The following is a 278637-nucleotide window of genomic DNA, read 5'->3' as shown; positions in this document are numbered from 1 at the left end:
TTATTAATAAATGTTCTTATTATCTGAAAGTTTGAAAACTTAATTGTACGTTTTTGCTGCTTAATATTTTTATGGAAATCATGCTACATTTTTTCAGGATTCTTTGATGAATAAAAAATTCAAAAAGAACAACATTTTTTTTTCAATTATAAATATCTTTTTTGATCAATTTAATGCGTCCTTGTTGAACAAAATAATTTTTCTTTAAAAAAACCTTGAACCATTGTGCATATCTTCATAATTATAATTACACATGGGTGATGAAAAACATTTTATTCAAAACTATCCTTTTCAACAAACACTAGGAAACTATCCATGTCCTTTTTATTTATTTATTATATTATGAGGTTTATAATATTTTTGATGGGCTGCAAGTCTTTCCAGGACGTATGTTGTAAAAACAAACGTATCACATTATTGATGAGTCACGGTCGAGTCCTTGTGTGGTTGGTTGAGCTGAATGGATCTCTCTGTGTCCACACATTACCACCAACCTCAAGAGACAAAGACCATGTTAACTCGGTGGAAGTTTAACGATCAACAGCATTGCTATCAAAGAAAACACGAATAATATAATAATATATAAACGCGACCATTTAAAACTTTTCTTGAGTCTGTTTGTAGATGTTTGCGTATTCATTCCCTGGAGTTCAAGGCACAAAGGGTCAGATATGGGGCTGTTACTGTTTGTCACTCTTTTAAAAAAAATATCCTTAAATATGTAAACGCCATCAAACGAAAGCAACCGTTTTGGCAATGCCAGATAATATCCAAAGAACTGCAAAATGTTTTGAAACTGCAAACCGTGAATCTCTTGCTCTTGCTTGTGACTTCAGTGATTTGTCGGAGCTCTTTAATTTGAGTTACTTGGTGTTCCTTTCTGCTTGGCTGGCAATGCAATGCCTTTCACAGCTTCCCCATAAAGACTGACCTGCACATAGAAATGGTGCTTCTGTTCTGGAATGCAGGGACCCTCGCTGTGTAATGGGATCACTGGCCATTATTTTTTCCACTACAATTAACTTTGTTATAAGTTTCATTCCCAGAGTGTGCAGGGAGATCTGTTGGGTTTGAGTAAATAGTGTGTGCAACAGCTCTTCTCAGCTCTTACTGGGAAACAAATCCTGTACTCAGTTAAAGCGACAGTTCAACTAAAAGTAAACATTCTGTCATCATTTTCTCACCCTCAGATCATTTCAAACAAATCTTCGAAACACAAATGAAGCTATTTTTAATTAAACCTAATAGATTTCGGTCCCTTGTTTGAAAGTCCATTCCACCAAAACTTCATAGTTTTCATAAAAACATAGTGAAAGAATGCAATATGATTTTGACAGTCTTCTGAAAAGTAATGATTGCCTTATATGGTGAACAAATTTAATTTAGGCTTTTATTCACATTGATCAACGCACATCCATAGAGCTCATCAAATATTTTAAACAGAAGCTCAAACATGTTTGCTTGGTGCGCAAGAACCAATTAGGTTTGTTCTCATGTGTCACACAAACACCTTTGAGTTTCTGCAAGAACCAGTGAGGTTTGTTTTTGTGTGTCAGGCAAACACCATTGAGTTTCTGCAAGAACCAGTGAGGTTTGTTCTCGTGTCACACAAACAACTTTGAGTTTCTAAAAGAACCAATGAGGTTTGTTCTCGTGTCACTCAAACACCTTTGAGTTTCTAAAAGAACCAATGAGGTTTGTTCTCGTGTCACACAAACACGATTGTTTTTTTTTTGCAAGAACCAGTGAGGTATGTTTACACATGTTCAAGTACCACAAGAACTGCTAGATTCATATGGATTTCTTTTACGATCTCTTTTTGAAGTGTCGAAGTTTTGGTGGAATGGACTTTCAATGGAGAGACCGAAATCTTTCAGGTCTCATAAAAAATATATCTTATTGTGTTCGAAGAAAAGGCTTATGGGTTTGGAATGATCTGAGGGTGCGTAACTGATGAGAGAATTTTTATTTTTGGGCGAACTAACCCATTACCATAGATGGATTTTCAAGATGACACTCTTTAAAACCTTCATGGTACCTCTTTGCAGAGCACCTTTAAATAAACTTTTGGCATACTGTCCAGTATGCTTTCAACATTTCTCAATTGCACTGGGATCATAACCAACAGAAAAACAGCATGTTTGGGAAGTCCAATAACCCGTGTCCTGCCAGGATCCTCTCCCAGTAGCCTTTCAGTGGCCTTTGTTAGCAAGACCACATGGATTTGTTTTCAGCACCTGCCTCAGAACTGGAAACGGTCGCTTGTGACCAACCGCAGGGGTCTCCTGTCATGTTACATCAGAGTCATGCAAACCATGCCTCTCGTCCCCTCTTTGTCATATGAGTTAGACTTGGAACCAAAGGGGGTGGAAGTTGTTTCGTTTCAATGAGAGATTAGAGGTGACATAAGCAACAAACAAGCTTGAAGTGGCTTTGGATTGAAGCATCTGTTGAATGATTACTTACAAAGTACACAACTTTTTGTCTCGCTTGGCTGACCTGTGCTTGAGCTTCATGAAGACACGTTCCCACTCCTCCTAATTCTCAGATCAGAGAGCTGCATCACGAGTCTAGACACATAAGGCTAACAGCAACATGTGCGGCGGCGGCACAAATCCATTAGACTTGGGCAGTGTTGTGTCTGTTGAAGTCAAGGCCTGTCTTTCATTCCCACCAATACTAAGACCCAGAACTCGCTCTGTCTAAGGGGAAAACTCCTCCTTTTCCCAGCAGAACTCTGGAACAAAAACAACATCCCTTCCGAGTACATTGCACTCACCACCATTTAGATAAGGATTATGTTTACTTCCACAATACAGAGTGAAACAGAGCTAATTAATTGTCATTTGTTTAATTACTTACAGGAAGAGATGGACTGAATATTGCTTTGTGGAAACATATCTAGGAATCCATTTTTATTATCCCTGATATTATCTTGCTTGATGTATATATCTAATTTCTGACTGTTTACATCTGGGCTTGCACATTATATCGGTACCATATCAGTTATCACATTTATCAGTAATTGATAATTTCCTCTATTTTTACATTTAGATTACCTTGGCTGTCATCTAACACTCAATCTTTTAAAACATTATTAATGTAAGACTGTTAAATGTCATTTTTAGCAAATCTCAAAATTATTATCCATTTTTTTCATACTGTACATTATAATGTTGTGATGCATAAATTCAAAACAATTTGACTTTGGTTTTTAGGGTTTTATTTTGTATTAATTTATCCAAATAGTATCATCTCATTTCATGTAATCAAAGTTGTAGCATACTCTATGTTTTATACTTCTCATCCTCATATATACTGACATTTTTGAGTTGGTTATAAAATAAATAACCTGTTGAGGTAATATAAGTAATTATGTTTATGGGCTATCCATTACAGGAGTGAAATGTTTTGGTCCGTGTTGGAGAAGTCAGTATGTTGCCTCTGCTAAATTTGGATGTTATGTCGAGCTAGTGGCCTACATGGGAATGTGTCTATGTTGTGCTATAAATATATGGCTTTTCGTCCCCTGTAATGAGGCCAAGTCCAAGGAAAATAAAGTGGCTCAGTGGTATTTTCACCTTTTTTTTTAAATTATGTTAACAGCAAAAACCTCTTAATTTGACAGCAAATTTGTTTATGCCCCGTATATACACAGAACTAAATCAAGCCGCGGTGGCCCTGGGCCAGCATGGGGATTTATTGTTTTGGGGATATATGTTGCTTTGTTACTGAATGTTATCAGTTAATGTAATGGTTCAATGTGTCATGGTTGTCAAAAACAGGACGGAAGCAATCGCAGGTCAAACTCAGTTCTTTATTGAACGGTGAAAAGCACGACAGCAACACGGGTGTGGACTGATGACGCAGGGACCTCGATGGTCGAAGACGAACCCGTGAAGTGCAGTGGAAACCCAAACGACAATCCAACGAAGAGATGACGACGAATTCAACAGGAACACCACACGGAGAGACAAACATCCAACGATCTGACAAAGGAGATGAGAGAACTGTGAGAATATATGGTGAGATGAGATCGGCTGCAGCTGGTGATGTGATGACGATCAGCTGGAGCGGATCAAGGAATGACACTCATTCACGCCCACTACACACGTGCTTTCATACAACAACATAAACACGAGACGAGAAGGAAGCAATGAACTTGTATACCGTGACAGTACCCCCTCTCCTAGGAACGCCTCCTGCCGTTCCCAGACTCCCTTACCTGTCGATTGAAATCATCGATCAGAGAGTGATCCAGGATGTCTCTAGCCGGAACCCAACTTCTCTCCTCCGGACCGTAACCTTCCCAGTCCACCAAGTACTGAAATCCACGTCCCCTCCGTCTAGAATCCAGAATGCGATTTACCGAATAGGTGGTCTCCCCATCTACGAGACGCGGCGGGGGGGGAACCGGGACTGGCGGATTAATGCGAGCATGAAACACGGGCTTGATTTTTGAAACATGGAAAACGGGGTGAACCCTCCTGTACGCTGGAGGTAAACTAAGGCGGACTGTCACCGGACTAATGATCTTGGTGACAGTGAACGGGCCAATGAATTTGGGGGCAAGCTTATTAGAGACGGATCGGAGAGGAATGTTCTTAGTTGAAAGCCACACTTTTTGACCAACGACGTATACGGGAGGCTTTGACCGGTGGCGATCGGCCTTAGCCTTGGTGCGCGCCCCCACTTGGAGTAGAGCCTCACGGGCTCTAGTCCAAGTGCGGTGACACCTCTGGATTAAGGCGTGAGCGGAGGGGACCGCGACCTCGGATTCCAGACTAGGAAAAATAGGTGGCTGGTAACCTAAACTACACTCAAACGGAGATAGGCCCGTAGCCGACACTGGTAACGTATTGTGGGCGTACTCCACCATGGAAATCTGTTGACTCCAAGAGGAAGGATTCTTAGAAACCAAACATCGCAACACCCTTTCCAGATCTTGGTTGGCTCTCTCGGTCTGACCATTGCTCTGGGGATGGAACCCTGAGGACAGACTAACCGTCGCCCCCAGTAACTTACAAAATTCTTGCCAAAATTTGGACACAAACTGGGGTCCTCTGTCAGAGACCACGTCCATCGGGAGGCCATGTAAGCGAAAGACGTGGTCAATGACTGTCAACGCTGTCTCCTTAGCTGAGGGTAATTTGGGTAAGGGAATGAAATGAGCCGCCTTCGAGAACCGGTCCACCACAGTCAAAACGACTGTGTTGCCCTGGGAGGGCGGGAGGGCGGTGACAAAATCTAGAGCGATATGGGACCAGGGTCTCGAAGGGACAGGCAGCGGTTGAAGGAGCCCATCAGGCGGACGATTGGAAGTCTTACCAGTGGCACAGACCGAGCAAGCCAAAACAAAACTGTGGATGTCACGAGCCATAAGTGGCCACCAAAATCGTTGCTTGACTAAAAACTTAGTACGATTAACTCCTGGATGACAAGCCACGTTGGAGCAATGACCCCACTGTATAACGTCGGACCGTAATCCCTCCGGCACAAATAAGCGATTCGGTGGGCAACCGGGCGGAGGCATTACCCCTTCTAAGGCCGTCTTGACCTTCGATTCGATCTCCCATACGAGTGTGGAAACAAATAGGGTTTCCGGTAAAATGCACTCGGGAGTAGACGGGCGTTCGGAACGATCAAAAATGCGAGATAAAGAGTCGGGTTTGATGTTCTTAGAACCCGGGCGAGTCCAGAAGTGCTTGACAGTCGTGCTGGTGAATTGACCATCTCAGTCTTACCGGAAGGAGGGTAGATGTGGATGAGGTCTTCTCGGCGGAGATCCCACCCGATAGTAGCCTCATACTTACTATCGGGCTTGGCCTTTTACCGGGCAGTTGTAGGCAAAGTGTCCCGAACCTCCACAGTATAGGCAGAGGCCCTGGGACCTCCGCCTTTCCCTCTCCTCCCGGGAAAGCCGAGCTCGACCCACCTGCATGGGTTCGTGATCGAAGACTGGGCTGACCACGTCCCTGCCACTGGACCGTTGACCCTCTGCTCCAGCTGGAGACCGAATGGACGGTGTTCTTCCCCCGACTCTGGTGATGCGAGCGTCCACCCTCAGAGCAAGCTCGATGAGTCCATTCAGCGTCGTGGGGAGGTCCAGGGCGTAGATCTCCCTCTGGACGCGGTCAGCCAACCCATGCAGGAACATGTCCCACTGCGCCGCCTCGTTCCACTGGCTTTCGCCCGCCAGGGTGCGGAACTCGATCGAATAGTCCGAGACCGACCTGTCACCCTGACGGAGGTCGGCCAACACCCTGGCAGCCTCTCTCCCCGCGACGGCCCGATTGAACACCCGTCTCATCTCTGAGGAGAGTGCCTGGAACGAGGCACAGCAAGGGTCTTGATTTTCCCACACCGCTGTCCCCCATAACGCCGCCTTTCCGGTCAACAGAGTAATGACAAATGCCACCTTGGCTGGCTCATTATTGAAAGTTCTCGGTTGCAGTGCGAAATGCATGGCACAACGTGTCAGGAATGCTCTGCAGTAAGCAGACTCACCAGCGTATGATTCCGGAACAGGTAGGCGTGGCTCTGATGTCGTAGCGATCTCTGGTGGTGTGGGGGGAACAGCTGGTGTGGGTGGCGCAGCGGGAGCACGAAGTAGTTGGATCTGCTGGGTGAGCTCGGACACCTGCGTCACCAAAGCTTGTACCGCACGACCCGTGTCCCCTAGATTCCTCTCCTGAGAATCCATTCTTCTAGCGCTGTGCTGAAGGAATTCCTCCAACGAGGTCGGCGAACCTGCTGCTTCCATAGCACGGTCAGATCGTTCTGTCATGGTTGTCAAAAACAGGACGGAAGCAATCGCAGGTCAAACTCAGTTCTTTATTGAACGGTGAAAAGCACGACAGCAACACGGGTGTGGACTGATGACGCAGGGACCTCGATGGTCGAAGACGAACCCGTGAAGTGCAGTGGAAACCCAAACGACAATCCAACGAAGAGATGACAACGAATCCAACAGGAACACCACACGGAGAGACAAACATCCAACGATCTGACAAAGGAGATGAGAGAACTGTGAGAATATATGGTGAGATGAGATCGGCTGCAGCTGGTGATGTGATGACGATCAGCTGGAGGGGATCAAGGAATGACACTCATTCACGCCCACTACATACATAAACACGAGACGAGAAGGAAGCAATGAACTTGTATACCGTGACACAATGTGTGTCAAGTTTGATCTAGCAAATGATATTGGTATGTTTTCCTTTTTTGTCTTATATACCCCCTCAATCCCATCAGAAAGGCCAGTGGTTCTCAACCTTTTAGACTCCAAATCCCCTCACTCTCAAAGACAATATTTAAATTAGGTAAATAAAAAATAAACAAAAATTTAAGTAAATCTTGTGTGTTTACACTGTTTATTACCAATGAATTACTACTTCTTTACCTACTTCTTCCAGTTGTTTGTGATTAAATGTTGTTGTTTTTACTTGCAAATAGCTATTTCTACCGGATAAAATAATTTTAAAATTTTATAAATTATCATAACTTTTCATAAATCCAGGGTTTTTTGAGAATGCTGGACACCAAACCAGAAATGTGTTCATTTTAGCTCCTAATATATTTTCATATAATATAGCATTATCATTAATATGATTAAATTGCCCATAATAAGTCAATATTGTTGGTGAAAATTAAAAACAGACTTATCTTCTTATCTTAGTCTAATTTTTGAAAATTCCTCCAAAAAAGACCGTAACCTGTTTGTAGATGAAAACTAGATATTTAAAAAATAAATAATTTGCAGGATCAACCTTCTTAAATTGATTGAAGCGTTCTACAAAACAGATTTATTGTAAAAAATAGCAATTTATGGGGTTCAAGTGCTTTAAGGCCTTTAAGCACATGCTTTAAAAGGTATTATGTTTTATTTAGCAAGCCTGTAACCACCTAGATCATAGATAGAAAAAAACATTTACAGCCAAAACAGGGAATTTACTAAGGAAATATATGGTTTTAAAGCTTTTAAACATTTACTGAGTTAGAGCCAAAAACCTAGGACTATATAGGCCTACTTCGTGAAAGTAGGTTTTTGAAATAATCTTCGATATTTAACGATTGATTCAATTGACAGCTGGGGTCCTAGAGGCAAAGTTACTTAGAATTAGGAGAAAAATCGAGTTATATACAGGTATAGCCTTCAATCCTTTACGCAGGTGGATTTCTTTTGATTTTCTCACACGCCTCTAGGGCCGTGTGTCTAACAGGCCCAGCGAGTTTCGTTCCGATCGGCCTCCGTTCACCTTGTCTGAAGCTGCTCGACGATGGGCGTCTTTTTTCATCAATAATTCTAGATTTTTCTAGATACACAAATGTCCTCATAGACAATCGCGGCACCATTGGCAAAGTCACCGCATGCCATGCAGCAAGTCAATCAGACTGACTGTTGCTATTTATTTAATTTTTTTCATTTATTTTAATTTTTTTCATTTTATAGTGCCACCAGGCCAGTCGCTGCGTCCTTTCTCACGTGGCCACAGACTGAGGCCATAGGTGTACCAAATTTGGTGAAATTACCTCATTCCGTTCAAGAATGATAGCCGTTTTAGTTGAAGTGGTCATGCCCACTTAGACGTTTTGGCATCCCATCATGGACGTGAATCAAAATTTCTACTTTTTTCTGATAGTTATTGATAATCAGACTCCAGAGAATCTTTCTGCACTGATTTGGTTCAAACCTAGGACTAGTTCACACACAAAAAAATCCAAAATACCCGAAAAGATCCGTCTTGAGCCAAGGATTCCAATGATGTAAGACACTTGAGCCTGCGACGAATGGTTGAGTTATGTGAGTTATGGACCATCAAATACTTTTGATCGCTGTAGCGCCACCATTAGGCCGATTGGGACGAGACTTGGTGACGTTGTAGATGGGGTGAGTACTACCATCCCTCAAAGTTTTAAGTCTCTATGACTTAGTTATGGTTTGGTCTGCCCGATCACTTTTAGGGGAGAATGCTGATCCTTGGAAATTCTATCAATTACAATAGGGTTACAATAGCGGTACGTGCTTGAACCCCTAATAAAAAATAATGTTATTAAAGACATTTTAAAAATGTAAAACAATTAAGATGAATGATCCGATATCTCAAGAAAACGTAAGTAAGTTTAAGTTTGGTACATATATTCATGCAGTGTGATACGTAGAAAAACATACAATTTGTAATAAAAAAGTTAAGCAACGCTAACCCTAAACTAAAACTAACCAGTGCAAAAACGTTCAATTAAGATTTAGATTTAGCACCAATTTGCACAATCGAGTCATGAGACTGTGTTGATTTGTAAATCATTTGCTTGCTTCATTGGTGTCTTTGGCAAGGGGTTCGATATTGAGGATGAAGAAAGGCTCCTAAAATCCTGTCTATTGTTAATTTTGTTCAGGATTACCCAGCTGTCCCATGCTGTATTTATTTAAAGTGTTCAAAATTCCAGCAGCTGTTGCTGATCATGCAGGTATAGGGGGTTAAAGCTAAAATAACTTTCATCTCTTTTGACTGACATATTACACTTTTTTCATAGATGGAGACCATTGTATTTCTTTATTGTTTTTATGGTATTGTTTGATACATACATAAAGAGGGTATAGTATGTGTGATTTAACTCTCTTTGCTGTCAAGTACATCCCTTCTGCATGTTGTACTGCTTAGGCCAGAAACAAGCTATTAATCAACTTGACAAGGCGTTCCTACAACACGTGGTTTGTGTAGTTTTCCTTGACATCATTATATGATGTCACCTGATTGATAATACCCTAGTGGGTGGATGAACGTGCATGTCTGCAAGTGTCTGAGTGCCTCTCTGCCCAAAATAGAAGTTACTTAGAGTAGACTTTACGGTTACCCCTTGACGTCTGAAATATGGGATGAGTAGGAGTGTGATGGAGAGGGTGAGATGACACCTTAAGGGTTTCCTATTTTGCTTTTAATGGGTCATCCTCAGGGTTCATGACAAATGGGAACTGCCACTGTGTGTTACGTCACAATATCCAGCCCCTATAATTTCACTCATGGCTCCCGAAATGTCTCCGGGTTCATCAGACATGCCTGACATGGACTATTTGAGGGTTAATGGCAGATCTGAATGGCAGGAAATGAAGAGATTGAGAGTAAAGTGAGAGCTGATGAAACTCATTATCATGGTGAGATCATGGTCGTGGCACTGCTAGGTGAGATTCTTGCCGTGTGCATGTCGCTGAGCTTACGACACCTCTAGTAAAGGAGAAAAATAGTTCATAGATAGTCATCAACCCTCCATAATCCTTGTCCTTATCTGGCCGACTAGCAATGGCTTCATCATTCAATTTCCTTCAGTCATATTCTAGATGTGAAAACAATTCTGTAAAAATATATGTAATAATAAAAATTAAAACAAATGTAATATTGAATCATAAAAATACATATTTATTTATATTATATATCATTTTTGTCTGTATTCTATTTTTATATTCTGTTTTCTATTTTTAAATTGGACTTATATCATTATTTTACTTGTACAAGTGAATCTCACAAAAAGTCGCATCAAAATAAATATAAAAAAATATTATTATTCATAAAACTAAGCTTGTTTTCCAGGATTTTTTTAGTTTCATTTTTTGGTACTGGATCACATTTTGGGGGATTTTGTTTTTACAGTATTACAGTAATGAACTGAGAATAATGGGAATTGGAAATAAAAACACCAGACATAGTGCACTAATGAGAATTTCAAGGAAAAATGTGCTTAATTTTAATTAGAGCTGTATTGCAATGCAAATAGTTGTAATGATCCTAAAACAGCTTCATTTTCTTTACGCAAAATGACTGTATTTGTATAGTATGATGTATAGATTTCTCCAAAGCTTTTGTTCTTTTTCCTCTTTTCTTAGCCCATGTCCTCTCACTCCCTATTTTTCTGCTCCTGGCCATTGGTTTATTTCTCCCTTTTCTGATTCCCTCTCTGCACATATCCTCATCTCTCCTGCCCCTCCCACTTCTTCTTTCCCAACTCCCTCTCTGACTGGCATTTATTTCAAGGATCTGATTTGGAGGGACTGGTATGGCAGCCGGAACCATGACTGTTCTCAGTGGGTGGGCGGAGCCAGAGCGTTAGGGGAGTGAAGCATATAAAAGCCCGAGCTGGTTCATCCCTGTCAGTGGCACGCTCAGAAACAACAGAGATACAGACGGAGTGAACCGATATACACCTAGAGTATCTTCTGGAAGTTGTATTCTCAAGCTGTTTGTTAGCCTCACCTTCTGACAAGAAGGATACAAGGAAAAGAGAAAGCTACTTTAAAACCTTCACCAAAGGGAAACCTGGAGAATTGCAAGGCTCTCCTAACATCTCAGAAGACGAACGGCCAGCCCTTGCCATCCAGATACATGGCTTCCCGTCCGATGGAGACGGTGGGATTCGCCGTTCTGCCCGCACACGTCTTGGCATCGGCCATGGAGGAGTTTCCCCAGCAGCTACCGGTCCCCAAGTGTCTGGCTCGGGGCCGAAACCGTCCGCGGCGGCCCCGAGACGCCCGCTTCAAGACCCAGCCGGTGACTTTTGCAGAGATCGCCGAAGTGGAGGAGGAAGGGGCTTCACCTATGGAGGAAGAACGGGCCAGACGGTCCTTCCTTCAGTCGCTGGAGAGTCTCAGGAGAAGCACACAGACCTTGCACCACGCGGGATCCACACAGAGCTGCCGCACCGCGTCTGCACAGGCCAGTCTGGACTCCAGCGACTCAGACTCGGCGCAATGAGAAGAGAGGAAGGATGACAGGACTGGAATTCAATGCATTTCGCACATATCTTCCTGTCGAATTCCTCATTCACATCCGTTAATCCATAGTAGTTATGATATGCCTCTTAAATGTGCAGATTCCAGTCGAGTAACACTGGCACAATAATTGTTTACCTCTGCAAGAGCAGAGTTGTAGCACATTGGAAGATTTCAGAAACCACGTAAATGCTTACGCAAATTCCTTTTTGTATCGTACAAGACTCGAGGACCGGTGAGGTTTCATCTGTCATCTGACTTGACAAGAAACATGATTCCGATTTCATTTTAATAGACTGATGTTATGCATATCCCTTGTGCCTGCTTAAGTTTGCACAGTCGAATGGGTCCTCCACTGCTGGGCAGGATGTAGACACATTTGTCACATTTTGTTATAATTCATTGCTGAACAAACTAAAAGCGGTACAACAGAGATACCGAGATGTATTTTTACAGAAAATAATCCGCATTCAGACAAGGTTTTAAACCCTGATGTCCAAGTCTGCCAGAATGGTGAACTTACTAATGAACTCGACGAGGAGCAAATTATTGTACTTTTCAAATGTATCTTATATTTATTCGCAGATTATTTTGTTATAACATAGTGATATTTAGAAAATCGTTCTGTTGACACTGTGGACTTGTAAAGTCACTATCACTGTATGTAAGAGAAAAACAGCCTTTATACTTCAATTTGACTATTATCTTTGTTAATTTGTTTCATACTTTCTTTCATAGTTATATAAATAAACTTTATAACATTGAATTCATTTTTCTCTTGTTGTGCTGTTTAGACATTTACAGATCAGCCAATCATTTGTGTACAGAAACTTTTATGAAAAATATGAAATTATAAAATAAATATACAAGTGCTAAAAAAGGGAAAGTGTGATGTTAATGAGCATACTATAATGGAAAAAGGGGAAAAAATACAAGACTACAGTGTGACTAAAAAGTATGAATACTAAAAAAAGTGAGAACATGACTTAAAACTAAATTATAATGTCACTATGATTAGCAAAATAAGCATTTGTACTTTTATCTGTATCTCATTATTTTCTTTATTGGTTTCTTACTTAATATAAAAATAAATAGATACAAATAAACATTGGGGTTGTCCTCTGACAGATCCAAATGCTAAAGCATAAAACGAGAGTAAAAGGGGTTAAAAGAAAGTGAAAGGTGTTGTGAAGTCTGTTTATGACTCTTCATTACATATTATAATGAGCTATTATGACTTCTCATAATAATGATCACCTATTATCTCAGATGACAGCATGTGTCCACATTCACATGACGCAACCACATTTTATCTGTCTCTCTATATCTGGAGTCAATGCCTCTGATTTCAATATCTGATCTCTATCAGCCAATACAGATGGCATGTAAAAATAGCATCTCATGACTTGCCTTCTGATCTAGTTACATTATAAGAAATCTTGCCTCTCCATCCAACTGGGGATTCTGCAGTGTTGTGAAAGACTGTGCTTGACACAAAACGGTGTGACTGAGTTTATTTATGTTTGAGGGATTACCCTTTCACCCACTGTGTCAAACTAATTCTTCATCTCTATGCTTTCTGAATTGGCAGGCAATGTTTCAGTTGAATATTATTAACATTAAATGTGAAGTGTATAATTTCACAATAGATGTGCAAAAATAATGACTGTTTTCATACAGGTTTCCCTTTAACACCCCCTTCTGCTATTGGCCAGACAAACATATAACCCCACCTCCAAAAACTCACATTGTTTTATGAAGTATTTATAAATTATTTATCCATGCACTTTTTTAAAAAAAATGTATGTGCCCTCATAATCTTTAATTAAAATAACTTCCCCTCCCTCTTGCAGTGTCATCTCTACTCTTCTCTGATGATGCGTTTACAGGTGTGAGGGCGGGATCAACCTGTCACTCACATGAGATCCACCAATAGCAAACCACAACCATCCAGTCATTTCCCAATAGACTAAAGCAAGTCTTGCCCCACATTTTTTCTTGTTTGAGAAGCTGTTTCACTCAGATATACGTCACAACAGGCAAGAAAAAACCATTGCACTTCCATCTGTGCACAGACACTATACAAGAATGAAACTTTCTAGTGTGCACATGTGGAGTTCCTGTGTTTGCGCTCGTCATCAAATCAAGTATAGTTTGAAAGGCTATACATTCGACTCTACACATACATTAAGCGTTCACGTCAAAACTGAAGTAGACTTTGAACATTTAACGCTTAAAATATGTTAAGTATTACACTTTGTGGCATGTATACATGGACAGAATAATGAAGAATGTTGGTCTACTGCGCAAAACATGCTGTAGCACGATTATGTTAACATGCATAAAGTCGGCATTAAAATGGAAGTTGCTATAGTCTTTTCTTCCCTTTTGTGACATATATTCGAGTGAAACGGCGTTTCGAACAAGAAAAAATATAGGGCAGGACTTGATTTTGTCCATCTGGAATTGATTGGATGGTTGTGGTTTGCTATTGGTCGATCTCATGTGAGTGACAGGTTGTCCCGCCCTCGAGACAGTAAACACATCATAAAAGAGAACATAAGAGAACAGGAGGAGGAGGGAGGGGAAGTTATTTTGATTAAAGATTTTGTGGGAACATAATGTGCACAGGGATAAATCATTTATAATAAATGCTGCAATATTGCATAAAAAACAAGAAATGTCCATTTTGATTTCATGGTGACTTTGATGTTTCTGTGTCGATAAATCATCCTAAGAATGGCTCACATAGTTTTCACTACATATTAAACTAGATATGGTAACACATTTTAACATAAACAAATCATAAATCATTTCTTCAGAGGAAATATCCTTTCTGGAGTATATCCTATCCTATCTCCCCTTTCTGCAGCGAAGCGCCTCAGTAACCTACTTTGCGTAGTGTGGTTGCCATGGTGATAGTGAGGTCTGTGAAATATGATGTTTTGGAACTGTTGTGAAAACAAACTATGTTCATTTCCACCAGACTGTCTTGTCTCCTTCTATCATTCTATCATTCTATCATTCTCTCTCTCTCTCTCTCTCTCTCTCTCTCTCTCTCTCTCTCTCTCTCTCAATCAGTCTACCGGCATTTACATGTAGGCCTTGCTTCTTTCATCAAGCCTAATACACCCCTTTATAGATATGCATTATTTCTTAGGCTTTATTTTCGGACCCTTTTCAGAACTAACATCATTTTTGAACTTCATGAACTTTAGAATATAAATATGACTGCAAATCTGTCTGAATACAGGAGCCCTGTCGAGTACGTAATGTGCGCTGAACAAAAACAGGCTTTAATTAAAAACATAATGTTCCCAGCAGGCATTTGGACTGGCCCCACTGTTCTTGGTTATATAACAGATTGTTCTTATCGCTTATTCCTTCCCGAATGAAGATCTTTATGAAAATATTGTTGAGAAGGGAGTGCGTCAAGGAAACCACCAGTGTTAAAAGACTCCTTCCAAGCCTAAATTTAAAAAAAATTCGTCATTTATGAAATAACGCTTCCCCACCATTGACTAAATTTTCCGTCATTTATGAGATAACGCTTTCCCGCCATTGACAAAATTTTCCGGCATTAATGAGACAAGGCTTCCCAGCCATTGACAGACTTTTCCATCATTTATGAAATAACGCTTCCCCACCATTGACAAAATTTTCCGTCATTAATGAGACAAGGCTTCCCAGCCATTGACAGACTTTTCCATCATTTATGAGATAACGCTTCCCCACCATTGATTGAATTTTCAGTCATTTAGGAGATAATACTTCCCGACCTTTGACAACATTTTCTGATGGGCAAAAAATAATAAATACTCAGAAAATTAGGTATTGTCCCTTTTTTGGAAACTCTTAGATCCATCTTCACCACATGGCACTTGATAGAAGATCAAAAGTCAGATTTGGGGAAAATGGTACAAATAAGAGGTCTTTTACATTCATTTGAATGCATTTCATTGCTTATTCACCTGACTTTCGCTTATCATTCTCCTCTTGCCTGTTCAAGGCTGTCTGGGTTCTGTCTGCAAAAGCATTTGTTTGCTGAATCCCTGACCTACATTCTCATTCACCACAAAGCAGAACCCTTTGGGCTTTGGGTCAGAACCAAAAGCACATAACTGGAAGCGCCATGTTGCCCTTGTTCTCCCAATGTCTGTCTGTTTCTCCCTTTGACCTGATGGATACAAGGATACTGAATGAGCACAGGGTAGCCTATTTACACACTCTCATTTCCTCAAACCATCAATGAGGCGGATGGCAATTGATGCCATGCAAAGAATTATGAATATATGTGTCAGGGAATATAAATGGATCGATATTGTGTGTGATATATGGTGCTGCACTTCATCCTTACCATATAAACAGCTGTCTAATTCTGCTCTGGATAGATGCACGGAGGTTTTCGATGCGGTCAAGTTTCTGACATTTGTTGAAATGTTGAAAATGTTGATCATAATCATTTCTGTGATTATGACTGCGAACGTATCTGGGCCTTCTTTTAAATGCTCTGCTGACATTTTCATTTTGTGTTATGACGCAGAGATATTTGCCAAAGTAAACACGTCTATTCTCCAATGGCTTGCTATGTAAAATCATTTATTATTTTATCCTGCTCTTTACCCTGTAAGTTCTATTCTGCAAAGGCTGGGGGGAAATTCTGTGCACAATGAAAATGATCAAATCTAGAATCCCTGACCTGATTGATCTAAATGAACATTTAAGCTAGTTATTACAGTTTATACTAAGTTGTATTAAAGATAAAAAGGCAGTTTTTGGTTTTAATTCAGATGGATTGTAAAGCTGTGTGCTGTCACTTTTGGTTTTGTGCATTAAAAGCAACAACATTCCTTTGTTATATGTTTTTTAAACAGTGTCTGGGCCAAAGAGCCATTGGTCAGTACAATTTGTTCTCTTTTCTGTTTTTATCCTCAACAGACCCAATGACTAATGCTGTCCAGGCAACAAACTAAGTGGCCAAATGTCTTGATCTTTCAAAGATAAAAAACATAAGAACTTCAACTCAATCCATAAATGGTGTCTGCATCCTGAATATGCAATCATTTGAGAGGCTGAGGGGAGAGACCAAACTCAGTTCTGAGAAATATATCGTAAAGGAGACCCCTTTTAATACTGTTCGTATAAAAAAAATCTGCCGTCAACTAACCATATATATCTAAAAGTAACATGGCCACACGCCATGAGTAGGCCACTGACGTCGAGGTCAATATCTTTTACAAATATTCATATATTTTACTCTTTTTTTTACTCATCTTACTCATACTCTTTTTACTCTTATTTTCATGTGTTCAAACTGTAAAAGTGGAAATAATAGCAGTGTTTTGTATATAATTGCCAAATATACAAAACTATAGCAAAATTTTAATAAAAAAGTATAATACAATATATTATGTTACTGTTAATTGGTAATGAGTGGTATTTTCTTTTTTTTATAATAATAAACAATACATAACAAAAAAACAATACATTAATAAGCACATACAAACCACAATATTAGTAACACACATTATAGTAGTTTATAACACTAAACTAATTTTCTGTGCTATTCCTGCTCATTAGTCTTTTCTTTGGCGCTGTTCAGATGCTCATATTCTTAAATATTACAATAAAACAAAACTCAAATTTGAATCACTTTTCAACTTTGACTTCTGTCCAGTAGATGCCAGTAACACATGAAAACGCACTGCATACTACGCACGAGAAGAAGCTCTTTTCATTGACATGACAGTGAACCATTCACGGAGCGAAAAACGATTGACTTTGTATTTTTTACGGATGGAGCTCTCTGGACCTATCACACAAAGCGGTATTAATGACGTTTTTAAAGTTCGTTTGCTCCAGCCAATGACAGTCACCGAAATCTGAAGCGCGAAGAGTTTAAGGCAGAGAAGAAAAGCGATGGCTAACGGAAACCCAAAAGTTTAACAAAACAATACTTTCAAAATGCTGTTTTTATATATTTTCCGTTATTTTTAACCGTTTATTTTAGATAGACGTAGTTCATTACAAACTGTTTTGAGTTGTTTTTGCTCAACAGCGACATGAATCATGACTCGTGTTGAGAAAAATAACGTAACTTACGTGTGTGTTCGTTCGCAACAGCTGCTCGTGAGATATTGCTCGTTTAACGTTCAAATGAGTTTATTGACATTTTAAAAGACTGGTTTCGCCTCTGTTTTCTCTATCTTATCGAGTTTTAAACGTGTAGCATTTGCGATAATATTGTGCATGACTTCCTTTTAAGTGCAGTAATGGCCTCTCAGAATGTTGTTTTTGCCATCGATGTGGATTATCGACAAGAGGGGATCAACAGCACGGCTAGTGCCTATCAAAACCACCTCAAACGCTGGATACTGAGAGTCCTGCTTAGTTTGGGACACAAATATGGACTGGAAAAAGTGCGATGGGGCTATAAATTCTTCTATTCAAGGAATGTGCAAAGTGCAACACTTATAAGCAGAGGATCTGATTTCAAGGAACTCGAGGAGAAGGTGTTCAGTGATTTCGAAGAGGAGCTGCTTGTCAAATTCAGCCTAGAAGGAAAGTCACCCAGAAGTCGGGAAAGATCACATAAACTGAAACCCAGCCCGGCTAGTTGTGTCCAAAATGCCTTGAAAGAGATCCTCCTAGACTTCCAGTGGGATAGACCTGATCTCACATCTCCCACGAAGGTGACACTGAGACCAAGAAGGTCCAGTCGAAATGGCGGAAATATCCCTCTGCAGGACTATGACATGTTAAGCCTTGACAGAAATATCCTTTTTGTCATATCTGAATGTCCACGGTCCAAAGCAGAGTTGGATGACTACCTGTCCATCCGTAGCGTTGACAGTAGACATCATAGAAACATACATGAGCAGGTTCTGCCCAAAGGTCTCATAGATATGCTTATGCAGCGCAAAGTTGTGCTTCATTGGGCTGATTCGGGTATATTGAAGGTAAGTGGTGCTCTTATAGAGTTTAGAAAAAAGTGTTTATTTCAGTGTTTTTGTCTACAGTATGTTTTTTTTTTTTTAACAGGCTCATCATATGGTGGAGGACTACACCGGCACAGACACATTGGCAGAGCTTCTCCTTCAGGTTGGTGGACGGGTGGTGCCCATGCTGTCGCCTGGTTTGCCACTGATGGACAAGCATCCTGGTGTAAGCCATTCACTGGCTTTGGGACTAGATGCCTTTCCTATAGATTTCATCAATGGCTACCTTCAGTTTTCTGAAAGAATGCACCAACAAGTGTTTCCTCCTTTGAGTGGATCGCTTTCCTGGATTGCGGGTAAATATAATGCCGCTGGTGCATTTTTATTTACTTAATCATTTTATTATTTGTAGTAATGAATTAATAACTACTTTGAATCTTTTTGTGGCAGATGGAAACAGGTGTTCCTTTAACGTGACTCTGGAGCCGGTATCATGCAGGCAGAGGTTTCTGCGTGTTCCTGTGGATGTGATTCTCAGAGGTGTCCTGCAGGACTTCAACATCATCTCCCTCTCACGTCCAGCCTCAGAGAGCTGGATACTTCAGTGCCCAGATGCTGAACTGGGACAGGAGGTGTTTCAGCACTTAAAGGAGCTGTCTACTGGAGGATCTGCCATGGTAAAATGACCTAATCTTTTGTGCTGTTTTATTATAGAGGGCAACAGTCCGATTCCGGAAGTAAAAACTGCATTCATTGTTTTCCATAAGGAAATTGATTTTGAACAGTAACTTTTAAAATAAACCTTTAAAGAGATACAATGTTGTTAATCCATGGTATTTGCTTCTGCTGAAGCCGTCAGCATGGATTATTTTTTACAATAATCATGATTAAATGTGGAATTCCTGGTGAGTATTACCCATGATGCTGTACAGAAAATTCAGAGAGTAGAAACAAGCAAGATGCTTCAGAATAGCCCTTTAGCTCTGCCCAGTCCCATGAAGCATTGCAAAGGACTTAATCCGATATCTCTAAGCTCACAAAATACTGAAATGTTTGTATGCATTTTTGCCAATAAATGTAAAATATATTGTTTTTATACATATAATCAACATTTGTAGATAGTTGTATTATGTTTCCATCGTTTTTATTTGATTATGCCGCTCGCAATTCTTCATGGAATTGTAGTTCTTTCCCTCTCTAAATCCGTTAAGTACACAGTCTTGTACTTGTTTTGCTTAAAATCAGTGTTTGTAGTGTTGTGATTCACTTCGTAGTTGCTTGGCTTGGTTCATGGCTTATTATTCTTTAACGAAGACTATTTCTAAATCCCTGTGGGAAAAATGATTGAAAAAATATTTCCGGGAAAAAGGGGACAGGTACTAATGCACTCAGTAGGATAGTTTCAGCTATGAAATATGATTGGAATCACATGTAGTGCTGTATAATGTGGTAGAATATACATTCCTGTACAACTACAGTTAGACTAATAAACATTTTTGCTTATGGGATAACTGGTTTATTTTAAAAGTGTAATCTTAGCTAAGTATATAAATAAATCAGTATGGTATAATATACATGCTATTTTAGGATTATTATTTTAGGATGCATGTTATTTTGAGCACTCAATGTAATAGTGGACCCTTAATGTAATGCATGTTGTGGCCTTTTGCTTTATATTAAAATCTTTACGTGTTTAAGTTGTGCAAAGAAATGCAAGAGCAGTTTATGCTCCATGACAGGTGATGTTAGCATAAAATGCACAAATCTTGAGAATAATATCTTTTGACTGTATTTACACAGCTAGCAGAAGTGAGTGAAGGAGGTGTGTTGTGTTCGGCGGTGCTGTCGGTGCTCTCCTCCTGCATGGCTCAGCTCACTGTGCTTCAGCCTCTGGTTACTCAGGAAGACCAGCTTCTGCCCGCAGACCTTGTTTCTTTGGACACTACAGACATTTCCAGTGACTTACCTGATGTTGTCAGCAGTGTTCTCAATGTCATGTATGACATCATGGAGGATGAGGATTGCTCAGGTGTTTGTTTTATCTGAAGTAATTGGGGTTTTTTGTGCAGTGTGAATAAGGTTTGGATTCTATTTTTAAAATAATGTTCTTGCGGTTTCCAGATCAAGTGAAGATGCCATTAGTTCCTGACTGGGCCGATCAAGAGCTCAAGCAAGGGTCTTGTTCAAGGAGAAATGGGGTGGTAGAGGGTTGGTTTCCTCTGTCTGACCAATCAGGAATAAGCTGCAACTTAATGGAATCAATGAGGTTTGGAATCTTTCACTCTTTTAAAACATTTTATTTTATATATTAGTAAGATCTCTTAAGGTCTTTTTGAAAAAATGTAAAACATTTTAATCTGTTGTACTTTTCTATTTTATTTTATTGTATTTTGTTTGGTGTATTTTATTGTATTTATACATCTCCTATGTAACACAGCTCTTTTCATGAAAAAAAGCCTCAACTGCTGATATGGCATGAAAGGGGTCCTATGCTATTTTAAAAGTTCATTATTTTGGTTATTGGGTGTAATAGAATAGGTTATAATGCTTTAATGTTCAAAAACACATTATTTTTCACATACTGTAGATTATCACTGTACCTCTATTCCCAGTCTTTCTTAAATGCGCTGTTTACCTGAGTGTTTTAGGCAGGTTTGGAGCAGTGTTCTCTGTTAGAATAAATCCCTTTTGTGGAAGACTATGCAGATCTTATACATACACAAACAGATGCATTACACACGAAAGGAAAAGGAAAACGTTAAAAATCATCACATGCCCCATTTAAAATTTCTACTAAAAAAAGGTGGCACATATTGTTTTCTGTCATGGTCTATTTTTATTCTAGTACTAAAAGATCTGTTTTACATGTACAGGCTCCTGCATGCAGCTCCTGAGGTAGAGGAGCAGGGAGAGGAGTACTCAGATACTCAGCAGGAGATCACCAGCAGTCTTTCAGAGCTCTATCAGAGCAACACAGCTGGATCCAGTGGCAACCTGAGGTCCAAAAAAAGTACGTACCAATTGTGCATGATGAGGGGAATGATACATTGAGTATTTACTAAATATTTGCAGTGTTTTTGTTACAAATATCATGAATAAACAACTGTCAGATTCACTGTTTTTATTATTGTTATCTATGGCTTAATCTGCTCTTTTCAGGAGGTACACAATGCACACCAGTAAGACAGAAGATGAAGACCATGAGTCGCTCTCTACAGATGCTGAATTTTGCTCGCTTGAATGTGAAAGCTCAAAAGACTCAGGCTGATAGCAGCTCTGCTAGATCTGCCAAAGGGGCTGAAAAAGGGGGCAAGAGATGCTCTGGGGATCGCACCAAGCCTAGCCTCATGTGTGAGTAGATAATAGATTTTAAAGCCAGGGTGATAAATGGATATAATAAATATATAAATGATATAATCATCCGAACTTGGGTAAATAAAGTGTTAATGCTGATATTCATGGACTCTCATACAGACTTCAGCAGTGAGGAACAGCTGCTCTCCCACCTGGGACTCACTTATCAGAAAGCTGTGGAGAATAGATCTGTGTCTGTTCCCTCTCAGGTCCAGGATTTGCTTTCATTTGTAAAGGCATTCATCAAAACTAACACTGACGTGGAGGTGAGTCAGAGGAACACTTGCGTCAGAATCACACCGCTGTGTTGTCTGGCTGCAGACAACTTCAAAACATGGTCTCCATATACTGTGTGCATTTGTATAATGAACTCTGTTGTGCCCTTCTTACTCTATTTAGTTCATTTTGCATTTACTTAAAGTCAGAAATGTTAAACTACCTGTGTTGAAAATGTTTTCAAAATAAATGCTAATGTATAAATGCTTCTAAGAGTTGTATGATGTTGATATGGTAGTTTATTGGTCATGCTAGTTTGGTGAAGACCAAGTCATGTAATCATTCAGGAAATGTGTAACTGAAATGTTGTTTGTTTGGCAAAGACAGTAATGAACTTCATGAGGAAAGGGGCTTTTTATACAAATTTTCATTTAACCGTACATTTAACAATTTTTCAGCAGGTATCATTCTTGGATTTGGTGCAGAAGCATCTATTGAAATCCTGTCAGTCTATTCGTCAGCTTTATGGAAATTCTTCAGATGAAGAAAGTAAAATCAGGGAGTAAGTATTCAGACCAAAACCAAATCAATGTCCAGGTGACAGAACAGTAATCTTGAAACATACCTCCATATTGATAATGTCAAGGTAATAGATTTTTGTCTTCAAAACATTATTCTTTATATAGATGCCAGCTGCAAGCAGTTCTCAGACTTGAGTTGTGCAGACAACCAGAACAACAAGACGACGAGGAGGTTGTTGAACAAAGAGTGGAGGATGTAAGGAGACAATAAACCTTTAAAAACCTCAAAAGTCATAACCTATTGTTTAACTATCCATCAAAGTCATCATGGACTTGCATGCAGAAATCGTATGTTGTTTGTAGTGAAATATCTTGATTGATTGATTTTCTTTTTACTTTCATGTTGAATTAAGGTGGCTGATATGTTCCGGATTATATCCCGGAGTAAAGATGCTGTCTACTTATCCAAGTTTATGCAGGATGAAGTTCTGTCCGTGTAAGTTATTGTATCAGCGATTCAGGAATTTTAATGAAAATGCAAATTTAATGCAATTCATGAGATGTGATCTCTGGTATGGTATCTCCCAGGTACCTGAACAGCATCCCTAAGGTCCTGGCAGACGTGTACCACAGTTTAGGAACTCAGTTGCCCGAGGCGCTCATTGCCGTCCTGCCTTCTGATTTCTTCAGTGATGACTCTTTGGCCAAAGATAGTGTGTCTTTGAGTTCTTCACCTTTCTCTGCCATACAGAGTAACGTATCCAGTATTGGAGATTATCTGGAGGAACTCCGCAATCGCTCTGCTAAGAAGAGGAGGTTTGTTTGTTTGATTGTCATAGAAAACAATGTGTAATTATTTCAAGTGCTTTGTATCTAAGGGGACATATAACTTATATAGTATAATTTTCTCTCGTTTTTGCAGACAGAACATGATCACGCGCCACAAAAGCATGACTGAGGCTCCTCAAGCACTTCGACAGATAGAAATGCCAAGAAAGTCCACACGCCTGGTGAGCTTTCTTTTCCCCATTGCTTTTATAGTATTATTTTCGGATCTGTTCCTTGTAACGAGGATTTCTTAAGTCAGAAGTAGGGATGCTAACGATTAATCGATGGTTGATTATTCATTGTTAATAACTTTACCCCCGCCTCGTGGGTAAAGATAGCATGTGTTCATGCAAAATAAAGTTTTATTTTAAGATGAATACAATCTGTTTTGTCATTGAATTAATATATTATAGCACAGAATATAAAACTTGATACCAAAATTTAAATGTATCAATAACTAAACCAGGAAGATCATTTATAAATGAATGTCTTTAAGCCATGCAATGGAATAGGTGGGTTAGCCGTTTATTTCAAAACAAATCTTTTAAAAAATGTATTGAAAATTTGTTTTATTTGATAAACTTAAAACAATACACCAGGTTTTACATTCACTGGCTCAAAATGGATATGGAATAATGTGTAAAATGCAATGCATGATACAAGAATGCACAGTGTCTTCGAATATTCTTTGCGTTTTACCGAGAGGTTTTCTGTGACTGCAAATAAAATAAATAAAACCTTTACATTTAATTATTGAGGCAGTATGAACAAAAGATAAAATAATGTCTGACATGCAAACGAACAAGTAGACGGCAAGGAGGTTGTTAACAAATACACACAATTACAGTACAGAGACACGGAAACATAGACACGTATAGAATCTTGTAGTCAGTGACTTTCGCTTTATTTTCGCTTCTGCAAAACTGCATGACATTTCTCAGTATGGAGGTAGTAACATTGTAGTAACATTCTTGAAGCAGTTAATTTACACACGTTTAAGCCAATCAATTTCTCTCTTCCTCTCTCTCTCTCTCTCTCTCTCTCTCTCTCTCTCATAACTGCATTTGTCTGCTTATCAATGGCTCAAGCCTCCCTTACTAGCTCTAAAATTTTAAAATGTTTTGTAATTGGCAATGGAGGGTAATACATTTGTTTTACTGTACACACAAGAGCATTTTAAGGACAAAACTCTGACAAATGTCTTTAAATAAAACAACGGAACTATGTATTGAGGTGTGGTTACCGCACTATAAGTGGAATTATTGATGCCAGTCTGCTGAATCCACCTTGCTTCATGGCAGCATCGGTACCCCGGTGTTATTTTTTTTCCTAATAAATCCTCATCCAGTCATCAATTCTTTATATATTCGCTGTGATCATTTTATCAAATGATCTTAAATTAAATAGATTAATTTCACAATCCTATACTATCCTATTATTTAGAGTAAAAAAGATTTTCATTCAGGTGAGGAAGCTGGTGTTTTTAGTGGCAATTGCACACCCTGTCATGCCGATCCCAGTAGACGCATCTTGCAGTATTAAAGTTAATTAATTTAAATGATGATCGATCATGGGAATTTGTGTAAATTGGCATCCCTAGTTGGAAGAACCAAAATACTAAAGTACCTATTTGGGGAATTTCAGGCAAAGCCAAAACTATGTGTCCCATTAGAAAAACCTGCTGTGGAAGAACAACCACCACCACCAAAGCAAGCAGTTCAAGGTAATTGGCTCATCCCATTTTAGTCTTCATGTTGTCCTAGCATTGTCGAGCTACTTAAAAAGTTGTTGTGATCTGTTTTTGTAACTTTTTTGTTCACAGAGGTAACAAAGGTTAGGAGAAATCTCTTCAACCAAGTGACCGTATCGCCCTCAAAATCGTCTAAAATGCCAAGAAGCCAGTCCGTGTCAGCAGTTGAAGGACTCAAGAAACGCAAGCGTTCAAATATGGAAGATAATGGTAATGTTTTTTTGTTTTGTTTTTAGTGAGAGATTGTTTCATAAATCACCACTGTAGTGTGTGAACTTGAATCTTAAAACCTTTGAATTTCAGAACGGCACACTCTTCTGACAAAGAAAGTGTCTGAGACACCACTGCATAAGCAGAGGTCCAATCGCTTACTTCACCGGCAAAGGACTGGCAGGTGAGTCCTAAGACTTACAATTATCTTTCAATTGTCACTATATTTGTTCAATTTACCTGTCATTTGTATGGGAAGCTTCCAGTTTAGAATTTAAATCTTCTGTGTTTCTATTTACCTCTTGGTCACAGGAGATCTGGAGAATCTGATGTGTGCATTATTGAGGAGTCTCCTGTCAAACCTGCTGCTGGTTGGTGTCTTAAGATTTTGCCACAATGTCAAACAGAGTGACCACTTACTAATAGAAGGTGCTCTTATAAATAATTTGTTCTTAGATTTGAGGAGGAGCCCAAGAATTAAAAGCCTTACCAGGAGACATTCCAGTGTTTTCTATTCAAGCTCACAGCCACGATCACGAAACCTGGACCGTGCCATCTCCTCTTCTCAACTCTGCCCCTCTGAGGACAAAGGTTAGCAGAAAAAATAGTGAAAGTGTTTTAGTGGCACTAAAAATATACCACATGTCATTAAGCTACTGGACACAAAATGCTTCTGCTCTGAATGCCACAGCATACACCTGAACACCATGTTCAAAAACTAAACATTGCCTCAAAGTAGCATTGTCTCCATTTTTCAGGTGGATTTGATGTTAGTTCTGTTAGGTCACCAGTTCGGCTTCTTTTTGGTGCTACTCAGTCTCCTGGTCGCCTACGGCACACTACAGTATCCTCTTCAGAAGATCATGGCAGCAAAGAGTTGTCACTTAGCTCTGCAGTTTTGGAGGTAATATCCCTTTTGTTTTGCAGTTGATTATAATAACATGGAATACCAAAGGAGCAAGTCCTGTCATCTCCTTATGCATTAATAAGATCCAAACATTTTTTTTTCCAGAGTCATAACAAAACTCCACAGAAGTTAAGATCTGATCCACTAGGATCTGCAGCTGGGTGTAGAACCCCTCGGTCCCCAAGAACTCCTAGCCAAACAGTTAGGGAGAATGGGATGATTCTGCGAGGGACCCCCTTTTGCTCACCTGATGCGAAGAATTTGGGGATAGAGACACCTAAGAAAAGCCCACTGAAGGGGATACTTAAGACTCCAATGAAAACCCTCTTGAATTGTGTTTCTCCAGATGGCGCTTTGCTTAGGAGCCCAAATGGTAGAACGCCAAAAAAGAATGTGACATGGTCTCCATCTCCACGTAAACACCTGTCAGAAAACCCAAATAATGTGCCGGAGTCTCCGATGTTTACAAAAAGATACTCACCAAGGCTGATTACACCTGGCAAGAATAGCAGCCAAGAGGAAATAACAGTTTTCAAAACACCTGACAAGGTGCCCCAAAGGAAATCTAAGGCATCTCCTAGAATGATGCCTAGAACACTTGAAATTCCTGAAAATCTTGAACTTGAAACGTCTCAGTCCATCACGAGATTAGGAAAGATGAAAAGAACACTGAGCTTACCTTGCAAGTTTACTGAAGAGTCTGATCAGTTCGCCTCTGTTGACTCACAACAGTCTGTTTCCGGACCATTTCCTTTTTGCGTTTCACCATTAAAACCAAATTTACAAACGCCCATAAAAAGCCCCAGCCCAGCACACAGGATATGCACTCGCTCCGGTAGGACACCTATTAAAGTGTCCTTGTCGCCTTCAAATAAGTCTTGCCCCATTGCAGGTACTTGCCCTTCACCCTTTAAAGGTCTGTCTTTGGCTGTAGCAAAATTAAGTGCATCACCGGCCCTTGGTCCTTCTGGATCAGATATCAGCCATCAAAGAAGTTCATCCATCAATAATTTAGGAAAATATCCACAGGAGGATAAAATAATTGCGCAAATTGAAACCAACCATGGAAAAACGGAAGATGCATCATCTTCTGACTCCCAACAGTTTGATTGCTCTGAATTAAGTGTTACCACAGATGATGAAAGCATTGATATATCGGAGGCCTCAGTGGTGAAGACCCAGCTCATAGGGGGAATTAAGATGAACATCGCTTTCTCAAGGAAACCGTCTAGATCCTCAGAGGTTTTTGAATTTGAAGGCAAACATGCCAACCTGTCCGCAACAACAGCGAGTCGAAGCTATGGCTTCCGTCAAACTCCAGACCGGCGCCAACGAGAAGCGGAAGCACGTCTTGGATATCCCTCGGGAACAGCAAAAATGTCCACCCCAAGAACAAGGCGAACTCCTGCATGTGGAAAGAAGTCCAGTCCACAACCACTTACTTATGAAGTGGAGATGGAAATCCAGGCGTCAGGTCTGCCTAAACTCAAGTTAAGACGGACCGATTCTTTCAATGCAGGTGATGCACCTAGTAATGCAACAAAAGGCATGGTCTCACATTTTGTGCACCGTAACATGTCAAATGTCAAGGCGCCACAAGTTGACGGCCCTCTTGCGCAGTGTTCTAGACATCCTGGCTGCTTATCTCCATCACTCTGCAGTCGAGGAACCCCTGCCAAAGGTACACCTGGGAAGGGTGTACAGACATACATATGTCAGTCGATCACGCCCACACGGTATCCGGCAAGTAGCCAATCCCCTTTGGCGTCCCCACTGACTCCATCTCCTCAAAGCAGAGGATGGTCAACCCCAGAGAACCTCAATAGTTGGCCTCGCAAGAAAAGGGCTCGAATTGAGAGTTGCGGGAGCAAAGAGCTGGTCCCTCTCCTGGAAAAGCCTGGGGTATTGGAGGACCCAGAACTTGAAGGGGTTTTCCATATTCAGGGGGTGGAAGAACTCAAGGAGTCGCTGAGCACCCCAGTCAGTCAAAGAAAACTGGGTTTGAGATCAAGCCAGGTGAGGGACCATCAGTGCTCACCAGAAGGCATGGACTGGACCGAGACTGTGGTTCAAGAGTGTGATGCTGGAGACCCTACGAAGTCTGAACAGTTTGCATGGAAGAGCATAAAAGGTACAGTAAAACTTGGGTTCAATTTATAGCATGTTCCTTGTGTTTCCGTAACTTGTCTGTAAACGTTGGTGTTTGAATGTGTTGCAGTGGACACCCCTAAAGTAAAGAAACCTGTGTCTGCCAGCGGAATCTTCGCGCTCACTCAGTCACCTCTGTTATACAAAAAATCAGCTGTAATCAATGAATCATCACAATTTAATGGTAAGACAATGAAGGTATATTTAGAGCTATGACCCTGAGTCAGAGTAGACAGAGTTACTTAATCTGATGATTGAGAATGAAGCTGATATCACAGTATTTTTTTTTTTGTCAACGGGAACTTTGTTTTAGCTCAATTTTTGTTTGTTGAATTGGGTATGCTCTTTTACCCTCTTTCTTGTTGGAGCTCTGGCCAAAAGCTTATTGCGTATGCATCAACACATTGAGCTTTAGTGTTCGTTCAAGTGACAAAAGTTCAAATCTGGATCACGTTTTTAATCTCAACCCTCTCTCACCATTGCTTCATGTTGTGATTTTTATTATCTTATGAATGAAATTAGCAAAATAGCCAAGAATTAACAAGTCCTGTCACAATTGTAGAAAATATTAGATCTGGTTTTACTTATTTTTAAGCATTTATGTTAATAATAGCATAATAATTTATACTTTCTCCCAACAGCATCAAAGGCTGAGCTGGATATCTCTCCCCTTTGCCAGCCGAAAAGGCGAAGGACATTTAGTAAGACTTACAGCCGAAAGAAACTTCTAGACTAAGTCTGTCATACTTTTGGTTGCCTTATCTTTATTTTAGAAAATCAAACACTTTTTTTTAAACAAGTTTTATTGTCTATCTGTTTTAGCTGACCTTTTGTCTCATTTATAATAATGCATTACCCAATATTGTATATTTCTTACTTTTGTGTATTATACAGATGTTACATATGGCATCAGATAGGTACAGTATAACTCATGGAAGTTTAAACTAGTCTGATCTGAACATTTATTGTGAAAATAAGGTGGAAACATTTTTTACATGTTTCAGTGTAATTAAATTAAGCTTTAATTGCTTTTGTTTGTTCAATGTGTTAGTGCTTTATTTATTTGTGCTCATTGTACTGTGTATTTTTTATGTAGCATGTTTTTTTTTTAATCAGTTTGGCAGCTCGTTTGCAACATCTTGTCATAATGTGAAATAAATGTAAATGTTAAACAGATTATTTTAATAAAGACACTGTTGTTCTTAAACCTATGCATGTGGATGTTTTTCCTAATAGCCTAGTGAAATATCTGGACATGTAATAAACCGTTTTAATGAGGTGGTTAAGGCCAATGATGGCAATCCAGACTTGGAATTCGCAGTCTGCATTTAACCCATTCATGTTAGTGCACACATATTAGGAGCAGTGAGTAGTGAACATACACACACCCGGGTATACATACATACCTTGCATTTGTTCCTTCGGTAAGTTAAAAACTACTGGTTAACTACTGCAAAATTATGAATTAGTTGATGTCTAAACTAAATTACCTTTTTTCATACCTGATCAGGAGTTTCGTAGGCCGGTGAGCTCCAATAAGGCTGGAATACTCTTTTTTTTTTTTCCACCCTTTTTTTTTGCTTTCATGGGGCCATTTCAATTCTTCTAGGGGATAAAATGTGTACGAGTGGTTTAATTAATAAAACGTAATTAAAATAAAACGATACCATAGTGGAATCGATACCATACCCCACTAAAACGTTCTATTGTGCGTCTAACAGAAAAACTCTTAACATTCTATATAGAATCATTCCTTATACGAGTTAAAATTATGATGTCGATTTTCTCTAACCTATAAAGTCGGCAAACATTTCTAATTTAAAAAAATATGTTATAAATATATATTTCTCGTATGCCAGTGTCACTGACTGAGTCAAGTGCGCCATCTAGTGTATTACTAATGTTTGTTGATTTCTGTGTTCAGTTTCAATTAATTTAGCAGGTTTTCACTGTAGCCTATAGCATGTAATCTTAACAGAAATACACCTTGATATTTTTTGACAGTTAAACACATCAGATAATATCTGACTTTCAGATAAGTCAAACAGATAAAGGCAGCCAAAAACTTAAACTTTAAATGAATTACAAGTGAAAGTCATTTGAAATAAGATCATGCTGAAGATGGTTTACCAGTCTTTTCTTTAGATGCTATTTTATAGATTTTAAAATTTAGAAACATGTACATCAAGAAGATCAGCGGTCACAAATGCTCTCAAAGAGAGGTAGACAAGGATTAAAAACTTGTCAATTTTGCTCAAAACAAACTGTTTGGTGTCAGGTGTTGGTAAATAACAGTGCTACAACAATCGTGATTCTCTTATAAATATGTCTGCAAGTCCTATGCGGCTGCCACATACAAATCAAACTATTTAATTACACACACATATAAATATATTTTTTTAAATGTTTAAAAAGAAACCAGCGCGATTATAGGTTTAGTGGGCCTTTTATTTCACGATCCTTCCAAACATACAAAAAAAAAAAAAAGTACAAAAAAGAAAACAATTCACCAAATCCCCCTCCCCTTTTCCATGTGAAAGTAATGTGTAGAATTGGTCTCAAAAGTGCATCTTTCCAAGGTACAGTGTAGGGAAAACAATCTCAAATTGACAGATCTGTACCTCTTCCACTTATCTAAAAAAAAAAAAAAAAAAACCCCAGTCTGGCCGTCCCGTCACAAGCTTCATCAGTGTTCCCAGAGCAGCACGCCCAAGAGAGGGCCGACAATGTGACGTGGGTCAGAGCACTCGCTTCTCTAAAGTTTGGAATATAATTTATGTCTCCTGCAAGAATTCCCTCCTTGGTTGTTAGGCTGTGATTGTTTATAACTCAGACTTTTTCTTCTTTGGCTTCTCTTCATCTTGAACCACCACAGGGCTTGTAGCCTCTCTCTTCAGGTATGAAATGAAGTCGCTGACTTCACGACCTCCCTGAAAGTCAAACAAGATCCATTCTGTTAATTTCTTGATGGAAGTATGAAAGTTTGTATTAACCAAAGTCAAATAAACAAACCTCATATTTCTTTGGATTCTGCTTCTGACCAGCTGGGGAGAAATAGATGGTGGGGAATCTGAAAGGGAAGATAGTGGGGAATTCATTAGCAACAGTTCAAACTACAAATGAGACCGAAAACTTTTGTGTTCGTTCGTAGATGACATACCCTCTAACTTCATATTGAGAGGGGACATCATTAGCGGTGGCATCCATCTTTGCAATGACAATGTTTGGACTGTCGGAAAGCTGTGAAAAAGATCATATTTATGAAACAGTGCTGTTCAGGTCAATATTTCAAAGTGACCAATATAATACTCAAGGTCTAAACTCACCTTCTCTCCAAGTTCTTTGTATTTAGGCTCCAGGCTCTTGCAGTGTCCACACCAGGGGGCGTAAAACTCGATGAGAACGTCTTTGCTTTCATCATTTACAATTGAGTCAAAGTTCTCAGCCACAAGAACCTGGAATAACATGGGTGAAATTGCAGGTTATGTAAACTACTTAAATTAAATATACAAATATGAACAAAACATTATTATTAATCAATGCTGAAACGCAATCCTCTGACGCACCTTCACAGGGCCATCGTTGTTCTCAGGAACGGGTTCAGATTTGAGGTAACGCTTCAGTTTTCCATCAAAATAATCTTGCAGGAACTTCTCCAAGGCCTTTCCATCTCGACTGCAGACACAGAAGAAATTGATTTCTTTTTTCCTACAAAACAAGATTCTCTTTGTGCAAAAACAACTAAATAAAAACGTACGAGAACTCGTCGTTCATGACGTATTTGTCTCCCTTGGCAGTGCGGATGCCGACGAGAGGCAACTCTCCACTGCTGCCATCCAGACCCAACTCAGACACGTCATGACTGAAGCTGTTCTTACTGGCCACAGCGAAGCTGAGCGTCTTCCCCTGATCCAGGAAGCTCTTGGCCACCTTCATTACCCTGCAGAGAGACAAGGATTATCAGAGCATGACAACACACTCACTTGCGCTTCATTCAAATAAAAAAAAAAAGTTATATTTGAGAATAACACATCAGTATACAGACAAAGAGAAATTAGAGGCAGAACACACAACTGGAAAAATGTACATACACTCATATAGAAATGTAAAAAAATGTAGAAATTTCTTTAGACTTTTCCAGGCACAGGAGAAAAAATATATAGAGTAATTGTGATCAATCGCATCTAAAATAAAAGTTTGTTTATATAACGTGTGTGTGTGTGTGTGTGTGTGTGTGTGTGTGTCTATGGAAGCTTGTTTCCGCCACAGAATGAAAAATAAAAAAGGTAATTGCGACTTTTTACTCACAATTCTGACTTTATTTCTCAGAATTGCGAGATATAAAGTCAGAATTGCGTGATATATAGTCGCAATTGCGTGTTATAAAGTCAGAATTGTAAGATATAAAGTCAGAATTGTGAGATATAAAGTCAGAAATACGTAATATAAAGTCGCAATTGCGTGTTATAAAGTCAGAATTGTGAGTTATAAAGTCAGAATTGCGTGATATAAAGTCGCAATTGCTTGTTATAAAGTCAGAATTGTGAGATATAAAGTCAGAAATACGTAATATAAAGTCGCAATTGCGTGTTATAAAGTCAGAATTGCGTGATATAAAGTCGCAATTGCTTGTTATAAAGTCAGAATTGTGAGATATAAACTATTCTGAGAGGAAAAAAGTCAGTCTTTTTTTTGCCCCATAGAATTGGACTTTATAACTCGCAATTGCGAGTTTATATCTTACAATTCTGAGAAAATATGTCAGAATTGCGAGATATAAACTCGAAATTATGTGTTATAAAGTCAGAATTGCGTGATGTAAAGTCGTAATTGCGAGAAAAAAAGTCAGAATTCTTAGTTCTCTCTCGCAATTGACTTTATAACACGCAATTGCGACTTTATATCACGCAATTCTGACTTTATATCTCGCAATTCTGAGAAATAAAGTCAGAATTGCGAGATGTAAACTGGCAATTGTGAGAAAAAAGTCAGAATTGTGAGATAAAAGTCGCAATTATTATTATTATTTATTTATTTAGTGGCGGAAACAAGCTTCCATAGTATCTGTATCTTTATCTAGATCTATCTATATAAAAATTGTTTAATTTTAGTTTTAATTACCTTAATTATGAAAATGTAGTAACTTTTTGCACATTTTTTTGACATTTTATATTTAAATGTCTACATTTTTTATTAGTTTTTTTATTTCAGCTTTAGTTTTAGTTACTTCAGAACGTCAAAAAAAAAAAAAGGCAACTAGCTGAAATAATATGAGTTGGTGCATTTTACTTTATTTACAGTAAAGTTAATTTTATTTCAAGTAACGAAAATGTTTTACGATTTTTGGGAACTATAATATATTTGGGGGGTATCTTGTAATAAAACATCACATCACTTTTATATAAAAACACATTTCAATGGCCCTGAGAAAGCATTATCAACACTGAGTTCAAGTTCTACCTGTTCCTCCAGTAGTTGGAACCCTTGGGGTTCTTCTCATAGTCCACATCATAGTAGGCCACCAACAAGTCTTTGCCTTTCAGCTGGTCTTTGTTGTCATCAGTCATGTGGGGACAGATGCCAAAACTGGTATATGATGAGAAAAGGACTGATATCAAATATTTGTCCATCAAATACATCAGAAAAGAATGCAGATTTGAGCAACTCCGTGCCCTATTTTACTCATTTCCATACTGTAATAATAAAGCTGAAACTTACATGTTGTCCTGAATGAACTTCTTGATCTTTGCGCTTGTGAATTTCTCCTCAGTGAACTTCACACTGCCATCTTCAAATTTGTTGCTGAGATGAGGAGGTCGGAACAAAATAATACCCCTGCAATATGGATATATAACGTTTTTTAAATTAGAAGTGGGAAACAAGTTGAATTTCTCTGCAAAACTGAAACCAAAAGAACTAGGAACAGAAAAAAAAAATGCCACATACTCTCCATCATCGTCATGTTTCTTTATTAAGTCCTCAACGTTAGTGTGGGCGAAACGGTAGGACTCTCTGAAAGCACTGGCCGCCTTCAGAAACTCTCCCTGAGCAGTACTTCCTCCATCAGCGAAGAAGCCTGGAGACACGGAGAAACATTAGACCAAAGAGTATTGATGCAATACAGTATAATCAGGGCTAATATGAGGCACTAAACGTTACTATATAACACCGGCACTTACCCACAACACTGGCATCACGGTCCCCGATGAACTTCTCAAACTCAGCCTGACTCTTGAGCTCCACCGAGGCTGGGCCTGCCTGCTTCTTCAGGTGGCTAACGATTCCATCTGTTGGAGTAATGAAGAAACAAAAGATATTAATAATCTGATTAAAAAAAAACTACTTACAGCATCACTTAAAAGATATGAAAATATACCTGCTGTCCTGGGACCATCGTAGCCACCAGAATCCTCTCCGTCTCTGAAAATCTTCAGTGTTGGGTACCCGCTCACGCCATATTTGCTGCACACGTTGGAATTGACTGTACAGTCCACCTGGATCATATCGGAGATGAACATTAATAGCAATCCTCCATCAGACCAAAGACAACCATTGTGAAATTAATGTTTTCGGACACTTGCATGTTATTGCATGTGTACAATGCATGTTATATGCAATTAAATAAAAATGTATTACAGTTTAGAGGCATGTTAATTTAACTTTAGTGTTCTTTTTTCAACTGACTCAGGACTTTCTTTGTATGCAACTTCATAATTTCTATTATCTTTCAAATATGAATAAAGTGTACTGCTGAACTTACTAAACTAAAATATACTATGTATGATATATATCATTGTTAATTTCATGCATTTAAATATATTTGTAATAAAACATTGTTAATGAAATTGTAATTTAGAACATTAAAAACATTAACTTAAAACGTAATAATCAAACATTACATTTAAAATTATAATCAAATACTATTATGTGCTTTAGTATGTTAGTCAACACAAAAAGGTGTACTTTAAAGCATGACAAAAGATTAACAAAACAATTTTTAAAGTACTTAAAGTAAAACTTTTAATTTGACATTATAACAAAGTGAACTTAGGAAACTATGTACACTTAAGAGGGCTTTTATTTCACTAGCATTACATTATCTGCATGTGCAGCTTTTAAAAAATATACTTAAGAATTGAAGTACACTACAAGTGCACACTTCTTTTAAACAAGGGAAGGCCAAATCATTTCAAATAGGTCTTCAACGGAATACGGCAATCTGAAAAATATTAAAGTCTATAATATGATTATATAAACGTGTTACAGAAAGTTTGCAGGATTGAATAACAATACCTTAGCAAGTGAGACGATGCCTTTTAGTCGAGTGGCGGCTGCCTCATACTCGGGGGCAAGACGTTTGCAATGGCCACACCTAAAAGTGAACATGACACATGAGGTTTTTTATTTTGTAAAATCAGGCTACAAGACAAATAATAGGGAAAATATAAAATTAATGTGAATGGTGACTGAGGCCTTTCACAACATCAAAGACAAATCACAAAAAAAGAGAAATATGAGGCTGAGTAAATGCCAATATTAATTTTTGGTTGATCTGTCCTCAGTTTTTCTAGACTGCCTATGAAAGGTAACTCATTTAAAAGTTAAGTCCCAGGTTAGTTAGTAACGCTGAATTACGTAATCGAGCGTTATCCAATCACACACGGCCAGCGAAACTTCATTGACCAATCAAAACGTTACAACGGAGGGAGGCCGAGCCTCCAAACATCCTTGTTTCCCACCCACATCTAAGATTTCTACCTAATAAACTGCCTAAAGCTGCAAACTACTACAAACATTAAATCTGACATATTCAAATTGAATTATTTAAATCTGCAAATGTGTCTAAAATCCTACCATTTCACACGGAGAACAAAAACCCAATAATTTAGAACGTACGCTTCTTGCAGAAGAACAGAATACAAGTTCTTAAAGGGACAGCTGACCTAAAAATGAGAAGTCATCATCAGTTACTCAATCTCATGTGGTCCAACACCTGAATGACTTTCTTTCGCCCCATGGAATCCAAAATGAGATTTTGTGCACAACGCGAGGGACTAACAGAAAAGTAACCCACTATAGTAAGTTATTAGCAAAGAGGAAAAGATACAAACAGGAAATGATTGACAATGAGTTTCATCCACAAATATGAAGCCGCACGGGTCCATTCAAATCTCAGTGAGCGATTAAAAAGTCATCATCACTCTACATACATTCTCAGATTTATTATACGTTAGACATCTCAAGACCTTGCAGAATAAAGTGAGTAGACAAACAGCGGTTACGGTTACTTTCGCTTTAGCACGCATACATAGCCTTACAGTATTATTAAAAGTCACGTGTGTGCATGCAATTCCCAAACGTTATTCCTACTTGGTAGGTTTGGTATCTAGAAAAAAAGCTTAATAAAAATAGTCACTGTCAATTATAAGCCAATAAGATGGTGTATTGGCGTATATTAGTTACCTAGAGTAAGCTCTAGTGCACTAAATGTCAAAATCGCATGGCGAAAACATAATTAAAAAGGCAGAATCGTCTTGAACACTCACCATGGTGCGAAGAATTCCACCAGAATGATGTCGTGGTGTCCGATTTTACTGTCAAAATCGTCATCTGTGAACTCGAGCACATCACTCGCGCGCGCGGCCGCTGCAAAAGCAGCGACAAATAGCACGGCTAGCATCATTTCAAACCCTTTTCAGTGCAAAAGTGGAGGGAATGGCTAATATCCTGGCAGCCCTCAATTGATTGCTTCTTTTTAAGGTGGTGCTGTATAGAGAAGGAATGCCCGAAAAAAGGCCCGTTGTATCTAGCACCCTGCACTCAATGAAAGAGAAAGCGCAGACGGATGTACAAACCCGGAGCTCTTCAAAGTAACCAAAGTGTGGCATCTCACGATTGGGTTTTTTAGCCGCGTCATGCTGCTCCAGTCAGCCAATCAGAGCTCAGGAAACACACATTTCCGGGTGGGGGAATCATCCTTAACATTATAAGGAATATAGTTGCCTTTGTTTGTTATTAAAATGTACTGTCAAAATTGTATTAGAGTTTAAATACTGGTTTTTAACAACAAACATGCTAAGTCCAAAATACACCAAACTGTGCAGTGCTGGGTAGATACAGCATACTACACAAGTATATTTTTAGTAAGCGGTTACATTTAATTGTTTTTATTTTAATTTAACCTTTTTAAGATTTACGAACCCTCTGTTCCTATATGCAAACCCCAGTTTGAGGAAGCACAACATGTTTAATGCACTTCACATTTTCTTTCTCTTTGTATTTTTATAATGAAGGAGGTGGATTCTTCTTATATGATATAATGAATTGGAAAATATATATATATTTTGTAGAAAGAGAACTTTATTCTTATTCATTTTTTCTGCTCTTCTCATGATAGCTGTATGAGAAGTAAAGACAACTGTGTCTAAGGTCATGAAGGTCAATAACGCACTAGATGTACACTACTACTTAATTGTAGAAGTTTGCATCCGTGCTCTGTGTGGATGTAGTTTTCATGTTCTATTCCAGTGACTTCCTTACCCAACCTCAGCCTTGAAGGGAAAATATATTGCCTATGGTTTATTTAAATGTACTTGCAGGGGTTGTTGATTATTTTTAGAGGCATGTGATCATGCCAAAAGAAGAGACTCCAGGAGAATTCAACAGCGACCCAGATGAGAAGAGTTCTTCCAGATGTTATGACTTACCTGTGACCCTTACCAAAGGATCTTAAGTATATAGGACATCGAATCCTGGTTTCACAGACTAGGCTTAAACCTAGTCCCAGACTAACTGTTTCAACAGTTTTAATTTGCACTGACACATCTTAAAATTGGTCAGTGTCATTGTTTTGTCTCAAGATGCGGTATGACTAGTATAACCTTGGAATAAAGAACAGAATACCATGTTCAGATGTTGCTAAAGTTATCTGTACTGTTAACCTATCAGAACCTAGAAATGACATCAACTGATTATCCATTTGACTGAAGTATAGTGTTTCTGAATCTTAAATTAGTTCAAGGCCAGTGGAGTATCCATTCATTGAGGATATTGGTCTCATTATGTGGCTTAACTGTAATTCCCCTACAATTTCAATATGCTACAAGATTATTCTATTCAGATATGAATGTGATTTATGAGTTAGGTCAAAAGTAATCAAAAAGCAATTAGATTATAAAATGTGTAATGTAATAAATTACTGTGCTAACTATAATTTTCATCATATTTTGTATTCAGTAATGGATTACGGTTTGATCAATTACAAATTTAAATTTTTTCTGTGGAATCTCAAATCATGTTGAGGATCAGGAAAATATATTTTTAATTAAAAACTGTATTCAATTAGAAAAAGAAAGAAAAGGTCATGCAATTTCATTAGTACTTCATAGCAAGCAAATTCCATAAGATACATTTCCAATCAATTACCAATATGAGAATCATTTTACCTGATTATATATCAGCAGTTATGTTATGTTTATGTTTGTGTAAATGTAACAAAGTTCTTTGTCTTGTGTGCAGCTGGCAACACAACATGACTTTTGAAATCTGAACAGATACATACACTTGCCGAATCTGTAAATGGTTTCAAATTAAAACTGCACACTTACACTAAATGACTGAGGATTGCACACTACAAGACTCTCGGGCCTTTCTGAACACAACAAACGTATACAAAAACATGCTCAAATTCTAAAATGTGGTTGACATCCTTTGACTAGATGCATTCATAGTCAGAAGCATAAAAATGCGAGTCTGTGCCATTCATGTATACGTGAATTTATGTTATATCTGTCAACTCCGAGTACGACTGGCCAGAATCTGCCAAAGTGGCCATTAAACTGAAGTTGTGATAGTCTTTTCTTCCCTATTGTGACGTATATCCGAGTGAAACGGCTTCTCAAACAGGAAAAAAAAAAGTGGGACGGGACTTGATTTTGTCCATGAGGAATTGATTGGATGGTTGTGGTTTCTTATCCCGCCCTAGCTCCAGTAAACACGTCATCAAAGAAGAGATGACGCTGCAAGTTATTTTGATTAAAGATTACGAGAGCACATGAATTAAAAAAAAAAAATGTGCACTGATAAATCATGTATAATGAACATTTGCAGTATTCCATAAAAAATAAGAAAAGTCCTTTTTGATTTCATGGTGATTTTAATAGATGGAATGACCTCCTCCTCCCCCTACAGGGTATACCAGTCACTTCACATAACCTCAAATCAGTTTGCCAATTTAATATTGGCAGGCTTGCTTTAATTAACAGTGCAACAAGAAAAAGAAGAGACTCATGGCCAAAATTGTCCCCCTGATCGTGCCTTGGTTCATAACTTTGGCTCAGTAGTCTAACCGCGCTTGTTGATGTCAAAATGATTGATGGCCAATCAAATCAAAGAAGGCGGGGCTTACTGTTTAAAGAAGATAGTGCGAATTCAAACATAGTGCAAGTTTATTTATATAGCACATTTCATGCACAATGGTAATTCAAAGTGCTTAACATAAAAATGATTTAAAATTAAAAAAAAATCACAACAAGTCCATAGGAAAAAAAATGACAATAAAAAATTTAAAATATTTAAAATGGATTTAAAATGTATTGAAAGTCAAAAAAAGAATTAAAAGAATAAAAAGAGGACACAGATAAGATAAAGAGAAATCAGTCGGACGTACAGTGGCACAGTGCTCATTCAGTAAATGTTTTGAGTCTGGATTTGAATATGTGGCTACTGTTGGAGCACATCTGATCTCTTTTGGAAGTTTTCTGGAAGTAATCAAATAGTACCAGCACTAGGTATCGAGCCTGTATCCGGGACCCCCCATAAGAAGTAAAAAATAGACTTAGGGTGGTCCCTCAGATATTTTTTTATTTTAGTAAAAATAATAAGGGCAAATCTGATTAAATGCATGCAATAGATACGGTAAATTTCGTTTATTAATTATTTACAATAATTTCTTTAAAATGTAAACGCCCCGCCCCACATCTAAAGAGCGCTGTGCGCATCATAGACTACGTTTACATGCAGCCAATTTTCGGGTTATGTTCGGGTTAAGGTAACTATTCGGGTTTCTGAAACATTAGGAATAACCCGTTTACATGCGTGAGCAGAGAGAGTTACTCCTGTATGTATACATGGAATTGCAATATCCCGATGTAAACGGCGACGCACGGTTAGCGTCTAGACGTACGGACAATCTTAAGACGCAATATGCGTCATTTCCGATTCTTCTTCCTGTATCCAAAGACAAAAACAGCAGCAGCAGCACGCGGATAATGAATAGTGCGGGGCAGATAGCGATCGCCTTTGTTTGCGCTTTGGTGCTCTGCTTACCTCGCTCCAAAAGTATGCTGTGCTGCGTCTCGCCATGTTTACTTCCGGTGTACTGCACGCGGGTTTTTGTATGCGCCGAGAAGTTCCTCTACTCAGACTATAGAACATGCGCAGAACACAAATCAATATGGGGATATGCCGAAACGCATAGACATCATATAGAGCTACATCATCTATGTGATGTCTATGGTTTACATGACCAAAAATTCGGGTTAGAAAAGGGGTACCCCAGGTATCATATCGGGGTTTTTAAAATCCGGGATATGAGCATTTTCGGGGTTTTGCCGGTGTTTACATGGCCGTACGTGACCGGGTTATTGCTAATATCCCGGTTTTGAACGGGTTATTGGCTGCATGTAAACGTAGTCATAGATATCCATGGTGCGCATGACAGCTGTTGCAACCGGCCCCCAGGACTGCTTGATTGGCGCCGCTCCGGTCCGGTGAAACTAATTTTAGCTTTAAAAAAAATGGAGAATAATAAACCTCCACTCGCAGTCGGGAAGAGAAAGCTTCTTAATGACTTTTTTTGAGGGGTGATTTTCTCTTTATATATATCTTTTTACGATATCTATATCCACTCCATGTCGGGGCTTTTGTATACATTGCAGACATTGGAAAAATTTAGGCTAATCATTTTTCATTATTTATAGGCCTGGTTCTCCGGGGGTGCTAGAGATCTTGATGAAGATGAGTAAGTTAACAGCTGTTTGGTAATTATAAAGGGAGTTGTGTGCTTTCTAATATCCATTCAGAATTTGTATAAAACTTGTTTTTCATGCTGCTAGGACCAATGCCCACGTACACGCTGCAATGTTTTGGGAATTACGTCCGCATTTATGCGGAATTCAATCTTGAAATAGCAATGATTGATATTGATAGCCATAGCATTGTTTGTTCCTGAATAAAGCAGCCTTTTTCACTGAAATGGTTGAATAGTCTGCTGACTGACTTACTCACTTATAACAGTCCTTTGCCGCCACCTACTGGATTTAACTATGTAAAAATCGTATGTACTGAAATCATTAAAAAATCCCCACCAACACACAGACTGACAGCCTGTTTTGTCACAATTTATATGTTTAATATCTAATAAACTAGTTAAATGCATATAATCAAGTCTTTTGAAACAAACGTTATTATCACAGTGTCACATCAATCTACTAGTTGTTTTTAGGGTAAATACTACTTTGGTAACTAAAGTTAGAATCATTCTGTTGGATGTACACTACTGTTCAAAGGTATCTTCTGCTCACCATGCCTGCATTGATTTGTTCCAAAATACAGTAAAAACAGTAATATTATGAAATATTATTACAATTTAAAATAATAATACAATAAAATATCAATTATTCCTGTGATCAAAGCTGAATTTTCACCATCATTACTCCAGTCTTCATCACAAAACCTTCAGAAATCATTATAATATGGTGATTTGATGCTCAACAAAAATGTATGATTATTATCAATGTTGAAAACAGTTGTGTACAATTTTTTTAATTAATTAATTAATTTTTAACTGAATAGAAACTTTTGTAGCAGTATACACTACCATACAAAAGCTTGCGGTTAGTAAGAATTTATTTAAAAAAAGAAATTAATACTTCTATTCAGTACGGTTGCATTAAATTGATCAAAAAATACAGTGAAGACATTTTTTAATGTAACAGAAGATTCTATTTAAAATAAATGCTGTTCTTTTTTAACTTTCTATTGATCAAAAAATCTTGAAAAATAAATGTATGACGGTTTCCACACAAGTATGAACTGTTTCCAACATTGACAATAATCATACATTTTTGTTGATCATCAAATCATCATATTAGAAGGATTTCTGAAGAATCATGTGACACTGAAGACTGGAGTAATGATGCTGAAAATTCAGCTTTGAACACAGGAATAAATTACATTTTACTATATATTCACATAGAAAACAGTCACAATATTTCACAATATTACTGTTTTTTATCAAATCAATGCAGCTTTGAGCAAAAGAGACTTGTTTTAAAAACATTTTAAAAAATCTTATCGAACTTAACTTCTGAATGGTAGTGTATATTTCATTTTATTATGTATATTCATTTTTAAAAATATTGAAACCAAAACATGCCATTGTCTAGTGTGCAGGTAAAGAGGACTTCCACATGCTGTTACTGGTCTTATATGTAGTGCTCTGGTATATTTGCCATAGTTGACCTTTTGGGTCTGCTGCTTTGTCACCCTCTAAATCCAGTATTACTTTAGTAAGTAATTTAAACGAAAAATAGTACTTTATCTCTCTTTGTTATATAACATTGGACTGAAAATGTATGTGTATATATATATATATAATATCCACTCACCTAAAGGATAATTAGGACCACCATACTAATACTTTGTTTGACCTCCTTTCGCCTTCAGAACTGCCTTAATTCTACGTGGCATTGATTCAACAAGGTGCTGAAAGCATTCTTTAGAAATGTTGGCCCATATTGATAGGATAGCATCTTGCAGTTGATGCACATCCAGGGCACGAAGCTCCCGTTCCACCACATCCCAAAGATGCTCTATTGGGTTGAGATCTGGTGACTGTGGGGGCCATTTTAGTACAGTGAACTCATTGTCATGTTCAAGAAACCAATTTGAAATGATTCAAGCTTTGTGACATGGTGCATTATCCTGCTGGTAGTAGCCATCAGAGGATGGGTACATGGTGGCCATAAAGGGATGGACATGGTCAGAAACAATGCTCAGGTAGACCGTGGCATTTAAACGATGCCCAATTGGCACTAAGGGGCCTAAAGTGTGCCAAGAAAACATCCCCCACACCATTACACCACCACCACCAGCCTGCACAGTGGTAACAAGGCATGATGGATCCATGTTCTCATTCTGTTTACGCCAAATTCTGACTCTACCATCTAAATGTCTCAACAGAAATCGAGACTCATCAGAACAGGCAACATTTTTCCAGTCTTCAACTGTCAAATTTTGGTGAGCTCTTGCAAATTGTAGCCTCTTTTTCCTATTTGTAGTGGAGATGAGTGGTACCCGGTGGGGTCTTCTGCCGTTGTAGCCCATCCGCCTCAAGGTTGTGCGTGTTGTGGCTTCACAAATGCTTTGCTGCATACCTCGGTTGTAACGAGTGGTTATTTCAGTCAAAGTTGCTCTTCTATCAGCTTGAATCAGTCGGCCCATTCTCCTCTGACCACTAGCATCAACAAGGCATTTTCGCCCACAGGACTGCTGCATACTGGATGTTTTTCCCTTTTCACACCATTCTTTGTAAACCCTAGAAATGGTTGTGCGTGAAAATCCCAGTAACTGAGCAGATTGTGAAATACTCAGACCGGCCCGTCTGGCACCAACAACCATGCCACGCTCAAAATTGCTTAAATCACCTTTCTTTCCCATTCTGACATTCAGTTTGGAGTTCAGGAGATTGTCTTGACCAGGACCACACCCCTAAATGCATTGAAGTAACTGCCATGTGATTGGTTGATTAGATAATTGCATTAATGAGAAATTGAACAGGTGTTCCTAATAATTCTTTAGGTGAGTGTATATATATATATATATATATATATATATATATATATATATATATATTAATCAACAGTTTTTAATAAATAGTATATATTTATGCATATTATGATCAAATATATTGTATATTTTGTATTGTTTATTGCGAGACTAACTAACTAAAGAAACATAATGCTTTTGTTTGCTCCTTGCTGTACTTGTTCATGTGTTTTGGAGGTGGCGGGGCTTTGGAGACCTCTGAATGGGAAAAAATGACCTACCCTAATTGTTCAAAACCCAAAGCTTTTCTTAATTCAGTCGAACACAAAATTATGCTCTGACCAACAAAGTGAAAAAAATCGGGTCCCTGGTGCATCTACCAACCCAGAAAACGTGAGAAGTGCCAACCCAGTAACTTTGTTTTAGTAAGCTTTTCTCTGCAAGTATGTCGAAAAATTAGCCGATCAGGTTTCGCTCCCCTTCTGACGTAGGAAGGGGATCTTATTATAATATTACCGCCCATGGCCCCGCAATTTGGTTTTCACAATAAGCGACACCAGTGTAACAAGTTCTTACGCAATGGCAAAAGTTATAGCAAAGCATGCAAGCTATTCTGTGGTTGGCTGCCCAGACGAGCACAGAACAGTATGCCTCAGATGATCCGAGAGCAGTGGATTCTTTTTATTTTCCATGGAAATTCCCCAAAAACAGATGAACCAATGTAACTCCACAACAACTACTTAAATATATCCATTTATCATTCAAAAAAGTCCAGGTGCAGTCTAAAAGTTGCAACCTCTTGCTGAGTCTCTCCTTAAGGCTGCACTTATTTCTGAGATTTTGGATGAGTGAGTTTATTCGCATGTTTTGTTATTGAATCCGAAGCTCGTGTAAAGGATCGGCTCTCTTCTGAAGGGGGCGGGGAGCAGCAGCTCATTTGCATTTAAAGAGAAACACAAAAACTGAGCGTTTTTGATCACACCCAAAAAGGGGCGCATTTGACAAGCTATAATAAATTATATGGGGGGTAATTTGAGATGAAATTTGTTGACACATATTCTGGGGACACCATAGATTGAAATTACAAATTGTCAAAAGGAGCATAAAATGACAATTTAACACGAGAAGAAAAAAACCCACGTTATTTTAAATTATAATAATATTTCACTATATTAACCTATTGTTTTTATTGTATTTCTAAGAAAATAAATGCATCGTTGGTGAGCATAAGATACTTCTTTCAAGAAAAGTTCAAATCTTATCGACCCCAAACTTTTGAACAATAGTGTTTTGAGGATATTCGTAACAGTCTCACCTGGAGCAATTGATAATCCTGAACATGGAGTTTAAAAAATGTAATATGAGCATTCTAATATAATATGCAAGTCTTGCAATTTCACCTCAGATACCACCCAATTAGGAAAAATGACTGAGTATGGCACTCTCAATTGTCACCTTGGCACAAAGCCTCATGCCGAGTCCATTGAGAACAGTGATGGGGAATATATATATTTATTTTACATGGAGTTGGTCGATAAGTTAATCATGTCTGACTTTGACTAGAGCAATTCTACAATGCTCCATCCACAACACTAGGTGTCAGTGTAGACTTGTGACAACTGTCAGCACACTATAAAAACATCACTGAGCACATTTAAACGTGAATTATTTCATGGTAGTTTTGACATTTACCTACTTTCATGTACAGTAAAACACAATAAAACACTCCAATATCCTTCAGCAATTTTTTATCGTCAATATCTTTGACAAAATCTGTTTAATTCTCTGACACCTGAGGCAATTCTTGACAATGGCTATAATAGTATTATTGCAACACAATCAAGTTACAATGTGACAAATCAATAGCGCCACATCAACACAATCATGATGAAGTATACATTCACTCCTGTTTTATACTGGAGTGTGTTATGTCTGACATAACACAGAGGCATGCTTATGGATCAGTATCAGCGGAATATTGAAGGAACACACAAGAGGGAGGAGCCAGAAGAAAGGAGGAGCAACGAAACACTGCCATTCTATTTAAACTGGCTGATGGGGGGAGGGATTTTGATGTCTTGTCCTTTTTCCAGTTTCTTCTCGCATTCAATGAGATAGTTCACTCCATCTATCACAGTCTGAACCAGTTGGACCTGAGCACATTTTGATAAAGACAAGTGGTCATGGTGAGGTAATTACATATTCTCAGTTTTTCAAGGTATAGTTCACTCAAAATTTTAAATTCTGTCATCATTTACTCACAAAAAAATATGTGTACCATATATATATATATATATATATATAACCTATGCCTTCATATAACAGTCACTTTAAAACATATTAGAGTTGTTTTTTTCATTTATCTGTATTGTTGATATTGGATATTTAAATGTTCATGCTCATTTCCTCTATTTGATTACCTTTACCGCTATCTTAATATTTAAAACTCTGACTTCATAACATCTTTAGAAAATCTCATAATGAATATCCAGTTTTCATACTGTACATTATAATTTTGTGATAGTTAAATTCACTTCGTAGCATTTTAATGAATAAATAAATAAATGATCATTGATTTTAGTTTGTAATGTAATTTTGAGTTTATTTAGACAAAACAGAATAGATTTATGGAATCACTATCAGAATTTTTATCAGAACTTAAAACATATTTATTCTTTTTGGGTGGCTCTGCACTTTGACACCACTGACCTCTGATTGACCAAGCCTGTCCAGATTGGAAATATCAAAAGTGCTTCCAACAGCCGCGGTGTCCACTCCTCCAGTTCCTCTTTTCTGGAGCCGCAGGTTATCCAGGATTTTAGAGAAACGAGTGTCCTGCAATAGAAAAGACATAATGAACACGCATAGCACAAAATATTACACTGATTTTAATGGATTGTTACACAATCTATCAACTACTAATTTTAATACACAACAGACATGATATAACATAAATGTGGCGTGGGTCACCCTAACACCTAAAAATACTGTATTAAAATACATACATAGATAACATACATACATTAATATACAAAATGCATTAATATTACCATGCATAGGCACAACAAGGTGCAAAATTATTAACATGTCATGGGCTAAATAGAAAAGAAAGGTAATACTGTATTTCTAGAGCAAGGACCTTGCTGAGGCGAGGAAGATTAACATGGACGCCAGCTCGTAACCCAGTGCCCAGGTTTGACGGACAGGTGAGAATGTATCCCAGATTCTCGTTCCACATGAATTCCCAACCCTTCTCCTGAATTAGTCTCTCAACCTGAGCGACAAAGATTGAAAATGTCTTGTGAGAATAATACAAGAGGGATCTGTTAAACTAAAACAATAGAGAAGATAATAAAACTTACAACGTATATTTACGATTTCCTTTTAGAATAAGCAACAGACTAAGATGGGTCTACACACAGATGTATTCCTGGCAGGACGATTGTTTGTCCACAAAAGGACATTGCTCTGAGCTGCAGTAAACACAGCTGCAGCATCTCTGCTGGATATATAATGGAGGCTTGTGCGGATTTAACAGTGACTGAGAGACACATACGTACACATGCATGACCTCACCTCTAGGAGACCCTTGCAGAAACGCTCAAAGACCCTCTTCATGTTGCCCCCCTTCTCCATGGAGATCACACGAGTGTGGTCTTCCTCGTTGACCCACACCAGGAAGGTTTTATCGTTGTTGTGCCTGGAATTGAAAGGCATGTTTATTCTATATCAGTTGCAGAAATATTGAGGCCAAAGATTTTGGCGTGTACATATAAGCATGTGACACAACAAAGGTTTTTTTGAACATTTTTGGCCTGAATTAAACTTTGAAGAGATCTCCAGCCTGTGCATTAACAAAATAGTGGGCGACACTTGATTTCAATATGACATTTTCGAATATTCAATGAGAAGAGTCCTTATGATACCTAAAAGAACAATGAAGCAGGTTTAACGATTCTGGTTCTTCATTACATTTATGATTATTAAATTGCATTTCATAAATATAGAAACTGCACTGCGTGAAATGTATAAATGTAAAACTTACACAGACATTTAATGACTTTTCATCCTTTTTTAGAGATGGCAAGACTATATATTAAACAATGCACCTCATTATTTTGTTTAAAATTCATGTTCCCACATAATCTTTAAACAAAATAACTTCCCCTCCCTCTTGCAGAGTCATCTTTTCTCTTCTCCTATGATGTGTTTACTGGTGCGAGGGCGGGATCAACCTGTCACTCACATGAGATCGACCAATAGTAAACCACAACTAATCAAAATCCAAATGGACAAAATCAAGTCATTTGTTTCCTGTTCAAGAAGTTGTTTCACTCGGATATAAACATCATAATAGGGAAGAAAAGACTATCGCAACTTCCATTTCATGCAGAGTTAAAAATAAGCACCTGTTCTTGGTTTCCAAACCTAGTTACGCATGACCTTATTTCATTTTAATGCCATCAGAAGTGCTATGTAAGCTCAAAATACCATCAGGGTATTAAATCTGATTCTGAGGTAATTTCCAAATTAACCCTGGCAACGTGGGCACAGTTTCCCTTACAGGCAGGAGAGAGAAGATAAAAAAGAGGATGAATAATGCAGGAGATGTAAGTGAGCCATGGCTACACTCTGTGATCGATATCAGACCACAGCATAAGGCCGTAACGGTTGCTTCAGACTATTTCTGGTTGTAATGTAGTCCTGTCAGAAGGCATTGTTGCACTCTAGCACCCATTTAGATCTTTTCGCAAAGTTACCCTCACCAAATGCCTCTCGCGTCGGGCCAGTCGCGAGCCATGCCTGCACATGTCAGCAGGGGCGACACAGGCTTATCAAACAGGAAGTGATCCTATACAGCAAAACAAAAAGTCAGAGTGAGTATCTTTTGTGTTGAGCCAACAGCATCGAATGGCATATCATGAGATTTGTGATATACTCACATCAATAAGCTGCTGCTGCTCTTGGTCGGTCATTATAGCGAGGCTGTAGTATTTTCCTGCCAAATCTCCTTTTAGGCCGGCCAAGGCATCAATCACAACCCTCTCCACCTCTCTGCGCTCAGCACGGGTGCAGGCCGGCGGCAGACTCAGGCCTCGGATACTCCTACCTGTCCTGACTCGAGACGACAGCACGTACTTGTCATCAAAAAGGCCTCCCCGTATCTGATGGGACGAAAGTAGGAAGTAACTTGATACTTTAATGCTTGTGTTTGTGACCTGCTTTCCCATTTAAAAACATGCAAATGAATAGCAAACAATCCTGATATTATATAACTGTTTCTTCAACTATGTGCAATTTTGTTTTTTTATTTAAATGACCTCACACTGTATTTTTGTGGAAATGGTGGTATAAATGACATTTTAAAGTCACAAATCTTTCACAATAAGATCTATAAAATGCATTGGATTTTCATTTCATGCTGTCTACACATTTTAAAATAAAATTTGCGACTTCTTTTTCTTGCCAAGCCTAATTTCATAGCAACATACTTTTGGCGGCACTATTTTTTTGTGCCCTTGATACAGTGTAATTACACAAATTACACGTGTAATTACAGTAATATTAATTAACAAAAAGTACTTAGTGTTGCTTGTAATTACATATAATGAACTGTTTTTACTGAAGTAAATACATGTAACTTAATTACAATTTTAAAATATATGTATTTTATGTACATTTCATAATAAATAAAGGTATTCTATATAAACTATATTTAAAAAGGCATTTAAAAAAAGTATAAAAAATCAATTGTAAGGGCATGATAAAGCATTGTCAATATTTGTGTGCTCTAATATGAACTTGTGACAAAAATACCTCTTCAAGAATCACCCTACTACTGTTAATGTTGTATGTTTGTAACTAAAACATTCCCACATACCTTACTGGAATCCAGATCAGTGGGGTGTTTCATGTTGCAGGGGTCATACCCATTGTGCCTTTCTTTGATGACTGGGTTAAAGAGGTCAGCAAAAACCTGCACAAAACACATTTGATGTACTTTATTCCCCCAAAAATGCTGATCTCTTAATATGCTAAATGTGTGATATATAATATCCTCTCACCCCATATGACTCCTCATCCCCTGCCACCATTCCTACTGTCTTAATAAAAGGGTGGCCTGGGTTGTCCACACCAGTTTGGATAGCTTCGTCCAAAGTGTAACCATTCGGAGTGGCTTTATCGCACAGCTTTGCATATATTGCAGGAGTTAGGTGACTGGCCATACAGTTATTGTGCTTCCGCAAATCTGGATATTCAGCACTGTAGGGGAATAGAAAAGCTTTAGCTTGTATTTACATATTTATTCATTCTTATATATGGTATGGACTTTGTTTTTTAGGTATCCACTTGTAGTAGATTATAATTAATATGTATTAATATGCACAGTGTGTTATTTATTTAATGTATGATGTTTAATGTAGCATATATTGTTTACGTGACTCCACATGGCCTCGTTAATAACCACTTGGGGACAAATAAAGTGTTTTGAAATTCAAGTTGAAATTAATTTGAAAAACAAGGACAATAGGCTGTGTCTCAAAACCAAGTGAGCTGAAAATTAACCATAGTTTTATTATAGTGCTATTACATGTTTTGAGGGATTGATTACCATTTGTTAACCCACGCTAACACTATGGTTAATTTGAGGTTACCATGGTCTATCTACAATAACCATGTTTTTTGGGGGGTTTTTTTTAGAAAAAACATGTTTTATTTGTGGTTACCATGGTTTAACTACAATAACCATGTTTGTTTGGGTTTTTTTTAACCATAATTTTCGTAAGCCTACCAAGACAACTTTGTTGGGTCTGCCGTTCTGTCGTTCCGAGCGCGTTAAAACCTATCGAGCTAACTGGTGTTTGTTCTGACCCTGACTAATTCGCGTTCTAGAACGTCACAGACCTGTTCCGAACGCGTCAAAATCTAAAGCTGCCAATCCCAATAGGTTTTCAGGCACAGCCAATGTTCAACCTCTATGTGCATTTTTATTGATATAATGGAAATTACGAGACATTCATGTATGCGTACAAACTACAGCTAAATAAACACAACCTTTATTCGTATTCATCAGCATCTTACACATGAATGGTGTGAAAATGAATAACGGCTCATTCGAGATTTAATACCTATTCAAATAAAAGACATTAAATTCAGTATTTAGATCTACAATACAAAATAGAACATTAAAAAGGTCAAATAATATAATTTAACATGATTATTTATGGCCTAACGACGTGGAACTGTATAATTCCTGGCTATTAATGAACATTTTTGACACCACTTATGCATTTGTGCAATGGTTTGTGTGCCATTGCATCACAATATTTTATTGTCTTCTGTTCGATATCGTCGTTATGAGAGATAGGTATGGCTGTATTTACCTAGCAGGATAGATTCTCCTGACGTTCGATCCTGCATTGACATACTCCCTATTCAGGAAGAATCCAACGGTTAGAGATCCCGCGCCGACCAGCGACAAGATGCCAACCTTCCTCTTACTGGACAAAACCCGTGCGAAGCTGCTAGCCATTTTAAACCTACAAAAAGCAGACGAGATCTCTCCAGATAAATGCGGTTTTGAAGAATGGACAGACAGGAGGATAAGACAGTGGGATTACTGGAGGATGCAGGGGAATGCTGTGGAAATCTGCCCTTCTCCCAACACAGCAGCAGTCCGAGTCAACCCTCCCCTTCAAAGCAGCAGCAGCACAAGATGATTCAGAATCTCACCGAGACCAGTGCAACTTCTCCCACCCCTTACAGTAAACCAGGCAACAACCTCGAATATCTCTAGGCTACACCTATTTCATTAGGGTCCTAAAGTCGTGAAATTTGTATTCATGTCTTAATGAGCTATTAAAGTATCAAAGGGGGACCGTAAATGTGTTGTTAACCACGAATAAATTGACAGTCACAGCACACTTGAACCATGTACGTGACTTTGAAACCCATTGGTGCAGCTTCACCTGTAAAGTGAATGAACACACGCCCGTCTGCAGCATGCGCATGCGCGCTAGGGATTGAGGCTGGTGAGTGCATGGCCCAGTTGCATAAATTATATGGCTGTTTAGATAGGTCGAAATCACTTATGTGGTTTTGATACCATGAGCAGCTTAACTTGAGGAAAACTGCACCCAGGAGCCTTACTAGTTCAACTTTTATTAAAGTTAAAACGGATGGTTTCAGCTCTGTTATGGCAGGGGCTATATTTTCTAGCAGGATGGCCCTTGCTTAAATTGTTTTTTTTTTTTTAAATAAAAAAAATATAAAAACTCCTCAATAATATATTTATATATAATATTGTTATATTTAACAAAAGCAAGACACTCAGGGCTGTGCTCCATTGTAAATATAACACATTTTAGCCGTGACTATATTAGTTTATAATTGCAAGTAAATCCACAAGCAAGCATAGCTATTGTTTAAATATGTTTTCAGTTATCACATTCTAGAAGTTTTCCCATGTTTCCCTCAAATCTTATAAATGTAACCCATTTAACTCTACCAGTAACAATTTGTGAATCAAATTACTTTTGATTCTAAGACAAGTTTTTTTTTTTTCAGATTGTTTTGATTGCATGTGAACATTTTAACCAGTCTTCTGTAAGTCACATGACCAGATACTGTATGATATGACGTCTGTCTCAGAGCTCCATAAAAGGAAATTTATAACATACAACGACCATAATAATATTTAAAGGGTCTATTATTAATATAGTATTAAAATGTCTCTGCCATGATCACACGTCAGAATTTATGACCAGCTCTTAAACTCTATTTTGTCATTCTCTTGTTTTAAAAAAAAAGAAGAAGAAAAAAAAGAATATAAATATAATTAAATTATTATAAAAGGCATGTAGTTTGTTTCATTGGACTCCAAGCATTGAAATACATGTGCTCATTTAGCTGGAAAACATTTGGGAATAAATGGGCTAACCTACAGTCACCATAAGCCTGAATTAGGCCTAACCCTTGAGACAGATTCATAGCATTTACTGGTCTTAGTTGGGATGAAAATCCCCAGTTTAAACCGGTCCACTCGGATACTTTGCAGAAATCATGTGAAATAAACAAGAGAATTACCGTCGGCAAAACTAACAAAGCCTGTATAATAATCCCTTACTTTTTTACACAGCAAGGTCATTATTGTGAGATTAAATCAGTGTTTAAATGATGCAAACCAGAAATGCCATTGAGTGAATTGCAGACTTTGGATAACATTACTGAAGCAATACAGTGCAAACGTGGAATGTTTGAACAAGCATGTCATTTAGCCTTTACAAAGTAGACACTAGAAAACTGAATGATACATTATTTCTTTATGAACAGTCTGCTCCACCATGCATACTTGAAATGAAATTCGAAAGCTTACCAGATACTTTTTTAAACCGCTGAAGTTGGTCTTGTCTTCTGAAGTACAGGAACCAGATACAAGGGCAATGCTTTTGCTTTCTTCAATACAGCAGAGCAGAAATAGGTGTGGCCTTCTTTTTTACAGTGCCATGGGGTGGCAAGACTTCCTTCTGTTTGACCTGCCACCGTAACACACAATAGCACTGTGCCATTCATTCATTGGCTGGCTAATGCTGCCTAATGTTTCCATGGGAACAAAATCACGACTGGATTTCTTATCTATATCCAGTGTCATCAGAGCCAGCCATGAGATAATGAACCCACGAACGGTTCAAAGGTCACTGTGAGGATCGGATAAATGACACGTACCTTCACAGAAGAAACTTAAAGGGTCATGAAGATGGATATGTACAGGTTGCACATCAATAAAAATAGCAATAGCATTCAAAATCAACTAAACAATGTTGATAAGCAAATCTACATAAGAAAAAGAGTAACAACATAACATTCAGCTTAAGCTCATTAATGTCTTTATAATCTGTATTGTTTAGTAACTGATAAACTAAACTCTTTTAGTCTTAATGGAAAATTCATAAAAACTATTCATAAATACCAGTTTAAGTGAGAAGTGAGAACTTAACATATAATTACTTCATATGAAATAGTCATGACAAAATACTTTTTGTTAAATAAAGCAGACTAAAACAATACACTTTACTTTAAAACTTCACACATCATATTCTCTTTTTTGTTCTTTACATGAAATTTTATCTGATCAAATTGACTTACTATTCATGCTGCACTTTATGTAAACCTATATCTAATAAAAAACACTACTTTAGTAGACATTAAAGCAGTTTTGTTTCATTTGTTCATCTAAAACTACAATTAAAACACAAAAAAATCAGAAAAACTGCTACCTAATTTGAAAATGTTATATATATAGGCTATATATAATTTCATATATATATATATATATATATATATATATATATATATATATATATATATATATATATATATATATATATAATTTTCTGACTGCTCCCCCTGTTGGAAGTATTCAGCAATATGCCAACATGGAAAATTGTTCAGGCTTATGATAATGGGAGTGTGCTATGTGCATTATTTAAAAAGCTTCAGTCCGTAACTTTTGGGGCTCTAGCGGCTAATAAACAGAACTGCATGCGTCTTGCAGAAAAACATTGTAGCCGGAGCTACTTATGAAGAGTCACGCAGGAGTATACCAGTCTAAAATAGTCCGAATATAAACACTTATTATAGGTGTTCCGTATGATTCAGGATAAGGCAAAAACACGGGTTGGAATATTGATTCATGATGTACCTGCTTACTATATAAATGTTTGTACATTTCGAACACACAAACAAGTTATGGACTGCAGCTTTATTAGCTTTTATTTAAAAAAAACTGTAGTAGGCTATGATTGTCTGCAGAGCATGCATGTATAGGCCTATGCATATGTTATAAAAGCTTAAACATTTGTAAAACTTATTTTCCAAAAATGCACTCTTTACTGGCATACAATCCACCACAGTTCTAAACAGCACCAATTAACTCGCCACAAGGAGGCGTTACTTTCCCTACTTCCACTGGAATTGGCCCACATTCATTGGACATGATGAACTGGAGAGAATTGTAGCAGTCCATTATCTTTCATTATATTAAAAAAAATAGGCAGATTAAATTGACAGTTTGTTTATGACAGTATCAATAAGCCTTTAAAAGGTGCAATAAAAAGGGTGCAAAAAAAAAAAACATCCATTTTAGGCTACCATGTTAAAATTGAGAGTCTTAAGGATCAGTCAGTGTTTTTTTGTGTTTTTTTAATCTCAGGCTTAAATCTGTTAGAAGTTAGCAATGAACATTTAGAGTGTAGCTACACTTCAGAATGAAACTAAAACAGAGGTAAAAACCTGTTAAATGGGGTGACCTTAATCTCAGGAGACAGATGATTTCTGTCAAAGTGTTTAGCCAACACAACAGGCGAGTTTCCTGTAAACAAATCTTTCCTCAAACATTATTACTTTCATGATCCCCTGGAAATAAAAAAGCACCACTATTATCACTCTATAATTCATAATGGTGTACACAAGCACTACTTTAAAACTGAATCTGAATGTGTCCTCGCCAAATAAAAGTATTCATTTCTTTAAAACAACAGCAACAACAACAACAAAAAGCAACTTACTGACTTCAAATTTTTGATGAAGTTATAAGATAAGCTGGTTATATATAACAAAGTTATAAGATGGTACAACTGATAAAACCCTGAACCCAATATCAAACAGTATAGTAAACCAATCCCAAAGATTCTCGAAAACCCTCCTCTAACCCCCATGTCATTCACAGCCTCTGTTTCCACAATCAGTTTTCACGAAGACAATGTTTATCTTTACGACCCACGTCTTTTTAAAAGAGCAACTGTCTGTAACTTCAACACTCAACCAAACGTGTGAAAATGGACAGCAGTCTCAACACTGAAGCAGAGATTCAGTTTCAAACTTCACCATTGGAAGAAAATGAAAGCATAGAAGAGAGCAGCAATAATGGCGAAGCTGCAATTTCTTCAGCTCTGGAAAGAGAAGATGAAGATTTCTCACAACTGCCATCAATTAGCTCCAAGTTATTGAGAATGCTGGAGGCAGCGACCAACTGGCGGCCTGCGCTCGTACCCATGCAGGACAGCGAGGAAGTGTTCGATGCAAATGATGGAGCGGTCAGTGAAGCGCCAAGAACAAAAAGAGTAAGTGCTACCTACTATGCTGAATAGTTTTACAAAGGATGTTCAAGTATTTTTTAGTGCTGTGCATTATGATGTAAGAAAAGACTGCCATGTAAACTTGTTACTGCGTTCAATTTCCTGTTTCAAACCTTTCTGGCATCTCACACTTTACCACTATTTTGTCCTTCAACGCTTGATCCCATGTTGCTTTAACAAGAATGTCCCTAAAGCAAAGGAACCATCAATTTCCTGTTGCATACCAGATTTAGAAGGGGTTAAATGTCTGTGCTAGACATTGGAATGGACAGAAGTGCTGAGGTTTAACCTGGGAAAAGGGGAATCTGAGAGTTGGTGAGGACTTTTACCACCATTTTGTCCATCAACAAGGTTGCTTCAATTTGGAATTATTCAATTCAATTTCCGGTAATATCTCAGATTCGGAAATTGTTTGTGTTGGTCATTGGAGTGCACAGAATTGGAGACCCATGAATCTAAGAGTTGTTGAGTTCCCTTACTTCCATTTAGTCATAAAAACACTTGACCCAGGTTGTGCCAAGGTGACTGTCTCTGAAGCGACCTGCTGTTTCATATTAGGCTTTGGTAACCTAAATGTTCTGCTTTTAAACACTAGAAAGGGTAAGCTTTGAATCTGAGAGCAATTAACTTCCCTATTTTATCCTTAAAGACTTAGTGTATGCAACTGGGGACTGTCTCTGCAAGAAGCAAACTGGCTGTTTTATACCACATGAGGTATGAGTAAATACGTTTGGTAACCTAAAGGTGGTGGATTTAAACCCTGGAAATCTGAGGCCCTACCTCCATTTTGCCCTTGAACGACACACTTGACCCCAGGTTGCTCCAATGGGACTGTCCCTTTAGAAAGAGAACACAATGTAATTTTGGATCAAACATGCCTGCCTGCTAAATGACGTGTAACCAAATGACCAGTTCTTGATCATCATTAACAACCCTGAACAGAGGGCTGAACACAGACCAGTGCACTTGACTTCATACAGTAGTAGCTCAGTTGCACTGGGCCAGAATTAATAAATGACTTGTAGGAACTTTTGTGACCTCACCGACTTTAATCATTGTCGTACCGCGTGAGCTGACAGAGAGAGAATTTGTTGTACAGGTTTGTTCTCACAGTGTAGGATTTCACCAGACAGTGCATCCATGCTTCTCTAGCCCGCTTATTAAACATTATGGCACAACAATTACTGTTGTGATTCAGCCTTTAAATGCCTACGTGGGAGTTTTTCTACGCATTTCTGAAGCGGATCAGACACCATGAGGAAAGTCTACAGCCTGGTTAGTTTCACTAAAAACAGGGAATCAAAAGATGCTGTGTTATCTCTTAACTTCAAGGTATTTCTAATCTCTTAAGACAGAAGTTGCAGTTCGGTTTTTGTTAGAAGTGGGTCATAAGAAACTGATGCTTGTGGTCAATTTTTGTGATTTGTAGAAGTTTGTGTGTTATTCTTTAGTCATTTTGTATTGAGTGGTGTTATTAGTTTATTGAATACAACAATACATTTTACATTTCTAACCCTAGAGTGAAGATTTATTTTACCTGCCGCTCACTTTTTTTCATTAACTTGCTAATATAGTTGATCAGAGTCAGCAATTTAGTTTAAATATAAATGCATTTAGCCAAAAGACAAGACAAAGAACCTTAACAAAAAAATGAATAAATATGTGTTTAATTTCAAGTTTTCTTTGTTTGTTTAGTGTGTAAGTTGGTAAGCAAGTGATAGCTACTGTACAACTGGTCTCTGTAAGATATCTTGCCTGTACTTGAAACCATCTATGTTTCTGCACATGTAACGTGTCCTAATATTGCTACTTTTAGATATGAGTTTACTTTAAGAGAAATAGTTTTAATGCTTCTGTTATTTTGAGAAATCTCCATAAGATTTTGGTTCTCTGCAGGATGAATGGTAACATTTGCATTCAAATGTCAGTATTTATATTCTCAACTTGAAAAAAGTTGACAATACTGAGGAATCAAAATTGTGTACATATATATATAGCTATATATGATATACCGGTAATACATATAATTGTTTTTCCCTTAGCAAATCCAGTATCCTGAGCAGACTCGAGAATTCAACAGTCGATTAACAAAGACGGGCCGTCGCTCTCTGTCCCACTCTATTTCACAATCCTCTACAGACAGCAACAGCTCAGGTAGATGGAGTATAATTCAATCTGGAACATTTTCATGTTTTTAGTCATTCTTTGTATTTTCATCACAATCCGTGATTCCAGTTTACTTTCTTATTTTGTTTCTCACTTTTTCAGGGCACTCAGATGCAGAAAATCTAGAAGATGAAGTCTCTCCTCGAGACAGGCTGCAGATTAACTCCAAAGGGAACAGGGACTTCTGCGTCAAAAACATCAAGCTGGCAGACTATGGCCGCCAAGAGATAGAGCTTGCTGAGGATGGTAGGCATATATGGTGAACCCTGTGATGCACAACATGGGTCTAAAGTGTCCCGAGTGAGTTTTTATTTTCTATATCTTGGCAAGAAATTAATTGTATCATTCAGTATTCCAGGTATTCTTCAATTAACTTGTTTTTGATCATCACAAATCCTTATTTTTATTTTCCCTTACTTACTTTTTGAATAAAATTTGTTTTTGTATCGCAACCCCTCTAATGCACAATTCATATTTATATTTATGTGTCCTTTCGTACTTTATAAACAAACACAGTTTTTGTATTTCTACATAAATTTTACATACATGGGTCAAAAATGACCCGTATAGAAACCTTTGATATTTGCACATTTTTGCAAGTAGGAACATATTTACTGCATAAATACTATTACTATAGTATTACATAATACTATTCACCTGCCACACATTTCACAACTCAACACAGCTGCTTTTGTATATTTTATGCAAGTTTGTTTTATTTTAACCACAGAAAATATTTGATATTTTGTAAAAGATAACTGAACATAATATTTGAATATTAGGCTATGGTTACCTTGACCATGAAATCCTAGTGAGAAATTATTTGTGAGAAAGAGAAACATGTCCAATACTATTAGCTAGCTAGCTGTTGACATATTCAATTCTAGCTAGCTAATGTTAGCTACACTAAAAAAAGATGGGTTTTTAACATAGACAGTAAAAGAAATGGACACAGCGACCCCCTTGATTTCAACGGAGAAAACTGAAGCCCGATTATAGCACTCACTTCCTGATGGCTGAGCGTACTGCGCAGGCTCAAACTGTGCGTGACGACAGTCTGGCAGTTGTAAATCTTCTAGTAGCTGTGCCAAGTCAAATCTGAATCACCTAATTCCTCAAAAACGTTGTTGAAATATTTTGTCCTGTTGCTTTTATGGACTCTTTATCTATGGGCTTCTCCCTTGACTTTATGCCTCTATGTCCCCCCGATTGCCTCATAGACAGTAAAAATTGCCTTTGAGCTTCTCCTCCTGTCTATACGGTAATTTCTCTAGAAGTGCGACAGAAAGTCGCGTGGTTATGACGCAATCGTTTGCCTATTTTTACAAAAAAAAGCTTCTACGGGGCCATAACGTAAGATACAAAGTAATGGAGCCTTTCATACATTTTCATGTTTCTTTAGAAATAAATAATGGACAAATTCATTCTTTGGACGCCTCAGATGTAAAGTTATTCGCTGTTAAAGTGACGCCAAAATGAATGGGAGTCAATGGAATGCTAACAGAAGGTGAAGTTCTGCTATAATGGCCCCCGCGAGGCTTCAGTTTCCGGCTGATGGATTACCCCCTTGGTTTTTAAAGCTTAGGCCTAAAAGTTCTATTAAGAACCGTATCGTCTTGAATAAGCCTTTATATGCTGAAATGTGTATAGAATTTGGGGTCCTTTTTTCCCCGCCTTTTTGATTTTAAAATCAGTAACTGTCAAAGCCACCTGAAATAACATAGGAAATGAATTCCGGTCATTTTAGACCCTTGTATGTATAATTAATGTAGAAATACAAAAACTGTGTTTTTTTATAAAGTAAGAAAGGAAACATAAACATAATGATTTGTGGAAATCAAAAAAAAATATTTAATGAATACCTGGAATAACAAATGATAAAATGCATATATTTTAAAGATTCAGCAAAGAAACACTCAGCCATGACTGAAATAACATAGGAAATGAATACGGGTCATTTCTAGACCCGTGTATGTAAAATTGATGTACAAATACAAAAACTGTGTTTGTTTATAAAGTAAGAAAGGAAACATAAACATAATGATTTGTGGAAATCAAAAACAAGATATTTAATAAATACCTGGAATAACAAATGATAAAATAGATATATTTTAAAGATTTAGCAAAGAAACATTCAGCCATGACCGAAATAACATAGGAAATGAATACGGGTCTTTTTAGACCCATGTTGTGCATTAGAAGGGGTTTGTATAGCTTGTGCATCAAAGGGTTAAACACAAGCAAGAAATACACATGCATATGCAACCAGCTATGTGAAAAATAAATATAATTAATGTACAGTATGTGTACTTTTATTTGTTGAAGAGATGACTGCACTGATGGCCTTAAGAAAATCTGCTCAAGGAGAAAAACCATTGGCAGGGGCTAAAATAGTGGGATGCACCCATGTCACAGCCCAGACAGCTGTAAGTGTCATCTGCAATCTCTTCATATCATTTTGATTGTATATCGTCCTGACAGAAAAAAGCTAATACAAAAACAAAACCTGTTATACAAGATCAGCAGCACAAAAGAAACATGGATTGCGTTATATATCGGCCACTATCGCTATCGGCCAATATAAGTACATTTTTTATGTTATAGTTATCGGCCCGATAATAAAAGTTGTCCGATATATAAAATCCAATAAACAATGGATTATTTCCTCCAGCTGAGACGCTTCAGATGCGAACTTTTCGCCATGATGGTTTTGAATTGCTTGAAATATCGGAAAATACAGTTAAGTGTAACATGTGCAGCGCAAGTCATATAGGCTACATAAAATTATAATGAGAATATTATAATTGTGTGCTTGGGACATGGCTTTTAATGGTAAAACTTTACTTTTTGTAATCAGGGCCCGTATTCATAAAGAATCTTAATGCAAAGAGTAGCTCCTAGTGACCAAATTCTAAGAAAATTCTTAGAAATGTGGGCGTTTACTCTTAAAATTAAAGAAAAAATCCTAGTAAAGAAAAAAGTAATTCCGAAAGAATCTTAACCCTTAAAAGAGGTCTTCAGGTCAGAATTGTTAGGAGCATGGACGAGGACTTTTAAGAGGCTTAAGAGTCCCTTAAGGATGGCCTTGTGTTCATCCACTAACTGGGCTCACAGTAAACACTGTTCCTCTGTCCAGTTGAGCTTTCTGGACCCAGGTTCTCAAAAATGATATAAAACTTTTGGATTTAGATTTATCGGTGAATATATCTGTTATTGACTTACAAATATAAAGAATTATCGGTTATCGGTATGGGATTCAATTTTCATATAGGTGCATCCCAAAATGAAAACCCTATCAACTCCCATATCCCCCTACCTGAGTTGATCTTAAAATGCAAATATATATATAGAAATATAAATGCCATTCTTTTGAGCATAAAAATATTAAGCAACACTGTTTTCAACATTGATAATAAGTAGTTTCTTGAGCAGCAAATCATCATATTAGAAAGATTTCTGAAGGATAATTGAACACTGAAGACTGGAATAATGATGCTGAAAAAAGCGTTGCCATCATAAATTACATTTTAAAATATATTAAATTCTTTAACAAAATCTTACCAACCCCAAATCTTTGTATATTTCCCTCAACAGGTGCTGTTGGAGACTCTGATGGTGTTAGGGGCTCAGTGCAGGTGGGCAGCCTGTAATATTTACTCCACTCAGGATGAAGTGGCTGCTGCTTTAGCAGAGCAAGGTAAAAAATTAACTCCTATTCTGATTGTAATAACAATTAATTAGACCTAGGTTTTTAAGTAAAATACTTCATTGTTCATTTTTTGTGGTTGGCATCGGCCAAGTTACTTTTTTACCTTTTTTGCTTTGTACCTCGTCTTGTCCTCTGCTCTCCATGGCAGATTTTCCGGTTTTTGCATGGAAGGGAGAATCTGAGGATGACTTCTGGTGGTGTATTGATCACTGCGTAAATGTGGAGGGCTGGGAGCCAAACATGGTAGGATTCACTTCAACGATATGAGTCCACTTTCCTTTCAAGAATCAATTGTGTTATCTTATCTTGTCTGTTTTCACCTGCAAATAGAATTTTTTTAATGGCCTTTTATTCCTTTAGATCCTAGATGATGGAGGAGATATGACACATTGGATATATAAGAAATATCCTCTCCTCTTCAAGAAAGTCAAGGGGATTGTTGAAGAAAGTATCACCGGCATTTACAGGTTGAGTCACTTTCTAAACCTCGTCATTTGTCACTTGTGGATTTAAAGGGACAATCCTCTTCATAAAAAGTTATGTATATTCCAATTTAAGGAGAAAATGGCACCAAATTGACACAGGTGTTTGCACAATGAAACTTACAGCTTTGCAAATGGTTAATAATTTTTTTTGCATCACATATATCAGGCTTCATCACCTCTCTAAAGCTGGAAAACTATGTGTGCCAGCCATAAATGTGAATGACTCCGTCACTAAACAGAAGTTTGACAACCTGTACTGCTGCAGGGAGTCCATTCTGGATAGGTAAGATGATTATACACACACACACACACACACACACACACACACACACACACACACACACACACACGTATATATATTTATATATCCTAAATTACTTAGAAATGTTAAATTATCAGTAGGCTATTTATATTATTAAAGTCTACTTTCTGTCTCATTCCTATACTCTCAGTCTTAAAAAGACCGCTGATGTAATGTTTGGGGGAAAGCAGGTGGTTATATGTGGATACGGAGAGGTACAGTTCCTGATTCACATAAATTATTGTTTCTATTGTCAATATGGTACCCGAGAACAGTGTCTGTAACCTGCATTAGTTTGGTATTGGCCTCTGTTTTGTGTGTGTAAATGTAAATATTGTTGCCCACAGGTGGGAAAAGGTTGTTCTGCAGCTCTGAAAGCGATGGGATCTGTTGTGTATGTGACCGAAATCGACCCCATCTGTGCCCTACAAGCATGGTAAGCATTAGTTATTTGAAAAAAGCTTTCCAGAGAGTTAGCATGACATCTATTTTCCACAGTATCACACCTGACAGCCAATTCTATTTTGACTAGCATGGATGGCTTACGATTGGCCAAACTAGGTGATGTTGTAAGCCAAGTGGACATTGTCATCACCTGTACAGGCAAGTTTAGCAATATCATAAATAAAACATTTCATAACTGTACTAGTAATGTTATTTGCTTCGATAACTAACTCTACACAGGAAACAAAAACGTTGTTGTGAGGGAACACATGGACCAAATGAAGAATGGCTGCGTTGTCTGCAACATGGGACGCTCTAATACAGAAATCGATGTTGTAAGTGGCCGTAGGACCTGATAAAATGCACGATTAGTGATGACAATTGAATGCTTGTAATTTAATTTGCTTCCATTTCTTGTCATTTGTATTATCTGTTGAATTTTCAGGCCAGTCTGAGAACCCCAGAGTTAGCATGGCAGCATGTGAGAGCGCAAGTGGATCACATTATTTGGCCTGATGGAAAGAGAATTGTTCTTCTAGCTGAGGTGAATGAATACTATTAGAAATACAAAACAGAAATCCATTTACCATTTAATGCAGATGTAAGCTATTTCCTGTCAATGTGCGAGACTTACATTAAATAAATATAATGTATAACAACAAAACAAAAGTAAAGCTATTTTTAAAAATTTTATATAGTAAAACTATTTGTGCTACAAACCAATGTGTTAATAATTCTGATATTAAATTAAAATAATCTGATAACAAACACCAGCCTCCCACATTCAAGGGAAATTGCTGTGCCACTCTTACTATGTCAAAAATAAGGTGAATAATGCACATAAGACATGAAAAGCATGTTCAAGCATGGAACAAAGGATCTAGAAACATGTCATACATGTGTAAATCATGTTTAGTTATAATCTACATTTTCTGGTTACAACACTCATGTTATATTGGTCATTAACGTTAATGGCAAGGTTACTGTTTTACCCCGTTTGATTCCAGGGTCGTGTCCTTAATCTAAGCTCCTCCACCGTACCCATATACGTGCTTTCCATCACAGCCACCACACAGGTATGACGCAGTTTGCTAATACATGAATTTAAATTAGGTTTTATAGCCTAAAGGCTGAAGTTCTTCCACTCTTACTTAGCCTAAACATTAAAGACTAGCTGGACGAAACAATACAACTTTTTAAAGTACATTTGTATTTAGTACAACAGAATGTAATTGACATGGGAAGCATTGACCTGGGAAAGTGTTGAGTTACAAATTGTTTAAATGTTTAGTTTTCTGTTTACATTCTAGGCTTTGGCATTGATCGAGCTCTTTAATGCCCCTGAGGGGCGTTACAAGAAAGATGTGTACCTTCTTCCCAAGAAACTGGGTAAAAAATGCAATGGACAGGAGGCACCTTCTAGAATTCCATATTTCATTAAACATTGAATCATATCTGAATGAAAATTACATCTAATTCACTATTTTGTGTACCAGATGAGTACGTTGCAAGCCTGCATCTTCAAACATTTGAAGCACACCTGACTGAACTCACTGATGATCAAGCTAAATACATGGGCTTGAACAAATACGGCCCCTTCAAACCGAGTTTCTACAGGTGTTTTTTTTTTTAAATACTCTTAAATTATTGCAAAAAATTTGAAATATTTAAAACCTGCTTTGTGTTTTTCTCTCTCTTTTTTTAGGTATTAAGAACATAGAGGTTTCTCAATGTAACCCATCATCAGATTTAAAAGGAAACAGATGCATCTAAAGCTATGGTAACTTAGTCAAAATAGATTTGACTCAGCATGGATTTCATTCATCTCACTCATCACCAACACATGATATTACAGGCTTGTAAGAGTGTACAAATGTAAAGTGAACTATAACATTTTCCTTTTACTACTGTACTATGTATACAACATTATCATCATCATTTTGACAAAATAAAAACATTTATACACTTTAAAGGTTAAAGAATACACAACAAGTGAACATAATATGCCACTGGAATGCTATTTACCTTGCATGGTTCTCTAATGAAACACTGTATTCTGCCATAGTTTGAATAAAGCCTGACCTTGCTAAATTAAACATTTAACAATATTTTTTAAAATACTGAACTTAACTCAAGGTTAACTCAGAAAGTCAAGTGAAGGGTAAATGGTAAGAATTAGAAACCCATCTATTTATCTTTTCTCAATTCACTTACATACCAATGGCTAATGAACTATGGTGTCAGGTCCAGGATTCTAGCAATTTTTTCATCTAACTTCTAGTCACATCACTCTGCATCTTCGGTAGTTGGAGTATTCCCATGGAGAACAACTTCTGGCCTTCAATCTTGAAGCAGAGAAAACATTTCCTCAATGTGCCTCTAGATGGAGGTAATGTAGCTGTCCAGAGGCAGAAGAGAGTATGGCTTTGACAAACAAGCAAGGCAAAGAAGGACAGGGAAGTTTGCTTGTCTAGTGACAAGAATCTCGTTGAAGCTCAAGACAGAATTACTTTTCCTGCACTCTATCTTTTGTTTCTCCTTGGTGCCCTAGTACTTTTAAAAAATCCCTATGAGCTGTGCTTTCTGAAAGCCATAGCTATAAAGATAAGTAAACTGAGTTGTTCCATTCAGTGGTTTTTATATGCTTTCAAAGCTTCCTGTTTCTATTACAAAATATAAGTCTCTTACAAAAACAGAGTTTTAGTTTACCAGAAAGTTTGGTTATAAATAAGTTATAATTTTGAACAATATTACTCTTATTTTATGAGAAAGGGCTTGTATAAATTTAGAGAAATAGGCCTTTACTGATATGAATATTTATGAATGACCACAAGCCTTTAAAACAGCACATGCTTCTTTTGAGCAATTTAGCATGTGTACAACTGATTAAAAGGATCACCCAAAAATTGTAATTCTGTCATCATTTACTCATTCTCATGTCTTTTTAAACCTGCTCATCTCCTTAAAGACGATATGTTTGCTGTGTCTGTGTGTGCTGAACAATGCTATTTTGTTTGAAGTGTGTCTGTGACACATTTTTTCATTGCTCCGCTGAGCTCTGACTGCATAGTTCGAGATGTTTCTGCCCTAAATATAGAGCTGGCTTTTCCCTACAATGTCAAATGTAACTTGATTCCAAAAGTTGTCACAGCACGTCAGTTGCTGGCCGACCAGCTGAGTTCCTCTCACTCTGTCCCACATTGCCACATGGAGTCTGTGGGAGCGCTGGACAGCCCCATTGGGGCCAGCTTTAACCTCCTGAGTTTGCCAGCAAATTTCCCCTGGGATGAGGATGAAGAGTCACTGAGTCTCGAAGGGATCAAGCCCAAAACTTCACCCATACCAAGACGACGGAGCTCGGTGTCCTCTGATGACTCCCTGCCTCCCCCTTCAAGCAGCCGAAGAGTGTCCTTTGCTGATGCCTTCGGTTTGAGTCTCGTCTCAGTGAAACAGTTTGACGCTCGGGGAGTAACTGCACCATCAGGCCCTCTGGAGAGTGACTTGAATGAAGATAAGGAGTATTACATTCTTCCTCTCTTCACTCTTCCGCAGACCGCAGAGGAGCTAGACCTGCGGGTTCACCAGCAGAAGCTGGAACTGGAAAGTTTGGAGCTGCTTTCTGGGACTTCAACCCTAAGAGGAATCGTTCGCGTGCTAGATGTGTGTTTTGATAAGATGGTCTATGTACGTACCTCTTTAGATTCATGGAGAAGTCATTTTGATCTGTTGGCAGAGTACGTACCTGGGTCAAACAAAAGTGGGATGGATTGTTTCTCCTTTAGGCTCACACTGGTACCCCCATTTGGAGAAGAGGGTGCGAGGGTTGACTTCTGTTTGCGATATGACACATCTTTAGGCACTTTTTGGGCAAACAATAATGAAAAGAACTACTCTCTGTTTTGTTGTGAAAAAATAAAGGAGAAGCCCCAAAATGTGTGTGAAACCGGAAGAAAAAGCTGTCTAAAAACAACTAGGTGAGAGGTCTCCAAGACATCTGGCATGGCAAAGAATGGCAAATGAAATATTTCAAAATGATTACTAGAAATTATCTATGATGCAAAAAAAAGTTGTTGCCTAAAATTTTCAAGTACAATCAACTTGGATATTTAATTCAATTTCAACCTTAATTATGTTAAACTGACTTAAAAATTTGTTGAATCTTGTATAACTTGTAAAAAAAAAGTTGAAAATTGCTTAACTTATTTTGAGGAGTTAAAGCAATGTAAAAACATGTTGTCGTGTACTAAAAAACTTGATAACTAAGAGTTAACACATGAATAAAACTACAATAATAAAGACGCATCCAATGAATTAGGAATGCTATACATACTGTTTTTCCCCCAGTTCTTAAACACATGTATAATTTTTATATCACTTATCATTTTATTTGTCATCTTCCAGCCCAAATGTCTCTGCTTCAACTATTGCGGTAACAAATAATGAGGAATATTCTGGTAAGTGACCTCCTCAAAAATGACTTACAACTAGATTTGGAAATACTGCAAAATTCTGATAAATAAATGTTTTGTTTTCTCAGATATAAATCTAAAGGCCACTAGCCCAGAATCTCTAAAAGAAAACTCTGAAAAACTTGAAAAGGAAAGCATGGAATTAGAGGTGAGTTCTAAATTTTTATAGTTTACCAAAGATTAATTCATAGTCACTTGATGTTTATAATTGTATAGCGACGAGGATGAATATTGTATTACATTTTATAAAACATGGGCTGTGACACGCTACTCTTTATGAATGTCATGTGGTCACTGATGACATTCAGGCGTTGACACATGTTAGAGTAACATTATGTACTGTCCCAAACGAGACACTTGATAGGTCAGGGTGTTCAGGGTCAACATTATGAACTGTCCCAAACAAGACACTTGATAGGTCAGGCTGTTCAGGGTCACTCTAATTCTCAGTCAATTTTTATCTTAAAAGTTGAAAATGTACTCCTAATAGATCTTTAGATATTTTATTACTTAAATTTATTTATTGAAGATAGTCTTCCTTTTAGTATATTTCACATTTACCTCTTTGTAAACAGGAGGAAATAAGCAGAATCCGCAGCCGAAGGAGCAAAAGAAGGGCTGTGCGATTAGCAAAAGTCAAGGAGCACTTTGCTAAGAGAGAAGAAGAAAAACAAGAGACCAAGACCAAAGAGAGTGAAGTTACAGCAGAGACTAGCATGCAGGAACATGCATCAGTGCTGGAGAAGACATCATGTAGTCCTCAATCAACACAAACTGCTCGACCACCAACATGCAAACAAATATCACCCTCAGATGAGTCCTTAAAATTTGCAGAGTATAGTGGATATTCCGCTGACATTTACAGCCAAGCTCTTACACAACATGAAGAAGCCATGATCAACACCAATACTAATTTACACACAGCACACACACATTTACCCCTAGAAGACTGTGGTGAATCGATTGCATGCTCTGCTTCTGAGGCCCTGGAAGACAGCCAACTTACTGAGGACCTTACTGACCAAAAGGTTTCAATCAAACAGTCTTTTCCTGTATGCCAAAATCCTGACTTGTCTATTTGCAAGAATGTTGAAAGAGCATGGGAGTACTTTGAGAAGGACACTAAGCAAAGAATTCAAAGTTTGGCATTGAGCTCCAAGAAGGATGAGGACACGAATATTAGCGACGGAAAAACGAAAGAGAATGTGAGTTTAAAATCTACTAACTTTTTCCAGCCTCAACCATTTTCTCAGGGCTTCACATTTGGGACCATTGTAGCCCCACTTTATCATCAGGTTTTTAAAAGCATGGAAACAGAGAGAAAAGACTTGTTTCGGAAAACATTACAAGCAGATAAGTCATTAAGGGAACTGGAGGATGAGAGTTTAACAGCGGTCACGGCCGCTGAGACCACAGACATTTGGCCAGAGTCTTGCATTTCTAAAAAACAGAGAGTACATGATATTAGTGTTGGCGTCTGCAAAGAATCAGCAGAACAAAACTCACAACTTACAATAAACCCAACCAAAAATCCTCTTTCTGAGCCAAATAAGTACACACCAGACAATACATCTACTGAAACAAATCTTCTAAAAGTCACATCCGAACAGGTTTTAGATAAAATTTTACCATTATCTTCGACTGAATTCTCATTCCAGGGTGATCTTGGCCAAAGTCCATGTTTATTTCCCCAACAAGGACCAGAACTTTTAGTCTCTACAAATCAAACAATAGAGTCCGGTATTGACAGCCTACCTAAACAGATCCATCCTTCATCCCCCACATCAGTTTTACAAACTTCATTATCTGAGGACAATCAGATTTCTAGTATTAAAATTGAAATGTCACAAAACCAGGGGAATATCCACACCAAAGAGGATAATAATAATATATTAGAGCGAACAATGTATTCAAACACCCCCTCTTGCATTCTTGCCCAATCTCCAGAAGACCCCACAATGCTCCCTACTTCAGGGATCATCTTGGGTTCCTCTGATGATAAATCAGAGCCGGATTGCTGTGAGATGAGATTGAACATTGAAAAACCTGAAGAACTGTCTCATTTAGCAACAGCAATGCTAACTGAACCATATGCAGAATTGGGGAACACACAGATAAATATGAGCAATACGTTGGAGAGCTGTCAAATGAATGAAAAGAAGGAACAAATGCTCATCGGTTTTGCTTTACAGACTTCAGAGACAGAGAGCTCAAGCATGATTGAGTTTGATGGCGAACATAACACATTAGTGATTAAAGAAGATATTCACAAAATGAAAAATTATGAAAGCCTGGAAGAGGGAAATGGAAATCAAACAAAGCAGATAGGAAAGCAGGAACAAGACAAAAAGGAGAAAGACCGAGAACCAAACGAACAAGAAGGTGCAGGAAAGGGGGGAATGAACATTGAAGATGAGTTGAAATACATAGATGATGAAGAGGACTTGGATGCAATGGAAACTGAGAGAGAAAAGAAACAACAAGCAGATGCAGATGATTTGCTGTCTGTTGAAAGCGATTCTGAGGAACAGAAGACGATCATTAGTACCAGCAATGTTAAACATCACATTGACTTAAATGAAATAGAATATCTAGGTGTAGTTGAGGACTCAGAAAAACAGGGTAGGCACCTCAACAGTGTAGAAGAGATTTGTGAGGAAACTGCTGCATCCTGGCAAGAATCATCTCAAAAGAGTGATACTGAATTCAGTGGAAGTATGCAAGCTATGGAGAATGATTGGGACCTTATTGAATTTATTGATAAAGAAGAGAGTATGTGCTGTGGAAGTGTGAACAAAGACCGGGACACTACTGATGATGTGAACAATATGCTGGAAAACATGGATTGCCAGGAGAAAGATTCAATGAACATAGATCTTGAAAATGTTGACGACAACACCTCAACAGAATCGCAGATTGATGACGAGATGGAGCTGTACTTGATCAGTCTGAGGAATTCACAACAGTCAGTATTCAGAGAAGGCACAATGAGTGGAAGTTACGGCAAAAGGCCTTCAATGAGTAAAGGAAGGCCATTAGCTATGCCTTCAATCTCGGAGTCTGTGGATGAGGACCAGTCAAATAGTTCCCTAGAAGTTTTAACAAATATTGAGAACATTATGGAGCTGGATAGAGCTACGCTGCCCCTAGTGATCGGGAATGAGCATGTCATTCCACATAATGTCTTGTGGTGGAAAGAGTTTCTGTCCTATGATAATATGTCAAGGGTGATTGGATACACATTTTTGTTGATAGTGTTTTTGGTTGTTGCATTTTATTATGACTTCATCGCATGTTTTGCCCTATATTTTCTTACAGTGTATTGGCTGTTTCAACAAGGGAAGGAAGAGCCACTAAAAAACTCTCGGAAAAGTGAAAGAGGATTGCAGTAAATATGATTTTCTCATGAACATTTTTGGATAGTTTAGCAGAAGTGAAAGTGGAACTGAATACATGTTGTAAGAATATAATTGTTGTATGAAAGCATTTGATTCTGTGGAGGTATTTATCGCACATATTTTCATAATGGCAAAAATGTGATTTTATATGATGGCAGACTTTTGTTGACAGTATATGAGTCTGGCTGTATGGGCAATATTGCAATAAGTTTGCATACAATGTCACAATGCTCTTTACACAGAGCTGATCATACAGCAAGGGATTAAAGAGGGTCAAGATATGTAGTAATGGTTGGATTGTGTGCTTATGGTGCCTGGTAAGGTGATGTTCAAAGGACCACTGGGTGAGTGAAAAGTTAAAATTTGACATATGAGATTAATCTTGAAAAAGCATTATATTGCATTTGAATTTTATGTGTAGCTTTAATTTCATAGAAAGTACATGGATTATAATTCATATTTACATATAACACATACAAAGCAGTAAAAAAAAAATTCTTCGGGCAAAAGAACAAACGATAAGAACAAAAAGTGGTTAATTTTTCTGTTGCAATTATTTTACAAACATTTTCCCATACATGGTCGTAAAAGTTTAGTAGAGTTCAAATATTTGTTTCTTCACATGTCATCTTGTTTGTTTACAGTCATAAACTATTTGACACTACTTTCTAAAAAAGACATCAAGGGTTGCTGTCCTCCTCTATGTTTCAATATACCAAACATTATGGTCTTATCATCTCCAAACTGACCAACATTTGTTTCATAAATACAGGTACTGTATGTAGACACAGGTGTCTATACTCCCAATGAATAAGCATGTAAAATAAACAACAACTAAATTAACAATCATTTCATTTTTGTGTACGCAAAATAGATAACATGTATGGATTAATCTGTTTTTGCGTTGTTCATAAATTTATTTTGTTCAATCAACAGAGCATTTTTATTGCAATTCAATATTTTGCACTTGTCATTATTTCAAGTTGTCTTTATCTTGTTCCCTTTATTGGTGAACATCATTCACTGAAATGGCTTACAATGAACAAACAGATGAACTATGATCTCATCTCCAGGTTATATGCAATTCACAGAAATAAATCTGACCACATATCTCCCCAAATAGACTTCTTTTTTAGCTGTACATATTTTGAATAATGTTTCATTTGTTTTTGAGCATACAGTAAAAGTCACTGGGGCCTAAAACATCATTAAACGAGGACACAACCCAACCCATTTTTCAAGATATCATCTTTTGTGTTCCCCAGAGGAAAGAATGCATACATCATGTTGAGTAAATTACATCATTATCATTTCATCATAATTTTTCAAAGCATAATTAGATGAGTGACAGCATATTTATAAACTGATAGCAAAGGAAACATTTTAGTCCCAAATTCATTGCATGGGGAGGAGTCTGCACAGCTGAGCAGTGAGACTATTACGGGATTATCACTCCCTCTAAATGGGATGGAAGCACATGATGACATTTTCAAGAGAAGACACAATGGCGCTGTAGCTCCATTTTGCAAACATAATGCTTCGTGCATCATGGTATATGACAAGATTAACATATAAAATAGGGCCTACTCTGCTGATTTATGCTGAACATGTTCTTGTACAAATAACCTGTGAGACACGACTTGAAAAATGCTGAAAAATAACTTCTGTGTTAAACTAGTTCTGATTTCCATTTGGTTTTGGTGAGGTTTATAATACTCACGTAAGCCAGAGCTCGATGAGGTGAAACGTGACACAACTCATGTTCTCTCCACACAGGATTCAGTGTCAGAACGCGCGTGAATGTGACCTTCCGATGTGAATTTAGAAAGGATTAGAAAGACCTACATTACTTGGATTATTATTAGCAGTATATTTGTAGAAAAAGTCTATGGAGCGACGAAAAGCTGTATGCACATGCGCAGCTTTTTTCCTTTACATGTCAACTACGTACAAAAAACGGAAACGTTTTTCCGCTGCATTTTTCTTGTACAGACGACAACATTTTCAAAACGATTCCTGTTCACACGAATCCTAAAAATGCTGCATTATGGATGCTAGGCCAGTAGGTGACGATGTCACTTTCAGAAACACTACACGTATATAGACTGAAAACGTACGTATGCTCATGACGTCACAATTTTCACAATTTTTGTTTTTGTATTTTACACGGAGACAATAACGATATCGTTTTCAAAAACTCGCAAAAAAAAAAAAAAACGGCCATTTATGTTTATTTATGTAAATAAACGGCCAAAGCACATTGAAAGTTTTCTGTTTTCAGTTGAAAACGGTGTCGTGTAAACGGCCCCTAATTCATTTCAGGCGCGAAACTACAAGTTTATGTTTACGCACAGCCAATCACAGTTCAAAGTTTTTGAAGAGTTTACATTTAGGCTATATATATTTCAATTCATGGAAGCAATTGTATTAATGTTAATTTCCTTGACCTGAAGTAGGCTCTTCTTTTGAATTCAATTTTAAATTAAAGCTGCAAGCAGCATTTAGCGGTGTTCAAGCAGTTAAGGCCTTAAAGGCCGTTAAGCACAAAAGCATCAAAAGACATTAAGTTTTATGTAGCAAGCATTTAACCACTGACATCATAGATGGAATAGACCATGTTTTAGCATGATTTACCATGATATACCACATTTCAGTTTGATTTTTCTTGATTTACCTTATGATTCTATGATTCTTATGATTTAATATGATTCTAACATGGTTTACCATAGTTTACCATGATTTATCTTAGTTTACCTTGATTTACCATGTTATAGGATGATTTACCATGATATAGCACATTCTAGAATGATTTACCAAGATTCTAGCATGATTTACCTCATTTACTATGATTTACCATGTTTCTGGCGTTATTTACCATGATTTACCACGTTGATAGACATTATGTGAAGCATCAGAACAATTGAAGTGATAAACTCTGACAAAATATGATTGTGTTATAATAGTAATTGTTGTATAAGTGATTTATTATTGTCTATATATATGAATGCAAAAGCACATGTGAAAAGACTATTAATAAGTAGAGAGGGCAGTAGAAGACCACTTACTGACTCACTTTCATTTTGAACACACTTGATTTCACCAGTATTCTGCACTAAAACAAACCAGTTGTTAACTATATTATGCATGCTTACACACACACACACACACACACACACACACACACACGGGATATGTTATTGTGAAAATCTCTTTTAATGGTATATAAGCATTACCAAGTCAAACGGTCTAGGAGTTATGAGCAATTTAGTACTTTTGGTTGCTGTAGCGCCACCTATGGGCCAATCGGGGTCATACTCTGATAGGTTCTCCCCAAACTGAGGCCCTACCACCTGGCCAGGTTTCAAGTCTCTAGGCCTTACGGTATGGGCTGCACGATGCGTTTTAGGTTTTTTTTTTTTTTCAAATAGCAATTACAATAGGTTTTCAGCACTTCGTGCTTGAACACCTAAATATAACATTAATTCTCAACAAACACATGGAGGGAGGTGGAGCAGAGACGGATCAGGGGAAGGGATGGATGGCCAGGCCAGTGTGATGGAACTGGAGACTGTGGAGGAACAGAGAGCCAGGGCTGAGCCGACGGGAGTAGCTAAAGACCACCTCAGCAAAGCTGGAGACCACCACGGCAGGGCAGGCGGAGCAGAAGACCAGCACAGCGGAGCTGGAGACCACCACTGTTGAGCAGGTAGCGCGGAAGACCACCATGGTCCAGTAGCACCTCAATGCAGTACATGAGATCCACGGGGAGGAGTCGGATCAAGATCTAAGGGGTGGAGATGGGTAGGATTAGGGGTGGGTTTAGGGATTATGGGTGTGTTTAGGGATCAGGGGGCGGAGATGGGTAGGTTTAGGTATATGTAAGGTGGGAGGAGTTGGATCTGGATCCGACTCCTCCCCGTGGATTTCATGTTCTGCAGTGAGGACCATCTCCCATGGTGGAGCAGTCGGAGCAGAAGACCAACATGGTGGAGCTGAAGACCACCACAGCTGAGCAGGGGGAGCAGAAGAACACCATGGCTGAGCAGGGGGAAAGGCAGATCTGGAATGGAGGCCATGGCAGCTGAGTCTCTGAGAACTCTGGTGTGGTGGCTGCTGCAGGAGTGCCACGTTCCTCCAAATTCAAAGCCGCTCAGTTGCAATGCTAAGCTGATGTAGAATTCGTCGGGCAGGTCACGCAGTGGCATAAGCGAGCTGAGCTGCTCAAGACAGAAAGCACAATACATTACATGATGTGAATTATTTTATTTAGGTTATGATATAAATAATATATATATATATATATATATATATATATATATTATTAATACTAATATCATAAATAATAGTTAATAATATTAAATAACATTTATAAAAAAACATTTTAAAATAAAAACTATAATAATATAATTGTTATTAAAAATCACATTAATAATAATAATAATCATTGTTATTATGATGATTATTATAATCATTATATGTAAACTTTCATCAACCTTTCGGAGCACAGAGGCGTTTCATGTTAGCGTTCACAGATTGGCCGTGCGCTTCCGTCACGTTCGCTGGAGAGGCTCAATCAGGCTGCGCGTTGTTGCGGCGTGTGCGTGCTTGCGTGCGTGCTGACGGAGCCGGTGCGCCGGTAGACTCAGTGCTGTAATATGGACCTGCGGAGCAGTGCTGAGACAGACCTGGATCTCTCCGAATGCCAACCCGGCTCTGTCCCGACGGGGCTGCAGTCCAGGAAGCAGGAGCAGGAGAAGCTGTCGGGGTTGGTGAAGAGCGTGCACAGAAAACTCCGCAGGAAATACATTGAAGGTATTGGCTGAGAATGAGATGCGTAGCGGTGTAGCCTAACGTTAGCCTAGATCAATTTCTGTAGTCTGGCCTGAGCAGAGACACGGATATTTAAACCCCAACAACCGTGACGCCACGAGAGCAAAAACGTTATTTTATTTTAAACTTGTGTTGCATTGCGTCCCTGTTGACATAACTGATTTTGTACATGGCTCGTTTTTGGCTGTGTCTGAAAACCTAGTGAGCTAAGTTACATACATGGACTGCATTTTGCAAACATTCGAATAGAACGTTCTGAACGACCGTAAATAATACTGTTTAGGTAGCCAGCACGTTAGGTATTGAAACAGGTTCTGTCTGTCTGTCAGTCTGCAGCACGACGCTAAACTAGTCAGCAAAATTGTGAATTGTCGTTCATCTGTTCCTGTTCTGCACTGCACTGATATGATGACTGTGTTTGAAAGCATAAACAACTTTTAATCCTCCTACGGGGAGAAAAGGGCAAAAAACAATATTTTCTTGAACATGTACAGGTGACAAGTTTGCCTCTAAAAGCTTTAATCTCTTCCCTGTCAATTATTTATCAATGTACTGTTTTTATTATGATTTAATGCACGTATGATACATAATGGACACTTGACCTATTTTTAGTGTGTGTGTCTACCTGCCGGGGAAGTTTTAAACAGGCTTAAGTATTTAGCATGGGGTTTTAAGAAAAACTTTTAACACTTGATTAAAGGATGAAAATATTTCATGTACAATAACTAAACAAAAAATTATGGCCCAGGTAGCAACAGATGAATTGCAGTTAGGGAGAGTTAGATCTGTTGTACCTGTTGTTAATTTTGGTTTCAGTGTGACAATGCCATTGTTGTCATGAGTACTTATGGTGTAAATCTGGATTTTTTTGTTGTTGTTGCATAATCTAGCTTTTCCCCTCAGTTGACATGTATAAATTTGCGACCCTTCTTTGCTATATAATGTTTATTAAATGTAAATGTAAGTATTACAAGAAAATGTAAATATTACTCATATTGAATCACATTTTAAACTGTTTTGACAACTACATTTCTGTAACAGGTTTGTAAACATTGCAAACCCTTTACAAAACTGATATAAAATGAAATTAATAATATATAGTTTGACCTACCAAGAGGGTTTCTGAAGATTAAAGGGATGGTTCACCCAAAAAAAGAAATTTTTGTTCAAAACCTGAATGACTTTCTTTTTTTTCTGTTGAACAAACGATATTGTGAATGTTTGTTACTATTGACTTCCATTTGTATGGCCACAAAAAATGCTGAGACATTTCTCAGAATATCTTCTTTTATGTTCCACAGAAGAAAGGAAGGTTTGGAACATCATGAGGGTGAACAAATGAGGACAGAATTTACATTCTTGGGTGAACTATCCCTTTAAGCACCTCCTATCACTGACAATAAGAAATTCCATTCAAAAATAAAATAAAATGCCATCTTTTCGACCATATTTTGTACCCAATTTGTGGAAAGTGCATCCTACTATGTTTTCTAGTCAAGGCTCACTCCCTAAAAACTAATGAACGTTTCTGTGAAAATATTATCTTGAGAAATGTATTGTTAGTCTTTGTATTAATAGACCAGAAGTAATTGATTGTGAGGAGGATGTTGTTATATTTCATGTTCCTGTCTTATGCTGCAATGAGCATCATTCAAAAAGGTTATCATGCCCATCATCAGGTTATGACGTAGTAAAGACTAGAAGGAGATTATGAAATGTTATATTTTTGCCTGCAATCAATTCCACAGAAAGCAGAACCTTATTTAGCATACCACCACCTTTATACTATCTGACTTTAAATGTGTTGTTGAGTTTTTTTATTGAATCTTCCTCGGGTTCCCCGGAGAGGGATGAGCAGTGCTATAAATCCCACACACAGTAGTCTATTCACTAAACCCCGTGATGGGTTAATAAGGAAGGCGTGATCTGGTCTTCTTGGCATTGTACAGCAGTATTCATATGTAACGACGCTGCAGTCTCTTCCCTTGTTGTCTTATTCTCTGTAAATCTGATAAGGCCTGCATTTTCCACTCTGTTATGGGACAGTTCACTTTTTTTCAGTTCTTTCCTTCCAAAGTAGTCTTTTAGGGTAGTGGTTGGCTTCTGGTGTCATCGACGTTATCAGCAAGTTTTCGAACTGTGTGTGAATCAGCACAAACACTTTGATGATACAGTACTTTTGAGTTTGGCGATGGAATTTCACTGAATTTTTGAAGAAACCGGACTGTGTTTTGTGAGCAACTGGAGGCTTGGGTTTAGAGAAACCACTGACATCAGCTGACTTCAGAAAGAAGGCTTTGTAAGGATGTTTACACTAGTTATGCTGTGCAGAACGATCAACCCTGTGGCATGACCGTACACTCCTCTGTTTTGTCTCTTTGAATGCAGTGGGAGATTTCGAGAAAATATGGCGCGAGCATTGTGAAGACGAGCAGACTCTCAGCGAGTATGCCATGGCCATGAAGAACCTGGCCGACAACCACTGGGCGAATAAATGCGAGGGCGAGGGACGCATCGAGTGGTGCCGCAGGTACGACTGTTGATGGTCACTGTTTTATGTTGAGAAACCGATTTGGTACTTTTTAGGGCTTTTCACATTTGAAATGGTTAACCCTGGGTCATTCTTAACCCTGGTTTAATGGAATCCTGGGTTATCTTGCTACACGTTTCACATTGCTCAGAATTTACCTGGGGTTAATGAATACTGGGTATTCATAAGATGACGTTTAACACTTAATATTCCTAAACCCTGAGTTAATATCCTTATTTGCATATTTGTGGTGTCAGTGTCTTTGATTGGATGAATGCAGTATGCTGCTTGTTTACAGTAAGGCATTAAAGGATTACGCATCTTCATATTATATAGCCTATTGCTGACTTTTTTTTTCCGAAATTTTTTCTAGAACTTTTTGTACTATTAAGGTGAGAATGAGCACTTTGGAGAGAAGTAGAAAGCGGCGCGGCCGGCGTTTTCCAAGCGTTTTTAGACGTGAGATGTGAACAGCCCCTGACACTACATCACTTCGCACTGTACACGTTTGACACAGCAATGCAGGGCTAACACAAGCAAAATCGGCGCTAACCCTGGGTAAAAAGCGACACTTAATTACAAGTGTGAAACTTTCTTTTACCCAGGGTTAAAAGCAAGGTTAAGAATAACGATAACCCAGGGTTAAATGCTGTATGAAAAGCCCTATTGTTGTTAAATCTCTCTTGCCAGTGTTTGTCAGGAGTACTTCCAGGATGGAGGTATGAGGCGAGTGCTGGAGAAGGATGAGAAGAGCACTAAGCATGCCACAGCTGAAAATAAGACATCTGCAAACTCTCTACCACAATCGTCCTCTCCAAGGTGCTCTAGAATGACAACTTTATCACTGCAAATCCACAAAGATTTTCCACATGGCAACATGTTCATTGACTAAATCAGCTTTTTATTTATGCTTAGTAACCACTCAATGTTCCAGCTTGGGAGGATACGACTGTTGGATGTGGGCAGCTGTTTCAATCCCTTCCTGAAGTTTGATGAGTTTCTGACTGTCGGTATCGACATTGTGCCAGCAGTAGAGGTTTGTGTTCCTTGAAGTTATACGAGACTATATACCTCTTTTCTTTTTTTATTTGAATGGAACTATTGAACAGATTTTACGTCTGTCTAACAGATTGTTTCTCATCAAATTAAATATGGCATCTGCCCTAACTAAAGTTTAGTGATTAAATTATTGATTAAATTGCGTTTTCTTTATGGTTGTTTTCTTAAACCGTATCTATACTGGATGCAGCCAGATAGAGTGACCATTGCAAATCCATTTGTTCTTCATATGTAGTATAGGGCTGCAACTAACGATTATTTTGATAATCGATTAATCAGACGATTATTTTTTCGATTAATCGGATAAAGAGTTAAATTCAATTAGATTTTTTTGTTTATTATAACTAAATAAAACCCTAAATCAGGGTATTTATGCATAAAAGTGTACTTTAAAAAGTGCAAAAGCCACACATTGAGTTTAACTAATATCAACATTTGCATTGTTTTTAATGATAATTGCTGATGGCAAGTTGACAACCATTAATGTAAAAAAAAAAAATCAAAATTATATACAACATATTATGTTTTAACATAATTTTTGTTAAAGCAAATTTACACAGACATGTTGTTCAGATGTGAAGATATAAACCAAAAACATCTAAAATATATAATTAATTATAAGGATATATTGATAAAATAAAAGACAGAAAACAAGCTTGTGAACGTAGTAGAGCTGAAGTATATCGCATTTGAAAAACAATTAAAACTTAATAGTAGACACATGCTATAAAAAGAGAACGGAATGGAGGTACGCAGCAAGCTAACAGGCTTGATTAAGGCCATGTCCACACAAAGCCAGAGCTTTCCCTATCCAATCTTTTTTTTCCTCGTTCTAAAAAAAAATTCCGTAAACACGGCGCCGTCTCAAGAAATATCTGCGTACACACGAAACCGCTGACTGAAACCGATGTAGTATACATGCCAGACCAGTATGAAGCGCTGTATTTCTGACACAGATACACTAAAAACAGAGAATAAGACTTGCGCATAAACCTTGCGCGCCTACAATAATATTAGGAGCAGTAGCTTCTTTTTTTCTTTCTTTTTAACCAAGAACTTTATTGAACAATATGAAAAACCATAAATGGCCTGGTACAAAATAGGAATGAGTCACGATATTCGATTAGTTAGCAGATGCATAAAGCTTGCCACAAAGAACCGGCAAATAGCCTAATCATTATGAATGTGTCAAATATAGCAAGGAGACATTTTAATTATTTATTAATAAACTAGTGTTTTCTGTTTTCTCGCAGTAGGTGAAGGTGCTTATAGAGATAAATGCACAGTTCATACGGATTATTAGAGTTGTCTGTTTCTTTTCGTTTTGAATTGTTTTGTTTAAAAGTAGACATTTCATGCTTAGATATATTTCTGAGTTTCTGTTCATTTATGAGACAAGCTCCAGTTCACGTGGGATGCAAGTTATATCGCGTCGGCGCCTCCGTGTCCTGATGGCTATTGTCAGCTATATTTGCTTCTTATTTATTAAATCCAGGTAATTGGTTGATGAAACATTGATTAAAATTAAGATACAATTTATACAAAACGAAATTCACTTTAAAGAAAGGCTTTATATAAAACAAAACTTAATGAAGTGGTCAATGATGTGCCTCGATATTGCGCATCTTATGATTAGGCTACTCAGGCTGTTCACTTTTCATATAATCAACATATGAAATGGAAAAAATAACATATTTAAACATAAATAATGGCTACAACATGTAGGCCTACAGTACAGAGAAATTTTGTGTCGGAGCGAACGCCGTGTCACCGGTGAGCATGAGGGGGCAGAGGTGCGTTTTTTGAATAATAATCAAATAATTCCCAGCGATCGTCGAATATTATTTTTGCTTGAAATGCCCATCCCTACAAAATACGAAATGTCTTAATCAGACAAAATACAAGCATCATAGCATAAGAAAGAAATATAAACAAATAAACAAATAAAATAAAAATACATTAAAGTAGGCCTAAACAATAAATAAAGAAATAAAAGAGACTCGGTAGCTTCTGCAGTATGAACTCAAGCAAGTAGTCGCAGTTGTTGTTGCTGTTAGCCTGCTGATTTAGCGCGTCTGACTAGTCGACACGTGGGGTGATGACATCATCGTTTCACAAAATATACGGATTGGCCGTACACATGAAGACGCAAGGGTGTTGTTTTCAGATTTATCCACCCTGGGACCTGGTTTCAAAAAATAGCGGTTTCAGTCTCCCAAAACGCCGGATCCGTCTGGACGAAACGATCCGATAAAAAATTTGTCCGTATACAGCTAAACGCGTCTCCGTGTGGACAGGGCCTAAAAGGACAGGAAAAATGATGCATTAGTGCACAAGCATTTGCTGAAAACCTAAAAAAAATATTTTACTGCTGCTGCCCACCACGCCCTTATTTGTCATACATTTTATATCTAAATACGATCCAAACTAACGAGTTAGAAAAAAATTCACCCCCCTCACAATTGTCAGGCACTCAGAACCTATCAAAAAATACAATAAAAGTCCATGGGACCAATCTGAAAAAAAATGAATTTATGCTGTGAAAACGGACATTTTAGCATGTGGTCTATGGACATTTGCTCCCTTTTGGGACCTGCCCCTAGCGGATTTTCGATGTATTGCAGTTTTTCGCACTTCGGGGTAGGCTTAATTTTTCAGATTAGAATGTTGCCGCTTGACTGCTCCAAACCATATAGCGCGTGCACGGCAGGGCTGGAGAGGGAGAGAGACCTTGTGTGTGTGCGCGTCGGTGCCTCATGAAGCGCATGTAAGACGCATCATGATTGGCCTGTTTCAACCAATCACCAGTAAACGCTCCTCGTGAGGTGAGCAGAGCAACTATTCGATAACGACATTCCTTGAAGTGGTGTGAACCTACTCTGGTCTCACGGTTCGATTACGATTATCATGTCATCGATTCAGTTCAATTCGATATTGCGATGCATCGCGGTGCACTGCATCTGCAATTTAAATTTTTACTCCAAAATTGATGTGTGCGCGCACGTGTTCACCTGTTCGGGAAGTCGCACTGACAGAAACAGTGACATTCCAGTCAGAAAAGCGTCTGTATAACCGGTTATGGTCTATTACTGAACCGATACCGAATCGTCCTGGTCTGCATCGCGATGCATCGTAGAAACGATTAATTTCGACACCCCTAATTCCTTGACAACGATTTTCATAATCTATTATTATCGATTTTATCGATTAGTTGTTGCAGCCCTAACAGTACTTTAGAAATAGAACAGGGCTTCAGTTTACTGTTTGGAATTAGTATGTTGTTTTTTAAATCCAACATGTATATGATGAGTAGGTTTCTAAGAACTTACTGTTTACTAGATTTGTAAAAGATTTTTTATCTTGGACACTCTTATTTGCCATTGACCCTTATACTAATTTTACCTGTCCTGCATAGTAAAATGTTCTGATTCTCCTTTCCCCATTTGTCCTTTTTATGGCTACAGAGTGTCTACAAATGCGACTTTCTTAACCTGCAGCTGCAGCAGCCTCTGCAACTGGCCAGCGACGCCTTGGATGCCTTCCTGCGGCACCTGCGCGGCCCCATCGACGCTTTACCTGCGCAGCTGTTTCACGTGGTAGTCTTCTCCCTGCTTCTCTCCTACTTCCCTTCACCCTATCAGCGCTGGCTCTGCTGCAAGAAAGCGCATGAACTTCTGACCTTGAACGGTCTCCTCCTCATCATCACTCCTGACTCCTCCCACCAGGGCCGGCATGCGCTTATGATGCGTAGCTGGCGAGTTGCAGTGGAGTCTCTGGGCTTCAAGCGCTACAAATACGTCAAGTTCTCCCACATGCACCTGATTGCTTTCCGCAAGGTGTCGTCCACCACCAGCAGCGACCTGGTCAGCCGCAACTACCCGGAGATGCTTTACATCCCACAGGACTTTAACACGATCGACGAGGAGGGATTCACAGATTGCTACGAGCCTCCGCGGTCTGATTTCGAGGACGACATGTTGGCGTGTAGCTTCGCGGAATTGCCAGACACGCCAAACGATTCGGACTCAGGCGAGAGCCAGAGCAGCTCGGCGACCTTCCACGAGCTGGAAGACTCCATTTTGCTCCAGAGCTGAACTTGTTTACTGCCCTTCTTGATATTTAGTATATTACCATCATGCTGCCAATATTGCTATGCTGTTTGTGTACTCGACCCCTTTTTAAGCAGCAAAAATTTTGCACAGAGTGAATGAGGATGTTTAAGTGGGCATGATTTTTAAGAGCGTGCAAGACATCCCTTTGAACACAAATATACACACTAAACAAACTTAACTTAACAGAAGCAGCTGTGTGATATCAGGTTGGGGAAGATTTAGCTCACCCACTTTGGCTGTTTTCTCACTCAGAATGACTGTCAACTAGACAAACCTTCACGAGCTAGCATAAGTTACAACTTGGGCGTAGTTATCACCGGTGTCATACCTTTTGGCCGGAGTTATTATACTGTGTTATTCTTTTTCAGTTGTATTTCTCGAAGGGATAGTTCTGGCAAAATAGAAAAATACTCTTTCTCATTTTTGTTCCAAACCCATGACTTTGTCTTCTGTAAAAATTGATTTTTAGAAAAATGCCATTGTGTTATTATGTCCACACAATGAATGTCAATGGGGTCCAAAACAAAGTTGTTTTGGACCCCATTGACTTTTATTGTAAAGACAAAAACAGTTCTTTAACATTAAAGTAACGGAAGACATACAGGTTTGGAACAACATGATGTTGAGTAAGTAAATGACAAAAAAAATTGTGAACTAACCCTTGAATGGTTTGATTCTCAGCAAGTTTCCTGGACATTTTGGAAGGAGATTTCAGCCATCTGTTCAACCAACTTTTTGGAATAGCCTTTATCAATAATATTTGTAGCATTTTAAGTGTCTGCAGAACTTGTGCGTGTTTTTGGTTATGTGACGTTGTAACTCTGAATGTGGATTTCTCGCTTCAACAAGGTACAAATCAAGCGGAGTAGTCGTAGATTTTCAGAACAAACAATCTTAGAGATAAAACGGATTGGATGCATGTGTCGTGGGTAACATGTTTCTAATCTTGCGATCAAACCGCTATTATAACCAGTACTCCCCAATAACTTGTCAGTAGTATGTAATGTGGAACAGATTAGAGTTTTGTGCATTTTGCCATAATGTGACTTTGAGTAGGATGATTGTTTACTCTTGACTGTTTACTCTCGAAACCTTCAGTTGCTTTAAATCTACTTTCTGTATTGTAATCTGGTGTGTATCTAATTGAGTTCTTCAGTATATTATTTTAGCTTCCCACTTTCAATTATAAAATAGAACTTTTAAGGTACAAAAGTTTGGAAAGTACTTTGCCAAATGTTTCACAAACAGTTTATTTGAAGTACTATCAAAAGATTGTTGCATATCACTGTATGTTTTTATCTCCTGTGTTTGTAATTGCAGAATTTTCAGCTTTTTTATTCACTCCAGGTTCTTAAAAACACTATATTAAATGTCCAAGCACATATTTGCACGTTTTCGATTACACCCTCCATAGGGTTGGCAAAATATCGAGATTGGCATCAGCACTTCATTAGAATAGCAATACGTTCATAATCATAAAAGGTCAAAAATGCCCCATATCACTATAACCTGGTAGTTATATTGAGTAACTGATATTAGGCACTGTTTTGCATTAATGTGATTACCGATTGGTTAACCTGATGATATGAGAATATGCTGTGATGATTCTTACTCCTGAAGGAGTGTGTGATGAGATGTACATTGGGGTTTCTGTTGAAGTATCTATGTGAAGTTTGGGCGTTGGGCACTTTAAATGTGTTGTAGGGGTGCCAAATATAAGTGTAGAAAGATTTTAAACGGTGAATGAATTCAGTACGTGATCTTTCAGGGTATCAGAGAAAAAAAATCCTCCTCAAGGTGCCTTCAAACCCAAATTGTATTTTTGCATTTGTGATTATATGGAATGGATGCAAGAACAGGCTACTGATTGTCATTTGAAAGTAAGCTAATTTTCTGTCCCACAATAAACAGTTACAGTACATACTTTCAGCGAATTAACCAGCTCCTAGATAAATTACTAACAATACTGCCCTATTAGCAATAGCATTTAAAGGTGTTTAGTCTGTACTCTATTTATAAGTCTGAGAAAAAATATTTTAAAACTATTGAAAAAAAAGCTTTGTATTAAAATGTTTACTTAGTGGTGTGTTCAAACATTCACTTATCAAACATATTTGTCTTCCCCAGGCTTTAATCCACTGTTTGCATGATTGATTTTCTTATCAGTGTTAAGATGGTTGACTCCCATAGGAACGGGCTGTTTGTGAGAACTATTGTCATTCATCTTTTATAAATAAAGGTTTTTGTTGCCATCTGACTGGTCTTTCATTTGCTTAAAGCAGGTTGCTTTAAATACTTTACGGCTATTCATGTAGGAACAAATGCATTTAATTTCTGACAGAATACATTTTAAATATTGATCTACTGTAGTGCAATTTCATTCCAGTTCTCAAAATCCATTTGTCATTATCAAATAAGTTATACTACAGCTCAAACGTTTGATGTCAGTAAGGTTTTTTGAAAATATATTAATACGTTTACTCTGCAAGGTTGCATTAAATTTATCAAAAGTGGCAGTAAAGTCATTTGTAATGTTACAAGAGATTTCATTGATAATAATAAACGTTTCTTGAGCAGCAAATCAGCATATCAGAATCATTTCTGAAGGATCACGTGATACTTCATTCACTCTCGTTTCACTGCGAGGATGATGGACGCTTTTGTCCTTTCAGGGATTCCGTAGTGGCTTAATATTTATGTGCAAATATGGCGGACACTGGGTGAAGTTTTGACGATGGTTCGAGGATATTTTGCGACAAATTACCAGTTTCAATTGTTTTTCTGCTAACGACAATAACCAGTGACTTGCATATCTGCTGGCGCATTTATTTAGCTTTGATTTAATCGCTTTTACTCTCCTCATGTAGAGAAACAACACATTCAGGTAACTTTCTGATGCCGGTAGCTGCTAAATAGACTGGAATCTGCTCGCCTAATTCAGACTGACAGCACATTAAAACTGTTCTGCTCTTATATTTATTTTATAGCCTTCAACCAGTTTAAAATTTTTACATCTATTTCACGTCTTAATTTTAGTCATCATAACATAAATTTGAGTTGAATAGCTAGGGTTTATTCAGCAGTAACAGGTGGAAATTGACAACCAACTGTATCATTGTAGATGCTACTCTGACGTTTGCGCTAAAATGTCTCGATTTAGTACCTCAAATCCACACCACAACATGCTCTTACATCCTTTTTGATGAATGGTAATGCCACTAATAATTTTTTGCTATTGTGACGTATAATTGCGTCACTCGCGACGCAAATTTTTCTGTAGTTGTGCGAGTTTTAAGTCTGCAGCGATGTGCAAGCTGCTCAAGTATTGCTTGAGCCACTTCCTTTACGCTGTGATGACCCAGCTGGATGAAGCCAACAAAGGGGTCAGCACAAGGTCATCCATCCGTTACCTCGGTTATCTGTCCAGTCTGAGCTCCCTAGTGGCCATTTGCCTGGGCATTTATGTACAATGGGAGAAAACCGCAGACACTATCATCTTGGTCATTTTTATTTTGGGCCTCTTTGTTCTTGGGATAGCCTGCATTCTCCACTATTATTTCGGCATGGAGAGCGTCAGCCTCTTTCTGTTGCATCTGTGGTTTGGTTTCCTTCTGGGTTTGCTGTGCTTCATCAGTGTCCCGTCCAAAGAGCTCGATATCAAGGAACAGGTGGCCAACTGTATGTTAATAGCGAGCATGGTTATACGAATCCTTTGGGCTTTGGTTGAAAGGATGTGCGGTTATACTCAACATCGACCCGCTTTTCTCACCTCAAGGGAAGCTCTGGAGCTCACAGGCTTCGCTGTGGCCAGCACGACCTTGATCGGCAACAGATCTAGTCTTGTAGTCCTGACACTCGCTTTGGCCGCTGTAATCGTGGACTTGCGCATGAAGTCCTTCTTGGCCTTCCTAAACCTGACCTGCTTCTCTGGGATCGCTGCATTCTTCTTCGAGGAGACTTTAGGAATGTTTACCAACCCCTTCGCCTTGTCTTGTTTCTTCAGCCGCCTCGTCTGTGACCCATTCCTGGACGTCTACTTCAGTGGACTTTCGGTCACTGAACGCTGGTCACCACTCCTGTTGAGGAGAGGCCTGTGGAGACGCTTAACTCTTCTTCCTCTGGTTGTCGTGGAGGTGATGTTTATGCTCATGGCCGCTCTGAAGATGAGAGATCTGGATCGGTGGTACCTGCTCATCCCGGGTCTCTCAGCATTCACTATTTTTTGGATCATCTGCCACCTGGTTTTCCTCGTCACGCTGTGGGGTTTTCACAGTAAGCTGAGTGACTGTCAGAGGATGTGCATGGTGCACACATCAGAGGCTGGAGAACTGGACAGGGTCATGGCGTCTAAGGGGATGCGCCACTTCTGCCTCATCTCAAAACGCCTGGTGCTCTTCAGCCTGATGTCCACCATCATACTGGGGGCTCTGGGTTGGCAGGTAATATTTGCTGTGAAAATCTGTTAAATGTATGTGCCAAATTCTTAGAAATGTAGTTCTTGTATTCATGTTGGTTTCATATGTGTTTTTTAACGTCTCTTGAAAATTATATTAAAGACATTTCATATAATGCCTCTAAAAAAGTATAACATATTTTCCTTACACCTTGAATGCATGTGAGTGAAGCTTGTTACTTTCAATAAAGTTTTAAAATATTTTAAGGTACATATCATTTTTATTTATTTGTTTATTTAAATATCATCAATTATAAATTAATTAATAAATATCATACATTATTTTTGGAAGTGACAAGTCACACCACATGATATTGGATATTGGTCCACATGATATTGGTCTAATAGAGTCTTCAAGAGAATCAATTATTAATAAGTGGTAATGCAATTTTGTTAACTAGGCCTATATATTTTATTTCTAAGAAAGATTTGAAGATTTAGCTAAACTACTTTTTAATTTTGGAATTAAAATCATTTGTAACTATTTTTTTTAATTCAGAAACTAAAAACAAGCTTATCTAAAAAGAGTCTTAAATAATACAGTAAAAACAGTAATATTGTGAAAAATTGTTACAATTTAAAATAACTGTTTTCTATTTATTTAATAATGTAATTTAGTCCTTGATGCAAAGCTGAATTTTCAGCATCATTACTCCAGTCTTCTCTTCAGTGTCACCTGATCCTTCAGAAATCATTCAATATATAGCCTGTTAAATTTGCTGCTCTAGAAACTTTTACTATTATTATTGTCAATATTGAAAATATTTCTGCTGAAAATAGAAATCTTATGACTTTTAACCAATTTGATGCATCATTGCTGAATAAAAGTATTAAAATATTAAAATTCTTATTAAGAATAAAAGTAGAAAAAATCTTCCTGACCTGACTTTTGATTTGTATTTTTAATAAATTAATAGATCTAGAAAAAAATGTCATTATGTCATTAACCCATTTCAGTAGACATTCAGGCATATATATATAACAGGCAATTGTCGGTCCATTTTATTTCGCTTTGCAAAGTCGCTTCCACAAATTCAGTGGTAAATTCAACATTGACATCCAGGAATTGCAGGAAAAGCAGTCGATTACCGAGCATACTATCCATCTGCTGTTAGTCGACCTCACCAGCAAGAGGTGCAAAAGTGTGTGTTGTTGTCGAAGACCAAAGAACAGTTAGAGCAAGCCATTCACTTTTCCTGTGGGGCCTACATGCATCTTTCTCTACCTGAACGAGATTATAATGTTATTCCCCGATGCGGATGTACAGATCCAATGTTACATTTGAGGTAGACATATATTTCTCTTGGTTGTTTAGTTGCCTTAAAGGTGCTCTTAGCGATGTTGGGTGACGTCACTTCTTGAATGACGTTTAAAGTATTGTCAAACAAAACGGAGGCTAGCTAGACCCTCCCTCCTCCTCATCCGCGCACTAACCCCCCAAACCCCACCCCCAAATCCTTCTTGTCGGTTATTGGCTGGAACAGTTTATGTTTTGTGGTGCGGGTTGGCCCAGTTTGTTTTTGTTGCCGTTTGTGGAGCCTGGGGTGTCTGAAGAGACCGTGTTTTTTACAGTGTGTTTTTACAGTGTGTAGCAGATAGTGAGCAGATGTTTGCTATATGTGACAAAAAATGTTTTGTCCTAAAAAACATATGACATCGCTTAGAGAACCTTAAATTAAGCATTCCCCTGCTGGACATATAAAACGCTTAACGTAGCTTAATGGACTAATACAGTGATATAAAAGACCAAACTTGCAGGCAAGCAGATGGTCTCAGATTTAGAATATGAATTTAACGCGCAGAGTTTAATGCTGAGTGTTTCCCAGTGATATACTGGCATAAAATCAACACTTGATCAATTAATAGCCAACCTGATATTCTGAGTTAATCTTCTTGCCTGTAGTCTATATAGTACAGCCTACATCCTTAATAAGGTGCGAGTTTGGTCTTTTATATCACTGTATTAGTCCATTAAGCTACGTTAAGCGTTTTGTCCCAACGGAAGGGAAATCCTTGAGTATGATGAGGTATTGAGGGAAACCGATTATAATTCCATTCATGGTAGAGAAAGCTGATAACATGTAGACCTTGGCTACACAGGGAAAGTAACAAGGAAAGTTATTGAATGAAATATAAACACAGCTTTTGTGTCTTTATCATCTTTTCCGCATATATACTGACTCAGATAATCATCACAAAAACTTAATGCATGCTCAATTGCTATAAATGAGTTTTTATGAATGAATGGCTTGCTCTAACTGTTCTCTGGTCTTTGACAACAACACACGCTTTTGCACCTCCAGCTGGTGAGGTTTTGAATTAGCAAATTTGCAAAGTGAAATAAAATGGACCGAAAATTGCCTGCTGAAAATTATAGGTTGTATTTTTAAACAGTTTGAATATTTTGGAAGTGAAATATGAAGGTGAATATGGATTATTGAATTTTTAATAATGAAAATGTGTCTGAAATGTTTTGAATTGAAATATTCACAGCTTAAATATTCAACCATGTTGAATTTCAGCCCATAAAAATGCAAGCCCTAAAAATACAATGCATTAAAACGCAAGCATGGTTAATGCAATGCATATTTTTTTCAAGTAGTGCAATTCAACAGGTTTGTTTCAAAAACATTATTTTAATTCCATACATGTATTCAGTGGCTCTTAGTGCATCATACTGCAAAACATTTTGTAAGTTTGCTTGGTCAAAATATCTGCCTTAAAATAAGAACGTTGATTTTCTTTGGAAGTCTTAAATGTAATTTTTCCCCCTTCCTACAGCCATCCAACAGTCTGTTTATTGCCTTGTTTCTGCTGGTCCTGCCTCTTGAATCACTAGCCCACGGCCTCTTCCATGAGCTGGGAAACAGTCTTGGTGGAACCTGTGTCGGTTATGCTGTGGTGATTCCTACCAACTATTGCAGGTACTGGCCAAATGTACACTGACATCTCAGTAACTCGAATACTTCTGGTACTTGATTACTAGCACAGAGGGTAAGTGTTTTACCTCGTCCTCTCTTTCTCTCTCAGCCCAGATGGTCAGCCCACACTCCTGCCCCCGGCGCATGTGCAGGAGCTCAACTTGCGATCCACGGGGATGCTGAACAACGTGCAACGCTTCTTCTCTCATCACATGATCGAGACCTACGGTTGTGATTACTCCACGAGCGGCTTGAGCCTGGAAGCCCTGCTAGCCAAGCTCCGCATATTCATGGAGGCGCACACGGCTGACGGCCCACGACACGACACCTACGTGCTCTATTACAGTGGCCACACCCACCGCAGTGGAGAGTGGGCTCTAGCAGGTGGGACAATCATTTACATCACTTTTTACCTGTAGAAACAGATATGTGGGTGAATCTCACAAGTTCTGACTCAAGAACATTCATCTGTTGTCCAAACAGTTTTTTTTTTAACATTTAAAAAATAAATGTATTTTCCTTCAATTCTCATTACCGTAATAGTTTTTTTTAAATCATTAATATTAGTGTATTTGAAAATTTAATTATATTTTATTTTTGTCTTTAATTTATGCTAATTTTAATTAGAAAAATTACTAATTAAATATATAAATATATAAATATAATATATTTCATCCGTCTATGTACACAATTAAGCTAATTTTCTTCATATATTATATTATACATATATATATATATATATATATATATATATACACACACATATATATATATATATATATATATATATATACAGTGTGTGTGTATGTATGTATGTGTGTATATATATATATATATATATACGCAGTGTGTATATGTATGTGTGTGTGTATATATATATATATATATATATCTCAGAGAGAGAGAGATACACAGATCATGTTATTTTCTGTGGATTTTGTTGAGAAATATGATGTGGATGTTGATTTGACATTAACTCACTTATTTGTAAAATTTGCATACTATTTACATAATATATACATTCAAAAAGATAATATGCATATGGAGTTCAGCCAAACTCTGATGACATCAAAAAGACCCCCCCCCTTTTATTTAATCAGGTGGCGACGTTTTGCGTCTAGATGAGATTCTGCAGCTTTGGAGGGAGAAGAACGCCGGATCCTGTTCCCGCCTAATCATTATTCTCGACACCGACAACTCACTCCCCTGGGTGAAGGAGGTGCAGAAAATCGAGGGACTTTATGTTGCGGTTCAAGGGGCAGTGCTCTCTAGTCCCACAGACCTGGAGATCCAGGACACGCCTCAGCTCGGAGACTTCACCTGTCAGTGGGTCGATTTTAACTGCAACCCTGACAGCATTGTTCGGTGGTCCAATCGTGGGCGGTCCGTCCGAGCTGCCTATGGCATCTCCAGACTCTGGAGTGACTACAAGCTTCACCTGCCCTCTGATAGCGACGTCACCAGGCACTGGAGACTCTACTTCCCACGCTTGACTTACCCTGTGGTTCAGCTCGCCCACTGGTGCGGCGGGTTGAACCTGTTTTGGGTTTGCAGCTACTGTGTTCGGCTGCTCCGAAGGATCAAACTCACATGGTTCCCGCCTGCGGTGCTTGATACTGGCCAGGGTTTCAAGCTGGTTAAATCGTAAAACAGGACTGAGAGTGTGACGGTACTGTAAGCAAACATGGTTGGGTGCTCGCCTACTGCAGCTTTAAGTTGTATGGACCAGAGCAGCAATATATAAAATCTCAGGTGTGAAACGACTCCATGTGTGTGTTTGTGATGGTAAGAATAGCTCAAAATTGGCCAACGTAGCTTACAATATCAATTTGGTTTCTAAACAAATTCATCAGTCTGCAAAGGTGAAATGAATCATGTCTGGGTCATAGATCATCTCATAATCAAAAGGAAGACTGACATAAGATATTATATTTTGCATAAAGAAATACTTTTAAATTAATTGTCATTGAAATAATACTTTTAGGTCGTGACCGAACTGAAAAAAATTAATTATTGTAATTTGAAAAAATCATTTTATTTAGTTAAAAATCCCCATAATTACTATAATGTGAAGAAATTTTTTTAAAAATGTTTATATTATATAAAATATCCAACCTACACAAAATTGTTTATTACAGTAAAAAAAAAATCATATGATTACATGAAAATGATAAATGAAAAATGTCCCTGCCATAATTCAATCTTTTTTATATAATGATAAAAAAATTATTTAAAATAGTGTGTATATTATATTATTTACAATTATTTAACATATACTAAGATTATTACAGGAATAAATGCAATGAGAATTATTACAAAATAAAACATACATGAGGATATCTATCCATAATTTCCATGAAAATAATAAAAAAATGAATGATCCTAAAATAGGCTTTATTTTCTTTATGCAAAATTATAATTTCCTTTTGATAATGGGGTTAAGTTTGACCTAGAGATGCTTTATATGAGATCCACATATTCTTATATGCAATACGTTACTGATTGGCTTAACAGCATTGCACCCACTAACCATTTCAGCTGTTACAGCTTTAAACTAACTGTATTTTTTTAACTCTCACTGCCATTGTATCACTTCTCATTATAACTTGTTTTCAAGACTATTAGCTCTAAAACTTCTAAATTCTGAATGTATCAGCACTGAACAGTTGAATGCAGCGTTTAAGTGTCAGAACGAGTGTGAAACCTATCGAAGAGTGCCTATTCTTAACTGCACTACACAAAGCACAGCCTTATATTGGGCGTCTATACAAGGGACGTAGTGTGCGTTTAACACTATAACCCACACATTCAGATCTGTCTATTGGAGAAGTGTATTTGTATTGATGTATTTGTTTATACAAAACAAGATTTTCTACTGCCCTTTATAAATGGAAAAATTTATATTTTGTATACTTTGGTTGGTCTCATTTAGTTAATTATATTTTTGCAATTTGACTAATATTGTGTGTTGCTAGCATTTATAGCAGTTGTTTTACGGACGAGACAGGTAACATGTTCTAGAGTGCCTTGTGTAAGATTAGTCCTCACCAAAAAGAGTGAAATATGCAATATTTATTGATTTAAGACCTATGAAAAGGTCTAAAGCATTGTGGGTTTCTAAAGAAACAGCGAATGACTTCAGCAAAGAATGAACGAGATGCTGGGATGATTTCAATGATTGTTTGCGTGTATGAAATCAGACATGAGAATGAGTTTGATGAATAAAAGAGTTGCTCTTTTACTGCAACCATGTATGGAATTGTTTTTATTCCGGCATATAAAATATTTTAAAAAATTATATTCATTATAAAATATATATATACATTATATATATAGTGTGTTTGAAAGTATATTAAACTATACTCTGATATTTTGTATCCAGTAAAATACTGATATTGTACATAAATGCTCTATAATTTGAATTAATATTATTTTTGAATATCTGCTGACTATTCTTAATAATAATTTAGCATCATTGTTGTTAATGGACCTGTGTATGGAGATTACAGTTTGCTTAAAGTGGGAAGGTGTTGTGTGTAGAATATTTTGGCAATATCTTTGTTAAAACACATGTTAATATTTATAGTACCAATACTACCAGACTGCACTATTCAGCCATAAGCCAAAATTCCCAAACAAATAGGTAATGCTAAATGTTCGTCAACCAAGATATTTTCAAATCCTTTTGATTAGGGTTTCCAATGATCCACTGATGGCATATGAAAATAAATAGTTTATTTGACTTAATTTTCATGATGTGAGCATTGCCGTCATAAGCACATATGAATAGAACTGAATAATCATTTTAACATTGAAAACAATCGGAACATCAATTTTTCATTACTCTCTCATCTTCAGCTGGAGCCGCCCCTGTCTTTGAGTAGTTTACCAAGCACACTGTTCTGTTTTAAGGCCTTCAGGTTTGAAATGTCTTCAGCAATAACAGGAACGTCAGAGGAGTGATTTGGACCCTCAGATTCGCTCTCGCTGTCCGACAGAGCTGTAAGAAGTGCGTCGTTCTCGTACGTAGGAAAATAGTATCTGGAAAAACAGCACATATAAGTCTTGATTTTGTTATTGAGGTCTACTAGAATAGTTTTTAATGCTTGAATGTAAAAAAAACCCCATTATTTTTCATTTATTTCACAATGTTGCAGCACCTCTGTTCTCAGTCCGTTTGTAACATTCGGTTAAGTTCCTGTCTCTATGAAGCCTCTCCTTCTGAAAAGCTCAATGTGCTCTGATTGGTCGGCTGGATCAGTGTGTTGTGATTGGTTCAACCGCTTAAATTAAAGCGTGTTTCGTCAATGTAGCGTCCCTTTCCATAACCGCAAGTTTCAACACTACTAACACAACTCAATCAGGCCTCGCCTATTTTGCGCTTTATTTAAATGAGTAATATTGTCACATGTTCATTCCCAGAAGAAAACTCAAGACTACAATGGAGGCGTTTCAGGAAGTTCAGAAACAGTGCGCAATGATTTAGAGAATAACTTCCTTTGGAGTGACTCATATGATAAAAATATAACCTAAAATAAATTATATAACTATTTTTAGTATTTTATATTACTTAATAATAAAAACAAATAATATAAAATACCAAAGAAAATGGTGATGTGAAGAAGTAATACTCACTGCGGTTGGTCCCAGTGCGAGACTTCGGGCAGCTGCATCACATGACCTTTGTTAACAAGGTGTTGCACTAGTTCCTCTTTGCTTTCAAACTTCTCCTGACAGCAGTAGCAGCGGCACTGGTGAAGCTCACGTCGGATGTAATTCACTAGTTTGACTTGCTGATAAAACTTCAGGTCTGGAGAAACGACACAAACGACATTAAAGACCTTCTGTGTGGTCATGGGTTCTTCTCAAAAACAGGCCTACATCTCTGTTCATGCAATTATACTCACTTAAGTCTGTTTTTAATTTGTGCAGGTCAAATTCATGAGTTTCCTGGAAAAAATATATATTAATGATGCTGATAGAAAATACATTTACTATTTAGAAGCACTCAAATATATAAATGGTATAATTTACCTCCATGTGTGTGTACATTTTCTCCATTGTCTCCGCTTGTTGCTCACAAAACAGACACACGGCACACACGGGATGGGCCTGCCAGTCCGACCAATCGCTGCAGAGATTGCAGAATATCAGGAATGAGAATAAAACTGTGACAATGAAAATGTGACAAACAGCCTCTAAACATCAAGTAAAAAGATGAAGGTCTTACTCATCTTCATCTTCAAACATCTCCCTGTCATCTTCAGACTGCACCTCCTCCCATGTCTTCCCAAACTCCTGCAATAGCGTAAACAGGGCGAAATAGATTGCATACCGAGAATGTATTATTCAGGTGAGAAACATACTTCAAAACCAATACACGGACATACCAGGTAATTGATGATGTAGAAACGATCGTAGTCATTATTTTTGGCGTTAATTCGTCGATGCTGCTTTTTCCTCATGTGATCTTTCAAGGTGGTTTTGTCTCTGAATGTCTTCTCACAGTACAGACACTGCAAGCTATGTAAGATAATGTTAATATGAATGTCTAGTTTCACAACCTTTTTATCTTTACTTTTTATGTTTTACAGTATAAGGGTCAGTGCTTAGTTTGACTTCCTATGCCGATTTAAATTATACAATTATTTAGTGTGTGAACTAAAATGATACAATATTTAAGTAAACGGTTTTAGTTATCGAAAACATTTTGCTTGAAAGAGCCTTAATGTTATATGGGACAACGGACCAAACTAACTTGAACAATACTAAGAATTAAGAAATAAAATGAACAACAGGAGATATTCAGTCAATGGATTCAATAATTCATAGGAAAACTACCAAACTTTACAATATATAAAATATAGAAATATATATTTAAAAAGATTTAAAAAAAACATATACATACACTGTGTAAAATAACTTGCATTATGCCTTTAAAATGTTTCCTTTTGCATGTCACTGACCCAAAAACTAACCCAACTTGGTGACTTGGGATTAATCTAATGACAGCAAGCACCAAAAGAGGGCGATCATACCTTCTCCATCTCCATTTTAAATGTTTTCATTTGTGATAATAACAGTATGATTATATATATATATATATATATATAGGATACAATCTTAAAACACTGACTTCTCCAGTTTCCACTCCAGAGTGTGGAGGAACTGTGTGCAGTAGACGATGTTGTCAGGCAGGCCGATGCTGAACGAGTGTTCTTTAGCCATGTGGTTCAGCAGTGAAGACCTGCAGTGACAGGACAGGGTACAAATACAGCACTTTCATTTAATATGCAGTGCTGTTTGATACTGTGAGTTGCATAAAACCCATCCTAAAATAATAAAGCAAAAATAGCAGTTTATATCTCTAGACGAGCGTCAGAGTGGAGGAACGAAGAACCAAACTGTATTCATGAATTTTGCTTGGCTATTTTATTTTAATAAACAATTGCTATTTATAAATAATAGTTATTAAATAAATCAGAGATTGAATCTGTTGTAGAGGTCATGTCCAAGAGGACAAAACTAAAATGTCAACAATTTCACTTCAATTATGATTAGAAATTAAATGTATAGATCCTAGAACAAGGAATGAATCAGAAATGAGTTTTAAATGCAACTGACGGTGTAGGTTACATCATTTAATATCAGCAGGATGTGTGTGTGTGTGTGTGTGTGTCTGACCCAGAGACCTTATTCACTACAGCGCCATATTTGATTTTTAATGGAAATGAAAGCGAGGCTGTGAGGGACAGACATTCCCAGACACAATGTTTTTAAATTGTTCTACTGACGAAACACTGCAAAAAGATCTTTTCAAGAAACTTCAGTAGACAAAAAAACTGATGAAAATGGAAAATGATAACTGATCTAGGAGCTTTATACAGGTTTTTACAGTGGATCCCACTAAAAACACAGCAAGTCTATCCCTCACAGCCTCGCTTCCAGACCTGTCATGGCGCTGCTTTGAATAAGGTCTATTCAGAAGCAATAGTCACCTGTTTCCAGTAAACTCCTCACTGCAGAACATACATGTGCGATGAAACGTTGTATCGTCCCTCTCTTTTTGCTGCTGCTCCAGAACTTCCTCCTATCAAAACATCAAACTTCATCACAGACTTATCTACCATTAGAAGCATTAGAATTTGGTTACATAATTGTGAGCCTATAAAGAATATTCATAATTGGTATGAATCTCAGTGTGATGTGTTTTTATCCCTCTGCGTTTCTGAAAACCCGCTGTTCGATTGCCATAATCATCGATAATTATCGCAGACGCAATCTGCAAATGATTGGTGTTTGATAAACAGTGCTAATCCTCCCGGCTCGAGTTTCATCGACGTGCAGCGTGTCACCGAATGATTGAGAAAGGTCACAGCTGCACTATTAACAGCTGGTCGCCACACTGCAGAGCGACTGCAGAGGTTGCCTAGCAACCACAATTGCAGATTTTTTGCCAGAGATGAAATGTGTGTATGATGACAATATGTTGACTCATAATAATATCTCTGCAAAAACAATCTGTATGGGGGGGGGGGGGGGGGGTTGTGGGGGGTTTTCACTGAACACTGTCAGGTACTTTCTGGTACAGTACGCAACCACTGGATTTCTGCTGTATTACTTTTGTTATTCAATAATATTGTGGTTTTGAATTGTTGCAACAAGAAATCAGAATGGATGCTTTATAACTTTCCAAGTGATATATCAGTTCACATTATTCATAAGCTTTTAAAACAAAAATAAGTTTGTTTCAATAATCTTTTAACAAAATATAATAACATTTTCAATCTATTAAATTTCATTTCCTGTCTGACGTAATAGGATTTGTGGGTAGAAAAAAATATTAAAGTCTCCCTGTAGTCAATAATTTTATCCCTTAACTGTCACCCCCCTTTTTGAGAATGGACATTAAAATGCACTATTCAAACTTAAATGGTTGTAATTCAAGAATGCTTTGGAATTTAGACCTAAGTTTGGTCTTGTTTGAAAGAAAACACTCAGCAGATTATTGCTGAAGTGAAAGTACTTACAATAAATGAAAGTATGAAAAAGTTGTGGAAGTTTAAATTTACAGTAAATCAAATATACTGTACTTAATATTTTTCTTTTATATAAAATATATATTTTACAAAATATTTTTTACTATAAAATTGCTATAAAGTCAAAGCCATATATCTAACCAAGTTGTGTTCCAAATCTGAAGTTGATATCACAAAAATTGAAGTTCCCATGAGATTTTGTTTAATCGTAATACCAAAAAAAGCCACCGGGTGACATACATTCCATTTAATTTAATTGTATGCATTCTGCCGTAACAAATTAATACATTTCTGTCCAAATATCAAATATCAAATATCTGTCCAAATATGTGTTTTGTTAAGATTAGAAAAGGTTTTGATCATAAATTATGAAACATGCTGACGCCCAAAAGGGGAGGAGCCCGATAAAATAATTTAGAGTACCGTTTCTATGGTAACGCAAGTCCAATTTCAAGATGGGTTTCACAGGATGAATTCTGAGTTCGGAAGCTTTTAAATGATACCTAATTTATGATAACTACTAAAATATGTGATGTAATAAAAAAGGCGATAAAAAATAATAATATTATATTTTAGAGGATAATATATATATTACACTTTTTAGAGGATAATATTATTTTATAATTTTTTATTGACAAATACTATATGTTTTATTATGAACTTTTAGCATGAAAACCTAAGTTTCAATTATTAAAAGTGTGTGCGTCGACATTTTGTGACAAAGGTCAGAACATCTGTTATGATGTAGATTTTTTGAGGTGCACTCTTATCATAAATTAATCTATTACTGTCCCTACGTAATTTGTTACAAAAAATAGTGCTAAAATATATATTGAGGAGTCTTAGACCTTTCCAACGATATATAGTTTGTCATAATTAGATTAGGATTTAATTGTAATATAGTGAAGTAAACTTAGGCGTCCCGTTAGCGGGACGGTGACAGTTAATGAAAAACTCATTTTTGATCACCAAAATGACATATTTAAATGTTTTTTCCTTGAAAAAAAATCTTCATGCCTTAAAATAGCTTGAATGTAAGTCAACACCCTTGCCTCATTTAGTATATGCGGTTAATATGCAAATTAGCCCCGCCTCCACCAGCTCAGAGATCCATTCGTTGACGATCACATGTTGACGTGATTGGTTACAAGGTAGTTTATGACGTCAGAAACACCAGAAACTGCTTTTGTTTCAGTTTTAAGAACAAATATTTTTTTACAGTCTATGGAAAATACTGTGTTGACTTATGAATTTGCACATACTTTGTCTTAAAGCATATTTAAATTACCACATAGACATAAACAACACTAAAAGCTTGATTTTCACCACAGGGGGACTTTAAAGGGTTAGTTCAGCAATCCTAGATGTATATGACTTTCTTCTTTCAGACAAATGCATTAAGATTTATATTAATAAATATCCTACGCCCGTTATATACTACTATTATATACTACTATCAGTACATCAATTTTAACATAAAATTATTTAAATAAAATGAAAAAATAAATAAAACTTTCTGATGTAAAATTTAAATGCAAAAGAAAATGTCTGAAAAGAAATAATACACAAAGACTAATCGTATGATGGTGACACTCATATTCTAGGGTTTCTGAATATTAGTCCGACTGGAATCTGTGCTGCTGTAGGATCAGTTTTGAATATTCATAAGTTAATGTCACACAGGCTTAGAGCTGATCCCAGAGCAGCACTCCTGACCGCAGGTCCATGTCTTTTTACAGACACTCACCAGTCGTCTCTGTTGCAGCTGCTCTCTAAGGATTCTGTCCTCTGGCAGCGCATCACATAATAGGAAGTAGAGCTCTTGTTGTTCTAAAATGACACAAAGCAGCATTTTGGTTATTAGAGTCCAGTGTAAAAAGGAAACAAGACTTCACATTTAAATCATACAATTTAAAGGGGCATTTCTCAGATCAGTGTTAGTTTAGAATTATTTATGTACTATTATAGTATTTATTAATATTTTGAATTTACTTTTATTTTTAGATTTTCAGTTTTAATCTTTAGTGATTTTTGTACGCGCTTAGTTTAGTTTTTTCTTTTTAGTCTTAATTATTTTTATTTCACTTTTAGTTTTAGTAATTTAAGTACTTAAGTTAGGAATAAAATTGTATTTTATTGTAAATTCTATATAGCAACTAACTAATACAAAATTGTCTAGCTCAAATGTTTCTTACCTTCAGGACCTTCAGAATTGGTCTTGATAACACTGCAGAAGTCTGTGATGGGTTGTTCTGTAAGTCGTTTCTTCCAGTACAACATATACCTGCAACAAATCAATAAAAAAAGGTTTCATTATTTTGTGTTATTTGTATTATACCGGTCTAATATCGCTTTAGAGAAATGCTGAGACATGTAGGTTACAAATCATGTAAAGTCTCACCGTGGAAAGTCTGCGATGAGTTTGACATCAGCAATAACCAGTTTGTGATCCAACACCATGTGCTTAAGAAGTTGGTCTTTTTCAAGAGAGGGAAAAGAGTCGGAGCAGAGCACACAGGTCACCGGATGGCCATCGATAGAGGCGGTGAGACTACCACACAGCTGCTCAGGGAAACAAAGCGGCTCTAGTATGCAATCCTGCTCACCTACAAATGAGAGAAAACACTTAACACATCTTAATACATCATTAAATATGATGCACAAATATATTTGTGTTTATATTTGTCTGAAGCCTATGAATTAATTCGAGAAACCCATGTCTCGTACATCATGACCTTGCATGATATCATCACACAAACAAGCAGCTGATTCACACAAAATGAAGGTCTGACTCATGTAACAGCAGGTTGTTCTCCAAAAACCTGATACTGTTGTGCTCCTAAGTGCACTTAATGAGTTGTTTTGCCTATTTGAATTGAGATTTTGCAGTGACAGATTAAAGGGTCGCTGTCTGGTCATCTATTAGAAAGATAGTTCATCCATAACAACTCAACAACCACCCACTCCCAGCAGGGGGAAAACAGCTTAAACTAGTCTAAGATGGTCTACTGGTTTGAGCTGGACTGCCTAACCGGTCAGACTGGTCTATTGCTGATTTTGAAGGGTTTTTGGCTGCTTTCCATCTAGAAGACCAGATTTGCAGGGCCGGGAGACATATAACTTACAATAGCTTTGACGAGTAAACCACCAATCCAGATGAGTATTTCAAAATGAAAATTTATTATCCGGTGTCCTTTTAAAAAAACGAATCAAAAAACAACCTCATCATGCACATGTGCCATGAAAAACAGATAACAAACTTGCATTACGTTATTAATCATTTATGCAGACTTATTGTTATAACTAACATTTGCAATAGGTAGCAAGCGGGCATGTTTAGGAAAATCAAAATAGAGCTTTTTAAAAATGTAATCATTAAAATAAACGCAAACAAAGCAATATAATGTCAACATATCTGCCAATATGTTTAATTTGGTTAACCAACCTGTCAAATTAGTGTTGTGCATCTGAGCTGCCATGTTTTTTTTTTAAGTCACGTGACCTGGTAGATGGCTAATTGACCAATCAGAGTTAAACCAAAGCTTGGTGTGCGATTTATGGGCATTGTAGTTTTCTATCCAAGCTCTCTCATTCATTTCCTACATCTCCCATGAGGCAATGGTGTTTTTCTTCAGGGCTGAGAAGTGTGGTGTATGTGGGATGCTGCTGTGGCTCTGCCCTCAGAACAATACAGTGCAACCCTGTGTAACAACACTATGGATAGTACCCGCCGTAATTGCCCTGTTTTATAGCACATTTTATTTCACTTGACGCTGGAAAAAATGTGGATACCGACTGAACACGAAAAATATGGCGTTGGTAAGTAATATATTTATATTATGTTGCCGCATCGTTAATAAAACGTAAGTTAAATCGCTGCAGGTGCGATAATGAGCCGTGACATCCACAATCTGATGGCAGATGAAATGTCACATCATTTTCCGCTCATTTAAAATCTTGAAGGCAAGTGACAGAATAATGCATTTCGAGTGGTTTTATTATTATTATTATTTATTTTTAATATTTATATTATATATATATATTTTTTCATTTTTCGGCTGGAACTGTTTATGTTGTTTTCCTTCATTCATTTGAATGGTCATCTTGAATGGCTCTTATATGCAGCAATAAGAAGAAATAGACGCAGTAAAGGCTGATCTTTTGTCTTTCTTCACACAGACGCTCTAATTCATTTACTGAGAATATGATTTTACATCTAAAATCGAAACAATGCAAAAAATATATTTATTCATCATTATCACCTGTTATTGCATCAACAGCAACCACTAACGTATTCGATTTGCGTTCAGTTCATATTATATTAATTTAATGTTTATGTATCGACATTTTGTACATATTTACATTTAGGCTATACGTATTGTATGTATACACACACACACACACATACATATATATATATATATATATATATATATATATATATATATATATATATATATATATATATATATATATGCCTTTAAGGTTAATCTATCTATCTATCTATCTATCTATCTATCTATCTATCTATCTATCTATCTATCTGTCTGTCTGTCTGTCTGTCTGTCTGTCTGTCTATCTAAAGAGTTTTTAAATGCATCTGGGATCTGTTTTTCCTTTCTGTGTATGTCCACACACACACACCCTGTTTACATATTGATAAATGAATTATGGGCTAAATTACATGTAATAATGCTTGTATTAAGTGCTACCAAATTTTCAGGGCAAGATAAATAATAACCTTAGTGATTTTATTTTAAATTGTTATATATTGTAAGCTTGTTATGAGAACAGCTGACAGTTTGAAGGATGTTGGCAGATGAGCAAGAGAGCAGTCTGGAATCTGCCCGTCTCTCATTGGCTGATAGCTAGAGACAAAGTCAGTTGAGCGGCGTGAGGAATCCAGTAGTACAGAGAAGTTCACATGGACCTCAGGTCTTCTGTGATCTTGTTCACTACAGCTTTACTCAAATAAACAACAGGGTGACATTTGGTCTTTTCTTCACTTAGAAGGAGAGAAGGTCAAAGCAAATAAGAGAGGTGGTTTGAAGGGGCAGGGAGGGATGGACAATAAACAAAGCCTCTGTTTCTCTGTGCCTAAATTGTAGAATGATATTATGGTAAATTGGGAAAGGATTTTCTTTATTCACATTGGTGACATCCACATCTGGAGCATATTGCACTGGAAAATGTCTGCATATTACAGGGCTGCTCTTGGAAAGTGTACACAGCTACCGAAACCTTTATCAGTCATGAAATATGGATGGAGTCCAGCCGAGATGGCACACACATACGCACAAATGCATGCATACATTTACACACAGGCGTCCACTGTAATCTTGGCCTCTCAGCCCTTTTTGCTTGCAAATTCAGCTTAATGAACCATCTGCTATTTACAGTAAATTTATCATAAATGCAATGGCATTTCAAACAAGAATGTGTCTGTTGATCATCTTCCCACACCTGGCTTTTCCTCCAAAGCCAAAGCTGATTAAAGGAATTGAGACTATTAAGTGGAGAGAATTTTGCCAAAAATTAACTGTTTTTAACTTTTGTTCTTGACAGGAGACGTTTTTGTCCCTAAAATTACACTAAATGGGGACTGGGATGTTCAAACTTAAAAAAGGACAGAAAAGCACCTTAAAATGATCATAAATGTAGTCTATTTGATATGTGTGCAATATCTCGAGTCTTCTAAATTAATGCAAGTAGTGAGTAACAAATTAAAATTTAAAGATATAGACTAGTTAACCCAAAAAATGAAAATTCTGTAATCATTTACTCACCCTCATGTTGTTCCAAACCTGTATGACTTACATTCTGCTGTGGAAAGAAGATGTTTTGATTGAAAAATGTCTTAGTGTTGTGCATACAATGAAAGTCAGTGGATCCCATTCTACCAGATAACATGAGAATTGTCTTATTTGGGTGAACGCTCCTTTTAAACTTGAAATCGCATCATTCTGAATGTCATCTCTGCATCCCTGCTGAATTGAGATGCTGATCGGCTAGTGATGAAAACCACCATGTGGGATGTGCAGGGAACAGCTGGGAACAGACAGTATGACAAGACCATATTGGTTTATAATTGCGCCATAATGTTCAGAACATTTCATCAGTAAAGTGAAAGCTAATGTCACCAGCACATAACACTTTTCTTGTTACTTCTTGTTCCAGCCTCCCACATATGCATCAGCACCGTGTGACATCTCTTCCGATTGTTGAAGAATTTAGCATAATTGAAACATCAACCGATGTACTTATCATCAGACCAAAATCGGAGCTCAGTCAAACTCTTTAGCGATAAAAGCTGGTAGTCTGGGATCGCCGCGTCCCGTTCCCGTGCTTCTCGGCTCGGATTTATGATTGGAGCGCATTCGGCATACAAATGAGTCTCTCGCTTTTGTCACATGCTGACTGGGCGCCTACTGTGCCCTGGTCAACAGGCACGCTGCCACTCCGAGAAAGAGATAAGATTGACAGATAAAGCTAGAAGAGGCCTAGTCAGCTGCTAGATCTGTGAGACGTCGGTGGGAATTAAATGAGACTTCCAGTGCACACATAAGCTCTGTTCCTAAACCTAGTGAGCATTTAAAGGCATCATGGGATGCAAAAGCTATTGGGTCATTCCGTGTCAACTCAACCAGGGGTCCCCGGCTAAATTTTTTGATTTTGTTAATATTTTTTCTGTAGAAAACAAATGTAGACTAACATAAATAGTGATGAAAGCCAAATATTAAATGTCACAGATGTATATTTACCGAGTAATCTTGTAGAGGGGGTCAAAATGACAATTTTCACCTGAGATTTTGAGCCAATTTACGGGGGTGTAAAAATGACTTTAGAAAGATGGCAGCACCATTATTTTATTTTTACACAGAGATTGGTAGGTCTATTGGTAAATTCTGTTGACTTTAGCAATCTTTGTTTCATTATATGCCATTGGAGACAGTTTAAAAATGGCAAAAGCACCTCTTGTGTTTTTTTGTCTCAAGTTTGCATGCCTCTAACTCAAGAAGTATTAAAGATATCTTAATGTCCTTTCAGATTCTGGATCTCAGCGAACTTTTTTTTTGGTTTCTTATTTTTTTTAAAGGCCCTCAATGGTTCATTCCCAGAGATATGGATATCTTAATGCGGCTCCATGAGTAAATTGGTAAATTGTACAAATTTTCAGTGGTCAAAAACCAAATGTGGGTCACATTGCATACAGCCGTAGCAATATTTCTTTTAAGAAGGAATATCTAAAGAACAAGTAATGATAAAACTATATCAGTAAGTATACATCCATGACATTTAATATATTGGATTTCATCACCATTTATGTTTGTCTCTGTCCAGAAGAAATATTAACATAATCAAATATTGAGTCTGGGAAGTTACCGAAATTTGGTTCATTTGACACGGACCGACCCTGTATCCTTCACATTTAGACCTTATGCGCCAGAGAAACAAGCACGTTTTTGCAGGAGCTCTGATATGGCATCGCTGTCAAAGAGTAATTAGCTGGTGAAGTTACTTATTGTAGAATTAACAAAAGTCAAATTTTAAAGTGACTTTCACTCAATGTTTGTGTGTTGTTTACATTTATACTATTGGAGTAACAGGCTGAAACAGTATTTGAGTGACGAGTTGCTACCAGTGTAGAGCATTTCAAAGCAGACACTTATGAGGTTTTATTTCAGTGGGATGCTGTCTGTGTAGACAATAGATAGCAAGACAGCTTGATAGGTTTTGGAACACGTCTATACTTTGTATACTGTGATATACTTAAAGATTTGTGAAAGCTTAAAGGTTTATGGCCCATAGCGAGCTTTCACAGTTCAAACAGCTGCATGTCGCAAGAATCACAACAAGGTGTAAAAGTGTCACTAGTGACTTCTTTGAAACCGATGATCTAGGAGTGTATTTTTAAAAATATCCCGTCACTGCAAAGACTCAGTTTAGAGAGAGAACAGGATAGAGATTTGAATCATTCATGCTTAAAACAATCTCAGAAGCTCTTTCTGCATAATTCATTGCATGTTACCACTTTAATAACGTACTACTTGCTACGTTCTCAGTCACTGCCAAAACAATCGTTAGGGTTTTATTCTTTGTTACAATCAGCTCATCCAGCATCCTGTTGCCAGTATCCACTCATATTTTACTCACTCCCATAATTCCTTTCGCCCTCCAGGAGATAGCAAAAAAGAAGCCAATATTGGATTCATTTTTCTGCAGCCTTGCCTGGAACAGGAATCTCTACAGATTACAGACTTTTGATACTTCAGAGCTTCTTTCTAATTTATCTCATGGGTTTAAAATAGGGATGCTAGCGATTAATCGACTATCGATTAATTGTCGATGATAATTTAATAGGCAAAAATGCACTTGATGGTTGATTTAGCAAGGTCATCATTAGAGTGCGTAGTTTTGAGGCTTAAAAAAAACTAGCAATCGCACAAATAAATACAACTGAACAAAGATAATAATTGACATAAACAGTGTTTTAAAACTTTCAGGTATTCAGATACAGAAACTAATCAAATGTGAAATTACACTGCACTTTATAAATAAAATATACAATACAAATACAGTTGGGAGTGAATTTGCTCTTTGTTGTTTGATTAATGTTATTATAGAGAAAGCAGCAGGGATATTAGGCTGCTGTCACTTTAAGAGCGAATGCACGAATCCAATATACGCTAACATGCGTTTTCTTTGTCAGCTGTTTACGTTCACACATAACTGACTGTGTTTACGAGGATATTTTGAAGTTTTTTTGTTTATTTGTCATCATAATACCGAAGAAAAGATCTTTCACTATTTTTTGTTAAATCATAACTTTAAGTGAGCATTAGATGTAATCTAAATGTAATAGCCTACATTTAATTATAGGTGAAATGAACATGTACAATAAAATATCGAATACTGACCAATGTCAATAAATAAATAAAAATGTTATTGAATACTTGCTAATATGGATTGTGCATTAACTGGGAATGTTTCTTTGGCAAAGCCAATTATTAACTTTTTTGGTCTTTTTGTGGAAAGAGCTCTGTAAAGATTTTTCTAACTTGAGTATGAGTAAATAATGGTTAATTTTTTTGGGTGTACTGTCCCTTTAAATCCATCTTTGCTTACAATAGTTGAGCTCTATGGGGTTTTTTTGGCACTCAACAACAATTATTTACAACTGTTTCAGTAGATTTCATGTTTTATGTGATTTTTGAAATGTCCAAGGATGACCGTATTTGCTAGAATCTGTTTTTCAAGTAGTTTACAGTGTGACTTGAACAGTTGTGCGTGTTGGTTGCTGTCAAAATGTGTGTAGAGCATGGCTGTTTGTGTGGGAAGGGTTTGAAAAGGGCACTCAATCGCCAAACTGCTGCCTTTGTGCTTGTTACCATCTGTCAGAGCTCGTCGGCTGTTTTTCATAGCAACCACGTTGATAGTCAGGTGAATTTACTCTCACCTACTGGTTGGAGAAGTTGCATATGGTATTTTATTCTCTGAGAAACCTGTGAGGCCGTACTTGACATGTCAGTTTTATTTTTGCTACGCTATTGGATGGTCCCAGACAGTCGACAGGCTGGAAATACTGATTTTCCGGTGAACAGGTTCTTTCGGACAGTTCGTTTTAACAAACTTTTAAAAAAAGGATTTAGTTCATTTACGTAATCACTCAATGACGTTGCATATACGTAATTCTATTATTAAACGGTTAGTTCACTCAATGAAAGTCGGCCATCATTTACTCACCCTCTTGTTGTTCCAAACCCGTAAGACTTTTGTTTATCTTCGAAACACAAATGATAATATTTGTAATGAAATCTGAAAGATTTTGTCCCTCTATTGACACTTTACGCAACTACCACTTTGACGCTTTAAACTTGATGCATAAAAAGATTGTGAGAAGAATCCATATGAATCGAGAAGTTTAGTCCACATTTTCTGAAGAGACTGGATCGGTTAAAATAGATTTAATTTAGGCTTTTATTCACATTTAAACATTCATCAACGCACACATCAGATATGCTAAACGGAAGCTCAAGAATTTTTTCATTATTGGTGAACTATCCTATAACTTTCATTTCGCCCCCTTATTCATGTCAACTGCTTGGTTCACGCATATTCGTATCAGCAGCTCATCGGTTCTTTGCAAACATGTCTGAGTCCGAACTGCTACTGAATCGAGAATTCCTGCCATTGGATCACTGTTATATTTCCAATATTTGTTATACTTTTCAGCAAAAGACATCAGAAACATACATCTTCCCCCCTTTATGAAACCCTCGGCAGACATTTCTCAGCATGTCGGATCTGTCCGAACGACTGTTCTTAGTTCGGTGTATTGTTGGACTAACCGGTGTGGTGAATGAACTGACACTCCTCAAAATTGGCTCATTCCGAGTTGGAGCGACTATCAGGCACATTCGAAAGTACTTTTTTTTCCTTTTTTTTTCGATGTGCTGTCTCGAGCTATGAACTTTTTAAGGTAATTCAGTCTGATTTTAGAACCAGGTCACCAAAAGAACCTGTTCAAAAGAATGATTTGTTCACAAATCAGACATCACCAGCTGGAAATATTTGTAAGAGAGAAGGATTCAAACCTACATCGCCTACATGAGCATCATGAGTCAATGTGTCTGTGTCAGTTTTTTTTTCTAAAATAAAGGCATTAAGTGATAATTCACTCCTCAAAATGTGGATCAAACTGACGGAGCTAAGCGATAATGCGTTTCTGAAACGTGTTACGTGCTCTTGACTTTCTCAGACGTCTGTAACATTAGAGAAAGTGACAGCCGAAGACAAACAAATCCCAAAAGTGAGTTTTGCTATGTGTTTTCCACCACTCTCATCCAGTTCTTTCTCTCCGTCTCAGTTGTTCTCTCCCTGGACATTTTGGTAATAACGGCCGTCTTGTGCTCCGTGGAGAATGGCTACAAGACATTCCCATCTGAGAGCCACGCTTCACTAATGAACACAGACTACAAACACATTTAGACTCCATTCAGTTGTCAGAAAATCATCTGAGGATGCTCTCTTGTTTAATTATGAAGCTATGAAACAATGTTTGATATTTCTTAATAGATTTATTCACTTGCCTATCTTCACTGAAATAATGACTCTTTGCAAACAGGTTTCCAGAACACTCGGCCGGTCATTGGTCAGTCACATCCCCCAACTCAAGCTATTGGTTGAGCCACTGTTGCTATGTCAGGGTGACCGGGGTTCTTAAACAAACAGAGCAATGTTTAATAGTACCTCAGAGTCACACTGGGGGTAGAAAAGGCTGGGATATATTTTGATGTGTTAGAAACATCTTTTGACAAAGGTCAGTTACTTTTTTAATAAGAATCGTTTGTCAATAAGGCTCCTCCAGAGGTTACTGGGGTGTTTTTCTCTTGACACAAATCTGGAAACTCATAGAAGTCTCCATTTAATAACGTTTATGTCTAGGAGAAACAATTGAAATTTTATAAATCTTTTTTGTGATTTCTCTTTTTGCTAATCCTGTATATTGCTGACAGAATTGATTTGTTAATCTAAACGTTCTTTGTGCATTACAGTAGCCTGTGTTTATTTTAAGTGAGATGTCTTTACAGTGATGGCATTTTATTTTGTGTGGAACTACAATAGGACCTGCACTCTTTTATATGCAAATAAAGTGTTAATATAGAATGATGGTGCACTCAGGGAGCGAATAGAACAAAGCAAAATTTGAGAGATGTAATATCAAAACTAATATTCTCATTACTGCACACAAGGGCTGAGTCTGGGAATCATTGCACATCAAATGAGAAAACTGCACTGCTGGTGTACCTGATACTTGGATTTTATTAAAGTTTGTTTTTTAGAGACTGGCTGAGACATTTTCTGCCTATACTCGTGTCTCTCCCAATGCTCCGTGTGATTAAATGAACCAAAAGCTTTATCACCATCCTGTAAATATTTTAGGCTTCCAGCTTAACCCTATAAAAGCCTAATGTATCATATTTGATACAATAATAATGTCTAAAGGTTCAATAAAATGTTCCATTTCCAAAAATTAGATTTTTGGACTATTGTGTCAGGCTTTATAAAATGCATTAATAAAAATGGCTCGATGAGTGTAGTTTTGACTTATGTCTCATTGAAACATGAACCCTCATTGAACATGAATTTCCTTTGTAGGGCCAAGAGGTATTGGGGGAAGGGCATTTTCATTCTAGAGTGCATTTGATTTAACAAAAATATGGACACGCCCCTTAGTGCAGGATGAGTCATCAATGTTTTTTAAACATTATCCCACAAGAGAAAGACTGTAGACTAATGCATACACTTCCTGGACCAAAATAAAATGAGTCGTTGTTAGGGAATATAATAGGCAAATGCTTAAGTGTCTGGTTGGATCATTATTGCGTGATTATTATGTTTTTAGCATGTTATATGTTTGGGAACAGTTCTTCTAACCCTAATTGAAGGAGTGTAGCCTTTCAGGCTCAAATTGTGAAAGAATAGTTGAAAGGAAGCATGAAAAATAATTTTCACACATGAATCAGCACCTCTGAGTCCAGACTTTAAATTCATTGAATTTGTTTGGGATGTGCTGGAGGAGACTTTACAGAGTGATTGACTCTTGCATTGTCAATACAGGAATTTGACCAAAAATTGATGCGGCTCTCGATGATGGAAACAACATTGAACATTTATTTCCATCCAAGATCTTGTACTGACAATGCAAGAGTCAAGCACTCTGTAAAGTCTACTCTGGCAAACAGTGACTTGGTTTTTAAATTCAAATTAAGTTCCAAAGGAAACAATCATATAATCAAATATTTTGTGTTATCGCGATTTCGCGATTTCATGCTACCACTACAAATCTTACAATGGAGAAACAGGCTTAATGCAAACGGTGTAGTAACGTTATCTAAGCTAAAATCTTATTTTCAGCCTCTCCGATTGTAGTCCAATCCCATGTTACTTTAGTTGTGCAATTCCAGCCTCACTCAATGCAAGAAGAACAGCAGGACTGATCCCAGACGTACTCATACAAACATCCCTTCCATTAGCATTCTAAGTGTTGTGTTGGTATTTCTTTGTATCAAGAGTATCGCGCTCTGCCTTCGGCTGGCATTGTCCTCTCTCGAGGCTGACTCAATCCAACATTACAGCTAGCGTCAAAAAGCAACATGAAGAGAGTTTAGTGTGCACACCCATCCATCACCCTGACATACAGACAGATTTCAGCGAGCTCTGACTGTCTACAGGGACTCTGCTGCACTCTGACACCAGCAGCCATTTACTGTCTCTGATAATGGTGCTAAAGGGCGTTTGCATTGAATACATTAGCACATGTAAAATATAAGTCAGCAATGATGAAACTACAGAATATGCAGGATAAATGTTTTGTGGTAAGATTTTCAGTTGTGCTTTCCTGCTCAACTGCAGTGTGAGAATGTTTCAGGCCAGTTGATGGTTCTGTAACTTCATTTACCGAATCGGATCAGTGCTGTGCTTTGCTGGCTGACATATATGAGATTTTGTCAAAATTGCAGGAATGGTAGTCATTGAAGCATCAAACAATTCAGTTATGTTTGCATTGTATGAATTCATGACTTTGATAAAGTTACATTGTAGAATCATTTTACTGTTGTAAATGTAAAAACCTAGTAAATTATTTGTAGTAGTTTTTTGCTCAGAAAATGCAGCATTACAATTTAAAACATATATTTATATATAAATATTATAGCCTTTTCATTTTTAATTTATATATTATATATGTTAGGATTAATATTTACAGTACCCGTCAAAAGTTTGAAAACAAAAAAAATTATGTTGTTGAAAGAAGTCTCTTATGATCACTAAGGCTGCATTTATAAAATAAAATAAAATACAGTAAACACAGTCATCTTGCGAAATGTTTCCAAACTTTTGACAGGTACTGTATATGATTCAAATAAAATATTTAGCTGAAAAGTAAAATTATGCTCTTTTTGTAATATTAAAATTCTGTTTGATATTATAATTATTTCATGTTAGGGATGATATCTAATATATTACAAATCTATTTTGTCCAGATAAATAAAAAATAAGACAAAATAAAACTAAATCAGTTGTTTAAAATACTACAAGTGAATTATGGCACCACAACATTATAATGTGCAGTTTAAAAAAGGTATATTCATTATTTAAATCTCCTAATTATATATTTACTTTAAGTGGACATTAGATTACAGCAAAGTTAATATAACTGTACAAATTGTGGAAATGAACAATTATATACAAACTGTAACAGCCAATTTGATACCGATATTTTGTCTATCCGTAATGTTTACAATACTACTGATCATATAATGAATGCACAGGCTAAAGCTTTATGCATACCTGAATTTTAATTGTTACACACTTTTCTTACAGTTCATAACAACAAAAAACGTGTCAGCAAAGCAACCAGAGTGATGCAGTCGCTCAGTCCATCATGTCCTTTTACCCCCAAACATACCCAGCTCAAAAATGTGATATTCTTCATATCCACAGAGATCTAAAAACGTGAAGTGCATAACATTATTCAGTCTCTAAATGTGGCCACATTAATTAATGCCACCTTAACCTTTCTAAAATGCTTTGATGTCTAATAGCAGCCGCATTACATCGCAGAAGCAACCTGACAGAACGTCCCAGCCTCAGGGTTGAGTCACAGGGGCCGCGTTACAGGGGTCCGGGGGGCTCTTTGCACCTGGTCAGGGTTCTGTGAGACGGGCCTCTGGCTGCCCTGTCTCTCGGCCAACACAAGTGTGTGTCCACAGCGCTGACAGCAGGACCGTGGGAAAGCGTTTAGCACAGGCGCACATCTCAAACGGGTTTGCCCGTCCTATTACAACAGAGCTTTTGTCACTCCCGTTGGCCATGGCAGAGGTTCAAATAGAGGTTTAAGCTGAAATATAAGAATCATATGCCATTTAATATTTGAACTAGATTATAAAAAATGAAGTAGATTTGTGCATATCTGGAAGACAACATCACTATAGCCTTAACTATAATACTTATAAATTTTTATCAATTTTTTTTATAAACTAATTAATTCAATTTATGAACACCACTTTTTTTTTCCCTTCTGTTAATCACTCAAAACTGGTTCATGAGTCATTAGTCATTAGATTAGATTCATCTGAATCAAAATGATTATTAAAAGTCTTTATTCCAGTAATTGCATATGATTGGTCATTGAAAAGATTGCGAAATCCATTGGTTAAATAAGATATTTATATTTTGGCCATTGACGTGACGCTCAGTTTTGTTCTATCAGTTAATTTATTCAAAAATGCATTATCATTTTAAAAAAAAATTATCTATTTTTTTTAAAATCAGAAATATCAACTGGCCAGATATCATAACGAAGGAAAAAAAGCCTCAATAAAAAAATAAATGTTTCTTAGAAATGTTTTTTTAATACTTTAACAAAATTGCTTTAAAATATTTGAAAATGTTTAAAAGCATTTTTTTTTTACTTAAAGTTTGGAAAAACTTGATAAGAACTTTTTTTAAAATGAGTAAAATGTGAGCACTCTAATATGCACCCATTTATTCAATTATTTGATATCTGAAGTTGATAATTTTTTGAATCATTAAAGGTTGATTGTTCTAAAAGTTTTGTTAATAAATGTAAAACATCAACATAACGTAGTCTAATAATTTACAGTTTGGACCTATTTAATATATTGATAATAGCTTTTAGTTAAAATGGCTGTAATACCCATTTTGTGCTTAGACAAAATGTATTTAATAGAAGTATCAATATTGATATTGTTGATATTGACCCTGATCACTTTGTATTTGATTGGAAAAAAGTGGTGTTGCCCACATAGATTTATATATATATATATATATATATATATATATATATATATATATATATATATATATACACACATAATATGAAAACACAAAACATGCAATGTTGTGGCATCATTGATTCTTCCAAGATGGAGCAGTCGAATATGGCATCTACATATATATATATATATATATATATATATATATATATATATATATATATATATATATATATATATATTTATATATATATATATATATGGTTGCCCATCCTTACTCGCAACATCTCTGGTGGATTCATGACGAATGCTGTGTGTTTGCTTCACGTCTCTGACAGGCAGTGAGTACAGCAGCACGTCTCGTGTTTAAAAGCTGACATGGCTGTTCTAGGAGCCTGCTTAACCTCTGAGCAGTGTCAGAACTCTGTCGGTTCTGTTTATGCATATGATTATTTATTTATTTCCATGTCAGATAGTTTCCTTACCCACTTGATATGCAAATGAGCCCTCAAAAGGAACATATTTGTGCATAAAGAGTGTAGGCATATGGATGCAGAAAGTGGTTGATACTGTAGGTTGAGCCTGTGTGCTCCTGTGTGGAGAGATCTTGTACTTGTTATGTAACTTGTGCTTTGGGAGGTGACTCAGGGTTTTTTTAAGAAAGAAGTGAGATTATGTTAGAAGTGCAGATCTAAGCGTAGTATGGTTTATTTTTCATAAGGAAATGTGTACTGGGTTGAGTGTTATTCAGAAGGGAATTGAGAATGACTGTTCCTGAATTTGCAGTGAATATTGAATGTATTGTTTATATCACTTCTTCCACTGGGCCGTGGTAAAGATGGTTTCCATGCGGATTTTGTGAAGAAGAACGATGGTTTTGTCACCTTGTGGTCTGTCAGAACTGTAACTTTACTCATGCGTCGCATTTGTTTGTTTTTCCCTCAGTGCTGGCAAATTTTCGAGGAATGCTTCAGCATGGACTCCCGCTGGAGATCGGCGACACAGTGCAGATTCTGGAGAAATGTGAAGGTAGTCAATCTTGTCGTTGTGTTCATGACAATCAAATTCTTGCCAACTGTAGATCCTCAGATATGGAGATGGATTCTATTGAATTTATTTGTTGATATGCAGTCAGTCGTTTGTAGATTATAACAGAGATTATAAACAGATTATAACTCTTTACAGTTGGTTCCTTTTTCATAAACTTAAAATTAGTGCTGTCAAATCACATCTAACATTAAAGTTTTTGTTTTATATAATATATGTGTTTATATTTATAAATGTATACACACACACTCACACATACACAAACACACACATACACATATGCACTGCCGCTCAAATGTTTGTTTTAATGTTTTAAAAGAAATCTTTTATGCTCACCAAGGCTATATATACACACACACACACACACACACACACACACACACACACACACACACACACACACACACACACACACACACACACACAGCTTATATTATTTAAACAAAAACTTTTATGTTAGATGCGATTAATCGATTTGACAGCAATATTTTTAAGTTATAAAATATAATATTGCAGTGTCAGTTTTTTTCCAAAATCGTACAGTCCTACTCTCTAGTATATTTTGTATATAAGGCCACAGGGTCAAAAGTGCCCAGAGTTGAAGAAACGCCCTTAGTGAACCCAGTATATTTGTGCATCACATACTCAAAGTTAAAATGGTTGAAAATGTTTAATACTGTACATAATCCATTGTGCTTTTGAAGTGTGAAAGTGTGAAATAATTCTAAATGGCGTTTTGTAGGATGGTACAGAGGATTCATCACAAAGAATCCAAATGTAAAGGTGAGAGAAATACTACGCCGCTTCACGGTTGACACAGTAACAATGTACAAAATTTAAACGATTCCTGTTCCTTTTTTGATGTATCCGTATCTCTTTCCACTGCTTTGAATCTCAGCACATTTATATACAGATGGTAGCACATGTTTGTTTACTCTTGTGTGTTTTACAGGCTCATTAAATAACTTTGTGTTTTTTCCCCAGGGAATATTCCCAAGCTCCTATATTCACCTCAAGAATGCCCACGTCAAGAACAAAGGGTATGAGTCTGAAAAAAAACAAAAAACTTACATACTGTAAATAATGGTAATTCCTGCATTAAACTTGTATTTGGACAATTAAGCCACACTGAAAAATTGTCATTGCATTTATTTGAAAGAAAGACAGTTAAGAATCTGTTAAAGTAAGGGATAATGGGTTCGATACCAGGAATTGGTGACCTAAAGAAATCTCACCTTTGACCTGCCACCAATGTCCTTGAGAAAAACACTATACTGCTACTAGGGACCGTCTTTCTGCTTTGGATAAAATGCATTTGCAAAATGACACATCCGCTGTATTGAAGTGACAGGAGCCTTCACTATCCCACAAGCCATTGCTAATGTATTTGCGGACATGTCCTCATGAGTCAGTGTTACTCCTCATGGTCATGTGAGGTCACTGCTTTCCATCCTGAGCTTGTGCAGATGAGTGTGTGTGAATCTGTATGTTTGTGTGTCTTGCCCTGCAGGCAGTTTGAGACCGTCATTCCCACCGAGGACTCGGTCATTACAGAGATAACTATGACCTTGAGAGACTGGGGCACCATGTGGAAGCAGCTCTACATGGTAAATATCTCTCTTTGTGTTACACTGAACAAATGGAGTTGATTTAACTGTCACTCATGAGTGAATTTATTAAGAATAGATGGGAAACCAGGAAATATGATGGAATTTAGGCCTGGAAAAATCATTGAAATGTGTCTTGAGCATGATATCAACAAATTTGAAGGATCGTTTGACACTGAAGACTGGAGGAATGGCTGCTGAAAATCAAAAAATAAATTACATTTTAACTTAACAGTTATTTTAGATAGATAGATGATTTTTGAGCTAATTTGATTTAATAAAGGTAAACATCTCTGTCACCCACTCCTGTTGTTTCTGTCTCTCTCAGAGAAATGAAGGGGATCTCTTTCACAGACTGTGGCATGTGATGAATGAGATATTGGAGCTGCGGCAGCAGGTTCTAGTGGGTCACCTCACTCACGACCGCTTGAGTGACATCAAACAGCACATCACGGCACGGCTTGACTGGGGCAATGAGTGAGTTCCACCTCAAGAGTTAGTGGTGCCCCAAAATACAAATTCTGTCATTATCACGATGGTATTGTTATCGACTAGGGGTGGAACGGTAAATGTATTCGTATTGAACTGAATCGGTACGGGCGTCACGGTTCGGTGCATGAATTAACACGGAGAATACACGGTATAAAAATAAATAAAACTCGCGTGCAAATTAATTAATGTAATGCGGAACTACTGTTAGATACGCGGGTCCTTTAGCGACACCTAATCTGTTGCCCTGCTAGGTTTGTTTACTTTAGCCTGCCTCCGCAGCGCAAGCCTCCGCCGACCGCGCGCGCGCCTTCCCAAATGGACGAGGCATACTTCGCGCTTGCCGGTGTACTATTCTTTGAATTTCTTTGAAATCAGTGTGCGACTCGGTGTAATTGTCCTCTAAACCATCAGGAATCAGCGGTGAGAAGTAAGGTACACTCGTGAATGTTTATTTTAGTACTTTAGTACTCTACTAACACTTTAGGACACCCAAACCACACTACTAAAGAATCGTGTAAAGCAGTAAACCAGATTATTCCTTGTGACATTAGAAAAAAAATGGATATGAGAATGAACCTACAACTAAATTAACGTTATCTTACATATTTTCTAAACATTTTTATTTAGTTTTGTGAACCTTTTTATAAAACATGGTGTAGTAAAGGTTCAGTGTTGGTGTGATGGAAGAAGACAGGGGTCGGCGTGGCTGGGACTCGTACACTTTTATTTGGTCCAAAACAGAAAAAATGCGCCGTGCGCACTTTAACATAAACCTCGTTCACGTTCAGAGAACACTCTTTCCACTATATAAAAATATCACTCTTCCCAAATAACACTCTTTCCACTATATTAGGCAACACTCTTTCCACTTTTCGTCCTCAGCGCTCAGCTCGCGTGTCGTGCACGAGTACCCAGTCCTTCTCTCTCCGCTCTCTTGCACCAGCTGGCTTTTATGCAGTCTCCCCACGCCAATTACTGCAATCAGAGACAGGTGTTCGCCATTTTGCACTTGACCTACTTACTCACCGCTCGGCTCCGTCGTTGCTCTCGCACTACAGACTTCGCTGAACCACGCCCCCCTCGCCACACATGGCCATTTATTTTTATTTAAAGGGCTTATGTCTGCTATTGTTGGCTCATTTTGTTAATGTAAGCAACTAATTTAGACGCAAGAACTGGGTGTAAAAAATAATAAAATAAAAATAATTGCCTTCTGCATTTTTGTTTTGCTTTTCCCTCCATTGTACCGAACCGTGATGTCTGAACCGAGGTATGAACCGAACCGTGACTTCTGTGTACCGTTCCACCCCTAGTATCGACTTCTGACATTTTGGGTATTGCGACAATTTTAATGCCATGCATTATCATTCAATTTGATTCATTTATGCAATTAGAGTTTTGCTTTCCTGTCGTTGCCACATTATGTTTTTTTTTTCAGTGATTGCAAATGTATTGTACATAAAAACAGTGGGGGGAACGCAATGGCGGGGACGGCCATGATGAACTGCCGGCAAATGTTAGGCAATCTGTCAGCCATGTGCTCGAATGCTTATATGCCATTTTTCTCAAAAAAATAAGTCGCAGATGGTAGTAACGAGCGGAACGTGTTACGTATGTGTTTTTTATGTCTCTCAGTACGTATATTGTAATTTTTGGAGGGTTTACAATGAAACGGATTATTCCATTCCATCCATATTCATGCTTTGTGAAAGTTACTGCAGATTGGTGTCTGAAAATGACTTGGGTTTTTGTCGTCAATAGGGCCCTGTTATTGACACGATGTGAAAACACGGACGGAATCTCAGAATTCAATTTACTATATATAAAGGAATGTCATGGAATTTGGCAAAAAAAGTACGGGTGTACACTTCAAGTTGCCAAATGGACTAGTGTCTGTAAATATTACACTGAAACGCTGCTATTTAAATCTGAAGTCTGTGTGAATGAGCCCTGCAGTTTCGTCTACTGCACACACACTGAAGCACGCGTGACACACACTCATGGTGTTTCAGTGTCTGCCGTCTCACTACACGAGTACCTGAAAACACAAACTTCACCTCCTAGAGCTGCACTGAGAGTCGCTTCATCAGCATTTCACCGTTTAATTTGATAAAGCTAAGTTTAATAAGTTTTCCAGGGGGACGTTAGAGAAATTCATGTTTCACAGACGTACTTTGTGATTTTAATCCCGTCTGAATCTGCCATCTGTGTTTTTCTCAGTCAACCTTTGTAAAAATTCCAGGAAAAAAATTACCTACTGTTTATCGGCAAACTCAACAGTCAAGAGAAATCTAATCCCACCCGGATGCGAATGTCTGTGATTGCTGGTGTTGTATCCTACAGAGCCCCTAAAGACACATGGTGGTGAAAAAAAAAATGAGATGGGAGGAAAAATCAATGCTTTTGCATTTCATTCGCTTCCAAAACCTTTGCGTTTCCCCATGAAACTTTGCGTTTGCTCGCATAACGTTTCGCACTCCCCCAAGAAACTTAACTCTCTCTGGCAAAACCTTTTGAGCTCTTTGCAAGCGGATGCAAAGTTCCCGGCGGAACGCAACATTTTTTGTTAGGGAAGGCAAAACATTGGCTATATACACATATGGCTATATGGCTATATACACATAGACACTCAAAGGCCTTTACGACAACCTGTCAAAATAAAAGTTTGGTTTAACTTGAAGAAATTATGACAGAAATGTTTTAGTATTGTACTTCTTTACAATTTATGGTACTGTTTAATTTGAACAGTAAACCTCTGTTGTGCAGCACAAATTAAAGGAATGTTTTAATGAAAATATTCATTGAATTTTGTGTGCATTGATTTCATTAACACCATTTAATAAATTTGCATTAGATCATAAAAAATACAATCCAGAAATGTTTAATACATTATTAAATTGTTAGTTTTATGAATTCAATTGATTAGAATAAAGGATTTGAATAAAATTATTGATTTAATAGCAGTTTCAAAACAAAACAAAAATCCTGCGGTTATGGCACGTTTGACTGCTTTTCTCAGCCAATAGTAATTAATTGCAATTAATAAGATAAATTTAATATCATTTAATTTAATTACTATTTCATTAAAAAAAACTATCTAACAATATTATGTATGTATTTATACAGTATAATATAAAATATATGATTTAAAAATGTATCCATGAAATAACAAATCCATTGATAAACTAAACTAAAATGAAAAGTAAATCTGAAAATAGTATTGAAATAGCAAATGCAAATCTATAATAACCCTGGTGAGATTTGATGGTTATAATCAAAATATGTATTTTTGTGTGTGACAGGCAACTGGGTCTGGATCTGGTCCCCAGGAGGGACTTCGGCATGGTGGACCCTGATGAGCTTAGCATCACAGAGCTCTATCGGCTGGTGGGTAGTCATACATTCATGCTCACATACATACACATACACACACACACACACACACACACACACACACACACACACACACACACACACACACACATTCCCATTACCCATGAGTCACCTCACCTCCCTCCTCTGCCGCCCATATTCTTTGCTGTGTTACTATGGCAACTGCAGCTCGACCTGACGCCAAGGCTCTCTCTCGAGTGCTTCGTCCTCTGTTTTAACAAAGAGACACACACACACACACACACACACACACACACACACACGCACACACACACACCTCCAGTCGCTTGTGCATAGGGAAATAATAGTAATTAAGAACAAGAGAGAAATGCTAAATGGCACATTAACAGGCTGTTTGCAAACTGCAGAGACACTTCACGCATGCAGTTTCCTGCCCTTATAATTTGGCATACATGCAGCATCATTGGCACAATTGGTTCAAATCTCTCATAGCCACAACAGTGCCTGTGTACAGATCTTTGGAATATAATATCTGTTCCAAAACCTACTGAGCTGCCTACTGCCTACATAAGCAGTTGCCATCTAAGGGAGCATCCTAACTGATGTGGAACGGCATAATTTTGAATGCCTTTATTTTATTAAAGCCTTTTATTTTATTTTATTTCATTTTATAAAATAATTTTTTTTTTTATACTATAAAATGGTGTTTTTAAACTAGGCTTCTCAGAATTAAATATAAATAGCAGATGCCAATTTTTTTATTTAAGCAATTCAATATTTTATTATAACGTTTTATTTATTTTAATGTATTTATTATTAAATATTTATAAATTTATAAAATACATATTATTTCTATTAATTATTTAAAATACTATACATACTGTTATTTTATTAAAATTCTATTGTTTAATTCTCAGTATTAAATATACATAGCACACACCATTTTTATTAGGGCCCGAGCACCGATGGTGAGAGGACCCTATTGTTTTTGCTCCATTTATTATTATTCCGCTTCTTCTTCTTCTTCTTCTCCTAAATGAATCGCTTTTTAGAGGGCCTAAACATGCTTGAAAACTCATGAAACTTTGCACACGCTTCAGAAGTGGTGAAAATTTACGTGTGATATGGTTTTCAAAATTGGGTGGGGCAAATTCTGTAAATTATTGCCCCCACATTTTGCTCCGGCTCTACGTTTCACGTACAGGTATGAAATTTGTTATATACATGTAATGACCCAATACCTACAAAAAAGTCTCTTGGAGCATAGCCCTAAACACAACAGGAAGTCAGCTATTTTGAACTTCCTTCTAGATTTTGTGCATTTTTCGTAATTTCCTGATGTTGTACTTTAACAAACTCCTCCTACAGTTTTGATCTGATCCTCTTCAAATTTGGTGAGTGTAATCTTAAGGCCTTTACGACGTTAAATTGCGAAGATCTTGAGTTTTCGTCGAAGGTTGTGCTCTCGGCGGCCTGACAAATGTGTGGGGCAAAATGGCTCAATAGCGCCTCCTACATTATTGCCCCGGCTCTACGTTTGACGTACAGGTGTGAAATTTGGTACATAAATGTAATGACACAATACCTACAAAAAAGTCTCTTGGAGCATAGCCCTAAACACAACAGGAAGTCAGCTATTTTGAACTTCCTTCTAGATTTTGTGCATTTTTCGTAATTTCCTGATGTTGTACTTTAACAAACTCCTCCTACAGTTTTGATCTGATCCTCTTCAAATTTGGTGAGTGTAATCTTAAGGCCTTTACGACGTTAAATTGCGAAGATCTTGAGTTTTCGTCGAAGGTTGTGCTCTCGGCGGCCTGACAAATGTGTGGGGCAAAATGGCTCAATAGCGCCTCCTACATTATTGCCCCGGCTCTACGTTTGACGTACAGGTGTGAAATTTGGTACATAAATGTAATGACACAATACCTACAAAAAATTCTCTTGGAGCATAGCCCTAAACACAACAGGAAGTCAGCTATTTTGAATTTCCTCTCAGATTTTGTGTAGTTTTTGCCATTTCCAGACGTTGTACTTTAACGAACTCCTCCTACAGTTTTGATCGGATCCTCTTCAAATTTGATGAGTGTAATCTTAAGGCCTTTGCGACGTTAAATTGCGAAGATCTTGAGTTTTCATCGAAGGGTGTGCCCTTGGCGGCCTGACAAATGTTCACCCAATTTCAGCCTTTTGGTGATTTGTGCATGAATATGTCATATAGTTCAATATTGCTTGCAGTTCCGATGTTGCGAGGCAACCACAGACAGCCTGCAGTAACTCAGGCATACAATGTCCGATCTGCCCCAAACTTCACATGTTCGATAAGAGTCCTGTCCTGAACACATGACCATGCTCATATTTGGTTATAGCAATAGTGCCACCTGCTGGTAGCAGGAAGTGTGGCAAATACATATACTTTGACATAGTCCTCCTATATCTATTATCATTACATACTGCCCATCGTGCTCTGTCTTCCAAAAACCTGCCGGGTGGCGGCGGCACGGGTGCGAGGGCCCTCTTCATCGCTGCTTGCAGCTTTAATTTGATTTGTTTTTCATTTTCTATTTTCATTTATTTATTATTGATTAATTAAAAACTATAAATAAAATAAATTATTTTATTATTTTTATTATTATTTTAAATACTGTTGTTTTATAACTATAATATAGTTCTCAGAATTAAATGACAAAAAATTACATACTCAAATTTGGGGTAAAATGTTTTATTTTATTATTATTTTAAACTTTTTTAAATCTATACTTCTCAGTATTGAATGAATAATCTTATGACCAAATAAAATATATTTCTCACAGATTATTGCATTATGAAATTCTCTGCAAAGGAAAACATACAGTTCTGCATTTGAATTCCGCTAGATCTTTGTAGGCTGCATTATTAAGTTAAGCCTTTGTATCGGGGGAATTCTAAAATGCCTTAAAATGCTGCCTAGCTTACTAGGTTTTTAATAGAGAGCTAGAGAAACAGCTTCATGTAGTCAGAATTCACAAAATTCTCTTTCTTTTTCTCTCAGCTGCAGCCCTGACCACACGTGTCCCAGTTTTCACTGGTCCATGGGTGGGCAGAGGTGTGGGGGTAGGGGTTAAAGGAAGAAGGAAAGAAACAACAGAGAAGAAGATGTGGGTGTGGATGTACTGGACTAGAGAGAGCATTTAAAGAGTGGATAATAAGAAGTGAGGGCGCAAGAAAAAAAGACACCAATGTGGCGTTCCATGGGTTAAGTGCCTTTTTGAAGGATGTTTCAGCAAAATGTTCTTCAGAAGAACAAAGGAAAGGTCCAAAGCTTAAATATAAAACCACAGTGCTGGGGTTCTAATGGTCTGTTTTTACCTTATATAACATAATAACGTTAATAAAAGTTATTATAATTTGAAATCTATGCTTTATAGCAATTACATTTTCCATTGTTTATCTAACAGTACTCCATCCCTACTATAGTGATCTTGTTGTTGTAAATGTCTTTGTAATTGTAATAATATTTTCTTTTAAATAGATGGAGAGACGTCATCGTAGACGCGAGGCTCCCCCGCAGGCCAGCATGCACCACCTGTTCCTTCAGATGAAGAGTATGATGAGTTCAAACCTGGGGGAGGAGTTGGAAGTCTTCTTCTCTATCTATGACAGCAGGGAAATGCGACCAATCAGGTGCCATCTCTGACTCTAGTCAATAAAAAAACTTGAAATTGGGTGTCTAAAGTATGATTAATTCACCCCAAAATAAATTTGTATTAAAAACTCTGTTTTTATTTAATCATGTTCACATTGTTTAAACCTGTATGTAAAACAGGAACAAATATTTTCGTTACAATGAAAGTGAATGGGGTCCAATGTTGTCTTGTTTTGGACCCCATTTACGTTCATTGTATGAACAAAAACAGCTGAAACATCCTTCAAAATATCTTCTTGCATAGTTGTTAAACATTTGAGTTAGTAATCAAAATTTTGTAAGTTTGAGTGCGACAAAAGTCTGTCACTGTTGACTCCTCACTAAATTCCACCAGATCTAGCAACAACAACAAAAAAAGTAAAATTCAGTCTGACCTCGATTTCATTAATTATGAATCGCTGTATTCCTTCCAGCTGTCTGAAAGACGTCAACCAACCCCGACCAGTCGTCCATCAGTGCGTGTACAGTACCTTGAGTATATTTTTATGACGCTATCAGAATATTACGTTGATCGTGCCACTGCTGGGAACTAATTTCTGGAATTAAATTCGACTGCGACGTCAATGCATCTGTTTACCACTATACATCAGCCTGAGGGATGTTTCAGTTTCACATCCATGATGGAACTGCGGCCTGGATGTGTTTGTTGAATTTTTCATTGGTTTCTGTCTCTTTTTCTCTCCCTCCTTCTCTCTCGCCACTCATGTTAGGGATTGTACTGTTCAGGCACCCCTCCTCGTTGTAAATTATTCAGAACGAGTGACGCCCCTGGGCACTTAGTGAAAGTGAAGGAGAATCGAGGAGATATTGAGCCTCAATGGGCCTCTCCTTGTATTTACCTAGCACAAGTGTTAGAGGAAACCCACTAACACATGCAGTTGTGGACGCACATGTTCACACTCACACCAGACTTGTTGTGATTCCTTATGCTTCATGGAATGTCTGTGGTGAACCTGACCGTCTCTCTCTTTCTCTCTGTGCAGTGAGAGGTTCTTTGTGCGCCTCAATAAGCAAGGGCTTCCTAAGTCTCCAGAGAAGACTGAGAGGCAGTGCACACTCTTTGTTGTAAGTATGGACTTTTTCGAGGTGCACCAAGGGCGTGTCCTTGGTCCTTTTTGGCATTAAATGGATCTGGAACTATTGTCGATAAATAGTTTCCTGAGTGAAACGCTTTTCCTTGACTGATCATTATTTTTGAAAATGTGGGAGATTTTTTATTTAATTGTGAATATTGTAGAAAATAACAATTTTAGATGTGTTTCTCAACAGTTTGCTGCCACATTTGCTGTCAAAATTATATAATTTAAGAAATTAAATTAAACATTACAAAAAGGCTTTAAAAATATTGTTTTGTTGTTTATCAGGATATCATGTCATGAACACCCAAATATTTAATTTGTTGTGCTCCTGTGGTTGTTAGTTCTTTTCTTTTGCCTGTTAATTCTTTATCTTTTGTTTGATTTTGATTTGTTAGTTCTTTTACTTTTATTCTTTTATTTTATTTTTATTTTATCACTATTTTTTTGTTGCATTGCATTGTTTTTAATAGCAATAAATCCCCCCCGGATTTTTATTTGATCAATTAAATAGTAACTTTTAAACAGAGAAGGTTTAGAGAAATGTTTGGTACATGGAATCTAGTAAATGTTGCTCAATGAAACATTTGTCTTTTTTTAAGGATTTGGGAAGTAGCGATCTTCGCAAAGATGTGTATGTTGTAGCTCATATTTTTAGAATAGGTAAGAGCTGTTGGATGCATATCACTCTTCTTGCCGTGTGACCTGTCATAATGCCTTAGATACTCTATCTTAGGAGTCATATGGATCTCACAACTTGATAGTGCACTTCCTGATGCTTTAAGATTTGACAAAGTGACAGATTACATCAAATCATGTCAATAGTTGTGGCAGTATTATAACGGCTAAATGACAGGCCACAGGTCAAATGTGACCAAGATGGTGTCTTTGTCTGTAAACGTCACCTTTGTCTGTGTAGCAGTCGTTGCTACATGCATGGCCTGCATCGGTACAGAAACTGACGTTACAGTATAAATTAATGCTCATTTGCATGTATGTTATTCATGTCACTGTGGACTGGGAAGTGTTTGTTGTGTAACGGTTGTTGGTATGTCTTTTTGTGTTTCAAGTGTCATTAAGTTGTGTGTTAATAATTCTGCCATAAGAGCTACATAAAACTGACAAGTCAGCTAGAGTTTCTGAGTAAAACACGGATATAATGCTTAAGTGTCACATGACGCATTATATCTTGTGACAGTGCTATGTGTTCTTTGAGGCAGAATAAGAAAACGTCGCTTTTTATGTTGCAATTCGCATATGTATTTATTCTCAGACAAGCAGTGTGTGATCCGCAATGTGTGTGTTTGCAGGGCGAATGGTCGCAGGAGAGAAGAAGAGTGTGAGTAACACACAGTACAAACGTCCATACGGATGTGCCGTGATTAGTGTGGCCGACCTGTTAACGGCTGACTTCAAGGACGATCACTTGCTAAAGATCTACTCGTGAGTATCACACACTAACTTTTTGAAGTAACTTTATGAAGCTAATTAATGTACAATTCATTTTTTAGGACTGGGTGATATAACAATTTTATTTATATATAAATATGTATACGTACATTTCACCCTATTGTCGATATGCATCTGCATATTTATGTATTTGCTCTGAAATGTTTGAAATATCTAGGGCTTCAAAAAAAAGTGTGTGTGTGTGTGTATATATATATATATATATGTTCAAAAATGAATTGAATTTACAATCTCTAGCCGATTTACAACAGCTTAGACAGAATTAAAGCAAATTGATGCACCGATGCACCAATCATTTTTTTTCATACTGTAAATTATTATTTATATTATTTATATTTATTTTAACATTTAATTTTAGTTTTTGCTTTGTTTTTATTATTAATTATTTTTATTTAATTTATTTATTCAAATTGAAAGTTTGAATTAATTAACTTAAAATAATTAAATGTGCCATCTCTAAATGAAAATCATTTCAAATATATCACACAGCCCTCATTGTAAGTGGCTGAAATTCATAGTAAACTTGCGGTGTATTATATTCACAGATGTAACACAGAGAGCGAGTGGTACCAAATCCATGACAGTATTATCAGGAAGGTCAGCTCACGATACAGCCATATTGGCTCAAATACAGGTAAGATCCTCACAATCCCAATTTTAATTTCTCTTGTTTTTTAAAGGGATAGTATAACAAACCATAAAAATACTTCAAAGTGTAACTTTTCTGATTTTCAGCCTGCTTTGTATTGTTACAATGTCAGTAGTATATGTAAATGAACAATGTTTACTCTTTGTCCATGTTACTTGGCACATTTATTTGGCAGACTTTTGACAATTCAGGGGTTTTCTACAGATTAAACTTCCACATTTTTGTATTCCCGCCCATGGACAGTCGGATCGGAGGAGGGTTATTAACAGAACGATTATTGTAGGGTAGGTTTATCACTGAAAATTGTATCGTACTTTGCAGCATTATGGTAAAAATGGAACACTATGGCAACAGCTTTCTTACCTTCACGTGCCAGTGTTTTGCTTCGAGTAGAACTGTCAGTTTCTTTCAAGTCAACACCATTATGATTAAAAGTTTGCTAAGAAGTATTTCCTACTAAAGCAAGGTGGTATTTGACTCTGGTCCAGCTTATCCATCGCAAACTTTGGACAACAACTTGCCCAGTGCATTCTAAGCCCATTTTGCCACAATCTCATGTCATTCCAATCCTGTATGACTTTCTTTCTTAAAAAAGGACAAATTTCAAAATGATGGTCTGTTTCTCGCACAGTTTTCATACAACTTCTTACCTCTTTGACTATAACTCACAGAATTTCCATTTTTTTGGTGAACTGCCCCTTTAAAGAACATTTTGTCTGTCATAGCAACAGCGTTTTTCTGAACCAATTGATCCATTTAATTGAAGTATTCAAATCGTACCAAATCATGCTGCAGAATTTCTTTTCTTCTTGCTCTTAAGATATAAATAGCAGAACTCTTTACAGAGAAATGCCGGCTTTTCTCCTAGCAACAGGTTCTGAGCAGCAGAAGAAGCCTGCAGTCAAAGCATCTGCCAATATGTATTCAACAGAGAGACCTAGCAGAGCTGTTATTCAGGCACTTTTGTTTTTATGACGTCTGTATGACTCGAAGAGCTGCAGTTTTAAACATGTTGTTACAGTATGTGGTGGCTATGATGTTTGTTTTGAAATTGTTTACTGGCTCAAATCAAAAGAGCGCACCTCTGAGTCTCTGTGATATTCTGATCTTTAGATATGGCTCAAGCGGCCTCTACTTCAATGCAAGTATTGTGTATATATATATATATATATATATATATATATATATATATATATATATATATATATATATATATATATTCAGCTTTCTTTAGTGTGTAATGTTGCTGTTTGAGCATGAAAAAGGTCTGCAAATTTACAAAGTCTCTCCAAAGGAAGTTATTCTCTATATCAGTGCACACTGTTTCCGAACTCCCTAAAACGCCTCATTTAATGCCAGTTTTCTTCTGGGAACGAACACGTCACAATAATTCCTATTTAAATAATTCCTGCCCAAGTCAAACTCAAAATAGGTGAGGCCTGGTTGAGTTGTCTTAGTAGTTTGTTGAAACTTGCGGTTATTGTTAGGGGCGTTACATTTACGAAACACGCTTTAAGCGGTTGACCAATCACAATAAACTGATCCAGCTGTCCAATCAGAGCTCATTGCACTTTTCAGAAGGAGGGGCTTCATAGAGACCGTAACTAAACAGCGTTACTGACAGACTTGGAAGAGAGGTGCTGCAACAATGTAAAATATGTGAAAAAAAAATAAAAAAAAAAAATATATATATATATATATATATATATATATATATTTTAAATATTCAAGCATACAAAACTATGGAAGCAAGAAGAAGCAAGTTCTTTAAAGAAGCAAGTAGCTGCACTGATTCAGATTTTGTTCATAATGTATAATATTTCATATAAATTATAACATAAATTGACTTGTACTGTATATTGTATAAATTATATACTTGTAAATGAGCATTTATTTTATTTAAATTTGTTTGTAAACTGTATTTATATTGTATCCATTATTTTGTTTTATTTTTAACAATGTTTTCTTTGATTTGTTTACAGCATTGTTTTTTTCCATTTTTTTTCGTAACACTATTTATTATTTACAAGCCAAAATTGTTTTTTGTTCTCTTTTGGACAATGTTGACTACCTAAGAAAATCTTGTGGCTGTTTTTATCTGAAAGTCTGGTTTACCTTTTGGTCTACAGGTCCTTTCTTATGGTAGAATCCACCTTCCAATGACTGACGTATAGATGTCTCAGCACATTGAAACAGGACAGGATGGGAATTACTTGAGCTTTAAAAATAGTAGAATCCAAAAAAACAGACCTGTAATTCATTCAGCTAGATCTGAATTAGCTGATAAATGCGTTCCAGTCATCTGCAGTAATTCATTTACACTAAATGATTGTGGATGACTATTAGTAGTAATCAGTCACACACGGATCGGCTATCAGTGTGAACTAGAACGCCATATTGATTGCGTGCACAGAGAGCAGTTGACCCTTTTCATTGTCTGTCATTGTTGTCCCTTAAGGATGTTTTGAATGAGCAAATCGCCAGTGCTTTCTCTCTAATCGCTTGTATAAAAGCCAAATTACTGTTATTGATTTTATTGCTGGGTTAAAAGACTAACAGAAAAAAATAGAAGCAACAATGTTCATTTTAGGTTTAAAAAGGCAAACAGATGAAAGTGCATTGTGTTGTGTTGTTGATGCCATGTTTTGTGGAGGTGGTGGAGTAGTAGTTATGCAATCGTGGTGTGCATCATCTCGCAAGTGGTTTCAAAATGAATGGACTGCTGGTGATTTCACTCGTGTGGGCAACTTACTCTGAATATATTACGAAACCATAATGAAGCCATGATGCTTCCAGAGCTTATAAACCCATCAAACCTAATCTATGCAACACAAACCTTAAAGATTACCCAGAATGCACTTGTAGTGTCTGTTGTTTGTGATGTATTTTCAGCAGAACGAAAAAGTCAAGGACACTGAGGAAGCAGGAAGAGGGCCAGATAAATAAAAAAAACTGAGTTAGTCAAAAAAGCTGATCTAGCAGGAAGAAGATTATGCAGTTTCTCTCATGTCAATCTAAACCGCAGGCCGTGTCCCTCAGCAGATGTACAGCAGGGTTACACTTGAGATGAAAGTCATTCAGACAAATGAAGGAATGGGAATGGGCGAAATTTCCATCTGTAAGAACTCAACATCTAGCTTGGCTTTGTGATTAAATTACTCCTAAAAAAAGTGTTTCTTCAAAGAGACTTGGGACTTTAAAGTGTGAATCTAGTGCACGGATATCAGAATCATTGGCTTTCATCAGTAGCATAAATGAGGGTGGCAGAGAAATGCGTGTGTTGGAAAACAATAAGATCTTACTGTTTCGATGGAGCCGTTATGGTAACAAGCACAAATGTTACAAATGGGGTTTAAGGCACCGGGCTACATATAATTAATTTACTCAAGAGGCAGTCGGGTCATTCCTGTTATGCAGGACCTTTTGAACTCTGTAACTTTAAAAAAAATGTAATTGTAACTTCAGATTAAACATTTACAGGGTGGATCATAACAGAGTGGAAATAAAACAAAATGAGGCTGTTGTTTAGAAGGATTGAGTTATTTTGCGTGTGTCTGAAATTTTGATAATATTTTAATAATATGATGGTGATTCTGTCGCTGCTTTTATTAGGGGTGGAAAGCACGGGAAATCAGGCTGAACCAAAACACAGGAGACAAGAGAGAGCGCTCAGAAATGCAGTCTGACACGTACAAGACTTCGCAACGAGTGACTGAATAAACAGGGCTTATATTAGACAGCGTTAACAAGGGTAATGACACACAGGTGGAAGTAATCAAACAATAATGAGTCCAGATAATTGGTTATGGGATTGTAGTTCAAGGAAAACGGGAGGAGTGCCCTCTAGTGGAATCATGGGCACTCCAGCTGCTGGATGTTTCAAAGAGAGTCAAACCAACGAATACCATAAAACATTACAACATTTATCAAATTCATTGCTGATACTTACTGATGTGTGTGCTGTTGCTTTCCCATCAAAAATCCCCATCATTTCCTGGTGGATGATGTAGTTAACTAGTTAAGGTGATTGTGTGAAAGTAACAGGGCGGAAATGATATTGAAGACACGGGGAAAAATATAGAAAAATTACAAGTGCAGTGATTTTTATGCACTGCGAACTTTTGCAGGTGAAATTTAGTCATTTCAGTAGGAATCCACACAATCTGGAATTTTATGAGAAGGCGAAACATTTGCATGCAGATTTTGGGACTGATTGAAGATTCGCCATGTTGACCAATTGATGGCTCCTTGGTTTGAAAGTGACTTCTGTGTGAGCGGTGCTTTACACTCTTGACAATAGACAATGGTTTTTTTCCCCCTAATGTGACCGTGCCTTAAAAAACACTATTCATGGGAAAATGTTTTGCTGTGAGATTTGTGTTATATTTCATAATAAAATGCTGGTTTATAAGTAGTGAAACTATTTAGTTGGCTGTGGAGCTATTTAAAATAGACCCAATAAAGTGTGATTGAATAATACACATTCTGTCAGGATTATGTTCTAATGTTCCTGACATGCTTTACTAACCAGGAAGTACAGCTGTTTTTGTTGGCAGGCTCTCATGTTACAGTATTGTCAGATGTTACCGCAGAGGTTCATTAAAATGCGTTTGTGTTTATTTTCTAGGCCTTAATGTCTCTCTTCAGCTCCTACACGGGGATATGGAGCAGATTCGTAAGGATTACATGCGTCTTTTCACCCGCAACGTCTCCATTACGAAGAGGCTGGGTTTCTCTGATATCATCATTCCAGGTGGGATAATCACGTTTTGTTGTCATTATGCTGCTTATTTTACATCACATTACCATTGAATTTATGTTCATACCAAATAAAGCTCTAGCTTTACAGTATCTTTTGTCATTCAACGACGACATCATGGTAATGTGGCCGCTCGGTGGCATCTGTTGTAATGGCTTAATCATGTCATTATGCAGTAAATGAATAGCTTTGCAGTGTGAATACAGGCTTTACAGGAGAAAAAGACTATTTTTATTGAATTACCGTGAACTTTAAGATATAAAAGAGTCATTTATACCACAATATAACAGGCACATCTACTAAAGAAATGAAAAATAATGTCAATGTTGTACAAAATTAGATTGATTTTACAGGATGTTCTTGTTTTGCTCGCTGTCACGTAATGTACACAACTAAAGGACCAAAGCAGTGGGAGTTATTCATGAAAAAATGGCTTGTATTCTGTTCTTTTTTTACATAATGCATTGGTTTGGCCACATTTTATTTGACATTTGCTTTCACACCATCAGTTGGCGATGAAGCACCTTTGAGCCACATGTGTTGACAGACTAATTAGACGTGTTTTGTGGTGTTTCTAACATCTCTGAGGAGCTGAAATTTAATGACTAAAAAGTGTGGGTTGCCAGAAGAAACATTTTTGTGGTCCTCCCTAGATTGTACAGGATATACTTTATGTATAAAGGTATATGCCTTACATGAATACATACAACAATATTGTATTGAAATACATTGTAAACAAAGTGTTCATGGTCACTTTTCAATGTATCAGCACACAATAGAAAAAAAAATCCAAATCCATTTTCAGCAACCTCTCCTGATAGGCTGATTTCAACACCCGATAACCGGCTGAAAGTGCTGTGCTGGTAAAACCGATTTACGAGATACTGTTATCTTCCTTCTGCAGGTGAAATAAGAAATGATCTGTATGTGACCATTGAGAGGGGTGAATTTGAGAAAGGTGGAAAAAGCGTGGCACGTAATGTGGAAGTCACTGTCTATCTGCTGGGAGGTGATGGGCAGATGCTGAAGGTGAGAACTGTGTCATTTGTGTCCTTCATATAAATTAATCAATATGTCTCTCTGACTTTTAGTTTTTAGATGTTTTATTTCAATCTTTTCATCAACTTTATTAAGTTTTCAACTTTTTAATTTTTTTTATTTATTAATTTTTTTTCTTAATAAAAGAGAATATTTAGTAGGAATTCATATATTGTTTTTTTTAAACAATAAAATATATTATAAATATGAATAATAATTTTATTTATAAAGGCCCATAAGTTCTTGATTACATCAGCAGACAAGTATTTTTTTTAAATATATATATATAATGGTTTGACTTTTTTTTAACTTTGTTCTGAAATAGATTTCAATATTACAATGACCAACATTGACACATAATCATTCTATTTTTTTCTTTTTATACAGTTGCAGTGTGTTTTCAAAATATTTTTGTTATTGTAAATAAAAACAACTGAATAAATAATATAAAAATGTATATACAGTTGTTGTCAGAATTAATGGCAACCCTGGTAAATGTGATCAAAAATGCCTGTAAAAAATAAATCTGCATTGTTTATCCTTTTGATCTTTCATTCAATAAAATAGCAAAAATCAAACCTTTCATTAAAGTAAAAGAATTGAAAGTGGGGGGAATCACATTATGAAATAAAAAAAAAATTCTCCAAAACACATGGCAAATTTCGCGTTATAAAAATAACTATATTTATTTTATTATGAAAAAATTAATGAATCAATTAACTTTTTGCCCAAAATGTACAAAATCATCATATCATTTTCTGTTCATATAATATTCTATAAATATTTCTTAAAAATGTTCAGGTCAGTTTAATGTTCTCTATTTGTCTGTCTCAGGGTCTGGTTTGTTGCGGTTCCGGGGAGCCAGGGGTAGATGAGCACCGCTCTTTTGTCCTGTATCACAGTAACAGCCCTCGCTGGGCCGAACAGATCAAACTGCCCATCCCTCTGGAGATGTTTCATGGCACACACTTGCGCTTCGAGCTCAGGCACTGCTCCAGTAAGACTGCGCTATGCTTCACATGCACTTTTTTTCTTGACCGTTGATTTTACGTCTGCTTGTTATTCCACCTTCTGAGATTTTAGACGTTCCCATTATTGACCATTTCACATAACCACTGTTCTCTCTGTTCATGCAGCAAAGGAAAAGGGTGAGAAGAAGCTTTTTGGCTTCTCTTTTGTCCCTCTGATGCAAGACAATGGGAGACCGGTGCCTGATGGGACGCATGAGCTCATTGTCCACAAGGTACTGTGTGTCTTTGTGAATCTACCTCTAAGTATATGAATCTTATTATCATATATAAAATATATAAATTATTATCGTTATTTTTATTAACAGTGAAGTCAAAATTGAATCTGAAAGCAACAGAAATGGACCCTACAATTCAGAAAAACAAAAAGGCTATTATTAATTTAATATGGTATAATATGATATAATAATATGATATGCTTTAATATAATAATGCTTATCTAATAATGTTATTAAAAATAATTCAGTACTAATTCAGATTTTATTAATTCAGACTCAAAATTATCTCTGAAGTACTGGGAAAAATACATATATAAATACAATTAAATGTATTAATATATGGAATCCAAATTATTAAAATATTAAAATAAATAATATAATAGATATAATAAAATTTACAGAATTTGACCGATTTGTCCTGAGGTTTATACATTTTACAGTACACTAATGGTGGGTAGAAAAAAGGATGCAGATATATAAATTTATGTAAAAATTTTCCAGATAATATTGTGTGCATTAGCATTAACACAGATTAGCATTACACATTAACAATACATGTAAGTAGTTTGGAAAGGAGTCCCTCGCAAAATGAACATCATATTTGGGGGGATCCATATTTTGATTGATCAAAATCCCAGCCACACAACCAAAAATGTATTGTTCTGGCACCATTGCCCTTCTTTAACCCTCTGCCGCTGCTCTTGTGGCAGTTTTAATGAAATAAATGTACTATATTTTAGTTTCGATAATGTTTGTTATTTAATATTTTGTATTTTTAGGGGGTTTTTATGGTAGTAAATTATATTACTATGATCCATTTGTTACCTGTTAACCACTTTTGGAACATAGACCTGAAAATGAAATTTCCAAATTAAACTGTTGTAAATATTGAATGCTTTAGATCGCAGACTTAAGTTTGGTCTGTTTTTAGCTGAAGCAAAAAAAGTTGCTTCTTTTAAAGTGGAAAAAAAAGTTAGAGAAGTTTGTTTATTATTATGAAAAATGCATAAAAATACTATTTTTAAATTTTATATGAAATATATTTTTTTGCAAAACGTCAAATTCAAAGCAACAAATCTAAACAAGTTGCGTTCCAAATTTGAGGTTGATATCTTAAAAAAAGGAGCTTTCAGTAAGATTTCCACTTAATGAAATTCTATTCCCATTCGTTTCCAATGCAGTTATTTTTGACCGCGAACAGTACAAGTGCGACTTTTTTTTTTCAGGACCATTTAACCTTTTCGAATCACGTTCATGAATTTTTTTGTGTTCACACAGCAAGTGCCAAAACCAAGTTTCGTACCATTCTGATAAAGTTAACAAAATAACACGTAAAATATTTTGTTAAAAATTGACCGAACACCACCAGAGGGTTAATATAAAATTACCCTGATGGTCTCACTGTGTGTGTATGTTATTAACATCTCATGCCTTAGAACTTCTCTCTCATAACAGTGTGAAGAGACAGCTGATCTTCAGGATCCTGCTCGGTACCTCAAACTGCCGTTTTCCAAAGCCAGCCTCCAGCCGGCCAACAACCTGACAACAAAGAACAGCAAAGAGTCCTTCTGGATCCAGTCGTCTCTCTGCTCCACTAAACTCACTCAGAATGGTGAGACAAAATTCCTCCTCACAGTATGCCATAAAACCTCAGTTTTGAAATGATGTTATTTGGATTTAAAATGTGCAATTAAGTTAAATCGTCTGTTGTAAATCGAAATTAACATCTCGGTCAACTGTTCCACATGATCTCAAATCTATCCCATCCAGGCTGTTGGAAAGCGGTGATTTCAGAAATACTTTTGTCTTTGTGCCATATGGCCCCGTCCCTGCATCACGACCTTGATATTGTGATATATTGATCTGAGCCCTTCAGCAGGTGAATGTCATGGTAACAGTGGCAGAAAACCGCGAGGTCTGCGTTTGGAGCAGAGATCACAGCGGGCTGAGCCCACACCTGCCTCTGTTGACCTTGGAAGTTCGCCCAGTGTCTCTGCAGCTCTGCCGTGCCTTCGCCCAACTGCACACTTATTAACTGCCATCTGGCTGTTATTTAACGAAGGCACTGATCCCAAGTTAGATTCAGTTTATATCGCATCTATACTCAGCTGAACTTTAAAAAGCCTGAAGCTTGAGACTGATTATATTCATCTTGACCTTTGACCTATAATGAACTATAGACAAAACTACTTTATTGTACTCACGCAAATGAGTAATATTAATTTGCTACGAGTACTTACTATAGAGTTACGGTTTGGTTTAAGGTAAGGTTCTTGAAATTATGCATCATTGACTGTTATTACTATAGTAAGTACAGTTAGTAATTTGTAACTACTTCACCATAAAATTAACCTTAAATGTTACCTTAAGGTGAATCATGTCTTTATTTCTCTGTTATTCTTGCATTGTCCCATGAGATGTAAATGTTTGAAAAGCACCTATAAAGGTTCATAGATAATTTGTCCAGTTGATTCGCCAGCGGTTGATTTTGTACCGGTTGATTTGCCACCGGTTGACACCAATGATGACGGTTGATTCACCTTAGATTGATTCGCCAGTGATTGATTTACTACCAGCTGATTCACCAGTGGTTTATTCACCAACGGTTGATTCACCTACAGTTGATTCGCGAATTGTTGATTTTGTACCGGTTGATTCACCTGCAGTTAACACCAATGATGACGGCTGACTCGCAAGTACTTGATTCACCAATGGTTGACATGACAACTGTTGATTCACCTACAGTTGTATCGCAAATGGCTGATTCAGTACTGATTGATTCACTTGCAGTTGATTTGCCAATGGTTGATTCAGTACTGATTGATTTGCTAGCAGTTGATTCGCCAATGGTTGATTCAGTACTGATTGATTCACTCGCAGTTGATTCGCCAATGGTTGATTCGGTACTTGTTGATTCGCTAGCAGTTGATTCGCCAATGGTTGATTCAGTACTGATTTATTCGCTAGCAGTTGATTCGCCAATGGTTGATTCAGTACTGATTGATTCACTAGCAGTTGATTCGCCAATGGTTGATTCAGTACTGATTGATTCGCTAGCAGTTGATTCGCCAATGGTTGAACCAGTACATATTGATTCACTCGCAGTTGATTCGCCAATTGTTGATTCGGTACTGGTTGATTCACCAGCTGTTGATTTGCCAATGGTTAATTCACCAACAGTTGATTCAGTGATTGATTCATCAATGATTGATTTAGATTCGTCAATGATTCACCACTGGCGAATAAACTAACTGTTTTCATATCAGAAGTTGGCGAATCAACCTCTAAAATATTAACAAATCAGCTGTCTGCAAATCAATTGTCAAAATATTACCTAGTTATTGATTCATCAACGATTGATTTGGATTTGTCAATGGTTTATTCACCCAACAGTTGATTTGTCAGCAGGTGATACGTCAATTATTAATGTGTTAATATTAATACTGGTTAATATGTTGACAGTTGATTTGTCCATCGTTAATTCTTTAGTTGTTGATTTGTCAACTGCTGATATGAAAAAAGGTTATTCTCCAGTTTTTAATTAAATAGTTGTTAATTCACTAGTGGTTGATATGGGCAACATTTGATCCGCAATGGGATTTAATGGACCCATCAATGGTTGTTTCACTAAAGGTTGATACAATTTAAATGGTTTATCCTCAAAACTGTTGTGTTGTTGCAAATGTTCTTGTGTTGTTTTCAGGTGACATGTTGGACCTGCTGAAATGGAGAATCCATCTGGACAGAATCCTTGACTGCCTCTCCAAACTCAAGGACATTGACGGCACTGAAATTGTTAAGGTATAAACCACACACAGCAATTTGCTTTTACCACTGAGATTTCAGAAATAGCATAAAATATTTGTTTTGACTCTAACATTTGATTCTCTCTGTACAGTTTTTACAGGACACTCTGGACACCTTGTTTGGGATTTTAGACGAGAGTCCCCAGCGGTATGGACTAAAGGTGTTTGACTGCCTGGTGAGTGATGTTTTGTTCATCACATGTGAATGTATAAAATGTAGACAATGCATTGCTCTGAAGTTTTTCTAGTTTCCACAGATAGTCTACATTTTTTGACTGCAAACTCATACAAACTCATCCATCTCCTCCGCAAGGAGACAGTTTCTTGCTGTTAATGAGTACAAGATGCTTTCCTCATCGCTCCTCGACTGTGTTACCACGGTTACATGCCAAATATGGCAACTCATAAAATCCATCTTAGACTTCTCTTGCTATAATCCAACTCCTGTCCTCATATCCTCTCTATTTTAGGCAGAACAAAGTACTTCTAGATCAGAAAGCACATTTTAAATAAACTCTGCATGATTGAGTGTTCTCTTAGGCTATGTTTACACGGAAACGATCTGAAGAGAAAACGCAAAAGTGGCGCTGCGTTATCACTTTTTATTCTGCGTTTAGACGAGCGTTATCGGGGGGAAATCCGCGTGCATATGGTGACGCAAAAGTGTGTGAAATTCGATGTAGTATGCACTCCAGGCGGCTAGGCGGCAATGTGAAGCACTGCGACACAACAACACCGATATCTGAGAATATTTTGTACAACTGCTGGAAAGACTCTTGTACGTTTATCAGAGCTGCTATGGCAATTTGAAGGTCCGACGTATGGAAATAATCCGACATATTGGGGTTATTTTCCTGTAATGGCGCATGCCTGTGACGTAAACACGTACGCTACGAGAGCCACAGTGAGCAGATTTGCGTTTTTACTGTTTAGATGGGAACGCGACCGTGGATCGTTTTTAAGATTTCCACTCTGGAGGGTGGTTTCACTTTTTTGCGTTTTTAAGCCTCCAAACCGCCGTCGCCGTGTAAACGAAAGGCATATCCGATAAAATATTTTTACGTTTTCACCCAGAATCGTTCTCGTGTAAACAGGGCCTTAGGCTGCGTGGGAAGTGTTTTATACAATAACTTTACTTTTTACTTGGCTCTCTGGAATACTTGATTCTGATTGGTCAATTGCTGCATTTTGCATAAAAACAAATTATGATTGTCTAGTGCAATTGATTTCCTACAAAGCTGTGTTAGTTTCAAGCCTCATAGTCATATCATTCCACAGCCACCTCTTTTTCACGTAATAAAATAATTTAAACCGAAATCAATATTTAATATCATTCATTTGGTATTATACACCAGATAATGTGTATTAACCGTTGATTCACCAGTGGTTGATTCATCAATGATTGCTTCACCAGTGTTTAATATGTTGATGTTTGATGCACAGACAGTTGATTCAATAATTGTTAATTCTTAGTGGTTAATTCATCAACTGCTGATATAAAATAGTTGATTCGCCAGTGTTTGATCTGAAAATGGATTTAATGGATCTGCCAAACGATTGATTCATCAATGATTGTTACACCAAAGATTTGTACACTAGCAGGTGATTCAGAAACTGATTCTGCAGTTGTTTATTCTGCTGATCAGTATTAGAAAATAAACTTTAATAGGAATCCAAAGGGACTAAATTAGCGTAAATTATGTTCGTATTTTTGCTCAAGTTAGCTTACGACCTTACTGAGGTGACTATTTTTGTTTTGTCTTCAGGTGCATGTTATAAATCTGCTGCAGGACAGCAAATTCCAGCTCTTCAAGCCTGTAATGGACAACTACATCGAGAACCACTTCGCTGGGGCCCTTTCCTACAGGTAAACATTAGGGATGGGGGAAAAAAAACATTCTGTTAAAAATGGCGATTCTTAAGACAAACATTTTTTTAAATCGTAACCAATGAAAAAACTTTCTGAAGCAGTAGGTATGTCTTTTTTTTCGTTCCACTGCACTTTTTTACAGTGCTTTTCTATGTAAATATGCGCTTGACGGACGTCTTTGACCGATATGTTCACGTCTTCTGCAACGTCTCACACTGAAAATGCAGCACGTTTTTAAGATGCCAGTCAAGTCAACTTTTAAAACGTGTATTTCTAGGTATTCGCCTTTGCTTGTACAATGAAAAATTGAATGGTAAGAAAAAAAAGAAAACAAAACTTTGGAAAACTTTCATACGCAAGCCCTCTGAATGAAAGCACTATCTGTTTTATTGCTCATAATGTGTTTCTTTTGTCTTTTTGTATGTTTAAGCTATTTAGTTGTTGGCATTGTTTATAATTTATTTGTCTTTTTTTAAGCAGTACTTATTAATTTAGTAAAGTAATTATATATATTTTTAAATAATTAAATATTTAAAGTATTTAAACGGAAATCAATCCCCAGGACATCAAGTGACAAAAATCCTAAAATGCTAAATTCATAAAACATTACTTGCATACTTAAATACACAAGAAATTGCAATTCATATCAAAACGGCAGCTGAATATCATGTAATATCGAATTAATTAAGGTTGAATTAAGGTCTATGGCAATTCCCAGCCCTAGTAAACAGGTTACACAAGTAAAAATGATGTATTGGAGAATTGTATGAGTTTCGAAACACTCAGAAATACTGGAGCTCCTGTGGTGTTCAGCTGAAATAGCGTGTCATGCTTTTGAAAGAGTTGCGTTTGGTAATGTAGAAAGATGAAAGGAGCACAAAGCACAGCGCAGTCTTGCTTTCATCTGTCATAACTGGTTTCATTTTACTGACAATGCAGTTTTTGTCCTGTATGTGTGGTCAGGAACATAATGTGTGTTTGTGCTGATGGCAAATATTTAGGGGTTTTCAGATTGCATGTGTAACTCAATAGGTTGATGCTCTTCATTTGTCTTTTCCTCCTAATATTTTAGTTTTTCTCTTTCTCTCTTTTTCTTTCTCAACAGACACACACACCTTCTCCTTTCTGTCTCTCCCTCTTTCCCCGTCATGTTTACCTGTCTTCTCTCTGTGTGTGTGTGTGCGGTGTGTTCTGGCCGTGCTGTCTGCCAGTAATGAGGCGTTGTGGTTGTGTTGTTGTGTGTGGGCAGTGATGTGGTCTCTCTTCTGTAACACACTGAAGTGTAGAGCGTCAGTGTCAGAGCTGAGGTGGATGTGGGCGGCTTGCAAAATACTCACTCTCGCACTGTTCCCTTCACCCAGTTCCCATAATGCCGTGCCGTGTTTCTGTCCCGTGTAATGCGGTTTTATTAGGGCCCAAGCCTTGAAAAGGCGAAGGCCCTATTGTTTTCCTAAGGATTATTATTTTATTTTTTTTCTCCTCTTTTATTTTTCTTACGACTATTCGGGCACTTTTGGGGCTCTTAACGTGCACGAAAACTCTTGAAACTTTGCACACAGGTCAGAACCCGCGGCCATCAGGGCCAGGCTGAAGGTGGCACCCGGGCGTGGCAGGGGGGCTCGACAGCGCCCCCTGGAACGGGGTCCGAAAACTTGGTCCATAAATCAAACACGCTTGCATGTAATAATATGAAACTCGGTACACATATAGATCTCATCGGTTCATATATACTTCATGCTCTTACTTTTTACCCCAGCCCAACAGGAAGTCGGCTATTTAGGGTTGTTTGTAAAACGCATGTAATGGAATTTAAAGTACTTCTCCTAGAGAATTCAAAGAAATGCCACGAAACTCGGTCAGCATGAAGTCAAGACATTGAGGATGAAAAATTGCCAGGGGACTTTTGATATCTCGAACGGTTTGGCCGTGGCGAGGAAACGAATTTATGGCGAGAAACGTGAAACAGGAAGTGTGTTATAACTTCAGCATACATTAGCTGATCTTAATGAAACTTCAGCAGTGTGTTCGTTGTAAGAGGCCGATCACATGGATGTGACTATTGTGAGTCAAAGTTATAGCGCCACCAACTGGCAGCAGGAAGTGTGTCACTTTCAAAATGCTTTGAAATCACCGTCTTATTTTAACCCGATTTGCTTCAAACTTCATCTGTATAATGTAAATACACGGCAGATGTAGACCTGTGAAAGGATTATTGATATCTTAGATACTGGTGCCATGGCAAAAGTATTATCAAACTTTAATATTCTTTTTGGATGCTTTTGAGACTCTTAGCATGCCTGAAATTGCTTAAAATTGCATGAAACTCGACAGACAGATCACATTTATTAGCCTGTAGACATGTGCAAAGTTTCAGAAACGGGCGTGGTGCAGGGACTCAGTAGCGCCACCTTTTGACAAAAGTGGGGGGGTTAGTTTTATAGTTTTATCTACAATCATAAAACTCGGTACGCATATTGTTCAGATCAAGCCGGACAACTTTATAATTAACTGTCATTAGCTCAGACCAAGAGGAAGTCAGATATTTTGGTTTGAATATGGTCATTTTCTCTCTCTCTCTCTCTGAGCCAATATGGCAAGCCGTTTTAACATTTAATCATTTTAACCTACTAGTCTCTATTTTCATGCTTCTAGTACTTATTTTTTAGATACTAGTATCTATTCCATTAAGTACTAGTACTTATTCATTAGCGAATAGTGCTTATTCTTTAGTACTAGTGCCTATTCTTTAGATACTAGTGCTTATTCTTTAGATATTCTTTTGAATACGTATTAGTAGCTAATGAATAAGTACTGGTATCTATTTAATAGGTACTAGTATCTAATGACTTAGTACTAGTATTTATTGAATAAATACTAGTATCTATTAATAGGTACTAGTATCTAAAAGGTCATTTTCTCTCTCTCTCTCTCTGAGCCAATATGGCAAGCCGTTTTAACATTTTATCATTTTAACCTACTAGTCTCTATTTTCATGCTACTAGTACTTATTTTTTAGATACTAGTATCTATTCCATTAAGTACTAGTACTTATTCATTAGCGACTAGTGCTTATTCTGTTTAGAATATTAAAAGTGCTTATTCAATTTTTATGCTTATTTATATTTTCAGAGCAGAAAATCTGAATTTTCTGCTTATTCAATATTGCATCTAAAATGGAAGTGACTTGACGTGTGTGTGTGTGTGTGTGTGTGTGTGTGTGTGTGTGTGTGTGTGTGTGTGCGTGTGTGTGTGTGTGTGTGTGTGTGTGTGTGTGTGTGTGAGAGAGAGAGATTGTGTCTGTTACAGTGACAAGAGTTTAACCCTTTAAGGCCTTGTTTTTTGGATATATATCTTTTTTTTATTAAAAAAAAGTGCATACAACCCATATCTTTTAAATGTATTGTTTGCTTTAAATTAAATTAAGATTGTATGTTTGGTAATTGAACCTAAATAAATTTAAAATTAATGTGCTATATTTCAGATCAATATATTTGTTTTCCTTCATTTTAATCAACACTAACTTTATTCTCATCTGAATTATAAATAACTTATTTCTGTATAAAATAAAAAATCCCGAATAATCCAGACCAACCAGAGCGCACTATTTCTACAACATCATCAGTGCTGAAGCGGAACTACCAGAGCCGTTCGGCAGATAGCCAGCAGATATTTTGTGTCACGTCGTGCACAATAACCCTAAAGGCACCAGGGTGGCGGTGCCACCGGCTTTTTATATATATATATATAAATATAGCTGCGAGCAGCGATTACGGGCCAAAGCCGGCGGTACCGCCACCCCGGTTCCTTTAGGTAACTAAAGGCACCGGGGTTGCGGTGCCACCGGCTTGGGCCCGTAATCGCTGCTCGCAGCTATATTTCTTTGTTGTTATTTCTTCTTTTATTTTATTTCATTTCATTTGCATAGTGTGTCTATAGTGCACATTTACATTTCCTATGATGTTGTGATGCCTACATTCAAACATTTATTTTATTTTATTTATTTTGCATTAGGTGTATATTTACATTTCTTACAATTTTGTGATGCCCAAATTCATACTATTTTATATTATTTTGCTTTGTGTGTTAAGTATTTTTTTACACTTCTTATATCTTTTGATGCCAAAATCACACATTTTTATTTATTTTATTTTATTTTTACTTTGCAGTGCACATAAGTGTGTTTACATATTATTTATTTGATTTGATTTTGCATTGTGTGCGTTTGGGCTATGTTTACATAGTATTATATTTTAATATTATATTTAAAAAGAGCCTAGAAAATCCCACTTGAAATGTTTCCAATAGATTTTAGTTGTTTTTTTTCACAGCCTATATTCAGTTTAATGGTATGTGCTTTGTAACCACACTCACACACACATACATTTTCACACTCCGCTGAGTTTGTCTCAGCGTAGTAAAAATCAGAGTCGCTGGCTCCAAACAGAGTGTTAATAATTCTGAAGTATCTAAAGTCCGTATTACATTAGTCATTTATGGTGTAGAAATCTGCTCATGAACTGAATCGGATCTAACAGATCAGATTTGAATCGATGTAACAGAACAGACTGAACTGAACAGAGTTGAACTGAACTGAGATTAACTTAATCAAACAGAACTAAATCAAACTGTATTGATTCTATTTGAACAAAGCTGAATTAAATGAAAAAGGCAAACAAACAAAACTGAACCGATTTATATCACATTGAATCTGACTGAATAAAACAGAACACAACTGAATCAAATCTAACTGAACAGATTTTTTAATTGACAACAAGCTGAACTTAAAAGAAATGAGTTAAACTGAACTGAACCAAGCTGAATTGAATCAAGCAAAACTAAACTGAATCGAATTGAATCTATCTGAAGAAAGCTGAATTGAATTGAAATATACAAAACAAAACAGAAAGCTGAACTGAACTAAACCATTTCCAATCAAACTGAATCTGATCGAACTAAACTGAACTGAAGGCTGTGTAGACAGATCTTGGTAAATATAGATAGGATAAATAATATATAAAGATTATTCTTGATATGGTTAAAGACTATGATAAGAATATTTTTAAGGAAGTTGATTTTATCACAATCACAAGTGTTACAGTGTGTTTAATTAAGATCTAATTGTATTTCAAGTGAAATCTTTAGGGGGAATGAAAGCTAGTATTACACTGTAGCTGACATTAATTGCAATCCCATGCTGGGAATGTTAAAATGTTCTCCTTATGGCCAAATTACTCTCATGGGCTTCCAAAATCAACAAGAGGCTCATAAAGACCCAGTTTTCCTCCAATTACCCCCCCCATTTGTAATTTAATCACAACATCCTTAAAGCAACATGGCCAAATAGAAAAGTTTAACCAAAAGTAAACTATCCTCACTGTTTCCTCAAGTATTTTTTTCCAGGTTTTCCAAGATTTTGACCCACTGTAGGCGCCATCCACAGACTGTGAATATATGTACACCTTTACACACACTGTCCTTCTCACTCTGATCTTGATGGATTGGACCCGAAGGACGTTTTAAACAAGTGTAATGGGTTTTGACTGGCAACAGAGACCATTAAACCAGAGTTTATTTACAAAGTTTCATGGCAGCTCCATTAAGTATTCATGAAGTCCTCAGCACTCAACTCCACTGACGCATTGTTACCAGCACTTGTAACATCTCCGACGTTTCATCGCTTGAGTGTTTAAGACTTCTCATGGGATACACTGGACAGTTAAGAACCTTTATTGACCTTGGAACAGCATTCAACTTGTCAGACCCCAAATTCTGGGGGTCGGTTCCTAAACTTTACAAAACCTGTTAGGTGCATGAGCAAATTTTAAGATATATGTCATTTACTTCATATACCCGATGAGGAGTCTTGGAATAACATCTACCAGTCAGATTTAAGGAATACTAATTTTGGGACTTCCTTATCAAGGTTATGATTGTTGATAAAAAATATATTAATAATATTATGAAGACGACAACTAGCAGTGAAAAAAATGTTTGCCAAAAACTATACAATTGAGCAGCAAATCAGCATATGTGACCAGTCACGGAAACTATAATATTATTATAATGATTTCTGAAGGATCATGTGACACTGAAGAATGATCACAGGAATAAATTACATTTTAAAATATATTCAAATAGAAACGGTTATTTTAAATTGTAATGATATTTAACAATATTACTTTTTTAAATGTATTTTTAGTCAAATAAATTCAGCCTTGTGAGCAGAAGAGAAATCTTTAAAATCTTCTTAAAAAAACACTTTTGATTGGTAGTTTAAACCTGTTTACTCAACATAAAATCTAAAATATAACTAAATAAAACCTAGTGAATTCAAAATCTAGGATGTAAAGGTACCAAACAGTGTAAATGAGCATGCAAACATTTTTCTTTTCCTGAAGATGTCATTTTAGAGGCTCCGGAAAATCTTGAGCACTGCCTATGAATAATTTGTTATATTATGCATGTTCCCTGCAGGACATACAGAAACGTACAAGAATCATACATAAACGGGAAATTTTAACAAACATTTTTTTTTTTTGTTCCTGATGTCTGTCTGATATTCCCGGCTTGTGCTTGCAGGGATCTGATCCGTGTGTTGAAGTGGTATGTGGATCGTATCATTGATGCAGAGCACCAGGAACAGATCCAGCAGGTTTTGAAGGTGAGAACGCTAACATACACTTCATTCAGGATGTATTTCACAGTATAGTATGTATGCAAATCTGTGAGGAAACATATGCACCCTATCTCTCTCTCTCTCTCTCTCTCTCTCTCTCTCTCTCTCTCTGTCTGTCTGTCGGTCTATCCTGAATAAACCCTCACCCCCTGCTGGTTCTCTGTCCTGATCATCTAAGCTTTCTCCCCAGCTGCTACGAATACCCTTGATGCATCTGTTCTACCTCTGCAGCCTCTCTCACCCACAGGAACTTCTTTTCGTACCCATCATGCAATTAAGCTACAAACATTCAGTCTTTTCTTTCTTTATTCGCTCGTTCTGCTTTTATGATCCTCCGTGAGACCTTGAGACACATTCTCCAAATGCATCCACACTCGTTTACACCCTTCAAAGGTGTTGTTTGAAAGCAATTCCCACTTTCTTACCTTGAACCTTTCAAACCTCTTTGGATACAATGCGTTTCATTCATCTTGTGGTATTTTTGCTCTTTTTGATTAAAATGTTTAAAAACAGAAAATGCTTTTTACATTATGTTTACTGATAATTTTTTTCTTCAAAAAGAAATAAAGAAACAGATAATGCATCCCAATATATATATATATATACATCAGGCTTTTGAGAAACATTTATTAGTTCATCTCTCAATCATCATCATCATTATATTAAATTGCATTATATATTTTGCCCTCACAATAAGAATCTACAGAGCTTTGATCATACAAATAAGCATTTAAATATAATCTCACTAAGACTTATTATTGGGAGATATAGAGTGACATCTGATATTTATATACTGTATGCATTTTAGTTATACTAAAATAAATTTAGTTATACTGCTGTAAAAATCTAATTGATTTACATTACAATCTTTTTTTGACCATATAAATATAAGCATCTGCACTAAATTGCATATTTCTGCTCAGTTTGGGCCTCTGAATAAAACGGAGGTGTTTTTTTCTTCTCTAGTGTGAGCTTCATATTTTCACTATATCATTCTATATATCAAAAAAAGCCTTAATGTATCAAATATGATAAATTCTTTTCTTTAGATTTTGTTTATATTTTTTCTATAGGTTCAATAAAACTGTTCCATATAAAGAATAGATTTTACTGACTGTTATTTCATATGGTGGGCTTTACAAGGTTAAGAAATCATTTTAAACATATTTTGGATTTTTAGTTAGGATTTCTTTTTAATGTGATCAAACTATTGTTATTGAAATAAATATTTAATGTCATATGGCCCACAGGCGTCAGAGTACTTGTTTAAGTACATTGTGCAGTCACGGCGTCTGTACGCGGCGGCCACCGGAGGCCAGAACGAGGAGGAATTCCGCTGCTCTGTTCATGAGCTCTTCAAATCCATCCACCTGTTCCTGTCTCACGAGAGTAAGGGGATCAGCCCCATCACACACACACAGGTGAGACACACACACACGTGCCTGTACGCCTACACTGGGTTCAAATTCACACACTTCTTATACAAAAAGTATGCACTGCACTGAGTGATGAGAAAGTATGTACTTAATGTGTAGTAAGCTGGTATTCCAGCATTTGAACATACTATACCATCATAAAATTGCATCTTTACAACCTAAAGTGGCTCAGTTTCAAGTCCAGTCCAGTTTCAAGATATTTTTTTTTTTTTTTTTGCAAAGATCTGAACAATCACATTTTAGCAATTGGACCTACAGAAATCATTGTTTCTGGCAATTGTTATTCCTATTTCACATGCTGCTTTAAAAATTCTTTGCATTAAGACGATTTGTGGATTATGGTCTATTAATTGGTGACCTCTGACCTAGAGACAGAGCCTGTGGACAATGTTAGCCGAAACACCACCCAGACACCTTTGATTCAGACATATTTTCAGTGCATTTATGGTTTGGAATGCACTAATCTGGTTGTCGCTTACCTGTAAACTGGACTTCATATGTCAGGGAATTGAATTATGATGATGATATAGGGTGTAACGAGTCAGATTACTCACGGTTTGGTTTTTATCACGATTTTAGGGTCGCTGTTTCGGTACGGTTCGGTATGTGCTATGTTCAGGGAAAAAAGGGACTACTGTCAAATAAAAATAAAGAAAATAACAACAAATAGCAACAGCACAAATAAATACAATAGAGCAAATATACAAATAAAATAAACGGTGCTTTTCAGGTACAGAAATTGAATTAAGTAATCAAATGCAAAAATTCCATATGATTTTCACTGTAGAAATTAAATAAAGATTAATCTTTGTTAAAGTTACAAAAGCTATTCAGTCAAGAGCAGTGAGTGATTTCCTTGTCTTTTATAGTTTGATGAAAAACCGACTGCAGGAATGTTAGGCTGCTGTCACTTTAAGACATAATGAATGCATGGATCCAGTGAACTGATACTGATACACATGCGTCGTCTTTCTCGACTGTTTACGTTCACTTAAGACATAACCTACTTTGTTGTCATCATTTTTGTTTGAATTTGTCCTTTCAAGCACGAGAACTCATTTGCGCGTTGTCTGAGCCAGGCTGTGCACGCTTCGGATAAGTGCACACACAAATCTTCTCGCAGCCAGTTTTCTTTCGTGTCCTCTTGCACTTGATTGTTTCAATTGGCAAGGCTTAAATGAGTTTAGTTTATATCAGATCGCAACATGTGCTGTTCAGGTTCAAAACCCAGGGGATGATGGTGTACATGACTGGTCATATAAGTTTAGAGGAAGTCAGAATGCGTATCTATCGACAGAAACATACATTAGACTAACTCTGTCTGTCTGTTTTACATGTTGTTATTTTCAACAAACCATATTATAGATGCGTATGCGTCGTCAGATTTGAGATGAACACTAGGAAGACAGCAGGAAGTTAGAAGTGTTTATTGAGGACAGTACATCAGCCCCACCCACATTTGTTCTGCAAGCATAGCGGCGTTCAAAGCTCAGTCAGCCCGTGGAGAGTTAATCCAGTCTTGATATACACAAACAGAGAAGCATGCTGTGCGTGCTAAAAGCCTGCCACACACTGTCACGGCCCGCGAGCTTGCAGTCAGCTGAGCAGTGTGTGTCCGTCGGGCAGAGAGACCCGCTCCCATTCTTTTAGAGATTCGTTTCGTTCAGACGAGCGTTAACGGTGGCACAGGGGGGATGCGCGCACACATTCGCACATTCACACTCACACTGAACTCGCACACAAGTCTGTTCTTGTTTTGGCAGCCCAGCAAGAGAGCAGATTTCAATTAACACAGCCAAGAAAACAAAGTGTCTTTGGACACCGCGGCATAATCCAAAGCACATGCAGGCGACTGGGTCTGTGCCAGATTCGTGTCACCACAATATTTGTGTGTGTGAATAAGTGCCTTTGCTTACATCTGTTGTTTGACGTCCCCTACCGCTCCAGAAGAACATTTTCCCACTAAATCAATGTGTTTGAAGCGGTTTGAATTACAGTGACACAAATGCACAAAAAACACACATACCGCAGCACATTACACGTATTATTAAAGTCAGCATGAAACAAGCTGCGATAGTCTTTTCTTCCCTATTGTGGCATGTATTTGAGTGAAACTGCTTCTCGAAAAAGAAAAAATGTAGGGCGGGACTTGATTTTGTCTATCAGAAATTGATTGGATGGTTGTAGTTTGCTATTGGTCGATCTCATGTTGAGTGACAGGGTTGACAGCCCTCGCTCTGGTAAACACATCATCAGAGAAGAGAAGAGATGACGCTGCGAAAGAGAAGTTGTTATTTTGATTATAGACAACGAGGGTACATGAATTCTTTTAAATATTGATGTGCACAGATAAATAATTTATAATAAATACTGCAGTATTTATACAATATTACATAAAAAAATAACAAGAATTGTCAATTTTGATTTTAAACTTATCTCTCTTGGGCTCCACCTAATGAGCTTGACTGGGGGGTTTTGTACTAAACAAACACTTAGCGATGTGTTTATTGGCATTTTCTCAGGCCGTGTTCCTGAGATCGTTCCCGACTGTGTGCTGCGAGCTGCTAAAGATCTTCAGCATGAGAGAGGTGGCAAATCTGGCCCGTGACACGCTGAGCAGTCTGCCCGCCCTCACGCACAATGACTGCCCCCTACAGGCCGTCAAACTGCAGTGCATGGCCAAGACCGTGGAGAGCCCTCTTTACATCAACCCGGGTAAAGAATCACTCCGTTCTCTGATTTAAATTATTGCTGAAAACACCAGAAAATCAAGTTTAGATCTATTAGAGGCCATCTAAATGCTCGTGCATACTGTTTCTTAACCCTTTAAAGCCTGAAATATGAAATAGTAGAAAAATGTGAACCTCAACCTTGAGGTGGACGTTTTTATAGTTATACTAAAAGGTCTTTTACTTGCTAAAAAGCATAAACTATCAATCAGACAACAGAAGAAATAGTAGATTGTGTACAACAGTTTTTTTTTCAGCAAAGTTCGGATCATGATGATAATTTAGGGTCTTTAGATATTTGACACAGTAGTCTTTCTAGGGTTTTAAGATGCTTGAATCTTATGTATGTGTATTTGTTTGTTGTCAGAGTCGAGGTGTGTGCTGTTACCTGTAGTTCTGCGTCTGCTGCACACACACCTGCAGGAGCAGAAGGAGCTGGTTCTGTGTGCCAACATCCTCACCAGCATGCTGACGCTCAACACACCCGCCACGGTCAGAAACTGCTGCTACACAACTCACTCGCATCTCTATGCATTAGTTAGCTTCTAGCTCTTGTCCTTTTTTAATTCCTTTTTTCCTCTTTAGAATTGCTAGGGAGATTTGATACTTTTTTTAGTTGATGATTTTGTATGCAAAATATTTAACAATTATATTGCGTTCAAAAGTATAATTATCTAAAAATAAAGTACAAATTTAATCATGACTCCCTGACCTGTATGTAAATTTCACAATATAGTAACCATTTTTAGCATAAATCAGATGTTTAATCAGTGGTCTACCACAATTCTATACTCTGAATAAATATTGTATTTAATTCATTGTTATTTAATTTGATTAATTACATCAACATATTATAAAATTAATTCAACATATTATAAAATTAATTCAATAAAAAAATAATCAATTGACAGCTCTAGTAAAATAATTAAATAAATATACAAAAATGTCATATCATATAATTCATATTTAAATGTATGTGTATGTATGTATATATATATATATATATTAAACATTAAAATGACTTTGAATTTCTACAAATTAGTTCTTACTCCTTCATATAAAAATTATAATAAATTTTCGAATCAAATAAGATTAAGAAATTTAATTTAATCGTTACCTCCTGACCTATAGGCCTATCTATATATCGCAATATAGAATTTGATTCCTCAAACTATTTTTTTTTTTACCTAAACTAAACTGAATGTTTATTCAGTGATTTTCTCTTCTACCACGGTAATATAATGGAACTTTTGTTAGTAAATTGATACGTGATCAATTATTTAATTTGATTCATTCGGTCATCATATTGATCACATCATATCATCATATAAAATGAATTCAAAATGTAAATATTTAAATCAATTGACAGCCCTAAAAATATGATTTAAAAAATGAACATCTAATATCATAGTATTCATTTTATCTTCTTTTTTTAATATTTCAAAATAAATGTTTATTCGTTTTTATATGTCAAAATGAAATGAAATATTTTTGTTAATGTCTGTAGGAGTGTGGCGTGCCTGAGGAGGTGAATCTGGTCATGGAGAGTCTGTCTGGAGTCTTACTCAGAACTATACTGGAAGTGACCAACCGGCCCCAGCCCGCTGCCTCCTCCCTGCGCCTGCAGTACCAGGATGTTACCGTGCGTCTGACCTTTCTATTGACCTTTTATATTTACTTGAGGGTAAGTATTTCAGGATATTGAATAACACTCAGATGTGTTCATGTTTCAGGGTGAATTTGTTGCCTGTTTGCTCGCGTTGCTAAGGCAGCTTAAAGATAAAGAATACCAACAGCTTCTCAGCAGATTTCCCACAAAAGATGAGTTAACGGTAAAATCATTTTCTGCACATTACCAAAGCACAGCTGTGATAATAGTGATTGCTGTAGTCTAACTGTACAAACTCTTACACTGGTTTCCCAGAGTTTCATTCTGCAGTTATTCACCGTCTTCAGAATACTTATCCGACAGGATATGTTCCCAAAAGACTGGACGGTCATGCGACTGGTCGCTAATAAGTAAGGGATTGGAAAACCAGGCTTGAAACAATTCACATTTAATCTCATTCAACCATAGAAATGTTTTATTGCTTGACGTTTCTGTTTGTTTGTGTTTAGCGTCATTATTACCACCATCTTGTATCTCTCTGATACCCTGCGGAACAACTTCCTTAATGAGAAATTTGACTTCAAGGTAAGGACATTTTCCTGTTATGGATTCAGTAAGATTAAAAAAAAAAGAAAAAAGAAATGGATACTTAGAGTCATGAAGATATTCATAATGTTTCAAAAGCTTTCTATTTCAAATAAATGCTGGTCTTTTGATCGTTCTATTCAGCAAAGAAAAAAATGATCACGGTTTTCACCAAAATATGAAGCTGTTTTCAACATTGATTTTTAAATTGTTATAATATTTCACAATATTACTGTGTCTATTGTGTTTTGATTAAAAAAAAATGCAGCATTTATGAACATGAGACGTCTGTCGAAAACATTGACCCCAGATGTTAATGTCACCTGACACTTTTGCCTGGGAATCGAACACAGGGAATAGCAAAAGTTCTCAAATGTAATATTATTACAATCTATATAATGAAACTGTGAAACATCTGCACATAATCTTAATTCTCACCTTTTAAGTAAAAAAAAACCTCAATAAACATGTAGGTTGTTAAATACTACAGATTATTAATGAATTTTCTGCTCTCCAGAGAACTGGAATACCAGGGAAAAATTTGCATATCATATACTATATTAAATTCACTAATGATTGCCTGTCACTTTAACTATTTGATTAAATATGTTAATATATTCAGACGTCTCCGGTACATGTGTACGTGTGAAAGCAGTGGATCTAAAAGCCACGATCTCTCATCTACACTATAAAAATGTTTGATGAAGTACCTACCATAAAAAATGTGCTTCTGACATCAATTAAATAAAATATTTCATATGACAGAATCAACTTGAATTCTTAAGGTCACACCAGGAAAAGTACTTTTTAAAGGTCAGATGAAGTAGAAATATTTCCTCAGGCTAACGACTGCACATTACCATTCTTTACCGTGTGCCGTATGACATCAATAATGACTGCAAAGGAGAATTCTCTTTTCTTCCTTCTCTCCTGGTGCATCCTGGGAACATGATAAAAGTTAAATGTTGAATCATTGTCAGCCTTTTAATTAGCTGTCTTTTTATCTGTAGGTATGGGAGTCCTATTTTTATCTCTGTATAATATTCATCAACCAGCCTTGCCTCCAACTGGAAATGTTCCCGCCCTCCAAGAGGAAAAAAGTCCTGGAGAAGTGAGACCCCCTTCCTGTTCTTTTCCTTTATATGATCCATACAGAATCCTACTGAGAATGAGATTGAAAGTTTTTACAGTGTAAAATTACACTCTGTGTAATGACACGCCATTACTAGCATCTCATTTATTGTACATTGGCTAATTAGTTTTATACTGTATGCATTTTGCAAGTTGCATCATGGGAAAACCGTTGTAATATTACATTGGCTGCGTCCGAAATCTCATACTCTCTTGAGTAGGTACATATTTTGAATGAGTAATTACTTCATGCCCACTAAAAAAGTACGTTCTATATAGTATGAATGTAATCTGGATTGACTACATTCGCCATGTTGTCATTATCATGTGACCCACCAGCGTCAGTACGTCGCTTCACTGCCATATTCATAAATCATCTCCCGTGGCCTTATGGGATAGTGAAGTGTCTATCATATGCACACTTTAGAATCTCACCGTGAGTAGTAGGTCATCCGGGTACTTTTTGCTTAATCTTTTATGAGAACTGTGAATTTCTTTTGTCACATATTGTTTTTTGCCTATTGTATGCGATTTTGGACACAGCCAATATCCTTTCTATCACCGCAGAATTAATATGACTATATTTGTGTTTTTAAAGGTATGGTGACATGAGAGTGATGATCGGTTGTGAGATTTTCAGCATGTGGCAGCATTTGGGTACGGCTTTCGGTACAAATCAGCGTCGATCATTTATGGATTCACATGAACATGAAATATATGATGGTGTCTTCCAGGTGACTATAAGTTAAATCTCATCCCTACCCTAATTGGCCCGTTCATGGAGGTGACTCTGGTACCACAGATGGATCTGCGGAACGTCCTCATCCCCGTTTTTCACGATATGATGGACTGCGAACAGCAACGGAGCGGCAACTTCAAACAGGTGCTGAAATCGCAGTGACATGAACATGTTTCAGCGCGCGAGAGCAGCGTGATGTTCATGTCACAGGGAATTATGTGCGGGCGTCACAGTAAAACGCTGTGGATGCCAGGAAATCTAGCTTGTTTACTAAGATCGTGACGCTTTTGAATGGAATCATAATTTGAAAAGGATTGTCAGCAAGATTTTGAGCCAGATTGAAAATTTAATACATAATATAATTTTAAAGGTGCCACGTGATTTACAGCAAGTCTGTTATTTCAGTTATCTTGCAGAAAACCCTTTTATATAATGATAAAAAGTGCAAATATAGCTCGGAATTGGTCATGCATGATTTATACATGATGATGTTTTTGGTGCAGGAAACCTTGACTAACATTATAAGTGAACTTATTTATGACTTCATGCTTTAAGAAGGAAAAATAACATTTTGATTGGTCTCTAAAGGTGGAGGCCAAACTAATAGACAAACTCGAAGGTCTGATGTCAGAGGGCAAAGGAGATGAGACTTACAGAGAGCTCTTTAACAACATGTGAGTCCTAATTCTGAAGAAATTGGTGCATTAAAATGATCATAAGTGACAGTAAATACATTTATAATATTACTAAAAAATGCTGTTCTCTTTTGAATTCATATAAAAATATATTCAAATAGAAAACACTTAATTTAAATATTTATAATATCCCACAATATTATTATTTTTTTTTTCTTTTACCAATTATGAATTGTATAAATAGAAAATATCACAAAATATGAAATACTTCAAAATATAATTTAAGAAATATATTCTATTTAAATGTACTAAAATATTGTCGATTTCTTTCTGTTTTTCTGCATTAGAATTCCTTTGTTTGGTCCATATCCGAGGTGAGAGCATCATTTAATACTGTGAACTAAAGTCATTGTTTTAAATGAGTTTAGTTCCTAGAATATATCTGAATACTGCATGTCTGTGATTTAGCCTGCTGAAGAAGATCGAGAGAGAGACCTGGAGAGAAAGTGGCGTTTCCCACATCGCTACCGTCACACGGTTGATGGAGAGATTACTAGATTACAGGTAACGCACAAACACACACTGCATACACTATACAGTACAAACACACTTGAGTTTCATGCAGTGATGTTCTTCATCTCTTCTCAGGGACTGCATGAAGATCGGGGAGGTTGATGGGAAAACCATGGGATGTACAGTCAACCTTCTGGTTAGTTTGGATATCACTGATATTTTGTCATTTATTTTCATTTATATACTTTACTTGAGATCAGAGAACATGTTTTAGCATTTAAAAATATGACACATTTGACTTTTTATTTGTTATAGTTGTTTGGCATTTATTGAGATGACCTTCAGAAAGAAAAAGGATGTTCTGCTCACATTTTCCTGTTCTTTTCAGAACTTCTACAAAACTGAGTTGAATAAAGAAGAAATGTACATCCGTTATATTCACAAGCTCTATGAGCTGCACCTGAAGGCACAAAATCACACCGGTAATAATTGCTCAATATACTTTTATTAATCTGTATCCTTTTTATTTGACAGTATATTGGTTATGTTCATTTTGTTCTGTATCCTACCTCTGATTAAAATATTCGGCAAGTAATTTCTACAGCAATTAATTTTAAATTATTTAAATGTATGCTATTTTCAAAAAATAATTAATATTATTTATTTTAAAAATATAATTTGCTAATAATAATTTCTAGTATAATTTTTTTTTTTTTGATGAACTGTGCATCTATTTAATAATAATAATAATAAGAAGAAGAAGAATATTTTATATTACAAATATGTTTTGTAATTTTCAATTTGTTATGATCTGTGCAACTTGCATAATGATAATATTTTCTATTGTAAAAAATATTGTATTAATTTTCTGTCTTTATGATGTGTGCAACTGTGTTGCATAATAATAATATTAATAAAATGTTGTATAATCAATTTTTTAATTTAAATATTTGTATGGTCTGTATAACTGTTACAGAATAATAATAGTAGTAATAATAATTTATATAATATTTTTTTCAATTTTATATGATCTGTTTTACTGTGTGTTGCATAATAATACTAATAATAATTTGTATAATAAATATATTTTTAAAATTGTTTAGTTAAATTATTTTTTAATTTTCCATTCTTATGATCAGTGTATCTGTGTTGCATAATAATAATAATAATGATAATAATGTTTTTTTTAATATTCAGTTTTAAAAGCTGTGTGTAAATGTGTTGCAGAGGCGTCGTATACCCTCCTGCTGTACGACGAGCTGTTGGAGTGGACTGAAAGGCCTCTCAGAGAGTTTCTCACGTACCCCATGCAGAGCGAGTGGCAGAGGAAGGAATGCCTCCATCTCACCATCATACACAATTTTGACAGAGGGAAAGTGAGTGATCTCTCATTTTAAGATGCACTCCACCCACCGTAAACTCACTCATGTGGCTAATAATGCTGAATGTTGAAGGATCTGGGCAGCTAAGTAAAAATCCGTTTAGATATTTGCAGTGACAGTGTGACTGGAAATCCTTTATTTCCAATAACAAATGGCTGATGATGATCAGCTACTGGAACCATAAGAGTTGTTCTTTTCTTTCTACATACTGCCATCTGGTGGCCGCAACTTATAACTGCAATTACTCAAGTCTTCGAAAAGTTCAGGGGTCCTTGTTTATAACTAAAAATATACTTTAATGTATGAAGTATTATTGTTATTTAAAACTCAACTCAACTTTATTTCTAGAGCACTTTCAAAAATCACAATGGGTATTAAACTCCTGTACATAAAAATAAATACATCCAACCAAAAATGCATAGAAATTACATAATGAACTCTTCCTTCCAGTGCTGGGAAAACTGCATCATACTGTGTCGAGAACTGGCCAATCAGTACGAAACGCATTATGACTACAGAAACCTCAGCAAAATGAGGGTGAGTATTTCCTGTTTATAGACCATTTGTGTAAGTTTGTATGTCATTTTTTTATTTGCATTTATTTTTTATTTATGTTTATTTTTGTACACCCTAATCTGCAGTTCAAACGTCTGCTTTTTGTTTGCAGTGGCTTTAAATACAGCAATTATTTTAACTAGATTGAGTTATTACAGTATGTTCATTATACTTATGGCCAATTGTTATCCTAATGAGGCGTTTGGCTTCGACTGTTAAACTTCCCCATTTGTTTTTTGTTTATTCTGTTACACAGTCGATTGCTTCACAGATTGTGGGAGTAATTTGTCATATTAACAGTTGTTTGTGTTACATTGTGCTCAATGGTCTGTTTTATATGCGTTCTTGATAGATGATGGAAGCCTCTTTTTACGACAAAATAATGAACCAGCAGCGTCTCGAGCCAGAGTTCTTCAGAGTCGGATTCTACGGCAAGAAGTTCCCCTTCTTTTTAAGGGTACTCTTAAAGCATATTTATATTATATTCATATATATAGCATATGTACCAGTAATAATATAATATAAATGATTATTATTTTAGGTCAATATTTTACAAATGTCGTCTTGTTAATAAACTGTTTTAAACATGTTTTTAAGCAATAGCTCACCAACAAACAAAAAATTATTAATATTATTATTGAAGTTAAATATTTTTCAGATAGTGTTGTCTTGTTCATAAATTGTTTTTGCAGTTTTTTTTTTGGTTCTTCCAAAAAATAAATTCTTAACAGTACCTGGTCACAATGTTGTATGATTGCAATTATTCAAAAATCCCTAGCATTTTTATATTATATTTATGTATATTAGCACATATAATATAATATAAATATAATAAAAGGATTATTATTTTAGGTAAATATTTACAGATATCATTGTCTTGGTTATAAAAAAAAAAAGATTTTAAGCAATAGTTCACCCAAAAATAAATTCTTGACAATCTTTGCTCACAATGTGGTATGATTACATTTATTTCAAAATGTCTACTTTCATGTTTATGGATCAAGTACAGCCATGCAGGTTAGGAATGATATGAGGGTGAGCAAATAATGACAACTTTTCAATTTCGGGATGAACTATCCCTCTAATATTAAAATGTTGTCATCTTTATCCTGTAAATCAACATCATATCCTCTAGGGGGCACTTTACTTCCATATCTCACTGTAATTCATCTATGATTTGGAACATTTTCTTTTTATTAAGACATTTGGTTTACCAAATACTATTCTTTGTATTTTCACACCAGATGTTAAAATGACAATGAAGGGGGAAATGAGAATAAATCAGGATTGAATTATGAAAGATTTATTCTATTCACATTCAGTCCCTCAAAGTCTCCATTGTCTAGTTTCTTCCATTTTCCTCATTACTTCTGTCTGTGTGTGTTGCCGCCGAACAGAATAAAGAGTTTGTGTGTCGAGGGAACGATTACGAGCGCCTGGAGGCCTTTCAGCAGCGGATGCTCAGCGAGTTTCCTCACGCCATCGCAATGCAGCACGCCAACCAGCCCGACCAGACCATCCACCAAGCGGACGCGCAGTGTATCCTTAAACACGTTTTTGTTGATTTTAATAAGTATAGCTGTTTGAGAATGTAAAAGGTCTGCAAAGATCAAAGTGTAGGAAAAATGGAAAGAACCGATTCTGAACTGCCTGAAACGAGTTGTCAGTAATTCCAGTCTTACTTCCTGCACAAACTTACATAGGTTTTTAACAAAACCTAACATCTACTTTGACCCTCCCTCAAACACTGTAGTTGTAGCTGAGGCCTGGAGGAGTGTTTTCTGCACTGCGAAAACAAATCCACTTCGCATGCACTTCCAAAGGATGAGAACTCAGGCTCTAATTAAAACAGTAAAACTGACATTGTTACTGTTAGAATCACTGTGTACAAGATCCGGAGCTAGAATTCAGATATGGTAATGGGCGTTTCGTTTCTGACACACAATGTAATCTGTAGACCAATCACAACAGACTGTGCCATCTAACCAATCAGAGCAGAGTAGATCAATTACAACAGACCACTAGGCCATCTGACCAATCAGAGCAGAGTAGACTAATCACTACAGACCACTAGGCCATCTGACCAATCAGAGCAGAGCAGAGTAGACCGATCACAACAGACCACTAGGCCATCTGACCAATCATAGCAGAGTAAAGCAATTACAACAGACCACCAGCCCATCTGACCAATCAGAGCACAGACCAATCACAACAGATCACTAGGCCATCTGACCAATCAGAGCAGAGTAGATCAATCACAACAGACCACAAGGCCATCTGACCAATCAGAGCAGAGTAGAGCAATTACAACAGACCACCAGCCCATCTGACCAATCAGAGCACAGACCAATCACAACAGACCACTAGGCCATCTGACCAATCAGAGCAGAGTAGATCAATCACAACAGACCACAAGGCCATCTGACCAATCAGAGCAGAGTAGATCAATCACAACAGACCACAAGGCCATCTGACCAATCAGAGCAGAGTAGACTAATCACTACAGACCACTAGGGCATCTGACCAATCAGAGCAGAGTAGACTAATCACTATAGACCACTAGGCCATCTGACCAATCAGAGCAGAGCAGAGTAGACCGATCACAACAGACCACTAGGCCATCTGACCAATCATAGCAGAGTAGAGCAATTACAACAGACCACCAGCCCATCTGACCAATCAGAGCACAGACCAATCACAACAGACCACTAGGCCATCTGCCCAATCAGAGCAGAGTAGATCAATCACAACAGACCACGAGCCCATCTGACCAGTCAGAGCACAGTAGACCAATTACAACTGACTGGACTGTCCGACCAATCAGAGCAGAGTTGGTTCTCGGAAAGGAGGGGTTTAGAGCGACTGAATCCTTTATCGAAACATTTCAGATACTGAGAAAAGAGGTAATGCTGCAATGTGTATAATGAGAAAATTCAAGTGTTTATTGACCTTTGATGAATGTAAACCTATTGTAGGAGACCTTCAAAACAAAATTAGGAACCTTTAAAAAAGCACAATAGGGGCACTTTAAAACTAAAGTGTAAAAAACTGTATATTCATTCCATTTTTTCTTAATGAAAGTCACATTAAAACAGTCATCAACTTTTTTTGTTTAATTAAATATTCCAAACAATATACTTATAAAGTTTGTTTTACTATTGTCCTCTTAAAATATGAAAATCGTGCTGTAAAATCTTTGCACACCTCTGTCTCTGTATTTCTGAAAAAGTTTGTCCTGTAATTAATTTGAATTTGTTTATTCAGAACGGTAAAGTACAAGTTCACATTTAATTTCTTGAGCTTGCCAAATTGTTCCTCAAGGGTTGGTAGATGAGGGCTGGTGTGAGGATAAGGGCAATTAAAGTGCGAGAAGTGCTAATAGTGCAGCTGTTAGAGTGTAAACTGTTGGAGATTCTCATCAGATGTGTATCTGAACTGGGTTCATGCTGTTCCATGACCTCTTCTCTATACCAGCTCATAATGATCTCATAGTTGTGTGTATCTGTGGCATGAGTAGCGCAAACAGAACAGAGGAAAGTAGTATTCCTCGATTTCAGTTTAGGAGTCTCCGTTTCATTTAAGTTTGACCTTTGTCTCTGATGTTTCTGCTCAATCCTATAAAAATAAGACGATAATAACTTGAAATAAATGAGAATGAGATTACTGCAGTCTCTGCGAGTAGTTGTGAACTGACCGTCGTGTGAAGACTGAATGCTTTGTAAGTTCTTTAACTGGTCGTGATTCAGATCTGCAGATTTATGCCGTTAGTCCTGTCCCTGAAAACCAGGACGTCCTGCAGAGAGACGGGGTGCCCAACAACATCAAGAGCTTCTACAAAGTTAATCATATTTGGAGGTTTCGCTATGACAGGCCTTTTCACAAGGGCACCAAAGACAAAGAGAATGAGTTTAAGGTGTTGTAGATATATCTATCTATTATCTATCTATCTATCTATCTATCTATCATGTATTTTTAATGTTGCTTAAAGGCTTGGGCACCAAGATGAATCTGAAACAATTACATTTTTGAAAATCAGTTTTATGATGTCCGTTATTTGTGTTGTGTTGTAGAGCCTGTGGGTTGAACGGACAACACTGACCCTCGCTCAGAGTTTACCTGGCATTTCACGCTGGTTTGAGGTTGAGAAAAGGGAATTGGTGAGTCATAACTTAAAAAAAAGAAAAAACATTTTACAAGACACTTGTAGACTTCAGCCCTTGATAGATCATAAACATGGCCAATCACGTACGAGACAAGGTTTTCGCACTTCGGCACTGTCATAAATTTAAAGTAATTACTATTTTCAAGATGGCGCGTCCACCATCAAAACAATCATTTAAACATAAACAGAGAAGTCACAACCTCTGTGTGCTTTCAATATAGGTTGAGATGAGTCCCTTGGAGAACGCCAGCGAGGTGATTGAAAATAAGACGCTGCAGTTGAGAACGCTGATCGCCCAGTGTCAGATGAGGCAGATGCTGAACATCAACCCTCTCACCATGTGCCTGAACGGAGTCATCGATGCCGCTGTCAATGGAGGACTGGCTCGATACCAGGAGGTACAGGACTGGATGGAGAGCAGGGGCAGTCTGGTTCTGCTAGATTAGAGGTGGACTTTGGGTTAGGATAAAACTTGGATCAAAAATATAGAAAAGAATGGGGGAAAATACTATGGTCCATTGTACAAAACTGATAAGAGCTACTGTATCCACACGGGCTCGAAGCTTGTCGCTTACAAGCTAGAGTTTCAAATATTTCAGCAATGCTTTAGTTTATGACATGAGGCAGTCAGAATATTGAAATATTTGAACTGTTGAAGTCCAAAATGCCTTGACTTCGTTGTTGTCTCGTGGTCTTCACAACATGAATTGTCTGTGAAGTGATTTAATGGTCTGAGTGTTAAGACTCCAGTTTCACCTTATTCCTTTTAGCAAGATGAAAGACCAGTTTCTAGCTGTTGTTTTCAGCGAAGCCCTCAAAAAAAAAAGCATTCGCAGGAGGTTTAATGACTACCCTACGTCCTCACAATTCATAAGACTGTTGGCTTCATGTATCTCTGACAGTTGCCAAGCAACAGAATGTTGAGCACTGGCCTTTTGTGAGCGTAAGCTTCAACTAAGTCTATTAAAAGGGAAGAGTTAACTGCAGGGGTCCTCCTGAATCCCAGCATGCACCACACTCCACAGATGATGAGTTTACCACAGAGCACAGGGCTGCAGTTCTATGAAAGCTGGATCAAAATGTCACTTACACATGACAATTAGCATGATAGATTTAACTAGAGTCGTAGAAACATTCTCAGCGTTATTGTAATGTTGCGTAATGGTTTCTGAGAAATGAGTAGGAGTGCAGGTTAGTTTACAGCAGAGAAATGGCCGTGAGACATGCAGTGAATTTCAATGTGTGGGTTTATTTATTAACTCGTCTTTTCATAAAAATGTGTCTGAAAACAAATGATGGACGCATCTCTTTATGTACTTTCACCCGCAGGCATTCTTTGCGAAAGATTACATCGCAAATCATCCAGAGGACGGAGAGAAGATTACTCGTCTTAGGGAACTCATGTTTGAACAGGTACAAAACCGATCATTATTTTGGTCAATGATGTGTCATTCATTTTGTTTGTCTGCTAATTTATTCACAAATATACATACAATGACTTAAATACATTGAAAGAAGCAACTCATCAAAAATATTATGATATTTATGCATTAACAATTCATTATTATTCAGTTTCATGTTGAAAAATATATTTTATATAAAAACTAGTACTGTCAAATCGATTAATCACAATCAATCGTATCTATGTGTGTTTACATAATATGTGTGTGTGTGTGTGTGTGTATATTAATATATATATATATAATGTGTGTGTATATACAGTATATACACATATTTTTATATATATATATATATATATATATATACACATGTATATACTTTTATATACTTTTCGTATCTATTATAAGATTCGCATCTAACATACGTTTTTTATGTGTAAGACATTCAGACACAGGCGTACAAACACACACACACACACACACACACACACACACACACACACACACACACACACACACACACACACACTCACACTCACACTCACACTCACACTCACACATATATTATGTAACAAAAAATTGTATGTTAGATGTGAATAATCGCAATTAATCGATTTGACAGCACTAATGAATACAAAACAAAATAATGAATAATATTTTACTTTTTATTTGATAATTATTCCACATGACCTTTTTAGTAATTAAATGTAAAAAAAAAAAGTAATTATGTAAGACGTTTTTTTAAACCATATGAAACCAACATTCATACAAAGAGTATACAGATCTAAGAGATTTTTCCTGTTTGTGTATTGCGTATGTAAATATTTAGTTTGTTCTAAGAATAATAAAATGTTCTCTCTGACTTGTTTACAGGCTCACATTCTGGAATTTGGTTTAGCCGTCCACGAGAAGTTCGTCCCGCAGGATATGAGGCCGTTACATAAAAAGCTTGTTGACCAATTTCATGTAATGCGCTCCAGTCTGGGAATTCAAGTATGTTTACTTTTACACATGTACATATAGAAACATATTCACAGGTCTTTAAAACTGAATTGTGAAAAAATGTAGATGTTAAAATGCATATCCTAGCTTAATATGCAACCGTAAACAAGCCTAGCTTGATTTCCCTGAAAACTAGTTTAACTGTGTCCCTGTAGTGCTAGTACATTTTTAGTTCGTGTTTGTTTGAAAATCCCGACCAGTCTGACATAGCAACACTGGCTCAACCAATGGCATGAGTTTGGGGTGGGGCTACTGAATTTATCTGACCAATAGCAGATAGAGGGAGTGTTTTGAGAAACCCGTTTGAAAAGTTAATTTGCTTAGTGCCTTTCAGAAGACCTTTCAGAAATGGTGGTATTAATTTCAACCAATGAATCAAGTGCTAAAACAGTTTATATTGTGTCATCCAGCCACAAGAGTTTCCCGCTTATGTACGAGTTAGTCCGCTGCATTTTGCCAATGGCAGTCCGCGCACATGTAGGACCCCCGTACCTAACGCCATCAGCCCAGAGGGAGGCCGAATCGTGGCAAGACGCAGGTTTGTGTCGTCTTACCCGCATGTTTCTTATAAGGGTTCTTCTGTGGACTTTTTTGTGATACAAGATAAAAGGCTTTAAGGTATAAGAGATAAAAAGTTTTGTAGTTTGAGAAGTTGAACTCAATTCAAATCCCATGCTTATGTTTTACATCAGGTTTGACAGATTGGCAGTGAGAACACACCCACACGTTTGCTAAATTTAGCCTGAGACTTTCTCTTGTGTCTTTCAATTCCCTTTCAGTCCTCTCAGCTATCCAGCCATCAACCGATATTCCTCTTCCTCACTGTCATCACAGGCCTCAAACGAAGTGAGCAACATCACTGGCCAATCAGAGAGCTCGGATGAGGTCTTCAACATGCAAGTGAGTTATATTATTGGCATTACAATTTTAAAACGACATGTATATGAGCAATATCACACAGGTAGGCGTGCGATATGATCTATATCAGCACGGCGTGATTCAGCTGAGTGCCGTAGGTATATATAGCCATATCACACGACTATGAGTGTGATTTTGCATAAGAAACAAAAATAGGGTGTCTTAAATAACCCTCTTGTGTGTGGAACTACTTCCTTCCGCCACAGAATCAAATCTCAAGTAGACAGTTTAATAGATGAGCCCAAGCCTCTGTTTCTAATTCTAAAAAGTCATTTTAAAATACTTTAACGCTATATGTTATAAGCTATATACTACAATTATTCTGTAGAGTAAAGTAGAGTATTATGAGAGAGAGATTGAATAAGCGAGTGTGATTACCTGCATCTGATACAACCTTCATATTCAACATACTCATATTCTTATTACGCTGAGTAAAACGATATCTTTGTCCTAGTATCCTTTTAACGTTTATAATAATACATTTTATTTATAGGCGCCTTACAGACACAATAAAACAATCAACAACAATCAAATACTCATTATCAAAACCTTGTATACAAGTATTAGAATATAAAAATAATCCCATAAAAGCCTCCCGGAAAAGATGGGTCTTAAGGTGAGATTTAAAAACATGAATACTTTCACTGTTTCGCACATCCTGTGGCAGCAGGTGCCATAAATATGGAGCTGCATAACTAAAAGCTCGGGGACTACAAGTTATGGGGATTTCCCATGAAAACCCTGGTTGTGTCTTGCAATGTGTTGTTGAAAGTAAAAATAATGTCAATGAACAATAATATTTAATAAACAACAATAGCCATTATAAAAGTTATGGAATTTGAAGCTTGAAAAACCACATTCTTATCTAAAAAACTCTTAAAACTACATACCGTAACACAACAACAGTAGTATTTGTAAAATTATAGCGGGTTCACTCCATTGAAAAACGGTTCTCGTGCTGTTTCTGGTAGAATATCGCATGGATGGAAAGACCTCCCAGCCAATCAGATTCGAGGACCAGAAATACCTGTTGTATAAATATGCCTATTCAAAATCATACTTATATATATATATGCCTTAATTATATATAAAGTGCCACTAGAGGTGCTGTAAATTATAAAATATAATTTATATTTATATGATAATTTGTATTATTTAAATTTACTTGCACAAAAAAATACTAACTCCCATTATTTATCTGTTGTATTTTTTCTAGCCCAGTCCATCTACCTCAAGTCTCAGCTCAAATCACTCTGGCTCACACAATGTGAACAGCTCTGCACCCTCCAGCAATAGAGGTGAGTGAATTCAATAGACTATAAGCAATACGGCACTCGAAAGCCAGCAGTACTTATCGTGCCTCACAACATAATTGGCATCATTTTGCAGCATTGCCTCATTTCCTCTGATATTTTGTATCCTTTCAACGCGCGCACTACGTGTCTTTATTCCTCTTCATTAGCTTCTCCACTGCCGTCTGACAAGCACAAGCACTCCAGAGAGAACGCCTGCCTCTCTCCGCGGGACAGACTCTGCAGCGGCATTTTCCCCAGCCCGCTGGAACACACACAGGTCAGTGCAGCTGTGCCTGCACGGTTTAAACACACATTTAACAATTACAAGCCAAACACAAATTTCAGTAGGAAATCATGTAGTGTGGGGCTTCATTTTTATCCAAAAAGATTTGGTTGTTGTAATTATTATTTGAAATTCTAATAAAATTTATTCAAGCCTAATCTAAAGATCATAATATTTTAAAAATGTAAAGGTGGACTCTTGATTTGATTTTATAACGATTATATTTTTAAAACGATTATTATCAATTATATATACACAGGTAAAACTCGAAAAATGAGGATATCGTGCAGAAGTTATAATTTTGATGATTATGGCTTACAGCTTGTGAAAACCCCAAATTCAAAATCTCAGAAAATTAGAATATTACATGAAATCAATAAAAAAAAGGATTTTAAATACAGAAATGTCGGCCCTCTGAAAAGTATAATCATGCATATGTATATAGTTATATATACTAAATATATTAGTTTCACCTTTTAATTTGAATTACTGAAATACACAAACTTTTGCACAAGTTTCACCTGTGTATATATATTATTTCAAAAGTTTGGGGTTAAGTTTGATGATGAATGATAAATATTTGATGAATATAAAGTTCAAAACAACTGCAATTATTTGAAATTGAAACAAAATTGTCTTTACTGTCACTTTAGATTGATTTAGAACTTTTGAATGGTAGTATATATTGTTTTCTAAACATTCATTATGTATTAAATATATTACTTGTTCTGTTCACACAGTAGAAAAAAAAGTAAGAAAATTAATTTGATTAAATATTGAAAATAGTAATTAAAAATGACTATGCATTATATAATGTAAAAATAATAAAAATGTATATTATATTGTCATATTATATATAACTTATTTACAATTTATAAATTTTTGTATGTGAATAGCATAAATAATAATTTAACTATAAGTATTAAAAAATAATTGATTGAAAATAGTAATTAATAATTACTATACTGTATGCACTATATAGTGTAAAAAATATATTATGTATAATTTATTTATAATTAAGATGTTTTGTAAATATTATAAATAAAAATTTTAACTATTAATATTAAGTTTATTATATTTTAAAAACTCTTTAAAGTACTGTGCACTGTCACACTGGTAAAATCGGTTACATTTATTATTAAAGTAAAGTCCATTTTGCTTTCATGTTGTTTTTAAAAGTCCAGCGCTCAGTGTTCAGTTAACGCCCAGACAAAAAGACACATAGAAGGTGAAGCGGATTCACTCAGATTTATATCTTTTATATCCATTGCAGAGGATGATTCCGTTCCAGATACCAGTGGATTCACCATTACCACGGTGTGAAGCCAATCTCCCCACACCTGAGACAGGTAATGCAGCTTTCTGCTGTGAGATAATGCACCCGATACACTTCAATCGGTTATGTACGGCTCAATGACATGTCCTTTTGTTCCTGTGTGTGTGTGTGTGTGTTGAATAGGATCTCTGTGCAAGAATGTGAGGTCACTGTCTCCCATGCCGACCGCCCGCTCCCCTCAGAAGGTGATTCCTTTATGCCTAATTTTCCCTTCGCTAAGCCCCGCCCTCCCTAGTTACTGTTGCTACGCCTGTCAAGCTTTCGCGTCTAGCACATCTATTACAGTGTGTATGCACCGGTGTCAGACATTCCCAATGAGATAATTAGTAATTTTTGGCGAACATGTGAAATATCTGAGAGAGTAAGACAAAAGGGACTGCAGTGTGCATTCGAGGGATAAATCCACGACATAATATGCAACCGATTAGAGAATAATTTAATAAAAATTGAAGCTAAAGCCTAACGTTATAGTCGGAGCAGCAGCGCCTCATACACTGACCATTCAAATGCGAAGCTATGTTCGTGCACAGCAGGGTAAGTGAAATGTGAAAATAATCTAATAATTATAAATCAAACAGCTTATCCATAAATCTTGTGGAATAACACTAACACCGGGAGAGCCGCGATCGGATTGGGTTAAAGTTACTCAGTCAGGGGTAGTAGGCCGTCGATTAACAAAATGCTGAAATATATTTTAAAGTATGTCAGTGAGCCTCCGTCTTGTCTTTAAACATCTTATTTTGCGTTAAAACATGTGCATTATGAACAAAGAACGATAATTATTTCCAACTTCCAAGCAATACTCTATGTGTTTTTGTTAATCCTGTCGACATTTAGTTGTGAATTGGGTCTCCAACACTGCTGGATCCACGCACATCATTTCTCCCCTTGGCTTTTAGATTTTCGGGAAGGAAAAAAATTCCACTCCCCCGTCCAAACTTTTAGGATACCGGGTATCAGATTTGCACAATCCATACGCACAACGCTTCGGCATGTTTCCCTTGCTCGAAAGCTTGCCAGACCTCCCGCGCCTAGTTACGGTTGCTAAGACACGATTGGCCAGTGACGGTTTTCGTGCGTGGCTCAGCGAAGGGTCAATTCCCTCTATTATACGATTTTTATTGTGATTATTATTAAATAATATATTAAACATATTAAGAAATATATTACAATGTTGTGAACGTACTGTAAAGAAATTGAGTAAATTTCTAGTTTTTTATTTTGAATAAATATGAAATACTTTGAATAAAAAAGGGAATTAAACCGATATATCAGCCATAAAGCGCTATAGAGTGGTGCTATAGTTCCGGAAGTTTTTCTTCCATTCATTATTCCCATAGGGATTTTTAAAAAAGTGTTTATTAAAGATTTATAAGCTCTGAACCAAGCCAGTCAGCTTCAAGGTGAATCACAACAAAGTAAAAAAGTTTATGAATATTAGACAAAAAGACAAAGGTACAAGACTGTGTACTGAACGGCTTTAGTGGGGGAAATAACTGAAATCCAATGGAGCATTGCGAACAGCATAAGCAAATTTCTTGGGAGAAAGCAGAGCTTAAGAGCTATTTTGGCACATGTTACTTTTTTCAACTCTCTGATTCTATACAGCATCATGGGTAATGTATGTTCAACAGGATTATTGTTAAAAATAAGCTGAAATAATGCAGGCTGATGGCTTCAGCAGAAGCAAAAACCATGGATTAACAACATCGTCGCTAACAGTAGGGCTGTCTTTTAACGGTTTTAAAGTTATCATTTAAAATCAGTTTTCCTATGGAGTAAATGAATGGAGCTCTTACTCCCGAAACCCGACTGTTGCACTCTATTGTGGCTGCGATGTCACATGACAAGCTTGACATGGAAATAATAAGGTTCTAAAATAAGGGTCGCTTTAAAAAAACTCACGTCGGGGATATTTTAAACTCGCTTGTGAACGAGTTAATGAATTGATTGTGCTTGATTTTGCTCTGCAGTCGATGGTGCCGCCCCTCACGCCCTCCCCGACCGACGGCTTGCCAATGGGGAGCCTGGCATCTCACTCCCCTGCCCGTTCCGGCAGCTACAGCAGCGGTATCTCGTCCCTCAGCCGCTGCAGCGTCTCTGAAACGTGTGGGATCGACCTCCCGCCGCCCGACCCTCCTCTGCCCCCCGCCGTTCCCATGGACATGCCCATTCGGCGGGGCAGCAAGACTCCTCCTCCCTACAGCGTCTACGAACGGAACAATCCCCGGCGAGCGACGCCACTGCCTCACAGTCTATCAGTGCCGCCCAGTACTGACAACCCCAGCCTGACGGCAAAACCCCAACTGAACCGCACACAGCGAATTAATTCAGAACCGCGCCACCGGCCCACCCCCAGGAAGGTCTCTCAGCTGTAGTGTGTCGTCGGCAACCGCAAACTGGGACTAAGTTGCATTTTTTTTGCAGCTGTTTGCTGTAAAATTATTGTAGGCTATGTATCATAATTGGGAATGTTTTCAAATGCAAGGAGGTGCATTTATGTGAAGGACAGGGAGTGACATATTCATAAATAAATCTTTCAAATCTATTAAATAAGAGTGTCAATGAATAAATATTGTAAGTCTATGTCAATAAAGCGTCAATAAATAAAAATGGTCAATAAATCAATTAATACATCAATGCAAAATATAATTTAAAATAAAATTGAATAAAACTATATATAATATAATAATATATATATATATATATATATATATAAACAGTGTGTGTGTGTGTATATATATATATATATATATATATATATATATATATATATATATATATATATATATATATATACTGTATATACCCTATAATTCATTATATTTGAAGCTGATAACTGATATATTGGCCAATAAATCTAAATCCAATTTTTTTTTTTATAATTTCTGAAAGCCTAATTAAATAAGCAAAAGTCTCACCATTAAAAGCCATGTTCCAAGCACACAATTATAATGTTATCATTATAATTTTATGTAGCCTACATGACAGACTTTTTCTTTTTAAGTTATTTTCCTTTTTGAAGTTATTGCAATCATATTTCAAGCAATTCAAAACCATCATAGCGAACAGTGCGCATCTGAAGCTCTCAGCTGAAGGAAATAATCCATTATTTATTGGCTTTAATATATTGGCAAAATTTTCTTATCGGGCCATTAGCGGTAAAATTAAAAATGAACATATATCGGCCGATACCGATATGGTATTAACGATATTAATAAATATAGATATATATTTTAGGGATGCACGATCGTATCGGCCGATATATGTTCATAAATATATATATATATATATATATATAATTTATCAGTAAGTAAGTACATTTATTTTATCAATAAATGAGAACATAAATTTATTAAATAATTGTATTACATAAATTAATCTTTTGGACTTCTATGTATTCATTGACAAACACATTTCATGATTTATTGACATTTTTGCTACAGATTTATTTATTATATCTCACTATTAGTCCTCCATATATATTTTGGTTTTTAATTTAGCGATTTGTATTCTACAATCGAAATGAAAGTAAATCGGAATGCACCCATGATGAATGTTTTTCTTTTTTGTTCGTTGATATTAAGTAGATCATCTTAATTTCACTTTACAGCTGCAAATTTGGTGACTATTTTGTGGAAGTGCAGCTCAGAAACGTTCTTCACCGATGAACTGAACCGGACACAGTCCCTCTGATATGCAGTTACAGCTGGAAATGATAATGTACTGGAAAAGCCTTGAAGAGATTATGTACGCTTTGAAATGGCATGTAATTTACAGCAAAAATCTGAAGATCTGGCAGGTCCATATCCCATTTAGAGTGCACTGAAACATATTGCTAGCAAGGTATTTTTGATAGAAGTACAAAATCAGTGTTGTACAGCTTTTCTCTCCACACTATGGCAGTCTTTCTTTCTTTTCTTTTCTATTTTATTTGGTCTTACACGAACCGAGGCGTGCAGCTAGACCTGCATCCCGTTTTAACCGCTTTGTACTTTCCGGAATGGCTAAAAGGTGCTACATATTTCTTAGTGTTTGGTTTTTTTCTAATGTAGCCCCGTATCTACCGAAACTGCCTGACCGTTTAAATGTGCCATGTGATGAAATTGTGTGGTCTCCGAGTTTTGTGCCAAAGATGCAAACAGTATTAACTTCTTTGTCAGTGAGAGTAGTTAGGAAAGCTTACCTGAAGTTAGCGTGACCGCTAGTGCTCAACAATGTGCTTCTTAAACCGTGTGCAGAGGCGTAGATCAAGACTGCATGGGGCATGAGCAGTACAAAGCAATATAACCATTGTAGTTTTCAAAGAGTGATAGAAACAAACTTCTTCTAGTTCTGAGATGACTTTTCCCAGCAGCCAGATCCCAGATCAGGTTATGTCGCCGCAGTCACTTCCGAACAATATTGGCTGGATCAAATCTGTGTTTCTGTCTCCTTTAAAGGTTAAATCCGACAGAACTTTTCACATTGAGGTCAGAAATTCAATTTGGACTTTAGGTCATAGATGATAAACACAAAGTTTAGGAAATGCTGTGTGGAATTGATTTTCTTTTATGTTGGTTTATCTTTTATATTGGTTTTTTTTTTTAAAGAGTCATTTTCGAACCATATTTTCATTGAAAATTTCTTTAAATCATTCAAATAAATCATTTTATGTGTAATTTTTACCATGGAAAATTAACTTAAAACATCAAAACATTCATCTTGCTAACAAAGCCAGCAAATGTTTAATGAAGCGGCTGATTTTTAGACATTTAAGAAGTTGCATTTTAAAAGAAAAGAGAAACGTTGCCAAATTTTGATGTCAAGTTGATAGTAACAAACAGCTTTTTCACTGCCAGCTTGAAAGCCCGCAATTCTTTTAATAAATAATGCATAATTTTATGTATTTAGCTGTTGAAATACAACTTCAAAAACACCTCTGTGAATCACGTTGACAATTGAAATGGTCTGCATTTTATAAAAAATTGTTCATAGCAAAAATGTCCCCTGTTATTTTATTGCATTTTTGTATATAAATACAAAGTACAAAGTGCTGTATTTTTTGGCAACCTAAAACATTTGAAGCGCGAATAATCAAACTAAAGTTGGAACAGTGACACAATTCTTACAGATGGGCACGATTCGTTTGTTCCCTATTTTATCAACGGCTTTGCAGCAAATGTTCTCACATTCCCATGTTTTACGAGAGTTGCTCATTTCAGGCAATCGTGTTTTGTAATTTCGATGGATTGCCAATGGTCAAGTCGTAGGACGCTTGTATTTCTCCTCTCCTCTTCTCTCCTTTCACTCTCCTTTTTATGGATTATACTCTTTCTGTTCAATTTTTTGAACTTGTAAAGTTGTACTTTATATCATACAATGGGATGAAAGTATTCCATATAGCCTGCGTTACAGATTTTGTACAAAAGGTGTTTATATGAAAATGTAACCAGTTCATAGCTTTGAATGTTGCAACTAAAGTTTTTATTTGTAAATGTTGAATATTAACCATCAAACAAATAAAGGTTGATTGATGTAAAGTGCGAGTTTTCATTTATTATTGCTTCTCTTGAGATAGATCAAATTCGAAGACTGCAAACAATCATTAACCACGGCTTCTTTAAATCACAGTAAAAAATAAATAAAGTTGCTGCCTTAAATTTATAAGTACAATCAACTTGGATGTTAAGTCATTTCAACTTCAATTACATTAAACTGACATAAATGAGTTTAATCTTGTACAACTTAATAAAAAAAGTTGAAAATGGCTTAACTTATTTGGAAGAGTTAATGCAGTAAAAATAAATGTTGTCATAACTTAATGATCATATAATTTTGTACAGTTTGACGGAGTTCAATAATTGCATAATTGGAACATTTTAAATGACCAACATATACATCTGCCACACATACATTAAAAACAGGATTGTCTTTTTAAAAAAAAATTATATTACCATAATAAATTTTTTTGTGGACATACAGTAGTATGGTGTATCATGTAAATGTTATGATACAATGGGCAATCATTGTATGATACAAAATCAAATCAAGTAGACGCCATTTTTTTTATTTTTTACTCATATCCTTGTTTTCTTATGCTAAAATTGAATATGAACTTAATCATGTATAGTTTTTGTGAGGGCTTTTCCTCGTATATTATTATATATTTGTAATCTTCCTGTCAGGAAATATATGAATCAGACCTGGAGGGCTTTAGGACCCGGGAAGCAGCGAGCGTGGTGTCCCACTGACGGAGCGACGTACGGTACATACATAAAGACATTAGGTGAGTGTGTTGACACGTCTGAAATCATTGATACTCAGCATTCAGACCTTACCAGTGTTGAAGGGTTTATGCTTCACTTTTGCTTTTGTGTTTTAATTGCATCCATCCATGATAAAGTGCATCACACGCCCATTGTTTGCTCTTGTTATAGTAACGTTAGTAGCTGCATGTCCTGTCAATCCAGCGTGGTCGACATTCACGCTAAACTAGTAGATTCTTTACCACTCATGTGGTGTGAGTTAGTGTTGCAGTTTTTAACTTAGTACACAACAAAATGAAACAAGAGAGATGTAAGATAAGACGACGACATTTGCTAATGTTGTAGCCTAGTGTTGTATGAACAGACGATCTGTCAGAGCTCACATGCTGTCTCAAAACCTGCAATTATTTTGTAATACAAATGTGCAGTAGCAGCTATACTAACTACACAGAATACTATATCCCACACTGCAGTGCACTTGAATCGACTTGACCTTCCATTTCCAGAATCACCTTGTATCAGACACAATTTCATTTAAAGAGATAGCTGTTAAGAATTTGTTATGCAAAATAATAGTTTTTATATCTGGAATGATTCACTTTCTGAATATAGACACATGCTTTGTTAAAAGGTCATGTGACGGTGATATAGTTTAATAACATTTAAATAGTTTGTTGTTGTATATTACTATTTCATGTAATTTTTTTGTAGTAGACAGTATGCAGTGTATACTGTGCAGTAAACAGTGTGTTAGTAATCCATTACTAACTGAGTTATTGTTTAACGTTTAAAGCATGAAATGAAGTTGCGATAGTCTTCCCTGTTTTAATGTATATCCGAGTTTGCTTTCTCAAACAAGAAAAGACATAGGGCGGGATTTCCGAGTGGTGCAGGTGTGACGTAAGAACCCAGAAGACTAATTTGCTGTTTCCTTCGAGATCCTTTTATGGGGTTTTAAAACAGGCTGATGATGCCCACATGTTAATTGTCCTAATAATATTTATTTTTTCTAGGTAGGCAGTTTATGATGTTTTGAGGCACAGCTTGTTTTACTGCTCATCACAGTCTCTCAGTTCAGGAGAAAAGATCAGTATCTTTTCCTTTTTATTGCGATATATATACATATATCATAATATATTGCCAACACGTGAATATACTGATATAAAAAGATTCTCCCATATGAATGCTGGATTTAGATTCTAGGCTAATTAATTAAAGCTGCCCTGTGTAGCTGCCCTAATGAATAAGATTATTTTGAATTTCTAATCAGTAACTTGTGAAAACGTCACTTCATATTGGCTTCGCAGTATAAAATGGTTGTATATATTATTAAATATATAAACTACATAACAGCTGCAGTCCGTATCTTTTGGCGCTCTAGCGGTTAATAAACAGAACTGCATCCCAGACACAACATAGTGTCGGCCCAGATCCGGCCCACATCTGGTACACGTGGATTCAACACATACCAGATGTGGGCTGAATCTGTGCCGACACTGTGCCAACACCAAAACCGAACCAGTCTAAAATAGTGCGAATATAAACACTTATTATAGGTGTACCGTAGTGATTCAAGATAAGACAAAAACACTGTTAGGAAAATGGATTCATGATTTACTTGCTTATTGTATGAATTTTGTAAATTTTTAAAACAAAAAAAGTTACGGACTGCAGCTTTAAATATATAAACTATTTACAGGTTAATGTTTACCCAAAAATGAAAATTCGGTCATCATTTACTCACCCTCAAGTTGTTCCAAACCTGTATAAATTTCTCTCTTCTGCTGAACACAAAAGAAGATATTTTGAAAAATCTCAGTAACCGTTGAGGGGCACCATTGACTTCCATAAAAATAAAAATAAATCCCCATATACAGCATCAACTGTTTGGTTACCCACATAACTAAACTGCATATAAATGTCTTTACTAAATGAAAATGAAATTGCATTATGCATTATTGTGAAATGCGCTGTTAAAATATGCCCATGCATCAAGGAAACCCGAAAATTGCCTTGTCAAGAGTGTAAATCTGTCATTGCAGTTTCAAATTACCCGAAAGCAGCGAGTTCACTAAGCATTTTTTGACATATTTGATGACTAGTGCAATTAAAATGGTTACGCTCAGGTATGCATAAACATAAACAAAGATACCAGGCTACAGTTTTACTTTATGCAGGTGGCATATTTGACAGTATTACTTGCAGGATAAATGGGTTAGGAGTTATAAACGGGAAGCATATGATAAATTGATTCTGCTGGAGACCACCATGCACCGCTTCGCAGCTGTGTGGAACGGTCACCTAATATTACAGAGGAATTTGCTTTCAACTCTAGAAACACTTTTTTAATTGGGTTCGGCTACCATAAAAATCCATCTACTGTATGTTGCACACCTGCTGTGCCAACCTTGTTTTTTTTTTTATCACTCACGGTTTTATTTCTGTCCGTAGCACATGGAAAATGGTGGAAAATATTCTCGACTCTGAATCTGAAAGGGGCCTTTGATGAAAAATGAACTTGATGCTTTCTTTTGATCACCGCGCCCCAGTCCTAGATTCTACCATCTGCCCGTTTTTAAGAATAAACTATTAGATGCTCCACTTTATGCACCTTTGAGATCCATGTGCCAACCATCTACTGTATATGCCTCGGGCTGGGCATTGCACCATTACGTCGCTCTCTGTTTCTAGCCTGAAGGAAAAATATAGGATTGTGGCTCGGGACAAGCAAAAATAGACTTTTTTTTTTTTTTGCCTGTCATGTGTTGTGTGGCTCGGGGTGATTGGCAATCTTTCACTGTATGTGCTGGTGAGGGATTATTGTTAGAGCAACCTGACAGCTGGCACTTGGCAGGTTTACCCCAGAACACCATGGATAATTTAGCCGCTCGCTGTAATAATAGTTCATTAGTCGAACTCTTGTGCTATATGCATCTCTTCACGAACTAAGCGAATGAATACTTAACACTACAAGAAGTGCCAGCGCAGGGTAAGACACATCAGAGAATCTGGTAGGCCAAGATGTGAAATCAAAATTGACCCTGTTTACTCTCTTAAAGGGATAGTTCACCCAAAAATGAAAATTCTGTCATCATTTAATCACCCTCATGTTGTTCCAAACCTGCATTAATTTCTTTCTTCTGCTGAACACAAAAGAACATATTTTTAAGAATGTTGGTAACCAAACATTTGACGGCACCCATTGACTATTTTATTTCATTATTTATCAGGTGTTTTTTTCAGTGCAGCCCACAGTTTGGTTACCCATATTCTTCAAAATATCTTCTTTTGTGTTCAGCAGAGAATGAATTGTTTACAGGTTAGGAACAACTTGAGGGTGAGTAACAGAAGTTTCATTTTTGGGTGAACTATCCCTTTAACACATGAAATTGTGTTTGATTCTTGCAAGGTCTTCCAGAGAAAAATAATGTTTAATCAAAATTCTTTAGCTTGGCATAGCTTACTATTTATTAGAGAATCCTGAAACAAATGTATCACGATTTTCAAAATATCAAGCTGTTTTATATCAGGTTTTCGAGATTTATTAAAATGAGAAATAGCTCTTGAGCAGCAAATCATCATTTTAGAATAATTTCTGAAGGATCATGTGACACTGAAGACTGGGAAAATGATCACTTTGCATCACAGAAATAAATTATATTTTAATACATATTCAAAGGGAAACCAGTTATTTTAAATTGTAATAATATTTCACAATTTTACTGTTGTTACAACTTCTAAGAGTTCAATGGCTTACTTGAATTTATATGTCAAAATTTATATTGATAATCATATGTATTTTAGTCATTTATAATATTTAAGAAGTGGGCATTTTTATATAATTTATACACTTTCATTCAGTCTCTTGCTTTAGAAAGTCTCAACATAAGTCAAAAAACGGTCACAACATTGTTAAAAAAATGAGTTACTACAGTACTAAATGATTTAAATTCAGAGCTGTGAAGTTTTTGCTGGAAATTTCTGACATCTGTACTTACATGCTTTATCAGAAAAGTCTGGCTACTATGACTTGCTCGTATTACATATTTCTTGGATAAACAGTACAGTTGGTCTTGTAGGACTTTTTCTAATCAGTGATCTGCGCTACACTGTAAAAAGTGATAAAATCAGTTGACTTAACTTAAAAAAAGAGAGGAAACTCCTTTGCCTTAAAATTATTACACTGTAAAAACACTGTATTACACTGTTGTCATAACTTATTGATCATATAATTTTTTACAGTACAAGTAAATAAACCATGCGTAATTTAAACGAATAAGTTAAGTGGAAATGTCAAGTTCACATAACTTAATTTTCACAATTACGAATGAGGTTATTTATTTTCCTTAATTTTAAGGAAATTGGTTACGTCAGTTTTTTTGAATGTACATTTTTTAACAAAGTTAAAGTAATCTGTGTATCTAGTAAAAAACATCCTACAAGTAACCTGCTTTTTTATGTCAACTTTTTAATGTCGATAGAGAACGTAACTATTTCACAATTTTGAATTCATTTCTCACAATTGAGACGTTATTTCTCATAATTGCGAAGTTTAGTTACAGAAGTTTACGTTTATGCATGTTTTTATCCAAAGCAACTTACATTGCATTCAAGGTGCGCATTTACATTTGATCACTTCTTCCTTTTCATGGGAGTCGAACCCATGACCTTGGTGTTGCTAGCACCACGATCTACTGTTTGAGCTTAAGGAAAGCCTACAAAGAAGTAAAATGTTTTGCGAATGCCGTTTTATGCAAATTTGAAATAGACAGTGTTTCTATTACATTAGCGTTTCTGCTAGAGATAGGAAGGTGTCTCTTTTTTTCCACCACAAAAGGGTTTTTGTCATTTTCTCTGTTTGAGCCGTATCTGACTCACAGCAGTGCAACCCTGACAAATCCTGCACTGCGTTATGATTCGCTCAGCATTTTTTTTCACCCTCACATCTAAGTTGTTGTAGTCTCTGATTTTTGAGCCTCTTGAATGCCCTCCTGTAAGCAAATGGCTTCAAGACTTTCTTCAAGTGCTTACCAGTAAGTCTGCAAAGTTGCTGCGGGAGACCTCGAGGGCTTTTTTGTGAAAATAGTACAAGCCGCTCTTCGTCTTTTTGTTTCTATGGTGAGCTCTGTATAATGAACGAGAGGCATAATTGCATGCCGTGTACCTCCAAATCAAGCATCACACTATCATTTAATGGTATTAGAGCAAGCGTGCTCTTGTCAGATTCAATTTCAATGCCTCAGTGGGTTTTCTGCCCTAATGCATTGAGTCTACAGAGTTTTGGCATTGCGAATACGGTCTACAGATAGGTACAATTATTAAATTTATTATTTAAGTGGTTGCTTTATGAGTGTTGTCTTCTTTTTGACCTCACTAGTCCCTTGCATTTTGATTCAAAACAAGATGGTTCATACTTAAGTGTGGTTATCTGGTCTGCTTTTGGTACTTTTGTTCTCTTTGTGAGGCTAGTCATCCAGCATATCTTTGAAACATGCCTGAAAGACTTTAACAAAAACATTTTTTGTTGTTTCTTCATAAGATGTTACCAGACTCTTTGAACTAGTCAAGGTCATTTTCTCTTTTCATTCTCTCTCTCTCTTCAGGCAATGGCGCAGACGGGCTTTGGGCGAAGATACTTCAGAGCGTTTGTTAGTGGCTTCTTTGTAGCCGTCCCCGTGACAGTGACGGTTTTAGATCGTCTTGCCTATGTGGCACGCGTAGAAGGTGCCTCAATGCAAGTGAGTTGTCCTTTATCCATTTCATCAAACTATTCTTAGTAACATTGTTGTTTTGATGAATCTGGTTTAGTCTAGTTCTGCTGAAAGCAAAGATGTGCAGTTTTCTTATGAAACAACTTACAAGGTAATTCTTTTCTAATGCATTTGCTGGCACGTTGAGCTGTGGTGCTCTTTTGGGTGATGCAGGTTTGAGTCCAGCTTTTTTTATCACTTTACTGTATTTGTCACCATAGTCATTTTCTTTCCTCATCTTCAATATTTCAATGTAATAATTTATATAATATAAAAAATAAAAATGGTCATAGGACTTAATATATCTTGATATATTTTCGACATTTTGGAAATTGATAAATCTTGGTATTTAATATATATATATATATATATATATATATATATATATATATATATACGTCTTGACTTTTTTTTTGTTTTCAGTTTACTGTAAAATACCATAATATAACAGAAGTATATTTAATAATTTCCATTTAAAATGCAGCAGTGTAACAATACAGTTTAAAAAAATAGTATTTTAAAAATGTTATACTTAAAATTAAGTGAAAGTTTTTGAGTGATGATGGAAATTTTGAGTCGCTCAAAGAAAAACTTAGAATCATTTCATTGAGACAAACAACTTAAACTAAATCATAGAAATGCATCAAACTTACCAAGTTTAGCAGCAGTTTTTCCAAGTTTAAATCAAATGCACTATTAAAACATCTCTGCTTGCTTGCGAGAAAGTTTTGCGAAAGTTTAGGAAGCTTTATAGCCAATAAAAATGACTGATATAATACCATCAAAATAATTGCAAATATATTATGACTATTCAATATATTGCCCAGCCCTAAGAAATACTAAGAGAACTTTACTTTAACAAGCTTCTCTATTCAAACCTTAATAACCTTTTGTTTATATATAAGGACTTTGCATTAGGGCTCAATCAAACCAAATGTCATAAACATTGCACTAATAGCAGTAAGACCACAATGAAAGACACCTCTAATAATGAGAGAAACCCGTTTGAATACACATGCTCATTTTCTCGCCAAACTGAAGTAATGGTTCATTATGTACCTAATGATCACTAACTAACCAAAACGCTGGTGTTGTTGTTGTTTTCCTTTTGGAGTTCGGTTTTCTATCTCGGTTCATAGTGTTATAAATTTGCTAATGGCTTTTCCCGGTCCATCCACGGCCTTTGAATCCAAATAAGTCACTCCATGGACAATGCTGAAAGCTGACACCAATACAGAATGAGAAAATGTGTCTGAATAAAAAAGATAGAGCGCCCAGCTGTGACAGATAAATTCTCTAGGCGGGAACGCTCGTCGGGATATTTATTTTAGAAGGACAGATAAGAGATATTTCTGTCAATTATCCCAGCAAGCGTGAAATGGCTCATCGAGATCTCCCTTAATGATTCATTGGAGGCCCGTGTATCAAGTCAGTCGTTGACTTGCATGTTTGAGAAGGTTCGTCACACACAAGTCGTTTGATATACCACCACAAAAAGAGTTAAGAGAAAAACAAATTCTGTTTTTGAAGTTAACTTGCAGACGTTATTTTTATCCTTCAGTCGAAAGGCTGAATGAAGAACAGAGCGATTCTTTTCCAGAACAAAATTAAAGCAAAGTTGCTGCCACTGAGTTTATTCTTAGAGTTACAGTAGTTTTGGAAGTTTTTTGTGGAGTGGAGGATTAAAGCAATAAATCACAGACCAAAAAGAACAAATGATAAAAAGTTTCTAATCTGTCACAAATCTTCTAGAGACTCTTAGACTCAGTGTAGACTCTTAAATATCATGGTTTGAATCTTTCCCAGCCATCCTTAAACCCAGATGGAGGGTCGTCACCTGATGTTGTGCTGCTCAACCGCTGGACTGTGAGGAACTACCAAGTACAGCGAGGGGACGTTGTGTCAGTTCTGTGAGTAGTCGCATTTAAGCCGTATTTTGTCCTAAACGTGTGAGCCATTACGTGACATTTCACTGTGGGCGGAGCAACCGAGCGTGACCCTGCAGAAACTGTACATATCAAGTGACTGTTACTAAAGTTACTAATGTGGTGCTTGACACTTTTTTTGCATTTAAATGTATTGTGCGTTGTTGTGGTACGGTGTGAAGTAGGGATGCTATTTACCGGTAGTTTGGGATGAAGGATATATCAGTTAACAGGCAATTTTCGAGATTTTTATTTTTATTTACAATGTCTATTTACACCAAGTTTTAACTGGTAGCGTTTAAAACAATTTTAGGTTTTAGTGTAGTGTTATGTTTTTACTATTCTGCCTCAAAATGGAAATCTGTTTTACACAATTTTATTGATGACGTCGTGATGCTAAGTTCACTTAACATTAAAAAAAAACTATTTTGTATTAAAAATATATTTTAAGATTGGCCAATCATCAGTTATTGACTGTAATATCAAAATAATTATTGCTTATTATATCAACCAAAATTGTATTTCGGTGCATTTTTAGTAATAAGCTTAGTTTCTGCCCCTCCGCTCTGGTGAAGGCCTTGAAAATGGCCTTGATGGAGAAGTCCATTTATTAGCTGAAATTTGTCAGATGTGATGATTTTGTGACAGAACATCATGTTGATGTCAATCGGATGAGACTTAAGACCTCTGCTGTTCCACGGGTGTCTTGAGTCCTCACATCCAAATCTTTGACGAAAAATATCACATTCTTTCCGAAAATTGAGGTGTTCTCCATCCAGACAAAGACATCTGTGCGCTCAAAATTGCTAATTGGATGATTTTGGATCTGCCACAGATCTCCTTGACCTTAAACCCAGCTGCTCTGAGTACACTAACTCAAGGGGAATCCTCCTGTGGATAATGAGCCCACTCTGTCAGAAGGGTTACTGTCATCGCAAGTAATTGGCATGGACGCAATCTTCTGATATGCTTTAATGCGGTGCTCAACACCAAGAGCCTTTTGACACAGACCCTGCGGAGCCTATCATCTAGAGTAGACTCTAGCTAGGTAACTCCTCTTCACTTTTATGTATGGTCTGTTTTTTTTAAGCACCGGGGGGGGGGATAAGTATTTTTTTCGTCGAACTTCTCGATCAAACACTAACCCTGCTGTGTTCTTTGGCTTTTACACGTTTGGTAGGCCAGTAATGGTTGAGCGCCTTTGGCTGTTCAAATGAGGTTTTGATGCTGTGAAACTGAGAGACTTGTTTATGATTATAATGCCACCACAGGATGTTTTTTCACAATTAAAGCATTAGTCTGTTGGCCGGAATTCTGAACAGAGAGTTATTGAATTAATGAAGCAGAAACCTTCATACAATTAGGGATGGGACGGTATGAAAATTTCATATCACGATTATAGTGATCAAAATTATCGTGATTATCAATATTATCACGGTTTTGTTAAAACAAGATGAAAGTGTTAAAAAAGAACTGATGATCACACTGAAAACATTTCAACAAGTTTTATATTTGAGAATCAACAAATAAAACGAGCAGCTCTATGCACTTTTTAAAGTAAGATTCATTCTATTCTGTGGCATTTCCTTCCTTATAATGACAGTCGTCAATAGCTACACATAACACAGCGCACATCACAACGGTGGCGCTCTCTAATTTCATTCAAATACAACTTGTCATCTCGCGTCTCCATTTGTGATTGCATTGAAAATGAGTTGATTGTTTACACAATTTGATAATAATTGTTGTGATCATCTTGTCAGGACGAGTTTTATACGTTGTACAAAATGGATTTAACAGAGAATAGAGACTAATCTCTATTCAATATGTCCCCGTAATTATGTGGTAAAAAATCGGTGTAATAAGTGTACAATGAATATACATTATTATCTCTTAAATGTCACTCTTAATAGTCTTGTTTGAACTTGTTCGTTTTGGCTCAAAGCCACTTGCTGTGAACTTATCTTCGCGGAAGCTTCAAGTTTATTTCAAGTGAGTGAGATAAAATATTTCAACTCAAAACAACATTTTGTGCCAAATTATTTCCCAGACATAGTTTTAGTATTGAGATCAAAGTTAACTTGCCTTGCGTTCGCTATACAACAGTGGGTGATGGTCACAGGACGGCTCGGCAGATTTGAAGTGTTTACCCCTATCGCAGCGACTTTTTTTGAGCATGTTCTGCAGACGAGTGACCATCCTCGATTAAGTTTCCCTCAGGATTTTTGTGTAAACACCTCAGATTTGGTCCTCTTAAAAGGCTGAAAAATCTCCCGAGCACGGTCACTGCCTTCCTTCATTCCTTCTCGAATAAAAAAAAACCCAACATTGCGCGCTGCGTCAGACTGTTGCTGGATGGACAGGATTTATAGTAATTAAAATCGCGATAATCAAACACGGTTTTAATAATAATTGAATTTTAAACGATATTACTAACCGTCAGTACATTTTATCGTGGTTTATAGTGAAACCGGTAATCGTCCCATCCCTACATACAATTCATTAACAGTTACTATGTTACATTTTTAATGATTTTTTTTTGTTTTTTTGGTATGCCTCTAGCAGTACCAAATTAAGCAAAAATTATGCTTTCAAAAGGGTTTTAGAACACTCCCTCCATTTGTCATTGGTTAAACAAGCAAATAGCTCCGCCCCCCAAACTCACATCATTGGCTTGAGCTTGAGCAGATTTGCTTGGTATAAAATCGTAATTGCGAGTTATAAAGTCAGAATTGCGTGATGTATAGTAATTCTGATAATTTTTCAAAATTGTGAGATATAAACTTGCAATTTACCCTTCATGGGGAGTTTGATTGACAGGCGTCTGATCAATCATAATACACCATCCACCGAATCCGCCATTTTTGTCCGACAAAGCAGTCAGGGGAGTTAGTAGATTAACGTTGGTGAATTTGATACATAGCAACAATAACTAAAGGGGACGGGTCTTTGCGAATGGTCAATTGCGAGTTATAAAGTATGGAAGCTTGTTTCCACCATGGAAAAAAACTATTTAAAATTTAATTGCGGCTTTTTATCTCACAATTCTTTTTTTCTCAGGATTGCTAGATATAAACTCGCAATTGTGAGTTATAAAGACTTTTTTCTCACATTTGCGAGTTTATATCTTGCAAATCTGACTTTTGACTTCTTTTCTTAGAATTGTGAGATATAAAGTTCCAATTGACCCTTTGCAGGGAGCTTGATTGACAGGTGTTCTGACCAATCATACTTCGCCATCCGCCATTTTGTCCGACAAAGCAGTCAGGAGAGTTAGTAGATTAAAGGTTGTATCAGCGATTGTGGGTGAAGTCACTTCTGTTTGTGTTTGAAGCGAGATCCCAAACAAACAAAGTTAGCTCGCCCCTCCCTCAAAGAATTCCAATTCGTCAGAATCAACTCGCTCACTAGCATGCCAATCTCACCCACTAACGTTAAATCCCTACAATCTGATATTCGCTAGAGCTATCCAAGTTTAGTCGAGCTTCACTCATATTTTTTAAATAATTATATTTTCACACACAGTTCACATACAAAAAAGTCAGCACTAGAAGCTACTCACCTGTCCAGAAGAAACAGTGCATCCTCAGCGTCCGATTAACAATTTTTCAATTCTTTGAGTTCTGTCCACCGTTCAAAAGCCTTCCCAATTATTATTCGTTTCTTTGACGAAAAACGAGGGTATTCCCTCGCCCTAATCCTCCTTCTCTTCTTGGGGATTGCCTCGTCCATGTTAAATGTATCTGGTCCGTTGATAGCATAGGGTTGATAGATGCTGCCTTATTCTTCAGCTCCGACTTCGCGTGCAGGCGCTGTGCACGAGCGCAAAAACAAACAACACCCGTCCCTGTCGGTGATTGGTTAGAAAACTGTTTATTTTGATTTTGAGTGGTGGTTGTACCCATTTGTTTTTGTGTGCAGATCTCAGAGCCAAGGCTGCCTACAGAGACACGTTTTTTTGACAGCCTGCTTATGGGGCGGGCAGCTGGCGGATCGTTAGGAAAGATTAGATGAATGTGATAATTTTTGTTTGGGCCTGAAATCGCAGATACAACCTTTAACATGGGAGGATTTGAACTTGAAATACTGAATATACTGACGCCTTTCCGCGGTTAAAACAACATTCCTTCTTATGTTCATTCATGTTTATTTGATGCTATAAATGAACTAGAAGGAAGAGATGATCGGTTCACGAGCAGCTTTAACTGAGGCTCTACAGCGATCTGTCACGACACATTAAAGAGCAACAAAACGGTATTTATTGTTTAAATTTCTTTTTAAAAATGAGCAAATTTGAAAGGTGAGTCTTTGTTTAATATGTTTAATATCAAAAGTAACCGAAAAGTAACCTGTCTGTCAGCGTATTGTCAGTCTCCTCTCTGATCCGCGATGCATTTTTCACTGCGTGAGAACATGGTGTGTGCGTGAGAGCGGCGAAGCTTGTCGGACATAGCGACAGTAACTAAGGGGGGCGCGTCTTTGCGAAGGGTCAATTGCGAGTTATAAAGTCCAATTCTGTGGGGAAAAAAAGACTCTTTCTCAGAATTCTGAATTTTTTCTGAATTCTCAGAATTGCGAGTTTATATCTCAAAACTCTGAGAAAAAAAGACAAACTCACAATTGCCAGAAAAAAGCTAGAATTATGAGAGAAAAAGTCGCAATTACCTTTTTAAATTTTTTATTCTGTGGCAGAAACAAGCTTCCATACATTTCAGCTTTAACTCGATACTGTGCTGTTTTAGTTTTTTGTAAATCCCTTCATTAGGAACAATGTTGAGAGAATGGTAAGGCAGATTCATTCTGTCATTACCCAAAGATGGCACTCTTCCCCTGCTGGGAATTCTCTGCGCTGGGAACATGATGTTCATCCTTTACTGAACTATTCTGTGGGAAGAAACTAGCATTGCATACTAATACTCCTGACTTTGATTGCTTTAGAATTTATTCAAGGCCCATATAACATCATGTATAATATCTTGTTTTTAAATCAGATTCTTTCCTTTTATATCAATATATTCAATAATTCTTGTATTTTAAAGTAATAGTTGAACCAAAAATGTCATTATTTACTCAGCCCCATAATATATCATTTTTATGTGATCTCATGTGTCCAAAAAACACCATAAAATAACCAAAAAAGTAGTTTAGACTGTATTTCATGTCTTCTGACGTCACAACCCAAATTTAGGTCATTATTCAGTGTAAATTTTGGTTTCTGTTACAACAAATTACATTTCAGCCTTTTAGAATTCATATGGACTACTTTATGATACTTCTATTGTGCTTTTTTGTCGTTTTGTTTTTGTACAGAAAAAAAGCTGCATAAAGACTGCAAAATGTCTCATTTTGTGTTTTGAGTATATATTGGCAGAATGTTTATTTCTTAACCATATTTATCATATTTGAACATATTTAGATCACATGACCATCTAAATTGGGACAAATCAGTCTACATTTTGAATCTGAATGTGTTTATGCAATTGCAAGAGTTTTGTTTTCCTCTGCATGTTTGGATCAAATGCAGATGTAAATGGGACTCATTTCAAACGTTGTCTAAGGAGATTTCTCAGCCCACAGAGTAATATCTTATTTAGAGAACATTCCTCATCTTCAGACAGCAGTCGATGGGGAAATGGTTCTGTCAGGGTGTTTTATGCACACAGAAAACATTTTGTCATACTTTCAGTGTGAACAGGGACAAACTTGATGATTTTATGAATTGCCATTTGCACACATTACCACTTCCTAAAGAGTTCTTCCACAGCATCATTTGGTCAAAAGTGAGGATTTTGAATCTGTTACAAAGGGGAAACGGTTGCACAAAATTTAGAGCGCTAAAACATTTAGTCCTGAAAATTTCCAAACATTTTACAAATAACCATATTTTGCAATGGCTGCTTGGAAAATAAAAATAGTCGTTCTGACTAGGAGCATTGAAAGTGGACAAAAAGAACAGTTGTAAATATCTATTGGTTTGCAACATGCAGATGGGATTTGCAACATGAAGATGGGATCTCGCTGGACTGGGTTGAGTGTAATTTGCCATCTACATGGAAACCAGTTTAATTCATGCATCCTCAGAGATGTTTCATAGGGTCGAACCTGTTTTCTGAGAATTTTGCATTCAGCCTCAGAGTATGAGGTGAACTGAGGGTTCTGAGGTGTTTTTTGGACCAGCGTGCTTCTGCTGTCATAGACAACCTGTTTGGTTGTTAATGTGGTGGTGGCCGGAAGCCATGATGGTGGCAAGCCTCACTGTTACATAAGAGTGCTGAAGGAGGGTCAGGTTTGGGGCTCTCTTGAGTCTTGAGGAACCAGAAACCTGGTGTGTTTTTTTTTTTCAGAGTTCAGAGAAATATGTGAAACATCTCAAACCATGGACAATGAGGATGGTCCAGGGCCAGTGTAAGGGAGCTTTGGCAAAGTTGTTGAAACTGCCAAGCATTAAATCAGACCAATGTTGCATTAATCCAGATGCCAATGCCAAGTGAGGTAAAAATTCTGACCCTGCAGGAAGAGTGGACTATCTTTCTAGGATAAGAGTGAAATATTATTAGTTTAAAATAGCTGGTTTCTATGTGAATATATAATGTAAATAAATATTATAGCCTGTAATAATTATTATTAATTTGAAACTACTTAAAAAAATTGCATTATCCTGCTGGAAGTAGCCATCAGAGGATGTGTACATGGTGGCCATAAAGGGATGAACATGGTCAGAAACAATGCTGCCCAACGATGCCCAATTGGCACTAAGGGGCCTAAAGTGTACCAAGAAAACATCCCCCACACCATTACACCACCACCACCAGCCTGCACAGTGGTAACAAGGCATGATGGATCCATGTTCTCATTCTGTTTACGCCAAATTCTGACTCTACCATCTGAATGTCTCAACAGAAATCGAGACTCATCAGACCAGGCAACATTTTTCCAGTCTTCAACTGTCCAATTTTGGTGAGCTCTTGCAAATTGTAGCCTCTTTTTCCTATTTGTAGTGGAGATGAGTGGTACCCGGTGGGGTCTTCTGCTGTTGTAGCCCATCAGCCTCAAGGTTGTGCGTGTTGTGGCTTCACAAATGCTTTGCTGCATACCTCGGTTGTAACGAGTGGTTATTTCAGTCAAAGTTGCTCTTCTATCAGTTTGAATCAATCAGCCCATTCTCCTCTGACCTCTAGCATCAACAAGACATTTTCGCCCACAGGACTGCCGCATACTGGATGTTTTTCCCTTTTCACACCATTCTTTGTAAACCCTAGAAATGGTTGTGCGTGAAAATCCCAGTAACTGAGCAGATTGTGAAATACTCAGACCGGCCCGTCTGGCACCAACAACCATGCCACTCTCAAAATTGCTTAAATCACCTTTCTTTCCCATTCTGACATTCAATTTGGAGTTCAGGAGATTGTCTTGACCAGGACCACACCCCTAAATGCATTGAAGCCACTGCCATGTGATTAGTTGATTAGATAATTGCATTAATGAGAAATTGAACAGGTGTTCCTAATAATCCTTTAGGTGAGTGTATTTAATAATATTACTAATTGTATTAATAGTAAAATAATAATAATAACCTAGTATAGATAAAATTGTACATTTTCATAACGTTTTTATGATGAGGATGATGATAATAACAATAATAATAATCTGAAACAACTTTTAAAAATGAAAAAAAAAATTGTTTCAGTTTTTTCCAGTTAAAACAAGGTTATCAAGAATATTACTAGATAAAATTCCAGATGTTACCTGTTTTTCTTGAACTGTAGCAGAAATGTGGCCCATTGAGCTATAAGCTATATTACATTTATAGATAGCATCATTTTGTCCTGCTTTACGTCCTGGATGTCCTCTTCACAAGCCCGCAGTATCGTCCAGGTTTAATATCGTTCTTATGCTTTATGTATTGCCTGGCCCAGAGAAGCTTGATTTTGTCACATAAAGATTGGTATCATTTATTGCCCTCAGGTTTGCTGATGCTTTAACTCATCGCTATAATCTGTGAGGCTATTGTGCTTGTGAATCAGACTTCAGATGGAGACCGTCACAGCACAGAGCGCTAAGAAATGTCCTTTTCAGGCAAATTGAAACTGTTTGAAGATCCTTTAACACGAAACTACTTTCTTATGCAGCAAGATCTTATAAATATTTAGAAAGTTGATCACCATTATTGTAATTTTTCTTCTTTTAGTCTGAACTGCAAGATGAACCTTCCCCTTTTGGCCAGAAAATGAAATTATCAGTGGAGGAATTGCTCGCAGATGTTTAATTTGCAGAAGCTTTAGGCAAGCGCCTGTTATTCATCCAGGGAACTCTGTAACTCATTTTCTCCACCGAACAGCCTCACCAATTAAATCTGAGGTCAACTGTCCATCATCCTTAGCAGTAAAGCCTGTGGGTTCACTCGTAAAAGATGAGTTATTCCATTTGGTTTTGCGTTAGATGTGGTAATTATCTTTGTTGAATATACAATGCATGTAGTCTATTATTCTTACCAGTCTTAATCATATTATTTGAGAGAATATGAAAAAGAAAGTCAAGGAATGTCTGCTAGAAAACAACAGTATAGCAACTCAACCTCCAAAAAAAAAATATATATATATATATATATAATTACATGTAAATCATTTATAAAAATATATTTAAAATGTTAAATTATATTACATTACATATATTATATTATATAATATTAATATACTTTTACAATTCTAAAAAATGTAATTCTGTACTATTTTGTATAAATTAACCAAATTTTCTTCTACATTTAAGTAATAATTATCAAAAACCTTGTGTTGCTGTGGAGACAATCTTCCTCTGCAGCAGTTTTTACATCTAAGAGCTGCAGTTAACAATACAGAGACTTCTGCAGTGCCGAATTTAATGTGATTATTATATAATTTTTAATCTCAACAGAAAACTACATTAGCCACACTCATGTACATATATCTATAGTTGTAAACTGTTAGTGGTCTGTCATCATGGCTGTTGGTTATTTTGTGTGTGATTGGAGCAGATATCTCTTTCCCTTCTCGAGTTGTTGGACAAACATCAAAGAGGCTTCCCTGGCACTCTCCACCAATAGGATCCATCCTATAAAATGAATTGCCACTGGCTTTGTACGTTCCCCTCATCTCCTACATGAACTGTGCTCTGCCCACATCAGTGGGAGATGTTAGTCCCTTGACATATTCAGGACATAATAAGGCTGGAAGATCTGGATGTACCAGATTGAAAATTTGTCTTACTGATGTCAACGTGTATTGAACTAGCTTACTATTCTTACTTTTTTTCTCTGCTTTAATGCGTATATATTACATGTAATCAATATATTTAAAATCATATTATTGTTGTAGTTTTTAGTGTCAATATAGTTTTATATCAGCCATTTATTATATTATATTATATTAATGTAGTGCTGTCAGATTGATTGCGATTAATCGCATCTAACATAAAAGTTTTTGTTTATATGTGCGTATATATATAATTATATAAACATACTTATATATATATATATATTATATTCCCACACACATGTACATATAATATATACACGCACATATATTATATTAACAAAAACTTTTATGTTAGATGCGAACATTGTTATATTTTTATTTATATAGACAATTAGCATTGAATTTTATATTATATTGTATTATTTTTAGTATTTTTTTTATTTATGTTGACAAAATAGTATAGAATTTTAATAGCTGGCATTTGTTTGTATCAAATAAAATAATATCAATAAAATAACAAAAAATATATTTTATTTAGCATTTTTTCTTAATTTTGATTATAACTTTTATTTAATATTTATTGAAACATCCTTTTTTTTCTTTTTTTTCTCTTTTTTTTGCAGAAATTGTCCCTAGGTTATTTCAAGACTTGTTCATCTTTTTAAGATTTCCACCTTTTTGTTATTCAATGGTTTGGCATATCAAAGCTCATATCACAGCAAAATCCCCAGTGTTATATGAACTCTCCTGGTGTACATATAGATCCGTGGACAAATCCGTGTTTCCATATGTACACCAGGAGAGTTCATTTAACACTGGGGATTTTGGGGGAAAAAACAACCCAAAAATGCCTGGGTTGTCATCCTTGCCCAAGTCATTGCTATTCGTGAAACTATTTCTCGAATCGCACGAGTCACATTTTCTTCGGAACACAAACAGCTGTGTCATCACAACGCACGGTGCAGCCGTCGCCATGGCAGCAACATATTTCTGTCCCTCAGCATTTAGAGAACACTCATTACAGTCAGGTCACACTGATTCACTCCGGTCCAGGCATTTGCGCTCCTGTGCTCACCCACTGTTCACTTTATTATCAGTATCAGGAGTGTTACAATTCATTTCCCCAATGGCGGCTGGTATTAAATTCCCTGTCACACTTGGGAGGTCAGCGCTTTAGTGGAGTCATGGTAATGAGTGTGAGGGAGACGGGGGAGCTGGCCATGGCAGATTAAGACAACGTGTCAACATGCTAAGCTTCTAATAAGAAAGATATTCTTTAGGAGAATTAATGTCTGGTCTTAGACATTCACAATTGAGGTTAAGGCCAAGAGATAGAGGGGATTTGAATGAATTCCGAAATTCATTTCCGTGCTTTTCAGACCTTTTGATTTGGAAAATTGGGGACGTTTAGAGACGATTCATATTTTCATAAGCCCTGAGAATAATGCGAAGAAAGAAGAAGAGGGCTTGACAGTAAATGTGGTCAGATGGGCCAGGGCCAGTGTGAATATGAGACCTGATCTGAAACACATTCAATCATCACATACATGTCTTTTGATGCCTTCCAAATGTAACACTTTTTTTTTTTTTGGTGTATTGAACATTTTTGCTCAGAATTTTGCCAATTTCAATATGTCACTAATGTTACGTTAATATTTTGTTGTAGATCCTCTTGTAAGAATAAAACAAATCAATATTGCTTTGTAATGTTTGCACTTGTTTGCCAGCAAAATTGAATGGATTTATTTTACCGTTAATTATGATTAAAGCTGCAGTAGGGAGTTTTGAGAAAATGTTGACTTAGCCTGAAAATTTGAAGAAGCATAACTTACAGGTCCAACCCCCTTGCTCTCTGCTACGCTACAGCCCTCCCTCCACAGCTCCTCCCCCACAGCGGAGCCTGCCGTGAACGCGCAGGCTAGTAAGCAGGACCACGGATGACGGCGGATTATAAACAGTTATGGAACATTCACTAATAGGGACGAAACATCAACAATATGCTTTACATTGACTATGGCCTGCCCATACTTTGAATACAAACTTGGTCCTCAAATCATTATGTATTTTGCAATACATGTAGCAGCTAACTTTCTAACGTTGCACTCTTTCTATAAGTTATAGCTACTAAGATAACGTTAAAGGATTAGTTCACTTTAAAAAAAAACTTTTGCTAATAATTTACTCACCCCCATGTCATCCAAGATGTCCATGTCTTTCTTTCTTCAGTCGAAAAGAAATTAAGTTTTTTGATGAAAACATTCCAGGCTTTTTCTCCATATAATGGACTTCAATAGGACAGAAACGTTTCGAGGACCAAATGACAGTTTCAGTGCAGCTTCAAAGGGTTTTAAACGATACCAGACGATGAATAAGGGTCTTATCTAGCGAAACGATCGGTCATTTCAAAAATAAATAAAAAACTAAGTTTTATAAGCACAAATGCTTGCCTTGCTCTGTTCTGTGATGCACGTTCGTGATCCTGTTCATACTCGTTCATCCAAATTAACAAATCTTTTTTCGAGTCATTCGTTCGTTGAATGAACGAAATGACTCGAAAAAAGATTCGTTCATTTGGATGAACGAGTTCGAACAGGAGAGTCACGAACGACGGTACGCGCTCGCGCTGTGCAAGAGAGGGGTGATCAGCGCGTACACCAGCGTGATTGACACTGCTAAGACATTCCTCCTGGCTCTGATTGGTTGTTTCTGACCGGGAGCGGTGTATTTCTGCAAATGGCAATAGGACCACAGGGAGGAGCCAGAGGAGTTTGATTTTTTTCACAGATTATCTGTCTCATATTCTACTATTCAGGACATAATGACAGTTTTAACAAATATTTGTTTACAAAAGCTACCTGCTGGAGCTTTAAGTATAATTTCAAAAACAAATATTGCAATTATAATTGTAAATTATATTACATTTTTTTCTTAATTTTTTCTTTTCTTTTCTTATTATTTTTTTTTACATAGAAACCTTTATTAAAACATATTAATACTCATTGTTGAACATTATGTGTGTGTATATAGTGCTGGTCCGAATTATTTGCTCCCTTGGTAAATAATTTATGATCAAAGATGGCTGTAAAAAATAAATTGCATTCTTTATCCTTTTGAAATTTTATTAAAAGAATTAGCAAAAATCTTACCTTTCTTATGAAATAATGTGCCCCCTTTTATTAAATACTTTTTGCAACCTCCTTTTTCCAAGATAACAGCTTAAAATAAAATAAAGACAAATGTAATTTGACATAGAATTCAAATAATTTTTGTTCATATTTTACATATATTATATTTCATTACCATATTAAAAATATGGCCAACTTTTTTTCTAAAAGTTTATACTATTTTGTCCACATAAAAAACACAAAAAAAACAGTTTGATACAATATAATGAATTAAATTCTATTCATATTATTTTTTAAATATTGTTGTGGGGACAATGAAAAATGTGTCAGACTGAGCAAAAAAAATCTAAACTATTGACCTTGTTAAACCCTGAAGAAGAAAACCTGCGCACTGGTGTAGCTTGTGATTAATGAAGCTGTGACATTTAAGTCATATGACCTTCATCAGACATACAGCATTTTAGAAAAAAAGGTTTTAATCTCAGAGGTACAGCCATTGAGTGACGATTGTTATGGAGTGTTTCTTGTGCATCAACAGACCTTCTATCTGTGTGAGCTTGCACACACTTCTTCTGTCATTACCTCACAGCTATCTCAGAAAAAAACACTCCCTCTACCCAGAGACCCGGAGAAAGATTGATGTTTCTTTTACTTCCAAAGACATTTTTCTCTGCACTCAAATATAGCTTAGAGCCTTTTTTCAATCCTGCCCTGACTGAAAAGACCGTGTGTACGAGAGAGAGAGAGAGAGAGTTGAACTATACAACACTCAAGCCATCTTGAGAATGCAGAATGCTCTCCTCCTGTCTAGACCCAGATATTTCGAAAGCATTATTAGCTGACACAAACCTGTGGGCCTCTGGGTTTCATTATGCCTATAGGTGGTCTCTGCTTATGGCTAATGTGGCAGGTGTCATTTCTTGCCTCGTGAGGCTCCATACTAAAGACAGCTCATCACACTCATGGTGTTGTTTGCAGTGGTGATCCCCATGGAAACAAATCAACCCACAGTGGATGAGGGAATCAGAATCACCTGCTCCATTATGCAATCATGACCGCAATCAAATCCACAAGTGGTGTGAATGCTTAGCCAACTTGCAATCCTTAATTTGGATGCCTGTGAAAGAGAGCATGTGCGTTCCTTGCATTATAAAACGTAATTTTGTGGCAAAAAACATGTACATTTTTTGTCCTTTTGTTGTTGTAGTCTGTAAGGGCCTTTGAAGTAACTGAAATCTTTTGGCGAAGTGATATGAAACTGTAATGCGGTCAATACCTGCCTGGAACTACTTTAGCTGTGCGTTTCCCTGAAAATAATTACACACCTTATAATGTTTGTCAACCAATCAGATTCAAGCATTCAACAGCCCCGTATTATATTATATTATTTTAATTGTCAATTTGTGCCAGGCTTTATCCAGAAAGAAATGGAAGACAATCTTAAATTAATTTTCCTAATTTAAACCTGAAATGATAGGGAATTTTAAAATGTGACAAATTTTAAAATGACGTGAAAAAAAAAATCTCCGATTCTTCACTACTTCCGTTTTTTATTGCAGCTCAAGGTGCATTATTTTTTGTTAAATGAAATGGAAATGTTACGTTTTCAGATTATGATAATATAATAATATAATTTGTAATGATATTAAAGCCACGTTTTGGTTTAATTCTAGGTCCTGTTTCCTTTGTTCTCATTTTCCCGCCATTAGTTTGTTTGGTTAATTATTTGCCCACACCTGTTCTGTTTCTACCTCGATTACCCAGTTTGTAAGCCTTGAGTTCTCCTTAGTTCTTTGTCCTGTATCACTTACAGTTTGTTGAAGTGGTTGAGCCTGTGTGTTTCCTATTAAATACTGTTTAGTTTGCAACTCCATCGCTGTGCACTCTTTACAGCGTGACAAGCAATTGTATAACAAAGTTTTGTGTGTTTATACTACATATATGTATATATGTAATGTGTGTGTGTGTGTTTTATTTTTCCAGCACGAATGTGTGTGTACCGTTTCCCTCTCCACATTCATCTGTTTAAACTTTCAGGTTGTTGCTAGGGTAACCTGTTGAGGGAAGGCAAGAACATTTACGCCTGTACTGCAGTACGTGTCTTGATCGCTGCTCACTTCCTAATTTCTAGTCAATATGCGCAACATATTTAATGGTGGGTAATTTATTTATTGCCATTTTTTCATCTGGGTCTCCAAACGTCTTCCTCGGCAATGGAATTATCTCAAATGGTTATTACGTTGCATGCGTTGAATTTAATTAGTGCATTATCTTTGTGGACAGAAAGTCTCTTCATTACGTTTTTGATTAAATTAAGGTTGCATACCGCCTGAGGTTTGTGTTTTTGGAGTGAAAAGCTACGGCTCTGGCATCTCTGCTGCATTACTTCATCACTTCTTCAACTTGCTAAAAGATTTGATATGGGCTGAATTGCTCCTACTCTTGATTTGATGTAGGTTATATAATAGTGGAATATGTGGTAAGTTTGATAGTTGTAAATTTACATATATTATTAGCTTCCAACATACTATGGTGTAAAATGCACATTTTTATATTTGCAAACTTTACTGTTTGACACTCCGGACTAGATGTTTTGTATTTGTTATTATTTAATTGTGTAGTTTAGATGTTCATATTTTAGGTTGCACTACAATTTTGATCACATTAATGAACTGGGGCTCCATTTACAATAATAATATAAATTATCATAATAAAATACAATGATAAAAATGTTTTATTTTTTATTTAAATAGACAAAATAGCATGGAATTTTAATATCAGCCATTTATTTTTTTATATAATTCGATAACATTATTTTAATATTATAAATGGCGGTCCATAAATGACTTCCAATTATAAAAAATAAAATATAATAAAATAATGTTAAATTATTATATATATATATATATATATATATATATATATATATATATATATATATATATATATATAATTTATATTATTATAATGTAATTTATTTTACATTATAATAACATTAAATGAGTTATAATAAAAATGACATTATAAATTACAGAAATTATTAGTGCTGTCAAATCAATTAATCGTGATTAATCGTATCTAACAAAAAAATACATACACATTATATATTTACAAACTTTTAGTTAGATGCGATTAATCGCGATTAATCGATTTAACAGCACATTATAATTATATAACATAATTTTAACATTAATTATAATGATTTATTTATTTATAGTATATTATTAAAATAATTAATAAATAAGTTATATATAGCATATATAACATTATTTACAATAAAATTATTAATAGATGATCAAATGTATGAACACAAAGTATACCGGTACATTATATAAAGGATTTATATTTTTACTTTAATTGGATATTTATTTATTTATAATACATTAGTAAAATATAATTTATATTAATAAATAATATTATTATTAATAATGAGCACATATCTCACAAATGTGACCTCGGTAAAACTAATAAATTCTATTAATTTCATTACAAAAGTTTAATTTGAAAATTCAAATCTTTTAATTAATGCATCTCTAACAAAAAGCAGTATCCGTTTCATTGTTGAGTAAAAGTGTTGTAAAAATGTTTAGCATCATGTCATCAAGTAAAGAGAAACCTGAGAAGATTTGTTCACTCTGCCGCTACATTGCCACTTTTCCGTGACGGTTTTCTCCTTTAGCAGGCGTTATTCCCAACCACACCTGACGTTCAACACAATTACATCCAGCCCGACCCTCCTCGCTAATTAACTAATTGATTTGCGCTCGTTCATCCATTGTTTTTTCCAGAGTAGACTGCTGTTCAGGCCAGCTGGTGGAAGCCAAGGTGAAATATGGGCTAACGTGACTTTGACTAATAGCTCAGAGGAAGAAAGATGGCCCTTGCGCTCCTGACTCCGCACATCTTGTGGAGGTCAGTCCTGGAACGCCGCTGATTAGAAACTTCCCAACTGTAAACCGGTCACAACGTGTTTCTGAAGTGGACAGAATGGACTGGAAACATTGATGTAATAAGCTCAATAATAGTTAACGCCACAAGGCCACGGAAGGCAGCAGTTCTGACGGCCAGCGCGCATTGGAGGTTATTGGAAAAAGGCACTTAATGTATTTTTTTGTAATTAAATCTCCGGTTTCACCTCTGAAATCGATATGAAGTGCCGTCATAAACCACAGCTATTGAGCAGGACGCTGACTGCAAAGCCTCTGAAGCTTAATGTCGGAGTGTAAATGGTTCGCCGTAAAATGGATTAATAAGTATTAGCATTAAGGCATTTCCAGGCCCTGCATACAGTTGTTTGCAGGAAGTTTCTTATAAAATGGCTTAAACATTAAAGTTAATAGACCTTTATATGTTAGCAGTGGCGCATATTATTGAAAAGGTCAATTTACTTTCTCACAGCTCAGAGTGTGAAATACAGCAGAAAACTTGTGATTTATTGTAGGCCATCCTGATATTGCTCATAAAGCTTTGTTGCCAAAAACCTTTACTTTTTTTCTTGAGAGACCTTGTTCAGTTTTTAAATTGGATCCTATTAAGGCTAAGGCAAGCATCTCTGTTACTCATACTTGGGTTTATGTATGTGCGCTATACGGATGTGAATGATGCCTCAAATCATGAGGCTTGTTAAGAAGTGTGATGTAACTTTTCTATGCGATAAGACTTACCATTTCCCCTGGTGGACAATTAAACTATATCCTATAGAGGATTGAGGCATATCTAGGGCTCTTTTTACTTACCGCCAGCTAGCAACCATGTTTACATTTTTCATAATTAAAAAAATAATAATTTTTATATTATTTAAAAAAAATGCATTTTGTTGATATTGTGCTAAAAAGAATCGTACATTTCTTATAATTAGGAAACAGGATATCTAACAGTTTGATTTTTATCCTTTTGAGAGTTTTCAAAGTGTTTGAATGAAGGATGAACTGATATTAAAATTCTGGCCAATACTGTTAAACACTATAATACTATTTTGTCTAGATTTTTTTTTAAATGTTATGGTGGATAAACAGACAAGTGGACGATATTACAATTCTATAATATTTTGTCTTTATGAATTTCAAATTAAATGTTATGGCCAAAAAACTGACTAATGGAATATATTCAAATGTTCTACTATTTTGTCTAAATTGTAAATGAAATGCTATAGCCGATACCCTGACATAAGGATGATATTACATTTCTATACTATTTTGTCTAAATAAATAAAAAATAAAATGTTATGGTTGATAACCTGACAAATAGATGATATTAAAATTCAATTCAATACTATTCTGTCTAAATGAATTAAAAATGAAAAATTAGGGCTGATATACCCCAACTAATGGATGATATTAAAGTTCAATTCAATACTATTCTGTCTAAATTAATTAAAAATGAAATATTATGGCTGATGTAACCCAAATAATGGATGATATTAAAATACAATACTGTTTTGTCTAAAATTAATTAAAAATAAAATATCATGGCCGATAACCCAACTAATTGATGATATTAAAATGTTATACTATTTTGTCTAAATAAATTAAAAATAAAATGTTATGGTCGATAACCCGACTAATGGATGATATTTCAAATCAATAGTGTTTTGTCTAAATAAATCAAAAATAAAATGTTATGGCTGATCATTTGTCTAAAAGGAGCAATTATAAACTTGTATACTCCTAAAAAAGACAGTAAAAGACAGTAAACAACTAAAATCAGACATTTTAAATGTGAATTTACATGTGAATTTGTGGCATCTCGACATTATAATGTACAGTATAAAAACATATATATATATATAAAATAATTTAAAAAATCTTGGCTGTAAACCAGTGATTCGCTTGTGTCTCATTAGTCTTTTGTGGTTCTCAGTAAGAGTATGCAAAGGCAGTAGAGGATTATAACTCTATTAAAGCATGCATTGTACATCATCCAGTCTATTGTCTGCATGCTGCAAATGGTGATGAATGTTATCCAGACTGCAGCGTGGTGTGACAGGAACAGAAATCATCAGTGGAAACTGTTATCTCTTGTCACTCCAGCATATGCAGTGTTATATTTAAGCACACATGCCTTTTCAGTGCTCTGTTTTATTCCGTGTTATTTGGCCCCACCACTGAGAGCTCATCAGGGCGGGACAGCGGGAGGCAAGAGCGAGAGAATGTTGCCGACACGTCTCTGTTGGGGGGGGGGGCGGTGACGTGTGTCGTATGCTTTCTGATTATGCATGAGGGTTGAAGTTTTAACTCAATCAATTGCCTTTCAATCTGTAGGTCAAATATAAATGTCCTGGGGTCTTTTAGGCTACTGTTGCTTTGTTCTTTTTAGATGCATTTAAAGGAATGTTCTGGGTTAAGCTCAATCAACAGCACTCATGGTGATTACCACAAAATTAATTTCCACTCGTCCTTCGTTTTCTTTAAAAAAGCTAAAATGCGGCAGTGTAAACGTTAAAATAGACGCTGTACTCAGTTATAAAGCCACAAAAAGCAAACATTATGTGTTAAAATGATTTTAGTGTGGAAAAGATTGCTTACTAAGCTTTGCTGTGTAAAATTATATCCATTTAACTTTGCAGCCATGATAATATAATGCCTAAAACCATAAAACGACTGTAAAAATGAATATTTTAACAGCTTTACAGCAAAAAAATAAAAAAAATAAAGTTGAATGTAAAATGTAAAAATGAAGGAATTTTAAGGTTTTTATAAAATCCACATACCTTTAGTCCTTCAAAACATTGGCCCTGTTAACTTACATTGTTGATTATGGATGTATGATATATTGGCCACCATATTGGTAACGGCCGATCTATATTCATTTTTAATGTTATTGTTATCAGCCCAATAAGAAAATGTAGCCAATATATTAAAGCCAATAAATAATGGAATATATCCTTCAGCTGAGACACTTCAGATGCACACATTATGGTTTTGAATTGCTTGAAATCACTTCAAAAAAGGAAAATGCAGCGCAAATCTGTCATAGTCTACATAAAAATACAATAAGAACATTATAATTGTGTGCATGGGACTTGGCTTTTAATGGTGAGACTTTTGTTTTGTTTTGTAATCAGGCTCTCAAAAATTCTATAAAAATTTGGATTTAGATTTATCAGCAAATATATCAGTTATCAGCTTTCAAATATAAAGAATTACCGGTATCGGACAATAATTTCATATCGGTGCATCCTTAATTGTACGGGGTTTTTTTTTTAAAGAAAATGAGGGATGAGTTTTTTTTTTTTGGTAATCCACATTATGCCACAAATGCTATTGAACTTGTCAATATTGTGTAGCCTTTAATGCACATTACCTTTGGCTTTATGCCGGATTCAGGCTGTTTCCAAATTGAAAGTCTGAGTCTGAAACTGTTGGGAATTTGCAGTACATCGACAGAATTCTCCGTAATAACTTGAATTTTAGCTTAAAAACACCCCGTCAAGATAGACAGAAGAAGCCATAATTAAATAGTAATCCCATCTGTTAAAATCAGCATGAAAAAGCCGATGATAGTAAGATCCTCAACCTTTGATACCGCAACAGATGCTCTCTCCTGAGAGGAAGAGACGGCCCAGAAAAGCAGTCTTCCTCCTCTTTAGTTTCCGCTTCTATCAGTCCAGCTCTATTTGATAGTTATTCAATGTCTCGCTTGTTTGCACCACATCTGCCTCCTGCCACCCCCTCAAAATCAATACTAAGAAACTGTGTCTTATAGATGATTAAAGCAAGTTGCCGACTGCAGATATGTCATCCTTGAAAAGCAAAATCAGTCTTCCCCAGCAATACAGTTGCACAATGTATTCTTGATTAATTGCTTGTCTGAAATTGTCGATAGGCATCATTATTTGCCATTATTACGTTCATCAGCTTTTCACATCAGGAGCCTATTTAAACTGTCTAAAAGACACACTGGGACCTGAATCAAGAAAGAGAGCAGTTGATTTTAATATCGGTGCGGTTTTCCTTCTTAAAGGCAACATCAGATGGCATTCACATTCATTTAACTTCTATAATGTGATGTATTTTTTGTGAGCTGCCTGCAGAGATGGCATTTTAGGGCATCGACACGCTCCCATCACGAAGGTTGTTCCAAAATACTAAGGTAGAATTGCTTGTATCCTTAGTAGATTGCATTGAAATAAGTTCAGTTGAAAGTCCCAAAAGAAAATAATTTCACCCAATGTACGTATTCATTGTTTTAAATTCCGATTAGAGTGTAAAAATCGATTAACCGCATCAAACATAAAAGTTTTTGTTTATATAATGTGCATATATATATATATATATATATATACATACACACACACATATCAGGGAACTACACTAACATTTTCCACTGGTGGCACTTGCGCTACTAACTTTTTCAGTTACTAGCGCAAAACATGATTTGGTCGCACAAATTATTTATATAGTAAGCCGCTCTGGATAATAATGACCAATAGTGAAACTGTATTGCATACAGATGTGCTTTTTATTTTTACTCTCCATCTTTTAAAACACATGCCTTCTTGTTTTCTTTAAAAATGGTTGGGATAGATTTACTGCAATAGAAAATACAGTAGCAAACACAATAAAGTGCTAAATTAATTTCTTTTGGATTTCACCATGCTATGGTTGGCACAGATGGGCAGACTTCTGAAATCTTAAGGAAAAGTAAAATAAATATAATATGTCATTGTGAAGCTTCAATGATTCGTGTTTGAATTGTTTTGACGCAGTTACAAATTTGGACAGTCCTGCAATTGAAGGCCCACAGAATTTACAGTAGGGCTGCACGATATTGGTAAAAAAATGACATTGCGATATTTGATTTTTCTGCGATATATATTGCGATATAAAAACAATTTCACCAGATGACTTGAATAGCTCTACTTGGAAAGAATGAATCATTCTAGAATGACTCTTGAGTTCAGTGTTGGACAGATCAGTTGTTATTTTAACCATTCATTAAAGTGAATCGGTTCAAAGGAGTCAGTTCGCGAATCGGACGTGTCATTAACGGACCACGGCAGACGTTGTGTGATTATCCAGGCAGTTTAGGACATCTCACAAGATTTGTCTCAACACAGAAAACATTTCATCACCAGATAGATTTTTTGTTTTGTTTATTGAAAGAGTGGTTTATGCCATCTGAATGTGTGGAAAGCTTTTCAGAGAAGATGAGGCAACGTTATTTTAGCACAATTCACAACCAGTGGTAGTTCAGAAAAAAAAAAACTTCGGTCTTCCGACCTTTTACCATCGTGTATTCTCAAAGATATTCAGTCAACTCAATTCATTATTATGAGCGAGGGAGGGAGAGAGAGCGCGCGCGCGACTGGGGCTTTCACTCTCTCTGCTCATTCTCTCAGTTAAACAAGCGCGAATCCGCGAAGCCAACTTGATGTGTTGAATGCTCAGAGCGCGTTATAAAACGTATTCTTAAAATACACATTTCTGTTTTAATAAATGCTCATAGTAAATCATAGCATATTGCCTAAAACATTAGGTAGGTACAAAAATAATCAAACGGTGATACATTTGCGACCCATTAAAAATTAGGGTCGCAATGGCATTTCAAAAGGTCGCATATGCGACCATTTTGGTCGCAGTGTAGTTCCCTGCATATATTATATAAACAAAAACTTCTATGTTACTGTAGATGCGCTTAATCGCGATTAATCGATTTGACAGCACTAAGTGCAACATTAGATTAGATATAAGGTAACGTATACTAACTATTGAAATGTTTTAAGTCTTATTTCAGTTACATAAGCAGTTTTTATAAAAATCTAATTTTTTTTCAACGTTATCTTAGCAACATGTTAAAGGGATAGTTCACCCAAAAATGAAAATTCTGTCAGTATTTACTCACCCTCATGTCGCTCCAACCCCGTAAGACCTTCGTTCATCTTCAGAACACGAATTAAGATATTTTTGATGAAATCTGAGAGCTGGATCACTCCTCCATACTAGTCCATAGGCTTCTTGAGGGATTGAAACTTGCCGGCCTCGAAAAGTTATTAAAGGCATCGTTAAAATAGTCCAAGTGACTACAGTGGCTCAATCTTAAGTTTATCAAGCAACGAGAATACTTTTTTTCCGCAAAAATAACGACTTTATTTCAACTATTCATTTCCTTCTCTGTGGGCCTCGAGTGAATTCATGTAGTGTAATAGTGTAAGCTTTTGTGTTGTGCTGTGTTGACGTAGCTCTACGCTATTACACTAAGTTAACTGACTCGAGGCCCACAGAGAAGGAAATGAATAGTTGAAATAAAGACGTTATTTTTGTTTGTTTTTTGCGCACAAAAAGTATTCTCGTCGCTTGATAAACTTAAGATTGAGCCACTGTAGTCACTTGGACTATTTTAACGATGTCTTTAATAACTTTTCGGGGCCGGCAAGTTTCAATCCCTGAAGAAGCCTATGAAGGAGTGATCCAGCTCTCAGATTTCATCAAAAATATTTTAATTCGTGTTCCGAAGATGAACGAAGGTCTTACGGGGTTGGAGCAACATGAGGGTGAGTAAATACTGAGAGAATTTTCATTTTTGGGTGAACTATCGCTTTAACATCAAACTATTGAAAATCAGTTGTAAGTCAAGTTTTGGCTCTATTAGCTGAAAAGGAAACTCATTTCAGAGACAAAGATGTAATTACTCTACATTACTGTTATACAACCTTTTTATTGAAACATTGTTTTTGTCAGCGTTCGCTTTGTGTCTGGTAATGTCAAACTATTGAAAAAACCTTTGTAAGTCGAGTTTTTGTGACATAAACAGAAAAGAAAACTCATTTCATAGGCAAAGAATATAATTAGCCTACATTACATCACTTTTCAAAAACCTATTATTTTTTTTTCCATAAAAACCTAGTACTTTTGCAGCATTAGGTTAGCAACATACTAACATCAGACAACTGAAAAATCAGTTGTAAGTCAATTGCTTTCATAAGCAGAAAAGGAAACTCATTTGAGAGTCAAAGAATGTAATAACATTACATAACCGTTCCAAAAACCTATAGTATTTTTGCGGCATTAGCTTAGCATCATGTTAATGCCAAACTGCGTAGAAGCTCACTAGTTTTTGGAGCATAGATTGTTTTCATAGTATCAAGCTGTGTTTTGCTCTGTGCCTGCTATCACCTCATGAGACCTTTCATGAAGCTTGTTCTCGTTCCTGCCTTTTTGAAAGAATAAGGTCTCAATCTATAACCCCAGCAGTTGGTGTGTCCTCACCACCCATAATGCTCTCCTACCAGTTCTTGGTTTTAATTATGCTAAGTGCTAAACGCGTCAACCTTCAGCCGCATGCAGAAAGATGTCACTTTTATAAATTGCAGCCTCCCTCCTCTGTCACTGGTTCCTGTCACAGTTTTAATTAAACAGAGAGAAAGAGAGACTTACGGCCAGCGAGCAGATTTGATTGGGGTTTGAAGGCCGTAGGGGATCAAGACAAAATTGTCATTTGGCGTGAGGAAAAAAGACCAGCATATGGGCAAATTCATGCACATCTCTGTTTGCACGACATAAAGACAGTCGGTTTGTATATTAATAAGTCGATTTTTTAAAGATATTAAGTCGATATTAATAAGATGTGCTTGAGTTTTCAATGTTATTTGGAGTGACATGAGATTTTATATGAGCATGTTTAGAACATTAAAATGCATTTCAAGCATTTCAAGTGATCCTGGATATTAAAAAGGAAAATGTGGGATAGAAATGGATTGGATATTACTAAGTGGCCATTTCAGGCTGAAGTCAAATCGAATGCCTGAATAGCTCTTTGGCTATTGGCTAACATTAATATCCAATAGTTTGGGCAGCCTCAGTGACATCAGGAGAACTGGAAGGTTGTTCAATTTTGATAAAGATTATTAAGACATATTACATTTTTCTACAGAATGTTAATGTTGATTTTAAAAGGGTTGTTTTTGTTAACTAAAACTAAAGTATTATAATCGATTTTCGTTAATTGAATAAAATATTGGATAAAAAACAAACTTAAGAAATTTGCCATGGTAACTAAAATAAGTTCAAGTTTAAGTACTAGAATTACTACAGCTACGAATTGAAATAAATATAGATTAAAGCTAAATAAAAATGACAAAATTACTAAAATTTTAACTGAAATGAAAATTTCTAATAAATACTATTATAGTATATTGTGTAAATAATACTACAATAACACTAGACTTTAAAGTAAGAAAGTACAAGAAACACCATTCCAACCTATTTTACTATGTTAATTGAATTGCACTTTTTTTAAATCACGAACAATAACCAGGAATAATATATATATGTAAATATATTATGTAAAGTAAATATGGTTAATTTTGATTTCTTGTTTGCTTGACTTTACGGTTTTGAATTTCTTAAATATCAATACTCCCAATATCTCATTCCTGTCCTGTCGCTGTTATCTGCTGTTGGATTTATTGGTCACCCTCTGTCTCTCTGATTCTCTTTGTCTCTAATTCTCTCCCTCGCCTTGATATCTCCTGTACAGCACGACCAGCAGTTCCTCTCTGATCGTATCAGGCATTTCCCATCACTGTCTCTCATTGATGTCTACTACAGTACATCCAGTTTCACAAACGAGAGAAAAGAGGCGAGGGGAAAAGAAAACTAGAGTCTTGGTTTAAAATAATGGATCTGGTTATAATGGAGCATGATGATTAGGTAGCATCAGCATTGTCCACATCTGAGACCAGCCGGGCACTAGCTAATAATTTAGAAACTCACTTTTGGGGTGCACAAAAATTTCGATGATAGGAAGCTGAGTCTCAGAGTGTCACAAATCACAGTCTCAGAGCAGCAGGAAGGTGGTTCCATCATGGAGCAAATTTTGATCAGATTTTGAAAGTCTTTATGTGGTTAAGTCCTCATTTACTGAATCTTTATTGACTAATCCTTGAATTCAAGGCAGTCATGTCCTCAGACTCCCACCAGCCGGGGAGGATATCAAAGACTAACAAGCCAGGGACATTTGCTTACCCAGACTGAGTGCTGATGTTCCTCACTCCCTGAACTTACATCATTCTTCACTGCATCTGTGTAGGTGTGTGTAGATGTGAAGGTGAGAGAGTCTTATAGAGGTCTCACCAAGAAACTAAAACTTTAGTTTCTTTTTCCTTGACCTTTTGAAAAAAACATTTTGAACTTGCTATTAGCAAACCACCCTGAATACCCTAGTAACTGCATAACAACACCCTGGCAACCACATAAATGTCTTATTCTAATCTTCTGACATATAGTCTAACAACATAATAAACTCAATGTCCTACTGTTTTGTACAATGGATTATGGATGTGTTAAAGTATATTTTTAGTGGTGTAGTTTAGCATATTTGACTCTTATGTTTGATTTCTCATGATTTACACCTCCCTCACCACTTAGCGGTTTAATGTGTTTTAATACAATTTTGTCTAAAATGTTTAATCCAATAAAGGCACTCATAACAGTGAATTATTATGATCCCCCATCTCTTTGGGTCCAAAATCTGGTTTCTTTCAGACATGGTGTGTTCTGCTTCATGGGGAATCAAACATACTGTGTCTACACCGATATTGCAACATAAAATAAATTAGCTACAGTACATTTTTTCTTACCACAGTAACTGTCCTTGCACACAGAGTGTATTAGTGTATAGTTGGAGCACTCAAAGATAAGTCAGCTCGTTTCCACATGTAATGGATTCCTTGTGCCTCACTGCAGGAAATGTAATGTGATGTAATGCTATTAATGGCCCGAATTAAATCAAATATTCTTGGGCTGAATCCCTCCATGGTTGAAGCAAGAGCAGATGTAAGGTAAATATCTTCAAATCTCATCCACCCGGCTTTTATTAAACCCAATTCTCAGAGCCATATTGTCTTTTGAGCTTTGTGAGAAGTTGGGTTTAGTGGGAAAAAAAAGGAAAGAACTTGCTAAACTTCTTAGTCTAGAGAGTTTTTGGTTAAAAAATGGTCTGAAGGTGCAAAGTTGGGACCGGTCAATATAGCTTAAATAAATAAATAATAAATAAATAAATATATATATATATATATATATATATATATATATATATATATATGTGTATTATAATTATTTATATTTATTATTATTATTTATTATATATATATATACACAGTATATATATATATATATATATTCCATTAAAAAAAACACCCTTTTAACAGAAAATAAAAATATGGGTTGTATCTCGGTGAAAGGGTAATATATATATATATATATATATATATATATATATATATATATATATATATAACAGAATATATATATAACAGAAAATAAAAATATGGGTTGAATCTCGGTGGAAGGGTAATATATATATGAAAGTATTGGGGTCAGTATGATTGTTTTTTTTAATACATGAAGATGACACTAAGTTAAAGGTGCATTGTGTAATATTTCGGAGGATCTGTTGACAGAAATGCAATATCATATGCATAATAATGTTTGTGTTGTACCGTATAAAGACCTTACTTAATGAACTGTTACCTTAGAATGAGCCATTTCTATCTACATACACTGCGGGTCCCATAGGCGTAGCCACGGGTGTGCCAGTGCCACCCACAGTGGCAGCTGGCACACCTAAAAATAGATGCAGAATTATTTTTTAAAGTCTTAATAAAAATGTTTTACTAGACTTGGACTATTGTTGTTTATTTACAATCTTTTGTACATTTAAAATGTATTTTAATTTTTAAATTATTATCGTTAAAAAAATATCTGCCGACATTCGGACTGCCAAACAATCGGGATGGTTCTCACTGCGGAACATGAAATCCACGGGGAGGAGTCGGATCCAGATCCAACTCCTCCCACTTACATACACCTAAACCTAGCCAACTCCACCCCCTGATCCCTAAACACACCCCTAATCCCTAAACCCAACCCTATTCCTACCCATCTCCACCCCTTAGATCTTGATCCGACTCCTCCCCGTGGATCTCATGTACTGCATTGAGGTGCTACTCAATCTGCAAACGTGCTGTTGAGGCACGCGCCTCATGAGGAGAAACGGAAACAATGAGCGCAGTTCACACAAAGAAACTTAACGAAAATACAGCGGATAAAAGATTCATGTGGAGTTTTTATATTTATAACATATGATACAGTTTAGTAACATCACACGACCACGAGTGCTGAATTGCCTACCATCACAATTGAAAATGTGATACTGATTTCATATGACAGTTCAATAAACAAGTAATTAATATCAAGTCACTTACATTTTATACACAATATTGACTGTTTTTGTTCTATTTAAGCAGCGAAAATAGTTCAAATCAAAGATCACAGCAGAGCAGAACCACATAGCATCTCATCGGAAAACATAACCGAATTACTGAATGATTCAGCGCTTTGAATGAATCGGTTGAGTCAAAGAGCCTGGCTACAACACACACAAAAAATCCCATTTTTTTCTGGACAAGCAATTTCTTTACTTGGACAAGTGAATGACCGATTTACTTGTTCGAACGACAAGCACATGAAATGCCTTAATGTGGAGCCCTGAGTTATATTTTATATAAGCCTAGTATTATGTTTATGTGCCGAGCCTGAGTATAGTTTTACACATCAGCCCAGTCTATTTTGCAAAGTTAGTGATACGCCGGGTCAAGGTTTTTTTGCAGATTAATCTGACAATAAATGTGGCACACCCAGTTTTTCTTATGCACACCCAGAGACGCTTTTCTGGCTACACTAGTGGCGGCTCCCCTTACATTGAAATATGCTGTCATGTTTTTACAGTTGCCCTAAACTGACAAGCTAGCTAAAGTCAGCGAATTATACACTGACACAATGATGAACAAGTAACAATAATATTCACAATAACATAGTTTTACTAAATAATTAAGTAAACCTATTTTTTTTTTTTTATCTTTGTAAAGAAACCTCATTGCTTAACTGGCTACTTTCTGTTGTCTCAGATGACGAAATCTTTTCCTGTCGGCCACCTTAACTTCTGTTGGTTGCAACTCGCAACCTCACCACTAGATGCCGCTAAAAATGACACAGTGCACCTCTAAGACGGTTAGTAAATATTTGAAATTATATGACAATTAAGCAGCACATTTCAACATTGATAATAATACGAAATGTTTCTTGAGGAGCAAATCAGCTTATTAGAATGATTTCTGAAGGATCATGTGATACTGTAGACTGGAGTGATGATGCTGAATATTCAGCTTTGACATCACAGGAATAAATTTCATTTTACTGTATTTTTGATGAACATAAAAAACATATTTCAGAATCATTACAAATTCTTACTGACCTCAAATTTGAATGATTTTGTGTCTAAAAAGTATCTGCACCAGTAGAAGCATATACTTGACAGCAACATTTACCTGTAGTTTTATTTAAATTCAATTTTTTATTTAAAATGTCACAAGTAAATTTCAATGACCATGAGCACTTTTTAGTTAACCGACTCAACTCTTCCAAATGAATCAACATTTTAAAGTGGTTTAAACAGAGACGCAATTGTGTGTTCATAGGTCAAATAAGGGCAACACATTGGCGGCAAAATATCGTACATATCCGTTATATTGCCCAGGCCTAGTGCAATCCACTGAACCAGACCGAAACTAGCAATTGTGATCGTAACAACCAATTATTTTAAAATCCTCTTTCACTAAAGGTGGTGCCCTTATCAGAGTTCTCACTCACTTGCTTTCTCTTTCCGTTGTTGTTTTCTTTGGTTGCTGAATTAAGATCAGACTGCAAGAGATCGAAGTGCTCTCCAGCGAGCAACTGAAAGACCCAATTTAGTCAGGATCGGTAAAACCTTACGCCTGAGAGGAATGATCTTAGAGCCTAAATGGGCCTGTGTAGCTCATATCTGCTTTCATGCGCTCTCTCTCTCTGCAGGCTGTTATTTAACTACTAGCTTCCTGTGGATTGGGTCATTCTGTGCTGCTTCCCATACTCTTCATCGGTTCTGGCCTCATCATGCTGAAGTGAGGACACTACTTAGTGTGTAAATTAAAGTTTTTTATCTTTCCCTGCCATTGACGTCATTTTCTGTCATTTGTGACACAACCTCTGCGTCCGAAAGCTTAAAAAAAGCTGCCTTCGGAGGACGCATTCCAAGGAAGGCGGCATCGATGTATCCTTCACTGCCTTCGATATCCCACAATTCTGTGCGTTCCATTCTGAGACGGTTGAGCTAAAAAATAAAGATGGCGTCTAAAAATCGCGGTTTGTGTGGTCGGTTTGTGTGTAAATGTTTTGTTTTTTCACTTCTAATAACTGTACATTTAACAGTCTATTAAATCTATTAACATTTTTCACAGAGTAAGGGAACGTACCATTTAATAGGTTTTTACCATAGCATTTTTACAATCTTTTCCCTTTAAAATATGATCATTTTTACAGCCACAAGTCATATTGACCAAATTTAAGACACTTTTATGGTGCTCTTTTCTCTATTTTGGAGCTTAGCAGACCAAGTCCCCATCCGCTTTCATTGTACAGAAGAGCAGCGTGAACATTCCTCAAAACATCTACTTTTGTGTTTTACAGGGAAAAAAAGTTTTCAAACAACACTAGTAGTGCGAGTAAAAACCTTTTTTTATAAACTGTCCCTTCAAAACATTATGTTCAGGAAATGCGGACTTAATTGAAAAATGTTGATGGCAATAGTTAAAGTGACCCTAGTTTTTAAGCAAACTGTTCGTTCCACCATAAAATAAATAGAGAAAACAGAAGACACTCAGAACAAATGCAGTGCTCTGTTTTCCATCAGCTGTACCCTAAATATTACAAGAGAAGAAAACAACATGATTGACGCATTTATTGCCACATACAGCAAATGCCACATAAAGTGTCTCACCGAATTTAGCACAGCGTAACTTTTAATTGAAACGTTTTATGGGGGATTTGAAGTTTGTTTGACTGACACTGCACTCCCGGATAAAAAGGGACTTGTGGAAGATCCACCTCAATCTTTTGCTTGTTTTGTAGTTTCTGTTTCTTTGACCTTACTGGCTTTTGAAAAGAAAAAGGGGGATTTTTTTATTTCATTTTTTTATACTTTATTTTCTACAAAGAAGAAAAACAGTTGAATCCTTTACCACCAGTCTCAATGTTTATACAAAAAGCATCCAAGAATCATTGACAAAAATGGTTAAATCCTAATTACTGATTTTTCCTCACTTTCATTTTATGCATTCATATGTTTCCAAGATTTTCTGCCAGCACTCTCCAATGCCGTGAGTGCTGCTATATGTCTTCTCCTCAGGAGATGTAATTCATCTTTGTAATTTATCACGGTTTTCGGCCGTTGAGCTCATTAATTAGTTCTTCCATTCGCCTTTTAGCTGTCATGGCAACATCGCAGCTAGACTTTTGCCGTCACACGGGGCTTTCAAAATTAGCTTCGCAGGCTGTAATTTCTTATCAGGGCATTTTAACCCCCTATGTCACCTTGCGTACAGTCTCTCTGCTGTTATCTAATGAATACTGAAAGCCTTTTGTTTTGTAATTAGTCATTAATTATATAAATGGAAAGAGCATTGTGTGAATGGGCACGTTTGTTTACTGCCACTCTTATTACTTTACATATTAACGTTATATTATAATGCGTTCCTGTTGATGCATTTCTTTTCTCTAATGCTTTTTCCCCCCTTCAGGGTTTGTCGTTTCTCTATTCAAAGCTTGGTTTTCGAAGTAAAATGGTTGCCTAAGTGAGAATTACACACTTAGATAAGTTATTGTACTATAATTCAACATTTTTTCAGAGAACTGCCTGATGAAAGATTGTGCAAGTCTGACTGCACTTATAAAAATTCAAATGGTTTTGCAATGCAATTCTCAAGAGACTTCTTGGCATCCACTTCAGTTCAGTTTACAGGTGTGTGGTTTCATATTCAATAAACTAATGCAGCTAATACAGGACTTTCCAAACAGCCTGTTTTGGATAATTTTGTTCAAGTGATAGTGGTCGACCGAAAAAAACCTCCATTCAGAAACACTGTTAATAAAATCTTAAGTAGACCTGCGTGTATCATGTTTGATAATAAGACCACTATATGTTAGTGCCAAGATCTCAAGATACACACCAGTAATGTTTTTTTCTAAGACACAATTATAAAAGCTACTTAAATGTCCTAATTGAACTAATGCCTAAATAATCCTGGCTTAATTTAAGCTCTGTCTGTGAAACCAGGCCTTAATGTTTTTAAGCACACAGATACAGACCTTATTTTTTGAGCATATTTAGACTTTAACATGAAACCCAGACCCCTTAGTTCTAAAGGTCTGGTCACATTAGTGAAAATTCATCAAATTGGCTCTGGCTCATTGCAACAGCTGCTTGTCAATGTAAAAATGTTTGAGATGGCCAATAAAAGAAGGCAGTGTTTACTGTTCACAGAAGTCAAACCCAAGCAATAATTCCATTGCTGCGTTTTTAACGTAAGGAGCTATTAATGTAAGGAGCTGAACTTGACGAGGCTGAATACAGCAATATTTTCCAACTATTCAAAATAAAAATGCTAAATAGGGTGGCCATCTGTCTGGCTTTAGGTTGGACAGTCTGGTTTTAAAAATACCATATCGTCTACCGGCACAGCCTTGAGCTGAACACTCATTTGTCCTCCTTTTAATATCTTCCCTATTGTATACTTTATCCTATGGTATATTATTAATAAATTAAAACATAGGCTAAGTTTATAAGATAATATTACATGACGTACATTTTACACACAATATTGTCAATATTGAGTGTTTTGCTCCAAAATAGTTTCAAACAGAGTCACAACAGAATGTTTGCGTCTCCGATCAACACAGTGGTGTTTTGTTCCTAATTCAGCATTTTTTGAATTGCCTGAATCAATAATTCAATGACCCATTTATTAAGACCTATTCACTTGCTTCGTTCCTGAACGAATCAGCCATTTTTAACCAATTGGTTGAATTATTTGAATTTATCAATGAATCACTTAAGACAGTGACTTTCATATTTAAGGTACAATTCATTGGTTTCATATTTCTATATTCAATATATTTTTTTATATTAAAAAAAATCTTATTACATTATTTATGCATTTGTAAACAGTCTGTGTTAATACATCTACACCTTAATACATCTTTTGATTCCCAGTCTACCCCTGGTTCCAGTTAAAAGTTTCTACTGGTCCTTTGAACCTCGGAGTACAAATACAAAGTTCTATGGCACAGGCTAATAGGTCCTTTAACTCAATCTGTTTAAAATCACATCGTTATCTATGGGCACAGCTGATTGGTTCCTGCTGTATCAGTAGCCAATGAGCTTGCATGCTCTACCTTCAAATACTTAGGTAGCGTTTGCCTTAGCAGTGCAGCACGCTTTCAGAAACCCTCCACCTTCCCCAGCTCCACCTGTATAGATCTGCTACGGGCAATTCATGTACGCTATATTGTACAGCAGCAGCATATCTTATTTGCCCACAGCAGCTTGTTGTGTATGTATTAGCAGTAGCAAGTCCCATAATTGCTCTGCCGAAGCAGCAATGACCTACAGTTGCAGCAGCAGTAAAAGCAGCAGCAGAGGCAGCAATAACCTGCAGCAATAAAAGTAGTAGCAGCAATAAAAGCAGCAGCAGCAATGAAACTAGCAGCAGAAGCAGCAGCAGCAATAAAAGCAGCAGTAGCAGCATTAAAAGCAGCAGCAGCAATGAAATGAGCAGCAGAATTAGCAATAACCTACAGCAGCAGCAGCAATTAAAGCAGCAGCAATAACCTGCAGCAGCAGCAGCAATGAAAGCAGCAGCAATAACCAACAGCAGCAGCAATGAAAGCAGCAGCAATAACCAGCAGCAGCAATGAAAGCAGCAGCAATAACCAACAGCAGCAGCAGCAATGAAAGCAGCAGCAATAACCTGCAGCAGCAGCAGCAGCAGCAATGAAAGCAGCAGCAATAACCAACAGCAGCAGCAGCAATGAAAGCAGCAGCAATAACCAACAGCAGCAGCAGCAATGAAAGCAGCAGAAGAAGCAGCAATTTATCAACAGCAGCAACAATAAAAGCAGCAGCTTAGCAGATCTATTTCGCCAAGACCAACCATAGTTACATTGTCATACTCATTACCATGCTAATATAATCTGAGAGTTGTCATGACAGAAATGGAATTTAACATAAGGTTTTTGACTACCGGTATTTCATGTTTATTGTTTTAAATCTGTGTCAGAACTCAATGGAAATCCTGTATCTGTTTGTAGCAGTGTATGTGTCTAGCAAGCCCTATCAGCTTCATCAGTTCACCATCATCGAATAAAACTACCAATTAACTGAAATTAGCTCTTTGGTTAAAGAATTGTTTTTTTAATTAGAGTATTTTGTACGCAGCGGGATTAAAGTGTTAAAGAGTTTACTAAAGTGCCATAAAACCTTGATACATGTGCCTATAAACACTTGGTGATTATGATTGTGATAATGACAGTATGTTGAAGTCATTCTTTTATACGACCTTCTAGTAGCCTAGACTTTAATTTTTCCTGCCTATGAATACATCTACATCTAAATGTAATAAACTAAAGGACAGCCTTTGTGTTTCTGTCTGCATAGCATCCTCCCTTTCCAGATCACTGTTCACTGTCTTGGCAGTGATTCAATCCCCGTCTTGCTCTCTCTTTAGACTCTCCACAGGTGTGCAGTTGCCAAGGAGACTTGTGTTCAAGGCTAGACGTCCCACATATATTCTTTCAGAATAAGCTAGCCTGGATATTTCAGCCACTGTAATTCATGTTTTACCAAATCTGTTCTTTGCATTTTGAACTGCCAATATTTGTTGAAGTTAAAGTGAGCATGAAATCAAATATAGTTTCAGTTGCTGTACAAAATCACATTCATTTTCCTCATAAATATAATAATATATTAAATACATTTAATTTAGCATGGTTTGTTAAGTGTTATATGGTCTACCTAGACCCTCATGTCTAGGCATTTGTGTTTTGCTCAATATTTTGCAATATCAAAAATCAAGTATCAAGTGCAGATCAATGTAAATTTTTTCAAATCAAATGGAAAAATATATACACTATCGTTCAAAGGTTTGAGAATTTATTTTATGTTTTTGAAAGAAGTCTCTTATGTTCAACAAGGCTGCATTTATTTGATCAAAATTGAAATATTACTTTAGCTGTTTTCTATTTGAGTATATTTAAAATATTATTTATTTCTATGATGGCAAAGCTGAATTTTCAGCATCATTACACTATAAAAAAGTTGCCTTAAATTTTCTTGTACAGTGAACTTGGGTGTTTAAATCTTTTCAACTCAAATTATATTAAACTGACTTAAAAAACAAGTTGAATCTTGTTGAACCTATTAAAAAAGTAGAAAATTGCTTAACTTATTTTAATGAGTTAAAGCAAACTTATTGATCAAATATTTTTTAGTGTACTCCAGTCTTCAGTGTCACATGATCCTTCAGAAATCATTCTAATATGCTATTTGCTGCTCAAGAAACATTTATTTTTATTATCAACGTTGAAAACAACGTTGGCGCTTAATATTTATGTGTGAAACCTAGGGATGGGAATCGAAAACCGGTTCCACTCGAGAACCGGTTCTAAATTTTACGATCCATCGATATTGTATGCCCTCGACGTTAACGAGTCCTCTTATCGATGCTCCTGCTCTGAGTCAGCCATAGTATGTACAGACCGTGAACTCACAACTGTCCCTTTTGTCCTTTATCAAGCACCATAGCACCGCGTCCAAAGATAATCTTTGTCCTGCAAAGTCTTATTTGATCAGTGAGTAAAATTGTCTCTCTCTGGTAATGTAGATGAACCGCTGCGCTTGTGACAGGGCGCATGTTAAACTGATCGAGCAGAGAGAGAGAGAGAGAGAGAGCCCCGGTCGCGCGCACGCACTCTCTCTCTTCGGAGCAAGGCGAAAGTAGGCTTCACCGTCTCAAAACTAAGCGCTGTCTTCCTCTCTCCCTCGCACATATTAATCAAAATAAACGACACGATGGTAAGGTAGGGAGACTAAAGTTTTATGTGGAGCATTCGGAGATTTGTTTTTCCTGAATTGCCGCTGGGTGTGAATTGTGCTAAAATACGTTGCCTTATCTTCTCTGAAAAGTCTTCCGCACATTCAGCTGACATAATCACACTTCAAATAAACGAAAAAAAACGATCCAGTGATGAAATGTTTTCTGTGATGACACACATCTTGTGGGATGTCCCAACTGGCGGGATAATCACACAACGCGCACACGTCCGATAATGACACGTCCAATTCGCGAACTAATGACTCATTTGAACCGATTCGTTTTAATGAATGGTTAAAACAATTGATCTTTCCAACACTGAACTCACGGGACGTTTAATCGGTGTATAACTAATCGGTAACACTTTACAATAAGGTTCCATTTATTACAGAAATTACATAAAAAGTACAGTTTGCTTAGTCAAGTGTAAGCATTAAAACGACTTGTTTCCCCCCCGAAAAAGACTACTTTTTCCCACACAGTGCTATCAGGAATCGATAAGAGAATCGTTAAAGAATCGGATCGATAAGCAGAATCGTTAGTGGCATTGATATTGATAAAATCTTATCAATTCCCATCCCTACAAACCATGATACATTCTTCTATGAAAGTTCAAAAGAACAGCATTTATTTCAAATAAAATGTTTTTATTGTCACTTTTGATCAATTGAATGTGTCCTTGCTGAATAAAAGTATTAATTTCTTTTAAAAAAAATCCATTTTTAATTATTTTACAAAATATGTTATATAAATTTAATCATTTATTTTGGCTCTGGTACAGTCTCAAATAGAAACTAATTTAATTAGCTTTCAATTTAATTTTGCAAACCACATATTGTCTTCATCATGATATCATGCTTATTATATTTTAGGAAGGGGATCTCTCACAAAGTAGCCCTGGATCAACACCGTGAATGTAATGAATTGTTTCAGTCACTTTCGTGTGAATGAAAAAAATAACTGGCCTGTCAGAAATGTAATGACGTCAAAATTGTGCTGAGTTATGGATTCTATACTTCTGAAATTGTATCAAAACGCTGTGCGGTATACATATAACAAAAGAGCTTTGTCAAGACTGATCTAAACGGGTGAAACCGAGGAACCTAGACTGTCAGCCCGACATCCTCAGGCGTTCTTATGACCTAACACACACTGTCAGTTTCAATGTGAGCTCTGTCAGTGCCAATGTGGCTTTCCAGCAGAAGTCAGACATCACTCTGACATTACAATGCAGACCGGCTTGCCCACACATGACAGTGACTGATGTTCGTTCTTGTAAATGACTCCTCTTTTATGGAGGTGAAGACTTTGTTGGTCTCGTGGCGAGTCTCGTTTCACCTCATCACGCTGATTGGTCGACGTGTCTGAACACCGTCCGGTTCCTCAGAGGTATCATTCGACTTCTTGTCAGGTTTCTGGAAGTTTGATTGTAAATGATTTACCCCAAGGATGGTTAAATGTTGCATGTGTTTCAAATGAGATGTTTTTGGATTCACACTGTTTAGTTTTCACGGTGTGGGGCCATGCTAAATAGTTAGACTGGGTATTGGTAGAACAGATTTCATGATTTGATTCAATTCCAGTTCACAAGCTCAATTCAATTCCGATTCCGATTTGAGTTGATTCTGATTTACAAGCTCTCAATTCAGTTCTGATTCCAATTTGATGCGATTTTATTCTGTTTCACAAGGTCTCAATTAAGTTCTGATTCAGATTTCACTTTGATTCAATTGCAATTCACAAGCTCTCATTTCAGTTCTGATACATTTTTTAACATGTTTTGATTCTGATTTCAGTTTGATTCAATTGCAATTCATAAGCTCTCATTTCAGTTCTGATTAATTTTTTAATGTTTTGATTTGATTACAAATCATAAGCTCAATTCGGTTCTGATTCTGATCTAATTTTTATTGCTCATTCACTTTTTTCAGTTTGATTTGATTTCGATTACAATTCATAAGCTCTCAATTCAGTTCTGATTCTGATTTCACTTTGATTCAATTGCAATTCACAAGCTCTCATTTCAGTTCTGATACATTTTTTAACATGTTTTGATTCTGATTTCAGTTTGATTCAATTGCAATTCACAAGCTCTCATTTCAGTTCTGATTCACTTTTCAATTTGATTTTATTTGATTCGATTACAATTCGTAAGCGCTCAATTCAGTTCTGATTAGAATTTATTCCTCAATTAGATTTTGTTTCTGGTTTCAATTTGATCCCGATTCACAAGCTCAATTCAATTTGATTGTGATTTCAATTTGGATGGTTTAAGTATATATATTAATTTGTAAATATTTCAATATTTTTAGTTTGAATCTGCTTCAATTTAATTCTGTTTCACAAGCTCTGATTTAAATATGTTTTGGTTCTAATTTACAAGCTTTATCGATTTGATTCCGATTCCCAAGTTCTTGATTTGAATTTGATTTGATTCAGATTCCCAAGTTCTTGATTTGAATTTGATTTGATTCCGATTCCCAAGTTCTTGATTTGAATTTGATTTGATTCCGATTCACAAGATCTCAATTCGATTACTGTTTTAAATTAAATAAATGTAAATTAGTTTGGATCTAACTCTGACACAGGTCAGTTTTTCTCGTAGGAATTATAAAATATATCTCAACTAATGCTGTTAACTATTTGTAAATTTATTTTTGAGTTTTAAATTTGAGTCAATAAAAAATTATATAATTATGTTTCTACTCCGATTCGTTGTTGAAATAGAATAATTTAAATCTGATTTATAAAACGCATAGATTAAAACATCAATTTAGGATTTATAAATCATAATCGAGGTCATTTAAATGAGGATTGCAATAAATCGACAAAGGTCAAGAGCATTTGTGCGCATGTATTCATGTGTCCACATGCGTTTGTCTTCAAGTGTGCAGCCGTATACGTGAATATAGAATAGAGCTAGAGCTTGTATGTGAATTGCTACATAATCCCAGCATTATTCAAGCAACACTGAATGAAACTCGTATGCATTTGCGAGCTTCTAACTCTCATTCACTTAGCAATCCGAGCGAATGGACGACCGCCGTCATTAACATATTGATTTTCACTGACAAAGAGCTGGCATTGGGTACAGGATGATTTTCAGAATGAAAAATCCCCAATTTATTTCAATTTGCTCATCACTTCAGGCTGAAGGTGTGTGTGTGTTTGTGTGTGTTTGTGTGTGTGTGTGTGTGTGTGTGTGTGTGTGTGTGTGTGTGTGTGTGTGTGTGTGTGTGTGTGTGTGTCTGTGTAGATGCAGTTTTAGATGAAGTATTTACCCTGAGCCAGGACAGATTACACTGGGTCTAACAGACCTAAGGCTGTAATTAAACCCACTGAGAAATCAGGCCAAACACTGAGGCGGACTCTATTTTCCAGAGACAGGCTGAAACGTCAGCTTTTTAAAGGCCACAAAATAAGGGCTTAAGAACCTCCCGAAAGCTCTAATCAGGCACAGTAGTCACTTATAGTCATTTTTCACAAAGTTGCAAAAGATCACAATAAACTTGTCTCACCTTATAGAAAGACCTTAAGGTATATCTTTAAATGCTGTCACTCTCAGTTTAGGACGTTTGGATGTGTTCTTATTCGTCCTTAAATACTATAATGGACTGAATTACTGAAGGCATAAAGCGAATCACTCTTTTAAGTTTGCAATGAACTGGTTGATTAAGTTCACAAATTGGACGGAATGACTTGAAGGGTAGCACACAATTGTTGCAGCACAATCAACTAATACTTATAATAATAATAACTTTCAATCCATAATATTAATCTGAAGGATTGTGTGACACTGAGCACTGGGGTAATGGCTGCTATAAATTCAGCTTTGCTATTACAGATTTTTTAAAATTTTTAAATATATTAAAATAAAAAAGTTTTTTTGGATGGTAATAATATTTTGCAATATTACTGTTTTTACTGTAATATTATATATATATATATATATAGTGTAAATAGTGCAGTCAAATCGATTAACATAATTTTTCGATTTTTCGAACACAATAATAATCGATTTGATTATGTTAAGTACTTTTAACATAAAAGTTTTTGTTTGAAATTTTAAAAAGTTGTAAAATCAAAACAAAAACATTGGCTTTGTTTTCACTACATGATTATTATTATTATTTATAAAACTGTCTGGGAAGCAGGACTGTAAAATTAAAGTAAAGTTAGCTATAAAGCTTCTTTTTGCGCTTAGAATTGCATCAAGTACAAATATTTGATTTAACTCAATACCAAGATTATAAAAAAGCAACAATACCAGTTTTTCTACAGTACTGGTACAGTAGAAAAACTGTTATTGTTGCTTTTTTTATAATCTTGGTATTGAGTTCAATCAAATATTTGTACTTGATGCAATTTTGTCGTTCGCTGACATAGTTTACAATAAAGACTTGATGGAATTGTTCAGCAACTGAACAATTGAAAAATCTTCCTAGCTTCTAAACACAACGGTCACAGTGTGATATTTCAGAAGTTCACAGAGATGGATTGTTCTGTTTTAAAATCTTGTTGTTCATGTTTTCCATGCCAAAAAAATCAAACTTGGTTTGCACGGGAGTTTGGAGTTCACTGGATCTATAAAAAAAACAGGCACTTTGCACAGAGTGGAAAGGTTTGGCTCATTCGAATTTGATGAAGCCTGTTTCAGATCGTCTAATGGAGCTGTGCCAAGATTTTTGAAAATATCATAACAAACCTGCTGTTTCATAAGTTCTGCTTTATATTCATATGAAAAATGAATATGCATGACTGTATAGTTAACTTAACACCTGTAGAAACTTTATTTAATTTGCAAATAGTTCATAAGGACTTTTTAAACACTGAAGCCTACGCGGTTCTGCTTTAATAAAGCACACAGTGTTTAATGAGACCCTCAGTTACACAGCTGTTGTCTTGAAAAGTTAAAAATAGTCCATTGTCATGTTCTCCGATAAAGACGAGCGGCGTGCCAAAGCTGGAGCTCACCAGGCTTTATGAGCTGTCTAATTAAGTTCGTAGCAGTTGACGTGAATCAAGTTGCTTATTTCTCCAGATGCTTTAGAAATGCATGTATTTTGAATCCAGATGATAAATTCACAAGCTCTATGCGTCGTGTTAAGGAGGCTCGAGCGGCCCTTAGAGTCACAGGGAAGTCAGGGATTAATTAATTGGAGAGCACAACATAGTGTAAAAGGCTTAACATAGGAAGGAGGATGTATGTGTGTGTTTGTGCATGTAAGTTTGTTATTCGTGATGTGTTGTCTCTTTGATGCCCTTACTTGGGTGTTCACCTCAGCATGAGCCTGGATCGATCGAGATGTTTATCTGAGAAGAAGATGCCAAACTGGAAGGACGTTTGATTGTCATAAGATCATAATCTTTGCTTGGATGTCAGTCAGTCAGTGTTATTTATGGCTGTGCACTGTAAGACTGATTTAAGCTTATCTTATAAAATGTATGAATTCCGTTTTAATTGGGAATTTTACAGTAGTTAGTTCCGGTCCTCGAATGAGCTGCATTCCAATTGGAATTGTTTTCGGTGGAAGAGAAAAAAAATACAAACCAACTGACCACATTTTGCCAAAACGTAACTTACTCAACATTAACTTCTTGTTGTTTATGGAAGCAATATCACACTATCACACACTCAGGCTGTTGTACCATAAATATTGCATTTTTTGTTATGACAGATACCAATACAAATATATGTAAAACATTTTTTATTGATTTCTGACATAAAAAAAATAAAAACATAAAAAAAATGTATGCATTATTATTATTATTATTACTATTTTTGTTATTGACAACAACTATTATTTACTTAAATGATATATATATATATATATATATATATATATATATATATATATAGCCTATATATATATATTTTTTTTTTTTTTTGGGGGGGGGTCATTTTATTTATGTTTTTATTTATTTATACAAATTTGTTTTATGATCTGTATGATTGCAAATTTATTTTTCATTTTTGTTTTGGGCTATGAATAATAGTTAAGCTACATATTTATCACTCGAGAATGAATTTGTTATATATTATACAAACAATACACTGGTGACTAAATGTCAGATTTTTCTTTTTTGGGTGAACAATCCCTTTAAATTAAATATGCGTCCATTGATATGCATAATTGTTGAATGCATTATGTATTAACATGTATGGATGTATAAATATGAAACAGCACCTGAATCAGTCTGTTTAAAATCACAGTTCTAAATTATGTTGGATGGATTTTCAGAAGTCTTTAGTAATGTAGGCGGTCTGGGAACATTTAATGCAGTATTTGTTTTCCATTTAAAAATAGAAGCTGGCGTATGAGCTGCAGAGGAACAGATTGAACCTAACAATTAAGGATCGAAAAATATTTTAATGCAAAGGCGTACAACTCTATACAGCCAAAAATACACAATAAAAAATGCTAGGTTGTTTCAAACCACATTTGGGTTGAATATAGGCAAACCCAACCGTTGGGTTTTAAAATTTGCTTCTGGAGATATTTCCAAAACATTTTCGACTCCTAAAGTTCACTCCCTTTTCCAGGTTATTGTTAATGAATGACTCGTTCCTGAAGATCCGATGTGTTCAGAAATGTTCCTTTCTTTAATCCTCAGTATGAAAAACTTCTCGAAAATCAGTCAAGCATTTATTCTATTGAAGCGCCAGGTGATGTTTTTATATGATTTCCTTTGCTGTGCTGTTGAAGTTGCCCCTCGCTGCTGAACTGAGACCAATTTTACTGTTGCTCTAGCAATGGTTGTATTTAATGAATGGCTGAGGGGACTCGGGTCACTTGATGCAGTACCAGTGAAGGACCCTCACTGGGGTTAATTGAACTTCCTCTTTGTTTCTCTGGAGAGAGAGAGTACGTTTAACTACAGCTTCTCCTCTCTGTTCTCTTCCAGTCGAGCCTGGGCCGCATCTTTGCTCTCTGCAGAAATCATTTGTTTTACTTTCATTACAATGACTTTTCATTTTCCTTTCTGCCTTTCATCATCTTAACGGCGGATGGACGGCTCTGGGAATGAGAAGGAATGAACTGAGAGCGAGATATGTAATAGGACGGGGAGATCTCACGCACAGTCGGATTAGGCGGCATATATTTCGTAAATAGTACATCGTGCCCTTGTCTGGGGTTAGCTGAGGTTGTACATCTGTGTCTTTTATGAAAAACAACATTTGCAAATAAACGTGATTATAATGAGCCAGAGGGATCATTTCAGATCTGTGTTTATTAAGAATAATTACCATTATGCTCTGTGACTGTTTAAGATTGGATCTCATAAACATCTAAACTTTGTTATTAATGATTTGTGTTGCAGAAACTAAATTGAGTAAAATGCAATGCAATATAATTAGACAAACAATTAATACAACTTAATAACTTATAACTAACCTTTAGCAACCAATAGCGCACGCTAAATGTAAATGTTTTGATGAACATTAAACACAAGCAAGATTTTCTCTTTTTGTTTAAAAACGCATAAAATGTCATAAATTTTCGCATAAAAAATCGCATAAATCAACATTTACTCTCCAGGAACTGGAAACTCCTGACTAGTTTAATGCTAATGTCTAATTCTACGTTGTTCACGTAGTCTCAATGCAAATGGATTGAACTGTTGGAAAAACAAGTGAACATACATTATAGTAAGTTATGTTGTAGTATAGTAATGTTAATATACAGTACATTAAAGTAAGGGTTAACTGTACAATAAAGGTTGATTTTTTTTTTTTACCAAAAGGTTTAACTGTTCTTAGGACAAGGGTAAACTTTATAAATATTTGGTCGATGCAAGTTACATGTGTTTTAAATTTAAATAAAGATATAGAATTATGAATTACAATATTGGTCGACCAAACCAATGGTTTAATGAATTGTATTTCATTATTATTTTACTGCTTGTTTTTCTGAAAACCCATTATAATAAAGTATTTAATGGAAATTTCTGCTATGACAACTTACCCCATATAATGGCATCAGTGTGTGTTTAATGAACAGTTTGTATTATTTTTATTTTTTATTTAGCATTTTTTTTATATCTAAACTAACTTTGGTCTCCCATTAATTATTTTTTAATTGGAATGAAATATAGTATAGTGGTAATAAAAAAAAAAGTATTAGCCAATATGAGCCCAGATTTCTTGTGTGCCTAGCTTAAAATTAATGACATCTCTCTGCCAGATCCAGCTTTTTTTCTTAAAGTTTAATCTCGTTTTAATATAGTCTGTTGAAAAATGTGAAGCCACACATGGTCCTCCGCTGATACTGATGTCCCAAACTGCTGACTATAGACCTAATGTGTACATAATTATCTCAAGTTTGCAAGGCTCTAGCTTTTCAAGTAGTGTGCCCCAAAATGTTGAGCGCACAATATTAGCATTGCTAAATGAAAAGATTATAGAATGGATTTGAGTATGAATGCAGTATTCAGGCCACAGCAGATTTAGTAGAGCAGAGGCACAAAAAAACTAAAATAGTTTTCAACCTACAGTTACAGTATGTGGGAAAGGATTATTAATTAATTCTTTCTATAATGCAAAGTACATACTTATTGCTTTTGTACATAATTTGTCTAAAATTCTGCATAGTTTACATATGATAGGAATATAATTTGATTTGAAGCTTTTGCTTTTGCTTTTGAATATGTGCAAGATTACTTTCTATATGGAAATGCAAACTCAGGAAGATCCATTAAATCTGACTTGGCTTTTAAGTTCATTGCTTTGTTGGAATTTAAAATGCTGTCAAGTTCCAGAAGAGCATAATTTAGCACTAACATCTGTGGATCCCTTGAGAGGTGCATTGAAAACACAGCAACACGCACACATGCGGTGTCACATAGTGATTTTAGTTCCCCTTTGAAGGGCCGTCATGAAGCGGTACGCCGGTAGTCACAGTTCAACACTGCGTGATATGCATGACTAAGCGCTGATGTCAAGAATGCTACGAACTAGCATGACTCAACTAAAAGATGCTCTCTGTGGAAAGCACGAAGGAATTTGTTCAAGGGAATTTGATATAACATGCGAAATGAATTGAATTGAATGCATTAAGATGAACAATTAGAAATGTTAGCGTCATTAGCAGTAGTAATTAGCCATTTAGCAGAGCCTGTTTTCCAAAGCTGTTTTGGTTGTTTCGATACTTTTATTAAGAATGTACTTCCACCCACTTCAGGTCTCTTTTTTGGTTCTGTACTGTTGTCTGTTTGCTTCATCAAGGTAAATATCATAGTGAGTATTAGCGCTAGCTGTTTGTCACTGTAAATAAGTGGTGACTCAGGGGAGAAGATGCCAGATTCACTGTTTTATTCATGTGTCACTTTGCTTTTACTTCTAAAACTTAACAATGCTCTATGAAACTGCTTTTTAGAAAGGTTTTATATGTTATTAATAGTGGTGCATAGGCTAGTTTGTTGTCAGTTGAAAACCAAACTAAATGGTTAAATAGTTTGTGAACTCAACTATGATGTTAGATCACACTTAAAACACATGTAAAATCAACTTAAATCCTGTTTGCAATTAATTTTAGTAGGGATGCACAGTATTATAAGTGCTATTAAAAATATGTTATTTAGATGTTCAACCATCAAAGGATTTTCTTCTTCTTCTCCCTTATTGTTCTGCCCTAAGTTTATGGTGGTCAGAGACTGTAAATCATAGAGACCCCAAAACTGACAGGATGGTCCCAATCGTGCAGGATGGATCATTGCATTCGGTTATACTCGGAGCGGTTCGTGACTTGAATTTATGCGTTTCAATGGCAACACTGTCAAGGCCAGCACTGTCAACAATATCTGCAACAGTCAGGTGGTACAGGTCAGAGCTCTTTAAGTGGTTTATGTTCATTATTATTGTAATGTTATGTGCTTTGAGGTCATTTAACGCCGTCTCTCGTCTCGTGGTGCTTTGCAAACTCTGCTGTGTGCGTTCATGTGTTTTGAAGGAGACGTGGTTTGGAGATGCTCTGAAGGGAGGGTGGGATCTCATGCTTTCAAAGCTAACTTGCTATTGCTAGCTGCTCTGAAAATAGCCTACCTTACCTTTAACGAAACTTGACACACAAAGACAAAAGGACATTCTGAGGATGCTAACCAAGTTTCATAAAATTTCTCTGATAGGGGGCGCTACACCTGAAAAACGATTATAATTCCGCAACTGTATGAACCATGAAGTTGAAAATTGGTATGCATCTTCTCTGGTGGACATCCTTACATATAATCTAAAATGATTTGGATACTTTAATTAAAAAAACGCCGCCAGCATCCAATCAAATTTCAGCGGCTAATAACATCAAATATGAATGGTCTACTCTTACAAAAATGTGTATATTGTACTTCCTTGTGAAAATTAATATGTGTACCAACAATCAAAATTCTTATTTCTTTTGAATCTTTGTGTAACATGGTTCAGTATGAGGGATGAAAGAAGACAAGGGTCGGCGTAACGGGGACTCGCACACTTTATTAAATAAACACAAAAATAAAGAAAAGGTGCGCCACATGCGCGTTCACCGTAGACTCGTCTACAGCACAGTTCATAAATACTCCTTCATGATGACACAGCTCTCAGTCCACTCTTCTCGATGTGTAACTCAGTCCATTCATAAAACTCTTTCCGATGTGTATCCTCAGTCCGATTGTCAGCCAGCAGGTCGTGAGTGTTTGGTACAAGTCCCCAGTCCTTCTCTCTCCTGCTCTCTTGCATCAGCCGGTTTATATGCAGTCTCCCCACGCCAATTACTGCATCAGACACAGGTGTTCGTCATTTTGCACTTGACCCACTTACTTACCGCTTGGCTCCTCCCTAACTCTCCCACTGCAAACTCCGCAAAACCACGCCTACCTCATCACACTTTGCTTTAAGCCTGAACAATAGTAAATCTATTTTTTATGATTATCTAAAATCCTCTGCCATTCTAATTTGTTAAACAAAACTACTTTTCCGAACTCCTCCTTGGTTTTGGTTTTAGTTAACGATAACAACACTTTGCGGGCGAGCAAGGTGTCCCATTTTGATGAAAGATTACGAATACCAGGAATGTTATTTAAAAAAGTAGTTCAATTTTGATGTCGTGCTGTCTTGCCCACGTGCGGGTTTCGTACATACAGGTCCTTCTAAAAAAAATTGCATATTGTGATAAAGTTCATTATTTTCCATAATGTAATGATAAAAATTTAACTTTCATATATTTTAGATTCATTGCACACCAACTGAAATATTTCAGGTCTTTTATTGTTTTAATACTGATGATTTTGGCATACAGCTCATGAAAACCCAAAATTCCTATCTCAAAAAATTAGCATATCATGAAAAGGGTCTCTAAACGAGCTATTAACCTAATCATCTGAATCAACTAATTAACTCTAAACACCTGCAAAAGATTCCTGAGGCTTTTAAAAACTCCCAGCCTGTTTCATTACTCAAAACCGCAAACATGGGTAAGACTGCCGACCTGAAGGCCATAATTGACACCCTCAAGCAAGAGGGTAAGACACAGAAAGAAATTTCTGAACAAATAGGCTGTTCCCAGAGTGCTGTATCAAGGCACCTCAGTGGGAAGTCTGTGGGAAGGAAAAAGTGTGGCAAACAGGTGCCGCGTTCCCCAGGTCAAGCCACTTTTGAACCAGAAACAGCGGCAGAAGCGCCTGACCTGGGCTACAGAGAAGCAGCACTGGACTTCAGGCATTTTGACATTTCCTTCTCCCCAGTCTTCCTCCAGACTCTGGCATCTTGATTTCCGAATGACATGCAAAATTTGCTTTTATCTGAAAAAAGTACTTTGGACCACTGAGCAACAGTCCAGTGCTTCTTCTCTGTAGTCCAGGTCAGGCCCTTCTGCCGCTGTTTCTGGTTCAAAAGTGGCTTGACCTGGGGAATGCGGCACCTGTAGCCCATTTCCTGCACACGCCTGTACACGGTGGCTCTGGATGTTTCTACTCCAGACTCAGTCCACTGCTTCCGCAGGTCCCCAAGGTCTGGAATCAGTCCTTCTCCACAATCTTCCTCAGGGTCCGGTCACCTCTTCTCGTTGTGGCAGCGTTGTTTGCCACACTTTTTCCTTTCCACAGACTTCCCACTGAGGTGCCTTGATACAGCACTCTGGGAACAGCCTATTTGTTCAGAAATTTCTTTCTGTGTCTTACCCTCTTGCTTGAGGGTGTCAATGATGGCCTTCTGGACAGCAGTCAGGTCGGCAGTCTTACCCATGATTGCGGTTTTGAGTAATGAAACAGGCTGGGAGTTTTTAAAAGCCTCAGGAATCTTTTGCAGGTGTTTAGAGTTAATTAGTTGATTCAGATGATTAGGTTAATAGCTCGTTTAGAGACCCTTTTCAAGATATGCTAATTATTTGAGATAGGAATTTTGGGTTTTCATGAGCTGTATGCCAAAATCATCAGTATTAAAACAATAAAAGACCTGAAATATTTCAGTTGGTGTGCAATGAATCTAAAATATATGAAAGTTAAATTTTTTATTACATTATGGAAAATAATGAACTTTATCACAATATTGTAATTTTTTGAGAAGGACCTGCACAATCTTTTAACCATTCTTTCACACCAATTAATAGCCACTTCATTTCTACCCCCTGTCTCCGGCAAAAAGCCCTCCTGTCTCTGCTTCATATCCATCTTCCACCTCTCTCGTTCTCTATCGTTCCTCTCTCTTGAGGAGAAGGCAGTTATAGGAGGGTTGGGGAGGATTTCAGTACAGAACACGAGTATCTCTGAAGCAGCTCTGCACGGGCCGTGTGCCATGTTCCCAGTCCAGCTGCCGGGATGCAGGGAGCACTAGAAGATGGATGAAAGGATTGACAGAAAATGACTGAGCGTGGCAGGGGAAAGATAAGCGCCAGACGGAAGGCTCTAGAAGTCAGACGGAGAGCAAGGCAGGTGAAACATCTTTCAGCGGTCTGAAAGAACAGCCACAGTCTGGATGCACTGTCACCAGCCAGAGAGTATCAGCGTAGGACGTAAACGCAAAGATGAGTTGTGTCAGTCGTCATGTTTTTTGTTAATACCGTCTGTTGTCACAAATGATCGAAAGACACAGAATCAAAACATCCTTCCTATAAAGCGCAACATTTGTTTGCAAATAAATCATGAAGCTTTCATGTCACATTTATGAAGGTTTTAATAAATTATGCACACAGGTTTTACAGCTCTTTGGTTGAGGCATAGCTGCATAGTACAGTTGTACTCTTTTTCTTTTTTGCTGCAAAAAAACTGTTCTTGATAATGCATTTACAATGGAAGTCTTAGGATCAGCCACTGTGGGACTTGCAATGTAATTGCATTTCTGTAAACATGGTTTTTCTTCATTTATTTTCCAGTACAGATACATGCAAAACAGGTATAAAATATAAATATTACATAATAAAACAACAACTGCATGTCTAAAGTTTGACTCACAATTCTGAGTTTATGTCTCCCAATTCTGACTTTTTACTTGCAAATGTGAGTTTATATCTCGCAATCCTGAGTTTTTTCTCGCAATTGCGAATTTATATCTTGCAATTCAGATTTTTTTAATTGCAATTGCAAATTTTTATGTCAATTCTGACTTTATTATTGCAATTCTTATATCTAAACTTGCAATTGAGAGAAAAAAGTCATAATAGCAAGTTATAAGCTTGAAATTGTGAGAAATGCAATCAGAATCGAGAGATAAAAAGTCAGTTACTTTTTTATTGTGGCAACTTTTTTATATCACAATTCTAACCTTTTTTTTTTACAATTCCATCTGTATATCTTGCAATTTTGATTTAACATCTCATAATCAGGAAAACAAATTCTCAACATTACAAGTTTATAACACAGTTCTGACTTTATTTCACACAATTTCAAGTTAATATCTGACAATTTTGAGTCAACATCTCACAATGTGGACTTTTTTCTCAAGATCTCTAGTGGATTTAGTTTTCAAGAGCTCAAGTCACTCGCACATGCGCAGTTGTTCACGCACTCTCCGCGCGGTCACAAAAATTGGGCTGCACACGGACGGGGTGTGCGGACGTCCGCGAGCCCTCTTGATGATAGAAATTACTTTATGCAGACAGTGCGCGGACCGTCACAGAACGTGGACGGTCGAAGTACTCTATTACCTTAGCTAATTTGTTAGTAAAAATGTGTTTTTCTGTACTGAGGTTTCGTTTGCATAGCACACAGACACAACTAATCAATAATGAAATTCGTTATTGATTATTTGCATTATTGTTTTTTTCCCTTGTTTCTTTTTTTTTCATTTACAGATGATATCAGTAGAGTTTAACTGCTACTTAGCCTGGAATATTTTTTATCAGTTGACCTTAAATCTGCTTCATAAAATATTGGACCGAATTTAAATTAATGAGAATCTAAAGTGCTTTATTTGTCAGTTGATTGCTGAGAGCTTCTACTGCAAGAGCCCATCAGTCAACCAATTAATCAGGAGTGCTGCATTTGCATTTGCATTCATTTAAATAAACTCTACCGCTGTCTCCATTCAGATATGTTTCTTATAAGGTTGTTTACATTCAAGGGTTCCTGTCCACACCGTGTCTTGTTTTTTCTTATAGATAAATGCTTTTCTGTTGCCTCAGTCCAATTTCTTTTCATTTCATGTTCGAATGCAAGTGCAGGTCTGAGAAAAGTAGATAAGTGTAGTGTTCTTATGCTTACGAGGGATTTATGTAGGAGAAGAAGTCCAGTTCACACATACTGTATAGGGAGGTACAGAAACATTTATATATAAACAAGTGGGCTACCCGTGAAAGCAATTGTACATGTGCACAAGATATTTTGTGGGCGTCTGGAGGAGACTTGAATAAAAGCTCTGCTGAATTTCAAAGTTTTAATCCAAAATAGTCCTTTCAGTGTGTTTTTTGTCATGAATAGTTTAACGTTCCTACAGTGAATGCCTGGATTTAGGTTTGTGGCTCCTTTTAATATCTAAAACATTCTGTTTTGAGTCATTCTTGATTAATGGCATGAAAGTCGCCTATTGATTTAAAATACTTGTCGACATACAATCCTTTCATTATTTTTATGTATTTTCCTGGTCTTTTTGGGAATGTTTCATCAGTCAAAATGTCATAAATTGCTTCGCATCTTTCTGAATTTTATGCAAGCTATTGGATTATGTTAACCAATACTCAAACAGTGTTGTTTTATTATTCAGGTCCAATTCCATTCTGATATGTAATATCTTTTTGCGATCAATACCTGATGGATGAAATCCAATCATACATTTTTTCAGTGAATATTCCATTTTCACTTGGACAAGAAACCACAGAAGAAGTTTTAACGCAGAAGTTTAAATCACTAAATTAAACAACAATAAGGAAAAACAAAAGCACATAGTAAGTGTTTAACAGATAAGAGGCAGAATCTGAACATAGCAATGCGTTACTGTCATTTCTTTGGACCCTTTTTTCAGTTTCCATGTGTTACAATCTCTTTCAAAAGGGAAGCCAGTTTGTGACTTTTATCTTGCAAATCTGCCCTTTTTCTTGCAATTTCAAGTTTATATCCCACAATTTTGAGTTCAAATTTCACAACTCTCACTTTTTTTACTCTTGTGAGTTTAAAACACAATTGTGACTACACTGTAAAAAACTTTTTTTTTCTTTTGACGAATCAAATTAGATAGTTAATGGTTCGGATAACTCATATTATGAGTTTCTGTTGATTAAACCAATCTCCTTCATTGTATTAACTCAAATTTTTAATTTCAATGAACTAAACATTTTAAGGCAACCTGGTAACTTATTTAAAAAAGTTAAATCAACAATATTTTTTTTACAGTGTAGTTACTAGAGTATAGCTTGCAATTTGGACTTACTTCAAATTGCGAGTTTATAACTCTGTTTGTCATTTTCACTAATAACCAATTGACCCTTTGCCTCGCTTCTCTTGGTTACTGCTGCTAACGCAGGCAAGCTTTGTAGAACATCCCATATGAACTGGTTATTTATGTAAACAACATAATTTACTGTATTTGTCAAATGTGCTCATAAAGTGGTACAAATTGATCTGATTTCATTCTTTTGAGGCCTGGAATAAATTGTGACAGTGCGAAGCATTTTTATGTGCTGTTTTTTCTTGAAAGAAACTGTTAAATTTTGACATAAATAAAATCTGCAGGCAATGAGGCAAACACTTCAAACAGTCAACACAAAAACTTTGTTTGAAAATGATCAAGGAAAATGGCTCAAGTAAAAATATCGTTTTTTTATCCTCTTTGGATATCTAGTGTCACTATTAGAAGTGACCTGGTAATAAAGTTTCGATCATTTCCATAAAATAACATTTAAAACTTTGCAAACGCCAATACTTAAACTTGCATTAAAAAAGAACTGCAAAAACTTGTCTGAGAAGAGGAAGATGGCAACAGTTGGTAAATTAGGATTGGCCAGTAGGGTGACCACCATCAAACAAACCAAATGTGGGACGATTATAAGTTTGAGTGGGACAATGTTGGACATGTTACCAACACTAAAACATAACCTGAAACTGTTATATAATGTTTATCTAACTTTTGTATTCTGCCTTTCAGCTGATAAAAAAATTGTTGTTCTTTAGTCTTCCAGAAAACACCATTACATCAGAATGTAACATAACGTCTTTATTTTACATGACATTTACATTCAACATCACTGAGCACAAAGGCAGCAGGCATCATGCAGATCACTATTTTTGAAACAGTTTTGACCAAGTCCAACTAAAATCCAACAAAATAAATAATGAACAAATTATATATAAACGAACATGAATTTAGATCATTGACAGTCTATATATATATATATATATATATATATATATATATGTAGAACATATTAAACCAAAAACGTTCATATTTTTTAGAAAGGATGTGAATTAAAACAACCATTGCAGGCAACAAGTTGATAAATTCTGTTAAATTTAAAATTTGATTTACCGAATTATCCATTTGTTTTCTGACAGGGAACACATGGAACGAATCACCGCTCCACATTTTGATTGACAGCCGTCACAACCCACTAGTGACCGTGTTTACTCCTTTGCTTTCAACCACTGGAGAGGATTTTAAAAACGGCTGTTGTATTAGTACTTCTGACTAAGCGCTGTTAAGTAGCCTATAGGTGAAAAACTACGCCGCAAAAAGAATAAATAAAATGCTTTCTTAAAAAGGCATCGTAACGCATGCACGTTTTCTTAATATGATCATTAAAAACCAACAGACTGATGAAAATGCGGGAATTCTCAATATGCGACGTGCGGGACAAGGGGTGAAAATGCTGTACGGTACAACGCGAAGCAGGATGGGTGGTCACCCTATTGGCCAGTAATGTTTTAAGGCGGGGCTTAATAAAGTGTCAATTTCTTGTAAAAAAGGACACAGACTTCATAGGCCATGCCTTCCACGAAGGTTGAACCGAACGTAGTTAAAAGGGACGCATTTGTAGGCCACATTCGTAGGAGCCTCTGAATTGGGACGCAGCTCATTTGTGTCCCTGCAAAAGAAACTTGTCGATATGGATTTCCAAAATGTGCCAACAGAATAAGTGCTCCTTTTCCCCCCCTGGAAACACAATTATCAAGGTCACCTTGACAGCTATAATTGTCAAAACCTTTAACATATTTTTGGTATAATTCGGGGTTTTTTGTGTGTTAATGGGCATATGGCTCTTGGTAATGGGATTCCATCCCATGATGACTTACGGATTGATTGCAGAAAATGTAGATGGCAAATGTATTATGTTAATGTATCTATAAATGTGCTCCCAAGTTTCTCATATTAAAAACACAGTAGTGTCCTCCACTCCCTGCAGTGACATTGTTACAAGCCTAGCCGTCTTGACTCGCCATAAACTGCTGAAGAGAAAGAGGGTAAAACAGTTTGCGCTTGTAGACACCGTTTATATTTTCATCAATAATTCATTAGCTCAAATCATATTGTAATATTAATGCCCAGATTTATGCCCAGATTGGGAGTTGACTTGAGTACACTTGTGTAACGTCTGCGTGTTCTCAGTATGCGTCTGTGCTCTGAACACCTGTCAAATCAGAAACTTTCTTTGTTGTGAACTCCAGCTTCAGAGACTTAAGGTCCTAGTTTCTTGCTTAGTTTGAGCTAAGGAATAGTTGTAATAGAGATTTTCCTTTTGAAGTTGATCTATGTCTGGGTTGAGGCTTACAGCCCTGGGAACATCCTGGACCCAGGTGACGGTAGAGACTAGAGAACCTGGCTTTATCCTGCAAATCTCTCCTGACAGGATCCTGGCCTTGTGTTTTGTGATTGAGGGACTTGTCTGCAAAATGAATACAAGAAAGATTGGATAAAACCTCATGATAGGCCAGTATATGGTGGGTTTCACAAATTGAAAATGTGGGATTCTTCTTATAATAATAATGATGATTCTGTTTTCCATATTTCAAATTGAATAAAATTGAATTGAATTCTTACCACATTATTTGCAAAAGAAATTAAAGGAAACCACTTGATTAGTGAGCTACAATATTATGTTAAATATTAGGGATGCACTGACATAAAAATTTTGGCCGATACCAATAACCGATAATTCTTTATGTTTGAAAGCCGATATCCGATAACCGATATATATATTAATCGACGATAAATCTAAATCCAAATTTTTATATAATTTTTGAGAGCCCGATTACAAAAACAAAAGTCTCACTATTAAAAGCCATGTCCCAAGCACACAATTATAATGTCCTCATAATTTTATGTAGCTATATGAGAGACATTTTACATTTAACTGTATTTTCCTTTTCGAAGTTATTCGGGCTGATAACGATAGCATTAAAAATGAACATATATCAGCCGATACAGATGGTGGCCGATATATATATCGTGCATCCCTATTAAATATTGTTGTTGTTGTTATTACTATTCATAATAATTCTTCTGTTTTGCATTTTTCAAAATTAATGCAATTTTTCATTTCACGTTTGTAAAATAAATGAATAGAAAACATTTCATGATTGATTAGTGACTTAGTCAAACAAATATTCACATATGAAATATGTATAATTCTTTTAATTATATTAATAATAATAAAAATGCTTCTGTTTTGATTTATCTGTTAAAAAAATGTATTTCAATTAAATGAATGCACAATATTTTAGTTCGCTACTAACCAATATTTATGCAGTTGTTATTATCCATTTATTACCACTTTTTGAGCATAGACCTGAAAATGAAATTCCCAACTTGAACTGCCAAAAATCTTGAATGAAAAAAGTGAAGTTTAAGTTCATTGTTATGAAAAATGCACAAATATACTATTTTCAATTTTCATATAAAATATACATTTTCCTAAACATGCTTTACTATAAAACTGAGAAAAGTTGTCTTCCAAATTTGAGGTTGATACCGCAAAAAATGTGTTTTAAGTAAGATTTTGTTTGGGTACCAAACATTTCCACTAGATGAACTTAGTTTCGCATTAATTTCCAATGCAGTCATTTCAACCACGAGGAATACGAGTGTGACTTTTTTTCAGGACCATCTAACCTTTTCAAATCATGTCCATGATTTTTATTTTCGGTCAAAAATTACCAAAGAGTGCAAGAAGAAAAAAGGAATATTATCAGTTGTGTTGCTTTGACTTACTCCTTATACCAGCAGAATAAAGCATAGATGTACATAGCTGTATGTGCTTAAAAAAAAGAAAATCTTATATTTTTAATTCATAGTGTCATTCTTATATCACACTGATGGACTGGCACATGGAGGCTTTAGCCATCTGTATATCAGCACTGCCAGAACATCAACTCTTCATCATTGCTTTAGAACAGAGGCCAGAATTACTCAGCCTTATCTGTCACCCTGTATCTCAGTGGGATTTTAAGTCTGAATTTCTCACGGTTCTTACAGTTCTCACAGTATCGTTTTTTCACAGGTGATGGAGCTACTGCGCTCAAAACGTTGTTCTTTTTTCATCAGGCAAGCATCAGCCCTTTACGTACAATCAAATCATTCAGGTCTCTTCTCGTCCAAATGAAAGTGTAAAAGTCTTTCCACATTAGCGTTTCTTCTTTAAGCAGAGTAGATCTGCTTGTATATTTGAAATATGAGCGCACATAAAATGAAGTAGAGTGATGTATAGTGTTATTATGTGAAGGGGTGCATGAAGTGAATCTGTATTATGACTATGATACCTTGGAAAACATGACTTTAGTCATCGTTTTCAAAATGCTCAGAAAAGGAAATTAATTGAATTTGGCCAAAATGCTGTTATCAAGGCTGATAGTTTTTAGTTACAGTACATAATTTGAGTTTGAGTGCTAAAATCAAGGTCAAATGGTGGATCCTATCACTGAAACATGATTTTTGCTGTTGATTTTGGCTAACAGGCCATTGCACAGTAATGGTCGTTTTATATTCCAGCATGAAATATTTAAACGATGTCCATCAGCCATTGTTTGTTCAATCTTCAGACCCTTAAAATGTCATCAATTATTTAAATGGTTGTGGAGTGCATAAATATCTGCCTTCATGTTGTTTTTATTTTTTTTCTGAGGGATGTGAAAAATAAAAATAAAAAAAACGAATGATTTTGGGGAAAAAAATCACTTTTTTATTGGACGTACACTGTTATGACAACATAGTTTTTACATTGCGTTAACTCATCAAAATAAGTTCAGCAATTTTCAACTTTAAGTTTTACAAGATTCAACTTTTTAGTCTTTTAATCAACTTTTGATTCAGTTTAATGTAACTTAAGTTGAAATGACTTAAACACCCAAGTTGATTGTACTTAATTTAAGGCAGCACTTTTAATTGCAGTGTAGAAGTGCAAACATGTTTTTATTAACTGAAATATAAGACAACAGGGAGTTTGATGAAATACTAAACTAATAATAAGTTCAAGTTTTTGAAAAGATTTTACGTAGGAATGGGTTCCAGCAGTAACGTGCGGTGAAATCTTGTCATGGGTAGGCTGTGACCTATCAATGTGGCATATGTTCATATATTCATTCAGTTAATGTAGCAACCCAAGTTCATATCAGGCATCATCACATCGCTGCCTGCATACAGCAAAGTCAGTCATATGTGAGGCTAATGCACAATCAAATCTAATAATCAAATGAATGGACACATCTATCTTATGACTTGTTTTGTGCGGTGCACAGTAAGAGAGGGAGGCGGCGCGTTGTCAGCGAACCGACAAGCAGCCTAGTCATTCCTTCAAAATGCGCAAACGCGCACAGACAGCCACATACACACTATTGGTCTGGTCACTCTGGTGACGGCGCACCAGGATTTGAATAGGCTACAGTCAGAAAACATTGTGTCAGCAGTACAGCTTTACAGTACAAAAACAGCTTAAATTCGCTCCTACAAACTGCGCAAGGCGCACACACCGACACGCAATGAGCGTCTGGCGACGGCGCACCAGGATTAAAAAAAGAGAACTACAAAACAGCATTTTAACCCTTACGAAATGCACCATAATCGCACAGATAGACCTACAGTACAAATATGGCAGAGGTGACGGCGCACCAGGGTATGGAAGAGAGAACATTTCGGTGTCAGCGCACAGCAGGCCTATAACTGTTAGCCCACCATCAGACAACAAACACAAGCCAATATAAGGGTTTTAAAAATAATAAATAAATGAATAATTTACGTTTTAAAGGGGGTGCTTACTTTTATTTGTAGACGAAACTCCTTTTCCTCGATTTACTGAAGCCTATAAAACGCATTTGCAGCTGCACAGCTAACGTTAGCACAGTGAGCGTACGGCTCGCTCATAGGCTGTGCTGCGGCAACTGGACATCTAATGGCGCGGGCGCCTCTGACGTGAATGGAGCAGAACAGACTTTCCTCCTGGCTCTTATTTCCATTGAAAAGGAGAGACTCGTGAAATTGAGAAATACACCCAACAAAGAGGACTTTTACAACAAAGTAATTGACATCTTTGTCCAGAGGGATAGACGCATGGACTTTCCCGTTAGCGACCACAGCTCTTTTTCTTCATAGGACGCTTCCAACGCTAGGCGCCGCTAGATGCTAAGTAGCTTGAAGCGCGGAGTGAGTGAGAGCGAGTGGATCACGTGACATGAAGCACGCTCGGTCTCTGGCTCAATGTTGATAATTCAAGACAGCACGAGAACTGATTGCGCATGCGCAAATCTACGTAAACTACGTTCTATGGACCAAAGAGGCACTGCTAACATCTGCCTCAATGGCCATTGCCTTGAATTTTCTGCATGAAACAATGATTTTTAGGAGCAAACAATGGCAAAAGGAGTATATTATATGTGTATTCCTGAAAAATTGTGTTACAAAAATTAATATTTGGAATAAAATAAATGCAATTAATAATGTGGTGAATGAATAAAGCTCTTGGAATTAATAAATGTAATGTCAACATTACCTTTGGTGAGGCACTGCCTACCCTGACTGCACGTCCCTGGGTTCCAGAGTTTAGAATTTCTTTCTACTCATTGACGTACAAAATACAATTGCTAATTAAAACAAAAACTATTAAACTATTAAAATAAAATTTTAGACAAAAATAAATAAAAATATATATACAAAAATTACTGAAATAAGTTGAGGTTGATAGCTAAACAGTAATATAAAAAAATACTAATACAAATGGAAAAAAGCACATGAAAAAATACTAGAAATTAAACTAAAATTAAAATTAAATCATATAAATAAAAGCTAATTCAAAATATTAATAAAACTAATACTATATAAATAACACTAAATAATAATGCTAGTTTAGCTGTAACAATTTAGTTTACAGCACCTTCATAATGCATTTATTACCTGATGCTCATTCTTTTTTTCATCGTTTTGCAAAACTACAGTTAAAAAATCTTGCTGTATTTTTGGTAGCACTTTATTTTATGATTAATGTACTTATTACAGTATTTACAATAACTGGGTATTAACTGTAAAAAAAAATTGCTGCCTTGAATTTTTAGGTACAATCCACTTGGATGTTTAAGTCATTTAAACTTAAGTTACAGTAAACTGACTTAAAATATGTTGAGTCTTGTATAATTTAAAAAAAGTAGAAAACTATTATTATTTTGAGTTAAAGCAATGTAAAAACATTTTGTGTGAGAAAATTTTGAATTTTGTGTTTTCAGTCGAATGGTCTTTTTATTAATTCATTTAGACTTCTGACTATCTGTGAAAACATAATAATTATAATAACATTTTCAAAATTACAATAAACCTGCCTTTTATATGCAGCTTTAGGGTGAAGGTAAAAACGCTATCATCTGTTTTGAAGGAACAGATATGACCATGCTAATCGCTGTTAATCAGTCGTGACATCTCATTGACATAAACTGACATTTTAATGCTAGAGATTTATCACATCGGCCCTTGCCTGCAGCTGTCAAGGTTCTCTGAATGATACGGTGAATGGCTCTAAATAAACTGTGAAGCGAGTGAGTGAAAGAACATTAGATGCAATTTGGTCACATACTGTATTATCCAAAAACTTGTCATTGAATATGTCTCTTTATATGCAGTAACGTGCTGTAAATTGGATTCCCCAGGCAAATCATGGGAATTGATAATTCACTGAAGATTTTATTTGCCTAGATAAGACCTCATGCAGTCAGGCTTTGGTTTTTGATAGATTTGTTTTTTATGACATACACATAGTTTGTGGCTCCCAGTGATTATTTCTCTTCGAATTTATTGTGTTTTTAATGGGTATAGTGTTGTTGCAGATGTCTGTGTCCACACATGCCCGCTTCTTTCATTTCATAGCCACCTTCACTGTAAAAAATTATATGATCAATAAGTTATGACAACATATGTTTTTACATTGCTTTGACTCATCAAATTAAGTTAAGCAATTTTATAGTGTGCCCACAGATCCTTCACATCCTCGCCATATTATACAGTCATCTGTAGTTTAATTCAGTTTTTATATAAAAGGGGGTTTAATCATCATTGAACAAAGATGAACACCTGTTTAGTGCCAATGCCGAAAAAACTTGTTAGCTTGTTTTAATACTAATTCAATAGCTGTTTGCAGCTAGACTCTCACTAACCTCCCCCTGAACTGTGCTCATTTTTTCTCTAATCTTGGCGTCTCACATTGGCTCACTGCTGTAATCACCTCGTTCAGAACGATGGCGCTGCTCGAACGGCCCGGCTTACAGGGTCATTAGAACCAGGTAAATTATTCATCACAAAAAGTGCCATCAAAGTGGAGCGTTAAGCACAGTGTTTTGGTCCAGCCGAGAGGCACATTCATGTCTTAATGTCCTTCTTCATTAAAATCTTAAACTTTTACAATCTAAGGCAAGGGTTGATTTTTATGACTTATTTATTTATTTATTCAAATTTAATCCAATTAATTACATATGCTGATTAATCAAATAATCACATATGTTGTAATATTAAGAGTCCTCAAATGGCATACGCGCATAATCATATATTTGCATAAATATAATTTATTTTTTATTCCTATTTCTGCATGAATGAAAATGCATTATTTATCATATACTATTATTTTATATATATATATATATATATATATATATATATATATGTGTATATATATATATATATATATATATATATATGTGTGTATATATATATATATATATATATATATATATATATATATATATATATATATACACACACAAGCACACATGGTTCTGATGAACTGGGTGATTTGGATCGTCCTTTAACTTTCAGTGTCTTTCAGTGTCAGTGTTAGCTTGATGCCATGGCACAAACCCATGACAAAAGCCTTGTAATGGAGATGTATAGTAATTAAACCAGGTGGAGCTTGAAATTGATGTAGCAAGTTCACCGTATTAGCCAATTAATAAAGTTATTTTCAGTTGCATGATCATGGCGTGACCATGTGGAAAGAAGGACATAAACGCTGTGATAGGTGAGATAATCAAGATTAATCGAACTAATGTTCCTGAAGATCTATCCCATTTGGTAATTTTCTCAGTTGCTGAGCACATCACTTAATTAAAAGGTAATACGTCTTCCTGTACACACACAACGTGTCATTCCTTATATTAATTGTGACGTTATGTGGTTGGAAATTAATGGAGTGTGAATTGGTTTTCTTGATGGGGCAAATGCTAGTCTATAGTGTCCTTGTTCTAGATGAAAGTTGTGGTTGATTAAATGAGTCTCAAGTTGAAGTTCTCACATGAAATGTCATCATCCAAACATTGAGCTATATAATGCCTTTATAGTCAAAAGTTGGAGATATGAAGTAAGAATATTCCTTATATCTGACTTTGAATGGAACACAGCTTTATCTTGAAATGTGATTTTTATGTCAAGAAAATTATCTAGTTGTGAATTATTTCATATGTTTATTTAAATGATGGGTTATCAGATCCACTACTTGCAGTGAACTTATGTTATGTTATATTAGTTGTAATGCAAACAAATTTGCTAGTCTTTTTAATTGAAGTACTGCACAAATGATGTGTACAGTCTGAAACCGTTTTAATATGTTATATAAATAAATATTTTAAAATACTTTTCAAATATTGAAACAATATGAAATACAATATGAAAAAGTTTGAAAAGTTCCTAATTATAGTTAAGATATTTTAATATAATTTTTTCTATTTAAAATTTCGGAACTGTTCAATTTTTTTGAATTTTGACACATCATTTATAAAGTCTGAAACGGTTGTAATATTTTCTTAAAGTATTTTGAATATTTAGTTTTAAAGTCTTAATATTTGGTATTTTGATTTTAATAATTATTGTATTTAACATGTCAAAGAAATATTATGGCACATCCAACACTGCCACATGATATAGGTAGGTTATCTTGCCCTCGATTATTGCTTGCCCTCTCAGTGTGAACTGCAAGTGTTGCTGTGTCCAAAATGTTCACCATGTCTCAGCAGAAATAGTGAGACCAGATGCAGCTCATTCCTGCTGACCTATTCGGTACCTACCGCTATAATACCGCATAATTTAGCTCCTGTGTAGGTGACAAATGGCCCAACTATAAAAGCCCATGTGTTGGGTGCTAAAACCCCCTGTGATATATGACCATGCAAGTCTGATAAATCTCCCACATCATTCGTTCTGTGACGGCAATTCATCACCTGTAGGAGTTTAGCGTTGAAATTCCTATTGGTTTTTTAATGAAAGGGAAGATAATGTGACTTAAAGTCAATGAGTTTTGTGATTTTTTTTTTTTTTTTTTTTTTACAAAATCCCACCCCACTCAGAAACAACACTTTTTAATCATATTTCCTCCCTAGGCACATACAATTTCTTGGACAGTCTGTAATTTGAGATTAAATTTTTCACTCACCAGCCGTTTTGGTTACTAAATTTTGAAGTTACCAGCTATTCAGAACTTCTACTAGTCAAAACAAAAATATCAAAAGTAAACCAGATTTTCAAAGTCACGTCGTAGATTTAAATATATTTAATATTAAATCTGATTCTTCTGAATCATTGTATGGCTTTCAGCTTTATGACAGTCAATCACTGTTTGCGGATACCATTCAAAGAAAATAAAATGGAAATAAATACAAAATTCTCAGTCACTTGTCTTATAATTGCCATGAGTTTACCTGCTTATCGCACACCGGTCACGTCACTCTGTACTCGCGTTCTCAAGTCCAAAATAGTGAATCTAACCACAATACAGGCAAAAGTTCACTCCAAGATTGAACAAAGTCAATGAGTTTGAATTAGGGTATTTGAAAAAAACAATGCAAATGGAAAGAGAAAGTGCAATCTATATTATTTCTCTATATGAAGCATATGTATTCAAGCCAAAAAACAAACCTGTTACTGAAAAATGTATGAGAAAAATGATGTGGCGCTGCGTGGCATTCCTCTCAGTGTGCAGCCCTCTTTACGCGTTGGTTTGCTAATGTTTAAGGCTCCTTTAAGGGGTAGGGCTCTTATAGTGATGCCATGCAAAGTGATAGAACATAATTTTGCAAGGTGCATTTCACCTGCATTTGGTGGGTTGGTGTGTGATAATATATGTTTCGTTAACTGAAAATTTTCCTTCATTGACTGAATTATTTTTCCGGTGATGAAAAAGCCTCCAGAGCTAAAATAAAACTGCCACAAGAAGTTGTCTGTCCGAAGCAAAGACGGAAAGTCTAAGGAATATTGCCTCTGCATCAGTCTCCCTTAATGCATTTGGTTACGCACAGGCGAGCACCAAGTTTAAGTCCATGCGGACCAAGAGGAAAGTTTGAGTTCAGACCGATACAGAAAGACGATTGAGTTTAGTTCAGGTTATTTTTTACATGTTTTCTTCATATTTTAATTGTAATTTTTCTAATATTGCGTTGTTCATATTTCCCTGTTTAGGCTACATTCATACTCTGTGTGGTGTTGAAGTTGAACATGAAAAGTGACGCACAGTCTCTGTTCATCTGTTCTCTTCATAAATAAATAAATGCATAATCTAGTCTTGTAAGTTTGTAATTAAAAATTAAATGTGAGTGAAAACAAAAGCTATTAAATGTCTCATTAGACATTACCATTAAAATATGAAAATTAAAATGATGGGTAATAATAGATTATGATGGAATTTTTACGACCCTTTGTCAAAATGATCAACAGTGACAAAGTCTAACCACTTTCAAACCAACCAGCTTTCTGTTGGTCAACACAGATGCCCTCATGCCAAATCCTTTTTGCGTGGAATCCTATTGAATTGACTGGATTTTCTTCAGTTTCTTCTATATTTATTTCTTCTCAATTGACAGTGTAATTAGCCAAATGAAGACACTGTAAAGAGTAAAACACTTGCAATGAAAACAAGTTGTCATTTTCTGTATAAATGTATTTTATGACAAAGTGTTGTACATGGGTACTCTTATGATCTATTCTACAAAGCGTAGCCCATCATAAACTTTGACATTGTTTATTTTACCATTGATACAGCACAAGTAGTGTTGCTACAAGCCCACAATAAAAAGACTCGGCCTCTGAGGCTTGGCACTCTGTTTAAACAATCATGCCCAACCTTTCAAATGCTGTTCTTTGATCCTGCACGAAAGAGTGTTTCTCTTCATGCTCCCCTGTGTAGTGTGACATTTAAACAATAAGTGGCTTTTTGGTAATCAATGTCAGATTTAGCAAGAAATGCCTTGGACCACAAACCACAACGGAATCCATTTAATAATGATCCAGTGGTGTGAGTCTGTATCAGATTGAGAGGGATATTAGACACACAGTCCAGTGTCCAGTGCATCCCAAACCATTTCTCATCTCTCAAATTGAGATTTTTGTCAAGTCTGTTTCTGAATCATTGTCTTTAGCCCTTGACCCCCAGATTGGTTTGGTGTGTGAAGGTAATATCTCAGCCTGCTGATTTCGTAATTTCCTGTAAAAGTGATCACTCCTCTGAAACATGCAAATGAACGAACAGACCATTGCAGATACAATCAGGAGAAGCGCAGTGATGCTGATTATCAGTCCGTCATTGATACCATCATCAGTTTTTCCTATTAAAATATCAGTGGTGCAGACATTCATGCAGTTTTTCAAATGCCTACTTTGCAGGTCCGTAATTTCCACACACACCTCGTACTGCGTCAGTGGGTGCAAGTGTGTGAGGTTGAATGTTTTTACATCAGACAACACGTGTGCCGTGAACTGCAAGGAGCGATGCTGTGATGTGGTTGACCACTTAATATTTGACACAAGACTGCCCTTGGGGGGCACCCAAGAAATCCTCACCGAATATGGCTCAGTCGCTTTGACTTGGATGTGCAGGGATTCATTTGCCGGCAGTGGATAGAACCCGTTTACTACTACCGAGATGGATCTCATGTCAGCACCTATGAGATTGTGGGCCACGCAGGTGTACTGCCCAGCCTCATTTTCTGTGATGTCATAAATGTCAAACGTTCCCTCAGGATGCAGGTGATACTTCTTGGAAACCATCTGAGGCGAGATTTTCTCACCTGAAGGTGTGACCCAGTAGATCTCAGGTTCAGGATCGGCAAACGCCCTGCAGTGCAAAGACACCGAATCCCCGCTACCCACGTTAACCTGAACGGGAAGGCTTTCCGGGGATATCAGTGGCAGGCACATATCTGCCATTTCACGGAAGTGCACATGCCTGACAAGACGACCTTCAAACTCTGAGGGCCCTGCGCATGCGAGGGCATCCGGTTCCATGAAGCGGACGTTGGTCTTGTTCATATTGATCCAGCGGATGACACAGTCGCAGTAAATGGGGTTGGTGTGCATGCTCACCTCCTGAAGGTTAGGCAAGGATTCCACCGTGATGTGATGAAGGGCCCGGAGCGCATTGCTATTCAGCATCAAGGACTCGAGCCTCGGGAGTTTGGAGAATGCATTTGGATGGATGTAGGAAAGTCGGGGGTTGTTCGTGGCTTCGATTTTGGTCAGCTCTGGTAGATTATGCATGGCAAAGCTGTCGATTGAAACCAACTCTGGCATGCTATTAATACCAAGTTCTTTCAGATGGATCATGTCCACAAAGTCACCCCTTTTGATCCTCTCTATGGGATTCTTGTTAAGGTCCAGAAACTTGAGGTTCAGCACTTTTCTGAGAGCAGCTTGAGGTACTTTTGGAAACATATTATCATAGAATGACACGCTTTCCAGCTTATCAAGGCCAACCAGGGCACTGTCAGGGATTTCAGTGAGGTTCATTCTGGTTAGCACAAGACTGCGGAGATTGATAAGGGGCTTGAAATTCATGTCTTGTATTCTGGCAATTGGATTCTCTCCTATCATCAAGATTTCTAGCTGGAAAAGATCCCGGAACCACTCTGTTCTTATGGCCCTCAGCTTGTTTGAATTAAGATGGAGCCTCGAGAGCTTGTTAAGCCCTTGGAAAGCCTCTGCACTGATCAAGGAGAGTAGGTTATGGTTAACATAGAGCTCCTGTAAGTTTGGGAAGTGAGCAAAGCAATTATCATGAAGGCTGCTTAGCCAGTTCTCCTCTAAGTGCAAAGACAGAAGTTGTGGAAGGTGACCCAGATAAACATCACTCAATGAGGATATGTTGTTTCGAGATAGGTCAACCTCGGTTAGGTTTACCAGATAGTCCAAGGGACGGTCGATCTTTGCGATGTTGTTGGCCTGTGATAGAAGTACTTGCGTGTCTAAAGGCAATCTCTCCGGCAGAGACAGAAGTCCTAGATCATTACAGTCTACAGTCGGAGCCTCATTATACATGGACGAGGGGGAGAACCAGGGTTGGACTTCACATTTGCACAGATTGAGGCATACAGCCCTCCACTCAGAGGCCTGAACTGAGTTAGTCAGCGCAAGTCCTGCCAGCAAACAAACTGCAAACAGCAAATATTTCATCTTGGTCCTACTCTCTTCAGCTTGTAATCGTTCCTGATGGGGTCCGGTGTTAGAGGCGTTAAATTCACAAATACAGAATCATTTGTTATGACAACAGGGTGTATTTCTGCTGATGGCTAGTCCCCCCAAAAAAGCAGCAACTTTGCCTGTTGTCGTCCTTGGTGGAGAGTTGCAACCTTTCAATTTACCCTCTTTTGGGTTGTCTTGCATGTGAATGTCAGCGTATCCTTAGGGGAATGGAAGCAGGGAAAGTGGAAATTTGCAGGGTGAGCTCAGGTTCCTGTGGGGGATGGACCACTTGTCTGCCATCGTTATTATGTTCAATCAGTCACACTCGTCACTTCCCATCTGAGGAAAATAAGAGACAGGAGAGAGGTAATGAATACGGTGTCACATTAACGTCAAGAAGAGCCATATTGGCATTTAGGAGCATGACGATATATTTAGGCCGTGTGAGTGAATGTATTATTGCTTTTTTGTGCCATTAAATAATTCATTATTGCTGGTTTGACCTCATATATTTATATGGGGGGGCAGGTGTTAAAAAAATTTGCATGGATCACCACAGTTCTGACTGTTTAGCAGTCTAACAGTTTAACAGAAGTGTTTTACTGAGCTTGGGCTGTGCATATAAGAGCATTAGTATGTAATGCTGTCTTATTAATGTCGTAGCTCATTTTGTAAGATAATGTGTTACAAAAAATGTGGTTTATTTGGAGACTGATGGACCAGACACTTAAATCTGTTGTAACATGCTTTCAATCCTACACTATGACATGTTATGAATATAATAACTTATTTTAATTGCATTTATACGGAATCCAATTTAACAACTGTGATTCCTGTCATGCGTAACATTTAATTTGTGTTGTACATTTCTTTCGAACTTGTTATCCAAGCATACTAAGGGCATTGCTAACATTGGTTTTTATTGTCTCATAAATAGACATTAAAGCCAGCTGAATGCACAGAGGGGCAATTATTCCTCAATGAAGTGCTATCCCAAAGGGCTCTGTAATAACCACCGTATTTTGTCTCTCAGTGGCAGCTGCCAGTGGGCAGAGTAAGTTAATTAAAATGTTTTAAAATGTGCTTGTGAACTGCTTTTTACCTATTGTATGGTTGAGTAAAACTATATTTAATATGTATTAAACAGTGAGCAGCTTTGTGTGCATGAAATATTTACTTGTGCAATTTCAGTGGTCTGTGTTTTTCAGTAGCATTTAATATAAACGATATTTAATCAAATTGACTGGGCGTCTTATAAATCCAGCACTTTTGGACAGGCTGATAACTCGATTACAAAAATGGATTGACTGTTGTGTTCTGTGATAAGGTTTATGTTCAATGATATTGATTGACAGCTAATCTTAATATACAAATTTGAGTGCTTACACAGAAAACCTCTGTGTATATTTGCTAGGTCTTACTCCATATGTTAAAATTATGATTGGTTTGCAACCTTGAGGACAGAAAGCACAAAGCCGCCTGGCTGTGTTAGATGAAGCTGTCAGTATCACTATAGGAACAGGTTTGCAAAAGAACCCCTGTAGGACAGTGTGCTTATGTCAGTCCGACTATGGCAGCGAGTCAACACAAGCAGGTGGGAGCATTTTTTTTCTCCTTTCTCCTTGCATAGCCATCTGTTTGGTCCTGTATTCCGCTTTTTGCCAGGATTGTGCAAAGATCCCCATTCATCCCAATGACCGTACAAATTATGAGGTTTTAAACTTGTTTTAGAAGCTGCTTATTGTCTGATGTATGAGAATTAGGTGGTGTGTTGCCATGTTGAAGAGAGACTAACAAGCAATAAGTATAACAAAAACATCACTGTATTGCGCACAGCATTCCAGTCAATCAAGATGTCAAAATCAGATGTGCTCTCCTAGAATCTTCCTTTCTCTTATACAGTGTTGGAAGGTCTGATTTGTTTCAATGAGGCGGTTCGTTAAAGAACAGATCAAAAATAAATGACTATTTGATTCACATTTATCTCATAATTAAATATATATGAAGTCATAAATACATGACTTTGGCTTTAACTGGCCAAATTTATGTCTCGTGATTTAAAGCAGCTTCCCCAGCAAAATGGCTGAATTATTTAACGGATAATAAACTGCCATTATCTGTAGAGAACATGCATTTCAAGACTCTTTGTTGCTATGACAAGCACAGCATGGATGCACCGAGCTGAACAAAAGTGTGAACAAGTAGTGATACACACACAAGGACACATCTCGCTTGCTCTCTCTAACTCTCCCATTTCCGTCCATTTACTTTTAAGAGCTTTGCAAGATAACCTCGCATGTTAATTTGATTTGTTCATGTATGTGTGCTTCTTAACTAAGAGAGCCCTCAGGTGTGGTTCAGGAGTGTTGTGCTCGCTTCATTATGGGAAATAGGGATTTGAATTAGTAGAGTGCTTTTATAGCTGATTGCTGGAAAGGGTCTAAGGGCAAATTATTTCTGCCCAGTTTACTTGCATCATGGTTCGATCCATGCACACAGATGCACAGTGTCTTGCAAGATGTATAATGTACATAAAATGCTAATATGATTAATTGTGGTTAAAATTGTGGTTGATTCAGAGTTATTGCTGGTCCTCGAATCTAATTGGATATGTGGTGTTATCCTAATCAAAAATAAATGTGTATAACATATTTATTATTTGGGAAATATTTACTTTTTATTAAAGTTGACACTGTGTTCTTTTTCTACCCACCATTAGAGAAGTATATGTAAGATGCAGATGTAGAAGTAAACATAAAAATGAAATACTTTTATAAAATAACTAGGGATGCACCGTTATGAACATTTTGGCCGATACGGTTAATTCTTTATTTGAAAGCCGATAACTGATATATTGACCGATAAATCTAAATCCAAATTTTATATAATTTTTGAGAGCCTGATTACAGAAAAAAATCTCACCATTAAAAGCCATGTCCCAAGCACACAATAATACAGTTCTAATTATAATTTTATGTAGTCTATATGACAGGCGCACGTTGCATTAACTGTATGTTCCTATTAGTTAATAAGTTATAGAATATTATAGAATAAGTTATTCCAAGCATATTTCAAGCAATTCAAAACCATCATGTGCGCATCTGAAGTGTCTCAGCTGAAGGAAATAATCCATTATTTATTGTCTTTAATATATCGACCAAATTTTTTATCAGGCGGATAACGATAACATTAAAAATGAACATATATCAACCGATACCGATATGGTGGCCGATATATCGTGCATCCCTAAAAATAACTGATTTAAAAAGGTGGCTTTAGAAAGCAGAATGAAATTTGTAATAATGTCAAATTTTAACTTAGGTATTTTATATTAAAGTATCTTATTAAGATTTATTATATAAATGTATTATTAGTTAAAAAAACATTACAACATACTTTATCTAGCACCTTTTACGGACACCAGTGTCCCTGCATTACTTAACTTGCTTATTACAATTGTTCAGTGTGCGCATTACGTGTTCAGTCTATAGACATGTAGTTTTTCTTTACAAAGAGACATCGCCACCTACTGGCCTGGCAGCATAATTCAGTGTTTTTTATCGTTTTTGCGGATCCATGTGAACGGGGATCGTTTTGACAACGCTGTCGTCTGTACGCAAAGAAAAAACTTTCAATTTTAGTACATCGTTGTCGTGTAAATGTAAAATATTTCCAAAAGGAAGCTGGATTTAATGTTGGAATTACCGAACAAACACATACAAGCGGAGTGATGCATACTGGGTTGCCCTTCCCACAGTTAAATCTGTCAAAATCCATACAGAGAGTTTTTTCTAAGATAGTTTTCTATTGGAAGTTTGTAGTGTTTTGTCTGAACAAGGCCAACACCCAGTTCCCCTGTCTATCTGCATGAATCACACATTTTTGTTGACAACTGGTCCTTTCCGAAAGTCAAAAGTCCAACCACTTTACCTGAAATATTTATGGTTTGCCTCCTTTAGGGAAAATACTGAACGAAACTAACACACATAGACACACACTCTCTCCTTTCCATCCTCTCGTCTAATGCAACAGACACACATAAAGTGGCCCTGCTGCACTATGTTTTATTCACAAGGCTGGAATGAATAGAAATCTCGCCGTACTTCGGGAGCAGGACAGCGTGCTCTTAGTGAAGTGTGTGCGGGGGGTGACATCATGAATTGGAGGTGACACCCTGTCACATTACGATGGCATGACGCAGACTGCGAAGCGCCTTTCCCTCTGGTTTGTGTTTAGGGAGTGGAGTGGATCTGAGAGGGCTGCTCAGGTTTTGTTTCATACCAAACAGTGAGTGAAAGCAAGAGCAAAAAACGTGTGCGACAGGCAGAATACTTAAAAACACAGCAGAGGCAGACTCAAGTGACTGAAGTTAATGGATTATACATTTAGCCCTTGACCAATTGAGTTCACCTGCGTGGATACAGGTCCACTTCTACTTTGGCTTCAATAATAGAAATATTATCAGTTGGAACAATGAGGGAAGGTTTTGCTGTATTCATCTTACCTTCCACTTTGGGTTTAATTCATTTACAGAATCTGTTGCTGTTCGATCAATTTTTTTTAGTTTTTTTTTTTATTAGTTAACAATCTCTTTAAGTTGACTTGTCCAGTGTTACACACAACTAGTAATCACACTGTGTATATACCTGATTGAAATTCAGAAAATAGATTTTTTTCTATTCTGTCCTATTATATTCTACTCTACTCAAATATTATTTTTCTTTTGTGCCCTTTTCTTATCTGTTCTAATTTGTTCGGTTCTGCTTTGTTCAATTCTGTTCTGTTGAGTTGTATTTTATTCTGTTTTATTACGTTCTGTTATCAATTCTATAGTGTTCGGATTTCTGCTCTATAATATTTTGTTCTGCTGTGTGACAAACATAACTGTTCAATTCTACTCCATTCTGCTCCACCAATGTTTTTTCTATTTCTTCCCATTCTGTTCTAGTTCATTCGGTTTTCAATATAATCTGTTCTCTTCTACTCCTTTGTTCTCTTTTTCTTTTAATCACTAATGTGTTCTATTTTATTTTCTCTGTTGTATTTCTTCTGCTTTTTTCCTGTTATGTTGTATTCAGTTCTATTCGGTTTTGTTCTGCACTATTCTCTTCCATTCCATTCTGTTTGTTTCATTCTTTTACTTTGTTTGCTCTTTTATATTCTATTCTTTTATTCTGTCCTGATCACATACTATACAACAAGGTTACCAAGTTTAATTCATGAGTTATAAGCTTGGCATGGCTACGCGAGTGTGTTTTCCCCAGCGTCCTGTAATATATGACCATTGTTTCCTATCACACTACATGGTGTCACTTCAAACGCCTGGTGTGAAGTATAATTAGCTAAGATAGTACGCTGACACAGGCACCGATAGAGTGTGTGTGTTATAGTCTACAGCTCTCACCTGCTCCACACTGCCGGCGAACACACTGCACGACAGCAATTAATTATGCTTCAGCACTGCTGACAGAATCCCTATAGATATATCAGCCATTTCTGTCGCATATTCTTCAGCCCTGTCTCAAGATGTTAGCATTTTTTTCTATTGTCCCTATTGATTTCTCTCTCTTTCTCATCGCTCCCATCTACACCTTGTTCATACATGAGGCAGGGGCATGTGCCATAAATCAGAGGTGCTTAGACTATATGCCCCTTTTTTGGTTCCTAGTCCCTTTTTAGCCTGTATTATTGCATTTTGATTCCAAACCAAAAACACAATTTTTGTAACCCTTTTGTAACCACCTACTATAAACTCCCTGAATGTCCTATTCCAGAACTGCATAGAGTTAATCATGAACTATGCTAAAGTAAACTCAAGTTCATTGCCGGTTTGTTTCATACTGCTGCATCATAACCTCTCTTATCTGAAATCTTTTTCAGTTTGTAGATGAAACGTGTTTTATTTTGTTCTATTTTAGGCGGCGGGGTTAAACAGTAGGTCTTTACAGCAGAACTGAATGACGTCTTTACACTCAGTTATATAAAATAGCTTAACATATTTTTTGTTACTTTTCACTGTAAAGCTCAAAAGCATCTGTGATCGTCACAAATTTCACACACAGTGATACAGAAAAATGTATGAGACAATTTTATGATGGTTGATTGTGCATGAACAAATCTATATTCTAAAGATTTGCTTTAAGGTTAAGGTATCTTTTAGGTAACATCCAGGTGAGTATGTGCAAAAAAAATAGAGTTTGACTAAAAGTTGCTGCCTGAATCCTCAATTTTGATGATGAAACGTATGGAACAAGAAGGCCTGATCATTTTTTACTAAGCTTTTTTCAGAATTATATAGCTAATATATTAATATATTCTCAAATTTGTTACAGAATACATTCACTTATATTACACCCACTGACAAATGAATGTGTTTCTAAAATCCCTTGCAGTACCAAAAATCAATAATTTTCTCTTAATCACTAACATCACATTCTCAGATATTCCTCCCCTTGATACCTGTAGAGTCTCTGCACGCGTGAGATTACGACATTTCAAACAGGGATAGACAGAGCTTTCGAGATAATGATTAAAACGGAAGAAGAAGTGATTCTAATACTCATTTGTGCTTATTTAAACATTCAGAGAGACATACAGTCGGCTAGCCTACGTTAGGTTTAAAGACCTCCGCAATGGCACGCTATTAAAATCCCCCATCATCACAGGAATCAGGATGCACATGAGTCATGAGAGCGTGAGAGAGCCGCGCTTACCTGAGAGAATGAGATTCCTTGTTTCAAACGCATTATGTATTCCTCTCTTCTCAAACTCCAGACTTGTGCGGTTATTATAGTGGTTTAGTTCCAAGTGAATTTGAGCTTTATTTGAGTGTGTGAGAGATGTGGAGTCTCTCTCCATACGGCTCTACTGGAAAAGATGCTGAGCGCACCGCGGAGAAGCGCGTATCCATCCAGCTCTGTGTGCCGCGCTCCTAATGATACACACATGCTCGTGCGCGCACCCTCCACACAGTCTCCCCGGGGACAGGCAAATTACTGCCTGTCGTTCGCTCGTTTGCTGCACGCTGATTGGTCGAGCCGTGCTGTCAGTCAGATGAGGGCTCCCTCATACATATATGATGAGCTAGAAGGAGGCGGGGCTACTACATCGCTTCATTTGAATAGTATTTTCATACTCCCACGTTCTCTCTATTATATCTGTGCCTTGTTAACTTAATCTCTATCTGTTTTGTCTGCACTCTGCCTGTGAGGCTAAGTCTCTGATAAAGATGCGCTATTTGAATAACCAAATGCTGTAGTGATTTTCAAGTGGTTTTGCTCAGATTTTACATTAAAGGAATAGTTAATCCAAAAATGAAAATTTTAATGGTGAACTATTCCTTTGTTTGTAACGATGTTGGCTGTTTCCGAAATTGTATACTCTCTTGAGTAGGTACTTATTTTGAATAAGGTATGCCTATATCATTTTGTCATTATCGTGTGACCTACCAGCATCAGTTATGTTGCTTCACTGCCATATTCACAAATCCTCTCCCGTGGCCTCATGGGATAGGCTAGTAAAGTGTCCATCGTATGCTCACTTCAGAATCTCAACGGAAGTTGTTCGTTATCCGGGTACTTTTTGCCTAATCTTTTATGAGTAGGCGGCAGCCTACTGTGAATTTGGACATACTTCTTTTGTCACACACTGTTTTTCGTCTACTAGTAGGGAAGTATGCGATTTCAGATGCAGCCATTGAATAGAGCCTGAGTTTTTTTGAAGCTCCAGAAAGCGCATCCATATATTTGTCACTCTACCCCTGTCACTCGCCTCTCTCGTGAGCACTCTTACGTTGCCGGTGATTATAGTTTAAAAAGTTGTATATATGGATATTTTTCTTACAAAAACCCATCGCTTCGCTTCAGAAGGCATTTATTAACCCACTGGAGCCGTGTGGATTACATTTATGACGGATGAATGAGCTTTTTGAAGCTTCAAAAAATCAGACATCATTCAATACCATTACAAAGCTGGGAAGAGCCAGCCAGGATATTTTTTAATATAACTCTGATTGTGTTCGGCTGAAAGAAGAATGTCCTATACACATAGGATGGCTTTAGGTGAGTAAATTATGGGATAATTTTCAGTTTTGTGTGAACTATTCCTTTAAGTATAACAACGTGGATACAAATTGGTTATATTACAAAAACCAATACTGAGATGCATTAAATTCACCATGAAATAAAAATGGACAATTCTTGTTTTGTTTTGTTTTTTATATAGAAAATGTCTCTTTATTTGATAGTATGAGTGATATGGAGTCTATATATATATATAGATTACTATACTATTTTTGGAAAGCTCTGCAAAATGAGAGCTTTCTAATTTTTCCAGTCTGGACAAAATATAATCTTTTTGGGAGCCTTTAGATAAGTCATTCTTAACACACACTCAACTGGGTTCTTGCAGTTACTGCAAAATCTTACTTGACAAATCAGAATATATTCTCCCAGCACGCCGTATGTAACACTTGAGATAAACACCAACAACATTCAGGCCTGCAGAAGTAATGAAAAGCACAAATCAGTCTGAGCGTCAGGTATGTTGCAGAGGAGGTGTGTGTGTGTGTGTGTGTGTGTGTGTGTGTGTGTGTGTGTGTGTGTGTGTGTGTGTGTGTGTGTGTGTGTGTGTGTGTGTGTGAGCTAGAGCTGTCTGAAGCTTTAATGGTGCATAGGTTCTGACAGGAAGCTTGAAGTTATGTACAGTGGCGTTCAGTGAATTTTTATTTGTATTGTTTAAATCTGAAAATAAATTTTACATTTAAATAAATAGATGAACTTTAAAACAGAAAATGATGGCATAAATATTTGTCTTTTTTGGGAACACATTATACTGTAGGTCAACAAAAAACTTTATAAATGTTGTTTAAATCGGCATGAAGCAGAAGTAGCGATAGTCTTTTCTAACCTATTGTGATGTATATATCTGAAATAACTTCTCGAACAAGAAAAAAATGTATGGCGGGACTTGATTTTGTCCATTTGGATTTGATTGGATGGTTGTGGTTTGCTATTGGTCAATCTCATGTGAGTGACAGGTTGATCCTGCCATCGCGCCAGTAAACACATCTTCAGAGAAGAGAAGAGCTGCAAGAGGGAAGGGAAATTATTTTTTATTAAAGATTATGAGGGAACATGAATTGAAAAAAATAATATTGTGCACAGAGAAATCATTTATAATTAATACTGCAATATTCCATTCCAACAAATTCACAACTATAATTATCCATTCTGATTTTATGGTGGCTTTAAAAACTAGCATTAGAGTAAACACAAATAAACTTTATTCAATAAAAGATAACCCAAACTTTCTTACTGATATCTTGTAACAGGTTTGGTTCTTATGTACCTAGATTTTCAAGACATGGTGTTCAAACTGTCACAAAGAAAGTAGGCAATTTCTCACTGAAGTGCTTGCTCAGCATGTGAGAGATGTTTGGCACCAAATTACACATTTCAGCCGTGAGAAGTCATCTTATAACAAGACTTACAGGGTGTGTTTCAGCTGAGAAAGCATTCTTGCGGAAAAGCAACAAGCAGAAAAGATTACCGTACACGAAATTCCATAAAGCATGGAGTGACAACCAGTGGCAGAAGGTTTCAGAAGTTTGCAGTCTTCCCGAAGACGAGGTTGTGGCTCGCTCACGGTCAGGGTTAGCCTGGCAAGCCAGACCCACATCAAGATGTTAGGTCTGGGAACTCACCATTGGCATGCCTCAATTCGAGGGGGGGGATAAACGGTTGTCTTTCAAATTCCCTCTGCATGCAATAGGACAGTGCTACAACCAACCAGAACATCGAACGGTTGTGGCTGAGTGAGTCCCATGCATTTTCCCACCAGCGGAGCTAGTTGATATATTAAACTTTTGCCGTATCCGGTCGGCAAAACTCAGAACACCTCTTACTTTTCTAAGAATGACTTAAGTGCCGTTCTTTGTTCTTTTCTCAAAGAATAGCCAAACTCCAAGTCCTCCAGAGTCACGGCCAAAGCTGATTCGAAAGATCTTCTTTATTTTCAAGTAGCAGGGGAATCACCTATGGAAATCACGCGGAACCGTCACAACTCTGCAGTCATTATGTTAAGCCCGCCCACCAACTCTATACACGATGTGATTGGCCTGACTGGAGTTTGGTTTTTCCAGCTCGAAAGCCAACAGAGAGTTGCTAGATTACCCTGGCTGCAAAATAAATGTTGCTGCCGCTAGGGTGCGTCTAGATTTCTAGGCTAGGTCAGGGTCATCGTGGGTTAATGGTTTAAGGGAACAGGTCAAAATTGATGGGACAAATATTTTAAACACTACAGATATAATACTTACAGAGCCGTGAACATAAGTGTAGATGTGTTTTTCCTTGAATTTTTTTTTTATTCATGCCTTAGCTTGAATGTGACTCTACACCCTTGCCTCATTCAGTATACGTGGTTCTATGAATATTCAAATTAGCCCCGCCTCCACTCACTCACACCAGCTCAGAGATTCATTGATGTTGATGATGATCACTGTCTTTGTAAACTGCAGTTTTAAGGAGAAAATACTCAGTAATAGTGTTGACTTATGAATTTGCACATGGTTTGTCTTAAAGCATATCAAAAACAACATTTAAAAGCTTGATTTCCACCACAGCGGGACTTTAAGTAATTATTACTTTAAAAAGTCATGGAAAATTAATTTTATTCGACTATGGAATGTATTATGATTATCTATAATGTCTACAATATGATCTATATATAATATGGTTTTGTAGTCTTATTTTAGTATTATTTATATACTATTGTAGTATTTATTAATATTTTTTAATTACTATTTACTTTAGTTTTAGTACATTTTATAAACTTTCGACATTTTTAAAAAGTTATTTTTCTTTATTTTCTATATGTAAAGTCACAATTACGAGAAACAATGTTGTTATTTTCAGTAAAAGCTTTTTGATCTATTATGATCTTATAATATTGCGCCTCTGAAAAATCAAGAGTTTTGACATTTCATAGAGTCTTTTCTTGACTTCTCTCCAACAGATAAGACCCATCTGGTCTCCGAAAACTGTCCCTAATGCCCCATAATCCACTGAGCTGAGCAGCTCCCTCAAATAAACCAAGAGCAGTTCTGTCATCAGTATGCAAATGCTGTAGCCAGCCATACCATCTAATATCTGTTCACTCCTTCTGTAGGAGCCCGAAGAACCCTCAGCAGAAGATCATCAAACGGGTCATTGGGATCGAAGGTGACTTCATCAAGTAAGTTTGTTCGAAAGTTGTTGGTGGAGTTAGAAATGAACCTCCAAGTTTAATGTGGCCTAGATGGCTTTATGATTGATTCTTGGGTTGAAATTGAAGAATATTGTTTTGTTGCCACTAAAATGTTGCCTGCAAAGTGTTTACACAGACTAACAGGCCTTTGTAGCAGCAGACAAACCGCTAGAAGGATCTGTTTGAGCTTATTAAACACGCCAATTGAGACTTGGCCCTCTTTAAATGCTTGTATCGCACAAAATGCGCCATTTAGCCGTAAGTATCATTAAACATTAATGTCTCATCAAACCATTTATGGCCAACAACATTACATCTCAAGGTGATCTTGGGATTCGGTCGAGGAAATCCCAGGCTTGGTGACTTCGAGAGTTTGATTTCAAGATGATTCATAGGAAGACAAAGTTAATTTAGTTTTATGATGGCTGAGTTTGAAAAACTACCATTAAAAATCCTAAAATCTCCTCCACGCTCTCGCTCTAGAGCACTCACAGCACTGCCTGCAATGGATATGAGCTATTGCTATGTCAGAAAGTCATCTTAAATATAAAACAAAGACTGCAGCAGCTGTGCGAACATTAATTATTGATCTTAGATTTAGAGAGCGAGGCAAGAGCCAAATGCAGGATTGGTGGATACATGTTGCTGGTCAACTGTAAAATAAACAATGAAAAATGAAAAACAGCCTGGTTTTCCTGCATTAAGAGCAATCAGAATCCTGTGTTAACACATTATTTTCCTTTAACAGAACGCTGGGATATAAAAACCGTTTTGTAAGAGTTCCAGATGGACATCTGTGGATCGAGGGAGATCATCATGGCCACAGTTTCGACAGCAACACATTTGGACCGGTAATCAATTAGTTGCTTGCTAAGAACAAAATCTCTAGTCAACATTGAAGGATGGAAACAAGTTATATCTAGTGGACACAATTAGGAATGAACTCTTTTAACAGTATAATAAAGCAACCACCAAGTATAGCAATAGCATAGCAATGCCTTGGGAACCACCAACAGCATGTTAGGGAGTTACACATTACACTTATTCTCTTAAATCAACATTTTTAAACATATTCAAAAACATTTTTCAACATTTTAAACACAATGGATGATTTGATTTAGTAACTAAAATCACACATCATCATCTAACACTTGTGTATCATCCAGGGCTAGTTGTTGATGAATGATACTTAAGTGCTAGATGATGATGTGTGATTTTAGTTACTAATTATATTTAATATTTAGCATAAATTAAACCTGTAAATTGATTGTGATGTTAAGAAATAATGAATTGTATAAATAGTGGGTGATTTCAGATAACCTCACACACTGAAGAAGGCCTGAGAACCGAAACGTTTGTGTTTTCCTCCAAAATAACAAAAGATTTTGAATTTTGAGTGTGAATCATAACTGGATTCTTAATGTTATTGAAAAGATGTATGGACCAAAACGAGACGAGAGAGCGTCCTGTAAACAACCTTGTTGAATTGATTTAGTAGCATACGATTTTTTAAATTGTAGTTTCAAATTAATATTTTGTTTAAATTATATTATTAGGTATGGGTATTTAGATACATTTGTAACTTTAACACAACAATTGATTATTCAAAATAAAATATAAGCTCAAGATAAGAATAATGATAATGTTTTATTCATGTTACTTTACCAATAAGTTTCAAAATAACATCAACAACATATATTTTATATATTATTAATAATATTATTTATTATTAATATTTTATATATACATACCATTCAGAAATTTGGCATAAATGTTTTTTTCGAAAACATATTAAAAAGATCTTACTGACCCCAAATTTTTGAACGGCAGTGTAGGCCTAAATAACGTACATAACTAGTTATTTAATTGACTATAGCAGGCAAATAAAAATTAATGTTATATGAATATGAATTTGAAATTTCAAAATGAAACATGCAATAGAAGTAATCAGGTAGTAATTTTCTCATGATGTTATACATTTGTCTGATGCCACAGGTGACCGATGAAAACAGCAATTTCAAAGGATGTTTTCTGAAAGCAACCACCGTAGGCAGATTTAGCCACAAATAGATGTGGTTATAAAAAATTCAACAAAAAGACAAAGATTGCCGCTTTCTGGGGACTTTGTTAACAGCCTTGATGTGCTCGAATACCCCCGTCTGTAATGTATAGAGATTGAGGTATTACTGGTTCTTTGAAGATGCTTTGCTGCACGGCTCCTCAGATACATTATTAAACAGAGAAGTGATTCCTTCTCCCATTTCAACCATGACTGTGACATCTCACTACAGTCATTCACAATACATCAAGATCTGCTGCTCAGATTCGTCCTTGAAATGTTTTAATGTTGGGTTTTGCTTACTTGGACTGAGAAAGAAAAACAAATGGCCCTGTCTGTTAAGTCACTGACTCAGCATGATTTTGTTGTGTATACCTTCAGTACTCGCTGAGGTTTGTCCTCAGGCAGATTTTTAATGATCCTTCTTGTCAGAAAGCAAATGAATACGTTTCTCACTGAACCACATACTTCCTAGGTCTCTTTTATTATTGTTTCACATCCATTACCCAAAACACTTTCTGTTCTCTCCAAAGACCAGGCCAGAACATGCAAGGGAGAGATATATTTGGCGAAAAAACATCAAGTTTTAAATTACTATGCAAATACACTTGTTGGATGTTTCAGGCAATTGCTTTCACTTTTATCAGTAAAGACTGCGCTTTTACCTTTACTTGATGTATAATAATGGAGCAAGATGTGTCTGTTTACGTGTGTGTGGAGGGAAAACCTTGTCTTTTTTTTCCACTTAATGCCCTTTTCAAGACAACATTTAAATCTGTTTGAGAATTTAGATTGATCTTTAATTCTGCTCTGGCTTCTAATGTTGTAGTTTGAAATATTTTGTTCTAAAAATACTGACAAGCCCTCCAGCATTTCCCAAAGCACTGATTGAAAGTCGGGTCACAAAATCCTGACTGTGTGTTTATTTTGCCCTCTAAACAGCAAAATGTCAAACGGATTCGACTCAGACATCCAATTTTTGGAATTAAAGCAATAGTTCAGCCAAAAATGTAAATTCTGTCATCGTTTAGCCTACTCACCCTCATAGGGCTGTACAGGACTTTCTCCTTTCTACAGTGGAACACAAAAGGAAGAAAGTAGAACGTTTGTGGGTGAAGACTGGAGGGGATTCTGGTTTCTCGGGGGGGGGGTAAATCTATGAGTCTTTTTCACATCTTTTGATGTGAAATATAAAAAGCAAACACAATTTACTTATGAACGGCACAGAGATGACGGGAAAACACGGAGAGCAGCAGCTTTTGTTTCTGCTCTGATAGCCAGAAGATCACGCCGACTGTGAGAGTGTGTTAGACATCAGGAATGGTGAGAGAGCATGTGGTTTACGTTTTTCATCTTCAAACCAAACTTAGGTCTCCAGTCGACAAAGTTTAAATCCCATCTGGCTATAGCGCTTCCCATAATCTTTTGCAGCTGTTTGAACATTTGACCACATGAGCGTTAGCAATCCGCTCAAATGTGTTTTTGACTACACTTCCACTTGTGATCCGATATATCAAAGCACATCTTTATACCAGGTGTAAACATGGCCTAGGTTCAAAACAGGGGTGATGGTTAACAGGTTTATCAAAACTATATAGACAAGTGGAAAAGCTATGAAATATAACAATGTTATCGTTACCATGTAAGGACGTAGCACGTTTATGTTCACAGGATGGCCACGGCTCCTTAAAAAGTCTTAAAATGTCTTAAATTCAGATTCGATGGGTCTTAAATATTTCAATTTTTAAATTACTTCAATTACTTAGGTTAAATATTACATATAGGCTACGTATGTAACATAATGTGTATTTCCATCACAGTTTTGGTCTTAAATTTCATTCAAAGTGGCATTAAAAAGGTCTTAAAAAGTCTTCAATTAAACTTGTTTATATTTGTAGACACCCTGGTTCAGTTTAATTTGAAAATGGCAAAGCAAATATCTATCAGTTTATTACTTTAAAAAGCCTAAATTGGATATCAAAATTGTACTGCTACAAGCAACCGAGTCTAGCACAGAATCCGTTAAATTCCTTTAACACGAACTCACAGACACTTCATTATAAGATAATTTGCGTGTTTAACCAGAAGGCCCAGCTGTTTATAGTTAAAAAAAAGTAATTCATAGGCCTAATATTTATTCTGTCATTGTACTTTACACTTTGCCCATCCTGTTTTATGAAGGCCCACCCACTTGAAGATTTCTAGCCTCGCCCCAGATATAGACATAAAAAAAATGACCAAATAAAAACCCCCACATGAAATTACTAAAACTTTTTAACTATTTAAATATTAAAAAACACTATTAAAATCATTCTGGACTGGTAAGATTCTTCTCAGTGCTTCTCTGTACTTTTTTAAACTTGTATTGCGGTCTCGTCATGCTGTTAAACCCAAAGATTTGTGAGGTCTGTATCCTCCTCTGCAGGTGAGTACATTATCACCCCTTCAAGTCCCTCCAAACCTTGCAGGTATTTACAATACCCTCCAAATCAAAGTTTTTTGGGAGCTTGTTGGAATGTCTCCCATGTCTTTCTGGCTATAAAAAGCAATGAGGTCCTGTTCTCTTCTAGCTAGAGATATATTGCTTCGTATTCACTAGATGAGAAAAGCATCTAATTCTTGTTCCAGTTGGTCTTTGTTAAACGACAGCTTGCAAAAAGCTACTTTCTCCTTTAGAAATCGACCGTTTTGTTTGATTTTATAGAGCTTTTCGTGGTAGTTTAGCTTAATGATTCTGATCTCCGCAGGTTTCCCTGGGTCTTATCCACGGCCGGGCGTCTCACATCATCTGGCCGCCCAGTCGGTGGCAGCGGATCGAGCCGTCTGTCCCCTCAGACCGAAGACCACTGTTAAACTGGAATGGAGCAACGGACGACAGTAATGATGACTGAAATGAAGGACATCCATGTCCACCCTCATGTACAGTAAATTTGAAGTCATGTGCTGTGGACTATAGAAATGTTCTTGTTGAAACCATGTGGGTCAAATCAGATCCTAAGAAAAACTATGCAGTTTTTAGCCCCAGTTTAGGCAGATATTGTCAGTTGTACATATTCTTGACTGTTTTGACCGGTCTGTGCCAGGTTGATGATCAAATGACACACAGATAAAGGCAAAATCTATTATACACTTCGTTTTTAGCAATAAACACATTGTCATACCATCATTTGCCAAATGATTTATTTCTAAAGGTCAACGTTATACATATATATTGTTTGTAACATGGACAAGTAATCAGTATCACATTATAAAATAAAAAAATTTCTCCAAAACTCTTTGGCCACAATTATTAAAATAAAAAAGTAAACAATCTCTGAAGTATATTTCCATTAATATTTACCTTTTTTTTAGCACACCAGGGTGACTAGGAACATGACATTGTCTAGCTATGACTTCTTGTTTCAAAGGAGTTTAAATATGAGGAAACACAAAGGCCAAATTCCCCTTATCATCCATCACAATGAGTGAAACCAAAGAATATAGTTCTGATGTGCATCAAAAGATTGTTGAGCATCACAAAATAGAAAGTGACTGTAAGAAAATAGCTAAAGAATTGAAAATCCCCATTTTGACCATCAGGGCAATAATTAAGAAGTTTCAATCAACTAAAGATGTTCTGAATCTGCCAGGAAGAGGACGTGTGTCTATATTGCCTTAATGCACGGTGAGGAGGAAATTTTGAGTGGCCAAAGACTCTTCAAGGATCACAGATGGAGAATTGCAGAGATTTCTTGAGTCTTGGGGGTCAGAAAGCCTTAAAAATATATCAAACAACCCCTACATCACCACATGTTGTTTGGGATACATGGCATCATGGATTCTATCAAATACCAACAAAATAAAAAATAAAAAAATAAAAACCTGACAGTTTCTGCTAGAAACCTTACGGGGCGTGGTTGGATCTTACATCAGGACAACGGTCCAAAACAAACGTCAAAATCAACACAAAAATGTGTCACTGAGCACAAAATGAAGCTTCTGCCATGACCGTCCCAGTTCCCTAAACTGAACCCTATAGAAAATGAGTGGGCTGAACTGAAGAGAAGAAGCACCAACATGGATCTGGGAATCTACAGGATCTGGAGGGATTCTGTATGGAGGAATGGTCTCTGATCTCTTGTCAGTTGTTCTCCAAAACTCATCCGGCATTATAGAAGAAAACTCAGAGCTGTTATCTTGGCAAAAGAAGGTTGCAAAAAGTATTTAATAACAGAGAGCCAATAATTATGGCCTGCGTGTTTTGGAGAAAATTTCCCCACTTTCAATTCTTTTACTTCAATGAAAGGTTAGAATTTTGCTAATTTTTTTTAATGAAAGATCAAAAGGATAAACAATGCAGATTTACTTTTTACAGCCATTTTTGATCACATTTACCAGGGGTGCCATTAATTCTGACCATACATGCATATATTATACATTTGTGGTTAATATACAAGTGGCTAATAAAAAAAAAATGCTCTTACACTCATGAAACCTTGGTGTGGTAATAGTCTTTATGGCTATTTGCAGCTATTTGCAACTTCTAATATATTTACTAAGTCAAATTAAGCCTCTGCTTGTGTCGTGTATGTGCTGTGTATGAAGTATTTTCATATGCACAGATCCAATGTAAAAGCACAAATGGCTGCATTTTTCTATCGATCTTGTCCTCCCTAAGATAGATTTGCACTTAAATGCTATAGCTATGAATTGTCCTATTGCTCTAAGACAGCCTTCTTTAAGGAGGTCGAACATCATGCAAGACTAAACTCGATAGGATTTAATGTGAGTGGCCACAGGTCAATATGGATATTCGCACAAGGCTGTGATGAGTTCAATGGCTGTCAAACATAAATCAACACAGACAGCCCTAGGGCTAAAGTACGCTGGGGAATAGACACAAATCTTAGGATACTGCCGGAACCGAAGATAATGGAGCCGCAGCCAAGCAGGGCTTGAGGATCCTTGATTTTAACGGTGTGTGCGTGTACACGGCAGAAACGTGTTTTTCACGTCTGACATTCTGCGTTCCTTGCCCATTCGGAGTAAATAAGATGTCTTGCATTGGTGACGAAGCATGATTTCAATATCAAGCTTTTAATCTTCTCTTGAAGGACACGGTGAATGAGCATGTCATAGCAACCTATTTCAGTGCCCACAAAGCTCTTCAGAGAGGAAGCAATTTCTCATTGAACATGACAACCACATTACATATCCACAAGAGGAAATTGAAGCCCCGGATTGAATTTACCTTACACAGGGTCAAAGAGATGTGAGTTTTCACATGTTGGTGTAAATGCAATCTGAATTGTGTACGTTTCATATGAATTCCATTTTAAAATGATTACAGTTCTTATTAGAAATACCAGAAAAGGCAAACTATCTGTCAAAAATTATTAAGATTTTTAATGTTTTTGAAAAAGTCTCTTATGCTGCATTTATTTGAAATAATCATCATAATAAAAATACAAACAAATTTAACCGTTTTCTATTTTAATATATTTTAAATTGTAATTTAGTGTAATTACTCCAGTCTTCAGTGTCACGTGATCCTTCAGAAATCATTCTAATATGCTGCGTTGCTCAGTTATTATCAATTAGTGTTGAGGGAAACACATTACAAGTAACGTGAGTTACATTATCAGATTACTTTTTTTAACGAGTAGCGCATTACTTTTTAAATTTACAACAAATTATATCTATGTTACTTATGCAAACCTGCAATAATTAAATGTTAAATAATGCTAATATACTTCATGTATTTAACCTCTCGCGCAAATTTGTATTTCCTTCAGCCTGAGGCTTATTCATTTCACTTTTGAAAATTTTTGAAAAAACAAACGAGCAAGCCCAGCCCAGGTGAGAAAAAGTAACGCAAAATGAATGTAACGCATTACTTTCCATAAAAAGTAGCTAAGTAACCTGCTACAAATACTACATAAAAACTATGTTTACTATGCAAGAACTACAGTAAATCTTCATAATGAAGTAGCAGACTGTTCCAGACGTGTGTGTGTAGGCTGAAACTTTTGCATCTCCATAAAGAGGCAGAGTGATGCTTTTTCCAGCTCTCTATACACTCATGATATGGCAACAGGCTGCAGATTCAGACTGACCCAATTAAAACACCGTCCTCAGCTCAGGGCCTCAAGGCAGCTTGCAGTTGTGTAGTTTCACTGATAAGCAACAGAGCAAAGAAGCCGCTGTATTATAACCTGGCTTTTGTGCTGACATCCCCTTAAGGCCTCAGTAATGGCAGCCACAACAGGACATTTGCAAAGGGTAATAAGCTCATTAAAGGATTCAGAATGCATGTGGCTTTTTGTATGCTATCAGTGCACACTTTGCATCTTCTTGTCTGTACCCTAGGGTATTTTTGAAAATAGATGATTGTAATAATATATTGGAAATAAGTGGTTTTTGATGGTTATCTCAGGTGTGGCATCAACCCAAAAGAAATCTGAAAAACTTTCTTTCCTCCTGGGGGTGTGAACTGTCTTTCATGGCACAGCAATTAAAGAGCAAGGAGAAATGCTGCATTTACAGGTTGAAATTAAAATCGGCATGAAACAGATCCCCTAGTGAAACGGCTTCTCGAAGAAGATCAAATGTAGGGCGGGACTTGATTTTGTCCATCTGGAATTGATTGGATGGAAGGTTTGCTATTGGTGCACATCTCATGTGAGTGACAGGTTGATCCCGCTCTCTCGCCAGTCAACACATCAGAAGAGAAGAGAAGAGAAGAGATTTTGATTAAATATTATGAGGCACATACATTTTTTTAAATCACGGCTAAATTTATAGGTACTTTTAAATTTAAGTACTGCAATATTCCATAAAAAACAAGAATTGATGATTTTGATTTCATTGTGACTTAAAAGCAAAATGCAATTCCTATATTTTATTGGGATAATGATACATTTAAATTCTTTCGAGTGCAGATTCATCTTTAGAGCCTCACTAGAGCAGTTTGCTACCAGCAGAATCTGTTTAACGACTTTAAAAATAGTGAAGCAGTGCCATCTTGAGGCTGAATAGAGACATCAAGGGTGTTTTTTAGTAACATTGTTAGCGTTCAAGTGTTGTTCTTTGTTTGGTTTTTTGCCATTCTCCTGCTCAATACTGTTTTCTTTCAAAGTAAAATTAGATTAAAAAGAAGAAAAAAGCTGGTAGACCATCTTAGACCAACAAGAAGCCAGCTGGACAGCTAAAACAGATAAATGAAAAAGAAAGTTCACACAAAAATGAAAATTGTGTCATAATTTGCCCCCCCCCCCCCCCCCTCATGTTGTTTCAAACCTTTATGACTTACTTTCTTCTGCTGAATACAAAAGAGGATATTTAGCAAAATGTTGGTTACCAAACAGTTGATGGACTCTATTGACCATATTAGCCTATTATTTTTTTGTTCCTATGCTAAGATGGAAATCAATGGGTGCTGTCAACTGTTTGGTTACCCATATTCTTCAAAATATCTTCTTTTGTGTTCAACAGAAGAAAGAAACTCATACATGTTTGGAACAACATGAGGATGAGTAAATTATAGAATTTAAATTTTTTGGGTCAACTACTCCCTTTGCTGTGTGATGCGCGTCCTCCAGGCCGGTAGGTGGCGCTGCGAACACTCAACTTAGTCCTTCAAGAGAAGTTGTTTTGAAAACGTCTGTTCTGTTCTGTACTGTAGCAGTGTTCATACAGTGGGAATAGGGATATTAGCTTTAATCATCTTTCTAACCTAAAGGCCAGCCGGGTTGTCTTCATCATTGGTAAGTTTTTTCCAATGCAAATTTCAAATTTTTCTTTTCTTGGGTTTGTCCTCATAGAATGAAAAAGAGGCAGTCCGGTTTGTCTATGCTAGTTTTGTGCTAGTAATGAACAGCTCATTTATTTTGAGAATGTCTCAGGATGGGACGATTAAGATGAAATATAGATTAAATAAAGCCATTTTTCGTTTATTAGTGAGACAGCACATCTGTGTGCCTTGCATGTCAAGTAACGTTACAGTTTGGTGGGTAAGTTAGTTAAAACTATTAACTTGGAGACACTAACTGTAACTAAAACAGTTTAAAATGGAATAAATCGTTGACCACTGGCCATTGCAGTATTTTAAGATTTGATAATGAATGATTTATTGTTAAACTAATATGAAATCTACTTATAGCCGGTTTGTGAATATGCATAACGTTAATCTCATATGACTCTTTGTGAAAATGCATATTTAATAAATATAATGCGATTTACGTTAATACATCTTATATTATCAGCGTAACATCTATTTAAAATTGAATTTAAAAAGTGCCTATTATTTTAAACGACTAATAAAAAAATATTATAAAATATATACAAATATTGTTTTATTTTTAATATAGCTTTACATTGTTATTAATGTGAAACGATTCATTTGACTGTTAAATTAAAACGACCCCTTTAGCAGCGTGATCTAGAAAGAATTCAACTCCACAAGATGAAATTAACTGAGTGTTAGGCATGTAAATTGAACTCATATTTCTGATGATTATTGTTTTTTGCTCTTTCAGATCAGCCTGTTGCTGTGCCCTTAGGCCAGTGTTTCAAATGAACATGTCCCTTGCTCAAAGAGTCCTCCTGACATGGATCTTCACACTCATCTTCCTCATTATGCTGGTCCTCAAGTTAGACGAGAAGATCAACTGGAGCTGGTTCCTCATCTTCCTTCCTGTCTGGACCTTCGATCTTATTCTCCTCCTCATGCTCATTGTCAAAATGGCAGGCCGCTGCAAGCCGGGGTTCGACCCTCGCAACGGGACGGAGAACTTGAAGAAGCGCGTGTGGTACCTCGTGGCCATGCTGCTTAAACTGGCGTTTTGTCTGACTCTCTGTGCCAAATTAGAGCACCTAATGAACATCTTGGTGAGCTCGGTTTGCATCCCTCTGTGGGCTCTGCTCATCGGGGCCATGGTGGAACTGGGCTACAACGTTTTCCACTTCAGAAGAGACTGAATATATGAACGGTACTCTTTGAAAGCCAGCGGAGAAGTCTTTACTGTATTCTTCAGGTGTAAAATCATCTTGAAAGTAGATGTTATTCATAAGGAGGGGAATATATAACGGACAATAAGAATGTACAGCTATTTAAAGCTCTTTATCAGGAATTGCTTGTTTCTTTCAGGCACAAGGATGAAGCTGAATAGCCCACGTTTCATGTTCACAATGATGCAGGGAGGTTAACGAATTTTGGCTCAGTGGTGAGTTTCCACTCAGGTGACAGAAATAACTGATTGTGAATGTTGCTTAGAATATTTATTGCATTTTAGTGAAACACTGAAATCATTAGCAGCATACCATAATGGACATTTGAAAAATAACAGTTAACGTGCTGCATACACACTGTTTTTTCAACCAGTACTGTAACACAATGTGGTTTGCTAACTGAAAAGACATATGTTCTAATGGTGTATAATTTATAAGTCTGTCTTTCTTAATTATACACTTATTTGTTTTGCGTTGCAGAACTTGCATAATACATGTTTACGAAATTTTATTTTCTCTTGTGCAGTGTGTAAATAAAAAGAAATAACAACATCCTTGTAATTAAAAGATACACATTTATTTTCTTTACGACAACTATGTTCCATCCATAAGTGCCTATAGTTATATTTACAGATGTTTTCAAGATCATGCAAAGGTGTTAAAATTCAGCACACAACTTTCAATTATTCTTGAGATTGGAAATTTGTATTATTGCTTTATTATAGTTATATTTCATTATTTATTCATTAGTACATTTTAAGTAATGATCCTCCTTTTTTACTGAGTTTGAAATTTCCTTTTATTAGAAAGAATTGTCTGTACATGGTACTTTTTGGGGGTTTATAATTAAAATGTTTGAAAATAACACAGATACTTTAATTCAGCTATTAAAAAATAAATAAATAGTGCATATATCTATGTAAACATTCATGGATTGGCCAAGACTTACAAACATTTTGTTGTTTGTAAGTAAAAAAGTAGCTGAATCTGTAAATAGTATTGTTTTATGCAATACAGTATTTATAAAGCAACTCAAGAGGGCTCAGTTGTGTATACTAATGCATATGTGTACAGTTCAAAAAACAACATAGATACAGAAACATTTCTTGTACTTAAAGGACTTTCCGTTTTCTTCTATAGTAAAAAATCATAAGGTAGCTTAATTTAATTGGTAGGTTTTAGGATTGGTATTAGTTTGCATAATGTTTAGGTCTTATCATCATTCTAACAGTCCTAAAAGCTTGTCTTTCATTGGTTGGGTAATATTCCATTGTAATGTTATGCCACGTACCCCAAAATATCCCATTACGCACCCCTTTGTACTTTGATTGATAATATTTCCCATTTAAGTTTGCAGACATGCATGCATCAAACCACCAGCCTGAGCTGTAATAGGCCCCGCAGTTTCCGGAGGGATACTGGTCATTGTCTCTGTCCGGTGTGGTAAACAGCTTCTGGTCGTGATTGTATTTATTACTGAACCGCATGGCATTACCAGCTGTACCGGAATAGCCACCGATGGACAGGCGGTATTGTTGGCTTTCATTGGCTACATGGAAGTGGTCATAATGGGCATATTCTCTGACACCCTCAAAGTCTTCGATATCTATTCGCAATGACATGTTTTTTGCCCTGGTCAGCAAGTGAATCTTGTCATTGCCAAGCCAAAACTCCCCTATTAGTTTACCAAATCCATTCTTGTACTCGTCCCAGGTGCGATTGAAGCTTGTGCTGCCGTCAAAACGGTGCTGAATCAATGTCCAGCCCCCACCAGAGGACTCCATGTCACAGAAAACAGGAAACGTGCTGTTTTTCGGCTGCGGCGTTACTCTGTATACACTATTCCTTCGTGATTTCTTAATGTAATCAGCGCAGTCTTGTGCGGGTCCTTTTTCTGTAGGCAATAAAAATTATTTTAGGTTACCTCACCCTCTGTTGATGATAAATGCTATTACAATGAGTAAACAACCTAGATCTGCATGCTTACATTTGGTTAAACATCTTAGGGAGTATTTCCTTACCAATGTCATCTAGAGAACTAGAAGCCTGTAAGGAATTTTTTTGTGTGTTGTGTAAAGCACAATACAAATATATTCAATTGGGTTGAAATAAAAACATTCAGCTGAAAATCTGGATCATATTAATTTTTATATGAAAACAGGGCAAAATGCACTGAAATTGTTATCTGTCCCTTATAAAAAAGCTGCACTCGGCAGACAATACTTAATATTTCATTTAAGAGAAATGCTAAGGCTGTTTTATACATAAAAATGTGGACCATCTGATTGTATTTATTCATGATTTCAAGAGCTTACTGTACATTTAGCAACGAGGCCAATTGTTTTTCCCTCCGATCACTGGACATGTATATTTAGGCACAGGATGGTACTGAACTTAGTCTTCATGCATTAATTATGCTTTGCTGAAAAGTTTTTAACTTTGAGCCTTTCCTCAAGCTCAACAAAGACACCGCATCCTGATACATCAGACAAAAGAAGACGCCTACAGCTGGTCCTCTTCACAAAAACCACAACATCTGCTACTCAGATGAGGATCTATATCCTTATCCCTGCTATGGAGAATTTTGGAATACTATCACACGATCAAGATAAAGTGCAGGGTCACAGAACATGTCCTAGAGGATACTGAGGATAAAATGATTATCTGGGTTGCTTTTACCTATAGTCATTTTTGAAGATGTGTCCCTGTTTGCACTCTCCTGAAACCTTGAGAGTAATCTATACAAAGAGTAATAGTGACTTATTTCACTATACTGTAACTTTGTCAAATAAACATTTACTACTGTCATACTCTAAACACTCTGGAGTAATTTTTTCAGTGTGAAATAAGAGTAAATAATCCTTCAACTTGGAGAGAACTTAAAAATTAACAACCTGGGTTGTTCCTTACCTTTTCCAGAGTCCAATGGAGGCCTTGTCTGGGTTGTAGACTTTTGAGTTGGTCTAGTGTTACAATCACCGAGACAGGTGTTGTTGATCTTTTTCTCTACTTGCTCTTTCTCTGTTACCTCATCACTGACTACATGTGATTTAAATCCCTCAGCTGTGTCCTCAGGGGTGAGTGAGAAAAGCTTTGAGCCTTTAATTTCTTCAACATTTGTAAGCGTTTCCAAAACAACTGGAATTGTGTAACTCCCTTCACTGTAACCTTGGTCCGTGTCCTCACTGTTTGGGTTGGACAATATCTCTCCAGGGTTTTCTTCCACTCTTTCTTTATTAAGTTTGATAATTTCCAGTTCTCTTGTTTCTCCGATATTTTCAAAGCTTATGGGTGTATCCTGACTGACATTTTTAGCCATTTCACCATGTGTGTTTGTCACTGAACGAATGTTTTTTGTACTATCTTTATGGTCTGTGTCCGTAAAAGAGAGTGTTGAGGTTGTGAATTGAGTTGTTCCTAGTTTCTCTTTCTTTAAGGTGGATGCAGTTGGCCTTTTATTCCTGCTGCTGGTTTTTTCCACTTCAAATGGGTGTTGACTGCTTCTATCAGCGGTTCCCAAACTAAATATCTTGCTTTCTTTCCCATCAATAGGTGAATTTGACGCTTCACTTTGAGATTTAGAATCCTCTGCATGGTACCCAATGTTTGATGTCTCTCTGTTGTCTCCAATTCGGTACTTATCTTCATGAACCTTATCCCAATCTTGTGCATCACCTGCATTTTTAGTCTCTGATTGTGATTTTGATTCCGTAATGTTGTTTTTTAACCAATGATTATCCAATATGTTTGACCTCGTCACCTGCGGGGTGTGTTTGATTTCTTCTTTTTGTTCTTGTTCTACAGCAGATGTTGTACCATTGGGACTGAAGAATTGAGTCACTGTGCTTACCTTTGTCTTGAAGTCTCTGTTTATGTTTGTCTCACTTTGAGAGATTGGCTTCCTCCTTATATAACTTTGTTTTATAATTCTAGTGCCATTTTTCCTGGCTATATTGCTGCTTCTGACTGGAATAGACAGCTTCGAAGTTACTCTAATAGTCCTGTTTCCTGACATTTTGTTAATGATATTAGGTTGTCTTTGTTTGGGGCCTCTAGGTGGATTCACAGTTGTTGGATGCATCTCAGGGTGTCTTAGGAGGTTTGGCATTACAAATCTTATGTTGTCTTGACTTACTTCATGTATCTTGCTGATGTTTTTGCTATTCTTTGCTTGTTCCTCTTCAACTTCAGCTTTGAGTGGAGTTATTGAAATTCTCTTTGTCCCCTGGCCTGCCACTGGTGATTGAACCGTACTGGTCAAACTCACTGTACTATCTATCAATTTACTCTTTGTAGTTGGGACAAGGTTAGGCTTTATTAGATCTTTTTCCAACAAGATGCCTTTGCTGTGCCTCGGGATGTCCTTCTTCACAGCCACTGCACTCAGGGAGCTAATACTAATTTCCTCCTTTGCCCCTTCAATGAACGTTCCTGGCCGTATCTTATCTTTAAGGTCTGGTGACAGTGGATTAACTGTCCTTTCATTAAAAGTGCTGTCAGCTTTATCCAAAATTGTGGAATCAATTTGTCCATTATTAGTTTCTGTGTTTGGGTTTAGATATTTTTCCTTTTCCACCTGTTTTCCTCGGAAAGGCAAGTCCTCTCTATCCACTTTGGAACTAGTCTCTGACTCACTACTAATAACTACCAGACTTTCACTCAGTCCCGCATGCTGCTTTTCCTCTTTAAATCTGTTTGGCTGTTCAGCTTGGTTCATAACGCTAGAGGTTGACTTATTTGTGGCTATGTGACTCACATCTCCTTGGTTTTCTTTACTATGTTTTTTTGGAAGTCTTGTAATCTCAGTCTTGTTTACCTTTCTCAAATTGTTCTCAATATGGATAGTGCCTTGGCTTGCATTTTTCAGGCCATGTCCATCATCTGTTCTGGGACCAGAAACCCTTCTGATGTCTTGTTTGTTTTGGTCATCTGTTGATGGGATCAGTCCACTGATTACACCAGATTTTGTGTTTGCTATATGAGAACTTGTTTCCTTTACCCTCATAACGCCACTTCTCGCTGGGGAAAATCCAGCCCCTTCTGGCTCAGTCTTGACTGTCATGTCCCCAGCTTGTGGATTAGTCTTTCTCACCAAAGCAGGGTTCTTCAGTCTGTCTTCATTGTTAGCCTTGACAACTCTACTGTTTATGTAGGATCCCTTTGGCCTCAACGGTCCACCTACTCCAGGAAACTTTACAACTCTTCTGTTCCCAGCTGATGTGCTTAGATCCAATGTCTTAGTGTTAGCATCTCTTAAAATGCTGCTTAACCTGTTAGGATCAGGCACATTCTGCACTCTTCTTCTTGCCCCCAGGATGCTACTGATGTTCTTTACTTGTCCATCCCTGAGGTTGTTTGGCTGCAGTTTCCCATGGGTTGCGAATTGTACATCGTCCTTTTTTCTAGGAAGGGATGGTTCTATAAATTTACTTTGTTTAGACTTGAGTTCCATCTCTTCAGTTGTAGGTGAGGCCACCAGTTTGACCTCAGATATATCCTCTGGTATCTTATCAAGCGAGGGGTTGAATATTTTTACTTCCCTGCTCATCTCAGAACTCTGATCTGTGGTGCCTTGGTTTAGATCGATCCTCTGATCAATGTTCCATCTCTGACTTTCCAGAGTGGAATGATCGAGCCTCTTCACGCCACCCTTGACAGTTCCTTCACCTTCTGATGTGTCTCTTTGCGGTAGGGTTGAAGTGAAGATCTGGACAACTTGTTCTCCACTATGACTTTGTGTCTCCTTGATGCTGATGTTATGCCTGAGACTTTGAGGTCTCTTTTCCTCTTCTTCGCTGTGGTGCTTCCATTCACCTCTCTCAATACCTTGGCTGTTCTTACATTCTTGGCAGTCCTGTCTCAGCTGGTTCACCACTTCCTTTAGGTTCTGCAGCTCCTTGGCCATTTTTTCCAGTTCCATAAAAGACCTAGGAAGCTGGATTGAGAGAGGAGGGAGGGTGAGTCGATAAGGGCACAAATTCTCCTCGTCCCCGCAGTGCCCCAGGGGCTTCAGCTTTACCCATGAAGCAGCATCCTCTGAGGTTTCTGGGCAGATGTCACACACAGAAAATGCTAACAGGTTTCCCCATATGTAAAACACAGCGAGCCACATTGTGTCCTGTTTGGTGAGCAGGTCTGATAAGTGCCGAGGAGTGTGAGGGAGAAGGAACAGGAGGGGTTGGAGGACCACCTCCCTTTATAGAAGTACGAGAGCTCAGAGAGGGGCGATGCTCTGTGATGACTCTCAACAAAGAGAGTCACAAAGTAACAGCCTCTTTGCAGAATGGTCAACACAGGATATACTCAATTTATCAATAATATTTCTCAGTATTGTGTCTTTTTTGCTTATTAAAAAAAGGGAATGATTGTCGACAATACTTTTATTTTTATTTTAGATAAATTATTGTGTATACAGCTTTTTATGATATATATATATATATATATATATATATATATATATATATATATATATATATATATATATTGTGTATATGAAGAATGCAAAAAAGTTTGCCTTTTTTTTGTTAAATTTCCCCCAGTTAAATGTCTCAAAATACTTAAATGAGGATAAATTTAACACTGCATAATACTTGCTTACTCAGATAATGTATCTTGAATACAGTGTATATTATCTTATTGCACTGGTTGTACAAGTATAAACAAGTTTAAAAACTATAAAATATGTTAATGTCATAAGACAAAATCCACTTGTTTTAAAGATACAGCATTAAAGGGGTGGTATAATGCCCTTTTCACAAGATGTAAAATAAGTATTTTATGTCCCCTGAGTGTGTATATGAAGTATTAGCTCAAAATACAATATTTATATAGCATGTCAAAATTTTCACTTTTTTAAGGTGAGCAAAAATGCACTGGTTTTGTGTCTGTACCTTTAAATGCAAATGAGTTTCTGCTCCCGAAACAGAGGGCGGAGCTTCAACATCTTGTGTCATTTTACCTCACACAGACATGTCCTGAAAATTTCAAAAACTTTTAGCCTTT

At 36.6% G+C, this 278637-nt stretch overlaps 14 protein-coding genes across 30 annotated transcripts; 9 read left to right on the top strand and 5 right to left on the bottom strand.

Moving 5' to 3' along the window:
• Positions 1-10858: 10858 nt before the first annotated feature.
• Positions 10859-12644, top strand: cunh11orf96 (chromosome unknown C11orf96 homolog). Its single transcript, XM_077210905.1, has one exon. It carries the CDS (start codon positions 11379-11381, stop codon positions 11745-11747), a length of 369 nt encoding a protein of 122 aa, XP_077067020.1. The 5' UTR covers positions 10859-11378; the 3' UTR covers positions 11748-12644.
• A 4835-nt stretch (positions 12645-17479) lies between these two features.
• On the top strand, positions 17480-29843 carry ticrr (TopBP1-interacting, checkpoint, and replication regulator). Of its 2 annotated transcripts, none has more exons than XM_077210903.1 (22): positions 17480-18723; positions 18806-19058; positions 19153-19379; positions 20503-20731; positions 20824-20968; positions 21576-21712; positions 21862-22053; positions 22177-22322; positions 22731-22834; positions 22959-23049; positions 23207-23289; positions 23382-23609; positions 23716-23803; positions 25266-25344; positions 25444-25581; positions 25675-25765; positions 25894-25952; positions 26038-26172; positions 26340-26485; positions 26594-28619; positions 28707-28820; positions 29278-29843. In XM_077210903.1, exons 1-22 carry the CDS (start codon positions 18037-18039, stop codon positions 29370-29372), a joined length of 5493 nt encoding a protein of 1830 aa, XP_077067018.1. In that variant the 5' UTR covers positions 17480-18036; the 3' UTR covers positions 29373-29843. The 2 variants fall into 2 exon arrangements, with proteins under 2 accessions (XP_077067018.1, XP_077067019.1); XM_077210904.1 differs by having other exon boundaries at positions 17649-18723; positions 22734-22834.
• Positions 29844-31063: 1220 nt separating this feature from the next.
• Positions 31064-37522, bottom strand: pdia3 (protein disulfide isomerase family A, member 3). Its single transcript, XM_077210899.1, has 13 exons — positions 37183-37522; positions 35930-36008; positions 35013-35130; positions 34816-34923; positions 34583-34712; positions 34355-34471; positions 34097-34222; positions 32394-32576; positions 32203-32311; positions 31963-32091; positions 31797-31876; positions 31649-31706; positions 31064-31566 (listed from the first exon to the last, which is right to left on the bottom strand). Exons 1-13 carry the CDS (start codon positions 37317-37319, stop codon positions 31459-31461), a joined length of 1482 nt encoding a protein of 493 aa, XP_077067014.1. The 5' UTR covers positions 37320-37522; the 3' UTR covers positions 31064-31458.
• Positions 37523-46197: 8675 nt separating this feature from the next.
• On the bottom strand, positions 46198-54026 carry ckmt1 (creatine kinase, mitochondrial 1). Of its 4 annotated transcripts, none has more exons than XM_077210898.1 (10): positions 53841-54026; positions 51850-52005; positions 50530-50728; positions 50346-50441; positions 49408-49629; positions 49231-49316; positions 48041-48164; positions 47604-47738; positions 47174-47299; positions 46198-46617 (listed from the first exon to the last, which is right to left on the bottom strand). In XM_077210898.1, the coding sequence occupies exons 2-10, from the start codon at positions 51996-51998 to the stop codon at positions 46504-46506; spliced, it is 1251 nt and encodes a 416-aa protein (XP_077067013.1). In that variant the 5' UTR covers positions 51999-52005; positions 53841-54026; the 3' UTR covers positions 46198-46503. The 4 variants fall into 4 exon arrangements, with proteins under 4 accessions (XP_077067013.1, XP_077067010.1, XP_077067011.1 ...); XM_077210895.1 differs by having other exon boundaries at positions 51850-52025; positions 53841-53970; XM_077210896.1 differs by having other exon boundaries at positions 51850-52158; positions 53841-53943.
• Positions 54027-56197: 2171 nt separating this feature from the next.
• On the top strand, positions 56198-65802 carry ahcyl2a (adenosylhomocysteinase like 2a). 3 transcript variants are annotated; one of them, XM_077210892.1, is made up of 17 exons: positions 56198-56586; positions 58644-58755; positions 58870-59013; positions 61093-61193; positions 62362-62464; positions 62625-62719; positions 62837-62943; positions 63128-63244; positions 63414-63477; positions 63610-63698; positions 63795-63865; positions 63947-64041; positions 64152-64250; positions 64714-64782; positions 65017-65095; positions 65203-65323; positions 65412-65802. In XM_077210892.1, exons 1-17 carry the CDS (start codon positions 56302-56304, stop codon positions 65416-65418), a joined length of 1758 nt encoding a protein of 585 aa, XP_077067007.1. In that variant the 5' UTR covers positions 56198-56301; the 3' UTR covers positions 65419-65802. The 3 variants fall into 3 exon arrangements, with proteins under 3 accessions (XP_077067007.1, XP_077067009.1, XP_077067008.1); XM_077210894.1 differs by lacking the exon at positions 56198-56586 and adding an exon at positions 57538-57876; XM_077210893.1 differs by lacking the exon at positions 56198-56586 and adding an exon at positions 57538-57933.
• A 1056-nt stretch (positions 65803-66858) lies between these two features.
• ppp1r3ab (protein phosphatase 1, regulatory subunit 3Ab) lies at positions 66859-72530 on the top strand. Its single transcript, XM_077210890.1, has 4 exons — positions 66859-67680; positions 68108-68160; positions 68244-68323; positions 68751-72530. Exons 1-4 carry the CDS (start codon positions 66914-66916, stop codon positions 71565-71567), a joined length of 3717 nt encoding a protein of 1238 aa, XP_077067005.1. The 5' UTR covers positions 66859-66913; the 3' UTR covers positions 71568-72530.
• A 3634-nt stretch (positions 72531-76164) lies between these two features.
• samtor (S-adenosylmethionine sensor upstream of mTORC1) lies at positions 76165-86358 on the top strand. 2 transcript variants are annotated; one of them, XM_077210888.1, is made up of 5 exons: positions 76165-76385; positions 78792-78933; positions 79624-79752; positions 79849-79969; positions 83457-86358. In XM_077210888.1, the coding sequence occupies exons 1-5, from the start codon at positions 76229-76231 to the stop codon at positions 84084-84086; spliced, it is 1179 nt and encodes a 392-aa protein (XP_077067003.1). In that variant the 5' UTR covers positions 76165-76228; the 3' UTR covers positions 84087-86358. The 2 variants fall into 2 exon arrangements, with proteins under 2 accessions (XP_077067003.1, XP_077067004.1); XM_077210889.1 differs by lacking the exon at positions 76165-76385 and adding an exon at positions 78590-78702.
• Positions 86359-86782: 424 nt separating this feature from the next.
• Positions 86783-94730, top strand: tmem168b (transmembrane protein 168b). 3 transcript variants are annotated; one of them, XM_077210886.1, is made up of 5 exons: positions 86783-87005; positions 87385-88543; positions 91339-91481; positions 91588-91862; positions 92579-94730. In XM_077210886.1, exons 2-5 carry the CDS (start codon positions 87410-87412, stop codon positions 93124-93126), a joined length of 2100 nt encoding a protein of 699 aa, XP_077067001.1. In that variant the 5' UTR covers positions 86783-87005; positions 87385-87409; the 3' UTR covers positions 93127-94730. The 3 variants fall into 3 exon arrangements, with proteins under 3 accessions (XP_077067001.1, XP_077067002.1, XP_077067000.1); XM_077210887.1 differs by having other exon boundaries at positions 86783-88543; positions 92579-93147; positions 93188-94730; XM_077210885.1 differs by having other exon boundaries at positions 86783-88543.
• A 463-nt stretch (positions 94731-95193) lies between these two features.
• On the bottom strand, positions 95194-103037 carry znf277 (zinc finger protein 277). Of its 2 annotated transcripts, none has more exons than XM_077210938.1 (12): positions 102963-103037; positions 101919-102123; positions 101713-101801; positions 101265-101347; positions 98477-98568; positions 97615-97725; positions 96869-97001; positions 96709-96776; positions 96513-96609; positions 96386-96428; positions 96114-96288; positions 95194-95519 (listed from the first exon to the last, which is right to left on the bottom strand). In XM_077210938.1, the coding sequence occupies exons 1-12, from the start codon at positions 102994-102996 to the stop codon at positions 95333-95335; spliced, it is 1317 nt and encodes a 438-aa protein (XP_077067053.1). In that variant the 5' UTR covers positions 102997-103037; the 3' UTR covers positions 95194-95332. The 2 variants fall into 2 exon arrangements, with proteins under 2 accessions (XP_077067053.1, XP_077067052.1); XM_077210937.1 differs by lacking the exon at positions 102963-103037 and adding an exon at positions 102232-102429.
• Positions 103038-103167: 130 nt separating this feature from the next.
• Positions 103168-172415, top strand: dock4a (dedicator of cytokinesis 4a). Of its 2 annotated transcripts, XM_077210935.1 has the most exons (52): positions 103168-103336; positions 116263-116346; positions 117107-117147; positions 117349-117404; positions 117875-117971; positions 118300-118448; positions 121766-121850; positions 125329-125480; positions 126486-126567; positions 127181-127241; positions 127889-128021; positions 128594-128682; positions 133325-133450; positions 134361-134485; positions 135329-135491; positions 135631-135737; positions 137196-137352; positions 139444-139541; positions 139639-139722; positions 141313-141413; positions 147996-148077; positions 149343-149513; positions 152051-152243; positions 152625-152749; positions 153765-153899; positions 153991-154089; positions 154182-154276; positions 154376-154451; positions 155462-155562; positions 156181-156239; positions 156317-156465; positions 156910-156995; positions 157304-157330; positions 157425-157520; positions 157605-157665; positions 157858-157951; positions 158697-158845; positions 159302-159388; positions 159759-159863; positions 160804-160945; positions 163153-163319; positions 163477-163563; positions 163790-163966; positions 164898-164981; positions 165842-165961; positions 166381-166508; positions 166750-166870; positions 168105-168186; positions 168351-168460; positions 169740-169815; positions 169926-169987; positions 171776-172415. In XM_077210935.1, the coding sequence occupies exons 1-52, from the start codon at positions 103300-103302 to the stop codon at positions 172178-172180; spliced, it is 5778 nt and encodes a 1925-aa protein (XP_077067050.1). In that variant the 5' UTR covers positions 103168-103299; the 3' UTR covers positions 172181-172415. The 2 variants fall into 2 exon arrangements, with proteins under 2 accessions (XP_077067050.1, XP_077067051.1); XM_077210936.1 differs by lacking the exon at positions 127181-127241 and having other exon boundaries at positions 103200-103336.
• Positions 172416-175969: 3554 nt separating this feature from the next.
• immp2l (inner mitochondrial membrane peptidase subunit 2) lies at positions 175970-265813 on the top strand. Of its 2 annotated transcripts, XM_077210931.1 has the most exons (6): positions 175970-176070; positions 181654-181788; positions 183607-183710; positions 260511-260576; positions 261337-261439; positions 265395-265813. In XM_077210931.1, exons 2-6 carry the CDS (start codon positions 181657-181659, stop codon positions 265536-265538), a joined length of 549 nt encoding a protein of 182 aa, XP_077067046.1. In that variant the 5' UTR covers positions 175970-176070; positions 181654-181656; the 3' UTR covers positions 265539-265813. The 2 variants fall into 2 exon arrangements, with proteins under 2 accessions (XP_077067046.1, XP_077067047.1); XM_077210932.1 differs by lacking the exons at positions 260511-260576; positions 261337-261439; positions 265395-265813 and adding an exon at positions 184561-184643 and having other exon boundaries at positions 175978-176070.
• lrrn3a (leucine rich repeat neuronal 3a) lies at positions 246814-256321 on the bottom strand. Its single transcript, XM_077210925.1, has 2 exons — positions 256058-256321; positions 246814-249683 (listed from the first exon to the last, which is right to left on the bottom strand). The coding sequence occupies exon 2, from the start codon at positions 249333-249335 to the stop codon at positions 247260-247262; it is 2076 nt and encodes a 691-aa protein (XP_077067040.1). The 5' UTR covers positions 249336-249683; positions 256058-256321; the 3' UTR covers positions 246814-247259.
• A 4404-nt stretch (positions 265814-270217) lies between the features above and the next one.
• On the top strand, positions 270218-274274 carry tmem60 (transmembrane protein 60). Of its 5 annotated transcripts, none has more exons than XR_013196654.1 (4): positions 270218-270392; positions 271164-271616; positions 271775-271850; positions 274102-274274. XR_013196654.1 is itself a non-coding variant. In XM_077210884.1 (3 exons), the coding sequence occupies exon 2, from the start codon at positions 271201-271203 to the stop codon at positions 271603-271605; it is 405 nt and encodes a 134-aa protein (XP_077066999.1). In that variant the 5' UTR covers positions 270218-270392; positions 271164-271200; the 3' UTR covers positions 271606-271616; positions 271775-272187. The 5 variants fall into 5 exon arrangements, 2 of the variants coding, with proteins under 2 accessions (XP_077066999.1, XP_077066998.1); XR_013196653.1 differs by having other exon boundaries at positions 274092-274274; XM_077210884.1 differs by lacking the exon at positions 274102-274274 and having other exon boundaries at positions 271775-272187.
• Positions 272194-277841, bottom strand: fgl2b (fibrinogen-like 2b). The gene is made up of 2 exons (XM_077210882.1): positions 274546-277841; positions 272194-273529 (listed from the first exon to the last, which is right to left on the bottom strand). Exons 1-2 carry the CDS (start codon positions 277745-277747, stop codon positions 272826-272828), a joined length of 3906 nt encoding a protein of 1301 aa, XP_077066997.1. The 5' UTR covers positions 277748-277841; the 3' UTR covers positions 272194-272825.
• Positions 277842-278637: the final 796 nt, after the last annotated feature.

This window comes from Siphateles boraxobius, unplaced genomic scaffold (assembly GCF_051911475.1).
Source record: "Siphateles boraxobius isolate OS27281-9 unplaced genomic scaffold, OSU_SipBor_1 65, whole genome shotgun sequence".
Lineage (NCBI taxonomy): Eukaryota > Metazoa > Chordata > Actinopteri > Cypriniformes > Leuciscidae > Siphateles > Siphateles boraxobius.
The sequence above is the reverse complement of the archived record's forward strand: the minus strand, read 5'-3'. Positions and strand labels throughout refer to the sequence as shown.

What these genes read in the sequence shown, in the direction of transcription:
- cunh11orf96 (XM_077210905.1), top strand. Translation starts at nt 11,379, where the DNA reads ATGGCTTCCCGTCCGATGGAGACGGTGGGATTCGCCGTTCTGCCCGCA.
- ticrr (XM_077210903.1), top strand. Translation starts at nt 18,037, where the DNA reads ATGGCCTCTCAGAATGTTGTTTTTGCCATCGATGTGGATTATCGACAA. An exon ending in CACCAAGCCTAGCCTCATGT is followed by an intron (nt 22,054 to 22,176) that starts GTGAGTAGATAA and finishes ACTCTCATACAG; the next exon opens with ACTTCAGCAGTGAGGAACAG. An exon ending in CACCGGCAAAGGACTGGCAG is followed by an intron (nt 25,766 to 25,893) that starts GTGAGTCCTAAG and finishes TCTTGGTCACAG; the next exon opens with GAGATCTGGAGAATCTGATG.
- pdia3 (XM_077210899.1), bottom strand. Translation starts at nt 37,319, where the DNA reads ATGATGCTAGCCGTGCTATTTGTCGCTGCTTTTGCAGCGGCCGCGCGC. An exon ending in AAGTTCATTCAGGACAACAT is followed by an intron (nt 34,223 to 34,354) that starts GTAAGTTTCAGC and finishes ATCATATACCAG; the next exon opens with TTTTGGCATCTGTCCCCACA. An exon ending in ACAACGATGGCCCTGTGAAG is followed by an intron (nt 32,092 to 32,202) that starts GTGCGTCAGAGG and finishes ATGTTATTCCAG; the next exon opens with GTTCTTGTGGCTGAGAACTT.
- ckmt1 (XM_077210898.1), bottom strand. Translation starts at nt 51,998, where the DNA reads ATGGCTAGCAGCTTCGCACGGGTTTTGTCCAGTAAGAGGAAGGTTGGC. An exon ending in GGGATGAGGAGTCATATGGG is followed by an intron (nt 50,442 to 50,529) that starts GTGAGAGGATAT and finishes TGTTTTGTGCAG; the next exon opens with GTTTTTGCTGACCTCTTTAA. An exon ending in TCTGCAAGGGTCTCCTAGAG is followed by an intron (nt 47,739 to 48,040) that starts GTGAGGTCATGC and finishes TTTGTCGCTCAG; the next exon opens with GTTGAGAGACTAATTCAGGA.
- ahcyl2a (XM_077210892.1), top strand. Translation starts at nt 56,302, where the DNA reads ATGGACAGCAGTCTCAACACTGAAGCAGAGATTCAGTTTCAAACTTCA. An exon ending in ATGTCACAGCCCAGACAGCT is followed by an intron (nt 61,194 to 62,361) that starts GTAAGTGTCATC and finishes TTCCCTCAACAG; the next exon opens with GTGCTGTTGGAGACTCTGAT. An exon ending in AGGGCTGGGAGCCAAACATG is followed by an intron (nt 62,720 to 62,836) that starts GTAGGATTCACT and finishes TTATTCCTTTAG; the next exon opens with ATCCTAGATGATGGAGGAGA.
- ppp1r3ab (XM_077210890.1), top strand. Translation starts at nt 66,914, where the DNA reads ATGGAGTCTGTGGGAGCGCTGGACAGCCCCATTGGGGCCAGCTTTAAC. An exon ending in AAATAATGAGGAATATTCTG is followed by an intron (nt 68,161 to 68,243) that starts GTAAGTGACCTC and finishes TTGTTTTCTCAG; the next exon opens with ATATAAATCTAAAGGCCACT. An exon ending in AGGAAAGCATGGAATTAGAG is followed by an intron (nt 68,324 to 68,750) that starts GTGAGTTCTAAA and finishes CTTTGTAAACAG; the next exon opens with GAGGAAATAAGCAGAATCCG.
- samtor (XM_077210888.1), top strand. Translation starts at nt 76,229, where the DNA reads ATGGACCTGCGGAGCAGTGCTGAGACAGACCTGGATCTCTCCGAATGC. An exon ending in CCGCAGGAAATACATTGAAG is followed by an intron (nt 76,386 to 78,791) that starts GTATTGGCTGAG and finishes CTTTGAATGCAG; the next exon opens with TGGGAGATTTCGAGAAAATA. An exon ending in CCACAATCGTCCTCTCCAAG is followed by an intron (nt 79,753 to 79,848) that starts GTGCTCTAGAAT and finishes ATTTATGCTTAG; the next exon opens with TAACCACTCAATGTTCCAGC.
- tmem168b (XM_077210886.1), top strand. Translation starts at nt 87,410, where the DNA reads ATGTGCAAGCTGCTCAAGTATTGCTTGAGCCACTTCCTTTACGCTGTG. An exon ending in ATTCCTACCAACTATTGCAG is followed by an intron (nt 91,482 to 91,587) that starts GTACTGGCCAAA and finishes TTTCTCTCTCAG; the next exon opens with CCCAGATGGTCAGCCCACAC. An exon ending in TGGAGAGTGGGCTCTAGCAG is followed by an intron (nt 91,863 to 92,578) that starts GTGGGACAATCA and finishes TTATTTAATCAG; the next exon opens with GTGGCGACGTTTTGCGTCTA.
- znf277 (XM_077210937.1), bottom strand. Translation starts at nt 102,313, where the DNA reads ATGAGTCAGACCTTCATTTTGTGTGAATCAGCTGCTTGTTTGTGTGAT. An exon ending in CTCATCGCAGACTTTCCACG is followed by an intron (nt 101,802 to 101,918) that starts GTGAGACTTTAC and finishes GATTTGTTGCAG; the next exon opens with GTATATGTTGTACTGGAAGA. An exon ending in CAAATTAAAAACAGACTTAA is followed by an intron (nt 96,289 to 96,385) that starts GTGAGTATAATT and finishes TCGTTTCTCCAG; the next exon opens with ACCTGAAGTTTTATCAGCAA.
- dock4a (XM_077210935.1), top strand. Translation starts at nt 103,300, where the DNA reads ATGTGGATACCGACTGAACACGAAAAATATGGCGTTG. An exon ending in AGATCCAGCAGGTTTTGAAG is followed by an intron (nt 148,078 to 149,342) that starts GTGAGAACGCTA and finishes TATGGCCCACAG; the next exon opens with GCGTCAGAGTACTTGTTTAA. An exon ending in TCTCCCCACACCTGAGACAG is followed by an intron (nt 169,816 to 169,925) that starts GTAATGCAGCTT and finishes TGTGTTGAATAG; the next exon opens with GATCTCTGTGCAAGAATGTG.
- immp2l (XM_077210931.1), top strand. Translation starts at nt 181,657, where the DNA reads ATGGCGCAGACGGGCTTTGGGCGAAGATACTTCAGAGCGTTTGTTAGT. An exon ending in GGGGACGTTGTGTCAGTTCT is followed by an intron (nt 183,711 to 260,510) that starts GTGAGTAGTCGC and finishes CTCCTTCTGTAG; the next exon opens with GAGCCCGAAGAACCCTCAGC. An exon ending in ACAGCAACACATTTGGACCG is followed by an intron (nt 261,440 to 265,394) that starts GTAATCAATTAG and finishes TGATCTCCGCAG; the next exon opens with GTTTCCCTGGGTCTTATCCA.
- lrrn3a (XM_077210925.1), bottom strand. Translation starts at nt 249,335, where the DNA reads ATGAAATATTTGCTGTTTGCAGTTTGTTTGCTGGCAGGACTTGCGCTG.
- tmem60 (XM_077210884.1), top strand. Translation starts at nt 271,201, where the DNA reads ATGAACATGTCCCTTGCTCAAAGAGTCCTCCTGACATGGATCTTCACA.
- fgl2b (XM_077210882.1), bottom strand. Translation starts at nt 277,747, where the DNA reads ATGTGGCTCGCTGTGTTTTACATATGGGGAAACCTGTTAGCATTTTCT. An exon ending in TCCATTGGACTCTGGAAAAG is followed by an intron (nt 273,530 to 274,545) that starts GTAAGGAACAAC and finishes TATTGCCTACAG; the next exon opens with AAAAAGGACCCGCACAAGAC.